Source organism: Pelecanus crispus, chromosome 3 (assembly GCF_030463565.1).
Source record: "Pelecanus crispus isolate bPelCri1 chromosome 3, bPelCri1.pri, whole genome shotgun sequence".
Lineage (NCBI taxonomy): Eukaryota > Metazoa > Chordata > Aves > Pelecaniformes > Pelecanidae > Pelecanus > Pelecanus crispus.
The window spans coordinates 80158146-80404756 of NC_134645.1; the positions used below are offsets into that span (position 1 = coordinate 80158146).

Sequence of the window (246611 nt, forward strand, 5' to 3'; positions counted from 1 at the left end):
CAGCGCAGTCGAGGAAACCCTGGGGCGTTAAGGAAGGTTTAATTCCTCATAGGCTGGTATCATCTTTTATACATAGGTAAAGACGGGGTTTACGTCTCATTAAGTTTTAGTTACACCTGGCAAGTAACATAATTGCCAGCCACGCGTTTGTGAATTTGTTATGTCGTGGGGCTGCTGCGCGGGGCTCTGCTTCCAGGTCCTGACCACGGGCTCAGGTTTGTGCTGAAGCCCCTGTGGGACTTGCCACTGCAGAGGCGCGTTTGGGGGGTACCGGGGCACGCCAGAGCCCTGCTGCAGGGGTGCCCCGTGCCTCTGCACCCCTCCCAGACCAACGTCCTTCCAAACCCAACCTTCTCCCCAGGGCTGACCAAGGAGAAGGGGCGGAGGGGAAGCATCCGTTGCCTCTCCCCCTTTTCTGTTTGCTTTTGCAGCATTATTTTTAGTGGTGGGCTGGTGGTGCAGGCCTGGCTGGTGCTGAGGCTCCCCGAGCAGCCTCCCTGGCACAGCTCTGGCAGCGGGCACCGGCACTCGGTGAGTCTCCAGATGGATTCACCCTCAAGCAAAAGCATCCAGGGCTGCTCCTCGCGCTTGAAGCCCCAAGCCCTGGTTGTAGCCCCTGGTACCTTCACGCATGCAACTGGCATGGCTAAACATCTCCTCCCTGATGTGGGACCAAATACCCCAATGGAACAAGTACTCTAATGCCAGTGTCCGCACAGGCTTGCTGGTGTTCCACACCCAAATCCCGCATGCGTTTGCTGCAATGACACTGTTAGGCAACACCAAGGCAAGGTGAACCCTTCTGGCTCCCGGGTACTACACAGCCGTACTGGTCCCTGGGGCTCAGAAAGTCATTTTTTTTCCAATGAGTTTCCCTGTGCTTTCCCCACCCTGCGTGACCCTCGAGTGCGGTTTGGGGTCACGCCACCAGTGCTGCCACCACGGGCCACAGCTGCTGCGCCGAAACACTGCGGTCCCAGTGACAGATGCTTTAATATCAGCCTTTTCGTTTGCACGAAGATGGCAGAGTGGCTCGTACCGCTAGTGGAGGTAAGACCCGGTGGAGGCTGCCCATGGGTTTCGGTCTCCATACACATCAAGAAACTAAAGCAGGCGCTTGGTGCGGTGCCTCCGCAGCCTGGCATCTCCTCGGGGAACAGGGGTGAGTGGGGCCACCCAGAGAGGGCAGGTTGCTGTGCTGGGGGGGGTTTGGCGAGCTCCTCCCCACCACTGCCAGCACTTGTGGGTGCCCCATCCAGGTTGTGCCAGAGATCCGGTGCTGGGCTCGGCCGTTTCGCCCGCTGTGGCTGTTTGTCCACTCCTGGCAATTTGTCAGGTCAGACAGCACGAGCAATCCCACACCAAGCCCCCTGGGGCTGCCCTGGGGCAGATCCAGCCCTCTCCCCAGGATGGCTGTCAGCCATCAGAGCTCACCTCCAAGTGCTCATCTTTGCTCGGTACCAGGTGCCATGTATAGCATACACGCGCTGTGCACACTTACATGCCCCTGCCAACGCACGAGTTGTGTTACGGTGTGCTGGATCGTTACCATCACATAAGTGTTTGTACTGGGGGGGGGAAACTGGGTCCTGGCCCCTGCTGCGTTAGGCACACTACAGCCATGTAAAAAAATAGTCCTGTCTGGAGCTGGCCAAAGCTGAGCTCCTAGGTCCTGGTTTAAGTGTATAAATAGAGGAGCTGATGATGTGACAAGGTGAATGCCGGCATTTCCCAGAGATTTCAGAGGAGCAGCCTGGGAAATGGCTGTTATTCTTCTGTGGAAATGTTGCAAAGCAGGAAAGCATAGTTTGGCTGAAAATATTTGCAGTACTCAAGAAAACTGAAGTCTACAAATGAATTTTTGAATGTCTGTTTCGTCTGTCAGCATGAGAAATTGCAAGAAAATGTGTCTTTTTAATCAGGTCTTTGAGGCGCCCATGATTTTGGCAGCTTATTTAAGTGCAAATTTTCCTTTTATGGGCTGCAATAAATCAGGCCAATGATGTTGCCTAAATTACTAGTTTTCTTCTGGCTTGTTGTCTGCGGATTAGGGTTTTACTATCACTGATAACTGCACATATTCCTGTGTCACATACCTTTCTAACATGAACACTTTTAATAGTATGGAAAGAAAATGCTCTAAGAGTCTGCCCCTTCCTTCTCCTCAAAGCAAAGCCCACACAAAGAGCCAGCTATAAACCAATATGAACTCTTATTGCAATCACATGGTTATGCTAAACATCTTTATTAGCCTGATATTCACAGAAAAGTAAATGCTCGGGGAAAGTATCGACAAGGGTAACATATTTTATTTGGCAGTTGATCACACATGACTGCTACGTGCTTTGCTATGACCATTTTAAAGCAGGTTACCAGTAGCACTGGGTATACGCAGCGGAGGTAGTACAGAGAGAGTGCGTTACAGATGTGCGTTGCCAAAAGTGAAAGACCAATGAGTCAAGTCCATAACCCTAGCCCAAATGCTGGCCATGGAGCAGGACCACGTACGAGGGACTTGGCCAACCTACTCATTCCTGAGAATGCAACGCTTGGAGTCCTGCAGCAAACCCAGTGCTGTGAATCTTGAATCCAGCCGCACCCATGGCAGAAATGTCCTTTTTGGGTAACAGCCATGTATGCGCAGGTGCTCACTGCTGCATGCTGCCCTGTCTGCCCAAGTAACAAGTGTCTCCGTAGCCCCCCTTACACCATTTTCACTGCCCAAGGAGCCTTCTGCCTTTTCTTCCTTCATTCAGTTCTTGCATCTCTTTGCACAGTGTGTCCATGGGATTGTCCTGGGCCTCACATGTCCTTGGAAAGACGCACCCAAGTGACACCAGTTGTAGTGGACTTGCTCTCTGTAACACAGATCTTCTAAGCCATACAAAGGCTTTCAGTCAACAATTATTTAGGGTAGTGAATGAGTAGGGTTTCTGCATGGGGTGATCAGTGCACCATGCAGCTCTATGGGTGTTGGACAGCATCCTTATTCAAAATGTGCACTGTCAGCATCCCTCAGAGGGTCCAGAAAAGTGAATTCTTGCCTTTTTTTTAACTAACAAAGTTTGACTAATTCAAACTCAGCAGCATGAGCATCTGAACAGATTGCATCCCCCCCAGGCCTTCTACAAGGTTCTTTGTCGAAAGTTACTATAATTTGGACAAATGTCTACTGTTGTCACCAAGCCTATAGCTTTGACAAAGGCAGCTATTGATTTTGTCTGATGTGATCTATCCTGTATGAACACTCACAGCTTCTCACTCGTCAGGTTGTTATCTGCTACATTATTACATATTGATTCCCGTATTTGCTTTGTATTTACCAACTGTAGGAGTTGGTGGAGTTTTTCGGCAATTTTGGGGACCAACCTTCACGAAGACTCTTTGCTTTACTCTGGTTTTCTCAGCAAAGCTTGGCCAAAATTTGTCAGAGGGATGGCATTATTTTCTGCCAGTTTCCACAGGTTCCCTGAATGGCCTGAGCAGAAAGGGGACCAGGTGATCCCTTAAGACCCCTCCTACCCTGACCTTTCTGTCAAAGCCATGACGTCTGTCCTCTGAGGTTGCAGACACTGACTTGTGCACATATGCACGTGCTGTCAGACATCATTACATTACAATTACCATCAATTAAAATTAATGACTGTGTCCTAATGACATGGACTAGGATTTGCCCCTGCTTGCTCATCCACACTGTTATGATTTAATTTGCAGTCTCTATACTGCTATGCCAGTTGCTACAGAGCACGTACAACAGACCTGAGCATCTCAAGGAGATTTTCTTCCACCCCTTGCTATTTTTGGTAGCACCAGCCCCTGCTTGCTGGAGGCCTGGTGAGCGGTCGTTCACACCGTATCGATGGGAAGGGCTCAGATCAGCAGCGGTGAACAAGGGCTGGCAGTCTGGTATTAGGAATGATTTGATAACCCTTCCCTCCCACCAGCTGTAGATAACCTGGAATAAAGAACGTCTCTACGGAAATCACTTTACTTGGGACCTTTTTCCTAGACTGTTATTTGTTTGTCACCAGTTTCCAAACCCAGCTTTAGCTAAAGAGGAAAGATGGTTTACTCCATAATCTTTTTGCACGGCGTCTCAAAGAAAAAGAGCGCTTCAGCTTGTACCTGCAGGTACAGCTGTCCTCAGACAACTTCAGTCGTTTCTCCATACCAGCCTGGAGGTCAGCTGGGTGTAATCGTTATAGGAAATGTACCAAAGCACCTCCTGCTGTGAGGGATGATTTGTAGCACTCCCTCCTAGCAATGGGCTTGCAAGCAAGGAAGTCTGACAAAAGAAAACTTGTTTTAAAAAGATGTGTATATATACACACGCAAACCCAGGGTTCAATGCTTGATTAAGAAGATGCTGACACTCTGCAGGAAATATTTTTGGAAAAAAGCCTGCTGTATTTATTCATAAACAATTCTGCTTGTACAGGCTCCACTCTGCTGTCTAGACATTGTATGAATGGGAGCAGAATTGCTAGCCCTAGGAGGGCAGCAATACATAAAAAAGTAATCACAAAGTCTGGCCTAAACAGAAGGTAGAGAACTGTAACGTCTGTAGTATCTGACTACCTGCTACTCAAGTTTTTGCAAACAGCAAATTAAAGAAGTACATGTGACTATAACAGTGACATATGAAAATAGAGCTGGAAGAGACCTCACAAGTTTATTCAACCTGTTGGTCTGTCTGGAGACAGACTCGTCCTCCCTGTGTTGTTCCTGGTGGATGTTTGTGATGTGCTGTGAGAGGTTTCCAGTGATGGAGGTTTCCATAACCTCCCTACACAGATTGTTCCAGTGCTGCTTTATTTCTGGCAATTTTCCAGCATCGAGCCTGACTCTTCCTTGCTGTCATTTAAGCCCATCACTCCTTGTTCTACAAACTATGGATGTTGGATGCACAAGATTTCCTTCCACTTTTACAGCAGATTTCACATACTGGAGGAGCTCCCCTGAGCCTTCACAAATGGTGAGGTGATGCTGTTGACCAAGCTCAGCTCATGATATTCCTCCATGGGTTTGCTATGTGGCTGGTCGCTCCCCATCCTGGATTTGCACTACTGATTTTCCTGCTGAGTTGCTGTGCTTGCCCCTAATAGACTATCTCCTTTTTTTTTTCCAGGCTCTCTTTCAGACTTGACAAGATCGTGTTGAACACGAAGTCGGTCCTCCAAGGTGACTGCAGCCCCTCCCAGCTGCCTGACAGCTCCACACTGAATAAGTATTGCCCCTGCTCCATCACCCAAGTCATTTATGAAAAAACTGAATCACACTTTGGCTGAGACAGACCCCTGTGAAACATGACTCAGTACCTCCTCCTGCACCGGCAGCACACCCCCAGTGATTGCTTTCACAGGGGGCTTTACAGAGAAATTCCTCCCAAATCAAGCTCCCTTCCCTTGCTTATGACACTAGCTCAATGCTCTTGAGAGATTACACAGAAGAATTAGGGTTTGTGTCAGGCTTTTTTCCTGCACTCTAGTTATGAAGAATATTTGCATAAAGCAGTTGCCATATTTGTAGAAAGAAGAAGAAACAAAATCAACTCAACAACAGGAGAAGAGACACAAACAAGCAATAAAAAGCCTCTGGGGTTCTGCAGATTCACTGGTCAAGCTTCCTACATCAGCTCCAGGTAAGACCTTAACAATTAAAACCAGAAGACGACTAATATAAACCATAAGGGTTTCCACTGTATCTCTCTACAAAGGAACATTTTCAAAAGTTAGAAACCACCCACTGCTGGGTCACTGCATAGAGGAGCTTGCAGAAAGACGGACAACATCTATGTGATGGATGAAGTGTGCAAGCAGCTCTTGAGAAACACAGCTTGACAGGAAAATGCGCTGAGCAATAGTTCTCTCTCCTTTGCTTGGGGTGAAGTGGGGGGGACAGACCCGGTTAAGCACAGCACGGCAAGTACATCGCAGCTGATCGATAGCCCAGAGTGCTGGAACAGCCGAGAAATTGTTGCTACGGATTTATATAGGGTTATAAATTTTAAAGGGAGGCCACTTGAGAGTAATCTTAAGAAGCAGGAACAGCAACTTCTCTTCTATGTGGAAGCAAAGAGAGGTGATACCGGGACAGACAAAGTTGTAAACATCATATTAAGGCTTTTGGGAATGGAGCAAAGGCAAGATGATGTAAGACCTAGCTTAGGTTGTTCAAAAGATATTTTCATTGCCTGTGGGTGATACATTCAAGGACATAAACGTGGATTTCGCAGTCTCAGTTTCTGATTAAGAAAGCAAATAAATTACAGACCACGATTGGAGCCTCTCTGAGAGGCTGCAAGACAAGGTGGGGAGGGAGGTCCCCGAGCAGCATGGCAGCACCTGCCCCACACTCAGGGTTTGTGTGACCCGAGTGGGAGAGAAGACACCCACCTCCCTGAAGGAGCCGCGGAGGGGCTTGTGGCGGAGCGGGCTGCCGCAGCTCCCCTGAGCTGGGTTGCCCTCCCCTCTGCAGCCTGCCTGCAGCTGGGCAGCCAGGCTTGCTTGCCTGTGTTAAAAGGGAGCCATCACCAGAAGCGCTGCTGCAGGGGAAGAGCGTTTACCTCCACCAAAGGGTCTGACCGCCCTCTCTGATATGTGCAAAAGCAGCTTGTGGCATGTTTTTAGACCAACCTGAACGTGTTGGCTGTGCTCTGTAAGTAGGACTACTCCACCACACCCATGTTAATCTGTTCTGCTCCTACCCTGGCGCCTGGAAAAAATGATCCACAGGGCATTGTGCTGCCTATTGCACCCCAAAGGCAGGTCTTGAAGACTGTCCTTCAGGTAGCCCAATGGCATGGCATGACCTTTAGGATTTTCCTGACCACAAATCAACACATAACAGTAAGGCAGGCTAAGACTTCAGCGCTCACGCCTTTAGGGGCGTAATACGCTGAATATCCTGAAAAATACCACTCCTGTTGTGTCTTTTCACCTCTGGCGGTAGGTGACTTTCAAAAGGCAGAGAATAAACTCCACTAGTTGCTTACAGATGCTTCTGAGGAGACAAAGCAAGCTGCAGATCTGATAGACCCAGTCATTTTTGTCTGCATCTCTGCCAGACTGGCCCATTGATCTCTCTCATTTGTAGTTTTCCCAGGTGTAGCAAGAGCAGAAGTGGCCCAGAAGTAACACTGTCCCCCCCGGCGCAGTCGCCTCCAAGGCGATGTCCACCCAAGTCCTCACATGTGAAACCCTTCTGAGAGAAGCAGTAGCACCATCTGAAAAGAGAGGAAAATGGAGACGTGCTTGAGGAAAAGGCACTTCACACCAAGAGCAGGAAACCCGACATTGTCACAGTGCCTTCAAGGAAGAGAGAAGGAAAGACAACCTCTGGGGCAGAAACGAAGGTGAAAGGGGTGTCAGGGCAAGAAGAGAGAGCAATAGGAATAACAGACATATATGGATGTTCCCAAAATGGGAACAGAAGACATGCATCCTATCCATGTTTTGTATGCAAATGCCTCGTTCCAGGAGCAAAATGACTTTTCTGATGTCCTTTGGTAGCTCCCAAGCAAATTTCACTGCTACCTCATTTTCTCATATAATCATTTTCTGCCCTGCAGAAAAGGAGGATTATAAAGCACAGGTTTTCACGCAGGTATCCAGCTCTGACCTGTTACTACGTAGGGATGCTCCACAGGGCGGGATAAGACACCTTCCATGCCTTGAACTGTCCAGTGGTATGCTGTATTCAAGAGAAGCAGGGAGCACCCATAGCACCAAGTGCCACCGACACATGGTTTATGGCAGGGATAAAATGCGGATGGGGTGCCGGGGGGCTCAGCACTGGCTGAGGCACCAGGGAACTGCTGGAGAGGTGGAAACACAGCCATGTAGCTTGGCAGGCAAACGGGATAAGCAACTGGTTGGGCTGAAAGCTAGTTCTGCTGCTTGCATGATAGAGAAGCTGGATTGACATCACCAAGTCAAGTATCAGACACATTCAGTGTGTTTCTGCCTGCTCAGATAAAGTAATAAGTGTTCATTTCAGACCAAGCGTGGCAGGATGGAAGAGCTTCGGATTCAGAAGCTTTCATGAGCCTGACCAATGCTATGGACACGCTGTGGTTCGGCAAAAGGTCCCAGTTTTAATGACGATGAAGTCAGAGCCAGAGTCTTTCCTAACTTCTAAAAATGTCTTATGAAAGAAGAAAACTGGAGATGTTCTGGTTGTCACAGTAAGTGCTGCGTGCTGCTGATGTAACGGTGGGGTTCAGCAGACAAGCCAGCAGATGGGGTATTTACCTAAATACAGCTGGGAGAGTTGTGGTGCTTCACAGAGTCTTTACTTCCCACAAATGTGTCTTCTGTGGAACTGATGCTGTCTGACAGCACAGCAACTACAGAAAAGTGTGCTAATCTTTCCAATTTCGTTTCAAGTGAAAATAATGCAATTAGCTGTTCTCATTCATGAATAGGCAGTATCTGATTGCTCTTTGGGCTCACTATTCCAGGGTTATGAGTGAGGCCTTGTACAATGGATTGCTCTACAAATGCCTGACTCCCACATGATGGTCTGACTGCCACGGAGCAACTCAGATCCCCAGGAGAAAGGAGTCCATCTTCAGCCACATCAAGCTGGGGAGCCACTCAAAGTCTTGGATTTATGCTTGGCACACAGATCACACCTCATCCCCAAACTCTCCCAGCAAAAGGCTTTCTGATATGTTTATTTTTTCAGCATAATTCAATCATCTTTATTATTTTCTTTGAGCCATTTATAGAACAGCAAGTGTACAGAAAGGTGGAGCCCTTAACTTACTTGTCTCCCGTTTTCCCTATTTGCCACTGCACAACGACATTTAAAACAGGATACACTATTGCTTGGAAAAATGATAAATGCTTTAGGAAAACCTTACTTCCTACTGATTAAGAAAAAATAGCACAGTATCAAAAGTCAGAGACTGATATTGGGAAGCAGCAAGGTCCCCATATTTACTGATACATTCAATTTCCAACAGAAGAAGAGACTTCTTTTGACAACATTTTAATATTACTTAGATGCAGTCAGTTCTATAAAAAGCAGCAACAACTAGAAGTGACAAATTATATCTGCCTGCAGGTATACAATTACATTATCTCACTGTGATGCAAAGGATAACGTGTCACTGAAGGTGATGATTAAAAAAAAAAATCAGTCATTCAAAGTGTGTCATAGATCTAATTACATTTCATAGGAGACTCAACCTTTATTTAAACAATCTAGATCTTCGAGAATGTTTCCAGAGCCTCTCCCTCTGCCTTGGTTTTAAATGTAATTATTAACCTGCATGCCATCATCTTCTCAGTGAGAAAATGAGTACTGATACATACAAAATATGTCTTATCTCAAAAAAGAATGTTCAAGCTAATTTTTAAAACCTTTTTCCAAACCTTCCCTGAAAAATCTCAGTCTTTCAATTAAGCTACAAACTGAAGCAACAAGCAGGACACTTGGAGAAACTCCTTCCCAGGAAAACCAACTTTGTTTTAAAACTGCCAGGAGTTAGACAGTGAGTAGCAGGAAAAAAAGCATGGAAATATTCCCCCATCTCAGAATTTCTTTCTTTCCCCTGGAGCCGATTCGCCTCCTCCTGACCCCATCCGGCCCCTGTGCCTGAAACATCGCAGCCAGCCCACCCCTGCCGTCCCGGCGCCATTGAACCAAAACACCCTGTGCTAGAGAATCCAGTGCTTCCAACAGTGCTGGTAAACCTCCATTGCATAAAAAAACCTCTCTCTGCCAATGTCCTGGGCTTAGCCCCTTCATGTGCTGCAGCGAATTTAAGCCCTTGGAAACATTGGCCAGTGCAGAGATAAAAAACCTGCATCGTTCTTATCCCACATGGTGTTCCTGTGCTTTCCTACCAAATGGAGCCATGTGGGAAACATGGGTGTAAGGACACAGAGCTCCTCAATCCCTGCCGAGTTCAGGGGGAAAAAGCAGCTTCCAGGCTGCTTGCGCTGTGAAAAAGTAAAGCACCCTGTGCACGTGCTGCTGCCCAGCTATAAGGGCGCAGAGGATAAAAACGTAAAGCAGCTGACTGATTCAGTACTTGTATGTCCAGTCAGTAAGCAGGATTGCTGAGGGGCCCACCTTTAGGAATCGGGTGCTTAAATCCTTTTCCTAATTCTGACCCTAAGCATCTAATTCTCACTTTTAAGTGCTGACACATCTTTAAAAATCTGCCATCGTACGGTTTTTACACGCTAACCAAGGAAAATGAGGAGTCGTCTTTCCTTTCTGAGTAAAGCTGGAGAGGTAGATAAACTCAAATCAGCAGCTCAATTCACACAGTATTTTTTTTTCTTGATTACAGAACTGTAATTCCTTATTTACACAGTTACAAAGAAATGCATATGTAGAGAGAGAGATACAGCTCGCATGGGAAAAAAGTTCCCTTAAGACTTACTCAGATTTGCTGGTTTCGCTCAAGACCTCCTGTAATGCCTGTGGGTGCTAGCAATGAGCAAAAGCTGGGAACCAAAGTGCAGTCAAACATTGGCAGATGTTTTTCCAGGTATTTTCCTCATCAGCCTGGTTCTGACGCCATGCCCAGCTGTGAGTGAGATCAAGAGCAAGCTCGCGTCATCTCACACTGCTGTAGGAAACAGCACTTTCAGGAGATGCTCCAGTAACCAAAAGACCCATAACAAGGCACAGCTTTCTGGAGACGTGGAGGCACAAAGCAGAGCTCACGTCCAGTAATATAGTAGCACAGTGGTCCATCAGTGTGGGCCACATAAAGCACATGGAAATACAAGGAAAAAACAGCAAACACGAATAGGATGTACAAAGACATTTGAGGACACCTCTTGGTTTCTGTACCATTGGGACATTATAATTTTTGTTTCTTTTTTTTAATGGTTTTGATCTTTTTCATGCTGTTTAATGCACTGTAATTGGATGCTAAATGTTCCTGCTCTGGACTCAAACATGCATGATAGAAACACACGCTCCTTTGTTTAAAAACAAAGGGAAATGCCTGGGTTTTAAGGAAAAGAGCAAGGACCATGGACTAACCAAGGCTGGCTGTGCTCAGGTGCAGGGGGCAATGGTGGGCACAGCACCTGGCTCCTGCTCTGGTCTTGCCTGGGTGGAGAGAAAGCCCGTGATGCAGGGGAAGGTGCAAGGGATGGTTCAAAGATGCCCCGCCCCAGCGCTTTGTGTCAGGGGCACAGAGGGCAGCAGGGGATGGAAGAGGCATGTTGTCTTGTAGGTGATTGCTCCATCTGGGCTTGCAGCTAGAAGTTCAATTGTGTTCAAAGGCAGGGTGAAAGGTGGATCTGGACTAAGTTTTATTCCTTCACAAGGCTGTGCGGTAGGTTGGGCAGCTCAAGGGATCTGCCTGCACTTGCGGTCGTCCACTTGAGGGGTCTAGGATTGACAATAACTCAAACGATGCTGCAGTGAAGAAATGTTTTTGGTCTTGGGTGCAGCACCAGCTGACTGCTGGAAGGGCGCACCACATTCAGCTGATGTAGGCGGCTTACCTGCCCGAAGAGCTGTTTCCATGTCATGCATCACACCTTGAACTACTGCACTCTTCCCCTAATGCAGATATGAGCACATTCACCTTTTCTCTTGCTCTCTCCCCACCACCACTTGTATTATGATGCCAGCAAAGTAGTATGATAAAAAAAGGATGGGAATGTGCTGGGGAAAAAACCCCTTCACTACCAGTCTTTGCCATAACGTGCGGACCCTGCACAGAGACCACACCATCGTTTCACCTCCCGCTGCCTTCTGTCCCTTCTTTGCGGCTGACAGAGCTGACACGAGCAGAGCGGTCTCCACTGAACCGGTTGCCACATCTACTGTCAGTGCTGAGTCGGCGCTTACGGTTCTCCAGGCGCCTCGGCAGCAGATGGATTATTTCCATGCCAATTGACTGCCCTTGATAAATGAAACTGCCCCTGGGGGGATGTTTTCCCTGGGAGACCTTTCTGTATCCAGAGGAAAGAGTTTAAACATTGAGAGGGCAGTGAAAGACATGGCAGTTTTCCACCCAGGGGAGTTTCGTGTGGCCCTCCTGAGCAAAGTGCAGCAGCTCAGGAGCTGCTCCGTGAGCTTTCAGCTGCAGCTGGTCCCAGGGGGGAGTTCACTTGATGAGGGCCAGGCAATGGGGAGACACCTCACAGCTCAGAGTGTCCCCCAAAGAAGGAAACCCAGCAGGGATTATGTGCGCTTCAGACGTGCTCACCCTCCGTTCAGAGCTGAATCGCACTTTGCCCTCCGAGTCGCATGTCTCCGTCATGAAGCAGCAAGGAGAAAACACATTTTTTTTTTTTTGTTTTCCCCCTTGTCTTTTTTTATTTTTAAATGACTACCACAAAAGCTAGCTGAAGATCTTAGGAGCAGCTGCGCCATCAGAAATTATTTTTACCTCATTAAAAAAATGTATCCTTTTAAAATGAGAGCGGCAGAATGGAGATTAGAGCTTCTAGTGCTTCACCGGGTGTTACTTAGTACCTGTGGATCATTACATTGATAAAAATATGTACAGACTCACTTTTCAGGTTTAAAAGTGTTTTGTCCTTTTGTTTGCTTAGCTAAATAAAGAGGTTTTGTTTGACCTGTGATTTTCAATCCAGCTGGCTTTTTAATATACAGTGACTCATACAAAGCAGCCTGCAGAGTCGGTCTCGTTTCCACCATTACACCGCTGATTTCGGCAGAAGCCCCACACAAAATCAGGTGGTGGGGGGGGCTTTCGGCCCGGCTTTCGACCAGGCCTTCTTCACCAGAGCTGTGCTCTTCTTTCTGTAATTGCTTCTGCTGAAATGAGAGAGCTAATCACAGAGAGAGGTACTTCACGCAAGCCAAATTGCCAGGATCTGGCCTTTCGAGGCACTGCAAGTCCCGTAAGATTTTCAAGGTTGGTAATAAACCATTAGTTTCTAAGGAAAATTGGATCTGAGGCCGAGGACTTCCTGCCTCAAAATGGTAATTTTTTATAATGAGACACTGTCATTATCCTGGCTGATGTGCAATAGAGCATCACTGGTTTTAGTGGGAGTAGGCTAGGAGCTCTTTAGACCAAGACTGACATTATTTTATCTACTAAGGAATAAGGCAAAGCATTTTTAACCGTGGTAAAGCAGGAAATATCATTTCCATTTTCGGTAAAGGCTACATGTAGTATATCATTACCAAAATTGGGCCTGATCCTTGCACCTAACTCGGTGTGTGCTTTCTCCCCTCACAGACTGCACCATTGACGCGAGAAGGTAAAAACCCATTGAGCGCACGGGCCCGCAAGGACAAGGAGAGATTCGTGCTCACCAGTGGTAATGGCAATTTCTATTGCAGTTCTGCAGTCTCCATGCAGGCAAAGTTGCCCGTTGGCTTTTGGAAATACAAGATCAGACACAGTACGTGGTTGTCCCCCTAGTCGGCTCCCCATCGGGGCTGCGTGGGGGTCACGGCGATGCACTGCCCAGCGACTGGCAATGGGGGCTCCAGCAATTTTTGTCTTCCACAGATCATTTCACGACCAAGGTAAAAGTGCCATCGTCTGACAACAGGAGGAGTTTGTAGGCCCAGATACTGCAAATGTAACACCATTTTCTCATCTAAATGTCTGCTGTTTCGATAAAAAACTCAGCAAGGAAAATACAGGCATCATGCTATCCACAATTCCTGGACTTCCTCCATCAGGAATTTCAGCTCTTCTTTTTCTGAAGTGAGATGTTATTTGGGGAGATGAGATTATGTAGCCTGCTCTGTGTTATTCTGCTCAGGTATCCCTGCAGATCAGGACTCGCTGTGAAAATGAAAGGCCATATTTTACTGCGAGTGAGTTGACGTCAATTCCACTCTCAGGGCTAACCAAAACCCATCAAAATACTCTCTCCTCTTTTGCCTTAGTCTTTCCCACAAATTATGAGTCAGCAAAAGCTTTCTGAACACGGTATATAGAAAAAGCCCCACATTTGTATTGTCCCAACAAAATGAATGGCTAAGGTCACTGTAACCCAAATTTGCTTCTTAAGAAGAGGGGAAGAATGCACGGGGAAATACCTTAAAAGCGTTGCATTTTTAACAGAACGGATCCGGCTTTATTTTGTAGATCCAGTAAATCACTGGGGAAAGTGCTAAACTGAAAATGCAGTCACATAGTGAAAAAATGAAATAAAGCAAATAACATGTTGGGCTAAAAATGGAAAAGTAACTCACCTAAGTCCTTTTCACTCCTGGATTAGGTGGTTTATTACTGAAGCAGGATTCCATCCCTCTAAGTTTTCTATATCTAATTTTTATACCGGTTGTCACTGCTTAATGAATTTATGGCGAAAATCCCTGATGCCCAGTTCCTGTCACTGGAACTCACTGGAGTGAGTTAATGGAGGGAGGTGATATCAAGGGGTGGTCTCTAGCAGATTCCATCTCCCTAACTTCAGGGTCTAAAAGTACGCATAAGAAATTTCTCCTAGGGTCTTTTAGAGCCAATATTGGTCTTCAGAGCCTGCACGGGGCTCCCAGGAGCCTGCTCAGGTCCTGCGCAGCATCTCACACCCAGGTGCAGGTTCAGTGCCGGGGTGTGAGGACCTGCACCCCGGCGTGGAGCGCTGCCTGCGGGAAACACTCAGTAAGGGAACCGACGGCAGCCCTGCCCTGCGGTTTTACTGCGGTCCGCACAGGAATGACAAAGATTTATGAGACTAAAGCCTAGCAGATGGCAAGTTTTCCAGTTTTACCAGGGAGTTTTGCCAGATTTCACCAGCCCGAGGCACTCGCTGGTCTTTGCTCTCAACAGTTACTACTGTGGGTGATGCAGCATCTTCGGCTGAGTCGATGCAGGTTACTAGAGCAGGGCCAGGATGCTCCAGCCAGCAGTTTGTTCCCTGGCTTTGCAGGGGGAAAAGAGCTTAGGGACTCTCTGTGCCACCCGGCCGTAGGGCTAGAGGGCAGCCCTTGCCCGCTGTTATTTACTAGCTTAGACGTAGCGTATGATGATGAGGGCTTAAAAGAGGGAAAAAAAAGATCTTTCTCACTAGCAACTTTAGAGTTCATAGTCCGAGCAGAGTTTTGCTCTATCATTAAGATCTAGTTTAAATCATATTTATAACATCAGTGCAACAGTGCCCTGATGAACCGCGGTGCCTGAAGGTATTCATCAATTACAATGTCACATTTGTGATGATTAGAATTGATAAAAATAATGGGGCTAGCAGAGTCTGTAATACAGTTTTTTTTTAAAAAAATGAAATATCTTTGTATTATCAGTGAAATGCTACTGGTTTTCCTAGTACTTGCACTCATCAATGCAGCATTACTGATTCACAGCCTCGCTGAGGCTCGTTGCATCCTTGTGGCCCCAGCTGCTCCAGCAGGCAAATGCTTGATGCATTGCCCTGTCGTAAGCTGGGAAACACATTAGTCCAAACTTTTTATATGGTACTAGGCACATAAAAGTAATCTGTTTCAGCCCTTAAATACAAATTGAAATGATAGTGATAAACTATAACATAACCAGGATGTAAATGTAGCGTAACTATAAATAAATAAGCAGCAACGCTGCTTCTGAAATCTGCCGCACATGCTATCGCTCTAAATAAATCAGTTGCCAGTGAATTTGAACTTGAGTGAAGAAGTGTTTCCGAACTCTGAACGACATTGACCCCTGATGGGCTTTTTGAAGCCACTAAGCCGTAGGATTATGAGAAAACTGTATACTGCTCTGAGGCAGGCAGACAGCAAAGATGCACTTAAATGATTTTTCTACAGCACGAAGTCCAAGAAAAGGAGCGGAGAAACAATTCAGGTTCCCCTCAGAACTGTGGATGACAAGGAAAGTCAATTTATTGTGGCATTTTACAGGCTTTTAGGAAAGAAGACTGTGAGTTTTTTGCTTTTTTCCTTTTTTCCCCTCCAGTGTTAGACTAAAAGAGGAAAAAAGGAGCCCAGCTTAGAGTCCAATTTTTCCCCACAGTTGGATAACTTTTTAATGGAGCATTATCATAAAAGGCTAACTTATAACTTAAAGATGAAAGCTACCAGAAACCTGGTGTATAACTGTAATTAGCAGCCTATTTGACTGGGCTTTTTGTTTCTTTGGCTGCTGGAGAATAACAAGGAGTTTGTGCTCTTCATTACTCTCTCTTTGCCAGACTAAAGAAGAGAACAAACAGGCAAGCAAGCAGGAAGGTGCTTTTCTTGGTGCAGTATTTCATCTCCATAGTGAATGATGATCTCTTTAGGCAGAATTACACGGCAAGCTTTCAAAAGTAAACAAAGGGACTTTGCTCAACTGGCAAATTTGCCAGCTCTCTTATTTCTGAAAGCATCTAAACACACAAAGTTAAATTACATCTTACATGTTTTTATTTGTATACAAAATGTTATAATTTATCAATATTGTGCAGCAAAGTATAGATACACACAAACATACATACATACACACCCCCCCAACACACACACACACACACACACACACACACACAAATACAACACAGGCACAACTTTCTTTCTCTCTGCCCTTCAGAAAGGCAACACTGTTTTGGCAGGTCAGCAGCTAGAAATAAGGTGCTATAATTAAGCGGTATCGGAATGTCTTCACTTTACAAATGTGATGTGCAAATTTATATACAACCACTTTTTTTTTTTTTTTCACAGAACCCAAAACTCTGTACCCCGAACCACTCTCAGAGATACAAACATGTATAAAGTGCTAATACTTAAGCATGTTTCCAACGACTTCACGACGTGGTTTGAAGTTTCGAACAGGCACTGTAATAGTTCACTGGGTAGATTGTCACTCGGTGGGGTACGACAGAGAGAAAAGTCACTCAGACATCGCTGGGGGACCGGGAGCGAAAGGACACTTTAGCCTGAAAGCAGCCGCAGAAGAGCACCCACATGGACCGCTGGATTTCCTGGTTTCTGTAGGCGTAAATGATGGGGTTGATCATGGAGTTGTAGGTAGCGGGTAGAAGCGTGGCGTAGGTGTACACGGAAGGGTAGTCTGGGTCCCCCACTACACAGTAGATGGCAAAAGGCAGCCAGCTGGCCCCGAAAGTCCCGAGGATGATAGCGAGGGTGGAGACTCCTTTCTTGGTGGCGACATAGTGGGAAGCAGTCAGAAAGTGCTGCTGGAGAGCTATCTGGTGGGCATGCCTGCAAACGATCTTGCAGATCTCGATGTAGAGATGGAGCATGATGAGGAAAATGAGGAAGAAAGAGGCGGACAGCAGCGTCACGTTGCTCTTGGTCAAGGGTCTGACGACGCTGCAGGCGGCGCGGTCGTGGAGGCAGTTCCAGCCCAGGACGGGCAGCAGCCCCAGGCAGAGGGAGACCCCCCAGGCCCCCGCCAGCATGGTGTGGATGCAGAGCACCGTCCTCTCCGAGTAGTAGGTGAGGGCGTTGTAGAGGGAGAGGTAGCGATCGACCGTGATGGCCAGCAAGCTACTCACGGAGGCGGCGAAGGAGGCGACGAGGAAGCCCACCGTCAGCAGGCTGACCGTCTCCGAGCGGATCACGTACTGGAAAACGAAGTTGAGGATGAGGCCGAGGCCGGCCAGGAGGTCGGCGGTGGCCAGGCTGCCCACCAGCACGAACATGGGGGTGCGCAGGGCGGGCGAGTAGCAGATGATGGCCACCACCAGCGCGTTCTCGCAGGCGATGGCGGTGCCGGAGACGCAGAGCATCACGTCCCAGGGGTTGAGGGCGGCGGGCGCGGGGGGCCGCGACGACAGCTCCAGCGAGGCGCTGCCGTTCCCGCCGCCGCCGCCGGCCGGCAGCCGGGGGGCGGCCGCTGCGCTCTGGTTCAGGCCGGCCGCTGCCTCCATCGCCTCCCGGGCCGCCGCGGCTGTGCGGGGGCAGAGGCGGCGAGCGGGGCGGCGGGGCGGCGGGGCGGCGGGGCGCGCATGCCGGGCGGCGGCGCCGCGCCCGCCCTGTCTGTGGTGCTGAACCCGCAGAAGTTTCCCGCCGGCCCGGCCGCCCCCCGCGCCCCGCCCCGCCCCGCCCCGCGACGGCTTTGGCGGGAGCGGGCGGGCCGCGCGGCGCTGACGTCAGCGGCGGGGGCCGCGGCGGGAAGGGGGGGAGGGCGGGCGCGGGGTCGGAGCCGGGGCAGGAGGGGGGTCTCCGGCGGGTCCGGGAGGCGCGCTGGGGCGCCCCGGGGGGCTGAGGCAGCGGGGGCGCCACCGGCCGGCGCCCCCCGCCCGTCTGCCGCGGGGCTCCGGGGCAAGCCCGGGGCGCAGCACGGCCCCGGCGCCGGAGGGTTGGGTCGGGGGCGCGGGGGGAGAAGGGGGGAGCGAAGGGCCCCGGCAGGCGCTGTCCGGGGGGAGCGCTCGCCCGCCTCTCGCACTGCCGCTCTTCCCGCCGCTTGCGGTGGGTTTTCCCGCGCCGGGTGCCCCCCGCAGCGCGCTGGCGGGGAGCGCAGGGCGAGCCTTGTGTCGGGGCAGCGCGGGCCGCAGGGGCTCGGAACCCAGCGGGGGGCTTTGCACGCCACCGAATGTACGTGTTTCCAGGGAGCGCTATCAGTTTTCGGTGAAGAAGTCCGCTTCGCGCTTACCCGCTCCCAACAAAACGTACGCCAGGGTAAACGGTTTACCCGCGAAAGCATCTGCGCTATTCCCTGAGGTCCCCCAAAATGATGAGGTCGAACGAGAGAAGACCCAATTGCATTAACATAAAAAACACCAGCTCGCCCCTTCTCTCACCCTTCGCGTCTTGCAAGGAGCCAGCAGCCGATGTATTTCCTCTCTAAAGCACGTGAATCGATAAAGCAAAGGATAACTGTCTCGTGCCGATCGCTGCCAAACCCAGTATCAAACAAGCATGGGCAGCAGGTAGTTTCCATCTGCAGCAACGTGGCTTTCCGAGCACTAAGGGGACAAGGCAAAAGTTTTCCCCACCTACCCAGTCTGGGAGGGCGCATTTGTTCTGTAAGTGCTGAGCCAAAGAACATGGAAATACGATGACCGCTCAGTTATGGGAACAGTGTGCAAACCATTTAGACACAATTTTGAAAAATTCATTAGAAGAAAATGTGTTTACTGTCTTGGACAGTCCAAACAAAGGTGGCCCGCAGGCCATGCCACGGTAGGTGGGCACATTCGAAGGGAATTAGAGTGTCAGCATTCATTGCATCCATCCCCATCCGCATCCTCCTGCAGGCTAAACACTATTATCAAGACAAGCTGCGGACACTTTGCGTCTCTCTAAGCAATCAAAGCCATTGCTTCCCAGGATTTCTGAAACGCAAATCTCAGAATAGTTTAATTTGGAAGGGACCGTGGAGGTCAGGTCTGGGGCATCTCTCTGGTCCCACCACCTGCTCAGAGCAGGGACAGCATCAACCGTGCAAAGGTTTTCCTCAGGCTCTTGTTCAGTTGAGGCTGACTGTCTCCAAGGAAGGAGATGGTACAGCCTCTCGGGGCAACCTGCACCTGTACTTCGCCCTCAACTGTGAAGATTTTTCCCTTTTGTCTAGTTGGACTTTCCTTCACTGCAACTTGTGCCCGCAGCCCCTTCTCCTGCGTGGTGTCCCGCTGCGTGTCCCGCTGCCCATATATTCTCCCATGCCTATCCAAGCATTACAACAGCGTTTGTAACTGCAGCGAAAACCGGTTGCAAGAAGGTTTAAGAAGGGTTTGCGAGTCTACGCGGCTCAAGCACTTGGTCATGTACCCCCACGATAGTTCAGAAAATGCAGTGTTATCTTATTCCCTCTGCCAAGTAAAGAGTGGGTTGGTTATGGGCAATGTTAGCCTGGATTACGATTAAGACTGAGACCACAAGAATCCCAGTGCAGAAACGGATGCTACACAGCAAGGTGAAAGAAGGCAAGGTAAAATCCAAGGTCAAGTAAAATTTTGGACTTGCCCAGAGGAAATCCTCCAATCTAGCCCCCAAACAGAGGTGGCTTATTTCAACATTCATTAAAGTGGCTGTGACAGAATAAATTATTCCAAGCATTTTTCAAAATGGGTTAAAAATGGTGCCATTCAAACCTAGCAGGTCAGGTTTACAAACACAAACCAGCTGGGCTCCACAATGAAATTGTAAGACCTGCAATATTTTTGTGGCATCTGCAAAGCATAGAGTGATTTGTCTGCTTTTCGGTAATGAAATGTGGTGTGGAAGGTCTCGATTGTGGGTGATTTGTCACACCTTTGTGTGGCAACCTGTTACTTCTGGGAAACAATTATGTGGCAGGTCTTTTCTAGACTAGCATGTATATCGTAAGGCAGTGTATGCCTTTTATATTCTGGATATACGTCATTTTAAACCTCTGTGTTCTCGAATACTTTTTCCTTAATTGAAAACATTGAGAGCCCATGCTATGAAGGCAGAAGTCATTCCATGTGTGCTGAAACCTCGTGAGAGCATTCGGATCTCAGAGTAAGATGTTTTTAACCTATGAGCCAGTCCAGTCTCACACCCCTTACCTGTTGTCACGTATTTCACTCAGGGAAAGAATTGCTCAAACATCATTAGTGTGTCTCTGAAAAGGAGATGCATGTGTCCAGCTTAATTTTGCTCCTTGTTGTCAGGTGTTTTCTGAGTTCTTCCTGCTCTTTAGTCCCTGCATTCCTCTGGACTTTTACACTTTCAAGAGTAGGATGCTCTTACAGTCCACGTCAGGTTCGTACTGTGCTCAGTGAGCCGCGCTCTGCATGTCCCTCATCTCCCTCACATTGCCGAGTATCCATTGGCAGGGTTAGTGACCAACTCCATGATTATTAAAATGGTTACACCACCTTGGGAACTGTTTGTATTTCCAGAACTTTCATTAAAGGCCTTTTGTCGTCTTAGTTCAGCTTCTGGCATCAGTCATTTCAACAAAAGGTGAGCCATCTGGATTGCTCTTCATTTTAACTGGTTGCAGGAAAAAGAGGATTCAGAGTAGATAAAGCTGGCATTTGATAGCCATGCTCGTTTACCATGCCACCACAAGGAGCAGCGGAGAGAGAAGGCTGGCCAGACCTCCTGCGCTGCCATCCAGATGTTTTCATCTTGGCTTCCTAGCTGATACTGGATCTGCAGATCTCACAGGAGAATATAAAAATAAAAAGCTATGTTTCAGCATTGCATACCTAAGCACAGCATATGATATAACTCAGTAATTATCTTAGCAAATTTTCTGAAAATTAAGCAGCAACAAAATTAAAACATTGCTGAAATAAATGATCTAAAAACTCTCTGCTTGACTTCTCCATCTGTTCTGAAAGCTGAGCAATATTGCGGTGTAATTTTAATATGCGATTACTTAATTTCAGTTAACTATGAATTATTTTGATAGCTGGTATTCTTTAATGATTAATAAGTAGGCTGAATAAATATTAAGTATTATTAAATGTGCTTTACATAGCATGAGTTGGAACCAAAACCAAAGCACTTCAAAATTTATCTTTCCAATAACACGCCGAAAATATTGAAGACTCATTTTTCTTCTGGCAACATAAAGAAGCCTTAAAATAAAGGAGGGAGGAGGGGAAGAGAGAGAGGGTAACACAGATGGTGAGCTAACCAGCGCTGACATTTCAGAGATTTCTATGCAGCTGGCGTGAAAAGATGTTTTAAACACTTAGCGATCCATTTAGGCAGCTTTTCAAGTTTATCACTTTCCTGACTTGGTGAACTCAGCCTCATCACCTGGCATCACCGCTGACTAGATCCTTGTTAATGCTACCCCCTGGCTGACCCTTCAGATTTAGACAGGTGTCCACCTACAAACATGCTGTATTGCAAAGCCTACTGATAACATAAACCTCAGAGGGGTTCAGGCACCATTTAGAATTTCCATCGCATCCTACACCATCCCATTTCTCTGCCACGCAGTGTTTTCCGTGCGGTCTTTGACTATGCTTCTTGATGGAGCACTCATGGTGCCATCAGTCCTCTGGGGATGAGTGTTCAGCTGCCTGGCTGCTCTGTCCCTCATGCAGACACAGTCCAGAAAACAACCTGGATGCCTGTAACATCTATTTTACTTGCACAGCAGTGCTATATAGGACGAGAGGGAATGGCCTCAAGTTGCATCAGGGGAGGTTTAGATTGGATATTAGGAAACATTTCTTTACTGAAAGAGTGGTCAAGCATCAGAACAGGCTGCCCAGAGAGGTGGTGGAGCCACCATCCCTGGAAGTGTTCAAAAAATGGGTAGACGTGGCACTTTGGGACATGGTTTAGTAGGCACAGTGGTGTTGGGTTGATGGTTGGACTGATGATCTTAGAGGTCCTTTCGAACCTTAATGATTCCTAGTTTTTACTTTCGTTAAAACACAATCCAGCCACCAAGCCAGGAAACGTGAAACTAATTATTACTCTACCCTTTAGTAGGTTTAGTGGCAGACTTGGTAGTGTTAGGTTAATGGTTGGACTTGATGATCTTAACGGTCTTTTCCAACTTAAACAATTCTATGATTCTATATGTGAGTGCATAAACACACAAACACAGCTATCCCACTTTTTCTAGCACGTGTTTGGGATGAAAATCCTGGGTTACTCTGTTGAATTCACAAAGTTGCATTTCTCCAAGAGATTTTATGGGTGCTTTGGAAAGCGGTACTATGTCTTGTTTAGTCTCTGAATCACTAGCAGAAAGTACAGGGGCAAACTTCACATAAGCGGGTGAAAATCTGCTGTAAATAGTGTAAAAATACTTATCATCAGGGATGAATACAGACTGAACCTTTGGTTGAAACCCGCAGAGTTTGAACTATCATGCATTTCTTCTTCAGTGAGAAGAAAATGTAAATGCGGGTATGTACCGAAAAATAGATCGAAGCACAGCAAGCACTATTTTGAGCTTTTACTTATGGATCTCAAAGGACTTTGCAACAATTTAAAGTGAGAGTCTTCCTCCACCCGTTTTCCTTTATGGGGTAGGGTTCTCCCCCAGCCTTCCCTCTCTCTGCCCCATCCCACAGTTTCGGCAGCTGCCGGTTCTGCCCGTGGCTGCCAGTGGCACGGTCCCTGGCTATGAGCCCTTCTCTTCCTACCACTCCCACTTCAGACGGGATGAGTTTTTGATGCAGCTTTGACCTCTTAAGCTTAGTCAGGCAGGGACTCTCCCCTGAGAGACGTCTCTTGTGAGTGCTCACTATCCAGAGATGTTAATTTTTTTTCAAGTGCTTGAGCTTTCATATCATCTTTTGGTAGGGACCCAGTGACTATGAGGGCAGTCCCCGCAACTGCTTAGCAATCTCCACATCTGTCAGACCACTTCCACCAGCCAGCCAGGCTAAGGCAGAGGACCTGGCTGAGCTTCTGAAGGAATAATGTTTGCCAGCAACACTTGGACGCTGAAAGAGCTGCACATAGGTTTGTATAGAGTTCGTTAGGAAAGGCATGGTCATTGCTTGCGTTTATTAAAAAAGATGGCCTCTGGTCCACTTTGTTTATTTCTAGAGATTAGTGATGAATACACTGAAGCTAAATACACGTGTTTTGCAACTTTTCCTTCCTTGCTCTGCTTGTTCTGTTGATGGAAAGAAATCATCAGCAGCAAAGGTCATTCATTGTTAGATGTGTCGTCAAGCGCAATGGAACAAGGTCTTTTATTGTTTTCGTTCTTTTAAACTTTTCCAAAACCTTTTTGCTCAAGTTTTTAAATGCTTCAAACTAACCTTTAAAGTGTCCAACAGCTTTTCTGCACATCTAAGTAAGGAAGTCCTGAGATTACCTAACCAATGCCTTTTTGCAGCTTTGTAAAAAGAAGCTGCAAATTTATTTCACTAAAATGTTTGTTTTGTTTCTTGTGATCCTGTAAGTTGCTGATTAGTTACTACACAAGAGGGCATAGATAGATTTTTTTCATTAAAGTTAATAGTGAGTTTGAGAACAATTTTTCCGGATACTAGAATGCAAGCTAAAAATAAATTTCTTTGTGGAAAAAGCACTGTGCCCTTCTTCCTCTCTGAAATTGCGCTCTCAGAAATTGCAAGAAGACAGCCCCATCATCACGCACAAGAAATTTCCCTGCCTGCAGTACAGAATCAGCTCTGCAGAACAGTCCCTATAAAGGGCTTGGGGAACTACAGTAAGGTAGGTGCCTCCCACAAAATAGGAAAAAAATCTATTTCTAAGCCAGGAATCCCAAAGCTGAGGATCCCTTGAGCAGGTGGAGCTCAGAATAGGATCCAAATGGAAAAGGGAATAAGCTCAGCCTTGACTTCCGTCAAGCTGGCCAGAGGGACGCGCTGAGGAAGAAGAGCTGCATATCTGACAGAGAAGGATCTGCACTAGAACTCTCTCCCAAAAATTGGTAGCCATGTCCTTGCTTTTAGAGACCTGAGCAGGGCTTTTTGATCCATTTTTTTTTAAATCTAGGAGAGAATGTCCAGACACAGCCCTCTAAGTACTCACCTAGTGACTGAACAAATCTAGGAAGGGGAGGTCTGATTCCCTACTCCACATCTTCTATGGGAAAGAATTAACTATGTGCCCAATGAAAAAATTGGGCCAACAACTATCTGGTATTAAGCATTCACTGTATGTAATATAGAAATATCCCCTTTGAGACAGGACCAAAATCCCCGTCTTCACTCATCCTGCAAGGCTGTAGTCAGGCTTTCTTCCCTGTGCTTGCTCTGGTCCATCTCCACACGGCCTCAGTACAAAATCAACTATACTTAAGCTATCCCTGGTGGATGGGTTTTGAATTTGCCATAAAAATTCCTTAAAATTACCCTTAAAACTCCAGTGACGGAGTTTGTCTCATCTCCATAGGCAATCTCTTCTAGGGCTCATCTAGCCTCCCTAAGTACAAGGTGATAGCCAAGAAACACTGGATGGGCTTGGCTCACTAAACTATAAGAAATCATAGAATCATAGAATCATTTACGTTGGAAAAGACCTTTAAGATCATTGAGTCCAGCCACTAACCTAACACTGCCAAGTCCACCACTAAACCATGTCCCAAAGTGCCACATCTACTCATTTTTTGAACATTTCCAGGGATGGTGACTCCACCACCTCTCTGGGCAGCCTGTTCCAATGCTTGACCACCCTTTCCATGAAGAGATTTTTCCTATTATCCAATCTAAACCTCCCCTGATGCAACTTGAGGCCATTTCCTCTTGTCCTATCACTTGTTATAGGGGAGAAGAGACTGACACCCACCTCGCTGCAACCTCCTTTCAGGTAGTTGTAGAGAGCGATAAGGTCTCCCCTCAGCCTCCTCTTTTCCAGGCTAAACAACCCCAGTTCCCTCAGCCGCTCCTCATAAGGCCTGTGCTCCAGACCCTTCACCAGCTTCATTGGCCTTCTCTGGACACCCTCCAGCACCTCAATGTCTTTCTTGTAGTGAGGGACATCCTAGACGTCAGAGAAGACTGCGTACTAAAAAGACACAGAAGAAAAGATAGGATCTTGTTTGTTAATGGTGAGAAAGTGGGTGAAGAGCTACTGCAGAGAGGAAGGCTGTACCTTCAGTAGTGGGGCACAGCACAGAAGAAAAGCAAGCTCCCTGCCTGCCAGTGGGAATGCTGGGTATACACATATACATATATGCTGGGTGTATATATATATATACATACGCATATATATACATACGCATATATATACCTTGATTATTACAATGGTTAGTGCTTTACATATTGTATGTTAGTCTTCCAGATATGAATATAGTTTCATATTTCTTTACGTGTCAGCTTGGCAACACTTAGCAAAGACATTTCTTCTAAGAGAACAAATTAAAGCCACTTCAAAACAAGCCTGTTATTACTCAACAGCCTGGGTCCCTGCCAGCAAGAAGCAAATTGATGATTATTTAGCTGTGTCAGTAAAAGAGAATTGTAAATTCTCAGAAAACTTTTTTTTTTTTCTGGTGGTGTCAGCTTTAATATAAAAGTAAACTGAAGGTAAAGGTGGCAAGGTTGAAGCTGTTAGCATCACAGGGTGCTTACAGGGCAGAATGTAGGGGCTGGGATGGCTACGTCTCCTAAGGCAGCAGGAAAGGCTGGGAAAAATCCACGGGCAGAGCGATGCTCAGGCACCGGCAGCAAGCAAAGCCCATCACCCTCCTGTGGGTGCCCAGACAGGGGAGCACACACTCGGCTCAGCAGTGGCAAGTGCAGGGGCAGGGCCCAGTGGTGTAATATCCATAGGTCTGGACGCCCCCAAAGAAATGCTCATGCTGATGTAGATCACAAATTAGTAGTTTTCCAGGCAGAAGGATGATTGCTTAATCTCTGCATCCCTGCAGAGTGGCCTGTTTCCAGAGGTGACCGCTAGAATGACCTTTTAATATCAAGCATCGGTTTTCACTATTATTTCCAAAAAGCCCTATGTGATAGCAGAATGGGTTTGAAATACAGTGCTAGAATATAGAGAGCTTTAAACCAAAAATTATTGTTTGAGTCACCAGCTAGAAGTTCATGAAAAAATGAGGGAATATGAAGAGTTGAGGGTAGCAAAGTGCTCTGGGAAGGGAGGGAAGGAGCAAAATGCAAGTCGAGCATCGATACTTTACTAAGCTGTTGATATATGTGCTAATTGGTAGCATCCACTTTTTTATCTAATCGAGGAAGTGTGTATATGTGCCATAAAAAATAAAAATTGATCACTCCCTGCTATGGCCACGAACACAGTGGCACGGTGTGCAGTGGCTGAGCTGAGCCTTCGGTTCCTCTTCTTGGGAATCCTGGAGCAGGGGGGCAGCCTCCCTAAGAGACCGCTCCCCTCATGAACATCAGTATTTCAACCAGGAGAAAATGCAGCAAGCATCACTTGCCACCAATAATAATGGCTTTCAATGTCTAAAAATAGCAAGAAGGCCTTTTTTAATCCAGAAAGCACTGTATTCAGCTAGTGCTAATTTGATAGTAAATTACATTCTGACATAGAAGAGTTAATCACTGACCTCAAAATTAGCTGTTGCCTAGGTACCCCTGGTCAGGCTCTGTTGACATTTAAGTTGTGCAAACAGAATGCAATGCCAACCACTCAGATGTATATTTAGGGATTTAAAATGGCCAGTTTTTCAAAGTGTAATGTAATGGCTGGGAACGTGAATTTAATGGTGGAAATCTGGATGCCACCTGGATATCATGCCAGTCATTCTGTGGGTGGTCTTACAGATACAGTTCCAGAGATGCTGTAAAAAGCTCCCCGCTCCCCCCAGTATGTTTTCTTGGGGCCAAGCCATCCTGGTTAAAAGAAGATGCATGGGTAGCTCCATCAGCTAAGTATTATATGGTGCAAACCTGACTAACGTGGTTAGCACAGCTTCTCAGAAGGCAGCTCACATTACACAACATTTTCTTTCCCTCTGTGATGCGATTAGACCACCTGCTTTGATGGGATAAACACCTCTATGCAGAAAAATACACCTGGATTCCTCCAAAGTGTTTGACTTGGTACTACATGACATTGTGATGTTAAATATTTGTGTGGTGTGGTGTTAACAAGGCGTACGGTGTAGGGGTTAAAACCTGACTCCTGTCAGATCACAGCAAGTACTGCAAAGTGGGGACACAAGGAAATCAAAGGCTCTTACCTTCACTGGTGTATCCTACTAATTATTATTTTTTCCTAAATCATCCAGTACCAACAAACCAGAAAATGATTAAAAAAACCCCCCAAACACAACTGGTGAAGTTCAGAGACAGCACAAATATTAATGGTGGTATAAGAGCAAGAAGACAAGCTACTGCTCTGGGAAGAGTGGGATCCTCTGGTTGAAGGATTGCAACCTGAGCAGATGCGTTTCAGTTACGATTAAAGGCCAGGTGAGCCTCTTGGGAACAACTCCCAGAAAGTCTCCCTCCCTCTCCAGAAAGTGGAGCCCTGTCTACGGAAGATGCAAGTCAAAGGAAGAGCTGGCAGTTGACATGGATAACCACTCTTGCATCTAAGTTTTGGATCAGAAATTGCTTTCTTAAAATGGAAATGAGTAGTAATTATAACAATACGTGGTAAGTGAGGCTCTGAGGAATGTGGAGGGATGGATAGGATTAAATTGGGTGAGTGTGGGTGTCTGCATTGAGGTAGAGGGTCCTTCCAGCTCTTGAGTTGCTTCACACCTTTCCTGCAGAGCTCTACGTTTCTGCATTAGGGCAATGCTCTTCAGACCTCATGCTTTCAGACTTCGGCTGCCTGCCTGTCTGCGAAGGATACAGCAGGTTTTTTTCCTCCAAAGAGAGTCTTAAGCAATTGTTTTCCCTACTGCACAGCTGGCTTAATTTTTTTTATTATTATAACCATTATCAAGGTGCTTTTTCACCTTCCTCTCAAGTATCTAAGATATTGGCCAGCTGTGTCCTCTGAGGTGACGTAGCAAAGGTTTTCCTTTTCTTCCTTTTCACCCCTAAAAGGGGGGTCCTGACCAGCAGCTCTGGGCTAGCACAGCCTCGTATCTGCTTGTAAGGAGGGATACGGTTCACATACTGGGTTCATCTTTCTTCATCAATCCCCTGCTGTTACAAGGGACTGAAGGATGTGTGGAGCCCATGGAGACAACTACCACTTACGTCTGCTGAGGAAGGAGCTCCTCAGGCTGAGCACAGGGTGCAGCGCACAGGGGAGCTTGGACTGCTAGTCCCTCCTTGTCCGAAGTTCTATGGAAATGAGAAAAAACAAAGCAAAACGAAGCAAGATGGGAGCCAGAGCCGAAACGTGTCACACCTTGTTGGCCTGAGATTGACCTAGGGGTTAACTACATTCTGTGAGGTCTAGGAACAGACAACTGGTTGGTTGCCAATTATCTGATTGCCTGGAAGTAATAATACGCTCAGATTCCTCCAGCTCCTTCTCCTACGTGCCCTCATCAATTTGAACGCTATGATACGGTCTCAGCCAGCTCACATACTGCCTGCAACTCCACCCCAGCATAAACCAAACAGAAACCTGGCGGAGCTGCTCTTTCTGTCCACACTATTGTTTCATTCACGTTATTTCTGCATTCAAGCTGTTGGTTACCCCTCAGAACATACTCCTGGCGGGCTTGCAAGGCAAGGCTCTGTGCCAGTACAGTTGATAAGGTTGTAAAAAGAGCAGCAAACCCAATGTGATGAAACATGATTTTGAAAAGCAAGTGATAAAGAACGTTTTGCAATGGGTCCAGTAAGTCAATTACGCTTTTCTTCTTTAGCTGTTGACTTGATCTGATGCTATGAATATATGTTTATTAATATCGAATTGTTCAAATGCAGCTTGCACTTCTAAAGGGACGGTTGATGCTTTCAACATTTTTTATTTGCTTCCCTAAAACCCTTGAGCCTCTTCAGCGCACGCTGGCTAATACCTTCTCAACGTGCTGTAGCAGGGACAGGTGGAGCAGGGAAAACCCTTCAAAACAAAGCTGTCCCCACAGATACCCCACAGCAGGCGGCATGGCGGTCGGTGTCCCCGGCTCCAGCTCAGGCTGCCGGTCTGGGGTGGGGGGCTGCTTGCCAGACGTGAGCTGCACTGTATGCAGATTTGGACTAGAAATCAAATAAAGGAAAAAAGGCCCTTCCTGTTAGAGGACTTGTAGTCCTGCTGTGACCATGGAAAGGAAGAAAATGTCCCTCAGGTCACCTGCCCATCTTGGCAAGAGGTCTATAACCTGTGCATCACAGGGAGACAGCTGTATGGCCCTGCCAGTGAAGTTACGGGTAAATACCACTCTCCGTGCCACAAATGGGGCAGGAGGAAGCTGAGGTTGCCGCAGTGAGACCTCCCACCCCCTCAGCATGGGGGGTGGGGGTGGTCAGGGCAGAGGGTTCCTCACCACCAGACCTGGTGCCCATCGGTGGGGGACGGTTGTGTGCACATTTGCTGTCCAGCGTGGGGACACTGATTTGAGAGCACCGATAGTCCAGGAGCAAACCCCACCTGGCATGGACAAATGTGCCTTTGGGATCCTTAGCCGCCCTGCAAGCCTCTGCTCCTGGGGTGGGTTTTGGGGATGGGCTTTTTCTCTCCCATTCTGATGAATCACGGCGAGGTGTTGAAAGGGCAGATGCTTTGTGCTGCCTCCTCCTGCCACCCTGCCAGCCCACCGCTCATCTCCTTGGAAACCAGCCCCAGGTGTAGGCTGGCATGCCAGGTAGGGCTTGCTAATATTAAATGTGAAGATTGGTTCGTTTGCAGGTTGGGAAGAGATCGCCAATTCCTGATTTGCATCTCCTTGCCTCAGGCACACCGGTCCGATTTTTTTCCCCAGCCTGCTTTGAAAAAGGAAACGTGTTAGAAGATAAGTCCAAAGATCTGCTCACACATTGGCCTTATCACCTACCTCTGCTGCGCACGCTTGGTGCAATAGTGTGTGTTCCCATAGCAACAAGAGGAATTAATTTAATGATATTATTAGGCCCTATTTATATGCATGCACACACACTCGCACACCTGCGCACTGTGCGCACACAGATGCGCGCACACACACACAGAGGAAAACGAGCAAGTCCTGCTCTTCAAGAAGATCCATATGAGAATTCAATCCTGTACATGAGGTTCATGATGGCTGCAAGATCCTGATTTTCACTATACAGGCACAAACTCAAAAGCCGACTGACCAGCCAAAACAAATTCAGCAGCACAGCCCTATGGCAATGGGGTCCAGCCCTGCGGCAGCGCTATAACTGGGAGCAGGAACCCCAACAGTCGGAGCCTGGAGGACCCCGTCTCGTTGCCCACCCCGCGGTGCCACCTCTCTCTGCGCAGGTGGTGCCAGGCAGGAGGCAAAGCCCCGCTCTGCGCGTGCTGCCTTGTCGTGGTTTAGCCCCAGCCAGCAACTAAGCACCACGCAGCCGCTCGCTCACTCCCCCTACCCTGATGGGATGGGGGAGAGAATCGGAGGAGTAAGAGTGAGAAACCCTCCTGGGTTGAGATAAGAACAGTTTAATAATTGAAATAAAATAAAGTAAAATAATAATAATAACAATATAATAATAATAGTAATAATAATATACAAAGCAAGTGATGCACAATGCAATTGCTCACCACCCGCCGACCGATACCCAGACAGTTCCCGAGCAGCGATCGCTGCTCCCCGGCCAACCCCCCCAGTTTCTATACTGAGCATGACGTCACATGGTATGGAATAGCCCTTTGGTCAGTTTGGATCAACTATCCTGGCTGTGCCCCCTCCCAGTTTCTTGTGTACCTGGCAGAGCATGGGAAGCTGAAAAGTCCTTGACTAGCATAAGCAGTACTGAGCAACAACTAAAAACATCAGTGTGTTATCAACATTCTTCTCCTATTAAATCCAAAACACAGCACTGTGCCTGCTACTAGGAAGAAAATTAACTCTATCCCAGCCGAAACCAGGACATGCCTGCAGAGGAGTGGATCAGCAGCGGCATTTCTGTCCCATCCGAGTTCCCTTTGGTCTGTGGGAGGATGCTGAGCGCTGAGCTTCGTAGTGTTTTGTCTACTTCATCCCAGTGATGGTGGCTTTTGGACAACCTTTGTATCATCAAACATGGGTCAGAGATTTCCACAAGCCCAGAAGCACTTCTTGTTTATTGCCCTTTTACTATTCACAGTCTGTGTTACATGTTAGCTGAATAAACTTCAGGTAGAGCCTAGCCTCTTTTTGCTTGTTAAAACACTGATACTGTATGTTCAAATATCTCACAAAGAGCTATTCATTGACTCTAAGGACAACACCATATACTCTCAGATACCATTCTCTGAGCAAATTGTTTAATAACTTTGGTGTCTAAACTAAATTGTTCAGAAAGCCTTACTGTGAATTCCTCGTGGGAGTCAAAAGATACAAAGAACCGGCTACTTTGCAATAGCTCTCCAGAAATGATCACCTATCTTTTTGACATTTAAAATGCTAACGTGTCTTTGCTTATGTTTATTGCCTAAGGGCATACAAATGTTTATTTTAAAATGTCTAAAAGGTCAGAGTTCATCTCTAGTTAAAGACATTTTGTAGATCATCGAGGTCAGGCAACCTTCTAAATTAGTTTGCACTCTCAAGGTGAAAAAAAAATCCTCATTAATTTATCTGAAAGTAGCCCCGTACAATTTTAGAGATGAACCACTCTTGCATTCCCACACATCATAGGATCATAGATCATAGAATTGTTTAGGTTGGAAAAGACCTTTAAGATCAAGTGCAACCGTCCATCCCTGCACCATGCCCAGCTGCTGCCCTGCTACGGGAGCGGGGGAAGACTTCAGGTCTGGCTTGAAAAAGATGTGAAGCTCATTTTCAGGGGAGCATCCTTTAGCACATTTGTAATGACCTCCTTGTCACTGGTTTTGAGTTCAAGTGCAGTGCCAAAATCAAGCACAAGACTTTTTTTTTTTGGTGTGGCACTGATAGACTTCTAATGGTGTTTTCTTTATTGGTTATCTCACAGTTCTCTCCAGCAATACTCAGAGTTAAAACTCAATTTTTTTTATTCTGCACAATAAGTGGGTAGATCTGATTGATCTAATCTCTAGTAGTTGGGATACCCACCTCTGTTACGTATCTGAACATTATCAGAGTTGCTGGTCCAACAATGCTCTCATGGGTTGCATTAGATGCCTCCATTTCTAACCACCCAAATTTGCTTTTATTCCTTTCTCATGCAGCACCAAGGACCTTTAAAATATCCTGGAAGTGAACGGCTGAGCGACTGGAGAGGAAAACACAGTTGCTGAGCAAGGGGAGGGATGTGATGTAAAGGTGATTGGCACAGAAAAACCTTCTGCTTCTTCAGGGACATGGGCTTTTCCCCCCTTGGACCTCTCCAAATGCAGGAGCTGCTGCTCAGCAGCTGTTTGTGGATGGACAACCAGTGGCCAGAAGTGCACCCATACACAGGGATTTCATCCTTTGCTCATGCTGCATTGCTTTTGTGTGTACCAGAGGAGACAAAAAAGTGCCAGGGGCTGCTGGCTCTGGGGTTTTCTCTCCCACCGCCCTCGCCATGGCGGGGAGCCTGTGCTGTGCTGCTCCTGCGTTTTCAAGGAATTGTCTGAAATTCCTGTATGGGGATGATGAGCTCTCCATCCGGGCAGCAGCCAGCCGAGAGCCAGCAAAGCCCATGGCTAGCAGCTCTTGGCAAGGCAGAGGCAGGTAGACGATAAAAATTACAGCTGTTGAAAGAAATGCAGTGAGTGGGACAGCAAGAGAAGATGGGGTGGGTGTAGGAGGGCGCACGTCCTTTGCAAGCCTCTGGCCTAGTGGCTGAGGTCTGGCACAAGTACGTCTGGGATTTTATTTGCAGGATGCAGTCTCACAGACAGAAGGGAGCACAGGATTTTCCCAGGTGGAAGTTGATTTGGCATGGAAATATGTCTAGGTAGGGCCTTCCTCTGGAGAGCAGCCCCATATCAGTGCACTAGCAACGGAGCTGGCATGCCTGTGGCTCGCAGGGAGCCTCAGTGCCCAGCGACAGCGATGACTGATACCAAGAGAGATTTTAAATAAAGGGCTTTTAACTGAGGGATGAGCATTTCAGTGGACAAGATGTGGCCTGGGAGGCTACAGACCCTGGCAAATGGCACTAACAAGCCAAAAATCCCTCGGCAGTGTGCTGAGTGGAGACAGAGAGGGCTGGGCGCCGTGCCGGCCGTGGAGAGCAAGCAGGCTGCGTCTCTCACGGCTGCAGGATGTATTATAACAAGATGGAACAGCTCGCTCCTGCCCGTGGAAAGTAAAAGGCTGAGAAGAAAATGTGTGAGAGCAACGTCTCTGCGCTTATTTCACCGGGAGGATTGTAAAGGAGGGCTCTACGGATTTCGGGTGCCCTCTGATCTCTTCAGAACCGTGTTCCCCTGCAGCAATGAGCTGCCCCCAGGCCCCTGTGGCACCGGAGGAACCAGGTGGCAGGGGCAGCCCTCCCGCTGCCTGCTGCAAAGGCAGCCCTCCCGCTGCCCGCTCCCGGACCTCGCGCGGCTCCCGAGTGTCACCGAGCTCCCACGGATCACACCTCGGCTCTGCAGAAAAGCAAGCTTCGAAAGCTTTGCAGCTCAAGAAATCCAGATTATTTCTGAGCGTTTGGGGTTTGTAGGGAAGGAAGGAGAGACGTGGGGTGAATTTGAACACCCAAGGGACTTCACAGAATGACTCTCTGGCGTACTGATCAGACCCCACACAGGTACCATTGCCTTAAGGATTGCAAACCAAGAAGCATTACTAAACCATTTGTCCCTGGTGAGTGGAAGTAACAGCCATATATTTTTTAAACACAGAAGCAGACACGGGATCATCAGTCTTGTAGGTCTGCACCATGGAGGCCAGCTATCCATGCAACTACACAAAGGCACAGGGAAGAGAGATTTGGGGATGTAGCTATTCCAGTGCACCCTTTCAGTGGTCTTTAGTCTTGCTGCGTGACATGGTCGCTGAGTAGGCTAGTACAGGCTGCACCAGGAAGAGAGAGCTGCAAATCCTCACCCAACAGCACATGAGAAAAATCAGCCTGTCCCAGCCATGGCTGCTACACCTTCATCCTGTGAGGGCAGGGAATCGAGATGCTGAGGTGGAAAAGAAAGATCTTCATCCAAACAGCTGATATAAATTTACCTCTATTTTGGTTGCTTCCCCAACCGTCTGTTATCCCTTTTGTCCTGTCTAAACTGAGATTTCATACTTGGAATTCATCCATGCTCCAAAAATATCAGAGAGAAAGGCACTGGATGACTCACCAGAAATCCACACTGAAGACTTTAAGAATGCATTTTAATTATGTTTAGCATTAATTTAATGCTACCTACAATGCCTTTCTTTACACAGTCATTTATTTTTAGCACCAAAATGCAACAAAATATACTTTCCTTTATTTTGGAGTACTTGACTGTTAGCATATGCAAGATTCAAAAGGGAGACCCAACTATAACCATCATGATATAGTTTATGATATTATCATTTCCCAGATTCATTCGGGTCTTGCAAGGTCACAGGTGGGACATCTGAAAATTCCAAACAATTAATTTGCTGAACATCAAAAATTGAGGATGTCAGTGCTCAGAAATTAACTCGGTTCCTGATGAGTCTGAGCGAGCATACAGTGAAAAGGCAAAGCTGCTGCATTTTACAAAGGTGTTTGCAGGTCACTTTTAAAAATGCAGGTCACTTTTAAAAAACAGTTCTGGTCATGCCTATTTCCAAAAATCTACTTTTGAACCCGATGGCTTAGCAAATAATCATCTCATATCAAATACCCCTTTCAATTCCTTAATGCTGGAACATGCAGTGCTGATATGGCTGAATATAAGCACTTTAATAAAGGTTATTATTTCCAGGTCTGTGGAAAAAAAAAAAAAAAAGCAGCAATAGGGCAGCTGTGTTCAAAAGATGCTGAATAAACTTATTAAATGCTGATTCTGGTCATCTGTTCCCCTCTATTAGATTGCTGCAAGCCCATGAATCACTCCCTGCTCCAACAGTGCTGACAGCACCTTCTTCGACAGCCCTTCAAGGGGCAACCATGCCCCCTTTCCAGGGATGCCAGTGCACCCCGTTCTCTGCTTAGAGTACTGGTATGGTGCTTTAAGTGCCTGGTTTCAAAACCCATTCACATAGTCAGCTTGGAGAAATCAGACTTTTGTGGTCTAGTCCCTCATTTTAATGCAGGTGAAATTTTGATCTGTTGCTTGATCCCCTGTTAGGAAATTTAAAAAAGAAAGAAGTACTGATATTGTCCTTTTGTGTGTTCACTGCAGCCAGAAGCAGCTGCAGAGGGGGTTTGATGCTCCTGTCATTTCAAACTATTGCTGTACACTGTACATTGCAATAAATACCTTTGAGGGCTGCACACAGTAGCTCTCTTGTCTCTGTCTGGGAAATCACCCCCAGAAATATGTGCGTGGTGTGCAGGGAACCCAACCTATGCCAAATGCAGCTGCTGTGTGGCCTGGAAATTTCTTCTGATGGCCAAATAGTCAAATTCCCTTCTTCCATCTAAACAAGATTCAAGGCAGGGTATGAAGAAAAAGGTATGCCTGCTGGCCTGGTCGTCAGGCCTGTAGTCTGGATCTTCAGGGTTCAGATAGATTTTGGGCTTCTCTGTAGTCATCTTCAAGTTACTTTCAGTCAGTTCGTACCACAGCTCTTTACCTACCCTATGAATAATCTATGAGTGTATACACTGCTTTTAGTCACGGCCACAGTCTGCTAAATATATGGCGCAGAGCAGCCTACTCCTTTGAAATCAATAATTGCTAGGATGTAAAGATGCTCGGAGGAGGATAAAGGTGATAGAAGTCACCCTTCAAGGTGTTCCCATTGCCTGTCAGTTGGTTTGGTTTCATTCTCTCCCCTCCCTTGCATTTTTTAAAATAGTTATGACTGAAGGACATAGCTGAACACCTTCCCTCCCAGCGCTGCGCCTGGCAGAGAGGAGAGGGAGAGGGCTTGGCCTAGCAAGCTGCCAAGTGCTCTGGCCCTCCATCAGCAAAGCACTTAAGCGTATGCTTGTTTGTAACTATTTAAGCAGTGCCATTGACAGAAAGCCCATAATACAGAGCCCTCAGGATCCTAATCAAGGCTAAATGACACGTGTGAGATCTGAAAATGCAAGTTTTTTTCTTCCCAGCAATGATGCAAGAATTGCCCAAATGAGCAAACAAAACTGTCCGATTGAAAGGCTGACCATCTGGTTCCTCTCCTAGCTATGCTAGGGCAAACAATATGGCTTATTTAGTTTGGGTTGTAATTATATAAATATATTATATTATATTATATTATATTATATTATATTATATTATATTATATTATATTATATTATATTATATTATATTCATATATATAAAGGGTGGGCTGTGTCTTCTTTATAGCAGACAGTAATGTACATTGAAATGATGACATGAGAACAACAGCAGCTCTAAGTTTCTGGCTGCCCTACCATGAAAAATTTCAGCTGGAACAGCGAAGTTCAGCAAAGGCGTAGCAACCAAAACCAGGGTTCTGGAAATGGTCACGGAAGTGTAGTGGATGTCGCTGCCCCCTGTGCTGCTGCTGAGAAGCAAAGCTGGAAAAGCAACCACAATCTGAGATGCACGTGCCTCTAAGCATTTAATAAATGTGCACACGTGCCTCTAAGCATTTCATAAATATGCACGATTCCTGAGATATATTTCAGAGGAAAATGTGTAGGGGCTGTGATGGGTTGCATGCTGTGGTAATTATTATGCCTCTGTGTGCCATGTATGATGTATGATGGATAATGTGTCACAGATTCTGCAGGATAAACACTCTAAATTAGGCACATTTTCAGCTCAAAATAAGTGAAAGGTAAGCCAAACCACTCAAAATTCAAACCAAATGCAAGTCAGTGCTTTCATGTTGAGTAATCTTAAAAATAAATGTCATTTCTGCCATTAACTCTTGATGATTCATCCTTAACCTGGACTATATCATCTTGGGTTTTACTGACATTTTCCACAGTGGCCTTTGTCTGGTTGTGGCTAGGTCTGTATTCCTTGAAGCTATTTGTTAAACTATTGACCAGACACTATCTTCTCTGTGATTTCGAAGTCACTAGAAGTCAATTTATCTAAGCAGACTGGCCTTCAGTGGTAATGGAACTACCTCCAGTTCAGAAAAATATACCCCCTCTTTTCCTGAAGTGAATGATTTTCTTCTCAGATCAATGTATGATTTGTTGAACTCTCTGCTTTGAGAGCAAGTTAAGTTCCTTATTGATTAAGCAGAAAGTTATTTATTTCATGCCTGATAAGACTGAGCCTCGACTCATTCGACTCAAAAAATACAGCATTCCTGTAGTGTTATAGTTAATGGTTGGGTGGGAAGAAATCAGAAATTTCTCTTGCAAATCTATCCTGGAGTCTCCATCAATCTAAATACACAAGCCATCAGCAATGGCCACCCAAACCTAAACCACCTACCTATGAGCCAGAGACCACGCTACTGGTCTCCTTCCCCTGCGCCCTCTTATAGCCCAGACACATCAGTGTGCCCCAAAGTCTGCCTACCCCGCCAGCACACCCGGGTCGGGGACACGAGGGGCTGGCATCACTTGACAGAGATGTAGAGAACAGCAGGGAGATGTTAGGACAGAAGAGTGCAAATATGTGAGTGAAAGCACGTGGGTTAATGCCAGGCAGATGAGAGGAAGCCGTGGTGAAAAGAAGATGGGGAGAACGATTACACCATATTCCCACCAGAACCTGAAACAAACGCAGGATTCCCCAGACGTGGTGCCCCTGTGCCACAGGATATCAGGAAAACATCTATTTCACACTTTTCTTGTGGTTAGTTGGCACAGGTCACAACTTGCAATGCTGTTGGTTTCTGCATGGTCTGAAGCAGTAAAGGCCAGGGCCATGTATCCACTGACTCAATTCTGGCCATGGACCACCTGAACGGTGTGTCAAAATTATAGTCTTTGAGAGTAGACAAAATTGTCGATTGAGGAAGAACGTGAGCAAAAGCACAGAACAAGAGCTGAGGTGTTTGCAGGAGAAGCAGCAGGTGGGTCTTTGGCCCATGTGTAACTCCGTGCACACCACACACCTCCTGGCACTTGCAGGTCCCTAAGTAGTAACCCAAGGCATGCAGAAGATATCAGCCTCCTTATACATACATGAATTAGTCCCCTACCACACACAGAGTCTTTCATACAGTGGGCAGGGAGCTGGGGTTTCCAGATAGCCAGGAGCACTGTAAAATGCTGTTTATTTCACAGTAAAATGCTGCTTTTCTCAAATAGTGTTGCAGGTTTGATGCTCTGCTACATCCCAACCATCAGCACGAAAGGCAGCTTCTAGAGAGCTGCTTTGTGTGTGTGCACAGAGCAGGATCTGTGTTTGATACCAGGAGACATTCCTAGATCACTTGCAGCCTCTTTGTACAACATATTATCACTTATATAGATTCCTTCTTTTCCATATGCCAAAACACTATTTACAAAAGCAATTTTATCCATCCCTGCAAATCAGCCTGCAAATCAGTACTGGGAGCCAGAAAGAAGATCCTCAAGTCTATGACCTGGTGACCCACCTAGTGGATGAGGGAAAAGCTGTGGATGTCATCTACCTGGACTTTAGTAAAGCCTTTGACATTGTCTCCTACAGCATTCTCCTAAGGAAGCTGGCGGCTCATGGCCTAGGCAGGTGTACTCTTCACTGAGTAAAAAACTGGCTGGCTGGCCGAGCCCAGAGAGTTGTGGTGAATCCAGTTGGTGACTGATCACAAGCAGTGTTCCCCAGGGCTCAGCTTTGGGGCCTGTCTTGTTTAATATCTTTATCAATGATCTGGATGAGGGGATTGAGTGCACCCTCAGTAAGTTTGCAGATGACACCAAATTGGGCGGGAGTGTTGATCTGCTTGAGGGTAGGAAGGCTCTACAGAGGGATCTGGACAGGCTGGACTGATGGGCCAAGGCCAGTTGTATGAGGTTCAACAGGGCCAAGTGCCGGGTCCTGCACTTGGGTCACAACAACCCCATGCAATGCTACAGACTTGGGGAAGAGTGGTTGGAAAGCTGCCCGGCGGAAAAGGACCTGGGGGTGTTGGTCGACAGCCAATTGAACATGAGCCAACAGTGTGCCCAGGTGGCCAAGAAGGCCAAGAGCATCCTGGCTTGTATCAGGAATAGTGTGGCCAGCAGGAGCAGGGAGGTGATTGTGCCCCTGTACTCGGCACTGGTGAGGCCGCATCTGCAATACTGTGTCCAGTTTTGGGCCCCTCACTACAAGAAAGACATTGAGGTGCTGGAGCGTGTTCAGAGAAGGGCAACGAAGCTGGTGAAGGGTCTGGAGCACAGGCCTTCTGAGGAGCGGCTGAGGGAACTGGGGTTGTTCAGCCTGGAGAAGAGGAGGCTGAGGGGAGACCTTATCGCTCTTTACAACTACCCGAAAGGAGGTTGTAGTGAGGTGGGTGTTGGTCTCTTCTCCCAAGTAACAAGTGATAGGACGAGAGGAAATGGCCTCAAGTTGCACCAGGGGAGGTTTACATTGGATATTAGGAAAAATTTCTTCATGGAAAGGGTAGTCAAGCATTGGAACAGGCTGCCCAGAGAGGTGGTGGAGTCACCATCCCTGGAAGTGTTCAAAAAATGGGTAGACGTGGCACTTTGGAACATGGTTTAGTGGGCATGGTGGTGTTGGGTTGATGGTTGGACTGATGATCTTAGAGGTCCTTTCGAACCTTAATGATTCCTAGTTTTTACTAGAATCCAGAATCCAGCCACCAAGCCAGGAAACATGAAATTATTACTCTACCCTTAATTGGTTTAGTGGCAGACTTGGTAGTGTTAGGTTAATGGTTGGACTTGATGATCTTAAAGGTCTTTTCCAACCTAAACAATTCTATGATTCTATGATTCTAAGTCCTACCCCAGAACCATTGCTGGACCACACCATGTCTGACAGGAATCCCAGCTCAATAAAACTGACATTAAATTCTCCATGTTGCCTACTGGCACTAAAATAAAATATTAGCTGAACGTCTAAAAGGTGCTAGAATACTTACTGTATCGATACCTAAGTAACGGTGGAGGCTTCTTTTCATGCCCCATGAAATGCGGTGCCTGTAGACACAGCACTGGGACTCAGGGCAATTGCTTTTGCTTCCTTCTGGTTCTCACATCAGCTTTCTTCCCTGCCTCCATCCACACTTAGAAATGAAGGCTTCGGTATCTAGCTGCTATGCTCTGCCCATGGGTGAGCATAGCAAAGAAATCATTTTCAGATGGTGAGGTAGGAAGAGAGGAAGAACAAGGTGAAGTGCACAGATAGCCATTACCAGAGAGCTGGGAGTCCGGCCAGGGAGGAGGTCACTTCTTTTACAGAGACGTTTCTGAGGGAAATTGGTTTTGTTGGGTTGTATTTTCCAGAATACTAAGTAAATGAAAGACAGGATTTGCAATGTATTCTTCCAGTTATTCTTGCCTAACATAGGTTGAAAAATCAATGCTTTTTCAGCTGACAAAAGATGTCTATAATCCGGGGAACCTTCAGGATGTTGCTGGCATGATGCCTCTGGTTACACCATAACCTCACTGCTGTTAAATGTGGTGCTGCTGGACAGTGCGAGGAAAATACTGTGCGTATACAGTATGGTATAATTCTACCCATGTACCACAGGTTTTAGAAAGTTTTTATTCTCATATTTTAGGCCTGATGCTATTCCCACTGAACTCAAAACAGCATTCCCACAAAGCTCCATTGTGAGAAAGACTTGGCCCTAGATATCAATGTCCTTAAAAATGAGTTCTTATCGATGAAGCAGAGACAAAGCTATGTGTACACTTTCCTTCTGCCATCCTGTTTCCAGAGTTGAAACTCCATTGTAGTCTTTGTGGCTGAAGCAACAAGCACGTCCTTTCATGTTGGCGGCATTTGAAATGAAGGATGTTCTGCCTGGACTGAAGTGCAAGCAACAGCTTTTAGGCACGTTAAAGCGAGTAGCAAATCTCCAAAACCCCCTTGAGGTTATTGGAAGACTGTCTGAGATGGGGCCCATGGAGCATGGCATGCCAGCATGAATAAACCACTGCAAAGGAGAGTAGGGGAAAGGGAGTGAGAGAGTGAGGAACAGAGTGTGAGTGCGAGGAAGCTTACCAGCCTTGTTGGCAAAAAGCAGACTGTCAGCAAAGAGGATGTTTACAGTCTTGACGTTAGGATTCAAAGAGCCAAGTGCCTGGCATGAGTCTGCACTATGGCCCCTTGAAGCAGGGTAAGGCTGAGAATACAAAACCCTGGGACCAATTCTTGGCATAGATGAAAACTGGAGACTCCCTGCTTGGGCTCCTGGCCATGCAGTTGTTGACTTACAAGCAGGTCAACGTGCCCAAAAGCTGAGTGCAAATGTATGCTGTAAAATCACAGCACTCACAAGAAAAGCACTGTCAAATCTTTTTTTTTCTTTTCTTTTTTTTTTTTTTGGTCAGTAAAAAGAAAGGAGCTGAGAAAGAAAGAAATATTCATTACATCCAAATATCAAAGCATGTTAATTTCTTCATAGGGGTGCTTGTGATTGCTCCATAATTAGAAGCTGAAAAGCATCTTATGCTTATGAATGTGTATCCTTCCCAAAGTCGCAGCACTTACATTGAGGATAAACATTTTCTGGAGGATTTACAGACTGATCTAATAATCAGCTCAAGTTAAATGGTTCCTTTGAGAAAATTCATACTGTCCCAAACACTTTGTAGTACTGATGGCATTTTAATGATACTGAAAGTTATCCTCTAACAAAAACCAAACCCGTTCAGCTTCAGGAGATTATGTGGAAAAAGCGACGCTCTTTCAAAATGCCTCCGCTACTGCAATTGAAACACAAGCCAGCCCGAGCTAGCCCATCTCTGTTGCCCGTGCCCACACATTGACATACACCCATGCAGAGACCCAGCGATGCTCAGTCTGAAACACATCCATGTGGCTGAGAAGATGGGTGGGATCTGGGAACGTTCTCTATCTTCTGCAGGAGCAGACAAGCAGGTCCACGTGCCTGTGCATGGGGGATGAAGAGCTGTCAGAGATTTCAGGCGGCACTAGAAGAGAGCTGAGGCAATTGCAAGAGATGAGTCCTTGATGAAGTTCAAGTGGGAAAAGAGATGTTTTGTGTTTATGGCTCCTCTGGCTTTTTCTGAATAGCCTTTTCTCTTATGAGGATGCGATGAAGTGTCCCTAGAAGGTTATTCCAGGACCGCACCCTCAGCACTGGGATGATGCTGCAGTTTTGGTCAGTGACAACTTGTTGAGAGCACAGAAAGGGTGCTAACTGCTGGCTTTATGAACTGCAGCCTCTATTTCTACAGGGGCAGCTAATAGCCAAATCACTGTGCCTCTGCTGAGGAAAAGAAAAAATTAAAACAGAAGGAAAATATTAGGGGATATAAACAGAGACATGTAGTTCCAAGTCAGCCCAAACCTGGAGTCCAGAAACAACAATGAAGAAGCAGACTAATGCCTAGAGGAAGAATTAGCAAGAAACACATCCTTGACTAAAATTACCAGCTTCACATCTGCAACTACAGAGCTGAAAAGGTGAAGGGCAGTTTTGTGATTGCTTGGAGCAGGAATCATGGCCCTGTGCTCAGACCTGTGATAAGATGGGCGGAAGGATTTATAAAATCAGCAATGGCAAAGATATGTGGAATGAAAGCAAGCAAAAAGAAATGTCTGTAAGTTAGAAGCTGTAAGAAAAAAAATGTAAAGAGCCCATCTGGGAAACAACTAAACCAATGCAGTATTTGTGCTACTACAGCATGCTCTGCAGCCAATATTTAATAAATGGGAGCATGGAGGAGATGCGCGGTGATGATTAAAACAGACCAGCAGATTCAGTGATCTGTTGGACACATACAGTATTGAACATCTGAAAGCAGGATACGTTAGGTCAGGTAGTGTTTATATGGCAGGTAAGTGAAGATTCCCAATTACGACCAATTACTCCTGACCCAAAAAGCAGGTAGCCTTGTCTTCAGGCTGTGGATGCTTTCTTGTGCTCAGGGCAGAGCGCTGCTCCCCCAGGTAAACCTGTGGCTTTTGCTCAGCAGGCTGCAGTGCAAACTAACTCTAAACCCAGCCTTTGAAGGAAAAACATTTAATGAGTGGGAAGTGGATGGGTCTGTGGACTCTCTAATGGTATAAATGTTACTGGAAAAGCCATTCCATAACACAATGTTCATCAGAGATCCAAGCCAAGGCAGCAGATGGAGAATATGCCGGCAGCAGGCAGAGAGGAAGCAAAGCTAAGCTTTGCGAGTCTCAGGGGAGTCCAGGGAGAGCTGGCCCCTGGATGAGGCTCCTGACGTGGGTAGGGAAGTGGCCACAGCCTGTCAGCAATGGAGACGCAGACAAGTCCTGTTTTGGTCAAAGCCACTGATGACTGACAAGCTCTGCTGACCCTGAGCAGCCCGTTCTCTGCACTGGCTGGTGATAGATCAGAAGTCCCATGTACTCCTGACAATGTGGGGTAGCCCTGAAGTGGCATATACCCTTATTTTAGAGAAGCATTGTACCAGAGGTGTATCTACCTGTGTCTGGAGTGGTTGAGGCAGAGGTTAAAGCCATAAAATCATTTTGTAAAGGACCCATTGTCGACCATAATATTATAGCTCTGGTCACTTATCTCACAGCTCTGCCAGGTTTTATAAAGGCTACCAAGGGACTCATCTAATTTTAGGTTTTTAAATGCAGGTGTCTTGGCTAAGCCAGCTGTGTAGGTTCCTCCAAGGTGGTACAATGGGGAGCAACAAGCACCTGCAGAGCAGTAACTCATCCTACCCTAAGGCAGGTGAGCTGACTCGCCTCTGGAAGCCCTCCTCTCTGTTTACAGCCTACCTGGCTTTGATGCCACTGCCAGCAGGTAAGATGGACTTCAATCATGTGGTGCTACAGACCAACCTACACCTCCAGAAAGCTGCTCTATGGGTTTCATGCAACACCCAGCAAGACGTACCTGCTAGGTCAAAATCTGATCACCTACAAGTGTGTCCCGTACACAGCCCCCTCTCCTACAACACCCCTTAAGCGGAGAGCACAGCAGATGAGCCCACGGCCTTGGTGGTAGCCCCAAGCTGCACTGCTTGGTTACAACAGCATGTCCTGAGGGCCATTGCACAGGACCAGCTGGAGACACTTGTTAATGAGAACGCCGGTACACTGAGAATAACAAATGTGACCTTTGGAAATTTAAATCAGGCTTGGCACATGTATCTTCCAAATGACTGCTGTGACTCCCATCAGAGTTCATGTGGATACGGGGTATGTCTCAACTGCAGGCTTGCTGCTTGTTTTACACGTGCTGTGACCCAGCCTCCTCCCCACCACGGCAGCACAAGCCCTCCGCTCCACGTGGCTCTGTGCGTGTCAGACCCATGCTCACATGCTCAGCTGGGGCTCTGCGACACAGTGTGCTCCGGCTTTGTAATGTCAACCTACCCACTTGCCTGACAATGTGAAAGCAAACAATGTGCATGCGCCCGGGCTCATGCACAGCTCTCTCTGCAGTTCCTAGCAACTAAATTACGGCCTTTCCACCAATCTACTCGTCCCTGTACATCAGCTTGGTTGTTCAAATACATCCCACTGAGGTCCAACCCTCTATTTTCACCCAGACGACTTTAGCTCTTCCCTTATTTGCCTTTTTCCTTTTCCCCTTGCCTCACTGAGATGCATGCTAGCTCTTCCTCACCCCTGGTGTTAAGTTCACTGTAAGGGACTGTAATTTATGGGGACAGAAGGGAGAGCAAAAGGAGAAATACCTTAAAAGCTCACTTAGGCCATGCTGTGGAAAGGTTATGAAAGTTTTGGGGAAAAAGGATTCTCTACCAGATGATAGGTCTAACTCCTCCCTAAAGACCTGCCTCTGTTAGGAGAGGTTTCACTGAATTGTCCCTGTCTTGCCAAGCAGGGAGTTTGTGATCCTACAAAATGCCCTTGTAAGCTGGGGAGGAGGAAAACAAAAATTCTTAAGATATTTCGCAGAGTCTTAAGCCCAGCATCAGGCTTCAGAGCCAAGACTTGTGTGCATCTGAGTCTATTATCCAATAGTTTGATCAGGGAAAAACCTGGGAAGAGAGTGGCACAGAACATTTATTGTTATTACTGAAGAAGTTACTACAGGATTTCTGGGCTGTGGAGAATGTTTGCATGCAATGAGATGGGTTTAAGTTTGATTTGAGAGTTGAAATTTTACCATTTTCCCTAGTTTCCTTTCCCTTCTTCCTTACATGATCCACACTGTATTTCCAGGAAAGTATGTGGAAAATTAAACAAATTAAGAAAAATTAAACAACTGACCTATTGATGGTAACTCTGAATACATCAGTAATAAAACAAGCAAGACAAAAGTATTAGAAACACAGACTAGACAAAAAAATCTGCATATACTGCTCTCTTAGCACCTTTGTCATACTATTAGAGTAACATTGAGTTGGGTTTTTACTGGAGTTGAATTACTGTGTTGGGCCACCTGAATCAGAAATCCCAGGAGAAGTGGAAAGGGCCTTTGTGGAACTTCACATACCATCCGTTGACAGGCTGGTGACAAAAAGAAGCCGGTCTGCTGTTAGAAACCTGCACCTCTGTGCCCAGCATCCTGACAGTGCCCATCTAAGCCCTCTCACATTCTGGGCTGCTGCTGCTCGAGGTTTTTGGTTGTTGTTGTTGTTGGTTTTCTTTTAACCATGCAGAGAAAAATGCAAGATGGGCAAATCTTCACTAGATGTTTCAACAACTGCTCAGTCAGTAAAGGATAATTTGCTGGGATAGTTGGGATTCAGCAATATTAGGTAACAATCACAATACCTGCCAGGGTGGGTTGATGTAGACCAACATGTAGTCTAACCGCTATGTACCTGCCTATGGGACAGTACCCTTCAAACTCTGCATAGTCCCACGACTTTCCATAGGCACCATCCAGGGTTTCAATGCAGTTTAGGAACTCTGTTCTCTCAGAGTTAACTATTTTTGAGGCAGAAAATCCCCAAATTAAATATGCAACTAGTGATTCATATATACTGATTTTGAACGTATTAGTAACAGGCAAACAAACCCCCAAAAGGAAATCAGGATTGTAGGTTCAGCAAAAAGCATTTTTTTTACCTTCATATCGGCAGTTTCCACTAATCATAGGAAAACTACAGCATAACCCACCCCACAAGCCTCCACCGTTGGCAGAGTAACACCACTTGCACATGCCAGCGTGGTTAGTCACGAGCCTGCAGAGGCTGAGTTAGGCAGTTTGCAGGCTGTAGTTACCGCCACGGGCTGGACTGGGTTCGGCCTCCCTTGCTCACGTGTTTGGGGAGAGGATGATGCTTAGGGCAGGCGCCTCACGAAGTTGAGGCTGTTTGCTCCTGCAGAAGGTGCGGAGGTGCTGCCGGTGGTCCCTTGCCAAGCGCAAGAAGCGACGCGAAACGAGGACAGCAGATGTGCCCACAGACACGCACAGGGGCCAGGACACAGGTACCCAGCGTAGCACAGCCCTGCGTGTAAGGTGTGCGTAATAATTTAGGAACGCTAAATTAGGAATGCTTTACTGTTTTGACCAGTAAAGTTTACAGTAAGTATTTGCTGGGCTAATCGCCTCATAGGTTTGTCAGCAATCGTAAGAAACAGGATAAATACCACGCAAGCCTGCGCTAATGGCTCCTCCCATGGTTTGCAGTAAGTTCAGGTTTTCACTTAGCGAGTACAGTAACGCTTACACAATAAAAACGATAACAGAAAGGTGAAGGACAAGGTAAGCGTGGCATTCATAAGAGTGGCAAAATTAAGAGATGTCTTTCTGTATTTTTTTAATTTATTTTACATTTTTATTTCCCTTCCCAAGTCTAAAGGATCTTCCAGCAAAAGCCCAGGTCTGAATTATTTAGGATTTGGGGTATAAAGTGGCTGTATGTTTGGAGAATATTTGAACTTCAGTGGGATTTTGAGCACCAGCACTTCTGCAAAGCCAGGTCAGCATGTGATGTTGATAACTACATCTGGATGCCTGAGTTTTGAAGGAAACGTTTGCAGTAGATGTAAGATAGTGCCACCTCTGTGAACCTGACACAGCATGAGCTCGTAACAGTGTCACCTGTCACCTTAACGGCGTGTGTTAGTGCTGGAGGGCGTGGGGGGGTGAGGACTGAATTCCACTCTGCACAGGAAGGTCTGTGTCACAGAAAAAATGGCTCCTGATGCAGTGATAAAGTAACATGTTGCCTATCTTAAGGAGAATAAATACCACAGCCTGAAAGCTGCTTTTTCTTATATCTTAGAGACATATAAAAAGCTCACATCTTAACGCTATTCGGTCAAGATTATTGGCATATGATAACACACCCTTTAAGGACCAGATGCAGACAACAAGTATTTTCTGACAGCACTCAGATGGAATTCATCAGAGGCTGATTTTAAGCACATGAAGCTGCTTTTCAATCTGAGCTTTTACTCACACAAGTCAACATGTACCACCCATCCTCCCAAAGCCAACAAAACTCATTCTGAGTATATTCCAGGATTAAGAGAGTGGCTATAAATAGGCAATAACATAATTGGCATTCGTTATTTTTCTTCTTTGAGAAACAATGGAATCCTCCCCCATGTAACTGGCAGAGCCAGAAGGGCCATCGTGTTTTGCATGTGGGCAGGGTGCCCTCCCGTGTCCCCCCCCATTGGGTCCTGGCCATGCGGGAGCTCTCCTTGGCACACAGCCTGCACTCGAGCTTAACCTCGCGGCACAGTTAATGCCGGTTTTAGCCCGGGTAAAATGCCTCCATAGGAGGCGGCAATGCGAGTCCCAGCCCTCTGCATGTCTGAGCCCACTGTTAACATCGAGGAAGAGGCACTGGGAGGGAACAGAGGCATCAGAACTGGAAGGATAAAAACCCCTGAGGGATCTGAGCCAGGCTTATCGCTGCAAAATCTCTCACTGGACATGCCAGTGAACTTTGGCACGTGCCAACACGAGCTTACTCAAATGGGCTGGATCCACTTTCTTGGGAGTACGAGCAAAAAAATGCCTCCCTCCCCCTTGGACAACCCCACGCAGTAGGATGCAGAGTGCTGCTATAGCAGGACTAGAGACAATCGGAAGGGACCACTTTAAATGCTCTCTTACTTTCTTAATCAGAGCAGCGCTTGACTTTCTCTAGAGGAAAAGATTTTAAGTGATGCCTACAATTTGTTCAAGCACTAACATCCTGTACCCAAGCAGAGCACTCCTCAAGAATACGTTACCAAGACACAGAGAACCCAAGAGAGCCAATACACGCGTCTGTCGCCACCACAGGAGGTAGGCAATCAGGCAGGGCAGATGATGGTACAGCCTGCATTTAAAAGGGAGGGATATGGGTTGCTGAAGAAAGCACTAAGGTTTTTTTTTCAATAAAAGGATAAAATTTGCAGTGCATTCCTTCAAGAAGTGAAAGCTCCAAAAGGATATGGATATAGTGGGCAAACTGCAGCTTGTGGCATGGTTCTGGGTAAGAGGAAGGATTCTGAACCACAGGTGGTGAAGAAGAAAGGGGAAGGGAAATCAAACAAAATACCAAAAAAGCAGAAAAAAAAAAAAAAAGGAAGATAACAAAAGATAACCCTTACAGAGAAGAGAGTACCTGAGCTGTCAGGGAATACAACAGTGCTCTCCCAAGTCCTACGGTTTTTGAAAGGATTTGGAGGTTGCAGCGCGCACACTATCTTGTATGTGCTGCACGCTAAAAATGGGAAGACCACCAATGCATACTCTGCGGCTACTGTAATGCCTAAAAACCACACTAGGCTTTAGTGCCAGCAGCACAACTACACCTAGAATGGGAAAATGCAAATGGACCATCAAAGATTACGTGCTGTTTGCCTGTCCTACTTTATTACACTATCTCTTTATTCTTCACAGATGAATATATTCAAAAGAATGGAATTTAAACATTATATACGAACCTTGGGTCAGATATGGCAAAAAGCATGTATTGCTCCTCCAGAAATACACACTAATGTTAAACATTGGTTTTCATGCCTTTTCTCAGTACTCTCTTACTTGATTCTAGTAGACAGATCAGCAGCTGTAACCGTTTTCTTTGTAGCACATCGATTTAAGAACTCCCATAGGGAACTGCTGATTATCAGTATTCGCAAGGGCTGCAATTTCAGTGTAAGATTTTTTTTCATTAATATTTTGTAATGTATTGCACTAGTTCCATATTACATTTAAATCACCAGCAAAAGTGACAGCATTAATTAGATTTTCTAAATATACAGAAGACAGAGGGAGGCATATGGGAGCCAAGCACATTGTATCTTTTCCATATCAGGCTCCAGGTGATCAATCTGATTCAATCTATGATTCTATGCCAGCAAATGGAACAATACTTTATACATAACTCAACACTCGTGCAACTATTGAAGTATGGCATATGCACTGTTTTATCCTCAGTGAACTGTACTTGTAAGTGTAATTATTCAGGGAGTGCTGACAGGAGTTTCATCTTATGGAGAATAAAATGGTCTCCTGAGTAAAGCTGGTATTTCCTCTTACGGTAAAACGTGACTATTTGACAGGTCCCATGCTTTGGAGTCCATACAAGTGAAGGCTGGCCTGAGTCTGTGAAAGCCAGCAGAACCTTTCAGGGATCCTGTGCAAAAAATCTCAAAAGCTCAACACCAAAACAAAGAGCTACCACAAATGTCATCCCAGAACTACGTACAGCTCTCTCACTTTCTCCCTTCTGGTAGCTGCAGTTGTGTGCACATTAAAACGATGCTATCTCAGGGTCACATCTGAGTCTCTCTGGAAAGGAATGAGAGTGAAAGAACAAGAAGTCAGTGGGCTTTGCAAGTGGAAGCAAAACTCGCAAGGAGGGGAAACTACCAGTGAAAGTGTTGGGGAATAACTGCTCCTGAGGGCACAAGTATCAAACTGAGGAGGGTCACAGAACAGAGCTTAAGCTGTTGGACTGGCATCGAAGAACCATTGGCTCAGAAATGACAGAGCCCTAATCCGATGTCTGTGCCTCCTGAATCCACAAGAAAAGAACCCAAAGTCATTATTCTCCAGGAGTACATTTTAATATTGTACTTCAATGTAACCTTCAAACACACTGAAACAAAGTAAATACATTTTGGAGGAAAACCAACACTTCTCATAAATATTTTATTTGTCCATATAGTTTAATGTTAATGATGATCATTAGCACTTGAGAGACAAAAAGAGCACCACGTTAGTCTTCAGAGCCAACACAACCCATTCTTTTTGTGTTTATACTTATTTTACACACTTTTTCCACAGCTTCTGAAAGGGAAATCCATGCATCTGTTCAGAACTTCTCACGCGGTTGAGAACTGAGCCTTATTATCACAAGAACAGAATAAAGTAGGTAGATGCAGAGGCAGCGTATCTCTGGAGCCCTTTGTACAACGGAACTTGTTATATGGGTGATGAGCACATTTCCTTTTTAAATTAACCCTCTACATACAATAGGCAGCAGATTATTCAGACAGTTGAAAGTTTATCATTCAGGAAGTGTTAAGCTGGGAGTCTTGGTTGTGCATTTTTTTTTTTTTTAAACAAACCTAGTGAACAGTTGTCTTTAGCACCCTGAAATATTCTTAGCAGCTGCTATGAGTACATTGATGGTAGATCATACAAGCTATCACCTGAATATTAATACCCAAGCATACAGAGTAATGCATATGGCTTGAACCCCTATAAACAGCTAGGAGAAACAAGCAGCAGTTATACATACTAAAAGATTCAAGGGGATGCCGACAGGTCTGTCATGGCACACATTTAGACAGACACTAAAAAGCCTGGCATTATATTACAGAGAATGGACTGAGATGTCATTCATCTCTCAAAACTTTGTAAAAACAAAACCCTGTAATCCTCTTTTCCTGAGGAGTGTTTGAATTGCTGAAGCATGAACATATTTTCTCTTAGAGCTGTAAAACTGTTACAGTTCTGGTTTTTGCAACAATGTCAGATGTTGAAAAAGAAAGCATCATCTTTTGCCTTACCTGTGGTTACGTAGTACACTTTCAAGAGCAACTTTTATGAATTACCAGTATCTATGAACAACAAAAGTACAAGGATTGTGATAGTCTAGAAAACATTACTTGAAATAGTTTAAATGCAGCAAGAAAAGCATGTATTTACCTCATTAGAATAAAGGCTCCAGCTCTACATTTTTCCAAAGCATTTATTCCTTCAAAGTATTTCTCATATTGGACAAGAGAATTCAGTACAGTTTTTTTTCCAGAGGACAAAAAAAAAAAACCCCATTGACAGTTGCAATGAAGTATTACCTAAAGTGACATTTCATTCTCACATTTCCTAAAATACATTAATTTCTCTCAAAACAGTATTAATCAATTAACAAAAGAGAATGGATGCCAAAATTTTTCAGTAGCTTGAGGTACCATGTTCTCTCACTGACTGCATACAAGTCACTCTATGAAACACACAGACTTCTATCACAAGAAACTTGTATCCTTTTATCCACTGCATCTTTTCTTTCATTGAATTACTGAAAGTGCAACTTACTTACTGCATAAAACATGCAAACACATTCAGAATATGTTTGCAGCATGCAGCCAAGAATCTGGGGTAGCTGCCTGCAAGCAATTTACTATGAACACAAACATGTTCTCCACATCTAGTACATGCAGTTGGCTGACATCCCTAAAACAGTTATTCAGTTATTCCAGAAAATCCTGAAATACGGTCTGTACAAGCTTGCGGAATAACATGATTTGTCAAGGGTGTGCTGACACTGTCAGTATTCTTCAAGGCAAAGGGCTAGAAAGCAGTGCTGGCAATTTTAGCTTGTAATTGCAAATAACAGGGTTCCCCCCCCTTTTTTTTTAAAATTTGAGAAATGTTTTAATCAAAAGCCCAAATTAAACAATCTATTTCAGATACCTGCTGCCTCTCCACTTCTCACCTAGCCCTGGGCATGATATTCAGTCTTGCCTAACCCAGCTACTGCTTCAGCACAAATACAGGGATGGAAAGAGCACGCTGCAAAAGGGATAGCGCCTGTCATACAGAGAAACGACAGGACGGTTTTGCGTCCTCTAAGAGTCTAAACCCAGTAAAGTGGAGAACATTTTTCATTTGCAGATGCAGTCAGTAAGTGGTTCACCTCAGATTCCTACTAGAAGCCCATGATAATTAGTCACAAGGCATTTCTACCCTGCATGTGGCACAGATTCTGTAGCTACTAGCACCAGTGAGATTAGTTTTGACACAGATTAGCGTTACAAAGTTTGTTAGTCTAGATGCAAATTTTTATTTTGAAATAAACCACACATTTTTCCCTGTTCCTTAAGAAAGCAGTAAATTACAAGCAGTCATTTTAGCACTCAGTTTGCTAAAAATCTCAAGAAAAAGCAGAAAACATTCTGTTGTAAAAAAAGGTTGTTTGCTGTCATGGAACAAAGAGGAAGAAAAGGATTATCTTCTGATTCTTAAGTACAAATCACTTCAACTTTACTAGCAAACATAACAATGTAAGAAATTAATATAAAACCTAAAGATGCAATATTCTCTTTGCCATAAATTGCTACATACTCTTCAGTGACTGTAGGTGCTCTATTATTCACTTAGTCTCTTAAGATATACTGTCACGTTCAGCTGAAGAGCAGATATTAAATCTCTTTTTTCCTCTAAAGCACAATACCGCGCATGTATAATAGTAAAGCATAATAAACAGAAAAGTTAAGATAATAAATTTATTACTGCAAAATACCAAACTAGGTTTCCTAAAATTATTTTTACAACCTATCGGTACAGCAGATTTGGCGGAAGAATACAGCTTGTATTTACATGTATCTGTTTCGAATGTACTCTCTGTACATGAGGAAGTCATCTTTTCCCAGTGGCTGCATGTTTCCTCTTCCAGCCTGAATGTGCGCATGAAAAATCTCTATTGATTTCCTATCAGCTCTTGGAGGCTGGACTTCGTAAATATTGTCTTGAGAAAAGGAGGAGATGGGTATTCTGGAAAAAAAAACAAACACACAGAATATTTGGAACTTTAGGTAAAAATTTTCCACATAGAGAAGAGTATTTCTTTTCCTTGAAATATGTATGAAAGTCAATGAAAGGGCAACTTCCTACTATACAATTCATTCACCTAGATTTTTATCCCTACTGCAGACCTGATAAGATGAAGCTTTCCAGGTAGGGTAATTAGGTAAGTTGTCACTAATCACATTACAGAATACTTTCTCACTTCCCTCTGCTCTGTCCTCATTTCTTCACCCTTCCTCAGATCTGCTACGGTCAGTAAGTACCCAAGCTGCAACAGATCTGTGTCATGTATTGTAACAGGAAAACTTTATTGAGCTATCCAGTAGTAGCAATTATAACAAGCAAGTGATTATACTCTGAACCAACATATAGAAAGGATTTATCAGATAAGAAATTTCCATCTAATTATCAGGAAACAGACAACTTATTACCAGCAACAGCACTCATACACTGGGGCAGCTAATATTTTACGAAAATATTTTCTAAATAGCTTTGTACCATAAATGCTATCCTAATATTTCAACCTACTCATCTTACCAGAAAAACATGTAGTTTGAAAGTTTACAAGGACCTGAGTATGTCAGACCTTTCCTAAGCACTGTTGTAAATCAGACTCACTTATAAGGTAGAAGCTGGTCTTCTAACTGCAACTTTTGAAAACTGCTTAGCCAACAGGTCAAGCAAAGCAATTGTTTCCCTCTATTCAGGGCTTGAGCTACCACATTTGGAGAACTGTGCCTGCTCTTGGGCTCTCCAGTACAAGACAGACAATGAAACACTTGGATGGATCCAGCAAAGGTCACCGAGATGATTAGAGAGCTGGAGCACGTGGCATACGAAGAGAGGCTGCAAGCGCTGGGTTTGTCCAGCCCCGAGCAGCTAGGGGGGACCTTATGGCTGTCAGCAACCACCTAATGGAAGGGTACAGACAGTGTAAAGCCAGACTCTTCTTGGAGTGCATGATTAAAAGACAAATTTCGAAAAGGGAATACAAATTGCAACATGGGACATTCTGATTAGATACAAGGGAACTTTTGTTTCCACTGTGAGGGTGGTTGAACACTGGAACAGGTTGCTCAGAGAGGCTGTGGAACCTCCCTCCCTAAGGATAATCAAAACGCAAGGGTACGTGGCCCTGAGCAACCTCATCTAATCTGGTCCTCCTCTGAGCAGGGGGCTGGATCAGATGGCCTCCAGGGTCCTTTACAGTTTGTAATATTCTATGGTTCTAAGCCAAACACTGAAGTAGTAATGTGTTCTCCACAATCATCTGCAAGGTAGCAACAAAACTATTTATACTCAATACATAATAAATTAATAAACACTAAAAGTATTGTGTAGTAAACCACTTCCTTTTTAAAGCACTGTAGCTATTGTGAAAGCTGTATTCATAAATATACTATGTACATTTCCTAGCAGTATTTTAACAATTTATTTATAAAATACTCCCAGAGTTGAACAGTATAGATGTTTAACCTGTGTGACAGCAGAACAGAACATTCAGTGACTAAGGTATTGCCATCTGAAGGTAACCTATGCATTAACTTCTCCTTCTGTCAATACTGTTTGAGATTTAGAGGAAATCAAAGCCTGAAATGAACTCCAAGGAAAAACGATCTGAAAGAACTATGATTATCTAGCACAGTGGATGCAATACATCTGTAAATGCTAAACAGGAGAAATAAATTACTTCTCAGTTGTGAAAAAAATGACATATATGTTTTAAAGAATTCTCTAAATCATCAGTTTCATACAGTTTTAGCTCCTATTTCAGCTGGAAAAGCTAACTTACTTTCTAGCTAGCTACTAAGATACTGCTGCTTCATAAATACTCTATATAAACAAAGCTGCCCAAGTATTCCATACGACACAAAGATTTCAATTCCAGAGACTCACTTTCCTACCAGCACATACACTGAACACCTCTCTAAATCAGATCCTTCCTTATAGGTTAAGCTAAAATTTCATACGGCCTGTCTCACGGAGTAGCTAGCAGCAATTTCTGGGGACAGATTATTAAAACAGAACAGGTACTTAACAATGCCTTCTCCAGTATATCCTCCTGTATTTGAGGAACCAGGATTTAAGATCTACCTCAGGCAAAATCTGAAACTAGACTACTGTTTAATGAAAAGTAATTTCCATAGATTTTCACTGTTTTTTCTAGTATCTGACACTTACAGAATCCTGTGGGAATAAGTTCCGTTACTTGTGTCTGATGTGACATTCCTTTCATTTGTTATCATGGGTCTTGGTTGCTCGTAATTCTTGCATTGGGAGAAATGGTGACCAGTCATTCTCTGTTTGCCGCCTCCACATCACTATCATACAACCAAGTGTATTTCATCTCTCCTCATACACTAGTTATTTTCTGATCAACCTTGTCACCTTGCCATTTATGCAGAGTTCCAAGGTCTTCTCCATCCTCTTTGATAATGCAGTGAGGACCAAAACTGCATTTAATACCTGATATTTTTTTAACTAGCTTTTAATTTGTCATCTACTGTTTTAGCTACTGAAGACAAATTTTCTAAATACTTTACATAATAGCATACTGGAATAGTAGCCAGTGCCAGTAGCTGAAAAACAGTCAAAATGCTACTGTTAAATATTGTAGGAGCATATGCGCATATATCTGGGCTCAGAACATCTCAGGTAAGAAATTACAATAGCAACTTACTGTCAAAGCTCACTATTTCCAAAAGCTAACATCGACCAGCCCAAATGCAATAAAGATTCATAGATACTAGCATTGTTGCCATATTCCACAGAAGCCACAGTCATGACTCACTATCTGGGTGCTCTTCAAGAGACAATAAGTTATTTTTGTGTGTATAATCTCCTCTTTTAAAGGGAAAAAACAAGGATCAATGCCTTTAAAGAACTGGAACACTCAAACGATGGCAGAGCCCTTCTATAAATGAAATGCAGTAATAATCTTCTAGTTGCATTATGAGCGTAAACTAATGTTCAACACTGTTTCTAAACCAGGATCTCTATTAAAACTGACAAAAAAACTTGCTCCCTTATTTTGTAGCCTTTTATTTTATTAAAATATGTTGGATTTTGGATGTTTCATCACATGATGGTTTGTTAGTCTTATAAAATGACTAATATAGTATGCCTAATATTCCACTACAACTGGAATATGGCATATAAAGTAAAAACATTTCCATATTAAAGTCATATATTTTTCGATTTAATATTTAAATTTGTATTTTTCCATTTTACATAGCAATAAATTCAGTTGATTATACTTTGACTGCAATGCTGGAATTACTTATACAGGTATACTGTTGAATTTGAGACAATAAAATCACTGGTCACCCACAGAGTTTGGCTGCATACTTAAAACCAAGTTACATTTTACCAGGATGCAGACAGAGTTTGCTAGGTTATTACATAGAAACATGTGGCCATTCTAGAATTAGAGAAAAAAGTAAAGCTAAGAGTTTGCAAAAAGTGAAGCCTTACTGCATAGAACATATTCTTAATTTTCCTTATTTTAGACTGTATTACAATTCCCATTTAGGCTTCTTAGTCTTAGAATTCTGTGGCACTATAGTGGAATGTAAGCAAATACTAAAAATGTAAGCAAGTTACCTGCCTGTATGATTAGGATAATATTTCCAAAATGCTTACCATTTTTAGGCTTTTCTTAAACAGCACAAAACTCTTATTTGAAGAGCTGAAACTCTTCAGAAGAGTCCAACCTCTGCTATTATGCTCTCACCAAATCAGTGTCTTATTTTAGTTTTTTGCTGGTAAATTGTATGAATTATACTACGGAAATTCTATCATACTTAATCTTTTCTTTCTATTTTTTCCCCAACAGAGTGATAGTTTCTTCTCATTATTGCTATCATATTCTTGTAATTTATTATAAAGCATTAAGGTGAGTGTTCTCAGAACTGGTACCGAACATTAGTCTATCTAAATTTATATCTAGATGCTTTAAAAGTAGATTGCTTTTCAAAGTATCTGCAGCTTCTGCAGATACTTATTTGTCTAGTTTAAAGCATTCAAGCTGAGACTCTAGCAATGGTATTTGACACTAGCACACTGTACTAACTTACCAATGTCACTTATCTAACACGAAAAGACGTCACTTACTCAAATGCAGCTGGCCTATCTAGACCACTAGCAAGTGAACAATTAAGTAAAAAAACAAATCAAAGCCATAACACTAATTTGATGCCTTCTCAATTTATTGATTTGTTTCTAAAGACGTGACATTTCTGAAGCACTAATAAGTCAAAAGTAATTTCTTTAGGCACAACGGAAACTGGATAGCAAAATGTATTTCATTTTGAGCATTTAGTAACTAAATCTCAATTTTCCACCTACTTGCTTCAACACGATAAAAATACATTGAAAGAACCACATGTTCATGCATGCCAATGTTGATTAAAACCCCTGTATTAAGCCGTAACTATTTGTAGAGTGCTTGTATTATCCAGTCATTTAATTAAAGTCTTTGTCTAACACTATTCATGTAAAAATCTAATCTACTTAATCAGTTTAATATCTTACAATAGAGTCATGAAGGAGAGCACATTATTTATGACTTGGCTATCAGACCTCCCTAGATACCTGTAGCTCTATGGCCCCCCATAAAATTACATAGATAGGACCATAAACACCCTGTCATGAAGGACAGCACCCTTGACATGCAAAGTCCAGTTCATCCCACTTGTGAACAAGCTTCATGGTGTTATGGTTTCACCAAGAGTAGCATTCTCTCTACAGTAAAAGAAGATACTGCTAAAATCTTCAGTTACCACAAAGATATTCCATACGTTGAAGGAAAAGTGCATGGTGATATGCTTAGCTCTCAGAAATATAGCACTCACCAGAAAGCCACCACATTTGTTTCAACATTGATCAGTTCTCCTCAAGTCTCTAAAGTGTATCTAAAGGTGGAGATAAAATGTACTCTGTTGCCTTGTTTGAATCGTAAGCAAATACATCTGACCTACAAAACTCTTGGTAAATCCAGAGTTTTTGTTTGGGTTTTCTTCCCTCCTATAAATGGTATCCCTTTAAATTGCTTGCTGTGCTCTTGAAAGAGCCTTCAACAGAATTTTCCTTCCTTAGACACCAACACCTCCATACAACAAAGTTTCAGTCACATTCTTTGTGAGTGGACTGAAAACCAGGAAACCTTCTCTGTCCAATAATACTGCAACTTGTACCTTCCTTACAGGACTGACCAGCAGCAAAACCTGGACTGCATCCAAGTCCCACAGCAATCACCTGAAACTCCAATGGCATGTACAGTTTCAAAGGTTCGAGAAAGAAGAGACTCTCTTTACACAGGTATACATCTAAATGACCATTTTACAATCCAAATTAGAAGCAGCTTCTCTACAGTGCAGACAGAAGGACTATGAGAGAAGGTCTGAACAGCTCATACAGAAAGGTGATCTCTGAGGAAAGACAGAGCTTTTAAGCAGGGATGATTTACACTGACCACAAACTAATTCAAAATTTAAAGATCGAACACACAAAGGAACCTAAGGGTAGTACAGGGCGAAACAAAACAAGTCTCAAAAGAACTCACAAAAAAAAAGGGAAGAAGAATATTGTGCTTCTTTTTGGAAAGGAAAAGCTTAGACTCACTTTTTCAAATAGGATTACTTGAGGAAGGCAGTTCTCTTAAATTGATGATCAGAAATTTATCACTTCACAAAGACAGAGGGACAGGTTGAAGAAGGGTCCTGAGAATTTTCATTAAAAAGTCTAAGAAGATGAGCTAGGGGGGCATATAATTTTAGTACTTTCTGTTTTTTTGCTAGAGACTGTTAATACTACAAAGTCCCAAATCCATAATATACAATGTAGAAATAACAAGATTTACTGTCATATTTCACAGAAATTTGTAACACATTTTTAGAGGATATGATTTCAATGCTGCTGACATTAGGATCAAAATGAGACTTCATAGGCAAAAGTGAGAAACACCAGCCCACTAACCCCAAAATAAAATTTAAAAATACAAGCTTCAAGTCACAGAACTTCTGAAGCATTTTAACAGCTATCACTGTAGTAAAAGATACAATAGTTCTTTATTTAAAATTTGGAAAAAGGCAAATTTAATAACAGAACATATTTTGATACATTTAAAAAAAAATCTAAGACCAGTTATAAAACTCAAAATGTTTTTTTCTAGTCTTGTGAGACTACTACATTATCCTTTTAACACACAACATACAGAAATGCTAAACCAGGTGGACAGTAGATGCAGACAAACTAAATTTTTATGTGTGTTGCAGTGACAACAAGGTCCCTGTCAAGTCAGAATTGTACTGAACAATTGTTTTATAGCTCAAAGTATTTTTTCAGGTTAAAAAAAAAGCCCTTGGGTTTTGAAAAATGATGGCTAAGTTTCATCACAATTCACGTATCATTCTGAAGGTATGCATGCTACTGTTGCAGGCTTTTTTTTTTTTTTAACATCAGTGGATGGTATGAGATTCAACATTTAGATTTTTATTCAGAATTCAGTGTAGATAGGGAGGAAATATAGAGGACCCAGAGATCAAGTGTGAACGTTCATGTATTAAAACTGTATTTATTTTTTAAAATTTGAAACAGACATCAATAAATGAAAATTATGATCTAACTCAGTATGAGGCAGATGAACGCTAACAGTTTTATTGTTAAAATAATATTGAGCATCTCAGTTGACAACCCTACAAAAAATGCTAGGCACATGAGCTTTTTCATCCGAAAAACTCAGAGCTCAATTTTTTTAAGCAGGGATGAATGGAAAAAATTCTTCCTACAAACATGGGGATCTGAATCACAAGGAGTTCAAACCATTTTTCCAAGACCCCTGAAAAAGCTCATGCTCTGCTCCCTGGTCTGTCAAAAGGGTGCTATGCAAGATGACCGAGCCAATCTAATTGCCACCAGCCACGCAAGAAAGTTCTGCTGTGTTTGACCCTGTGGCTCTGTCTCTTCTGTGCTGGCCCTAGCAATAACTGGGACCTCCACTGGTCTAAATAATCTCATTAATCTACCAGGAAACTATTTGCTTTTTTTGCTGAATTAGTTTGCTGCAGACTGATGAGCCGAACTGATTTATGGAGCACTGTAACAAGTAGCAAAGCTTGCACAAGTTAACTGAAAAAGTATGTGATAAGGAAGGAGGGAAAGAGCAGGACCTCCCCCTTTTGGTGGCAATGAGCTGTTAGAATTGGCTCAGCTATTTTGTTAACTTCTTCCATCAAATCCAGTCATGCAGTGACTTAAACCATAATATCAAACCATTTCGCCTGTCAAATTTCAGTAGGGCATTTTATAAACCATCACAACATGGACTTACTTATTTCCTTCAGTCCTCAGCCAGCTCTTTTCTGGAGAGTCCTATAACTCTGATCATACTACTGCTTTTCCCCAGATCCTCCCCAGTAGTATTCATTTTGAGATGTCTGACTAAAAATGAACAGAGCGTTCAAGCCCAAAATGGCAAAAGGATTTGTTTTATGTGGTGTTGATTCCTGATACTCTTTTGTCTTTTCCAGCCAATGAAGTATCAAGTACTTTCAGGGAAAGTGCCCACAATGACTTTAAAACCACTTCCCCAGAATATAAAATGAAGATACTCTCAGTAGCAGTCAGCCTAGTCAAGCCATTTTGCAAGAGAGAAGCACATAGACAGTGCTAAAGCCATTCAGAATCCCAGTGAAGGGCAATCTTTCATCTTCAGACAAAAGACAAAGTCCAGTTAATTTATTGTCCTGGTTTCGGCTGGGATAGAGTTAATTTTCTTCCAAGTAGCAGGCATAGTGCTGTGTTTTGGATTTACTAGGAGAAGAATGTTGATAACACACTGATGTTTTTAGTTGTTGCTCAGTACTGCTTATGCTAGTCAAGGACTTTTCAGCTTCCCATGCTCTGCCAGGTGCACAAGAAACTGGGAGGGGGCACAGCCAGGACAGTTGATCCAAACTGACCAAAGGGCTATTCCATACCATGTGATGTCATGCTCAGTATATAAATGGCGGCGGGTTGGCCGGGGAGCAGCGATCGCTGCTCAGGAACTGTCTGGGTATCGGTCGGCGGGTGGTGAGCAATTGCATTGTGCATCACTTGCTTTGTATATTATTATTACTATTATTATTATATTGTTATTATTATTATTTTACTTTATTTTATTTCAATTATTAAACTGTTCTTATCTCAACCCAGGAGTGTTTCTCACTCTTACTCCTCCGATTCTCTCCCCCATCCCATCGGGGTAGGGGGAGTGAGCGAGCGGCTGCGTGGTGCTTAGTTGCTGGCTGGGGCTAAACCACGACAGTCCTTTTTGGCGCCCAACGTGGGGCATGAAGGGTTTGAGATAACAACAGATTAACCAGAGTGTATTAAGGAGTCTGACCAGTAAATTTCAACAGAATTCTCACAGGCAATAAATGCTGGAGAATCACAGAATTGCTTTGTTTAAAATACTAAGAGTCAAAAAGAGGAAAGATCCAAATTAAATGAGGAAGACTAATCCTTAAAGCTATTTTTAGAATACCAGAACAGCAGATATATGTGAGTCAAAAGAACAAGAGAAGCTAAAGTTGTTGTAACACATCTGTGTTGGATCAGTTAACCCAAAGTGGTTAATTATCCTCATCTCTACTCTGAATCAAGAGCTAACAGTGAGCTACATACTTTTATTTTATTTAGAGGTATACAGAGGTTTAGATTATATATGCTTCTTAACATACAGCTCTTAAAGAATATAAGATCCAGTACAGGACATTTCAAAGTAAAATGAAAACAAATAATCACCAAACAGAAGAGAACTTCATCTATCACAGAGGCAAAGAGTTTTTAGTTAAGGAGGGAAGGTAGATGACTCCCAATTTAACACAGATATTTACACCTCCAAGGATCTGAAGCAGTGCTTGTTTTAACTGAGGCATAGCTACCCTGTTTCCAAGAAAAGGAAGAAATAAAATGAGTTGTAGGTGAAAACACAGCATCTATTCAGACCCTTCTGGGAGATTTCAAAGGGGAGACTAAAGATAAGAAAAACTTCACTGAAGACTAGATGTTGCTCTGACAAAGGGTTGTGTAGCGAGAAGGTGCTCTATTGAAGTGCAGAATATGTTCTTTTTTAAAAAAAAAAAAGGAAAGCTTGACTGCCACCTTAGAAGACAGCAACTAGATAAGAGACATTTGTGATTTAAGCCTAGCGTAAAGACGACAGATTATAAACAATTTGTTCACCTATATTTTCCATGAATATTCATAACAATTCCCTATTTTATGAATAAATGCTTTCATTGAAGTTTATCTAACTTTCTGATGTGAAGCAACATATTGGGGTGCATATTTGAAGCAGAGAGCATGCAAAAAAGCACTGTACTGTAAAACTATCAACATGCTTGAGAATTAGTCAACAAGTGACTTTGGAAGTTACAAGTTATCATTTTCATTTGATTCATTGTTTCCACAGCAGCGTCAAGAAACTATTTAGATATTTTGCATTGTTTTAATATAAAAATAAATAGACTTAACACTCTAAACATCCTTTATTCATTTACTTCTGCCTTTCAACATAAGGAACCCCCCAAAGAACTCCTAGGAGGTGAACACATAGAAAGATGACAAGTTCAATACCAACCTTTTCTTTAGTACAGTTATAAAGCAGGGATAACACCATGTTTACAAATATAAAGCTATTTTTTGTGTAATCCCTCAAGAAACAGACCTTATACTAACAAAGTCATATGGAAGTACTGAATGAACAAGAGAATTGCTCTAAACTGAGGTAACAGCTTCCAAAAGTAACTAGGGTTACTTCATTAAAATTAGAAAATGTACTGCTCTATTTTTACTGTTATATTATAAAGGGGTATTATAGATTAAAAATAGTCCAGTAGAGAATTTAATTAAGAAAAATGGAAAATACAGAGTGGTCCATTGTTCACTGAAATTTGCTTCATTACTTTTGTCTTGGTGAGAAAATAACATATATAATGTGAATATACACAGAAACAAACAGTAAGAAAGTCCATATACTACTTGTACATAGCTGTTAACTTGTTGATAGTTGCTACCCAGTTTGAGTCACATTTGAGCAACACTTGGATGACAAGTCTTGATTTAAAAAAAAGATTACACATTTAACATCAAGGGAACTTTTGAAAATATGGACTATATGATGTATCTCTAAAGACAGGGTATGTTTTTCAAATATTTAAGCAGAACATAGCCATGGACCATGCCACAGATAGCACTCCCTGAAGTGTTCTGCTTGAGCATCATCAGTGCCCCACAAAACCAAACAGGAGAGTAGATAGCTATGGATGAATTAAAGTTGGTGCACAAGCATTGTTGCTATATTGCATAGGCCACCAATGTGCACAGGCACAGCACTCTTCTCCAGAAGTGCTGCAGTGAATCAAAACACTCAATTCCCTGTTTGAGCAGGAATCAAATTTCTCATACTCCTAGATATAAGAAGTACATTTGGAAAGTGACTGAGAGTATATTTTTCAACAGTATTATTTATACCACACTGCAATGAGTACTAGGGAACTAGGAACAGGTGCACTGTGTCAGCCAACAGTAATTATACTACAGTACTCAAAGTCTCTCGTCACATACATGGTAATAGATTGTGCTAAAAGTAGTCCAGCTCTGTTTAGCTCTAACTAAAACTCTACCCTTTTTTCCTTCATGGAATTTCTATGAACAAAAAGAGGAACTTCAATATCCTTCTACATTCTCCGCTCCTCTTCAGTATTATTTCACTGCATCACTGTAGTCCCTGTTCAAGAATACATTTTTTGCTTCTAATCTATACTTACAGTTTCTAAATTTAAGCCAGAAGCTTCTCTTCAGTATTTCTACAATGCCTATTTGAGTTCATAAATATCACTGAAGTGACATTGTAAAAATAAGAAATATTTCTTTTTGTAGTGGCTTTATGTATTTGATAAAAATGGCCACAAGGTTTAAGGTTGTGAGGGTTTTTTTTAATGATCGAAAAAGGATATAAACCAAAAAGATTTTCAAGAAAAAGTGTGGAAATGACAGCAACTAACCTAAGCCTAAATTATATCTCCCTGCTGATGAGAAACCAAAGGCTTAGATTGAGTACTTCATTTTACTATGAAAAGGACTGGGGTTTAATTGCATTTGTATCTACAAGGAACTACTAGAGAATCAAATCTGCCAGATTTTTTTCAATTTAAAATGAACCTAATGTTAAATTAATAGAAGTTACTATAATTTTTTCATTTTCTTCAAGTGCTCCTTGAGAAACAAGGAAATAAACAGTCCAACAAGTGCAAGATGTTCCTCATCTGCTATGACTGAAAACCCTCTCTCGACCTAATCTTCAGTATAGTATGTTCATGCTATTTTGTATCTACAAATTATTCTCCAAGGAAATTCCTGATTCAGAGCAGCAATTCAAACTCAGTAAGAGAAAGCTTCCTTGTTTCAGAACTGAACAACGTGCCTTTAGAAAATGGCACATTTATGACTTTTCGTGACAGAACAGTCTGTCACTGTCCAAACAGTATTTAAATGTTTTTTAAAAGTTGCAGAACAAAAGCTGCAGAAAATTTTTAAGCTATATAAAGATATACTTTCAGAAAAAAAAAAATTACCAACTGTAAGATACCCTGTTTCCTCTCAGATCTGCACAGAAGAGCATGTTTGGTAGAACTGGCAGAGAAAGATGATCTACATCACTTCAAGAGGAGGAGTGATAGGAGGCACAGATTTGTGTGCTCTATGACTTTTCCACTTCCACTATTCGAAAACACATGGAAATTACACTTGGGAAAGGATGAAAATGAACAACTGACTACCCAAAACCCACCAGAATTATGTCTATAGACTCTCTTCAATGTGTTCATTTTGCAGCAGCATAACATGGGGAATAATTTACTCTACGGAGCAAGAAAGGAATGATTATCTCCTACACTGTCAAACACAGTGGGAGATTTTGCAGTTACACAAAAGAAATCACCTTCATTCATAGCAAAAATATTCCTATTATTATAAAATAATTTCTTAATAACCACTTCCCTTCAAAACATTCAGGGTTGTTCCTTCGTTTTTAAAAACAGCTTCACAGTTTGCCAACCTATCTTAGCATTTTAATACCCATCAGATATGTTTTATTATAAAACTCCAGGTGCATTCACCTACAAAGTGTAAGCTTGTTAATGATGAATCATGCATGGTGGCATCATCACTTTAAATGTATATAATACCAAAAGACTAAGCACTGATATTAGGGAGTATTGTCTTAATAGACAATACTAAATCTGTTTCACATTATCCTGCTCCCTCAGCCCCACTGAGACACCCTCAGTCTCTATCCCTACAGTAAGTGTTATGTTCAAGGTTCCCTCACTTCATCAGCATAGAGGGAATGGACTAGAGCCAGTCCAGGAAACAAAGCTGAGGCTTCTGTAAATCAATGGATTGCAGTAAAGGTCTGCAGTTCTATGGAGTGGCTGTGCTGTTGAATAAGAGATCATGTACCCCAGAGACAAAAGTAAATAAAAACCTGCCTTGGTGAAACTTTAAGCTGCCTACAGTACAGGAAGATGTCAGCTGGAAAGGAGCTGATCATCTAAATTCCAAGGCCTGCTTCAATAACAGTATATTTGGATAACATCATGACCCTTTTTTATACTAGTACTAAGAAAAGATCAAAGGTGATCTGGCTTATCACTAGAGGCCATACTTGTAGAGCAATAATCAATCCATAATTACAAACAGTTAAATTCTTTATTTCACTATAAAATAAACATGTGCACCTATTGTAATTTTAATTTTAGAGTTACTTTTCACATTAATGGAAAGTTACTCTATTCACAACAGAATACATAGAAGTTATTCCACATGGCAGATATCCCTGGAAAGAAATCCTCCTACCATCCCACCACAGTTGGCTTTGCCGAGTATGGCTCCCATACTAATCTTTTGGGATTAAAGTATTCAAGTGTTTCATTGACAAAAAGCACTCGGAACTTGATCTTTGCTTACAACCTACCATCAACTACTCACCTGTTTGGAACAAGATGCAAAATGTAGCTAGTGTAACAAATGAACTGTTTAAAAAAAATTGCCTCATCAGCTCAAAGTATCACTGACAAACGCATAGAACTAGTATGTAACAAAGAGCAGACAACCAAAAAACCCCAAGGACATACTTCTGAGGAAAATGTAGCAGACATTGTTAAAATAACATCTATGCAAGATTCAAGATGCTCTTTCTTTCAATTAAAACACTCCGCATACTGATTAAAGCTAGTATAGGTCCTCTGACTTCAGTGACACAGATGGGCATCGAGTGCACAAAACAAAGCTGGAATCAATTCCCACTTTACCCTCTTCTCTCCAGCACCTGGCCACTCACCAGAAAAATAAAAATATAAAAATATCCCATTTGACCTCTCAAGACTCCTCAATGTCAACTAAAACAAATACAGGGCACTCATACTATTCTCAGAACAAATAAATTCAGATAACTGCACACTAAAGACTGAGTTGCAACTTTGAATGTTTTTTAATGACAAATACACAGGTCAACCAATCCCTTTCAAACTATCTCTTTCAAAAGCAATCACAGCAAGAAGAAAATGCCTTTTAAACTCAGTAGCTTCAGCACTTTGTGTTGTGATAACTCATGACTGCTAAGAATTCTGAATACAAAAACCTTGACACTACAAAAACTGAAAAAAAACCTCACCAGCAAAAAAGCCACAACCAAAAAACAAACCACAAAAAACAATGAACTTTTTTTAAGTTACAGGGGAGAAGTAGGAACTTAATTCTTCATGCTATGCATGGAATCCTCTTATGCAGTAAAAGCAACAGAAGTATGACTGTCAAACAATTTAACATCAAATTTACCTGACAATTTTTCAGGTCTAATAACAAAATCAAAAAGAAATAGGCTAAAGGGAAAAAGAAAAAGAGTACTTACAAATTTATAACCCTATCCAAGTGTTGTTTTGAGCAAAATTGCTGGCTGCTCTTGTCTTGTTTATGTTGACTCTGTCCCAGCTGAACAAACCTGGGAAAAGCAGTAGATAGGAGAATAAAGCCAAGTAATAAAAGAACTATCCCCCAAAATTCAACAGATGAAAGAAAATGACCCCAAGAAATGAGTCGTTAAGTCATGTTATACAAGTTACTGATCATGAACTACCTCTCTGGTAAACAAGAGAAAATTTTAAAACTTTGCAGGGTTGCATGTGAGAACTCGGCACCTTCTTTTAGCCTGAAAAAGATTTGTCTATTAATTGGAGTCACCTAGTATGTCATGGGATAGAAACAGGCCTTTGCTCCTATGAAATAGGCAGCCACTACAGTCAACTTCCTATGCCTTTTTCAAAGCAATCTGTCAGATGAGTAGCCTACGGGAAAAGTCAACAGAAGAGATAGAAGATCTCTCAAATTTCAGATTTAAGTCACTCCTCAGCCAAATTCAATCTCGTTTATTCAGCTGAAACACTGTCAGTCCAGCTCACTTATTTACCAGCACAATCTTTTGTGAGAATTACCCCATCTCCAAATATTTGCTGTAAGACACTGAAGATGCAAAATACTGTATGGCTTTTTTCTTGGCAATGAATTGGAGCAAAATTTAAAAAAAAAGAAAGCCAGTTAATCACTAATCTTATTCACTCAGTCTAAGAGGAAAAGTCAGAGGGTTTCAAGTATATGTATATATGTATATATAGTTAGCTCACACTTGAACTCAATTTGTTCACTCTCCAACACATCTGTGCTACTGAAAACAGAAGTAAATGTTAGTTGTGATGTTAACACTAATTTTCTGACACAGCGGGGGTTTTTCTTAATACTTTGCTTCCATTTAGCTTAAAAATAGTCTTATTGGTCTATTTCAGAAATATTTACTACATTTTAACAGGGGACAATTAACAGTGCAAAAGCAATTGCTTGGAAGAGTGTACAGAAGACAAAGGAACAATACATTCCTGAACAACTTATTGTGACTTTTCTTTCTGCGCCATTCAGATTCTATGCTGTAGAAACATGCCTTAGAAACATGCAACATCACTTTGGATGCTGAAGGAATAAATATTTACATTTCTAAATAAGATAATTATAATTGGAAATAAAGATAATTAAGATCTTCTAGTGCAGGAGCTTGCTATTGAAACAAGCTTAAAAAACCAAATAAAAGCAAACTAAAGGTGTAAGTATTTTTATTAATTGCTTCAAATTATCCAATATTCTGAAACAAACAAGGCCTAAATTAACACAAGCAAGTTACCAGACATCAATAAGACACCACACACAGCTGATCTGCAGTATACATCCTCAAATAATTTGAGGGACCTCCCGCCCCTTCCAGCCTCAACCAATCTTTGGTTCTGTGATTTCTATTTTGATGAGAATTAATGCAAATGATCTTAGCCATCAGTGAAAACAGGCTGAACAGATTCAAATTACTTTTCATTTGCATATATATTTAATATAGATCACCTGACAAAGTAACTTAACCTGAGGTACTTTAAATCTGCTAGTTCCTGATGCTAATACAGAAAAAAAAAAATATGTAATGTCCAACGATGTCAAGTAGAGTCAGGATCTTACATCTCCATTTCCCTTATTACAATAATAGAAAAAGACTTGAAGTGAGAACTATAATCATACTGTGAAATAAATTGCTGCTATTCTAAAATGATGTACATTGTAATAAAGGATGTCAGTAAAATCTACACGTAAATCAGACTATAAATACCACTATGTCTTGTTAGCTAAAAGAGGTAAGGAATTTGTAATTGTATTTTTAAAACCTGCATTCCTTGAGGGAAATGAAATAAATGCAAGCTTTTTTTGTCTTGAAATGGATGTGAATAGAGAGCTTCAAAGCCCCCATGGAGTATTACAGTACTACTGTAACAATAGTACAAATGAATGTTAGTCCAGCCTGAAAAATTGTAAAATGGGAAATAGCTGCAATTCTGGATGTTATCACAGAGCCGTTCATCTGCACAAAGTGACTCGTGGTACACACCAGCTTGTACTGGGCCATTTGCAGAACAATGATAACTATCCAGTATACCAAAGGGTAATTGTCAAATTAGCATCCATTTTCTAGTGGTTAAAATCAAGAATCAAAGTTAGAGGCATAGGTGAAGTTAAAAATTTCAGAGATAATGAGAAACATCCTCCTCAACCTCAATTCAAGTGTACTATCTTCAAATTACTCAGCATGTAGGAAACATACAGAAACGGGAGTTTCAAAGACCTACAGAGTGCTAGAGAAGTAGCTACCACTAAAGAAAAATTAACAGAAAGAGACTTTTAAATAAAAAGAAAAAAAATGCTTTGAGAAGATTAATGAACTAAGTCAGGACTAATCATCACATATCACCAAGTGATAAGATATCAGTGAATTAAGACTTCCCTCACAAAACTGAAAAGGTTTCAAATATAACAAAGTAATCGCTGCTATTACACATTAGAAAATAAAAACAAACACACACGCGCCCATTTCAATGCATGCCTCAAGTATTCACTTCAATATACACACAGCATTTTTCTGAGATGACATGTAGCCTTCTTACACCCCTTTTCTCAAAGTCTATGAATTCTACATTCTAAGCAGGTGTTTGAAACATTGGTTTATTAAGCACACGTAATTGATTTGCACTCCTGGTGTCTTGCATAAGCAATCGCTCTCTTGGCAACAGCATTATAAGCCTTAAGGAACTAAGAGGGTCTTCAATTTGGATCTGAATTTCTCCAACTGATCTCCAGTGCTGAATTCCCATTATTCTGACTAGTTTTCAACGAAAAAGATTGCAGTTCAGGAAAGAATCTCCTCCACCAGCAAACTGAATAAGTAACTTTTCGGTTCAGTTCTAGTTCATCTGTAACTGAAATTATTCTAGTTCCATCTTGGTTTGAGTTAAAAAAAATTCAAAAGGTTCAAATTAATTTCCAATTTAAGAAAAAAAAGATTTGAACCGGTTTCTTTTTGGATTTAGTGTTATTCTGTGGTATTGATGAGAGAATTTGAGAACAATAGCATAAGTACACATTATTTAACGGTGGCAGCACAGAGCCAGCACTCTATATGGGGTTATGGCAATTCAGAAACAGCATTCCTGATACAATGGGAGTCACTGCCTTTTGTTGGAGAAGCACACCATTGATTTGCTGATTGCTCGTGGGGAGCTGACAGTTCACGGCTCCTGCGAGAGTGGTGACAACTGTCTTGTAAAGGATAAAAGTCCAAGTTACCTTTGAATAAAAGCAGAAGGTTTTGTGTTGTTGGAGCTGGGAGGTGATACCTTGATGCTTGCCCACCAACTCTTACTTCCAACTGCTCACAGTGAGCCAGCAGCTCCCAGCTCCTGAGGAGAGCCTGCAGGTGCTGTGCAGCATGCTGCCTCACATTGTAGCTGCTTACCTCAAAGTGCAGGAACTGAGTGGGAACTTGCTGGACCACCTAAGGAGCTGCATTTTGTCTTGCACTATGCTGTATCTTACTCATTTCCTGTATGTATGGTTTGAATTCACAAAACCATTTAAGAACAAGTGGCAGTATGGAGCTGTTCAAAATGCAGTGTGTAAGAGCACATTATTACATGCACTACGCTTAGTGCTGTGCAATATATATACACACACACATAAACCCACACACTGCATATATTTGCACGTCATTATTTCATGAAACTCCAATAACAGCAAGAGCCAAACTGACTTCTCCCTTTCCTGAAACTTACAGTATAAATATCTGTCACTTAGATATGCATGCTTCTACAGTGGGAGTTATTCTGACTGCTTTTCTCAACTTTTCTCCTCATAGTCTATACCAGATTTAGTTACGGCCTCAGGGTCTCCCTATATAATCCACAATTTTTTATTTCGAGCTCAAAAGGCCAAGCTGTTTCAAGAAAGGCTGAATATTATTCAGAAAAGTAATTTTCCTTGAACATCAAAAGTGACACAACTATTTAAATTTGAGTAAAAGGTAACAGTTAACACATATCTCTGTGAATAAGACATTATGTTAAAAAAGACTTAACTTCTATAAAAATGCACACAAAACAACAGAAGAGGCTATTTCATTTATGACTGATTTGAATTAGCGTAATTCAACATTTGAAAAATGCAAAAATCACAGACTACATAGCTTAAAACCATGGAACCACTCCTAATAGGGAATTTGCTTATTAATTTCTAGGACTATATTAAGTGACAGGTATTTCTATTGAAGCATCTTTCATTCAATTTAAGTTCCAAATTTTGCATTCAGAGACATCTGCATAACTTCCACTGAAATCAGAGTTGACACAGACATCTGAAAACAGTTTGATTTTAAAACCAGAATAGTATATATATCCAAGTATTTCTAAAATTTATAATTTAAATAAGTTTAATCAAAGGCAGCACTTTGACAAGCTGTATTTAACTAGCTCCAATTATCTTTCACCGATTAGCACTGGAAATTTATCTCACCTAGTATATATTGTGAGATCATCTTCTGAAGGAACATCTGAAAGATTGACTCCATACACATCTTTTGTGGATTGCACTACATTCTGGAACACAAGAAGAAAGACTCAGACTGAGAATACCGTAACAACATCCAAAGAGAAGTTTGCCTTCAAGCAAGGAATTCTTTCTAAACCTGAAAATAATTTCAAAAGTGCAGGCAAAACCAAACAAGTTTCTCATATATATAGTAATCTTACCTTGTGCATTTTTTTAAAAATAAAAATAATTTATTAAAAGTATTATTCAAGATATTTATTCAACAAGGAAAGGATTCTTGAAAGATAACATCAGATAAAACAGCATACTAGGAGAATAAATTATATTTATAGGACATATAATGATGTAGGTATTAAATTCTGTTCTGTGTTGAAACTTAATACAGAATAAATCATATTCGTTCAGAACATGCTCCTACATTTGCTTTCACATTTCCTGCTGTCAATTCTGAAATAATTACAAATTTCAGGTTGAAAAAAACTATTTTTATTTTATACATTACACAATCATGTCACTCAACTATAACAAGGATCCAATGCACATGCAATACTTCACTATGTCTAAGGATTCAGTGTTAAACCAAGCAGGTTTACTGACAAGACACATGTGACTGCAAGTAAGTCAACTATAAAAATAGTTTTCTTTTAGTTCAGAAAGATCCAAAGTCAAAGAAGAACTTTGGGAAGGTATGTCCTGACCAGAAGTATAAAAGCATTTTATTATTAACTTCTGTGAGATGTGGACTGATGATCTTAGAGATCCTTTCCAATCTTAATGATTCCTAGTTTTTACTTTCATTAAAACATAATCCAGCCACCAAGCCAGGGAACATGAAATTGCTGCTCTACCCTTAATTGGTTTAGTGGTGGACTTGGTAATGTTAGATTAATGGTTGGACTGGATGATCTTAAAGGTCTTTTCCAACCTAAACGATTCTATGATTCTATGTGAACAGAAAGGAACTAGCTATTTGGGTTCCTCCCCACTCCCCATAACGATACGATTTTTCTCTACTCTACAGTTGCTGATGTAAAAAATACCAAAATTCAGATCCCTGACCAAACATCCAATCATTCCAGAATAACCGTATTTACTCAAGAATGCACCTAAAAATACAAGCTTACAAATATCAACTCCTTTACGCATAGAAATACCCCACACGACTGTTTTTCACCCAAACTCCTAGTATTTTTGAACAATACTAAACACAATCCATTTTCATAAATGAGAAAACAGTAAAGTGCAGACTGACACTGGTTTGAGTGCTACTAAGTTGTCAGTTTAGCTAACAGAGACAACATGGAATATTTGTAAGCTTAGGCTTTTAAGTGCATTCTTCATTAAAGTTTCTTTACGTTAAGCTTGGGGGGCGGGGGGGAAGTATCTGAAACATTTCTATGGTTTGCCAGTTCTAGAAAATAGACGCTTATTTAACCAACTGGATAGATCATCACCTTTTCCAGTCATAGCTGTTTTTTCTTGTTACATTATTCAGTTTAGCCACCGAGTTTTGAAACCCTCCGTTACACAACAAATAATTGCCATTGCCAGAAAAATAATTCCAAAACAATTCTTGAAAAGCCTATATTTGATGCTCTGCTTAGCCTGGTAATGGAAAAACAACACTTCACAAGCTAAATGAAGATCAGCTAGTGAATATGTTAAATCTGAAGTCTAATACAGTCTTTAAGATCACTAATTTTTCTGTTTTGTTTCTGAACAACATTTCCATAAACATCGTGCCCTCAAAAATATCTAAGAGAAGCTTTGTACATTGGACAAGAATAAACAAGTTTACCATGGCAGGCAGACATTAACGATAACCCAAGTTAATTGCTAACATAGCAATTCAGCATAACTGAATAGGTAATCCTTTTCAGCACTGCAACTTTAATAAGCAATGATGCAAATTAACAATGCAAATTATGACTAAAATTCAATGCATGAAAAGTTGCTAATAAAATGGAAAATAATTCTTCATGTGCATTACTAAAAGAATCAGAATAGCTCACACAATTATAAGCCATTACATTTCAATATTATCTTAAATCATATTTTGTGTTTACACGCATCTTTCATTTAAGCATCTTAAAAATCTGAAAAAAGGTATCTTAGGTCCAAGTGTTGAAGTGTGTTCAATATGGAAAAACTGATGTGAGGTAACTTGTGCAATGGTAACAATCAAGAATAAAATTTCAGGTTGGATTTCTGTTGTAAAAAAAACATCCAGAAACTATCTGACTTGCTGGAAAACAGGTTCGCTATTATTCAGAGATAATGGAAAGTTTTCAGACAAAATATCTTGCATAAACAGAAATAAATGCACTTGTATTGGCGTAACAATTAATCTAAATTGCCCAAAATTAATACCACACAAATTTGTAGTTATTTTATTGAAAATGCTTCATTAAGGTTAGGAAGAAGACAGTGTTGTACAGGAGGCTGAAAATCCATTATCTGAGAACACACAACCCCACGCTAAAGACTGAATGGAATGAAAATTTGAATTGTAGCCAAAAAAAGTTTTATTCTCTGTTGCCTATCAGGCACTACATTTTATACTGACTAAGGTCACAAATACTGAAGTTTCTTCAAAAGTGACAACCCATACAAGCACAGCACTATAACCATTTAAATTAGCTGTGACAAAAAAAAAAACCAAAAAACCAAACCCCCAAAACAACATAAGTATTTTACAAATTTGTATAGTCTCCATTAGCATATCCTTTTGCTAAGACATTTCCAGTGGTACCCAAAATGGGTATCTACAAGAAAGAATTTGAAGAAATGTTACATGAATTAATAAAATAGATATTTCCATAATATTTCATACAAATTAATATTTTCATTAAATTAGCACCCAAGGGATTCCAACAGAATTGGAGTTATGCTAGCAAAAAAAGATTAATAGCCCACAACTGAGAACACAAATTCTTTTCATATGACTGTGCATACACGATTTCACTATTATCCTGCCATTATATTCAACCTTAGTAGTAGTAATAGCACAGAACCAATGTGACAACATTATCATGCACATTTTTGGAGTTAGTTTAATTTCATTTATTTTTGAAATACCAGACCATATAATTATGAAAGAGCAATTTAAAAGTCTTCACATAAATTAGGTTGAAATTTAGCCAGATTGAACACTAATGTACAGCTATACCCACCTGAACAAGTGGCATCATTCAAAAGGAACAGACTTGTAACTGAAAGAGGTGGTGCTCAGGACCTCAGATCCATACTACATGTCTTTCAGGGGTTTGCTCCAGATTAGCTCCCATGGACTAAATGTTGATTAGGTAGGTAGATCAGGTACATTCCTGGAGAAGCATCTCCCAATTTAGTTCCATCCAAAAAGGAATCCCATCTGCATGCTCCAAAACCACCTCGTGATGTGAGCCAGAGCATTGTAAGGGACAATGATCAAAACGCACTACTGCTCTGAATTAACACACTAACATAGACATATTTTATGCTTTATATAATGGACTACACCTGACCTGAATACCTTTCAAATGCCATAGGTTTCTAACAGTAATTTCATTTTTTGAAAAATGTTATTTTCTTCTGTGTTTCACTATTACACAGCAAGAATAATAGTGAAATTTTATAAGCAGTTGTACTAATCCCTACACAAAAAATTACACTGGAGACCTTTTTACACTTGATTTCTCAGTGCTTTACTTCTGACTGTTCTATAACATTTACTGTTGTTGTTGGTTTGGTTTTTTTTTGGTTTTGTGGTTTTTTTTTTTTTTAAGGAAATGTGCATTTTAAGTCCATGATTAGCCTTCTTGCCTGCCACAAGATTTTCTTACCTCTGTGATTTTTGTATTGTCTCCTGTATCAGTCACCTTTACTGGAGTTGAACGTTGAGAAACAGCACCTTCATCTTCTTTGTCTGTCCCAGAATCATCTTCAGAACTACTTGACACTGCTTCCTCACTTGGGGGTGGAGGAGCACTAGCAGCTGTTTTGCGCTGCAGCACAGTCTCTTCTCTATTACTTTTGTTCCTATTATGGAAGGCAGTATGTATTTATGAAATCAGCAAGATATTAACAACAAGTATTTAAAATTTCTAATTTTGGCTACTGGGGGAAGTAAGTTTTATCCTCTGGAGCAACATCTTTTGAATCCCCCAATTGATTTACTTTTCTTCAATCTCTTCTTATTCTAGAGCATTTAAAGAGAGCTCAAAGGATTATGTCAGCTTTTATCCAGCAATTCTCTGATTCTTTACTTAAATCCCTCCCCCAGACTGAATGAATAAAAAGGAATAAAAATTCATCAAGACATAACATCTTTGGTTTTCATCTGGGAAAAAGTTTCACTTTCTGATTAACATTATCCATTCCCCTAGCTTTCTTAATCTTGGGCCAAAAAATCTTACTCATAATGTCACTTTTTTCACCCTTCCTTTTCCACACCTCTCCCCTCTATTTAGTTCTTTAATCAGCAACATTTCTTTATGTGGCATGTATTTCTCACCCTAGAAATTCTAGTCAATACAAAGAGGTGCCTTATTTCTAAGAATTCTTCAACATACAGCATCTATATTTTCGTAGGCTAACACTGGGTTTAACTGTACAAGCTCTGAAAGGTATACTTTACTTTGCCCATCAGAAATTGCACCACCCATACATCCTCTACATCCTTTCCTACTGGCCATAGAAAGGTGTGTGGTTGCACTTTCCTCTCAGACACTGTCACGATCTTTCAGGGACCCTGGAGGAAGAGAGACTGGAAGGCAGGTAATGAATATGTTTACAGACAAATCAGTTCTGGAAACAGGGAAGCAACATCCCGTTGCTGAGATGACTGTCCATATATATGATGTTGTACGTGACTGGCTCTAAAGGCAGGCCCTGAAAAGAAGGCAGCAGCATGCTAAGAAGCTTTGACAACAGCATGCAGTTTGGTGCAAATGCCATTTGAGTTGCAGCTCTAGTGTTCTCATCAGCAAAGGCATGGAGGTCACCAGTATCACTTGAGCTGTAGTAGAGCACACCATGACTGTCACAAAGAGTTCTGCCTTTTGCAGTCAAACTCATACAGCAGTTTAACCCTGTAGTGAATGAGCTAAACTTTATATGCTTTAGGAACACATATAAACAAAGTAGGAGAGTCCTCCCAAAGGTTCTTGATCTGAGAGCATATCCAACCCCCAAGGACATTAATATATCAGAAGAATTCTTACAGCTGGAACAAATGCCTTAGGGGGGAAAAAACCAACACAGGTCAGTTTAATTTCTGACTCAGCAGAAACTGACATCTCCTTAGATTGAAATTGACAGAAAGTTATAAAGACATACTGCATTCTTTTTAGAGAAAATTAAGGTTATCTTCTCTACTTTTCTAAATGAGGTGAAGGTCAGAAGAAAAGACGTCCTTTCTGAAAGCTGAAGAATGGAGCAAGTAGCCAAACACTGGTAAGAGTAATACCCCCACCCCAGCTTCAGCACATACTCAGAAGGCACGCCAAGATCTAATTGTCCTACTGGATGAGAACACTTACAGATGAAAACAGATCACCAAATCCTCCAGAAATGTCATAGTAGATCAAAAGATGATGACAAATGCGCAAGGTAAAGATACCACCTCTACTAAGGGCTAAATGTGAGTACAGTGGAAGACTGAAGACACCTTTTACACCACTACACAGCCAACGCATGGGAAGCCTTACAAGCAATACCCAGGGAGTCCTGGAACATGGCTTTGATCCAGCTGTTTTTCTATCTCACAACAATCCCTAAAAATCACGGTGAAGAGTGTGAAGCAAAGTGCCTGAGAAAAATCCGTAATGGTCAAGTATTTAATGGAATATCTGGAGAGAAATTAGTTAGTCCGAAATCTGACATTATACCAAAGCAGAAGAATGAAGTTTATCCTTAGAAGTACCCATAAACTCACAATTCTTAGCAGAGGTAAATTGTGTTTCCATTGAACAGTCTTTCTGCTTATTCCCAGGGAACATCAGCAGCATGAAATCATAGAATTATAGAATCACAGAATCGTTTAGCTTGGAAAAGACCTTTAAGATCATCCAGTCCAACCATTAACTTAACATTACCAAGTCCACACTAAACCAATCAAGGGTAGACTAGACTAAACCATGTCCCAAAGTGCCACATCTACCCGCTTTTTGAACGCTTCCAGGGATGGTGACTCCACCACCTCTCTGGGCAGCCTGTTCCAATGCTTGACCACCCTTTCCGTGAAGAAATTTCTCATAATTTCCAACCTAAACCTCCCCTGGCGCAGCTTGAGCCCATTTCCTCTTGTCCTACTGCTAACTACTTGGGAGAAGAGACCAACACCCACCTCACTACAACCTCCTTTCAGGTAGTTGTAGAGAGCGATAAGGTCTCCCCTCAGCCTCCTCTTCTCTAGGCTAAACAACCCCAGTTCCCTCAGCCGCTCCTCATAAGGCCTGTGCTACAGACCCTTCACCAGCTTCGTTGCCCTTCTCTGAACACGCTCCAGCACCTCAATGTCTTTCTTGTAGTGAGGGGCCCAAAACTGGACACAGTATTCCAGGTGTGGCCTCACCAGTGCCGAGTACAGGGGCACAATCACCTCCCTGCTCCTGCTGGCCACAGCATTCCTGATACAAGCCAGGATGCTCTTGGCCTTCTTGGCCACCTGGGCACACTGCTGGCTCATGTTCAGCCAGCTGTCAACCAGGACGCCCAGGTCCTTTTCAGCCAGGCAGCTTTCCAGCCACTCTTCCCCAGCCTGTAACGTTGCATGGGGTTGTTGTGCCCGAAGTGCAGGACCCGGCACTTGGCCTCGTTAAACCTCATACAGTTGGCCTCGGCCCATCGGTCCAGCCTGTCCAGGTCCCTCTGCAGGGCCATCCTACCCTCCAGCAGATCGACACTCCCACCCAACTTGCTGTCATCTGCAAACTTACTGAGGGTGCACTCAATCCCCTCATCCAGATCATTGATAAAGATATTGAACAAGACAGGCCCCAAACAGAGCCCTGGGGAACACTGCTCATGACCGGCCGCCAACTGGACTTAACTCCATTCACCACTACTCTCTGGGCTCGGTCACCCAACCAGTTTTTTACCTAGTGAAGACTACGCCCATCCAAGCCACGAGCTGCCAGCTTCCCAAGAAGAATGCTATGGGAGACTGTGTCAAAGGCTTTGCTAAAGTCCAGGTAAATTACGTCCACAGCCTTTCCTGCATCCACCAGGCGGGTCACCAGGTCATAGAAGGAGATCAGGTTGGTCAAGCAGGACCTGCCTTTCATGAACCCATGCTGGCTGTGCCTGATCCCCTGGTTGACCTGCACTTGCCTGTTGAGTTCACTCAATATGAACCGCTCCATAATCTTTCCTGGCACTGAGGTCATGCTGACAGGCCTGTAGTTCCCCAGGTCCCCCCTTCCGGCCCTTCTTGTAGACGGGTGTCACATTGGCAAGCCTCCAGTCATCAGGGAACTCACTCCCCTGTTAACCAGGACTGCTGACAGATGATGGAAAGTGGCTTGGAAAGCTCCTCTGCCAGCTCCCTCAATACTCTCAGGTGGATCAGGTTCTACTACTGATAAGCATAGTCTACTCTCAACATTTACTGACAGTGAGTCCCTCAGGGTCAAGGCACAATGGATGTTATATATGAGACAGTCGAATTTTGTAGATTTTAATAGAATGGCAAGTTTTCAGAAGAACTTATAATGTTGTGACAGCATAGTCATTTAGTCATTACTGACAAAAGCTTTCCTTAATATGAGGTATCAAAGAGAGAATGAATTGGTTCAGGAACAGTCCCCATAGCGCTTGTGTGATACAGCAGATCAGACACAACAGTGGAATAAAGTAACAAAGCAAGTCCAGGATGCAAAACCAGCTAAATGAAACATTCATTTGTCCCAATAACTGTTGCTGAATTGTTTTATATAATTTTATGTATAAATATTTTAATAACATTTTTTTATCAAAACCTATGCTGAAATTGGCACTTATGGCTGTTTCAGGATATGCTCTATTTATGTAAAATTTACTTTTTTTTTTTAAAAAGACAGCAATAATACATGCATTTCTGTTATCTCCAATAGAGAAACACAGTTGCCACTAGTATGAGGAGATCATCAAATTGCAACAACCTCTGTATATTCTAGATAAAATTTTTTCATGGGTTTCACTTAGAGGAGTACAAGAAAACAGAAAAGATTAAACAAGTCTGAATAAAGAATTCCCAGTGTCAAATAAAAATCTCAAATTAGATATGATTTCAAAGTGTACAATTCTACAGTATAACACCAATGATTTTTTTATTTCCCATGTAACAGAGAATGTGCTACACAGACACACATACAGAGTTTATATATTTGCATTACAATTTCACTACTATTAAACCAGAACAAAATTTCATATTTCAGACTTACCCCAACACTGATTTTCCAGTTTCATCAGGTTTACGAACAGTAAATGGACTTGGATCAATCCCCACATTCTTAGGCATAAAATCCCTGGCAAAATAGAAAGGAAAAACTGTTCACGAGCTAAGTTTAACACATAACACTTTTTAATTTTCTGGAACAACCAGCCCTAACATGTACCTCTGAATCAAAAAAAGAAATAAATAACAAGAAATATCATGTTCTAACTTCATCATTACAAGTTAAAGTCACATAAATATAAACCCCTAGGTATTTAAAAAGCTTTCAATTGCATTATTTAGTCCCATAAAACAGCAGCAACCATTGCTCTAGCCTCCTTGGCAAGTGGTAATATGCTCCATTCTTGTGCTCAAGAAGCCCTGTAACTCAGCTACATTGTTTTCAAAATGCTGCCAACACTGAAATTGGGTCAAAAAGCTACATGAAAAATAATCTGCCTGGAAGTCTTTAGCTAAAGCATGATTAAGATTATGCTTAGAATATCCAGCTGATTGCTGCCAACAACAACAACAAAAAAAACAACCCAGAACAAAACCAAACAACCCACAACTATCTGGCCAGCTGTGAGAACCTGATGAACTGAAGAGAACAATTGCAAAATGAAAGCAGAACAATTATAAAACAATTGCTTTGAAGGTAGCCTCTGTGCCCTGAGTCCACAGAGAAAAACAAATTTCTCAGCCTTCAAACATTTGGCACGCCGTAATGCAAAATAACTGGAAATTTAAGTGCTATCTTAACAAAATTATTTTAGAGTAGCATTTCCATTTCACTATTGTGATTTAGTTTCTACAAGTTTGCTAAATCTGAAGCTTTAAAAAAAAAAATCAAACACCCCACAAAACCTATCATATTACACAGATTTAACCAAGTCAAATGCACATTTAATTCACACCAAATCAACTTCCAGTTAAGGATTTATAGTCACAAAACATCCCAATATACCGTGTAGAATTGGTCATTGCCAAGCAGAAGGTCTCATCAAAACTGCTCAACTCATATGGTCGAAAAAACTCATTGTGGATATCGATTTCCTCTTCATACTTGTGGAATTTTTTCACTGTCAACTTGCGTCTGTTTTCAGCACATGTCACTGGGGAAAAGAAAAAAAAAATCTTTTTACTAACAATTACCGACTGCAAAAAACTAAACAGTAGCCTGCTTACTTAGCCACCCTACCAGGCATTTTTCTACAGCCATGTCCCCTCTAAGACAAGAAACTATGATATGAAGAAGATGATGCACAGCACATTGTTAATAAATATGCATTATCAACCACCATAATTTGATTTCCCTTCATGACGACAATTACTAATAAAACATGCTCCACAGTATCCCAGAGAAATAAGACACACTAGCAATACCCTGTCATCTACAACACGAATGTAACCACTAGCATCGACTATAAATACATGTTAATAGGCAAGGGGAGGGGGCGGGGAAGAAAAAAAAAAAAAAAATGAAGTGTGCCCTGGCACATAAACATATGGAGGTCAAGTTTTAGCCAGTTAGGTATCTCTTGCATCCTGCAGTTGAAAAATCATAGCTCACTGGGGGGTGGGGAGGGAAGTATTTGGCAATCATTATGGAATTCCCCCCCCGCCCCCGATTTGGGATCTAAAACAGTTAAAAAGCATTTGTGTCTAAAACTTCTTTTCCAAGATACTCTGTAAGGCAAGGAGCAAATATAGTTCCTACCTTCATCAAAAGGAAGAGGTAAATGCTTTAGCACACCTGTGGTCCACCAGTAAGTATAGCTGTACAGGAAAAACAGACACACAATGGATACAGAAGATTTGATCTTGTATCCAGTCTAAATGTTTGCACATAACAGTTACCCAACCATACAGTGTCACTTTAGTAAACATTTCTTTGCAATTCAAGTGTGGAAGAAAGTAAAGAATTATCCTTGGATGGAGGATTTCAACAGGCCCCTATCCTACTACTTTGCTCTCAGGCCATGAAATTGAAACACATGAAGCTCAGTACAGCTATGGAGGGAGAAGTGGTTTTGTTCCATTAAACAGAATATATTGCAGGTGCCTACCTCTACAGTACTGAAAATTAAGGTCTTAGTACATATAGAAGGTAATTATGTATTTCTCTTGTTCTGGTCTTTTTTTTTTTTTAAAAAAAAAGTATCAACCCCAACCCCACCCACCACTTATTATTCAGATCCTAAAATTAGGAAAAATTAGGAAAAATGTATGAAGAAATGAAGGTCAATGATAACAAAAATTGGATGATTGCCAAGGCAGTTGACTTCTACACATAGCTGTCACATCAAAATGTGTTTCTGTCCTAAGTCCGAGAACTGTATGCTGGCATAGCTAACAGCAAAAACCAGGCCCTGCTGAAAGCTTATTCAGGATTTCTAAATAAATTTCTAAATAAAGCATGTTTTGTCTTTCATTCATGTTTACATATTTTTATTTTCTCCAATACACTTTAATTTCTTCTCTAAACTATTCTGATAGTTTCTTCTATTTCATTACTTGGGATGAAAAGACATTTATCTTCACTGATTTTTATTTCAAAAATCTGTGGCATTCACAATGCTGTAAGGGCTGTAATCAGAGTATTAATGTGGTTATCTCCTACTCATGTCAATGTAGCCATCCAGAGCAAAAACAATGGGTATATTTCCATGCGCAGAGATAGACTTGTTAGTGGGACTTAGCAAACAGTGCAGAACAGGCAGGGCAACACACTTCAATTCCAGCAACTGTGTATGTCCTAGACAGAAGGGAATGAGTTATGCCTGACAGTCCCTTCCTGAAGTACTGTATCAGGCCATGCTAGCACGCCATTTTCTCCAGTGTCTTTAGAAACTATGCAGACATACCCAGTTTTGCTGCTTGCATAAATGGTAAGTAACATGGCAACAGAAAGTCTCCTTTTCCGTATTCACTGTCCTTTCATGTGAATCACAAATTATATAAAAATAATATATGAAACTTATTATGAAATATTTTCTTTCTGATGGAGAGGCAAATGCAATATAGGAAAACCACATAGTCAAAAAAGTTTCAATGACAGGAAACAACATCTTCCTTCTCTTCCTATATCCTTGATTTCAGTGTGAGTTTTCATTATTTCCTTTGCTGCTGTGCCCAAGGAATGCAAAAGAGGCACTGTACAGACAGGCAGGCAGAAGTTTTATGAGGAACTTGTCCAACAGTTTCACAGAAACAAAAAATTACTTGGAAGAGCTTTCTTTCACCTAACTACTTATTACATGGAGGTGTCATTTTGTTCAGATGAGAAGACATCTTGGTTGTATATTATAAGTGCTCAGAAGAAATACTGGCCAGAACGAAAGGTAAAACTTATTAACAAGTAAATGAAGAATGCCAACCAGCTTTTTTAAATGTTCCACCTCATTTGAGAACAGTATCTGTGACAAACAAGAAACAGTTGTTTAACAGAGTAACAGACTAAAGGGAGACTAAAACATTCATATATTTGTGATATATCAGCTGAATTAATTTTTGACATACAATAATGTTCGGAACCAGTAGGCAATAAAATTAATGTTGCATGTTTCATGTGTGCATAAAATAGCATTTGATTGTATGGCTGATATAAGCTAGCATCAAAAGAAGCCTCAGGAGACAATACAACAGGATTGAAATTTAGAAACAGTCATATCACACGCCAGCTGCCATGACAGGTTAATAGAATAAGCAGCCAACAGGGATTGAATGCATTGTTTAAACACTTGCATTTTCCCCAGATAAAAATCTAACTGCAGATATTCAGATCTACCATTTGTGATACAGACCTTTAAGACTCATAGAATGAACAAAGATACAAACTGTGAAATTCCTAAAAAGAGATGATTTAGTTAACAAGTCTAGTACTGTCCTTATTATTAAAAGGGATTTTTTGTTTGGTTTTACACACAGTATTTATAATCCTTAACAAAATCATGCTGCATTGTGAAGCACTCTAAAATTACTTCAAATTTTTTATGCTTTAGCTCTACTACTTCTGTATATTACTGTGCAACTATAATGGAATGCAAATGAAGAAAAAGTCTTCAAAACAGGCTAGACATGGCTGAAAGGAAGGCAGAAGAATCATGGGCTTCATGGTATGCACAGCTGCAGACTAAGTGCATTACACAAAATAAACAAACAAATGTTATCCTCATCACCTAATCTCAAATACGAAAACTTAATAAATCTGATCATCAAAAATACACCTATATATTGCTTAATGAGACAGTGGTAACTGTACTTCAGTAAAATAATGAAGCATTTCACACTGCAGGACAGAATTTCATATGAAAGGAAACTTTTTTTCAGTACAACAGGAAAATAACATACTAAAGCAAATCCTTCAAAACACCAACATCCAACATTTTTTGTAATCTGTTGAAGGGTTTTTTTTAAGTTTTCGTAAAAACTTAAAAAAACAGTAAGCAAGTTTTTGGCAGGCTGACCAAATTATTTGGTTAGCAACATGGGGTTTTTTATTAGAGATTTATTAGAGCAATACCAAACAAAAAAAACAGAACAGCAAAATACCTTCGCCTGGTCTGTGACAGACTGAGGGTGTTCTTGTGATGCAAATAAAAATCAGTGGGAAGTTCCCAGAGATGAGGTTTTCCTTCTGTAGGCTTGAATACTCCCAGAAAGAGATTGATAGAATCTTGCCTGTCTGCATCTGTTAGACAAGAGGTACACTTAATGCCAGAACATTGCAGAGCTCAAGCCCATTCAGACATTTGCTTGTTTGTTATGTTCGCTCCTCAACAGACAGTGTGTACGTCCTATGACTTCGACAGGGACGTCTTGGGCTTCAACCACCGTAATGAAACTTCATTTAGACCTGACCTTCTGCCACACTGCAGTGCACGGGGGCTGGTACCAGCACTGCCTCTTTCCTTGGCTTCTCTCACACAAGCCAAGGCAGAAGCTCTGCTTAGAGGATTTGCAGAAGTAAGACCTCACATTGCAGCTCTGTCTCCCACCTCTACATATATGTATATGCATGAAGCATGTGCATGTATTTATGCATGTTTCATGGAATCTGACATATCATGATGAATTTACTGCAGTCTAAATAACAGAAGAATGATTTCATGAAATTAAACAGTATCCATGCAATACACAAGTTTCCCACATAACACACATATTAGGAATTCTTTGGGTTTTTCTAGCCAAAACATAGTCAGTAAAATGATTAAACTTCACAAACACCTTTTAATAATTTGGACTTCTTTTTCCCTGTCAGTTTAAATCATCAATTTCTTTTGCCATATTCTAAGCTTCACCAAACTAAATAAGGCAAGTGCTAAAATCCAGTAGTTCCATACCACTGTAGATGAAGCATGACAAGAAACATTGTTGTTCACTTACATCTTTAAAATCTCTCTTGCTACCTAGCTGCAGACAGGATGAGTTACAACAGATAGGAAAAAAAGCTGGAGTCAGATGAGGGCTTGGGGATGGTGAACTATGATAAAGACAGCTTTGCAAGCAGAGTGGTAGGGGCAGAGGAAGGCTTACACACAAAGGATCTTCAGATATGGGGGAATATGTGGAGAATTGAGTTCTATTTGTGCTCTGCGGAATTAGCATGTGGAAAGCTCTCGTCTCCACTCGTTTGCACTTCAGTAGTCATCAGACAAGGAATAGTTCAGACTAGTTCAATAGATAGTGTTACTCCTTCAGTTCTCTCCATGTTTTAAAAAGAGTATTACAAGAGTTGAGCATCCCTTTAGCAACACACTGCATCAAAAAGACAAACTGAAGTCTCACTATACCAGAAAGCAGGTAAAAAATATAGGCAGAATCCACAAAGCGGTGGTATGACAGCAAGAACAAAGTTGGTTCCTGGCCACCACCAAAGTTTCAGTCAATACCTCCTTCTCCCCAGAATTCAAACATCTCTCCCCTCTGTGCAACATATAGTATTTTTTACAGGGAATTAAGACACACAAGCAGCTGACAAATGAAGTGCTATGTAGAAATTTTGTGACAATAGGTTTATAGAGAAGTACTGCACTTTATAGAAGTGTGCATATGTGGAGGTCAATATTTGGAGGTGGAATCTTCTGTACAAACAGTCACATGGTGTAACAGGGCAAGGCACCAGGAAAAGGGAAAAGCTCTTGATGTTGCTTGGCTCCCCTTCCCTACTTAAAGGACCTTTCATCTGGAATCCGGCTTTTTTCTTCCTTTTCTATGCACGCACACTCCCTCCAGATACTTCTACTGTCCCTTCACAGCACTTTTCCAAAAAGATACTTATTCTACCTTCTTTCTTGCTCCTCACCTTCCCAATTTTCTTAAGAGGATCAACTTATAAACATTATCTCTTCTACACAGTAATACTCAAAAGCACATGTAGGTCCTTATGGTTTGCAGGCCATATTGTTTCTGCAGAATAATGTCACTGTTTAACCAAGACATAAGGAGAGAATGAGGAAGGCCAGGAACAGTGCAATAAAGCTACGCAAAACTCAGTAAAAAGGGTTGGAAAAAATAAACAAGAAAAAACTTGTTGAGGACACTGAGAATTAAAAAGAGAGGAAAAGTCACAAGCAATAACATGTGTTCTTTCTTCCTCATAAGTTACTTTGTGGTTTAAAAGGTTTTTTTTACTAGCACATTTTTAAGACCATTTGAGAAAACAGGAACTGAAGGGGCTATTTAATTGAATTAGCCTAAAATAATCTACTGCTCTCGATCTGAGTTTGCAACTGCACTACATGACAAATTACTAAATCATAAGAGATTCAACACAATGGGGACTATAACTTCCCATGACTAAAAGATTGTAATAATTAAGTTTACTTTCATACAACACTAAAAGGTAGTTTATTATGTCCAGTCCTGTTTGTGGATAAATAGATTATTCCAGATTCCAGAAGTTTATTATGCATGTTGCAACTCCAGCACTGAAGCCTGCAACATCACATTACCTTCTAAAAGGCATATAAGTCAGAAGAATATTATTTGGAATACTATTTCCTAATTTCTATGGTAATCACAAATGAAAGAAAAGTGTTCTAACTAATCAGAATGCCTGCCAGAGAGGGTGTTGAAGGAAGACCTAATTCTTAGCTGGATGATGTTATTTCTTCTGGTACAACTCGCTTGCTTATAACCAGGGTACTTCAAACAGTTGAATTCCCAAACTACACTGCACCCTCTACTTTTTTCAAATGCTAGAATTATAAACATGCATGAAAACCAGAATTTTTGCCTAAACCTGTAAGATTTTTTTCAAGTTACCATAAAATTAATTGTCCCACATTTTTAGAAGGAAACCTTGGTTTTCTTCCAAGCTTCAGTCACTAACTTGATCCTGAGAAAACTTCTTTAACTCTTCACTCTTCTGTTATATAGGCAACATATTACAAATTTACAGGTACAGAAAACCTATAGAAAAGCTAAACCACATATCATGACCAGAGTGAAACTGCATTCAAAGTTATCTTTCTTACAAGTCCAAGTCTTATCTACTGGATTAGTATCTCCAGGCAAGTCACTTAACCGATACATGGCTTACTTTTTGTCATCTGTACAACTTAATTAGTCGTGATTATCTTAAGAACTTTGAAGTCAACAGATAAAACCATTTTCTTAAAAGTGTAAATTATTTTTAGAATCATGTCTTTCTTATGACAAACAGAACAAGTGTGGCTAAGTGACTTATTTAGGAGGCACTGTTTGCAGGCCACTTGTAATCTTGTTCTGAATCTGATGTACTGTATGACTTCAAGCAAATCACTAATTTTCTGTGTCTGTTTACTACTGGTACATAAAATTCATAAGCATTAAAAAAAGTTTCTCAGATGAGACACACAAGGAAATGCTGGCTCATGGACTGGCTAGCCCTCAGATTTTTATTTGTATTTTCAAGGATATGTGATGGATAGTAGCAACAATAAATGCAGTACAGCAAATCAGAATCTTGTTCTAAAAATGCTTCTTTTATCTCTGCTTTCTGAGAAAACTTCAAGAGTAAAATGATCTCTCTCAATGTGTCACATTAACAGGCTTGCAGATGCCACATGAACAGGCAGTGTTGGACAGCGAACCTTTAAATTTCACTGAAGTGAACCTTTTAAAATTTCACACTAAAAATGCAGTAAATACAACATTGAATGCTATGTTTCAACAATCATTCAACTGAATGCTATGTTTCAAACACAAGGAATGCATAAAGCACCAAAAATATTTGGCTCAAATGGGATCAAATACCAAAACCAGAAGTAAATTGGGGAAAGTGTGCAGCACCTTTATGAAAGTTTCATTTTTCATATTTACTTCAGTAAAGCCTACCATCTGTTTGTGTACTCAGCTACAAGTTTTCCGAGATGACAAGATGGACTTTTTTCATTCTGTATTCTTTCTTCTTTTTGTAACATCTTTTTCAGAACAAATCCTTTTATTACTAAAACACGTGCATACCTTGACTATCCTTGCAAGCACAGCACAACTGCAAATATGGATTCTAGAACTTTGCTCAAGCTTCTGCCCAACCATTTAGGTGACTGGCATAAAAGTGAACAGCTTCAAAGATTTGTTCCATCTTGTACTTATCAGTACAGGTGATACTGCAAGTGTGCTCCCTTTTGCTCATAAGAATTGATGAAACCATACCTTATTGCCACTGCAAACAATAAGAGACCATACCACTGAAATAAACAAGCTCTCAACTTCTCATTTCATTTGGGCAAATACGATACACAAATTACAGGAGTTACATTCAGAAACAGCACTTTAAATGCTGTGCTCTGACATTTTGTTACATATACAGAATTGCCACTAACAAAAGCAATAACTTCCGCCAAAGAAACCAAAGATGACTTAGTATTTCTAGCCAGTGTCCAACTCACTGTTTTAAAGTTCACATAGTTTCTAAATAATTGCAGTCTACTAGGGAAAAAAAAAAAGCAACTTCCTTCCTTGGCTACGCAGCTTTTGTGAAAAAGAGTAAGAGGAATGACACAATATTTAGAACACAGCAGCACTCAGTGTTTGTCATCCTGACATGTCTTAGACTGTCCTTCAATCACTCTTTTAGATCTTTCTCATGACTTCTAAAAACACTAAGCATTTTTTTTTCCAGTTACTTTACATAAGGTATGGCTCAGCATTTTTCAAAGAGGTTTCTCTTAGCAATGTCGTCCAGAACAAAGTAGAACAGTACCAGTGACTGATACGAGCTAGTAAAGGAGTAAGCTAATATTTTACAACTTATCTAACTCAGGAAATAGCTTATTTACTTGGTGGACCTTGCTTTCTGAATTTAATTTTGTCTTTTCTGCCACAGATTCAACAGTTAGTAGCTTCTGTTCATATGAAACAATTATTTGCATCAGAATATGGTTTTTGTTTGAAGTCCCCAGAAACATCACAAGAAATACTCCACTTGAAGCCTTCCACTTGTGTTTAGATTTAGATTTACCAGTTTCCTTGTATTTGTTGAAGTCATTCTGTCCATCATTTTAACAGCTCTGTAACAGCTACCTGCTTCTCTACTGATCTACAAATGTCACTGTCAGTTTCAGTGCTACATGTGTACATTTTCTAAATACTTCTAACATCAGTTCACTAACTTTTATCAAATAAGGCTGCATGCTACAAAATGCGTTTGCATAGGATATAAATACTTCATCAAATCAGAATACCCATATCGGATCAATCCACCAGATTTTATGGAATTATTTGGAAATTACAGTACAGAGGATCTCTGTCATAAGATCATAGTATGGATTACTGAAACATCACAAGAAAGATGCTTTTTAAATAATGGCTTAAAAGGAAGCACTTAAAATTAAATTTACCTGAGAAAGCGTTACTATAATATCTTGAGAGTGTTTGCATAATATCTTTGGAATGCTGAGTCCATGGAGCTATCTTTCTATAGGTTTTTACTCTGTGGACAAGCTGAGAACCTCCATATTGCAGAGAAAGTGTGTCTCCATGATCTTCATATAATTCTTCAAATAATCTGAAGGAAAAGCAAAATGTGTCCTCTATCAAACTTCTGAAAAGATTTTTTTAAGAGAAAAAATAAAGTATTGTAATAATAAAGTCTCTGTTTAACAAGCAATATGTTTTCTTCTCCCTAGTACTCTTCGCAGTTTACAAAACGAAGTATTTCATTAAACCATGCTATTAACTTACAAACACTGAAATTTAAAGCTGTGTCTCTATTCTTTATTCAGATAAATATGTGGAAATTTTATTCAGATATAATAATTACTAAGAAGGATTAGATTGTAAGATTGTCACTAATTTATAATACGTCAGAATGCATTCACACTACAGAATATGCACTTCTGTAGATTCAGGGAAAAATTAACATGTCCTACTAGTCTGTGGGGAGAAAACAAACCATATACCTTCACAAACTAAGGTATTTTAAATACACCAAATGTTACAGTAACAATTGCTCAAAGGTACAAACCAAATAAACATGACTTGTAAGAAACGTGAATGGCAGTCAGATACCATATGTTTGAGCTAGAAAAACATGATGTAAGAAGAAGGTAGAAAGAGTTGGCTGCTAAGATAGACAAGGAGAGCTGGCTAAAAGCAACATAGTCCTCTAGCATCAAGAAATTGACAGTAGACTCCAAACTGAGAGCAGTCCAAATAGCAAAAATTATCAAGAAGCTCCCCATCAATGACAAAAACAAGACAACAGTCTCAGAAAACAAGGCTATCCTAAGGAGATGACACCCAGTCTAAAAGATAGCAGATTGAAAAGTGCTTCTCAGAAATTCAGACTATAGCCTTGCTTGAGCAAGACAGTGACAAGGATGACATCTTGCTAAAAGAGGCTGAAAGTTTAGTCAAGAGGCAAAAGAACAAAACAGAACAAAACAACAACAACAGCACAACCACCAAACCTGTGGAAACGTATTTCACATCAGTATAGCATTCCTTTAAGAAGGTATCCAATAAAGGGATAGTACTGCATAAGTAACCCAGCAACCATCTGACTGAAGTCCTCCTCAAAAGGTTCTGGATTAAGAACACTTATCAGAGCAGCAAATCAATTTCTATAAAAAGAAAATAGCTGTCCAGGAAATCATCTGCCCAAGGTGAAGTACAAAAAGATCAATTAGGAGGAAACATCTGCTTATTAACCTAAAAAAAAACCCCAATACCAACCCAAAAAAACAACAAAAGAAATGAACCAAAACCCACTTGCCTCCACACAAATTGTTCAGAGCTCATGACACCATGTATAAGAATCTCCTGTTTGTTTCTTTGGGTTTGGTGGGTTGGTTGGTTTGGGTTTTGGTGGGGTTTTTTGTTTGGTTTTTTTTTATACAAGAGGAAAAGACAGCAATGCTGGTCAACTAAAAGCTAAAAAAATAGGTTGAAGGCAAAAACTGGCAGGTAAAACGATGATACCTCTCAAAAATTTCCCAGTCAGCCATGGGGTGAACAGAGTTCCAATGACCTTGCAATAAACGTTCACAGAAAGCAGACAACTTTAAATTCATTAAGGATGTTGATCCACTTGATTTGGAAAGGACTTGCAGAATTAAATTACCCTTCCACAGCCTCAAAATATTAAGCCTGCAGTCAAACAAAGACTAGTCTTCTGTAGAGAGAAAAGTTAACTACAGATGATAAAATAAGCTGCTATGGTACACCTTGTCTAGGAAACTTCCTAGATAGGACAACAACTACACTGAAGGAATCACTAAGAAAACCTGCAGAAATGGTCCTGTGCAAAGTCATTAAGAAAATTAATCTTGTTACACACAAAATTGGACTGTTCAAGACTCATGGTTTCTTTATCTTTCAGGATGCTGCTAGGAAGAAAATTAACTCTATCCCAGCCGAAACCAGGACACCAACTGAAATAAAATGCTGACTTCAGAACTCTAGTTCAACAGAAATTCTGTATTGTAGCCAGCCAGTGAGACCATATGAGAAAAATCAGAATTATAAGAAGGACAGTTGAAGAATGTGATGAAAAGCGTTAGTTTTTCAGACACATGAGCTAAATTAAGGAAGACAGACCACTACAGATTACCCTCGTTGGCCAGTTAGAAGAGTGTCAATGAAGAGGCAGAGTACGCAGGAAGCAGATACTCGATGTGAGACAATGCAGGGAACAAGAATGTGGGAGGTCAAAGTGGAAGACTGCGCAATGGAGAAACAGTATAGCACATGCCTCTCTTCAGAATTTGTTGCACTATGGAGCAGTATTTTTTAATTATTCTGAATACTGTAATTCAGAAACAAGTCTTAACAGATGACAAAATCTGTTTCAGACAGGCATACATCTAATGCAATGGAGAAGAAAAAAATAAGTCAAATGTGGCCAGATGAAAGTAGCCTTTTATGCCAGGCTAATAGCTACATTTCAGAGAGATAATGAGAAATAAGGTATCAGGAAAATCAGAGACAAAGCAACTACTATAATCTTAAGGGATGATGGTAAGAGATGGAAATTCGGGTCGTTGAGGCATAGAGAGGAAACAGGAGGGAGAGAAGATAAACAGGAAACACGGGACTATTGCAGCAGGAAGCAACAGAGGAAATTCGGGCTCCCAAAATAGGGGTGGGAACAAGGGAGGCAGTGAAGCCTAAGGAAAGATAGTAAAATGCAGCCTGAAGTGCTGAAGTAAGTGGTATTTGTAGAGGATACGACAGAGAGTGGATACAAGAGACCTGTCTACCTCCTGATCCCCTCTAGTTAGAACCCAAGAGTCCTGACTGCCAAGTCCCCGGAAGGCTGCACAGCAACCGGTATCTGCAGCAGCAGTTGTTTGTTCCCAGAGGTAAACATGCAGCACCCAGCAGCTGGGACACGGTGGATGAGAGGCACTGCTAGCACACCGAAGAAGCCAGCCAGCAGGTGCTCTCCCTGGCCATCAGGCAGAGGCCAGGAGCCACCACTTGCAGTGAGCCAACATGCTACAAGTGAGGTTGTTTCTGCGGCGCATACCAGCTCCTGGCACCAGGCAAGTGCTGGAAGCTAACAGGAGAAAGAAGAGGAGCTGAAGGCACGTCTCGAGTAAAGGAGAGAGGAGACTGAGTACTTTGTCTTTTCTGAAACATGAGTTACATCTCCACTTTCTAAAGCTATCAAACCACTAGTCAAAACCAGCAATGAAGCAGTAAGTTTCACAGTCACGACAACAGCTTTAAGGAATAAAACCCACATCACATCAGGGACTCTTACATTAATTTCTGAAGCATATTCACAAGTTAAGTACCTTAGTTCCTCCTAACCCCCAGAGCATTTCAATGCCGGGTTTTCTTAAATGGTTTGAGGATGCTTGAATTAAGTATCATTGATACTTGATCTGAGAGAACAACTTTGCTGAAAACTTTTCTTCAATAAATCAAAAAGCACAAAATTTTTCCAAAGGAAAAGCAGGAAATAGCAAGGTAAGATGTACTTCTATATAAATATCAGTTTGGCATTTGCCAAAGCATGTACTACTTTCAGTTCTCATTTTTCGTCAGCATTTTGCCTCAAGCAAGTGAAGTAAGTGTAAAAGACTGGGGTGGGTTTTTTGTTACATTTGTTTAAAAGGAAAACTCTTAGCTTTAAGTTTAGGCATATAAAGAGAATGAAGTCAAGCAGTTATCTTGTCAGAAGCCTGATTAACATGCTTTTCCAGAAGAGCAAATTTTCAGCGTGACTGGATTTTCTCAAGAAGATTTCAAGGATGGAAGATTTTTTAAACTCGGATGAATAAACATTCTTAAATCATTCCAATAGAAAGAATTGCACTTTTCTTCTACATAGGCACAATTTTCCTAAATCTCTTGACACAAAATTAAAAAATAAAACCATGACACATTTTATTATTATAGCTTACCTAACAGCATCCGTATCAAATTGTAAGTTTGGTTTATCAATCAGTCCCAATGAATAGAGTTGGTATGCCAAAGCACATTTTCCCACCATAAATTGGGCTGTGTTAGTGCGATCTAAACAGTCCACACAATTGGTTCTGAGAACTCCAGTCTGGTAAAGCAATCCAAAGAAGAGATTTTTCTTAATTAACAAATTACTACCCTCATGATTATTACTTTTTTCCTACTATCCAAGACTTCTCAAATCTCAAATTATGTCAGCTCACAAAAATTTGAGAAAAGACATTTCTAAAAAAATGTTAAAAACCAGTTCATCTCTAGCAAGCTCCATCAGACTGCTGTAATGCCTATTTTCAAAATATTCTTGCTTCTATCATAACACAAACTGCATCTCTCCTTCAACTCACAAGCAGCCCTAAAGATTTACCTTAAAAAGAAAAGCCACATTATTTCAGTGAAGAAGGTCTTATTTTCAAGTATGCTGTAATTACTGAAAAAAGTAAAGCACGCTTTTAACTTGCTGTGCTTCTACTGTGATGGTGCTTATATTTTAAGCTTTCCGTATCTGGAGCAACACACATGAACGTTTTTTGAAGGTCACAGTCATGCGTAAATTCTTTTATGCTGCTTGTACCACCACTCTTCAATTTCATAATGCACACAAAGTTATTTTATAACACGAACAGCTGCAAGAAACGTATTTTAATATAACAGCGTGGAGGATTCTTCGGCGCTAATATATATGGCTACATCCAAGCTAGTCAACTAAACTTTTATTGCCTTAATAAAGAAGCACTTTTTGGGTGTGACTCACAAGATGTCTATTCTGAGACAAACCGTGATCCAAATGCTTACATGTATGTCAAGGGCGACTACCTCAAATGATGAAAGTTGAAAGACAGATAAAATAATCATTCCCCTAATACAGGTATACCTGTAAGACTACCATTAAAAAAAAAAATCTAACCAGCACTGATAGGTTTTATTTTAAAACAGATCAAATTCTATCTACACTGCTGTTTATCTGCCCTCAACAAACGTATCACAGTGATCACTTAGTAAAGGAATGGTCACATGCCTTCTAACTTACATGAACTACAAAATTATGAATGGCAAGTCAAAAGCAACTAATGCTTCTTAATAATATGCCCTTAGTTCAGAGTATATAATCAGGTGTAAGTCTGGTACTGTATGGTTTACAGTTTACTCAGCACTTTTCTGATCTTAAGGAAAGCAGTGTTTCCAGTTTTATTTTCTTTTAGTGATGGAAATTGTAACAATGTACAGAATATTCAGCACCAATGAAAATGCTTTTAATAACCTATTTTCATGTGAATGAATATGTCTCCAGGCTTAAGTATGCTTATTCTTCACCTCTTCTGTATAAAGTTATATTATGCAGTTTGCTAAAATGCTGCTGTTTTAACTTTCACTGCACTGGTAACACTACAAACTAAATAGTAATGGAAACTAGTTTAAAATACAAGCATTTCTCAGGCCACCTCCAGCAAAAATACAATTCCAACAGCATAAGGTTTTGTGATACCACGCAAGAACTTTAAGCCCTATTTCCCAATTGGATTTCTGGGATGGACAGCAATAATGCTGTTTACTACAAATATTTATTTGAGACCACACTGTGAGTCACCAATCAGGTATTTAAGTGAAATGGTTCACTGGTGCTTTGGGAGTGCTGATCTACATCACTATAACTATGAATTAATAAAGTATATTTTAGTACCTGCAAGCGACCAGTGGAAACAACATAACCTCCCAGTTCATTCCACCTGAGAAACAAAACAGAATGACTTACAAATCATTTAAAAAAATAACAGATCATACCATGTATTGATCTGCTCAGTGAAAAAGGGTGACAATTAAAAACCTGCACAAAGCAAAACTGATATCCCTGAACACCAGAAAGCAGCGAACACTCTATGCAGCAGTAAGATGTTATAGTTAAACCACACTGCCAAAAAAAAAAAAAAATCTAGCCTTAAAGTAGAAATATTCTAAAGCCACACAAAATATTTCCTTTGCTCCCTATAAAACAGAGTATGAACAACACAAGTGTTGCTAGATCTGGTTTTAAGTGCCCAAATATTGAAGTAGGTACAATGCCAACAACTGGAAGGTAGAGGCATAACACACACTGTAGCACAAGCTGGTCAATTTAAAACTTCCCCCTCATACTGATTCTAGGCATACATGCTGGATACATACATACAAACATATTGTCCAGGTCTTGCAATTCTGTATAGGCCTTAACTGTACCCCAGAGCCAGAGAACATCAATCAGAAATTAATGACATTTTGAGGTAGAGGAGCAGTTATGTTCAGTGCAAGTAACCCCTGAACTACTGAGTATTTTCAAGTTAGTAGGGTTACCTATAGCCTGACCAGAGCACTGCTATGGCAAGCCTATATAATACGTTTGAGACTCACCAGACTACCTCTACAGAACACAGCATTACATGGAGGTATCGATCTTGTTCCTCCTAGTTTACAGGTGCCATGTTTACTGTAATGCATGAAAAAAATGCATACAGGAAAGGTCTAACAGAGCCTATGACAGTTTTAGCTCAGACTGTTTCTAAATGAAGTCTAAAAAGGCAAGGATGTTCTTTGTGTAAAATATGAGCTCCCATTTGGGTAGTGATGAATTAGATCTCTAACGCGAAAACTTGTGTCAAAAACTTATTGAACTTCTAATGTGGAAGTTATTTTACTTCTGGATTTTCAGGTACTTGAGAGAATTCAGCTGATTGAATCACTGTAATTCTGCAACAGTCTAAGTAAATACAGTTTCTATTTAAAAAAAAAAAAATTAAATTTAGTATGTATGAATACCATAAAATCCATTGGAAAACACTGGACTCAGTAATATTTAGATGATAGTTATCTTATCAGTATGCCTTAAAAGAAGCCACTTGCTAAATTCCAAATACTGTTTGCTTTGTTAAATTTACCCCTAAATTTAGGATTCCTTTGGTTAAGGTGGAAAAAAAAAAAAAAACTTTTATATAAACACACATGGCACAGATTACAAGTTACAAATAATGGATTGAGTAAGAATTCATTGTAAGTAGAACAGCAGCAGCATAATTGTACTCTTTTGGTGTGTTAGTATTTCTTAGCACGTGCCTCTGACTGCAATTCTCTTAGCTATAACTTGATAATGAATTGCATTTTTTCATATTAATTTAAGCCTTAAAATAAGAAATAATGTAATAGACATAGAAATTCCAGACAACTCTCCAAGGAATAGATGTTATTCAATATGCACCAATTAAATTATACATACTTTTCATCTGGCCGCAAGACACTGCAGTAGGAATCAGGTCGATTTACAAAAAATCCAGTCTTCTTTACTACACTTTCTGCAATCACATTCAGTCTATCAAGGACATTGCAAAGTTTGCTGAGGAGAGGAAGAAAAAAAAAATACAGTCAAGATACATTAATACTAAAATAATTTTCACTGCTTGTAAAGTCTTTAAATTACAAAAATGATTTAAAGGAAGACTCACATCACAGCTTTATTTATCCAAGAGTAATTAGGTCTATAGTTTTCTTAGATTTTACAGACTTAGGAAACAGACACTGACTGCATCTGAGCAATTTTTTACTTTTTAATAAAACATATTACAGGAACTAGAAATGGAAGACTTAAAAAAATCTAAACCTCCTTGACTTTCACACCACACTGATTTTCCTCTAACAAACTTTCTGTGATTCACAAAATAAAAGTGAGACAGAAAAGGATATACAATTATACTAAATCACGTTCCCTCATTTTGTTTGCAAGGTGCTGTTTTGTTCAGTAACACTTGTCTCCACATGCAGCCTTCATGATGTCCTGCACCTCCTGCTCAGATCAGGGCATCCATCTATTCATTGTTGGGGACTTAACTTCTGTTTACTTGTAATTTCATTTTCAAAGTTTTTATTACAGTGTTTACATTTCAAGTAACAAAACCAATTATTTATTTTTTAAAGATTGCTTATACTGAGATGGAAGCAGTATTTTGGAACATCTCTACCAGTACTACTTTCCAGCAAACTTACTTCAAAACTACATGTTAAAGCAAACACGTTCTCAGTATTCCTGAAACTGCCAATTCTTTAGGCAGACATATATGTATTATCTTCCATTCTTAAATATCTCTTGCTTGCATAAATAATCTTGTTCAAAGCCTTCAGGTATTTTTTATATCTGTACTAGGGTGGATATGTATATAAATATACCTCAAGCTTAAAGCTAGAAGGGGAATCCTTTGATCACCTAGTATAATTTCCCATATAGGATAGACCGCTAAGCTTCATCAACATCACTCCATATGAAACCCAAGAACTTGCATCTAGCACATCTTCTGAAAGGAAATCTAGCCTTATTTCGAGATTTGCTATTTAATCGTAACAAAAGCAATTGCATATACACCTAACTGTACACAATGCCATTTTAGAATAAAAAATCAGTGTGAAATCACATCAAACTTCAAAGTAACAGTTTCACACCTACATGACCAACCGTATCAACCAACTTGTAATCTCAAATAGCGAATAAAGATTGTTTTCCAAAGCTTTTTTCATAAAATTTAATAGACAAACATTAGTTACATTCCTGCCCTTTGAACCACACCAGCTTTTCCATTGTTTAGCTCAGACTGATACAGTAACAGATACCTGAAAGTTGATCCAACATTTCTTAATCATTCTTCTAGAATTTCTGGCATTATAAGATACAGTAGACGTGCAGATCAGAGAACTTTACAACAGAGTTGTGTGTTACTTAAGGATAGCGATCTATACCTGTAGACTTAAAATGTTTGTGCCTTGTAAGTATCTCTGCGTTTAGGAAAACATTCATGCTTTTCACATGATCCTAGTACAGCATTCGATTGTCCAAAATTATAGAATAAAAAGTTACAGAATATATTTGCCTAAGATACATGCTTCTAATAATCTAAATGTTTTACAACATTGAAATTAATGCCCTCATTTCCTTTTCGAAAAAGAAATGGAAGAGACTGATTGATATGAAACCCCTTGTTTTCCAAAATTTTGTAACTCAACAAATTCAATTACTGAAATGGAACACCTGACAAAATGCAGTGTTTTGACTAATTCAAATTAAAAGTGAATGTTGGTGGCTTTTTTGTGGCTTTTCTCTAAAATTTTCCTCTGCAGAGAATTTCAAAGTTCTCAGGCCTTGCTCCACTTTGGTAAGAAACCATAGAAAACATTAAAAATCCTTAAAAAAGATGAGGTTTTATTCCATCCATAGATCTTAATAAAATTCTCCCATCATTCCTAAGCTACACTCAACTGAAAAGCGACACACTCAGTAGCATACAGTTATTTGTATTGTGGCTAAGAGCACTAGCACAAAGAAGGATCTTTTCTACCTTTTTGTGTATTTGGCCATATCCCAGGGTATATATATAATTGCATGCTCTGGGGGTAAAAACTGGTTGAGATATGTCACAGCAGCAACAAGTTCTTCACTAAGGATCCTTTCGTGCTTTCTTTTTTCACGTTCCTTTAGCAAAAAGAAAAGGAAGTTAACATTTCAATTTTCATTAACAAAAGTATGTAACCCATATACATACATATATACATGTATGTACATATAACAGAACTTAAAAGCAGAAGCCATAACAACAGCAGGCAGTTCTTCATAACTAGTACAGTTAATTTAAGAACAGAAGAGGCAGAAAAATCTAAACATTCTGGTTTTTTAACAATTGATCTGTATTAGTAGTAAAAGTCACCTGTTTCAACTGTGCATAACCATTGGCTGAAAATGGAACCTTTCAAGAGCAAAGAAGAGCACACAGAAACAAAAGTGGTAATAGAGTAAACAAATACAAGAGAGAAGGAAAAAGGCAGAAAGGAAAAGCGTCCCATTCGATTCTGGGGTACAAAAGGAGCCAGGCAAATTCTTCTCCATTACTGACAGGAGATGGGGAACAAGAGTTCCCATCTCCCAGCTTTACAATAATTCTAAAAAATCAGAATTATGTTGCCATTCTGTGAATATACCATATGTTTTAGCTCTCTATATATTAGTATGGCTTTCCTCTCAACTTCATCCAAACTGAAACCTATACTGAACCTATGTTATAAAAACTGCTTTAAATACATAATAGCAGTCCTAAATAAACAAACCCAAAGGAAGCCTAATACATTCACTACTAGTTAACAAGTTTCTAGAAGACAGATATAGGAGGACATACATTTATATTTCATCAATATTTAAGAAATCAACTAATAAAAGTAGTGGAGCTAGAAGTGCGTAGCATTTGTGTAAAAGCAACAGCAACATCCAAAAAAAGGTGTCCAGATTTGGGGACTTCCCCACCTCACTTTTTTTTTTTTTTTTCCAAGCAGTACATAAAGTAATAAAGGAACATGAATTTTAGCATCTTAATATTGAGCATCTACAGAGAGGGAAAGAAGAAGCATTTTCAGCCACTGTATCAAAAGCCCTGTCAAGAAAAGCATATAATGACTCACGTGTCAAGGTCATGTGAGTCTAGGCTCACACTATAACAATGGATTTTGAAAGCTATGGCTGTAAGAGATAAAATAATTTTCTTGTCAACAAATGCTATCCTAAGTTGATTCCACAGACTCTTGGACAATCTTAAAAGCACTCCCACAGAGGAAAGCTTCCAGAAATAGAAAACAGGTTATTTAGTGGCCATTTAAAAGACTTAGTGTTTAAAAACCTTCCTTTTGTATTTTCCCTATTTTTTTTATACTAGGAATGGATCCTACATGCACATAAAAGATCCTTTTTTCTACTGAATATAGTTCTACAACATGATAAATGAAATTTTTTTTTCAAGACTAAAAAGAAATAACATAGGATTCAAGCAAAACAAATCAATATATTAAACTCAAATGTGGAAATATACACCACCACAGAAAATGACTGGATTAGAACAGAAAAAAACAAAACAAACCCCAACACAAATACAAGATGTAATAACCAAAATTACAGTGCCACCCAGAACCCAGGCTTTGTACCACAGCCTCTCACACAGCATTTAACTGAATTACTGCAGCAATCATGAAGCTCCCCCCATCAGTCCAGCCCTACTGCCACTGGCACTGCCAGTTAGCTAGCATTAGATGCTTCACTTTTCTCTCCCATTCATACTTCCATGACTCTACCACACAGAGCAAACAACAAAAGATAAGTCTTTATCATAATATTTCAAATAACTAGTCATTTGTGTCAAGAAGCCTACAAACCTCACTTTGCATGGTACAATACTATTTTAGCATTTTTTAGTGCTAAATTAAATTTAGTGGTAAATTTATTTGGACTTACATCTAAGGGATAATAGCAAAACCCTGAAAACAACAGTGAAAGATTACTAGAAGTTGTCTATAAACATGGGAAACCTCTTTTTTTGAAGGGCTGTGGTGGAAGCAGTTAGAGAGTTATGTACTATCCTGCGTAGGATGAGATTTATGAAGAAAATATGCCATTTATAAAGCTAGTATTAGTTTAGAGCACAACCAAAATTACACAGAGACTCTACAGAAATAAGCATCATATTAAAAATTAGAAAACATACAGAACACATTCAAAATATCGTACCTTCACGAGATTCAAAATAATAATGGGAGAGCCAAATCTCTGAAGCATTTGGTCAAAGTGAAGAGCAGCAACATGTGCAAAAGGATCTGCTTGGTCCACTGCAACAAATACATATATTCAGGATGATATTAAGCGAGCTGTAGAGTCACTTAAATAATTTTCCCTTAAAAGTACTCTTCACAAAAGACATACTAATTCTCTGATAGTAATGATACAATTACATACTTTCCCTTCTTTTCATGCAAAAGCTGTTAAAAAACCCAAACTCTTCCCTTTCCCAAAATGGAAGCAACTTCTTAACCAAAATTTTCATGAGGTCCTTATAAAACAGCAATTATTCTGGCCCCATTAAACATAGCCCAGATGTTTTCCGCCATTTTCAATAGGCTCAAAATCTTACCCACAATACTAAGATAAATGTAGCTACCTTTGTATACAAAATAAGCACAAAGAAAGCTGACATCTTCAAACAGAAGTTTTTTGTATTCCACTTTTGAATGTGAAGCCTAAGATGGAGATTTTTTTTTCTATTCAATTTCATCAAATGCAGCTTTTTATATGGTTGAATATTTGTATGCCATGATGTTGATAATAAAGAATATTGATTTACCTTAAGTTATGGCTTCCCAAAGAACAAATGCATAGAGAATTCATTCATTTTTGCAAATTTAGTTTTCACTTACTCTCTCAGGTGTTCCTTTAAGACACAGCACTATAAACTATCACAAAGAACAATTTGTACATACATGTTATGGGTGGCTTAGGCATCATAGTTGAAATATCTTGAGACCAGTACAGAGGGACAGATCCTCGAACCTGAACGTAGGAAGAATAACTCCCCGCAGAAAATGACATAACTGAAGCATCATAAAGTATTTGTTCAGTTTCCACTTCATTAGCAACATCTCCCTAAAACAAAGCGAAATACAGATATGTAGACATGACACTTCAGAGCAGCATGCATTATAGAGAACTGATCATTAAAAACAATTAAATTGTAAGAGACCAAATCACAGTAGTGAGAACACCACTGAACATTAAATTCCCATTTGTCCCTAAATGTATATTGCCAGATTTTTATATTTTTTTCCTCCATCAGGGAAAGAACTTTATCTCTAAGTGTAAAAAAAAAAAAAAAACCCCAACCTGCCAGTTAAGACTTATTATTTTAAGAACAGCTTTATTATCTCAATTAAAAATGTAATGATAGCTGTGATAACATTATCTAATAGCATAATTTACAGCCAAAACCCTAACAACCCTCTAAAACATTTCAGTTTTCTAGTCAGTCAAGCTCAAGCTTTCATATTGTTGGGGGGCAGGGGGGAATCGCTAAAAAAAACCAAAACCCACCAAAAAAACAAAACAAAAAACCTACCACACATTTAATTTACCTCACAGTTTGCTCCCCGTTTCAGAAAACGTGTTCCAGCAAATTTGCTTGATCTTCTGGCTATCAGGGTGACATATATAGGGCGACCATATATTAACAGTTCTTGAAAGAGACGTTAAGGTTTACATGTTATATGCAATTTTTCATTCATTTACTCCATGCAAGCAGAAATAAATTCTAAAAAAGGTGTATGAAACATCTGATTTACTAAAATCTCCTTAAGAGAGATGAGTATCACTTCCAAATTTCTTGTGCAGCTGAGAGAGAGCACTGCCCTTTTCAACAGTTGAAGAACTTTGAAAAGGGAATCCACATTACAATACATCAACCACTTTTCATAACATACAGAGGAGAAGTATTTCTATTTTATGAAGTGACAATGCAGGTGAAATAAGTACCAGATTCACCTTGGGCCGCAAATACTGCTTTCGTGAATACTGGGATTAAAGCCTGGGAGCTTCTATTTTCAGATCAGGTATACCAGTCACCCTCTAATTATTTGTCTGGAAAAGTAGGTAAATCTGCAACTAAAGTAACAACAACTGAAAGCCAGAGGCAAGCCACTAAATATGCAGTGGTGGCTTTCTTTTAGGCTTTTTATTTTTTATTAAAAACAAAAAAGATAGAATCAGATGTGTCACGTGACTATCACTGCTTCCTTAGCAGAAGGGAGGCACAAGAAAGAGGGAAGATGACATTTGCTCAAATACCTAGAGCAAAGACTATTGTCACTCACAAAGCAGCAGCAGGCATAATGCTGGTGGTCAGATCCACAGCTACCACTTCAATTAAGTAAGACCACAGATGAAATTGTGGCATATAAAAACAGATCTAGCCTTCTGTCTGGGGACCAAGCCAATGACCAGAAGCCTTACAATCATGAAAAAACAAAATTAAATTTTGCAAAGACACCACTAACCTTACCTTCATAATCATATTTGCTTCCCCAGGTATTTCATTGACAGGCTTGTAAACTAACATGATACTGTTGATGATTAAAATATAGTGTCTCTGTAATATACTAAATTCTTATCAACTGAGATGTTGAGATGGTATTTCTTTGGAGCGTGATAGGCATTTCGGCTTTTTTGCCTCCTACTACAATGTGCGTAGACCCATTTACCCATTTTAGATAATATATAGTCAGGAAAAAAGATTTTCAGATGTTCTAGTGTTTACTTAACTGTCTTCACACAGCAGATGAAGTTCTGTCATCAACAGAAACAGAGTACATACAAAAATTTCTGCAAATCTCACTTACTAAAAAAAAATGTTTTAAAGGAGATTAGGAAGAGAACATTTCTATGTCAGTGATTCAGTTCTGTTTAACTTTTCTCTCCTTCCTCAAATATCAGTAAAAAATACAGCTGAGCCTTAAAATCCTCTCATGTTCTTTATTACTAAACCCCATGGTTACAAACAGTTGCCTCACTGAGAATGCAGTCTACCTGTGGCAGGGCCCTGTTATAAGAACATAACTATTTCCTGTTTAGCCATAAAACCTAGAAAAGTAATGAAAATAAAAGCCAACCAATAATTCTAAAATTTTAAAGTATTTACATGACAAAGAAATAATTCAATGTATTTCACACATTCAAACTTAAAAAAAAACATAAATGAAAATTTGTTTCAACACTAAAAGGATACTTGATTGCCCACAGAATCCGTGAATAATATACAGCAGCCAGTCACGATGAACAGTACTTTTTACTGCCTCCAGAAGCTTGCCATTCCACACATACTTTTCATAAGGCTTACTGCAAATCCCAAATACACCTAGGAAGTTGTTACAATGAAAATGCATTAGCAATTAAGAAACAAGCTTACCTGCATTGGACTGTTTTAAAATCCAGGTCGTTGGACCTCTACTTTGTTTTTTTTCCCTTGACTGCAACTCAGTATAGCATTTATTCGCATCCTTGAAGTGTGCCAAACACAGAAAACTTCAGGCACTAAAGCTCAGCATTTATGAAGATTTCCAATTTTTCTGTGGTTGCCGGTCACTGTAGTATTTGAATGCCTTCATGCAGAAGTTTCCAATACTTCCAGTACTGAAAAGAGATCTCTGCATGTTAACAGTAGAGCATTTGATAATATGAGAAATAAATCAAGTTGTGAATTCCATTTAAGGCAAAAATACTCTCATAGGAGGACTTTATAAGCTTTTAAATTCTGGGTCCCTCTAGAGTTACCTGTTAGGCTCTGGAAGATCATGCATAGCTCTGGCCCCCTTTACAAAAAGTATGTGAATCCCCTTCTCACATAATTTAGCTTGGTTTTCCTAACTTGCACAGACACCAAAAAATGGAGCTATTGTAGATGTGCAAACTAAAATTCAATTTCTGATATATCTGGAACCTGAGTCTTTTTCTGTTTCAAAAATCAGAACCAAGATGACAACTGACACTAAAAGGTGGCGAAGGGACCTGAATGAGTCTGAATCTTGAAGAGGAGGAATAGGACAAGAACTCTATTAGCTACATTTTTTTTTTGTGTAGTTTTTTCAAATGAAGTTTCTGGAAGGATGAGTTATATTGTAGTAGTATGTACATCAATTACAGCAGACAAATGTTCTGCTGGGGGAGAAAGATGAGTTCTCCTAACAGACCGAAGGTGAAAATGCAGCCATTGAACAAACTGTTGCTACCGACTCACCCTGCTTACCATAAGCCCACGGAAAAACTGATGTAACCATTTTGGTGAAGGAGTGTATACATTCAGCAGAACCTGTCCACAAGCGTTTGGTCAGTAATTTGTCTTCCTTCCTATTTCTAGCAGCATTACTTTGATGAGAATTTGTTCTTGAATGACAGGTGGCTATTTCTTACACATATTCTATCATATGATCAGACATGTTACTAATATCTACTGGAAATGGAGTTGTGTGCGCTATAAGCATGCTGCTGATGGGGTCATGGTTATGGCATCTTTATCTCACAATGTTTTCACAAAGACATAGAAGAGATGATGCCATTGTATGGATTCCTGAGGGATCTTACAGATAAGAGCCTTTGCAGAGGAGGAATTATTGCACCCTCCACACTTTGTGGTCACTGTAGTATTTGACAACCAGTTCCTGATATCCTCATATACATGACTGTGTTACTAATATCATTTTGGGGGGGGTGGGGGAGGAACTGCTTTTCTTTAAAAGGAAATACATTATTTGATTATCTTTCAATTTTTCCATCAGATTTAGGACACAGTTTACACAGCATTACTTTCAGGCTTTTAAATGACAGTATGATAGCTGTTTACAAGTATTTAACATAGTAAGTTCCAGTGTCAAAGATGATTAGTTACTTACCTAAGATTCATTCTCATTCTTTGAGTTGTAGTCAGTGTAGGTCTATTCTAGGTATTGTGATGGAAGGGTGTCAAAAACAAAAGGGTGGACAGTGTCCAAGTTCATCTTGCATAAATTTGGGTCAGGGGTTGTTTTTTAACAATGTGCTTGTCAGACCTTCAGAGTCCCCTTTGGAGGCACAGAAAGCAGGACCAATAAATTCCTTCTTCAGTGCCTTGGAAGATTCATTTTGGGTTAGAAGAGGTGGAAGACAAATCATGCAATTCACACTATCTCAGAGAACCAAAGTGTCTTTGTGACAAGTGGGATTTTTGTACCGTATTTCTCTGTGTATTATATTTTCTGTGCAAGAGAGGTTACACAGTGAGTGACTAAGAATAAGGATGGTAAAGCAGAGGGGCTGCTGAGCCTCTTTATAACCAATACAAGCACAGATCCAGATTCTATGTTGCATCTAACCTGGCTTCGATATTAAGTTCATAGTTTTAAACAAAATAGTACCAGACTTTCTCTATACTATTGCTTTGCTTATCCATGATGTATTTAAAAGGCATGGTGGTGTATTACTAGCTAAGAAGGTTGGTTATATCTCCACAGCTGTTTGAGACCACTTTTACAGCAATGTATTCGTTATGAATCAAAGGTAGCACTGTTATTTCTGATATTTCATGCTTAAACAAGGAGAAAAGTGGTGTCACATACACAATACCCAAAAGTTAAAAAAAAGCTAAAATGTAATTTTTTGACAAGCATTCACATAATTAGTACAAGTCACAGGGCAATAAAACATAAAAAGCACCAACTTCAACAGAATGAAATCCAATATTAAGAATTTCAGGGGAAACTTTCTTTTTTAAAAGTGCAAAGTAGAAGGGAGAACAAATAGTGTTCCTGCCTGGCCGGTCATCTATACACTCTTATGAATACGTTAGATCCAAAGTGAAGGCTGTAGTTTTCAACTGAAATCAATGATTTTTCTTAGGCTTCCTGATAGTGCTTACTACATCAAGTTGACACTAACTTCATACAATTCCTCTGTTGTCAATATTTTGCGACATGAAACAAAAAAGATTTGTTAGTATTTAATCAGTTACTGGTTCCCACTCTCTTTGTAATTCATTCCTATTGGGAGTCTTTCAAGTCAGTTGAATAATCAATTGCTGAAAAACGTCAGCATGCTCAATTATCTCCCTGAGTTGCAATGTAAATTAACAAAACAATGATTAATCACCTCTAGAAATTGCAGTTTAAATTCAAATGTCTGTAATTGGCACTTTACGTAATCTTTTATTAATTCACGACTGTTACAAGACTACTGATCAATACAGAAGACCCGAATATTTCTCAAGAGTAAACTTAAGTGAAATATATATTCTAGATGTATTCATGACCAACAACATTAGTTTAATTAGACATATTTTCTTACCACTTCCACCTTGTGTTGAAAGTCCTTCATCTTCAAATATATCAAAACTCTCTTGTCGGGTCTGAGCTGTTTCAGTTTTTAATGTCTCAAGCGGCATTCTCAGGACAGTAAGATTATACTGAAGGGAGTGAGATAGATCATAGCTGTAACTGACAGACAGTTAATATTTGTTAATAAGTGTAGATAAACAGGTCTCTTCTGAAAGCCCTTATGCTCCATCTGTACTATTTCATCCAAAAAATAGGGTACATATTTTTTCTAGTACTATTTATAGTACTATTTCATATTTATAGTACTATTCATATTTATAGTACTATTTCATCCAAAAAAAAAAAAAAAAAAGACCTTGAAACAAGATACACAGATTCTGAATCTGTAATGGCAATGACAAATTTACAAACATAGAAACTGTTTACAGTACAGTAGCTGAAATTGTATTTATAGTCATTATAACTGAAAACTGAACATGCCTTTGAAACAAAGCATATCAAACTTAATTCACTATGTCCCAAGAAGCAGTCCTGAAGATCAAAAATAGCTATTCTGCCAAAAATATCCATATACATAGACAACCTAATTTTTCTGAGATTTAAGTCCTACTCTCTAACTACCACCTGAACTTGAAACAGGCAAAAGTTTGGTCCAGAAAAAGTGTATCTGTCCTCAAATTCGTGATTTCAGCACAGATGCATCCTAAGACAGTGGCTGCTGAATAAGCAAAAGGGGTTTTTTTGTTAGTTCCATAACAGTAACAAATTCTGCACCTCATGTCTTTTATACCAACACCACTCTACGCTAATTGCTAAATTTTATAAGCCACTAGGATACATTTCCCCAAGGAGAAACCAAATATACACAACACTTGAGTCAGAAATACAGATTTCCACTTTAGCCTAAGGCAGCATCAGTGATTGCTGGCCCTCGAGTAAGTTCAGCTATTCATTAATGATCTAAAAAATTTTATTTAAACGTTGGACATTTAGATTTATCGCTGATGATAAAAAATAGTCTAACCCATGTACTCACTCTACATTTCCACAATAATGACCTAACAGGCTTAACTGTTAGAAAAAAAACCAGTCTGTTACATGCTCAGTTTGCATAAAACAGAACCTTTAAACAGTATCGTAGTAAAAGATTTGTTCAGGCTGTTCTTCCATTTTCCCCTTACACCAAATGTTTTCATGTACCTAACTTCTAATTCTGTTCAGTATTTATATGAAAACCCCACAGAAAAATATGCTATGATTTCAGCCAAGAACATTTAAATTAAACCGATAAATGTGTTTATCAGAGTCTTGTAAGAACCTTCTCCTTTCCCCTCTACACAAGACCACAGAAACAGCATACATTCATCATCTCCAAGCAGAAAAAAAAACCAAAAGAAGGTTGTATAATGTTAGGGCTGGGAGACAAAGCATGGAAGAGAAAAGCAGTTTTTATACTGTGAAAAAGCCTTCCAATGCAAAACCATGAAACAAACATGAAACTTCAGTAGGTTTCATCTTCACAGATACAGCTGTGACAAAAAGCTTTTATTTTCCAAGAGGGATTATGTTCTAGACTGTTAGATACACCTTTTGGTACTTGTAAGAGGGTTTTTTTTGTTTTGTTTTTTTAAGTCTTAAAGTGTTCTAACTATTACTGTCGGGTTTATCACCCCATTTCCCCTATTATGCTGCTGTCCCAAAAGTCTCATGTGTAATAGTAGCTGGGACTAGACATAAACTTGTCTCAGGTATGGCATTTATGAAACAATAAGCAAGAGAATTGGTAATAGCTAGAAAGCCCTATGAAATATATACCCTATGCAGGGTATGTCTTAGATGAGGACCTATTTCTATATCTTTGTGATATATGTTTTGATTAAAAGGCAAACCTTTGTTTCTGGAAAATGAGATCAAGAAAGAAAAACTGACAAGACAAGCAAACCCCCTGAAATATACTACTTTTCCAAAGAGAGAACTTCTGCATAATCTGGCAAGGGTAAAGTCAATGGAAATAGTAATTTCAGTATCTACCTTCTACTATGTCAGTAATATTTGTATAGTTTTTCAGCTTCATGGAGACTACACACCTAATCAATTTGTTGAAGCAGAAAGCAAGTTCAAAAGACACAGATGAAAACGGACAAGCAGTGTGATTATGTGTCTTCCCCAGAATACCAACCTAAAGATTTTGGGCATCAACATCCAAAAGCAGAATCTTACAGCAAATGTAAGCATACAAATTTTTTAAAGGAATTAGTAACTAATACTTACCTAAAATAGAAGTTGCTAGAAAGGTCCACATTTTGAAAGATTCTCAGATACCTAGCAAAATAATTCAAGTTAAAGGGAAAGTTATTACATTAACCAGACAGACCCCAAGAAGTCATTCAGGGGATCTCAGAAATTAAACTACACATAAATATTGGCTCTTGCCATAAATTCTCTAGCTATCTTACTGTAATTGTTTTGACAGGTAATTCCACTCGAATGTCAGCATGTGGATTAAATAAATCAAATAGCCTTTTTTTAATCCAGTGTCTACATGTATATGCATTCTGCTTCTTCATGCAGTTGTAGTTCTGTTTTCCACATGTGGGTCAAATTTTCTAGGACTTACACAAGCAAACTCCCAACAGTACTATACAAGAATTGAAGATTTTTGGTGTTATTCTGAAATAAATGAGCAAGAAAAGAAATATCTACTTCAACCTGTCATACACTTGCAAATTCTCAGGAGAAACCGTAACACTGTCTATGAACGATAAAATGGCTAACACCACAAATATATAGGTTAGATAATATGGTCTGCTTCATTCTAAGAGGGGAGATTGAGGTTTACCACCAGTCATACCTTTAAGTGGGAACTTTTTAACAGTTACCATTGGCTTGATTTATTACCTGACATCGGCTTGTCATAATCCATCACTTTTTGACTATTCACACTTGGTACAGGCTGAAAAGCAGTTTATTGAAATAATTTACTTGTATGAAAGACCAGACAAAGTTACCTCACCCTGATAAAAACACCACCAGGATGTACTTGTACATTTCATAGAATCATAGAATCATTTAGCTTGGAGAAGACCTTTAAGATCATCGAGTCCAACCACAAACCAAGGTTCAACTTTGAAATTGCTGCTGCATGCCATAGAAGACCTAAGACTTGTGAGACAGAGCTGAAGAATTTGCAATACCAACTCAACAGAACTACTTAGCTTTACTAAATATCAAAACAAAGACACCTTGTACCCATAAAGCTGTATCTTGCAGAGAGATTGCTTTCTCTTTCAGAAAAGGCAATTGTAACAGACATTGTTATCTGAGCCTTCTCTGCAGCAACTTCATTTCAGATCATTAAACAACTTGTTACATAGAGACAAACTCAGTACTACTAATTACAAGGTTCCTTGCTCATCAAAGGCTCAAATTTCTTTCTTCAGAAAGAAGTCACAGAAAGGAGAGAAGTAGCTAAACTTACCAGGTCGTCAGTTAATCACCCTTTACACCACCAACATTCACAAGATTCTGACAGCACAGGATCACTAAATTAAATAATCTACTCAGCACTTCTTGAAGGGTACAAAAGATCTCTTCAGGTGAGATTGACATGATGCTAGAGCTACTAACAAAAGAACAGTACCTAAACATAAACCAACATTAGCATTACTTTGCCCTTGTAAGAACAATGTTTATATTGGATGCTTCCTGGTGCACATTTGCTAGGATGTATCTTTGACATGTAGGTGACATTGAGATGTGGACAAAAAGCTCTAAAAGACTGTAACAGTTGTATTTACCCTCCAGGTAGAGGCCACAGAACTTGTGTCCCAATCTCCATTCTTCCACACTAATTTATCAGCTAAGGTAAAATGGCTTGAATGACATACTAACAGAAGGAAATCCATAACTAAAATTTCTAGTTGCAGTTCACCATTGCTCAGAAAATATTCAAAAAGTACACACTGTTTATCACCTTTACTTACCTGGCTTCATCAGGATGAGTGATTCTTACAGAGTCATTTGGAATGTAGATCATATTTGTATCTTCTATTTTATATATTGCATGACCTCCAATATCTGCCATTTTTCTTCTTTTTGTTATTAACACAATGTAGTAGCCTTCTAAAAACCTGACAAAACCTGTTAAAACAGCATTAAAATGCTATTAGTTGGCTGTTTGTGCTGATTTGATCAAACGTATTTAGAAAAATGGTATCAGAACTGTTTCAAGACTTCATAGAATTTTTGTTTGTTCTTAATGTTACATGTATAACGTGCATATATACACATACAAAAATATACATATGCATAGACACAGAGTCTTACAATTCACCTCCAGTAAGGGTTAATAGTTTTTACTTTTTTTCCCCTTCCACTGTGCACAGTTTTAATATCAGGTAGCAGAGTTAAGACATTGAAAATTCAGAATAAGTTGCTGTCTACTTAAGATACTTGTATTTGCTTTTTATAGAACTCTCACCGTTCAGAGCAAAGCATACCCTAATTACTTCAGACACAAAAAGGTTAATTTTCCAGGGCAAGGAGGAATCCCAATCTCCAATTTTCTTTTCGGGTTTATGTATTCTCTACTGGGGAGGTGCACAGAACAGCAAAAGGAGTTGAGGGTACTACAACACCTTTGCGCTCTCTCTCCTTAACAGCAGGGAATGAAATTCCCTGTCTACAGCAGCATCTCCCCCAAATTAGCCATTCAGAGCATCAGGGGTAATCCTTTCTTTCTATTTCCTCTCTCAGATACCAACACTTGACCCTGCTGAAGTTCAGAGGGCTGAGGAGGTAGAACAGGCAGTGCCTGGCTTTATTACCTACCAAATGTAGGCTTCTGAGGCCTCAACCCTCATTCCCTAACGCTACAGGGCATAGCCATGCTTCTTCACTGAGTTGCTTCTTTGGACGTCTCTATTACATATCATTAGGAAAAAGCATAACAAACCTTTAAATACAATACTAATGTATAAACTCAAATTAAAATTGTAACTATGTAACACCCCTGAACCCAAATTTGTTTCTAATACAGCATAGGCAGTGATACAGCAGACTAAGTTTTAATAACTAATAAATTACATGAATTAGCTCTTGGAGGTAGCTGCTTTGATGGGTTGCTACTAGTAAAGAGCCATAAACTCAGTCACTGCTGCACTGCCAACAAATATATTAATTGGGGGGGGCGGTATGGGATGCACAACCTCACAATTCACATTTTAACTTGTACTTATATTCAGTTCTTTTAGCTTTGCATTATAAACTAAAGAAGAAGGATGAGCAAAGCACACATTTTCTTCCCTGTCACTGCTGGAGGCTGCAATGTGATCGAATGAACTGCAATTCTTTTCTTCTGCCTTATTAGCCCCCCTTGGAAAAATGCTCTCACCTGCACAAGGACAGGAAACCCTGCTGACAGTAAGAAACAAAGTCTTCCATTTGAAGCAGCTAGACTATTGAATTTCAGTTTTTAAATAGCAGTCAAAGTTCTTCCTGTATCCTCCAGGCACCAAGATCACTTAAGTGAACAGTCTCTATCCTCTGAATTTCACCAAATGTTATACCAAAGCCTGATAAGGAACCCAGCCTTTCCCCTTGGCCTGGTTCTCGTCATTTAAAAGAGATTTCTACTTTTAAACACTATACAGTGAACCAGAACTTAGCCTATCAGCACCCCCATTCTGAGTGCACTGAATGCACTGTCTCCGGTTAATGAAATAACCAGAGAACAAAGCAAAGCTGTCCTTTCCAATTGTACAAAAAATAGCCCTGTCCTCCTGACCTGAGCCAGGAGGCAGAAATAAATGACCAACTGCATTCCCTCAAATGAGATGTTTATACATACAGATATGATTAGATAGGATCAAGATGGAAGACATCTAAAGCACATACTTTAAAAGGGCAAGATAATCTGAAGATCACTAAGAGAGCATGTTATTTCTAAAAAAAAAAAAACCTAGAAATAGTACACCATATCTGATAACCAATATATTTGTCCAGCTACAGAATATAAACTCTCCAGTTATGAGAAGTACATATAAACAAACATACAATTGAGATGCCAAATTTTCATTTAACACAACCACTTTCCAAACAAATATATTATCACATATTTCAACAGTAAGCATTGATGGCTTGTGCAAAAAAAGCCAATGGCACAAGACTGTTAGAAGCTGCTTTAGGCTTACCCATATTATTAATATTCTTAAATTAATAGGGAACATGAACCTCATCTGAGGAATTTCTGAGAAGTGGATCCATTGATAGGTTCCACAATGCCTCATGGACCAAAGGAATATAGAAGAAAGTTTGCTTAATCTGCCACTTTAGATTAGAATACTAATAATATTTTTTATGTTTGGCTTGTTATGCAAAATTCAGGAGCATCTTTTAAAGTCATTGCAGTCTCCACTTTCTCTGCAGCTTTGGATTTAGATGTTCAGGTGTATATTGATGCAAAAAAGTATTCTTGGGGGCTGTCAGAGTACACATTAACATTTACTGTGGAGACTTTACCATCAGTATATTGACCTCAGTATGTGACAACAGGGAGGAAAGTAGTGACTTTCGGATGAAGTTAGAAGCTATTAAAACCTTGAAGCAATCCTCCAGAATTACGGACAGCTGATCAGCATTTAAAAATTCAGTTGACATACTAGTCAGTTATCCTTGTTCAAACATGAAAGAAATTCTGAAATATGTCACTGCAAAAAGTTAACCAAAAAGAAAATTAAGTCATCTTTCTGAATAGTGTGTGATGACAAAATACAACCTAACAAAGGAGGTCAACTTTTGTTTTCTTTTAAAAAAGGATTCTGTGAGCTCTGGAATTCGGAAGGCCGTATTCCACATGATTTGTATTCTGCAATCAGTTGAGTTTGGTGAGATCTTCAACCAACCTTCTAGAGTTTGGCCATTTCCTAGATCTCTCCTTTAGTGATGAAGAGGAGACTAGTTACAGCACAACTCTCATCCCCATACTTGCCATCTGTTTTCATGAAATACATAGAAACTTAATTATCTTCAACAATGAAATTTCTCAATCCTCCTCAGTTTAAAAAAAACAAAAAACATCAAGGGGAGACAGAAAGATACACAGTGTGGCACAGCAAGCCTCACCTCCTTAAGAAATAAAGTTTTTATAAAACCAAACAAAACACTTACCTACTACACCAAAAGCAGAAACAGCTCGAGATAACCCAGAAGAGCCCTTCTGTCCAATCTTTGTTCTGTTTCCCAGGTCTAAACGGCCAAGAAGTTCCCTCACCTCTTGTTGTGTGTACACATGCTTTAAAATAAAAAGTCACTTAAGTTACTGCTTTGGTAGTTAAATATTATTTCATGTCAGCAAATAGAAGAACTTACTTAATATACAATAAACCAAACTCCTGCTCTGCATCCTCTGTCTCCTGTTTCAGTCCTACCAACAAGTACAAGTTTCTTTTCACACAAAACTCACCACTGCAATAGAAATATTCATGGTCACTGGTGAATTCAAACATTTCTAAGTCTTAAGTGTTAAGATTTTAAATGATAAACTTCTTGGAAAGGAATCAAGTCTTATTCTATTGTGTACATTAAGACTCTTGTTGCTGCTGTTTGTTTTGCTTCAGATATATCAGAAACACAAAAAATTTGGCTAGAGAGTAATTAAATGTATTTTGCACTCAGAACAGCATAGCTGAACATAAGAAAACCATTGGGAGCCTATACGTAATAAACTGAAAAACTTGGGAAAACTTCATTAAAAGTGAATGTGCTGTTTGGAGATCTTGTGGCCACTCCCATACTGTAACTGGTCATTATCATGCTAATACTGTATGCATCTGACATATGAGGAGAGGCTGAGAGAGGTGGGATTTATCAGCCTGCAGAAGAGAAAGCTCAGAGGGGGTCTTACCAATGTGTATAAATACTTGGTAGAAGGGAGTAAAGAAGTCTGAGCAGACTCTTCTCAGTGGTATCCAGTCAAAGGACAAGAGGCAATGGGCACAAATTGGAATACGGGCAATTCCATTTGAATGTAAGAAAACGCTTTTTTACTGTGAGGATGGTTGAACACTGGAACAGGTTACCCAGAGACGTTGTGGAGTCTCCAGCCATATTCAAAACGCAACTGGGCATGGCCCTGAGCAACCTGATCTAGCTGACATTGCTCTCAGCACAAGGGCAGGACTAAACAATCTCCAGAGATCCCCTCCAACCTCAGTTGTTATATAACTATGATTCTGTAACATACCTTTGTTGAAACAGGTTAAATGTGTAATATTTAAATTCAGCTCAATATAGACACTATTATTTGGAATAACTGAAAAAAAACCTAAATAGAGAGGCACTCACCTTATCATCAATTATAACCAGATCCTTTGGTTCAGTGCGATCTATTTTCAAAACACGGTATTTGGTTTCTGCAGGATTACTTCCAACGAGAAAATATCGCTACATTAAAAAAGAAAAGTCAGAATATCATACAGGATAAAGCAACTAAAGCCCATTATAACATAAGACATCAACAATGCCATTTATATAGTTTCTAGAGTAGATACATTTCAACTAACATCAAATATGTAATATTCCATATGGACTGTGAATAAACTGTTTTAGACATCAGTACCTTAGGTAGGTACATTTGTATACAGTCAACCTTTACAACTTAAAAGACCTCATTCTCTGCACTGTAAAAGGAGGAAAAAAAAATTAAAAATTGAAGAAAGGTGAAAAACTGTTTAGAGAGGAAAAATGTAATTTACACCAGGTACTGTCCAACTACACCCTGCCCCAGCCATTACTGTCTTCCCATTTGCTTTGTAAAATTTAGCAGAAGCTTACACACAAGTTTGTAACTTTTCATGATCTAAAACTACTGTTACCATACTGTAGTCCATTGCTATTTCTGCCAGCTAGTCTTTACTAGTCCATACTAAACACAGAAAAACTGTAAGTACTTCAGTACTGCAAGTTTTCTTCATTTTTTATTTATATTTGCAATGATAGACTTCTCACCAATGTTCTTCCACAACGCCCAGCCATGCTGGTTAAAAATACTACTTTTTAAAAAAAAAGACTAGCTTTATTTCTCACTTAAAATATGAAAGAAAGACCACTGATAAACATATAATGTGTCCATTTCTTATTTAAGGGAATCAAACTATAATGAATTTTTACATTTAGAGGAATTAACAGTAAGCACAGGTTGCAGGAATGACTTGCTATAAGTAGCTCTCATTTTACTAATTCATTTCATCAGTGTGGTGCTACCACGCAGCAAGGTATAACTCATTAATAATGCTCAGCCTAGTAGGAAAGCATGGCAAATTCATGTGGAACTATGCAGCCAGCTCTTAACTTTAAAAGTCACATGGATTGAAGACGTGGAAGAGGAAATCAATAACAACATTCATACAAACCTCAGAGTTTCATAATTTATACCAATTAGATGTTAAGAAACATCTTTACTGTCAAGATATTTAAGATGAAAGAAGAACTTAAAGCCTTCAGCTTCCTTGAAATCACAAAAGCATCTAGATAGTCAGTAAGCTCTAAAAAACAAAATAAAATCCTTAACTTTAAGAGCTATAAAAGGAAACACCACCAACTTCTGGCTCTTGTACACTGAGTTACTCTTGTACACTACACCTTGTACACTGACGTTACAGTGCTTACTGAGTGGCAAGTTTTGCTGTTTACTCCTAAACGACAGTAAAGAAGGCCCTTCAAAGTCATATGCCATTGCAGCACTCCCTCCCTGAAGCCTTTGAGGCAGCACAAGGAACTGTTCCCCACTGTTTTTTTAGCAGTGATGTGCTGCTGTGCACAGCCCAGGCTCCCCAGCCTACCCCCCTCACAGTACCCTCTGCAGGTGATCCCATAGTGCCAAGATCTCTACTTCCCAGGAGGGAAATCATAATGACAAGAAGCAGGTTGGAGCCTCCACTGTGTGGCACTGAACAGCATAAAGGTGGAGGATGGAGCTCTTCTGCTGGTATCACCCACCAGCAAGAAACTCCAAACAACCAAGAGAGATGCTTGCTTAGACCATGCCATCATACCATCTTTTTCTTCATGCAGTAGAAAGTGCATGGACAGAGGGAAATATCATATTCATTTGTAATACATGGATAAGTTAGTCTGCATTTTAAAAGTGCTGTTTCTTTATCTGTAGAAAATTGTTAATTAAAGCTAAACAATTTTAAGTAGTCCATAATACTGCAATACAACTCAGTGATCTCCCATGTCCAGCTCATTAAATGAGCATAATTTCTTCCCAAAGTGACACCTATGGTTACCTACAAATCATCCTGAATAAAAATAGAAGAGTACAACTTAAGATTGTCTAAACAGCATTTTGGGCCAAAGACCACATTTAAAATTGGAACATGGCACATGACACACAGGAAGAGAGAGAGAGATATGGATATAGAGTTGCAAATGCTATTACTAAGGAAGTTCAGCTGGGTACTTCTCCATTTCCATTTTAATAGACCGATAAAATGTAAGGAAGCGCTATGAGGAACGCATCACTCACAACAGCTTGGCAGCTGCTGTAGTAGGCTATGCACAGCTACAGTGCCAGCTTCAAGTGCTGCTGCTGCTTAGAACAGCAGCAGCTAGATTAGATGAGAAGTAATTGTATCTGCAGACTATGGTAGCAACCACCATAATGAGTGTTACTTAACAAGCTCCCTTTGAAGTCCTTTAAAGACTAATTTAGGGGGTTTGTTTTAAGTTAGAAAGCTAGGCTGTGTAATGTATTGAGGAAGGTCAGCTGAGAACAGCATCAAAACCCAGCACCAATGGACCTAAGGAAGCCACCTTCTTAGAAAGCCAGGCAATGGGAAATCTCAATTTAGCAAATGAGAGTCTTACCCACTGCATGTTAGAGGATATTCTTGTAGAAGTAATAAAGGAAACATCTGCAATATCTTTTGAATTTAGACTGGTCCTCAAAATTACAAACCCCAAATTAGACTTCTACCTGGGAAATTTTCAGGACTAGCTAACACTCAACGCCAGAAATGCTTGAAAAATAGCATGATATGCCAGCTCATATTCAACCTTCAAGGTCTGAAATGAAAACAAAGATGATATGAAAACTAACAATGCAAAATGAAACTAAAAAAGACATTTCAGCATTAGCTGCTTCTGCTGCCTAATTTATGCATCTAATGAATAAATAAGTCTGTCTTACTGGATGATATGGAGCACAAATAAAACCATATCAGAGACGTGTACAGCAATTAAATTTGCCATCACACGAATACTAGGAAAGAATAAAGAAAAATACCAGATCAACACAACACTGAGCATGTATCATCAAATAAATTCATTTCTGAGGTTGAAACATAATTGCAAAATTAATCAAAGCTAAAATGTGCTGTACTGTTTACAACTATTTTGATTAACAGAAATCATTATAGTGAAAGAAATGAGAAACCACAGGTAAGCTACAGAAACCTTTCTGGGATTTTCTATCCTTATTCTCTTATGCCATTTATTACGAAGTTGAACTGAATAAATTGAAGCATTTTGCAAATGTCTCAAACAATTCCACTCCACAGCACAGCCACTGCATTTAGATAAATGGAAAACCTTGACCAACAAAGTACTTTCTCAACACAACGGTACACAAAGAGAAACTGTGCAGACTTCCTCATACTACCCTGCCGAAGTTCTTTAACCATCACCTGAGATGAAACACACTGTTTCCAGGTTTAGTCTGCCCTTGGCCTTGCTGAAACTTGTTAACAAGTGCACTTTGCCAGCCATGACAGCACACCATGCAGGTACTTGCCTATAAGATCTGGCCTGAAGCTTAACTTATTGCACAATTATCACTAAGCAACCACAAGATAGGAACAATCATTAGTCAATTCCACCCGGGACTGTGTTTTAACCAAAGCAATCTAATTGAAAGGCTTTACACCCTCTTTTATCAATCTTTTGATTCAGCCGAACCAACAAAAACAGCTTCTTCTAAAAGGAATCCAAACAAAAAACTTCTTACTGCAAATTGTTGTTTATAATGGCAGGATAACAGTTCTGAAATCAAACATTCTGCCCACAATTTTTTTTTTTCCTTTAAGAAGATTACTTCTTAGAACTCCTGGTCTAAAACTATGATTTGCTTCTTTGTATAGACTAATTATCATTAAGAAGTGTTAGCACTGTAAAGAACTTATTTCACTCATCAGTTAAAAAGCAACACACAGCTTAATCAGCAGAAAAAAGATGTGAAAACACACTAAAAGCTACTTGAAAAATACGGCAGTGCACTCACAGCCAATTTTTAAACCTGCAAATAGCATAAGGAAAACACTCAACAACTTATACAAAATGCTTGCAAAAGATACCCGTTAAGCCCATGGATATGTCTAAAAAACACAAAGCCCTAAGGAAGAGCGGTGGGTTGACGTTGGCCAGCTGCCAGACCCCCCCCAGTCGCTCTCTCACTCCCCCTCCTCAATAGGACAGGCGGAAAAAATAAGATGGAAAAGGTGACGGGTCAAAGCAAGGTCTGTTTTAGGGCCAAACTTTGTTTTGAAAATAAAAAATAGCAATAGAAAATACCTATTTTTCTTCATCCTTCCGTTACATTTAAATACATCAGTTTGTGATCATTTATCCACAAACCCCTCACCACCATTTTGTCCAGAAAGGCAGATTCATAACAAAACCAAATCTATAAGAGTGTCTCTTGCCTGTTGATCTAGTGACTACATTATGACACCCAGGACAACACAGGACAAAAGAAATAAAACATACGTCGCCAAAACAACTTAGGCAGACATTTGAAGGCACGTGTTTCGCATGCAGTGTGGTGCTACCACTTTTGAACTTTATTTTTGTTCTGCCTGAATAGCATACACGTTCAAAACTTGTCGTATTCTCATCCCTGCTATCCCACCAAGTATCTGCCGTACTCATAAATGGTCTCAGATCCCACATACACCAGTTGATTAAGTTTCTCTATTTTATTGCCCATTTATCTGGCACTATATCAAGACATTTAAGACACAAACAGTGCCTTCCTGAGTTTCACAAAACTCATTCTCTTGTCCCAACTCCATCCTCTGCTCCATTACGTCATCACCATTCCTGGAACACCATTACAGAGGGAACAGGACAGTCAGCCGAGAGGGTCTGTCTTCTGCTAATGAAAATATTCCAGAAAGACCAAATTTCACAGCCACTTCTAGCTAGAAAATGATGATAGCTAATGTTTGCCCAGTAGATTGTTCCCTACTTCCAGCATTTTTTTAAATGCGTCAGATATCCATCTATATAAATCAGTGTGCTTCATAATTCAGTAAAAATTCTGTAGCTTTTTCTGTGAAATCTCTTCTACATTAAAGTTTCTCCAATTTGACCACAGACTAGCTTCAGCATTAAGTAAGCAAACCTTGTTTTTGTTAATATAAAAACATTCAAATTATTTTCAGAAGAAATGACATTTAAAAAAAAAACAAACCACCAGCCAAACCCACAGTTTTCCCTGGGGAAAAGGGCAGAAAAATCTACAGGTAATTATGCTAGTCACATTGCTTAATAAGCTTATGCAAGTCATTTGGATACTGTGGAGATGGAGACTGTAGAAGAACCTGATTAGAATAAAATAATATTAATTAAGCTTCATAATATCCTGAAAGATAGGCAAGTGATATGCCTTTATAGAGATGGCACAAATTGACTTGTTCAATGTCACACCGCCTCAGGGGAATGATAATTTCCAATGAACTACCTACAGCTTTCAGGTGGGCTTCATTTGGGGGATACACAAAAGTTCTGCCTTCTCCTAAGAGAAAATATCTTTTGTTTCTTATTAGTCATATTCCTGAAATATCTTTACTGCCCTCTGGCGTGCATTTCAGCAGTAAATATATGCATAAAATGAAAGATAATTGGCATTGATCTGAATACAACTGTTTCAGTTCATTTTTCTGACTACTTCTAAACAAGCCTTCAACTTCCCAGGACAAACAGGAGATACAATTCACATCTCTGTTGTATTTATTGACCCAAAGCATCAGTTTAAAAGGTAGGTCTCAGCAGCTACCCTAAATATAAACATTAATAGAAAATATAGAATTTTGCCCTCTGTTGCTTCAATTGACACTGTGAATTCAGTTCTTCTCACCTCTAGGAGTATTTCTTGTTTGACTCCAATAATGCTGCCAGAGCCTTTCCTGTTTGACTTAAATAGTGCTACTGTACTCTTAACTAAAAAAAAAAAAAAAAAATCAACCAAAAAAAACCGTGCCTAACCATTTCCACTTTCTCATCCATTTCATCTCTTCCTCCTTTAACACAGAGGGGTTTTACAGGAATAAGGAGTATGATCAGTGTAAATTCCACGGTTTCTCCCACTGCTGACAACTGAAGTCATCCCTTCCTTGCCCACTCAAGGTCTCCACAAGGCATCTTAGGATATAGTTTCATGTTACCCTATATCCGATGTAACTCCTGGTCCCACATGGTTATACTGTATCTAGCAAACATATGGCCTTAGGGAAATCAGAACAGTAACGTGAACCAGGAGAAAGCTATTCAATTTTATGTCTGAGTGATGCTTCCGTCATATCAGTGACCGTCACAGCTGGTGACTGCATGATTGTGAGATTTTATGCAAAGGAGGCTGCATGAGGGATACCTCAGGGAGAAGAAGTGGGAACTTTTGTCAGCAGTGCAATGTGACACTGAATCAGCTGTAACAGCAAATTTCCGTCTAAAACTCTCTGTGACCGATCAAGCCTGAAGTCCAGTTTTGGGTTCCCCAGGACGAGACAGACATTGAGCTATCAAGATGATTAGGAGGACAGAGCACATGATGCATTGGGAGAGACCGAGAGAACTGGGTTTGTTCAGCCTTCAGAAAGCTTTGGCAGGACCTTACTGCTGTCTAAAACTATCCAACAAGAAGGTGTAGATAAGACAGAGCCAAATTCTCCCAAGGAGTGAACAGTGGATGGACAAGATGCAACTGATACAAGCTGAAACACGCAAAATTCCAACTTCCTTACCCTCCCCGCCTTTTATTTTTTTTAAACCATGAGGGTGGTCAAGCACTAGAACATGTTGTCTGCAGAGGCTGTAGAATCTCCATACTTGGAGATATTCAAAACTCAGCTGGACACAGCCCTGACATCATGCTCTCGTTGAAGCTGCTTTGAGCAGGGGGCTGGACTAGATGAACTCCGGAAGGCCCTTCCAACCTACATGAATCTGTGATTTTAAGTGCATCAACCCTTTTCAAATAATTACTCCAAAATGATTCGTATAGCATTTTTCCTTTGGAAAAAAAAATGACAAGAATTTGAATTTCAAAACTCAAAGGACTGCAACTCATGGTAGTATAGGATACTTTTTAATTTTCTAGTAGGAACATATAACCATATTCAGGGAAAATATTCCATTTATTCAGTCACTTCTTGTGGGGAATGTAAACAGCTTTGAGACACCATTACTCAGCTGAGACACTTCAAGTGGCACATGCTGGTCCACAAACCACTGCTTCTCATGGCTGATCTCGAGTGATCAGGACTGCTGGATCTGCCCCTTACTGAATTCAGAACACAGCAAAGCGTGGGCAAACCCACCCATTTGGGCAGATACTGCCAGCTACCACTAGCCAGATGTGAAAGACCGTGGTTGCTGAACTAACAGGATCAACTTGAGAGGCCTAGAGAATTGTAGCTAGCTGACAGAACCCTAAAGCGTAATACTGTCTCTGTAAATAGCAGATTGCCTCTCAGCAACTGAGCCTTAACGCTCAGAGAAAATTAAGACAGATACCCGTGCATGCCATTTACAAAAAGCCAAATCTCAGCTACCTGAAAAGTAGCATGAGTTGTGAGCCAAGAACAACCACACTCAGTAATTCAGGACCTGATTTGGGAATCATACTTCCCCGTTGCCCTTCTCCCATATAGCAATAATTTAGCTGAAAATAAAACAACAAACAGTGTTATCCAGCAATGCTGAGAAAGATGCATTAAGGCAGCCATCAAAATTCCTTTAGCCATAGGTGACAACAAACAACACTCTGGAAAGCAAGAGTAATTTCAATTTTTCCATTTACTGGTACCAATAATTCTGCATGCTTTAATCTGCCATTTTGGTATGTTTTCAAGAGGCTACACTGACTTCAGTGTAAAAACGATCTTTCTATTATCACTACAGGTACCATCTGAATTAAGAACTAGAGCTAATTGTTGCACTTAAAGCCATAGTTCCTAACTCTACCCAAAACTACCTCAAGTGAGAAAACAATATGCTATGAAACAAAGAGAAACTACACACAGACATTTGGTTGGGAACTAAAGGATGATAAACACAGCGGTATTATCTCAGGTTATTTACACCAAGAATCAGACTCTGACTCACACATGGTGCTCATCACATGGCTAAAGAAGCAATTACTGCTCAAACCTCCAACCCACTTTGCCCACGGCAAAAAGGACTGTGAATAGCACATCCCTACAGTTTCTGCAACAGAGTACTAAGGAATGCTAAAAATCTTCAACAGCTTACTTCCAGAGGTCAGACTGAAAACTCTGGAAGATGCTCCACAAACCATCCAGACGATGAGAACTGAAATCTCTCAGAAGCAGTAAGCAGATGGGTGCGGGTGGTAACCACTTCAGCCATCCTGCTTAAATTCTTAATTCAAATCTTAATTCTGGACATCTTTAGCTGCCCAGTTTTAACGCCAGCACCGTTAGCCTGGCCGGGCGGCAACGGCCACGCAGCAAAACAAGCAGGGAGCTGCGCAAACAGCGACAGCAGCAGCAACGCGGGGCCTAAACTCCCCAACCCCGCAGCCTGCGGCACCCAGGCCGCCCAGCCTGCCTGGCAGCGCGCGGGCTTGAGCTTACAGCACCGTGTAGCTCAGGTTCCAGGCCTGCCTACGCTAACAGCACTTCGGTCCGAAAAACAGCTCTTCGTTTAAGTCACAAGGCAGAGAGACGGTGACAAGAATTTTAAAAACTTTTTTTTTTTTTTTTTAGTTATTCGTTATGTTTTGGATGTGCCACCAAAAAAAAATCAGAATAGAAGAGAAAGGTGAGGAACAGTTCTTTGACAAGCGGTAGGCCAGCAAAGGCGGCAGCCCCGGGCAGGGCCAAGCCAGCAGGACGGGGAGCGGGGCCATCCCCCCGCTCTGCCCCCGGCGCGGCACGGCAGCCCCCAGCCTCCCGACCCCGGGAGCGGCGGCGGCGGGGCAGACGCTACTTACAGCCCTGGTCTCGTACAGCACCAGCTTCTGCACTGAGCTGATCATGGGGACGGCGGCCGCCGCCGGCATGGCGGCCGCGCAGGGCTCGGGCCTTGCCCCGGCCCCACGGCGGGGCGGGGGGAGCGGGGGCAGGGGGCTGCCCGCCAACAGCCGAGGGAAAAGCCGAGCTCCCAGCGGGGCGGGGGGTGGATGGGGGAGCTGCAACGGGACTGGGGACCCGGGACCGGGGACCGGCCGCAACCACCCGCTGCCAGGGCGCGTGGAAGCCGGAAGTGGCCGCACGCCGCCGCGCAGGCGCGCCCACACACAACGGGGGGGGGGCGGGGAGGAAGGCGAACGCGCCTGCGCCGCCGCCTGACCCCCCCCCCCCCGCAGGGTCAGCACCAGGAACAGCTCCCAGGCGCCCCCCTCTCCGCCCTTCGCCCCGCCCCCTCGGGGCGGTACCGCCCCGAGGGGGCGGGGCGAAGGGCGGGGGGGCGGTGCTCCCCCGTTGCCCGGGTTACGCGGGTACACAAGCCGGTGGCGGCGGGCTGCGCGCGGCGGCCGTTGCGCCCTGTCTCTGCCCCCGCACGTCCCCCAAGGTAAGTGAACCCCTCAGGTACCACCCCCTGAGGGGCGCCGGCCGGGGGGATCGCCTTTGGGCTGCCCCCTCAAGGGCCGGGAGGCATTTCGTCAGGCATTTCGTCAGGCATTTCGTCGAGGTGGAGCGGCAGGGGGTTTGGTTTATTTCGTTTCGGTTTGGCCGGGGTGGACGTTGTAATCAGGAAATTGTCCCTCAATCCTGAAGGTCGGGGAAGGAGTGAAACTGCTGGAAACGCCAGGTGAAGTTCAGCCGTGAGTTCCCGTTGGTTTGCGTGTGGTGGGTTTTTTTAATATTAAAATACTGTCCCTATCGTTCAGAAGGTCTTCTTCCAAAAGCATCAGAACGTTTCAGTTCGATGTTTCAAAACAAACTTTTTCAGATTTTCATCCCGAAGTAGAAATTTTTAATTTAAAAACGACTGAGAGGAGCGGGGGTGAAGAAAGCAAGGTTTTGCTTTGCCTTCTTCAAACCATGCTTCATCAAGCTCCTCGCGTTTTCAGACTCCATTTGGTTGAAAGGCCCACCCGAATTTTGCTCCAGCTTACCTTAATTAGAAACCTGTTTCTGTTTCACTTTTTTGTATAGCGCTGGATGTGTGATCTCTTGCAGTCCTGCAAGAGCTGGGGTTTATGAGAGGATTACAAGGAGATCATGAACCATGATTTAATTCTGCGAAGCCTTATTCGTGTACCTAGCTGTGAACACCGCGACTACTTCCGTTGACCATGATGGGGCTCTTCTGTGTCTGAAGCTCACAAGTGAAGGTCTTAGCAAGGCCATGGCCCATTTCAGGGGTCAGAGAGAAGTTATAACTCTGTGGTAATTGGAACAGGAAGGAAGAGGCAATGAAACAACTACATGCTGTTTAAAAAAGAGCTACAGGCAGTTTGAAAGTCAGGAAGAAGTCATTATCAACATCCATATAGTTGCAGCTAGGGATTGGGGGTGGTTCCGACAATCCCTCATTTTTCTGAAGCGATTCTTCTCTTAGTGATGGGTACATGGCGTATGTTCTCTAAATGCTTTTTCTTCTTATAACAGCTTTTGTTACAAAGCAATTTGCCTTGTATCACATTATTATTCAGTTCCACTTTTAAGTATGTGTCATTTTACACATATGTAAGCTACTATGTTTTATAACAAGCTTTTTTTTTTCTCCCACTCTTAGATAATTTTATGGCTTCACAAGAGGAAAAACAAGCTCAGCCCTTTGCAGACATCTTCGATGAAGATGAAGCTGAAAAATCCGTTCTGTTGTCCAAGCCCACTTGCATAATTATCCTTGGAAAGCCAGTAAGATTTCTGATAGAAGTTTTTTCTTCAGATATTCTGCTAACAATTTTACTTTTCCTCTCAAAACATTAGTTTAGTGATGCTGCCAAAAAGGTCAAAGACCTACTTTTTTATCTTTTCCATTTTGCAAATCCTGCAGAGTGTGATTCATTTAATGAGGCTAATTTTTGGCCTGAGTGACCAGTCAATTACAATTAGAAGTGTTATTACTGTAATTAAAAGTCACATGTTGCTCAAAAAGTTTCTTCTCTTTTCAAACTGGCAACTGGATTGTTTTTATGCTGTTTCAGTATTCTAATTTTAAAACACTTGACAGATTAAAGACATAAATAGGCATAAAAAGAACCTTCAGGTTAATGTACGGACTTACAGACATGCAATGAGATATTAACTATTTTAACTTTAATATTAAAACTTTGACGTAATTATATGTCATATATTTGGGAATAACTGAAATCCACCAAGGTGTCCTGATAAAGAGATTTGTACCATATTTTAACTACAATTCAAGGTCTCTCTTTTTCCCAAATAATTTGTGGCCTCCTTTACTTAGGAAAATGTGATGTTTTGTAATCCTAGACGCCTCAGATTTCTTTTTCCCAAATGTACGAGACTCTATGGGTGGTTTTACGTTAGGGCCTTAGGTTACTGAAGGGGGTTCTTTTGTGGTGCAAGTTTGCCTTATGTATATACTGAATCTGCTATGCGCTTAAACACACCACTGGTGCCCTGAAAGCTGCTTTCCTCTTGAACATTGCGGTTGCCCATGAAATATGCCTTCAGAGCACCGCACTTCCAGTGTGAACACAAGGTCCTCTAGCAGCTTGCCCTCTGCATTTGTGCGTGATTCCGTTAGGTACCACAACAGAGTCTGAAATGACCATACGGAAATCTGCTTTGCGCTGCCTAGCAGGCAGAGAGATAAAACGGTGTGCACCTAGAACTGGCAACCAACCCAAACTTCAGTGCCAGTTGGCCCACCAAATCAAGGCCCAAATCAATGCCATAGTGCTAAGATACGGCTACGTTTCCTTTCTTCAAAGACTTTCACCAGGCTGGAAGGCTCCCAGTCCCTAGTGTTTACACAGGTCTGCATCCTTTCTTACTCCTTGGCTCCAGTTGCTGGGTAATGCTTGGCTGCAAATCTTTACATCTGACCAAAGTGAGAAAGGAGGCAGGGTGGCATTCTACAAGTGGATGAGATGGGAACATCACAGTGAGACTGTATAAGGTGATAGCCAGCAAGTGTACCTTAAGCATGAGACCCAAAAGAGTGCATTCAGCTCAGTAAAAAACTACAGTGGACTGGCTCACCTAGTTTTAAACAAACGTCAAATTTCTAACCTTACATGAAAAAGGTAACTTTACACTTTTATAGACCAAACCAACATAAAATAGTCATTGAAAAACAATGCAGAAAACATCTAAGGGTAGATATTCTCATCTGAAATCAATGCCTTCAGCAAATGCTTGATATTAATACAAATTTTAACAAAGGGTTGAAATTGCACAGGCCTGGCCAAGAGAGCAGTGAATTAAATATTCTATTTTTATGATAATGTCTTTTATTTATATGGCTGATGTGTAGAGCATCTATCTTATTTAAGATACTTCTTTTAAGTTAAAAACATAGTGCCATTAAAGCAAAACCAAGTACATATATTTTCTACCCAAATTCCACTACTTGATGGAGTGTTCCTCGATGGAGGCTGTAAGATGCAAGGTAAGAGTAGGCTGGAGTGTTTGCTGATATGCTGTTAACTGGGCATGTGATTTATTTGTGGTTTTTTACTATTTTTTAATCACAAAATCTATCTAGGGCAAACAGACTGTCACAAAAAGTCACCTTGCATGCCCTTGAAAGAAGGGCATGATCCTAAGGGCGAAAGATGGTGAGTTTTGCAAAATCCAATTCAGGCAGCTGTACTCTTAGAGGCCTCGTTACCCTTGGTTATGTTGGTTCCTCAGGATTAATGTAAGTGATAAGATAAACCTTTTGTCAGTATCTAAAACAGATTTGTGGACTAACAAGGGCAGGTTTTATATATTCATTGTTTTAGTCAAAGAATACTATCCCTATGTATCTTACTCAGAAACAGCTCAGCAGGTGTGTGTCATAATTTGCTCTGAGACTGAAGATAATAAAGTTCAGTCCTAAAGAGTTTCTCCTAGGAATTTATGGGCAAATCATAGCTGAGTTTTAGATAGAGTTACTCAGAAACAAAGTCAGCATAATTACTTTGGAAATAATTATCTGCAAAGGACAGTAACAGTATATTAGCAATGCTAGGTGGTATAAAATAGAGGATGGTATTAAAAAGAGTGTTTATGTTTGCCCAGTGCATAACTCAGAGGCTCTAACCCTGATGGTAGCTTTTAACTGTTTTTATCATATGAAAATATATTCTTTATTGTGTAATATCTTTGGGTTTTTTCCTTCTGCCTGTTTTTCTTTAAATGTGTGTTTTTCATTTTAAGGGTTCTGGAAAGAGAACATTAGCTAGAAAACTAGCACAAACATGGAAATGCATTTTCGTAGAAGGTAAACATACACTATGTTTGGAACATTGCATTGGCTTCATAATATCTTTTGGTTTAGAATATCCTTGCTGTTCCCTGTAATTCAAAATAACATGTTTCCGATTGCAGTAAAGGCTACTGATAAGGACCAAGTAACCATTTTGCCAGAAATGCAATTGCTGAAAAATGGCCTTTTAGTTATAGAGAGGCTTAGAAAATAACTTTTTTTTTTTTCTTTCCAGAAGGGGATATATGTAACACATAATAATCAAGTTCCATTCTCATTCCTGTAAGGTGATTCTGACCCTTCTTGTTCACATGGAGGCAACTCATTCAACTCCAGAAAGCACAGGGATTTTCCAATACAGATCATGAAAAAATAGGAGGATCTTTCTTTCCTTTGTGTTTGTACAGTGCCTAATACAAGGGGAGGATGTAGTCCAGGAAAGAGAAGCGTAGCTTTTGTATCAGAATAAGTAATAACGGAAGGAATGGGAGCTGGCACTTCCAAATTCCCAAAACAAAAATATCCGATGGCTTATTTCAGAAGATGTAGTTAATTTCTCCCACCATGCATTTACTGGAAAGAAGATATCATTTCATTTTCTAAGCTATCCAGCTCCATTTCTGACAGTCCCTCTCACTGAAGATTTTTGAAGATCTGTAGAGTAAAACCTGTTGCTTACAACATTATTTTATTCCCTATGAACACATCGCTATTTTTTTTTTCATTTCGAGGCATCTCAGCAAGAAAGTAGGTTCCTACAAAAAATAATTAAGTCTCTGGCAGTTTTCTTTTGTACTAATTTTTCCAGCAGTAACTAAAGAAATTTTAAAACCTGTAATTTTTTTAAAGCCCTGGTAATATTTTTGTATCAGTGACATTATAATTCACAAATCTTGATTCATTCACTTAAGTTTTATGAAAAAAAGAAAAAAAAAGTTTTATGGAAAAAAGAAAACTTTTCCACCAGATTGGTCCTACCAGTTTGAAGGCTAATATAATCTTTTTAAGTAGAAGGAAAGCAAGCACATAATAACCTTAACTTTGAAGCAATTTCTTGAGTGCCTCTTTGAGGACACCAAATTATAAATATGATTTTATGGTATATATATGTACAGTTCTTCTGATTATGAACTAGCTCTTTATATATCTATTTTCATTACATTTTTTCTTTTAAATGTGCCCCCTAGTATTTTTTATTTTTCTAATAAAAGCCCTCTAGTGGACAGTGTAACACTTCTTATTCCTGTGAATACACGGCCTTACTTATCAAATGAGGTATCTTTAGCTTATGTTGAAGATTTTTAATTTTAATATGGTAAAATTAAGTTTTAATAAAGTGCTTTTCTGACTTATGTTAATATAGAATTTTTAATTCATAGGATTGTCTAACGAAAAATGAATACCTTGTCCAAAACATAGATCAGACCAAAATTGGAAGGGACCATAGGAACGTATTTAAGCCAATCCACACTGTTTGAATGTATTTAAATCATTACTGACAAATGTCTATCAAATTTGGTTTTAAAAATCTCTAGGCAGTCTGTCACTGTAGCAGTCTTTGCCATTAGAAAGTTTTTCTTAATGACTGATGTAAATCTCACTTATTGCATTTTTATGCCTTAATTCCAGCAGATCCAGAGAATTATTCTTTTCTTTGTTCGCTCATGTTTCTTTTAATCTTTGTCTAGTGTACCCACACGTGTGTACACACACACACACACATTCCTTCAACTTTTAATAGTTTTTTTTCATTTTCCACATCAAAAAAGAAAGAAACAAAGAAATTCAACATACAGAAACATGAATAATATAGCTCAGAAAGGACCTCCAGAGGTCACTGAGTCCAACCTTCCACTCAAAGCAGGGTCAGCTAGAGAAGGTTGCTCAGGGCTGTGTCCAGTTGAGTCTGGAGTATCTCCAAGGACGGAGACTCCACCACGTCTCTGGGCAACACTTTCCAATGTTTGACCACCTTCATAATGAAAAATTGCTTCCTAATTACCCCATTGGAATTTCTCATGTTCCTACTTGTGTCTGTTGCTTTGTGTCCTATCAGCACTTCTGCGAAGACAGTGGTTCTGTCATTGTGCCTTCCCATTAAGTAGTTTTAGACAGCAATAAGAGCTGTCCTGTTTTCTCCAGGCTGAACAAGGCCAGTTCTTTTTGCTTCTCCTAGTATGTTCAAGACTTTTAATCATCTTGGTGCCCTCCACCGGACTCGCTCCAATGTATCCATATCTGTCCTGCGCTGTGTTATTTATTTAAAAAATAATCAAAGTTAGAGGATTATTAAATAGGAAAGGTGTTCACAGTCTTTTTAATTTGACAAAATACTTTCTATCCATTTATCCAATGAATAGGTCAATACTCATAAATGAAACAGGGCTAGGGTACACGTACAGTGCTTATTTTCAGTTGTCTGTGTTGTTTGTTAATATATTCCCTATCTCAGTTTGGGCCCATGGAAAATAATGCTCTCCCAAACACCCATTCATAGTATGAAGGATAGTATGCATGACAGTTGTCATTACTAGTAGGAGCAGTTTGAAAACAGCCACTATGTTCTGGGGAGGAAGATTTTAGCTGTATAGGCATGAGCCACCTGACTTCAGGACCTTTCCCTGGCCTGGTTTATTAATAATATATATGTAGCCTTAAGGGTCATTCTTGAAAACTTTTGTGAGTGTCTGCTTATTTCAATGGTATGGAAGTACGAAAGACTTCCAGGACCATTCTGCTATGATGTCACTGTCCACAGATAATTTGATGGGTGTCAAATTTAGTATTTATTTAATTTTAGATAATTAGACTATATAAGGAGTAGGTTCTTAGGGGCTTTTTTAAAAGCCCTTCAGACCAACAACTGTTTTTGTGTGTCTAAACAGTTCTTTTTCTAAAACCTGCTTTTAAAATTTGGGAAGTGTTTGAGCTCAAATACTCATCTCTGGATTACACAGCAGTAATGCTAATTTGATATAAATCAGTAGTTAAAATAATCCTGCAAGGCTGCTGTTGTGCATTTGTCTGTAGTATATATATATAGGGCTAAATTGTAGGGAAAAACATCTACCCAGACATTGCCAGAAGGGACCAAATTCTGGATGGACAAAATACAGTAACGGCCCTGAATATAATGGCTGTTCATTCAAAAATAGTCTGGTTGCTTGGAGCACACATACATACTCATATGTGTGTGTGTGAATGTATGTATCTCTGCATATGCATATATATATATACAGACATACATGTCTGTGTATAAAATATTTTTTATTAATTTTAATTTTATTCTGTCTGCTGTGCTTTCTCAGCTTTGGAAGTAATTCAGATGAATATTCATGAAGAAACAGAATATGGGCTTAAGGTAAAGGTCTAATCTTCTAGTAAGTTTTGTCACATTCTTGACAAATACACATTATATAAGACTATGTTTCGCATTTTACCTTAGTGTCAAGAATTGCTTTTTAAAGGTCAAAGTATTTCTGAAGAACTGGTTACAGAAATGATTCTGAAAAAGATTGAGTCACCGGAAGTTGCTCATTTTGGTAAGTATATTTATAGCCTAAACTTCTCAGAATGAGCTAGCTATAATTTTGACACACTTTGCATCCATTACTGCTCAAATGTAATTTATTTTGTATTAGACGGTTGCATCTTTTCTTGTGCTCTTCAGATTGCGGAATATCTGTAAAATGAGAGTATATTTAGGGATTTTACCAATATGGGAGATTAGAAAGTGTCATACCAATCCTATGTTGTGTTAATTTTGAGAAAATGAATTTGCCCCAAATTTTAAGTGTTGCTATGACTCTCATCTGACAATAGTATCTGGTTAGAAAAGTTTTAGGATTTAAAATACAATTTTTTCTTCTTGAATACTTCTATAACAACAACAACAACAACAAAAACCCACAGCAAAAATATTTCAAACATTTAAAATAATGAAAAAGAAGGAAAACAGATTATTTAAAATGCAAAGTATTACAGTCTTTTTTTTTTTTCCTTACAACATTGTTTATTCCCTTTGCATTTTGTCACTGAGAGTAAGTTAGATGAGAATAGTATTGGTAGTGGTAATAATTCTTCTTTTTTTTTTAAGGAAAGATTACGTTAATTGAGGCTATTAAGACTAGTGCTGCATATCTTGCTAGAGTCTGAACCTGCTTTCCTGAAGAGAAAACAAATATACTGCTAAGTGGAAAGAAAGTAAAAGAAAATGTAGTCTCTTTTTCTGGTGCTGTATTTTATTTGCCATTTCCATTATAGGAGAGAGACAGGTATAGTGCCAAGAAAATGTTAAGTTTCTACTGCTCTGAAAACTAGCGTGCCTCTATAAGCTTTCAGTTGCAATGTGTTTTGTTCCCTCTCTAGTCCAAGACTCAACAGTTTTGCAAAAGATGCAGCCTTACCTGGCAAAACCAGGCTTTTAAAACAGTAGGCAAAAGACAGAGAAATAGGGAAGAAATAAAAAAAGAAAAAAAAAAAAAAAAGGAGAAGATGAGGAAACAAAAATTTGAGGGAAGAAGTAGCAGCAGAAATGCCAGTCTCTTAATCCATATGTCAGGACTTTAATAAAAGCCTGAAGTGATGATGTCTGTGTTACCTGAGTTCCCCTCTTTGAGTCAGTCTGATTGAATGACTAAGATGTGTGTACCACAGAGGACCACAGAAATCCTAGAGACTGTAAACATGACTATAAAGTTGATAAAAGTTTGGTTCTTGTAGCCAAACCATTTTCTGTATTACAGATCCCAAATATAGCAAGGAATAGAATAACCTACGTCTTCACTATTTTTCCTACTAACTAGCACTCATCTCCAAAACCACTTTTTGTTAAGTATTTTCTAGCTCTGATCACTTTTTGTCTAGCAACTATCTTAATACAATCTTTGGAAAGCTTAAATAGGCTTTCAGCAGGAACTAATCAGTCAATTGGCTATTAATTATTCATTAAAGATTTCAGAAAGAGTGTTGAATTTTTTACTTTTAACTTTTGGTTTTAACATTGTAAAATACAAGTTTCTAAACAGTACACACAATAAGGAATTATTTTCAGTTATATTCTTCTGACTTAAATAATAAACACATACTATGTTGAAGAGGTATTCAGAAGTGCTAAACCAAATGATAATATTTAAAAATTGTAAGTCACTAAAAAGAGATTTTTTTTTTTTAACTTCTGAAGAAGGTCAGATATGAAGCTTCTAAGCTATTTCTTGAAATAAACAGTATCTCTTTTTAAAAGAACATAGGCACTGAAGGATTGGAAAATAACAAGCATACCTGTATTTTAGGGTATTGTAGGTAAGAAAATACAGAATTATAACTTCTATGTAGCTGATATGCTTGCTTTTTTTTTTTTAATAGAACAAGAAAACAACCAGAAGTTCATATCATGTTAACCTAAATAATATTTGCAAAGGAAAAATCTATGTCATTATCACAGGGGAAAATGCTAAATTAGCATGATTTAAAATCAAATCAGGACCAAAGTCATTTATTGATTTATTAATGGCAAGTAATTAGCTGGCAATCAGTGAACTGGCGGTCAGTGAAGAGGTTCAGTATCAGCCACACAACAGACAAACCAGAGCACTAGGCACTTGCCAATATTAATAAACATCTACAAATTTCTAAACACCCTCCTAAAACTAATTCCAAAGAGTATACTCAAACTTGCATGGTTATGCGTGCACACCCTCTCTCAAAGATGGTTGGAAGTTACAAACACACATTCCCTTTTCTGAGAATGCATGTTCACCTATTTAAGCTCACTTTCTGTTGGAAATGTGAGTGCTCTAGCTTTGTCTGTGTGTGCCATTTCCTACAATCCACACACCAGTGAGAAAGCTCCACACAAGGCCATATACGCACACTGGAGGTGGGGGTCACCACTTGTTTAACCCTGTTCTGTCAGTCCTGTAGTTGAAATCCAGGTTACTCGCAGCATCTGATGGGGATGCTGCTCTGTCAGGCCTAGACAGAAGGTTGTAATGCTGGCATGTCAAACCTGGTTTGGCTGCTGTTCTTTTACCTTGTTCTCACTCTAAGGTGTCTTTCCCCAGTCACAAATGTTAATGCTTCTTTAGTATTTCTTTTCAAGATGACTCCTTCTCTCCTCAAAAGTTTCTTGGTAATCCCCCCATCATGATTTGATCTGGTTAATAGTTGTCTTAGGAACTTCATCATTGTTAGTCTTTCCACAGCATTACCAATTTTGGGGACAAATACCCTCTCAAAGAACAAACAGTTTGGGATAATGTTTTCCCATGTTACACTCCCATTCCTCTCACATCAGCTGTTGTTATCTGGGATGTGTTGATAAGCAGAGGCTGTGCAGACTCCTCACATCTCACTACCAGTTAGAATTCTCTGAAGTTATCAACAATTTAGAATTCAGGATTTTCATTTCCTAGAGGAATGACTATACATTATGCTCTCTCTTGCTTATCCTCTTCTATAAATTTTGCATCTATGGATGGTAGCTCCCCAAAGGAGAACTCTTCAGTCCTAATACCTCTTGCAAAGACTGCTGCTATGTTTTTGTGCTGCACAGACTTGAATTTAAATGTTATCTCATAAAATTCTAAGCATTTGGAGCATGCACCATTTCTCTAAGGGAATATTGTCATTATTAGGCTAAAAAAATCCACCTGATTCTTGTTTAGTCTCTCATTCTGGCCTCATGAATATTGAGTTCCTTGCTATACAGTAGTTCTTACTGCACTGCACGCAGCCATTGGTAGTTACAGTACTCTCCAAGGAACTTGAAGCCATGAGTTCATCTGTGGGGCTGAGCACTCTAATACTAGGAAAAAGGTATTATTACCACCATGCTTGTCCTATATAGTCGGTGTCTGTTTGCCAAAGAGGACTCAGCACTGTGAGTCCTGAGTGAACGGCTGCTTACCAAGTTAGGCGCCTCAGCATGCATACTGTGTGCATAGTGCATCCTTTTGAGAGGATTTAACATCCAGGAGCACTATGTATCCCAGAGCTCCCTTTATTGTCCATAGAATCGAAGACCTTTAAAGGCTGTATGAAAAGCCTAGACTCCTAGTTTAAATGCTTTGTATCATAGAATGGCTACTTTTTGCTTTTTGCAATGCCTTTTACAAAGTCTTTTAGTGGCAAAAATGGTCACTAAAAGCTTCTTACTTTTTAGGCACTACAATGTCTGAGCTAGGCACATGAAGCATGTGGTCTGAGTATGATCTTTAATGTCTACATATCTGTTATATTTCTTCACTGAGTTAAACTTTGAGAGTCCTATATCAAGTTGAACACAACACACTTTTTTGTCTGTGTCTCATCTGAAGTGGGCATGGGTGCACAATTTTTAATAGTGTTATGTCATGTACCTGGTTTAAAATTGTGCCACTAAACGGATGTATTGTTTAAAGGAGATGAGTATAACTAGTCCTATGTTTGACATAACCTTCTAAAAGATATCTTTAATAAAATGTATTTGGCAGGTTATGTTCTCAGTGGATTTCCTTCTCTCTCAGAGGAATACATGACTGTTTCACAGCAAATAGAGAAAATAAAGAATCTAAAATTAAAACCAGATTTCCTGATTAACATTAAGGTAACGTCATCTTCAGTAACTTGCTAGTCATTTTCCTAATTCTTAGTAGACTCATATGCTGCATAAGTCAAAAGATAGTATTTTCCCCTGTGCATTTGAGTATAGTATTTATTGAGGAATAATAAATTGTTCTGTTTTATATTGGAATGGAATTACGCTAGCTTGTTCCATTATAAGCATTGCTTATGTAAAATAATGAACATTTCCTAAAACTTCGGTAGCAGTTACAGTCTTTGTACTTCTACCAATTAGAAGATACAGGCTTTCAAGGAAAGAAAACTTTGAATAACATGATTATTATGGCATTTTGGATTCATGTACATCTGCCATTCATGTATTCAGGAAGAAACTTTTCACATATGGAAGTTAGAAAGCAAATTGTTTTATTTTTTACTCACTAATTGTGAAACTGCTTCTTAGTAATTATTAATTCATCTTGTTTACGAATCTCAATTTCTGCATGAGTAGTAATGTGACATACCAGATACTTTACAAAAGGGACTGATATAACCAGAGAAACATACATCATTGTTACTGTAGGATTAAGAGGACTTTCTCAATGTAACTTAAAAGAATGGACTTGCTGGCTACATCCACATTAGTAAATAAGGCAAGAGCGACTCTTCAGACATCAGGCCAACTGGTTTGGCAGAACACAGCTAACCTGTCTTGTTAGTCAGAATGGGGTGGCCATGTCCAAACTGCCTGCTGGGAAAGGCCCTAGGCCTGTGCCATTCTCCAGATTGTGCCCAGGTATTCCCCAGGGAGAATACTAGCTGGCCCACACCAAACTTTGCCAGACTCCAGGCAGACAAAGTAATGATATGTATAATCATGAACAAGGGTCCAGGCCCTTTCTCTTGCAATATTTTATTTATTATCAACTAGATTATTTCCATCTTCTACTCTGAATGTGCAGAATGATCTGCCAAGGCAACTCTGAATAATCAGCCACTGGTGGTGTGCTCCATTCTCGTTGGGATTGTGATTCTAGTTGTCATATCTATGTGGTTTGTCAGATGCTAAGCTTCAGTGCATGGGCCTAGTCTATCACTTTGCCAGGTTTAAGTCCGTGTTTGTTTTAATGACAAGGTTCTTTACATTCCATTCTTTTGAGACTTAATTTGTTTGACCATGCATAATGAAAATTTGTGAATGCCTACTTCAAACCTGTTTTTCTATGCTCATGGAAAGATCTTAAAACATCAGAGAAACATATTTTTGTGCTGTTTTTCAGGCAGTTTTGATTTTTTCAGCTACAGAAAGTCAGTCTTTGTTTTAATACCAGATAGCGAGAAATGCCAGTTCTTGAGAATATATGTTGTATAGTTTCATGTGCAACAGTACAAATAGAAGAGTGATACTAACTATACTAGAAAGAAAACAGAATTCTTGACTTCATGTAGTTACATCATCTTCTCCTCCAGGAAGAAGACTGAGACTGAATGCTTTTTAAGCCTTGCCCCAAAATCAAATGAATAATTTTGCCTTTGATTTCAATGGGTTCAAGCTGTTTTCACAGCTATGTCAGAATTGTAATAATTTTCATTATATCAAAAAGAAAGGAAGAAGGGAGATTCTAGATAACTCTGGGAATAATGAAATACTGTTAGTAGCAGACCAATTTACAGAAATTTTGTCTCTCCAAGAAAAAGGACAGAAGATGCACCTTTGAAAAAAGAAATATATCTGATCAAAACCTTTTCTCTTTCAAAATGTGCTATGTCATATAGCAGTCATGTCGGCTGTATGACTCACTGTAGAAATATAGAAATATCCTGAAGTATTGTAATACCTCAAGGGATACCTCAGGAAATGAGTGTAGTGTACCTGTTGCTAGCAATGTGATCTCAAAAGCTCCATATTTTCTATATAAATCAATTCTCCATTTCTGTAACAGTTTGACCTTAACAGCTACAATATTTTCTTGTTATCTCAGATTTTTCATATATGTCTGAAGGGTAGGTGTTAGTGATTTAGAAAGGAAGAATGATTATTTATTGTGTGTTGTGCCCCACCCCTGATTCCACAGTAGAATTTTAAGATACCCATATTGAGACCTGTTGGAGATCTGGGGACTCCAAGTGTGTATCAATGCAAGTACAATTTAGGACAGGTCAGATAGAAGCTTTATTAACTATGATCACAGTGAGCAACCATTCAGACAGCATCTCCCCCTCTACTCCCCTGTTCTCTGCTAAGTGACTGCAGAGACCCAACCAGCTTTTTGTTTCAGGGGAAAAAAAAAAAAAAAAAAAAAGAGGTGAGGGAAAACAATCCTTTCAATGTTAACAAAGTCAGGTATCCATCCCTGGAATGGATGGACTCCGAAAGCAGCTTGCTGACAGCCACAATTCTAAGCAGTCAAACAATGTAGGAAGAAGGTTCCCAGTGGAGCCTATAGGAGTGGCACACCCAGTATTATCTTAGCTCAGAAGTGGGGAGGTGGAAACAGTCACAGAGTGGTAGCTTTTAGTTAAAAGGAATGTTTTAGTTAGGGTGAGTATTTTAGTTAGGATGTTTAGTTAGGAATGTTTTAGTTAGGATAGAATTCTCAGGTAGACCTCTCAAATCTTAAATATTAATAATTTTACCACCACAGACCACATACAGATTTATCTGTGTTTAAAGTTAAACTAAATTTGTGTCTGCAGGGCTTTTTATGGAAAGACCATCACTTACTCTTCTAGAGCTCCAAACTACTGAACCCCTTTAGCCTCTGACACAATGGCACTATGCTTTTGGGTAATACTAGAGAGGTCAGAGGTACCTAGTAAAATTGACTTAATCTTGCTCAAGTCCAAACCACTTTGGCATTAATTGCAAGAGCAATCACAAGCCTGTCTGCAAAATACTTTTATCCATAAACTACATCTACACTTGTTATACTACAAGGTGTAAAATGTGCTCAGGTAGTGGCTACACTCCTGATATGGAATGTAAAATGCTGATGGGGAAAAACTATGCAAGTGTTTAAGTCTTTCTTAAATATTTGCTGCTTTTGAAAACTTTGTGTTTACTCAGAATGTTATTGGAGAAGTTGTTTATGAATCCAAGTATTTGCCAAAAAGACTCCTAACCCCCATTCTGCAGTTTCAGGAAAAAAATATTAATATAGCAGTACAATAAACACATGATTTCCTCTTAATTATTCCTTGCTAGTGTTCAGATTATGACTTATGCCAAAGAATATCAGGACAAAGGCAACACCCTGATTCAGGGCAGGTATATCAGAGGAACCAGTGGGATCCTAATGTTATTGAAAAGCAAAAGAAAGAGAAAGATCAGCATGAAGAAGAGAATGAAGAAGATGATGAAGAGCAGGAAGAAGAAGAGGTAAATATTGCTAATTTCTGAACAGTGTGAAGTATTATAATGTACTCTAGACAAAGCAGAACAAATTCTGACATTCTAAAATATCACCATACTACATTATTAATTACTTTTGCTCAACTTTAATCTTAACTCAGTTTCTGTTCTGCTTTAAGAGATGTGGGCTTATACTTAAATGGTAGGTTTAAATGACAGCAAATGGTGATTATTGTATAGCTTAACCTGGATTCAGTCTCTAACTCAGAAGTCGCTGAACTGTTTCTTGCCATAAGTTAAAAGGGTGTATCAGGAGAATGGTGACTCTATATTGTCTGTTTCTTGGTCTAAGCAAGTAAGAATTCTTAATTTCTGTTTATTGTAGCAAGTTTTACTAGTATTTGCAGGATACTATCTTGTTTTCTGGTTTTGGTGTTAGACTACTACAAATGCATTTTCTTTTTTTTTTTTTTTTTTTTCCATGAAGGTATTAATTTTGAATTCAGGTTGAATTGTTCTGGTTTATAATGCTGGCCAGAGATTTATCAATGCAAGTTCTAGGCACATTCTTCTCAATTTGCAGAAACTACCCTTCATCAGGATAGGATCACGGTCAGCAATCACTGGACTAATACTCATTGCAATACTCTGGAAAGCCATTTACCTTTCAGTAAAGACAAAAATCAGTTTAGCACATTATTTTATTTCTATATCTTGAAATATTTAACTTTTCATTCTGCAGACTGCAGAAGATCCACTTATGATGTCAGAATTTCTGCATCAATTAGTGCAGAGGCCTGAAGATATTCTTGAAAATGCAGAGGAAAGAGTTGGAACATATAAGGATATAATGCTTCATCCTTTAGAAGTAAGAAAAAACAAAATAATATGATTATGTGTAACAAAAGATTTTTAAAACTATCTGGCACTGTTTTCTTCTTTTTTGTTTGTTTGAGATTTACTGTGTGGAGGTGGGCATAAGGCATGCAACAACATATCCCCAAGTTCTGAAATTCATACTGAACTCAATGATACAAAGTTGTCACCTGTAGGTGGTGTTTCTACTCTGGAGTCAAGATAAAGTAATCCACTTTGAGTTTTAAAAGTGATAACATACTTGCCACCACAGATGCTTCCTAAATCTAGGAAGTTAAGTATTTGAAGAGCCCAGTGTATCATCACCATCACCAGAGTCCATTCTAGCATGCAATCCCATAAGAAATATGCTCTTTGCCTCCATTGCCTTCCACTCCAATAGATTCCCTTCATCACCTGCTTCATTGCCCGCAAATTTATATACACAATAATTACCCTATCAGTTTGCTTTATCACCTATTTCATTTCTGAAGCTGTGACATTGTTTTTTTCTTTCCTTATTGTGTTCAGGAAAGTTGGATTTACTATGTCTCTTCCCCCCCACCCCCCCCCAAACAGGTCCAAAGCAATAATTTGTTCTTTTCTTTTTTCTGGGTTTTTTTTTTTATCTCCTGGTACAAGCAACTGCTAAAGCCTCACGTTTGCTGCACACTTGACAATTACTGTTTATTTATTCCCTTCAATTTCCCTGTGGATTAGATCAACCTTTAGATAAAATTGTGTAAAAGTGGTATAAAGTTCTTGCTAGAGTAACAAACTTGCTGCTGCTGTGAAGGGGAAAGCAAAATATGTGATCTCTTTAATCATTATACAATCTCACATGGATTTCTCTTAAGCAAACTAATGGAAAGTTGTTTAGATTAAATTACTTCAGGATGTACACCCCAAACTTCAACACTTTCAACGTGTTCAACTAGTTGGTAGGCCTTACTTAGGCTTCACTAATGATGAATGTATTAGTGAACATACTTAGAGGTCCACTAATACATTAAAAGAACATAGGGGTCTATCATTGGCTCAGGTAGAGGTTGAGATGATGAAACTGGAAAAAAAAGCTTATAAGATGTGCAGTTTGCACTGAACTGGGATACGTAGAAAGAACTTTGGAGAACAGACTTTGATTTCTTGATTAGTTGTTAGGATGACATTTAGTAGAAGTACGTGTGAAATACTACAGTTAGGGAGGAAACCTAGTGAACAATTACAACATGTGAAATAATTGGCTAGACCTCAGCACTGCAGACAATCTGCAATCTGTGGGGTTTTAGCTGGTCATAAACCGAGTCAATAAATGTGATGCTATTGTACAAAAGCAAATATTATGGATGTACTAATAAGACCATTGTACCTAAGAGAAACACAAACTATTATCTTCTCTGTAGAAGAGTATTAGAAAGAAGTAATTAGTTATTATTTCTACCAAGGATAGGACAAATAATTTAATTTATAGTACAGAAGACTTAGACTAGATGCAAGGAAATGAATGCTGACCACAAGTGTAGTGAAGAACTGGAATAGATTGCCTACAAAGTTGTAAAGTCACTTTCACTAGGCTTTTTCAGGGCTGGGGTTAGACCAACATCTGTCAGTAATGGAATGAATGTTCTCAGTCCTCAGACAGAGATATTAACAACAGACAGGGGATGTCTATTTTAGTCTAATATCTTATTTACTAACAGGAAAATGGAAAATAAGAAAAATCAAATATATTGTTCAAATTTCACAGAAATTGAGAGTCAGGACCAAATGGAAACATTAGTCTCATGGTTGGCATTTCCAGGAAATCTGTTAATTGACAGTGTCACCATTTTCCAGCAGAGAATTAAGGTAGTTAGAGAGTTAGAAGTTGAATTTGTACACAAAATGTTACTGTATCTTGATTCTTTGTAGTTCTCTTGCATTTGAGCTAGCATATCTAATCTGTTTTCTGAACCCACTGTAACTACAATGTTTGAATTCTCTCTGTATTTATCCATCATCAAATAAAATTTTCTCTCCAGAAGATTTTATAAGTCATCAGTACAATGAATCTTGGTTTTGCTGAAGTCCACAGGAGTCCAGCCTTTGATATGTACAGGAACAGAATGAGCTTCAATGTCATTATCTGGTTAACTACACTCAATTGATGAGTATGTCTTTGTTCTTAAACAGGACTTGATGGCTGAACAGGATTGTCAATATCTTATTGAACTGGATGGAAATCAGCAACCAGATGATCTCTTTGTAGTAAGCTATGCACCAACTTAGTTAACCTCCACTAGAAAATGATTTCTCAGTTCTGTGGATTGTTTTCTTTATTAAGGTGTTGGCAAAATTTTAAGTTGTGTATAAAAATAATTTAATTGCTATTAGAAAACATGACGTTCAAAATGCTTGCTTTACGCAAGCTCAAGCAAATGCTCTATTAAAACAATTATAAGATTGATTGCACTGCTCCCAGGCTTACATATATGTTACATGACAATATTTTCAGGCAGGCTACAAACTCTTTTGTATTTTACCCATCTGGTTTTAGCACTTTATTTTGTGTATTAGTGTAAAATAACATTATTAACACGAGAAATTAAAACACTTTCAGTATATTTATAGAATTGGCTTATTTTGTGCTGGTGTCTAAAATAATGACAGAATTTTTATGAACTTTGATATTGTTTTACAGTGTAATAGAAGACACTTCATTCTTTTAACAATTCTGCTGAGTGTGTGTGTCTAGATTTTTAGTTTATAACATAGCAACTCATTCTCCCTATTAAAAAACTACAATGATGAAATTTGAAAATAAATAATCTTATCCTCTGCCTCAAAAATAAGTGTTGCTTCAAATCAGAACCCAAGGTATGGGGCTGAAAATGGAGTGAGAGATTGTCTTTGACAATGTAGGAAGTGAGATGCTCCAGCAGTTTCCACTCTGTTGTTTGAAACAAATTGAATCAATTCTAATTCTGTGAGTATTATTTCAATTTATGCTTAACTTTACTACCAAGAGTAGTCCTATGGGAAAAAAAACCACTAATTTTGCAGAGTTGGAATATAAAATTTCCTCATTTATGATCTGTTTGTGAACATTACAACAGAAAATTTATAGTAAAGGAGGTCAAGTTGTGTAATGATTCCAACCATTTTACCTATAAGTAAGGTAAAGGCCTATTATGAAACTAGTCCAACCATGACAAAATTTGCTTTTTCATTTCAAGAACACTTGCATTCAAGCAAGATTACATTCAAGAATTACTTCAATTAAATTTAATATAATCTGATTTTCATTGGCAGACACCTGCTTTAAGTATCTTTTTAAATAAATTACCCAAAGTTGTATTACTTCCAAGTGTGCATAATCTGATCTCCTAAAGAGACTTTCCTCCTTTTCAGATTGAAGCTTATCTAAATACTTCCACTGCTTTGTGGGAAAGATTCCTTTAGAAGGCTTGGGATTCACGGCATAATTAGGAGATATAAAGGCTGTGATTCAGCATTTTGCACTGCCTGTATCTACCCAGTGGCTTGTTAAAACTCAGCTCAATAACTAGCATGACTCCAAGCTAGAAACTGGGCCTTAGTGTATATGTAGCCATTATATAAATAATGTTACAATTTTTAAAATACTTTGAGGGTCCTTTCAGATCACAAAAGCAGTTTTGATTGGTACTAACTCAAGAGTTATTTTCCCTTCAGTCAGTGGCAGTTCGACTTCAATCTCTGGGTGTTCGAAATGGAGCTCCTATAACCAGACTTGAAAGTCAGCAAGAAGAAATGCTGGAGGGACTGGAAAATGTAAGTGTGCTTTTCTAAAATGTGATTGATTGCAATAATTATGAAAATATTTTTTATTTTCTGCTGTAAGCTTACATTATAACATTTTTGTTTCGCAGCAACCAGTTTGTTTTACCATGTACTAGGGGTAATTTTTGAGCTTTGACTTTCCAGAAATGTGAATTTAAGCTAGTTCTGGGACTGAAATCCAGTTAAAAGAATATGAAAAGAAAAAAGTCTGTCATTAAAAAAAGAAGTTAGATTATTACAATAAAATTTTGAACAAAATGTTTTAGCAATAGAGGAACAATTAATTCCTTACAAGAAAATAAAGAAACTTTAGCCAAAGGATAACAATCTCAGCAGCTCACTCTTAGCTCAGTTTTTACTCTTTTCCTGAATGAGAAACAGCATGCTAATACAAATCTAGCAACATTCTGCATAGCTGAAATCACATACATTGTTTCTCCTGTAATTAATTAGAAACATGACAAGTTAGTGCTGAATTTTGCTGAATCATGACGGTTATAATTTGTGTCCCTTCCAAATAAAACTGAAGTGTTTGCATAAATGTCTTCACCTATATTCACTTGCAGTCATCTTTCCTATTTCTTAAACAAAACTTTGAATGTATTAACAGTACTGTAACTGGGAGACCCCCGCTATACATTTTCAGATAAACACCCCCCTCTTCACTTTTCTGTTTTCTCAGTCCCTGACAAATTAACAAGTGAAGGACTTTCTGTGTCAGAGGTCATCTGTATTTATTCTTTTGTTAGCCTGTGTGTTTGTGTTAGTCTGTGTGTAAGCTTTTAGCATCCACAGTATTTGGGACAAAGAGTTCTGCACTTGAACTGGACATTATATACAGAATTGCTTCCCTTTGTGTTGAACCTGCCACCTTTTAGCTCAGTCTCCTCTAGTTGTTGATATGCAAAAGTCAGTAAATAGTTTTGTTCTCTGTATCTGCCCTGTAATAACTCATGATTTCACACTTCTGTTCTTATGTAGCTGTCTTGTTCTTGGACTGAAGAGTTCCAGTCTACTTAATCTTATTTCTTCTTATATGAAAATCTTTCTGTGTGATTGATCAGTCATATTACATTTTTCTGAAACTTTTCCAATTCTGCTGTGTACTTCTTGAGACTAGGGTAGCAGAATGCACATAGCAGTAAAGATGAGGGTAGGATTTATACAATAAAAAAACCCAAACCCTTTATGTTCTAGTCTCTCTTTGCGAAACATTCCTAACATTCAGGTTGGTTTTCTGACTGCTCTTGGGCATTGACCAGATCTTTTCATGGAAGTATGTATTATAGCTCTAAGATCTATTTCTGAGTAGTGAGAATCAATAACACCTCATCATTTTCTGTGTAAAATTGCTATTTTAATGCCCTAGATTCCTAGATTCTGAAGGTCCTTCTGCAGTTCTTCACAGACAGCACTTGTCTGTACTATTCTGAATAATTTTAGAGTCACCATAAACTTTATGGTTCACTCACTATTCAGCTCCTGTAAAAGGCCTATTAAACTTACTCCTATCACATGATATTTCTGCATGCCTAAAAGAGATCTTTTGGGCTTGCTATTCCCCCACACAGATTGTGGTCCTTTCTTCATCCCCTTTAGAAGAAATTTTGGCCATTTTCTGTCATCTTCAATAAATGGCTGATTTGTGCCTCTTTATTGTTTTAAACTTCCGAAAATAAATGAAAACTACAGGAACTATTTTTATTAAATAAAATTGAAAACCTAAATAGTTTCTCCTTAAAATTGTCCTACAATTCTGAAATATGTGATTTTTTTAAAAAGATTCTAAAAAGCATGATGTGGTTTTCTTTTCAGGTTTGCTTATTTTCCAATCAAACATTTCAAAAAAGGCAGAGAACAAGGCATATGTAGCTTCAGACGAAAATTACACATGCTGTTATTGCTGTTTTAATAAACAGGATGAACTTTTCCGGGTTCTGTCATCTTGCAAACTAATAGCACACAGATATCGATGGCGTAGAAGCAGGTGGGGACAAGCATGTCCTGTGGCTCTAAAGGAAGGTGATATTGTAATGGGAAACCCAGACTTGGCTGTCAGGTTAGCAGAATTTGACACTTTTTTATTTCTATTTTATAAGGTAACTGACTATATCTGTCAGCTTCTTTTCTGTTTTAAGTTTTCTAGGTAAAATGTATGTACTGTCATCCCCAGAGGCATTGAAAACATTTATGTTGAATCCACGGCCTTACCTGTTGCCACCAATGCCACTTCCTCCTTGTAAAGTACTAGTATTTGGTCCTTCATTCTCTGGAAGAACAACTATTTGTAACCTAATTGCACACACATATAAAGGAAAGGTAGGTTTATAAATGTCTTATGTAACAAGGATGTCAGCTGTGGCTTGGGAATCCATTAAGCACATTCTTATTCCTGTTGTGTTATTAACATACACATTGCAAACATGGATTACAGGGGAAACAGAGTAATTTAGTGCAATTCATTTATATAAAAGTAACTAAATTTAAAAAAATATTTTTAATTTACCCTCTATGTAAGACAAATATTTATGTGTCAGTTATTTGTCTTGGCATAAGAATATTATGAATAACTTTTGTATCTAAGGTACTTAAACATAAATGCAAATTAGAAATTATTTTTTCCACAAAAATACCTGCACTTGAATTATATCTACATTTTTCTGAAATCTGCAGAGCTTTTCCAAATTCATTTCATTGTATAGAAGTTGGATCAGATGCTATATTTCTCTTCTGTGATATTTTTATTTTTTCAAATCATTTCACTAGGTTCTTGACATGGCCAAACTCATTCAACCCCATATGGAAGAATCAAGAAAAGAAACAATTGAGCAAGTGCAAAGGGATACAGTAGAAAAAGCTATAACAGCAGTGAAAAATAGGTTGGAGTTAGAAAACCAGTCAAGAGAACCAGGTGAGTGAGGTGTTCCATGGTCTTTGAAGCTATCTTATTTGCTTTAGGTTATTTAACTGAAGCAACTGCTGTCACTTTGACTTTAAAATATTACAGAAGCTGTTAACAGTTGTTGTGCATTAAATATGAACTAAAAGAACATGCAGTGAAGGGAATAGCTGAGTAGAATTCAGTAATTTTGATCTTATATATAAATCCTGTGAAGCTGAGGGCCATGAGTATGTGAGAAAGAGTTTTCTGAGCTATTTTTGAAAGAAGAAATTGGTTTTGACTGATACTGGTTGGAAACTTTCCATTTGAATGACTTTCTGACAAGTTAAATCTCTGCAAAATTGAAATTTTCTTCAAGAAAGCAGCTTGTCAGCTAGCCTGATGTGAACCCACAATCTACAGATTTTTCACTTTGGAGCAGCCTTCAAAGTATGTTGTTTCAGATGGCACATTCACAAGACTCTCCAGTTCTGGTCACATTTGGACTTCTTAAGCTGCCCAGGTTTTTGCAGCTTGATGAATTCAGAAAATATTTTTAAAAGGTGAAAATGACATGTTCTTTTAATATCTTTTAAACAAAATTTGAATTTTCTTTTTGCAGGAAATTTTGTGGGTTTTTTTCAAAATTATTTATTTTGAAATGAAAATTTTCCATTTAATTGGAACTGCCTTTTCCAGTTAGCTCTAGTTATGGTTCAAATGGACAATCAGGCCATTTTGCCTTATTCAACTAAGCAAGGAATCACCATATTTGACTTACTCATGGGTAGATACATATCTAACAAGAAGTCAGTATATTCTCCTGGTGCTGCAAAACATAGAGGCTGACAGTGATACAAAAACCATTGATGTTGCAGTAAGAGTAATGGTGAACTATGATATCAAAAATAAAAATATTAAACAGTGTTATGTTCCAGATTCCTGGCTATGTAAATACTTTAGAGGACAGGTATGTGAAATCATATTAGGATGAATGAGAACTTAATCCTAGTTAATAACCTTGGAGAGCTCAAGCAATTTTATTGCAAAACAGAACTACAGACAGATGAAGGATGTAAATTGTCATAGAAAGTAACAAAGCTTCAGAAGGGGAAAATATTTTTGGAGCTTGAATCTAGATCTAGCAGTAACTATCCCAGAAAGTATTTCCTATTCCTAAAGAAATTATTTAGTTAATTACCTTGTAAATTCTACCTTTTGAGAGAACTACAGAGAATCATTAAAAATTATGCAGAATACATATATCAATTTAATTAGGTAAATGGCCCCCTGACTGTCCTGAGTGCTCCCAAGTCCTGTTCAGGGATAGACAGTGAGGCTATGAAACTCCGCTGAAGTCCGCAGAGTTTCTGTCTACCGTCAGAGCAGGTCAGGAAATTGAAGCAGTTGGTGCTAAGGACTCAACATCCATGTCATGCAGAGAGGACTTTCAGACTAGCTGTATTGTGATCTCATGGGCTGAACACTTAATGGTTTCAGCATAGTAAACGTGCATCTGGAAGCAATCAGTTAGTTTGCATGTTCCAAGACTGCTTTGCCATGTGTACCAAAGCATGGGAAGGATCAGGAGAGTCACTTAAAACATAGTGTTCTGATTCAAACTGAAAGGGCAACATTGACATGCTCAGAGGGTCCCAGTCTGTTAATGTGCTCAGATAACATCCAGCTCAAACAGATTGGCATTCCGTAATTACAGAAAGTAAATATGGCATTTTTTCCAAATTATACTCTTCACATAGTAGATATTGCAGTTGCTTAAAATGGTTCTTCACCAAATTTTATCAAATTAATATGTAAACTGTGAACTAACTCGGAGTGTTAGTTAGTGTAAAAAAATTTTTTTTAAACAATTACAGTCCATTGTGTCAGCAATTAATAACAAAATATCAATCCAATATGAACATTTTGTACATCTTAGGGAATGCAGGCTTCTTGATTGTTGACATACTGTCTTAATCTAGGATTTGTACTGATTTTTAAATTAATCCGGTCAACCTTTTGATTTAGGAATCAAGGAGAAATCAAATCAAAGGAAATTCTCAGGTGCTGCAGGTGCCTGATTGTTCTAGTTCACAAATGTCATTCCATTCATATTGAAACAATATTTCACTTACTGGTAGAAAATACTGTGTAGTTAAAAAGGGTTTTTTTGTAATGAAAGAGCAAACCCAGATCTTAAAACTTATCTTTATGAAATTCTTTCTCACTATGATTGTGTAATATTGCTTAAAACAACTGCTGCACTATAATTATGAAGTGGCTGGATTTAATTGCCTAGCAGTTATTCCTGACTAGAGGAAATGAGTATTTCAGAATTTTGTGAAGTGCTTTAAAAAATCTATATTGTTAGGAATGTCAGAGATAACTGCTGACCACCCAGAAGTTCAAGCGATGGTAGAAGAAGCCATAAAAAGTGCATCAGCCTCCGAAGTTACACTGTCACCTGAAATATATGCTGAAGTATTGGAGAGAGCTATTGCAGAGGTAAAACTACAAGTACTATATAGCAAATAACTTTTTTTTTCTAAGAGCAACCTGTAACAGTTTATACATTGTCAATATATGTTCTTAATTTTTCTGTTTAAAAGAACAGTTTAGTTTATATCACATAGTCTGACAGCTTACATAGGATTGAGGAGAGACTGAGCAAGATCATGAAAGGCAAATCTATTGAGGACTGCTATATATATATATACACAAATTATTTCTGTCTTGCAAAGTACCTGGGCTACAAATTCTTAAAGGCTGGGAAAATTGTCTGAGGGAAGTATCACTGTATGCTTGCCCTATTCTTATACTGTTAGTCACTATTAAAGAGCTCAACACCAGATACAAGTGTTTGAAAAGGATTATATATGAAGGTTTAGCCAAAATCTTGAATTGTTTTGAATTTGTTCACTGGTTTGTAACTACTGAAACTGCAATCTAAATTCTTTATAAGCAACCTTAAAAAATCACTGGCACATTAATCTTTTTTTGTTTAAAATGTTTTTATTTCTCTCAGACATATAAAGTTATAAATGTCTTACTTTTTACTGACATGAAATTACGATAGGGCAAAATCGTAACATTCAGAAAATAATTTTATATTCTGTAGACTTTTTGAACAGCTCACAGACTATCTTAGTCTTTTTATGTTACTGAACCTGACATTTTATAACAGCTTATGAAGAAGAACAAAGACAGGTTTCCTGGTGCTCCAGAAAAAGGAGGATGGGTAGTGGATAACTACCCTCTGTCAGTAGATCACTGGTCAGCTTTATCAAAAAAAGGACTTTTACCTGACACGGTTGTCTGTCTGAAGGATACAGAAAAAGATGGTTAGTAAATGAACAGTAATGAAACTTAATATTTTCTTTTTTCTGTGTTGATATCTGTATATAAAGCACACTTACAAGAAAAACTAGTAGCTGTGTTCCACTTACAAAGTTTCAGAGGTCTAGAGAAGGGAGAATCCAGTGAATCAACAAGGGTACCCCAAATTTCTTACAATTTGGATTAAGGGAATTACACAGAATTGAAAACAGGAATGCTTCACAAGCAGTAAAGACAATTCCTCCTATTTATAATCCTATTTACAGTTTCCTCCTATTTACAATCAGCAGTAAATACCACTGGACTCTTGCAGTTTCCGACTTTTGTATTCTGTGTCTGGCTGGCCACTAGCTTGCAATGTGGCTCTTAGTCGAATTTCCCTGCCTGTGCATTGGCTTCCCCACTTGCAAAATCAGGTTATAGATATGAACTAGGTATGAACTTTCTCTGCTTGAGAGAAAAGAGGGGGAGAAATACCGGTATGCAGGTGTATCCTCTTCCCCATCCTGGGGCCAAAAGAAGTTGATCAACTTCTTATCCAGACTGATACAATAGCTTAGCACCCATGAATTCGGAGGAAGGGATTTTTACTTTGTTGTTTCCAGCAGAAAGGAAGGTTGGTACCAGGCATGAAAAACTGAACAGATTCCTACACCGTTAAAAGTTTTGCCTGCCAGATCATGTCTTAATGGATTATGCCTGCTTGATTCATACCACACCACAAGTTTCATTGCCTTGTGGCAATGTTTGATCATTACCTGTTCAACACAGTCCTTCAGTAGTAGAAGCTTTCCTTCAAGAAAGGAATGATAGGTGTATTCATACTTAGTTCAAGAAAGCTCAGTAAGTGCCCTATATTAGAATCAGTCCAGAGACCTTTTCAAACTCTTGTCCCTGAGTACAAAATTCAACCTGAGCACATCAAGATTACAGTTTACTCCGAACAGATTTCTTGTTTCAAAAAAAAAAAAAAAAGCTTTTCAGAAGCATGACATCTGATCAACTAATCATTCTCACAACTCAGTGAGGTACAGTACCTAAACTACTCGGTCACCAAGCTTTGTGAAATTTTGTAACACCTTAAACAACTAAAATCTTGCAGTGTGGCTGGAGCTTGTATACAGACTAAATACAGACTGAACATTTCTATGAGAAAGTTCTAGATCCAGTGTTTGTCAGAAAATCATATTTGCTGTTCCTATCATTCAAGAAGACCTCATCTCAGATACTTCCAGAAAGAACTTAAGGACAAATTGCATTTCCATGCCTCATCTTTGCTTCTCAGACATTTCAAGCACATTGAAATGTTCATGAACCTAGCTTCTGGGACACAGTGCATTGTCCTTTCTTACAACCACAAAAAGCACCTTATTCACGTAGCTGGCATGCAGTAATGTAATGTTAATACAGTGTACTAAATAACAAACAGCAGGAGTCAAGCTCTAGCCTTTTCTCCAGGGAGAGGACTGAGGTAGGAGAGATGCTTTCAGAATTATGTTAACTTTCTCTTCACTTCTTAGAATTTAACAGATTAGTGAATTAATTGGATAAAAGAAAAGGTTGTCTCATCCTCCCTGAAAGGCTTTATTCTAGATCAGACACTTTGGGAACGGATAATTCTTGACTGGGAGGCTTTCAAATGAAGACCTCTCTCGGGCTTTCAAATTATGTGCTTCCTTCCTGCAGTGTACACCTTTCTGCCATTCCGACTAGTTCTCAAAACCTAGCTCTCAATTACTTGTTCTACTCTGAACAATCTATTTTATACTCTTGGTAGCCATCTCCCCCACAATCATCTTCTGTTTCTCTAGTCTTACAGATAGCAGATTCTTTAAAATGTAAGTGTAAGCCTTTCCTAGAAGTTAGAGAGATCCTTCATGAAACTTAAATTTTGTGCTTACAGCCCTGATGGTACCTCTGTTTGAACTAACACTGTTATAGTCTTTAGATCACATAGCAAAAAAGACTGCTTACTTATTTACAACCCATTTGGCCCTATGTATAAGCAGATTTCAGGCTTGAAAGGAAATCCACTATTCCCATTTTTGATGTATTTGAGATGACAATGAGTCTATACTCTAATTTTATCCCTGGAGGTGTATCAGGCATCATACGAATCAATGACAATTTATTTCTTCAAAGTTTCATTCACTGGTGGAAGGAAATGCATTAACATACTTTAAATGATAAAGCATATATTTTTACTGTCTCCACTTGAAACAAGTCATGCGCAGCTTGAATACAAGTCATACCATTTGTAGCCTAGCGTAACAAATCAAAGTGAAATATAATACTGGCATAGAGATTTTCTTAACAGCCTTCCAGTTGCATTAAAACAGGACATTGCAAGAACATTGTTCTTTCAACCAGAATCAGCTGAGCTACCTATAAACCTGCTCCATTGGCAAGCTAGCTTATTTTTGGTTAATACCAGTAGCAGATATTCTCAGGTCAGCCAGTTAGGACTTCGCTAATTTATTTCCATTATTCTAAAGGCTTATAGGTCAGTTGCTCAATTTGATCAAGTAATACTAAAATCCCTCATCAGATGAAACAATATTGAATCTTGTGAGTGAGAAAGACATGCTGGTACTCAAGGAAGAAAGAATGGTTAGTTATAGTATAGTAATTATGATTCTTCTGGATGTTCTGAATATGATATTTCTGTAATTAAAGCTGCTTCACTTCAGTTCAATGTCATTTGGACTCTGAGTAATGAAGTAAATTAATGCTTTTTGGCATTGCTGCTTTTCATAATACTGTGAGAAAATACAAAGATGGGAAAGTGCATGCCTGGGCCACCAGGCAAAGCCACTAAAAACATTCACAACTTTTTTGCAGAATACCAAGACAGAATTTTCTAAAGATGAGTTTACAAACTACATTTTAAAAAAACTCCCTTCACTCACCCTCCCTTTTTCAAAAATACATTTAATTGAAAGTATTGTTTTAAAATAGAAACTGTTCACACAAAATTACCTTCTCCTTCAAACTGACACCAACGTTCCTAACAGTTAACTAACATGTTTCTCACAGTTCAAATTTATATGTTAGTTGATGATAGTGATCACATGAGATATGGGAGGAAGTATGAGTAAAGTGAGGTGAAAGAGACAAGATCATAATGTCTGCTATAGGGTTTGGCTAAAAATGTAGCTTTTTGCTTATGGATCTGTTTCCTTGAATATAGCTATTTTGTTTCATTTTGCTTGGTTTGTTTTTTTGGTTGGTTTTTTTTTTTTTTTTTCATTTGGGCAATTGTGTTAACCCTTTATTTGATTCACACTAATTTCTGTCACTTAAATAATAATGTAGTTGTGGAGTTTACATTTTCACAGCATTTTCAGTCATTACTTTGTAAGCCATCCCCTGAACTAGTCTAAACTGGCATAACTCCACCAATGGAAATGGATTTCAGCCACACAGCCATATATCATAAATATATTTGCCAAAGTAAATAAGTCAGTAGAGTTCCTAGTAGGAACAGCATATTCTTTGTTTCTGTCAACCAGCTGTAGTAGTAAAGGTATGTACAGTCTTTATATTTTTATTTTAATGTTTTTCATTTTTTTCTTCATAGTTTTCTTTGTACACATACAAACAAAATAAATGCCAGAGTAATGCATGATATACAGAAATATAAGATAAATCCTTTCAGTGCTGTCTCCCCTTATAGCCTTCATCATAACCCTCCCATATCCCAGACTCAGTTTATTAGGTGCTTGAAATTGAAAAGAAAGCTCTAAAACCTTAGAAAGCAACAGTATAATAACATTTCAGTGGTATATATGCTTTTTCTTGGCTATAAAAAGTAGAAAAGTTGTCTATCATTTATTATATCATTTTCCTAACTCAAATAACTTTAGTTTTATACAGATGCATAAAACTCATTACTGTTGTGTAATTGTACTGCAGGAGTCTGTATACTACGCAGAGCATACTTAGCAAATAGGGATGAAATTAATTCTAAGATTTTGAAAAGACTAACAGATGAAGCATTACAAAAGAAAGAAGAAGAAGAAGAAAGGTAAAATATTCCAAATACCTGAATGTATAAAATGAGCACAAGAAAATTCTAACCTTACTTTGTGTTAAACATATCAGTACATTTATCAACACAAATGTACTAAAACAGTACACTAAGACTAGTTGTGATGTGTAGTAAATAACCCAATATGTGTTATCTTTGAGGAATATCTCATTTAGATCAGTAAATATGGTGGCAGAAGATTCTCTTCCTAACTGCATTTTCATTAGCCTTTCATTAGTCCAGCCTTTTGACACAATGAGACAATAACATTTTAGATGATAAAATATATTTGATTTTTATTTCGTACAACCCAAATTATATTTCAATTCCCAACAGTATATTTCCACATCTTTACTTTACATTTAATATATCTACAACTTGCTTCAGTAGTATTTATATAAGTCTTAAGATGAATATCTTTTACTTACAGAAGAGAAATGCAAGAAATACTGACATCAGAGGAAGATCAATCTCTAGAGGCTGCTGAGGAGAAAGGTGAACGTGTGTATCATTTGACTTCTATTTTATCTAATTCTGTGTTTCAAATTATTTAGCAATTTGTTTTTTATGCAGATTTTACAATTTTTATTTCCTTTTTACATTCAGCATCTGAAAAAATGACTTTATATTACTATCTTTGCTTCCTTCACTGATTCAGGCACTCATTTCTATGTGTCATTCTTAACGGATGTTACAGAATAGAGACACGTATTAAATCAGTCAGCAGAGTTATGGTTTTCAATAAACCTGAAGGACAGGACTCTCTATCTCCTCTAGTAACTTTTCTAAGTGGGTTATTAACTGTATTGAAACTTCCTACTCATCAGAAGATCTGTATCCCTTCACAAGTTAGAAAACATTGTTAGAACTTAGCCAAAGGCTAATAAGAAAATCAAAAAACTGTCTGTTTTTCTGTTCTTTCTCCAAGAAGCTCAGCCTGAAGCAATTACAGGGGAATGGAAATTATTTCAGGAGTGGCTCTCTTAACATGCATTGACAATTGCTGAATCTGGTAGCAACATACATTATGAATTGCTGAATCCAGTAGCCCAGCAGAGGTGAAGCTGCTAAGCTGCTGCAGCTCGACGTCCCCAGGACCATGCAGTAATGAGTCTAAGCATGTATTCCTATTTTCCCTTTCATCCTCTTCTTACTCTATTACCCATGCTTGTTCCTCCCCAATCCACTTTGATCCTTCCTTCTCCTTGCCGTTGGTCCTTCTCAGAAATGCCTCATAATATTATGTCTCTCTCAATCCCAAAATGCTTTTCCTGGCATCCCATAATGAATCTCATATCCTGTAGGGAGTAATCCCCCTCAGCCAGGGAAGAGCCTCTCTGGTTGGCTCATCTCAATAGATCTCACACCCAGACAATGCCTTCATCATCCTCTTTTAATGATCCTGAGGGGAGCCAAGTCAAGGTTATGTTTGTTCTGATTAAGTTATTGGCAATCCCCCACCTGTCATTGTTCCTTCCCTCCTTTGTGCTTATTGAGATTAGCCTTTAATAACAGAACCTAGCAACATGAAAAATAACGCAATTATGTGTATTACATGAGGTTTCCCCTCTAATAACAATATTAATAAAACATTTCGGGTAAAGACTTTCTTACTTTGCTTCTTTCTGTATTGACAGAACTGTATATTATTTTTGTTTAGCCACTCTTTATTTCCTGTAAAGTTCCTACTTTTATATCAGAATTGTGCTATACTTTGTTTCCAGCAATGAATATGTAATTGTCCTGGGCAGGAGTGAATAATCTGTGAGGAAAGAGATTTTGGGGGCAGGCCAACTGTCACAAATAGGCTGGATTTTTGCACCTCAGACAATTCTGTCAGTTGGGTCAAGGTTTAGATTTAACTCCCATTAGTTTCAACGCTTTTGAACCTTAACGGTCAAAAAAGTTGCAGGGTTGTACTTTCCTTTTTGCCTTCTTTAATAACTGCCTACTTTCTTAGAAGAATGTTGCTGTCTGATTTGGATCTGCTGTCAAAATGAAGTACCATGCATGAGTATCTGCCTCTACATTAAGAACTATGTTGGGGACTTTAGAATATTTTCTTCCTCTGCTGTGGGATCTCAAGGTTTCTCCATCATAGCCTAAATTATCACCTAAGGCCTGGAGCTGAAATTAAAAAATGAAGCACATGAATTCCCCCCCCTTTTTTTTTCCCCTCAGCAGTGGGGGCCTAGACTGCCATTACTGTCTTCCTTTCAAACATAACATACTGGTTTCTGTAGAAAAATATTATGGCCAAGCTTAAGTTCTGTATTGTCAATATGTCTCACATACACTTTCTGTCATTATCCAGTCTGGTGTTTATTTTATCTCTATATAACAAGGCCTAAGTTGTAAAGGTAGTATGAGATAGATTGATACGATATCATGCTTTTAATTTTCAATTAGGTAGCATTTCACCTACTCTCTGAAAAAAATGCTCTAGCTTTGTAGGGTTCTTTAGATACAAACTTTAAAAAAATTCTACATTATAGCTTTTTATAGTTTCTAATAAAACACCTATCTCTTCTCCCAACATTTAGAACATGAGTTCTAAAGTATTAAATATAAAGGGTTCTACACAGATACTCTATTATCTCTGTCTCAAACAACAAAGTTCATCTTAGTTTTGAATATCTAACTCATTTTGATCTGAGTACATCAAAACAACAATTATTAATGATAGAAGTAATAATGTCATATACACACTTGTGCTCTTAACACGTGTTAAGTCCTTGTTCAGAGAAAACCATGTTTTCCTACGCCTACATTTGATTTCAATAATCAAATACTGACTCACCAAAACATTTCAGTCATGCTGCCCTTAGCCTGACATCTGCCATCAGCACATTGACTGCAGCTTTTCTCCCATGTGACATGTCTTTACAAAAATATAAATGAATGATATGTTCACAGTTTGGGGGTTTTTTATATAGCAGTTATGGTATAAAAATGAAAACTCAGAAAAATACCCCAGAGACCCAGTCACGCTCTTTTGATGTCTCATATATCGTATCATATGGGAATGGTTCAAAGCTGTGCCAAGGGAGGTTTAGACTGGACATTAGGAAGCATTTCTTTACCTAGAGGGTGGTCAAACACTGGAACAGGCTTTCTGGAGATGTGGTTGATGCCCCAAGCCTATCAGTGTTCAAGAGGCATTTGGACAATGCCCTTAATAGCATGCTTTAACTTTCGGTCAGCCCTGAAGTGGTCAGGCAGTTGGACTAGATGATTGTTGTAGGTCCCTACCAACTGAAATAGTCTATTCTAGTCTATTCTAGTCTAGTCTATATAAATAAATGTGCATTTCAGTAGTTGCAATTTTTGTAACCTCAGTGGGACATTGAAGTTAACTGGGATTGCTTCAGGACTGAACATATTCAAATTTACAATATCATTTGTGTTTAAAAGGAAAAAATGGTTCCAGTAATGAGCAAGGTACTTACACGTGTCTTAATGAGAGTAAAAGTAAAACAAGGAGACTTTGGGTAAGTTTAACAAATGTATTCAAGTGAGTTAGGAAGTGAAGTTCAATGGTGATAATGTCTGTTGAAGGCACACAAAACAATTCATGTGGTAACTCTTGCTTGTAGTGTCTAGCTGAAAATTATAGCCCCACATCTTTTTTCATTTGCCTTGACACAATCATTCTGAGCTTAAATTATTTTCAGGAGTTTCTTACTGTATTTAAGCATTTTTGCAGCAGCTTTGCATGAGCATGGATTTATTTATACTAGGAGACAGCTATATGACTTCATAAGAATACATTTCAGGCATGGTAGAAGAGTTATACAGCTTCAGGTAGATCTGTGGGTTCTTTCCAAACTTCCTGAAGTAAAACTTGGCATATTTCTTTCCTGCCACATTTCAGCGATAAAATATCCCATGCAATTGATCTTATCCACCGAAGCAAACAGTTGTCATGGTTTAAGACTTTATTTGTCAGCCCTGCTTTTCTGCCAGAGACTATCCCCTTCCTATAGCAAACTTGACTGCAGCACATGTGTGCCTATGCCTCAGTCACCATAGCTCAGGGTGGTGTGTTACTACAACCTTATCTTCACTGATGTCTCTTCTGCTACTCTTGCTATTTGGGCAGAAGCTTTTGCAAGAAATAAATGGGTAGCTGGAGCTGATAATTCCAGCCATGACCTCCCGTGCTTGTCCTTCACAGCTGTTAATATTTGTTATAAACTCTCTAATATTGATTCCAACCCTCCCTTTCTCATATTACAGATGGTGAAGGGTTGAGTCAAGAAAAGAAAGAACAAAAGCCTATGATTAGAGCTATCAGCCTCTCTGAAAGCTCTTATCACTTTCTGAACATCTATAAGAAAAAGGACATCTTAATTTACTTTGTTTAATGTCTGTCCATCTGTCTTCCTTGACCCTGTCCAGCACCAGTCTTTTAAATGAAATCTCTTAAGTGTTTAGACGCAGTGTAAAAATTCAGACGTGCTTAGCTTCTGTGCCACAGCTATTTCCATTGAAGTCTTCAGGACTGTCTGTGATTAATTTATGTATGCATGTGAGAATTTGCACGTTGACAGCCTTAACAAAGTGTCTTCCATTTTGTACCTATTTTTCTGCACGTCATTTCCCCTTTATGTATATTATGGAGTCTTGATCTATTTATTATGGAGCATCAAGACTCATTTTGCTTGGCTGCATTCCTGTCTATATCAAAAGCAAATAAAGAACTAGAATAAGTGAAGAATTTTCTTGAAGAATTTGACACATGCTAAAGGTTGTGGTTCTTTGTCTGCTAACCATATAAGAAGAGGCTTGTTTACAAGATAAAGTTTCCTGATTCTGCATAAATCGGAAATTCAATGTTTTCAACCTGTTTTTCATTATGTTTGTGGTTTCTTTGCCAAAAAAGAGAAGTACTTGAAAACAAATGCTGTAATTTCAGATTTTAAAACACATTCTTGTTTAATGTGAGTTTTGGGTAATCATAACATGTTGAGATGTACTAGTGGTGTTTTATTACTCTAACAATGGTCTAAGGACATAAGTAAAACAAGGCTTGTAGGAAAAAGTAATCTTTATTGACCAACTGATACAGTCAGAAAAATTACACCAGCCTTCAGGTGCACAAGCCCTTCTTGAAGTCAGAAGCATTTCTGCCCAATAGGAGCTGTTCTGTAGAACACCAAGTGCGCTCTTTTGCAAGGTGTTGGTTTTGAGCATAGTTTGAGCACAGAACACATAGATTATAATGAATGAAAAATATTCTTATGTAAAAGCACTGAATTAAATAAAGTGCTTCCCCACTTTATTCACAGGCATGGGGCATCTGATAGATGGTCTGCCTTTCCCCACAGATCAGGTAGCTGATCATAAAATGTTTTGGTCAGTGTGCAATACCTGACCATTAAAGTAACTAACCCCCTTTTTGCAGGTGATCAAATATAAGTTTATAAGTATATCTTTATTTCTGTAGTGTCTTCATCACCCCTCAATGGGTTTGTTAAAGTTACTAATGATTTTATTTGTGCCAACAGAATTTGAGGACAATGATGAGCAGCTTCCATCTGAAACTGAACAAATGCCCCAGAAACAGTCCAGTGACTCTGCAGGTTATAAAGAAGAATCTAAACCTACAGGTTGGCCTTGTAGCACATATAATCTCTCTTACTTGCTAGTATAAAGAATTGTCTTTTCTGCAAGCTTTTACTATTGGCTGTAAATATCATTCCTTACCTTAACTTTTTTCTTTTAAAGAAGTTTATAATGGAATAGTCAGGTTCAAGTTATTTAAACACTTATAAATGCAATTAAAGGCATGTTGTTATTTCCTGTTAAAAATAATGCACCAGGTATTTGCACTTTGAAAAACAACAAAATCCCACTATTGCCTCTACTGCCTAAATACCAAATTAATAAATGTGTACAGGGACCTATGGAAATATCAAATAAAGTGAGCATTGCTGAAATTCCAGGTTGACATAACCTCTTGTATTCAGAAATCCATGAGCACTCTCTACAGGATGAAGTGATAAGGGAGGGAAATCAGAGGAAAATAGAAAGTCACTCTCATGGATTGTGACACCCCCCCCACCCCCCCCCCCCCCCAAAAAAAAAAAAAAAAGTATAAAGAAGAAAATACCAGGAAAAAATGGGGAGGACAAAAAAAAAACCAAACCAGGAAATAATCAAGCTGCAGTATTCACAAACACCTGCATGTGATTTTAACAAACACCAGTTCTACAGATCATTTTAAAATTAATATTATATCCACATTAATCAGAAATTACTAGTCCGTTCCCCATGGCAAGGGATCTTGGGAAAAATGGGAATGGATTAATTTTAACTTTGGATTTGAATGATCAAAATATGTCCTGTACTTTCCTTAGTCATCCATTGTCTTGCTAACAGCTTGCTAGATTTCACAGGGAGTCGTGTTATCTTCTTTTTGGTATAAGGTAAAATTCTGCAGCACATGTAACTCCATAGAACCATAAGCTAATGAAAAGATATACGAAATCCTATAGTAGCCTTCTCTCAAAAAACACTTTGAAGGCAACTCATCTTTAATGGAGACAGTCTGCTTTAGTTTTTAAAATACACATTTTAGCTTTTATCTACTAGAATTTTTAGAATATGTTTAAGTCCAAAAGAGAAATAAATCCAACCTAAAACATTTTATTTTAAATAGCAAGTTGTTAAATATACACATTTTATGCATTAGAAAGAATCAATTTAATCTGTAAACCGAACTGTGCTTTCTTCCAAGTACCATAAATCAGTACACACAATATAAGTTTGTCTACTAAGTACATTTCACTGTAATATGCTGAAAGTTATTTGGCAGCATATATTTATAAGTAATAAAAAGTCTGTATAAACAAACTACATGGTCTGTTTCAAAAAGACAAATGAAAGTATGTTTATAATGAAATACCTATCAGTTCCATGGAATGGAAGCGTCACTGTTATCCTACATTTTGCCTTTCTGTTCATTTTGATAGTTAAACACTAATGAAGAAGACATGCTGGCTTCTGGTATCTCTGTCTCAGCTTTGGCAAGGTTTGAGAGGGGAGGAAAGAAGAATATTTTCATCTTTTTTGTTGCTGAATATGGACTGAGGGCAGAATAAGTCATATCTAATACTAGCAGAACACTGGAAAAAAAGATACTAAAGCCCTTCCTTCCCCAGCAACTCACTTGGAGAATGTGCAGGCAGAAAGCCTTTGAGGATTGTTTGTCTCTATGGTAACTATGCTCAGTAAAAGCAAAGAAGACACAGAGCAAAAGAATATGAGAGATGGCCATATAAGCATTCCCTGTGAAAGCTCCAGATTTAGGCCCGGGGAGGATTGTTTCCTATCACCTCTGTGATAAGGAAAAGAAATTAAAAACAGCACTGTTAGATAGACCGCCACCTCGTCTGAAGGAAACTTGTTTGCATATTTAGATCCATTTATTTTTAAACAGTTATTGTCTTTTCAAGTCTTTTTCTTGACTATGTTTCTTATTTCTTTAAAAATATCTTCTCACTGTAAATCACCTCTGCAAGCAGAATTATTATAACATATCTAATAGCAAAGGCACAGCTGCCTGCCTTACTTAAAAGTATTTTCAGTATTTTTGATCCCTGAGACCCAGTTTGAAACAAACCAAATGCCAGGGAGGCAACATTTTTGTCATAATAAGGTTCAAATACCTAAACCAAAACCAAATAATGTTTGGGTTGTCCAGTTTTGGCATTGTCACTTTTCCCTAGGAATATAATCCTTTTTTCTTTTGTTACTTCTCCCCTCTTTCCAGGGGAAAGTTTCTCCAGCTTGCTTAGGCCTGTATAATATATTTTAAAACTCCGTAAGTATGCAATAATTGCTGCTAGATAAGTTTCCGTAAGCAAGAAAACTCTCAGATAGAGGTAATCTGCTGGAATTATGTGCCTAGAGTAGAGAATCAAAGCTGGAGCACATGCTGGTCCATCATTTGCTAAATATGGCCTATCAGGAGAGGTGTCACATGAATTGTGTTTCTGAGATTAAGGTTCATACGGTAAGCACTCTATTGAGTGGGTTCATTACCATGTCCAATATTCTGTCTCACATGATGTCAAATATTCATTTAAATCCATTCTTCTGCCTGTGTATTTCCAAAGTTTCATGACCTACTCAGAACTGAGAGGTTTTTAAAAGGCAGGACTATAACAGATGATCTGTCGAAGGCTAGGTCCAGACAGCCTGCATTACCATCTTCCATACGTTATTGCTTTGAATAGGGCTGTGGTTCACAAAGCAGCACATGTGATTTCTACAGTGTGAATGTGCCAGGGATAACATGTGCAAAAAGCAGATCGTGTAACCTAGTTATTAATGTATCCTTTGCTTATTTTCTTAAAATCTGTGTTCCTAATGGAGTCGTCATTACACAATGCATTAGTGCAGCCCAAATTTAAGCAGGTTTTACCTGGCTACATCTCTGTCTCATTTAGAATACATCACTGCAGAATGCAAGATAATTAGTTGTGACATTTACACATCTTTTAATGTACAAAAAAAGGAAGGTATTTTCATGTTCCTATTTAGAATCAGGGCAAGAGACAGAAATGTCATTGCAGAGGATAACTAATGTAATGATGTATATAGAATGAGTGTGTAGTTTAGTAAAATGCAAATGTTTATAAACATTTTCAAGAAAAAATTAATTTCTAATTCAAGATCAGACTATTTGAAATCTGCAAGGCGTTTCTGCTTATTGATATGCCCTTTTGCACTTTTGGTTTATGCTTGGACTAATAATCATTCAAATAGAGGGAAGGTTAGCCACTGAGGTGTCAGTCTAATAGTTGTGTTGTTCAAAGCTGTAAAAAGAAGAGGGGAAATGCATTAAGTATTCTTTGTTATAAGAGATCACAAAAATACTTGCCAAAATGCTTATTTGTTACCTATTATTTAAAAGTGGCTCGATTAAAGTGTTGTAGTTCATCCTGGGGACGGCTTGTCAGGACACAGTGAGGGCCAACTGCTCCCAAAGGAGCAGGGAGGTGGGAGCAGAGTGTGGTAATATGGCCATCAGGACAGGGCCCAGCAGCCAGAGCCTGTCCCACCACCCCAGCCAGGAGCAGGGCAGCTCCAGCCCTGGGCACTGGGCACCTCCCTGGGGACAGGGACGAGCTGAGGCCGGGCAGGGATGCTGGCCCGTGGGTGGGCCCAGCTCGGCAGAGCCCGTGGCTAGGCAGGGCTGTGGGGAGGTGGGGACCAGCCCTGCTGTGGGATTGCTGGGGCAGGGACTGATGGCCCTGGGGGCTGACATGGGGTCCTGGGCCGTGGGCAGGTGGAGGGAGCTCCAGGGGCCTGGGCAGAGACAGCCAGGCCTTGGGGTGCCCTCAGGTCCCTGAGCCAGCATATGAATGGCCATAGAGGGCCTGATACATTTCAAATCTCAGTTTATCATATATTTAGTAGAGGTAAATGGGGGGCATTGAAAGAATGAAAGTTTCAGGCCTCATAAGTGGAATAAAACTCTTAAAAGCACCTATCTAGAAATTTAGTATATTTCTAGAGGACTACACATTAAGAGTCAGACCCATAAGGACATGTAGACATTGCAGTGCCCAAAACTGCCATACTAACTTTTACGTTCCTGGCTTTATATATGGAATTAAGGGTTATAGAAATAAGCACAAGTAGAAAACTAGCAAGGGGTCAACCTTAGTAAGCCATGGAGGAATGTTAAAAGGAGGCATGTATTTGAAACCCTACATCTTTTTAAATTTGGCCAATGACAAAAGAATGGGAGTCCCAAACTCTGGCTCTTTGGCAGTTAACTCACTGGATGCAGGGCACTGGCTTGCTTTCTTCTATAAGACAGTAGTGGCACTGACCTTTAATATAGTAGCTTCATAGGTAACTTAGCCATCCAAGTCAGAAAAATTTGTTAGATGCGTTCCTTGTCCTGCAGGCGCTCACATATCCCAGCTGCTATTGACACTTGAGGCGATGCTTTAGTTGGTAGCACGTTAGACAAAACTTAGGCAGCGTCTCTACTCTGACCATTATGTTTAGTCCTGTTTCCTGCCAAATCTTACTGGTACCCAACCACTGAAATCCAGCTACATTGTACTTAGTAATAGCATTTTTTGATCTGGCTCTATTTTGCAAAATTAAATGTGGCATTTGTGGATTTCTTCAACAATCCACAAGGAAAGATTGATAGACATTCAGTTCTGGGAGGAAATACTAGTTTTCTTAAAGAAGGAGATTTAACAGGGCAATCTAACTCGTCATGAGCCAGAAAAATTGTTTGGATTTTTCAGGTTGGGGCAAACTCAAAATGAATGTTACAGTGCTGCAATTTCACATAGTGAGCATTGGCCTACTTAATGCCAGGCAGTAACCGTAAAACACTATGTTTTTAATGGTTTGGGCTTTTGTATTTTTAAGAAAATGGTCAAAGCTTTTAACATACAAGGCATTACATAAGGCTTTCATTTTTAGTAATACCCGTCTTTTTTATGTGCAGGAAGTTATACAACAAAAAATAGTAGTAATGGTCCTTTTTTGTAAAAAATCAGTAAAAGTTCATTGAAATAGACGGATCCTGTTGTTGCTTGTGTCAAAAGCTCTTCCTGCTCTTTCAAACTCAAAACAAGACAGAAACAAAAAGAGGAGGGGAACATTACAGCGAAGTAGAAAATCACTCCATCCGCTGTTCAGGCTCTTTCTTGCAGCTTCATTTCTGGCAAAACACAAACACAGCATACACTGTAAGTCCCAGCAAACTTACAGTAATATCAGACCATGTAAGTCATTGCTCTCAACTGCTTTTCTGTCTGTTAGCTGAAGGCACTGATATCAGACTTATTAAACAGAACACAAAAGAAAAATGGTAAGAAGAAAATCAGGGTTGAAAATTATATGAGTGCAGGGAATGGGAATAGCAGTAACAACACCACATTGCTGCTGCCAGAGACTGTTCATGATTTAGTAAGGACAAGGTGGTGATGGTGTCATCTAGGCACCTCTGTATCTTCTTCTAGCTGAGATAGAACTTTGTCTCAGGGCTTTTAGGGCCTAACAATGTCTAAATGGATACTAATTAATGGTTGGACCTGATGATCTTAAAGGTCTTTTCCAACCTAAACGATTCTATGATTCTAATTGCAGCCCTAGGAACCAATGAGTATCTTTCTCCTTTTGTGTTAATGTGTTAATATCAAGTTTTTAACTAAATATCTGCTGTCAATATCAAGTTTTTAATTCCCTCTGGCTTTTTCAGCAAAATGGATGGTGGTGGAAGCAGTCATCCCTTTGTTATTTTGCAATTATGACAACACATGTGGTATGGTTTCATCATGTTTACCATGAGTAGTACCTGTGAATTTCTTATTTATATTAATGCATTCTTTCAATCTCTAATTTTTGTTTACTTTTCATGAGACAGTGTTAGGAGACAGTTTTCGAATTCTCTTAAGTCCAGTCTTAAACAATTGACACTACAAATTTCTGCACGATGTATCTTAAGACATTAAAGTCTTTTCTTTCCCTTACTTACTAAACAAGCTATTGTATGCAGACATGGATTCAATAAAGGCAAGATTTTTTTGAGAGTTTCTCAGTCCAAGTATCCACAGAGGGAAGCCATGATATAATTTTTTAAAATTTTTCCATTTACTTATTCATTCATACTTGTATTACTATTATTATCATCATTTATATACTCCTTGTCCTAGAGTGTATTGACTAGCAGATGGGATTTACATCCAGAGTCCTTTTCCTTGTATAACTATGGATGACTTCTAGCCTCCAGAGAAATGGGTTACACTTTTGCATCTCATTGTTGGTACTTCTTAGAATTACTCCACACATATATACACCTGTATTGCTTCATAGCACCGGTATTTGGGTTCTATAGGTCACCTTTGTCTGCAAAAGTATGCGTGTTCTTAAGATCCCTATAAGTGTATACCTGAGAAAGTGCAGAGGGAACAGCACACAAAGTCATGCTCTAACAACATGGTAAACCTAGGCTGCCGCTACTTGCAGGGGCTTTGCCAATAGTGTAAGAGAAGCTGTTCCTGAGAATCCTGTGAATAACAGAGTGACTTTCGAGCATAAAGTGACTCCTCTATTTTTTGGGAGGACCTCCAGCCTTCAACACCTACATGTTCTCCCTATACTCAGTAAGATAAATAGAGGTGATACCAGTTTCTTCCAAGACAATGCATTATCATACTAATTTTACCATCCTGATCCATTTCACTGGGAAGAGCCAAAATGTCTCAACAGATAACTTATTCTAAACAGGAATTCCTAGTATTTGAAAACAACTTTTAAGATTGAAGAAGTACTAATAGATGTTTCAATTATTATTTTGTTTGGAGTTTTTAAAGATATTATCAATGAGGAGAAAAATAACTTTTCTTTGAAATTGGCACCAATCCTTTTATGATATGCAGTATATTTTTAATGCATATATAGTGCATAATTTATGCCATTATCTGCTGTAAACTTTAATTTTTCATCACACATGTATGACCAAATTGTCTCTGAATATGTAACAGACAACCTCTTCATTAATTTCTGTACATTTATAAATGCACAATTGGAAAGATGCATTCATAACTCTTAAGAGGCCTGGTTTAGTGGTTAAATCACACAAATGAAGCTTGAAAATCAGAAGAAATTAATTCCCTCTTTCAATTCTGCTGCAGCCTTGGTTGTGAAATGGAAGTATTCCATTTCTCTGAACAAATAAATCTGTATTTCAAGCTGTTTAACACCCACAGTTTCTGTTTCATATAACTGGCAAAAGTGTGTTCAGCATCTCTGCAAAGATTAAACATTAGGTATCCAGGAATTGAGACATTTCCATTACAGGTCCCTTGTAAAAGGTGGATCATAATCTGTGTTCCTGTCTTGCCTCATTTGTTAGTTACGGTTAGAGGCATCAGTTGTAATTTGTTTAAGAGCTCTTATATTGCATGGTTTAGTGTTCTACCTCACTGCTTTGCCTTTATCAATTTAGGATTTCAGTCCTAATATCCTTGATATTTACACTGAAGTGGACTTCTTTGTTTAGTCCTTTCTTTTTCCTTTCTCCCCTAAATCTTCTATTTTCTCTGCAATTTTTCCATGTTGATCTTTATATATCTGTGTGCCTTTGTTTGGGTAAATGAAGGTTTAATTAATTAACATTTGTATATTGAGATGCCGAAGAGGAAAACCACCTAGTAGTATGCGTTATATTTCTATTGACATAAAGAGAACATACTCCACTTGGAAAAGAACAGGTACCTAACATGCAACCTGGACACTCCACAACAGCTTCAGTAACTGAACCTGAACCAGGTCAGAACATGAAGGTGCTTCTTTGCAGTGTACGCTAGGTTTCCTACTCTTTATTTCTTCTTACACTGGCATGTTCTGTATGAGGCATGACCATATGGATAGCCTGTCAAAAACTGTTCATCATTAAATCATAGGTTTTAAATTAATATATATTCCTTACATTTCATTGCAGAAAGAGTCATTATATTTATTTGTGTGCTGATTTAAATAACCATATGCAAATTCAGTTAAGTAATTTGACCTTGTTTATTTTCCTGGAGAAGCATCCGTACATACTATATCAACATAATGAATTTGGCATTTTCAAAGTTTCTTTGTAAACTAGCAATATAGTAATTCATAATTATGGGGCAGGGAAAGGAAGCAGCGTTAAAAGAAATGCCACTATATTTGAGGAAAATAAAAATAATCTTAAAGCATAATGATAATTTTTAAATGCAAAACATTTTGGAGGAACATTGCCTTCTATATACTATCTGATTTTCAGAAATCGTACTACCTGAGTTTGCAGAGGATGATTTTCCAGATATACCAGAAATGGAAATGATTAAAAGGAAGATTGACATTTTCATGCATGACTGGCAAACAGTGGAGTCAGAAATCAAGCAGTCACCTCTAGTTCAGGTTGTTGTTTTAGAGATTGCTGAGCAAACTCCAGAAAGTCTGCTTAATCAGACCGTGTTGGTTATGGAAAGTAAGTAATACCATTTATGTGATTTACAGTTAACCTACCAAGAGGGATTTTGGAGAGCTTGTATGATTAATATATTGGGGGGGAGAGGGGGGGTAGGTTATACTCAGTCTGTATTACTCACATGAAGTGGGAACAGGACATGCTGTGTTCTGTGGGTCAGCTGAAAAGCACACTAGCAGCCTTTAAGACATAGTAAGAGTGGGGAATATATATATTTGAAAAGGACATATATGGCTATACAATTATGTACATAATAGCTCCCTAAACATTCTGACAGCACAGTTCCCCAGTTACTTACTCTATCTGTTCATGTCAGGATACTGGTTTGAGAAATGGACAGATAACAAAGGTTCACTAATGTACAATATTTGTTGAAGTCAGTAAGACTTTCAGGGTGTGTAATAATCTAATCTACCCACCTGCATAGATTGTGTTTCAAGACTGGATTTTTATAGTATTGATTTTTTTTGGCAAATTACCTTTCTTCACTTGGGTGCTCAAATCTCTAACAATTTTGAGTACTGGATAAATAATATTAATACTACATTTTTCCTATCATTACTACAATGCAAGTGTTTTCTTAACCAAAACATCTATTGTGTTGGCTTTATAATCAAATAAAATTTGACTGATGATTTTCCCCAATAAACAATAGGAAAAAAACTGTTGCAAACAGTAATGGCACTATCTGCGTGTGTTTGTATAATACTTTTGTACTACAAGTTCCCGTTGAAAATACCAATTTACTTCAACCAAAAAACAACCAGTAGAACTTCCATTTTTGGAAGAAGTAATAGATTAATTACTACATCCGGGGAGAACATTTTGTTCTATGAGTAGGAGAAATGCAATATACAGTGGGCATGATTTGCTCTCACATATGTGCTTACTTTTATGGACAAAAGAGAATATATTCTGCCATAGGCAAATGAAAAATATTGAAACATTAAAAAAAATAACCTTTTCAGAACCTTTTAAATATCATGGTTGGGAATTATCTGCTGAAGACCTAGATGAGGAAGCAGAAGATCTGGCTGCTGAAGAGGAAGATGAAGAAGAAGTTGTTGAAGAAGAGGAAAATGAAGATGAAGAAGTAAGCATGCTGGCTTTGTCTATTTATGCTTTTATTTTAACTCATTTCTTTTCAGTTTGAATATAACCCCAGAGAAGTTGGATTTTGCACCTGATTTTGTATGATCCACTTTCAGCCTTCTTACAGAATAAATATCAGCATATGCTTCAAGAACACTTTCATTGTATTCCTATGTTTCGGCTGATAGTAGTTTTACTCCAGCAGGAAGCATAAATACCCCATGCTAATAGAGATAATGAATGTACCTACTTTTGCCAGATGGCAAAGAGGGATTTTGTTAAAGAAACAAATGTGAAGTTTGATTTCTGTCAACTAACAATGATTCTGTGAGCCATCATGTAAACATGAGTGCAGGGTCCTAATGTGCAATCCTCTGTTTCATCTCAGCTGTTGATAATTTTCAAACACCTACTTTAATGAAATTAAAGGTCTAGCTTCACCTTTGTTCTATTTTCATCCTATACTGGAAGATGCCTGTCCCCAAATTTAACAGTACAAGATACCCATACACTGTACTGGACCAGTATTAAATAGATTTTTTAGAAATTAATTTTATTGGATAAGTAATCTGACTTCATAATACCAGTTCTCATTGCCTTTTCTGAAGAGGTCTACTTCCATACATTTAAAAGCAACAGGAAGTGAGTTTCAAGAACACAGCAGGAGAAGATTTTATCACAGATACTTCTAGCTTAATTTTGGTCTTCAACAGCTAACTATGATATTATCATTTCAAATTTTAAATGGTCATTCTTTTCTCAATAATTGTCTCACTAGACTGGAGAGTTTGGTTTTTGACTCTGAATCTAAAAAGCGTGTATTTTCATAGACTTATATTCAGCTTACAAACTATCTTGAGAATAACATTCTCATTGAATGCTCAGTTGATGTATTTGACATTACTTAATCTGATCTACTTGATCTACTTAATCTATGTGAATTACTGATTTCAAATAGTTTTTGAAAATTTTTGTATTATTTTCAGGATGAAGAAAAAACTAAGGAAAAGAAAAGGCACATGGGAGACACAAAACACTTTTGTCCAGTCAGTGTAAAAGAGAACTTTGTCCTTTACCCAGGACTCTATGAACACGCAGCTAAATATCGAGAAAAGATTTATTACTTTCCAACTTCTGAGTACAGAGATAAATTTTTGAAGAACCCCGAGGAGTATGTAGCTCACAATGAACCGATACAAGTGAGAATCTTCAAAAATTTTTAAAGCAGATAATAACAGATTAAAATCACTATTATCCATTCCCATTTATAATTGTTTATTATTGTTGATTTTTTCTAGGTAACAATAACTGTATCAGGCAAGTCCTTGAAACAAACAAAACACACTGCTTCCCTCGTGACTTTTTGGTGTACATTTAAATTAACACATTAACAAATTAATGATGCAAATAAAGCAGAAGAGAGAGGAAGATTATAAGGGCTTACAGTAATCATAATACGTGATTAACAAATCACAAATATTGGGGGTTTCTTTTTTACTATCTTTGAGTCTTTTTTTGTAAGTGGAAGAAGGGTAAAAGATTTACCAGAATTTTCTAACGAGGTTTCATTTTTACCTACTGGCATCAACTGCCATAGTGTATTTCTTCAGTATTTCCAGAGAGCAGGTAGTCTGTTTGGAACAGCAGTAGAAGGCCTGGAAAAATTAAAATGCAAAACCATGTGACTATTTTTGATGCAATTTTTATAATGATATTTTGGAAGTGAAAAACAGTAGGGGGTGCACTATAGACTCCAAATTCTTATAAAATATTCCAATTCTTTCCTATAGGCTCCTCCTTTACGGGTGTGCTTACTTGGGACTCATGGAGCAGGCAAAACTACTTGTGCACGAGAGATAGCAGACAAATTAGGCATTTTCCATATTCAGTTTGAAGAATATCTACAGGAATTGATCTTACCCAAAACTAAAGAGAAAGTTGGGCCCAATTTTGATGAAGAACCAGAAGAAGATGACAATAAAATGCCAATTCTATCACAGGAACTGGACAACTTCTCTCAGACCCTGAATAAAACTGAGATTGAAAAAAGAAAACAGGTAATAATCTGATCTTTTTTATATCCATACACAAAATAACTATTTTCAGACCAGAATAGCAATTTCCTATGAAATTTTAGCTTGATAAAAATAACGTATGTTAAATTATTTACTTGATGAAATGTGGAAACAATAGTTCTTGACAGTGTTTTCTTATGAATGCCACAAACATTCTTCAAAACATTTCCAAGAATTACATACAGGTTTTTTCCTAAACAGTAGAGATAGATGCTAAATGGGGCAAAGTAAGACAAACTGAGGAAAAATAATGAAGGTCAGAGTAATAACGGGAAGGTATGGTTTCTTTCACGTATTTATAATATGCAGGTTCAGTCTGGTGCGTGTGCTCCAGTTACACAGGGGTTTAGAAATGTTCACAAGCAGTGCTCTCTGCACTCTCTTGGGGCAAAAGAACAGAATTCCTCTACCAGCCCTTCAGTGTGATCATACCTTGTCAAAAAATCAGAAATATTTCAGTGTTCATAACAGGGTAAGCTAGTATTTATTTAATACAGGAGCTTTTGTAATCCGGATTGTAGTGTTGTCTTTGCCTATTGGCAACAGAGTTGCAAACCAGAAAAACCTCTTAGGTAGCATAAAATATGCCTTGTAGTTACAAAAATGTTTAAAATAGCTGCATATTCATGATACTGGTAAAATAATTCATGAATGATAGTTTTCAGAAAATTAGTTCTTTTTCTTAATCACATTGAATACTAGTTGAAAATTGTTACAAATACACATTCTAACACCCATCTCTTACAGTGTGTAATTTCTGTGAATGATAAACATTTACATAAATGTTTATCAGGAGAGAGTGATTTCTTTTATTAGACAGTGATATATTGGGAAAAACAAGGGAAAGACAAGGTTTCAACGCAAATTAATTCTTCTTTAGACAGCAGTGGATATGATAGAAGCCTTTATTGTGTGGAGAAGTCTCAACACACAGCTGCAGAGCATATAAATCTTTCAAAAAAAGAATAGTACAAAGACATTGAAAATCTGCCTCCTAGGCAATATAAATAAGGGTTTATCCAACTTGCAGGAAGAAGTAAGTTTCTGCATCACATTCTAAGAGCCATTTCTTTTTTGTGCTCCTGATACCTGCTATGTTCCTTCAAGTTACTAGTCATTAAAGACCTTCAAAGACTTCCTTCTATAGGATCTAAGGAAGCATGCAGGAGGGGGAGCAGGCTACAGAGGAGGCATACAGAAACAACATCCAGGCACAGTATTAGGAAGATGAGCACTCAATGGAAGTTGAACCTAGTGAGGGATCTAAAGGGTAGCAGGAAGAATTTCTACAGGAACAACAGTAGCAAAAGGAAGACCTAGAAAATGTGAGTCTGCCACTGAGCAGGGCAGGTGACCTTTTGATGAAAGACACTGAAAAGGCTGAGATGCTCAATGCCTTCTTTACTGTACTTTACAAGTACCGTCTTAGTCTGTGGCCTTCTAGGTCTCTGTGCCTAATAGGAAAGCACGGGTAAAGCGTGGTACTAGTCACAGCAGAATAGGATCAATTTTGTGATCATTTATGTAATCTAGACATATACAAGCCAATGAGGTGCATTCACAGGTGCTGAGGAAACTGCCAAAGGTGCATTCAAGGCCACTCTCTATTGCCTTGAAAAGTGGGGGAGGTCCCTGATAACTGGAAGGTAGTGCTCCTGATGAAATAATACAAAAGCAGGTAACACTGGAAGAAAATGCTTCAACACAGATGGAGTACAGATCAAAATCATAGATGTCAGAACAAAAATTCCGATTTTCATCAGTTAAATCGGAAAGGAGGTTCTTTTGGCAAGTCAGTTTACAACTTGGTCATCACAGCCAAAAATATGGCAAGTGTTCCTGGCACTGATGGTTATGGCTTGCTCTCTCAGCTTTATTTTTTTGGCCTCAATACATGTCTTACACTAAGGCACTTCTGTTAGTATTTTTATCTCATCATCTTTTCATCTGCTGGTAAACAATATTCTTCTACATTAGTATTTTTTTCTCGCACTACTTGTAAAGTACTTTATCTGAAGGCATGACCAAACCACAGCTGATGCAATTGCAGTTCAGTTTAGAAACACATTCATTGGTCCATGCACAGAACTCTAGAGGATTATTTCCAAGATTGTGGACTTCCTAAGCATTTCTTTGAGTATGACTACCACCAGACTGTCCGACTACCCTGTTTTTCACTGACCCACTACCTCTCTGAAATAATTTAATTTAATTTCATTTGTATCATTCTCTTTCACTTTCGCACAAGACACTAGAAGCATATCTACCAAAGCTTAAGGTAAAGGTCAGCTATAAAATTCAAAGCAAAAATACTAAAGGCAAATAAAACATACCATGCAGTCTGAGAAGTTTCGCAAAAAGATTATCATCCTGGTTGTTTCAGCATGCGTCAACCAAAGCCTTCACAGCACTGACAGGTCTGGGGAGCACCCTTGTCCTTTGAACCACTGCTATGCGGGGTGTTCTCTTTTCTGTACCCAGAATATACATCTCGTGTATCTTTTCTTTTATCAGATACAAATGCCATTTCAGCAGTTCATCTGCAGTGGTGATGTCAGTGCTACATTTTTATACGGGTTTTACTGTTTTCTCCCATTTCACACATTTCTTTCAAGGTGCCTCTGTGTTACAGATCTGGCTACCACTTTCGCCGCCTTAGGTATCTGTTATGCCATACTAACATCTTTGAATATATACTCTGTGTCAGGCACTGGAGAAAATATTACTTGCACACACTACATTAGACCTGTGGCTTCCAGCATATTCTCAAGTTCTTTTGGCTACATTATCAAAACAGATGTCAGGCATAGGAATTCTTATTCAGACATGTCCTTGCAACAAGCAGCTCCCTACTATCATGAATTTTGAGGGTTCCTGAATCACTTTGGATCCTTTTGTCAAAAAGGGTTATTCCTTTATTTTCTGACAGGTTATGCTAACAAATTCTTGAGCAATTTGGGTTAATATGACTACCACATGAGGAAAGGACAGCAGAACTTTGTAATTAATTCACAAAAGAACCTCAGGGGACAATTTAAATCCATTTGCTGAGAGGGACAGGAGAATACCTAGCTGCATATTAAGTCTTCTCCCCAAGTGACTTTGGATGCAACTTAGGTGTATGTTTGACACCGCTGACATTTAAAAAACACACTCTTCTCATAGTGTATATCTAGTCTTCTTAAACAAATACAGATGACTTTTTACAAATGAGACCTCTATAAGGTATGGCAGAAGAAGTATTGAACTCTTTAAAGGATACCAGATACATTTCTCTTACAAACTTTGCCATTCTGTTTTCAGGGCAGGGGGGCGGTGGGAATCAACTAATTAGAAAATAATATTTTCTTCTGTGAATATTACCATGAAAAATTAACACAGCAGGTCAGGAACAGTGATATTTTCTGAATTCTAATGTTGTCTTTTATCTGGTATACTTGTAAAAACATGTATTTTGATATTGCAACTGCTGTAAACTAACCCAGAATCACCAATCTATACTCTCTTTTCATTCTTTTTTACTGCAGTTTGTGTCAGGAAGCCATTTTATGAATAGTGCATCCTCAGCCATATCAATCTCACAGTGTTACATATTCTGAAAATACAGTTTTTCAAAAGAACTTAACAGCTAGATTTGGTATTTGAATGCTCTGCATTTGACTAGTCATTAATACTACTACTGCTCTGTAGAACAATGCTATCTTTCTGATTTCTGATCATGTGCCTATACCCAGTAACCTTACATATCTTTCTTTGACATCTTTCTTTGGATTTCATCAAAAGATAAAAGTTGCTTTTAAAAAGTAAAAAAAATATTCTGATGTAGAGCAGATATTCTTCCAGCATGAGAACATGTATAAATAAGTGGAAAACTTCTTGTAGGCAACTAGGAGAAACTATGACCATTTCCATTTCTGTTTCTCTGAATTGAGCACATGTATAATTAAATACTTAACAATTGTGCTTGGTTTTAGGTTTCATTAAAACTCATACAGCAGCAATTGCCCCAACTCTAGCGAATTACCCAACCCCAAGCACATGAAAAATATCCCCAAATGTATAATGTAGTACAATGAAATGTGGCAAATGAGTTTACTTTGTTTCTGCTGGTTTAAATCAAATTAAGACAGTACCTTACGTAGTCAAAAATAAATAAATGTGTCAGGTAGACCTTTCTGGGTTTTTTTTTTTTCTCATTTTTTTGTGGATTTCCTTTATGTAAAGGAAGTGGAGTTAACTGATGAGGAAGCAGCAATCAAAGCAAATCTAATGGATAATGAGGTACTGCCTCCAGAAGTCCTTGATAACATTGTTCTTGACTGGTGGAGGAAAGAGCCATTCCGGTAACTGTAATTAGATTATCTTTCTTTAATTAATCTTAGGAAGTATATCATCTATTGTGTCCACAATTACAAATAACTATTGCAGAGATTATTTTGATGCTCTTGTACTTCTCATGAATCATGACCTATCTCTCAGTCTTGTTTTTGTTGCAGTATTTTGATTGGTATTTTGACAGTAAAATAATGTCTCATGCTTTACACAGGACTGGACAAAAGTACTTAGTGCACTTAAATTGGATTAAATCTCCTGAATAGCCGGGTAGTTTTTGTGGGCTTACAGGATAGATATGTATATAAACCCTTTATGTTTTCATGTAATTAACAAACATGGAGAGCTAGAACCCAGCTGCAACTCTTGCTTTCCATATATTGTAAATATTGTGTGGAAAGCAAAGACAAAGTATCAATGGTCTCCAGAATAACACAGAATCAGGTTATCTTGTGCATTCATCACAATCTGTACTCCAGTGATGTATCCACAACAGACTTCTTTTTATATCAGAAAGTACATCTATAACACTGTGATACCTGTGGATTATCATTGCATAAATAAATAAGATCATCGACTCCTAGAAAGCAGATTGGCTTTTCAGGATGTAATTTCAGCAGGGAAAATCCCTTTTTCCATGTCCAATCTCTTCTGTCCATTTCCATCCAGATCATAGCTGCTGGCAGCTTGATCATTAGGTTTCAATTCCTAACAGTATAAGAAATTCCTTAAAAAGAACAAACAAGATCCTGAAATAAACTTTTGTCCTGTCAGCCCACAGATAGGGGACAACGTTCTCTTAATGGTTTAAAAATAGGGAGATCAGTTTTAGGAAAAAAGAATGCACAAAGACAAAAAATTACCCAGCATTAGACATAATGTTGTGATATTATATTATATTTATTATATAAATTCAGTTTCATCAGGGACTGTATAGCAGAAGAGAACCTTTATCATGATACATATCATGATCAATATCCTCCCCCCAGCTCTTTCCCAGAGCATCCAGGACCACCTGTTCTTCCTTCCACTCCCACCCCTTGTAGCTTCTTTTTCTGCAGTTTTACAGTGTATCCTATCAAGGTCTAAAGTAATAAAGAGAAATATTAACTTCCTATTAACACAACAGTCACCTTTACAGAACTACTCATCTAATTTGAGATTGTAAGAGCTCCAACAAGCCACAGAGCTTTCCAGACATATCTGATCTGTCTTTAATATCTGGAAGGGAGATGTGGGTCATGCTGAGTGGCAAAATTCTCATCCTACACTAGAGAAGAAATTGTCAGGCATTTCTGAAAAATAAATTTTCAAGTGACAAGCTTGTGGCAGATGTTACCAAATGGGGCACTTTCTATTTTTTTGAGAGCAGTGCCTAAGAAGTACTGATTTTAGAGTTACACAAGCAATACTGAGGACACAATTTATTTTGGCTTTTTAAAGTTTTTTTTAAATAAATACATTTGTTAGTACACCAATTAAAATACATAGTGAAGTATCAGTTTTACATTGTCAAAAGATAATACCTGAAAGTATTTTTTTAAGTTTACTCTTAACATACACATTTAGTAAGGGAGTTCAATTTTTTTTTCCAAATTAATTGCATTTTCACTGTGTTGAACTTTAAACTACATTGTGTAACGATAAATACCTTATTTTCCAATCAGGTCCACAGGATTTATACTAGATGGTTTCCCTCGTACTTTAGATGAAGCTCAGTATTTGTCAGAACGAGGACTCTGTCCTGATGTTGCAGTTTATATTCAAGTAGAAGAAAGTGACATTCTTGACCGTCTTTTTCCTCCACGTCTGAAAAAATGGAAAGAAAGGCAGTATAAAAAAATGGAAAATAAAAAGAAGCTGAAAGACCTGAAAGCAAAAATAAGGGTAAGTTTTCAGTTCTGTCTCCTTTTTTGTAATTTCAGCACCACAGGTCTGAACACAGATTCTAAAACTCCCAAAGCAGTGAAGAGCACACAGAGAAATAGATATGGGAGTCAGGAGACACAGCCCCACACATTCACAGCATTCCTAGATTTACCATAGGAACCAAAAAGAATTTAGGGTTCCTTTCCTCCTCTGTGCAATCAATTCATGTAGGACTTTAGATGTCTCGCAGCCCAGGAAAAGTAGCTGTGCTGTGAGACAATTGGCATTCTGTCAGAATGCCAGACATCTGGAAAGCCCTGGACAAAAGGCAACTGGATGGAGAGAGTGAATATGGCCATAAAAAATCAATTACACAGCTCGCACCGTACAGTTCTTGCATCCCAGATTCCCTGAGCATGTGCTGTTGAGTTGATCTGCATCTCCCATAGGCTGACTTCATAGGTACTGTATGGTGTTATGTGTCTGCATTTCCAACTACAATACTCTGCACAGAAATGTAATAGCACTAAGCCACATTCTCAGTGCTGTTGCAGCTGCACAGTCTCCCATTCGAACAAAGCTGTGCCTACTCCTGAACAGGTTACAAATTACTTGAAGTAACCTGAAACCTCTATGGAGACATTTAGAATCAGCACATGCAATATATCAAGGTTCCTAACTTTCTATAGAAGTGAGATAAAGTACTTCAGGTGTACTATCAGAAAAGGTCTGAGCATGTTACTAAAGAGCCGCTGGCACAAGGAAGTTAGTACAACAGAATTCAGGACAAGGCTCACACAATACCAGTAAGTTTTCTGACCTGCTTGTGCCAGAGGTTGGCTCTGAGAATGCATATAATCTAGGTGAGTTAAAATATTTTTTCAGTTTAGTCTTTCCTGATGCAAGTTGCAAATCTTGCTGGAAAAGGTGCATTCTAGTGACCAGCCTACACTGCTATAGTAAGCTCAGCCTGCAAGCAGTTACTCTGATAATTCAAGTGGCAAATACCTGTGCTACAGATCCTAAGGTCCAAACTTCTAACGAACAGTATAGGCATCAATATAGCTCCTGATGACAAAGGAAAATAACAGGTTCCTATTTAAAACACATACACAAAACAGTGATACAAATTGATAGAGGCATTAAGAAGTAAGGAAGGATCAGAATCAGGATTTCCTGAGTAACAGTAATTTGATATTTTTGCTCATGTGTATTGCAACAGTTTTTAGTTACACATTGAGTATTTTTCCACAGCATCCAGTTGGTGAGCAAGTCAGTGCTGTGAGAATGCAGCATTGCTGAGTGTACTGTTAACCCTTCTTTTGTTACTAAAGCTGGAGGACAGACAGGGAGTCTGGGAAAAGCACACAGACCAGTTGAATGCTACCCTAGTTTCCTTCTCCACTGAAAGAAGCTGGCAACAGGACACTAAGCAATGAGTACACCTGCAGTGCAGTGTTGTTCAGGACCACTGGAGTTTAGTCACAGAAGTCGAGAAAATTAGTCTGTGCAGAGTTTCTTGCTGCTCTGCTTAGCATGCTCTGGTATCCAGGCCACTTCGCTTGGAGTTAACATGGATTTCTAAAATTGCACTATTGCCTTTGTGTTGACATACTCAGCTTCTCTGATCTCAGTTCAGGTGACAGCATTACAGTGTGCAGGAACAGCAGTTACAGGTTGAATCCCCATGAACCCCACTGGCCTTAAGCAGAATGCTTCTGCATATTACTTCTGAGTTAGGATTTAGCCTCAGGTATTTGACATGTATGACTGAGTATGTATGGGGGACTATATTTCAAATGCTTATAACTTGGACAAAATTGGGCAGTCCTAAACAGGCATAGGGAACAGCACACATTTAATACTATGTTCAGTCACCCCTTTGCCAAATGGCAGAAATGACCTGTAAGTTTAGAAACTCTGTCATTTACCAATAAAAATATTGTAATATTTTCAGTGTGATCAGAATCAGTGTCTCCCCCCGCCCCATCTCAATCTCAGAAGTTGCTGAATTAGTTTTACTAAAATTTACTTATATGTTCACCTAGTAGAGAGGTATATCTGGTCTGCAAAATTTCAGGCTTTATTAATTAATTAATTAATTTAACATTAGAAGGAACTGGAAACAGAGTTTTAAGGTAGAAAGAAAAACATTCATTCTAGGTCCTAATACCAATTCTCAGAGGAGAGCTTTTATTAGCAAATATCATTGTCGTCTTACATCTTTTATTCACTAACAGGATGAGAGGATTGCTAGAAGAAGGGAAGAACTTTTAGCAGAACAAAACCAAAAGAAACAGGAGGTAAGAAAACAAGCTAATACAAAAGATAAAAAAATAGAAATGTTTGCATTCATACCTTAGAAATTTCTAGAGCTTTTAGTCGCAGAGTTTTCAGGGCAAAGTAGAATAGTAAAAATGTGATAGACTGTCAGAAACTTCTACTTTCAAAAATCATTTGACGCGATGTTTAAATTGTTTTATAAACTATTGACTCGTAAACACTAAAAACAATTTTAAAAGAATTCTCAATATGTAATCCAATTCAGCAAAATACTTACGAATGTGTTTAATGTATCTAATTTGTAAGCATAAAAGTAGCCCCATTAATTGCAATTAGGCATGTGTTTTAAGTACCCTGTCAAATCCATGGTTAATCCAGAATAGGTTTGTACCACAATTTTGGCTCAAACTCAATTACAAAGTATATTTATAAATGCATTAATGTACTACTTGACTGCTCATAAAATTCTGTCAACTACACTTTCAGCTAACAAGCCTGTTTATGACAAAGTCCTGCCAAACTACAATACCATCTATGAAAAAAATACTCCTCTCATCAAAACTGCAGTGCAGCACTTCAGTTTTTTAAGCACTCTTGGAACTGGTACAATGCTTCACTGTATGCACTATGCAATACCTCTGTATTTTCTTCTGAAATTTGATTCTAGAATTCACTAGATTTTTGCTTACGATAAAGCATACCCCAAAATGAGGTTTTGTTGAATTAATGATTTTTCTAATTAAAAAAGAGACAATACCATATGTTCCTTCAAAACATCTGTATCATAGATATGAAACAACAAAATACTTTACCTTTATAGGCTTTAGCAAATAAGGAGCATTATGAAGCCACTGAGGAGGAAGATGAGAATGAAAACGAGTATGTTGAAGCCAGACTTGAGGAAGAGTTTTTAGAAGAAGAAGAAGAAGAAGAGGCTGAAGAAGAACAGGAGACTGATGCTGTTGACCGCATACAAAATGAAATTGCAGAAAAGTTTGATTCAGAAATAGATGGTTTACAAGGTGTACAGGTACCTATTCCACTGCTTATTTTGTTGAATTATATGATCTCATGATGGGAGTTTTCAGTTTTATTTGTCAAATCTAGAAGTTATAGTGCTTAAACAATTGTGCTACTGTACTCATGATCTAAATATGTAAGCAAGATGAAGGCTGTAGTGACAAGGTATATACTTTAAAAAGTATATAATTTATAAGACTAATATTGTGGGGAAAAAAACCAAAGGAACCTTTTGGGTAGACCTACCCAGTCTTGGGGTCCTTACTTCCTTTCTGGTAGGCCAGTTGATGCAGGCAACCAAACTGGAGAGTCATAACTATATGAACAGTATTTCAAAATAATTTTTAAGGCAAAATTCTTATTAGACAACTCTTTCTTATACAGTTCTTAGTAACATAATTTTCTTGAAATCAGCAATTACCTATGGTGAGGTAACCTCATCTAACTTTAGGTATCTATCTGCAATGTTAATGCCCACATCTAAGGCAGTAAGTAGATTGGTGCCATTTATTTACTATATACTAAGTATCTTACTTCAGGAGGAAACTAATCATGATTTAGAAGAAACTCTATCCACTGACCAGAGAGAAACTTTACAGAAGTAGATAGCCAAGACATAGATGTAAGATTTGCAAAATGAATCCAACCTTTATCAACACTGTAAGTGTGACTGATTCAAGTTTCACTTTATTTTAATAGTTAATGGATTAGATGTCAGATGAATCAAGAATAAACTCCTAACATTCTTTGCACTACAAGGAAGCATAAGCTGTGTGGAAAAGATTAATGTTTTGTGCTCAAAGATTCACCTTTCCATTAATTTTGGAAGAAGGTGAATTGAAAATACATTCAACTTTATACACTCAAATACATTCAAAATACATTCAACCCATAAAATGTCATCATTTTATTGAACTGTTCAATGCATATAATCATGTATCCCAATGATAATCACAAAAACAATTTTAGGGGTTCTGAATGAAGCTTGTGACGTAGCTAATTTCTCTTTTCTGAGTATAAACTGAATTTGCAAAATAGAATTGGGAAGAATTTAGAGAGACAATAAACAAGAAATCCCAGTAACAGCCTTAGCTCCTTACATGAACAATACCATGTTTCAAGTTAAAGCTAGTGGAGTTCTTGGAGGATTTTCCTCTCTGTCATTTGGGAGCATACCATTTATTGCATTAGTAAACTGACGAAAAATTTCATCAGAAAAGGAACAGGCAATTAAGAGAGACAGCAACTTTTGTTTCTCTCAAGAGGTACATAAATGTCAGTGACAAGAGAGGTGACTAGTGGTTTAGAATTTGTTATTATATTGAGTTCTGTTTACAACAGTAAGCAGAAAGATCCAAAGCTGTGGATCTATATAGATATTATATGTAAGTTGAGGAATTACACTTAAGTAGTATCATATAATAGAATTACATACTGGGACTAGATACTACTAATAACCCCTAGTTACAGCTTACTCAATATTTTTCCCATTATTTTTTTAATTCCAAGAACATTCATGCCTTTATAAATAACTTCAAATAACTTACTATTTCTGAATCATTATTCAAGACTCTTCTTTACTTGATTCTTTAATTGTTGGTCCTCTTTGACATTGCGGAATCTTGGTCTTTTATGGAAAACTAAATTATGACATTAAAACACATTAGCACTTGTAAAAGTATTAGGTTGCTAGGAAAAACTCTGTAGAAAATGGATTGGTTTTATATTTTCGTTGAATAAGCTGGGGAATAATAAGTCACCACAGAGCAGCAATATTTTTAGAGAGTAACTAAACAAGCCATCCTAAATTGTTTGGAGTAGGGAAAGAATGATATTTTATTATTTTCTTAATAAAAGATACTTCTTAAGCTTTAGCTTTATCATAATAGATTCCTCAAAGTTAACTGTAAGATTGTCCTTTTTTTTTTTTTAATTTAAAAAAAAGTGTGATACTTAATATATGCTGGATAATTTAAACTTCAGTGAGCAGGAAGACCAATTCCTATCTCAAATCAAATTTTGCTGATTTACAGTGACTTAGAACATGCTCAAGAAATTCTTGATAGTTCACAGAAAATCTTGCTGTCAGTCATTATTAAAAATCTGATCGTGTTTATGATTCTAATACTTCATTATGTTTTCATTAACCAGGAAGAACTTGAAAAATTGTTAATACCACAAATTGAGATCAATGGAGGACGGAAGCCTCACATCGTACTCTACCAAATCTATACCCAGCTGAATTCTCTAATGGAAAATCGTGGAAGCATTTTTGAGAAATGTTACCCAATAAGTTTGCCACTTGCACATAAGATGCTAGTTTTCTCATATAAATTTCCAAGTTCTTTTGGTCAGTGGGATCCTATCAAGGTAATGTTCTTAAATAGCTGAAGAATATTTTCAAGAAGTAATATTTTTAAAAATATATTTCACATAAAAAAATATTATTAGACAGTAGCAACTAATACCAGAAATATTTAATGAAAACTACACCACTGAATCAAAACTACACCACTGAATATACACAAAATACAGCAGGCATTGATAATAAAAGGTGTTAGTCCTTTCAGTGTTGCAGCTAAATCAAGGTTGAGAGGCATTTAGTAAAATCTGTTACATTAGCATTGGCAACACAATTAAAGGTGGCAGTGAATCAGAAAGAAATGCCTAATTCTTGATACACAAAACACCGGACAACAGTGAAAGTCTTAAAGCCTTCCAGAAGCAGTGAAAACAAACTGAAACAATTTGGGGTTTGAATTTGTAAGAAGCCACAGAGGTGGCCACCAACACTAGCAGTGGCAAAAAGTAAACCAACAAATGTTAAATATATGTAATTCATTGGCAATAATTCTTTGTTGTCAAAATTTACAAATTTTGAAGAGCAACAAATTGAATTCCATAGTATTTTACTAGAGATTTGGAAAGTCAAGCTCAGAAAGTACTCATGTCTATCCCCAAAAGTGGGCTGATACAGTTTTATAGTAAGTAAAATGTTAGTAGGTAAATTTTTGGTTTTAATGCTAGAAATAAAAGCAGATTGGATTGTGAGTAAATCAGAAATATAAAGGAGGATTGATTAAAAAAACCCCCGTGAACAAGATACAGAAAACATTAAGTTCCTGAAGGAAACATACTTTGGCCTTCATTTTACTAGGCTAATTAATTGAGTAACACTTATTCCCTTTTGTATAGTCATCATGTCGGCTCTTGACCTGTTCCAGATCACGTTTATCTTTCTTTAACCTTGGCAATCAGAGCTGTATACAGGTCAGCTCTTATTATGGCTTTATATAATCAAAATACTTAAAATGTTTTAGGATCAGAATTGTTTTTTTCATGGCTGCATCAAATCGGCATCTAATAATCTAGGGACATATTAATTGAGGTAGATATTTCTTCTCTTCTGTCATTTCCAATTACTGAACCCCAGCTTACATGTTTAATTCTTGTTAGTCCCTACACACTACACCATGTACTTTGTTTGCTACATTTTTGTCATTCCATTTCTCCAATTCATTCATTTATGCTGTACAGTGTTTTTTTACCAACCAAAAAGTAAATTCAGTTAGAAGAAAGAAGTCATAGAAAGCTATTAGATAAAATCAGAGTGGCGTGCTGACAGTGGAAACATACGTGCTGACAATAACGAAAGGGAGAGAGGATCATTTTGAGGGTATTTTAGGATATAATAGAAATGATGACATTGATTATGGACTGGAGGTTTTTTGTAGAAAGGCAGATAGAGTATATGCCAATTACTTTTAGATTAAATTTGGGGGGGAGGGAAGTAGTTATGCAACTGATTAGATGATAAGCAGAGAATAAAAATGATGAGGTGAGGGAGGAATGGGAGTAGATATACAGCAGAACAGACTCCTGGTATCTTATAAATTGAGGGCAAGCACCCTGAAATGACTTGATGCAGGAATAGGAACCTAAGAATCAGAGAAGGGTCTGACAAGGTAATGCCAAGCAGTAGAACAGTCCCATCTCTTACTGTAACAACCAGATCAACTTACCTGTATTTACTGACTCCTTCAAAGAATACTAATAGATTTGTAAGGTATGATTTCCCTCTACAATAAGCTGAGTTGGCTCTTCCCCATTATTTCATATGTATGCCTGTAACTACTGGGGTTTTTTTCCTTAATATATTTCAACTTGCTCAATACAGGGTCAGATTTACTGGACTATGTTTGCCAGGATCCATCCTGGAGGCCTTTTCAAAAACTGGTCACTTTCTCCACCTTCCTTTTTTGTGGAAGGAAGGCCAACGTAAGCAATAGGTTACACATTAGTCAGTAACAATTTCACTTCTGAGTCCCTTTAGAACTGTAAGGTGAATGCCATCTGGTCTGGGCAGTTTTTTCTACAGATGTCAACAGTTTGTTCTACAACATCTTTTATTGACACTTTAAGGCAGTTCTCCAAGAAGGGCTGCAACAGGGACATGACTAAGTTCTTCCATAGTGAACAGTGGTGCAAGGAATTCATTTAGCATTTCTGCCATTAGTGCTCCTCTTATATCTCAATGATCCATCAACACTACAGACTCTCTAGCAGGCTGTCTGGTGTGTTTGAAAAGATTTCATCAGCAGTGTATGTATTTTACCAAAAGCTGTTTTGGCTTGCCTTGCTGTGGTTTTACACTTCACCATAACGTGTTGATATTCTTTTCTGTTTTCTTCATTTGTACATGACTTCTGCTAAATACAATATTCTCAGTGTATGTTCTACTGTCAGGCAGATAAGTGGTCTTAATTCACAGAGGACTGTCGTGGTTTAGCCCCAGCCAGCAACTAAGCACCACGCAGCCACTCGCTCACTCCCCCTACCCTGATGGAATGGGGGAGAGAATCGGAGGAGTAAGAGTGAGAAAAACTCCTGGGTTGAGAGAAGAACAGTATAATAATTGAAAGAAAGTAAAATAGTAAGGATAATAATAATAATAATAACAACAACAATAATATACAAAGCAAGTGATGCACAATGCAATTGCTCACCACCCGCCGACCGATACCTAGACAGTTCCTGAGCAGCGATTGCTGCTCCCCGGCCAACCCCCCCCCAGGTTATATACTGAGCATGACGTCATATGGTATGGAATAGCCCTTTGGTCAGTTTGGATCAACTATTCTGGCTGTGCCCCCTCCCAGTTTCTTGTGCACCTGGCAGAGCATGGGAAGCTGAAAAGTCCTTGACTAGCATAAGCAGTACTCAGCAACAACTAAAACATCAGCATGTTATCAACATTCTTCTCCTAGTAAATCCAAAACACAGCACTATGCCTGCTACTAGGAAGAAAATTAACTCTATCCCAGCCAAAACCAGGACAAGGAATAAAATTCTTTCCTTTATTCTTTGAAAATTAAAAAGTATTGCTATACCTCTCTGACTACACTCTCTTGATGGACAGAAAGTGTTATGGTACCACCTACTGGAAATAGTGAATATTCTTTCTGTCTTCAATGTTTACTTCATCTTTTTGTACACGAATTGCATAGGTATGGAAGTTCCTCAGACTTGGTCAAAATACTGTGTCCATATGTATAGATTTGAGAATGCTTTGATGGTTTGCTTCATACAGTTGATATTCCTCTATCTGCCTATAAAGCCACTTCCGTAGAACGGAGGGAGAGGAGGCTTTGTCAAACCTAATTAACTGCTTCCCATTTTGTATATGCTACAGCTAAGTGAAGGAGATGTAATCAAGCCACAACAAAGCCATGAAAACCCAGTCTTTCCTGTAATCCATCGACAATATATTTATTTCTTTTCAAGTAAAGAAAATAAAGAAACATTTATGAAAAATCCCATCAAATATATTCGTCAGCCAAAACCTAAACCAGCTGTGCCAGTTAAGATTGCAATTGTGGGACCTCCAAAATCTGGAAAGACTACAGGTAGGAGCCAGTATTATCTATAAAGCAAAACCTTATCTAATGACTGAAGCTGCATCTGTCATTACTGCTATTAAAAAATCATAAACCATTAATATTGTTGGTCTTCCTGCTTTTCTTGCTGGGCATAGGATCTTTTATTTACATTCTCTAGTGTCTCATTTGACAGTCAGATACATATGCATTGCCCACCTGAATTTTAACCCAGCTTCTTAAGAAGTTAATGATGTGGACTGGCACTTAGAAAATCTGGACTTACACTATTTATACCCCTTGTATTATTTCTGATTATTTTCTAATTGTTTCTTATTTCTTTCCATCAATATGATCTAATGCAAAATGAAGAAATATTCCTAGGATCAAGGATCAGAACCCAAAACTCCACATTCCCCAGCCTGTTTCCAAACTTCTAGGTTAAAAACCCCCAAGATTTCTGTCTTTCTCCCCTCTTCTTCTTCCTCCGTGACTCTTTCAATCCACCTGTCTCTGCCTTTAACTGGAGGAGGAGAAAATTCAGCTTACATTATAGCATAATGATTAGAACGGGGTGTTAGAAAAAGAAGAGATGGGTTCAAATTATCTCATATCAAGGAGGAAATTTTAACCATATTTCCCATTCCCTGGATTTAACTGCCAGGCTGTTCTGTAAAAGGGGCAGCAGTGCAAGTATATTTTCTAAGATATTTCACAATAATATTGACTATTGCTGCTGAGGTTTGTGCCGAGTTGAACGCTGTTAGTGCCTTGGGCACACTCTGCACATATGCAAAGGTTTGGGCCCTTTAGGGGCCTAAGCAGGGTTAGGTACGCACTTACCAAGATTATGCATTGGAAATGACCCAGGGAATGAGCTGAGCAGTTAGCTTATAAGGCTAAGGGCATACTTTAACAGACTGCTAGGTTGTGAAGATGCTTACGTAAAAGTTGTGTGTTGAAATCAAACTGTTTTGCAGTTGCCAAGAAATTTGCAAGCGTATATGGGCTACTGCGCCTGAGTATGGGAGATGCCATACGGCTAGTGTTAAACAATCATCCAGAGAGTGAGTTGGCACTTCTGTTAAAGTGGCATCTTCACAAAGGACTGACCGTACCTGATGAACTGGCCATCCAGGCTCTAGATGTGGCTCTGATGAATCACGTGTGTAATACCACCGGGTAAGAGTCTTGTTTGGGTTTCGGGGGTTTTTTCAAGACACGCCAGTCCCTTTATAGGCAGTGAGTCCCATGTTATCACTGTAAAACAATTTCACTAAAACACATCAGTGGTTTATGCATTAAGAAAATAATCCGTACAAAATGAGGTTCTTCACATCACTCTGGGAAACCAGACTGAAGCATAATTTTCTGCAATTTTCACGTTAAGTATATTCCAGTAAATCCAAGTAATATGCTTTATGAAAGTTACCCTTTTTTCAGTCAATAAAGCCAGTATTTTCTATTATCCTTTGAGAACTACCATTTTATCTCTCTTACACCAACTCTAGCACCAACTTGGACACATCTGATCCTCCTTGGTCATGCAGACTACTCAAGATTTTTTCTGTTTTTGTTAACAACTGAAGTTATTAAGGAGGAACTGAAACCAGTGAGTCTTTCCACCTCATTCATATGTGGATCCTGATTTCCTAGGCTCTTTCTCCACCACTGAAACACCTTCCATACTGGGCAGACTTAAAAAGCTTCATGATCATGATTTCATGACATTCAACTCCTCTCCCCAAAAAGGAGAATTGTTACAGGGAAAGGCAATTCTGGAATAATCTCTGAAAATTATTTGAGCTTAAGATCAGAATTCTTTCAACTATTCTTTCATGTTAAATACCAGAATATTGTTTCAGTACATTTTGCCCCGTATTGCCTCATACATGAAAAGCATTTCTTCTTCAGTATGACTAAAAAAACTCTTCAAGTACTGTAAATCGTTTTACTTTTCACTTTGAAAACTACTCCTCCCAATCCATATGGAGGTCTCCCATAGTTAAAATTATGTTTCTGAATGACTGATGTGTCAGAATTTTAAAGTTCACCATTTTTTGTAAGTCAGAGCCATCCACTTCCATTCCTATACCTTTTGCCCTTTGTGTATTTCCTTTAGTCTTTACTATTTCTTATTCTATCTACTCAATTTTTTTTTCAGTTTGACTGTAAATTCTTAGGAGTGAAGACTGTGTCTATCAAGTCAGGGCAGCGATAACTTCATGGCATGGGTATAGACTTTTGTCTCTTTTGAGCATGTACTAGGAACATACATGGTCTTAACGGTTAATGAGAAACTGACTTCTTGGGAAAACTGTCTTTCTGTTTCTGTTTGTATGCAGAGTTGTAATTGATGGATATCCTGTAACAAGAAAACAAGTAATCCTCTTGGAATCAGCTAAGATAATTCCAGTGAAAATCTTTGAATTAGAAATGGATGCAAAAGAAGTGTTCAGAAGAGCACTGCTGGATAAGGAAAGCATGAATAGGTAGTGATGTTCCCTGATAGCAGTATTTTTATCCACATGATACTGTCATTTGTCTATTTATGTGCCTCAGTGCTATACCCAGAGAGGCTGCATCCAAGCTGGTGCATAATCCAGCTGTCTCCGAACTCCACATATGAAAAGACATGGGCACCAGTCCCTCTACATTCTAATGCTTTGATGTCCACAGACCAGAAACGGAGACATAAGGAATTTGTGGCATGCTCTGGCCAGATCCCCTGATTGCATGACTGAGGTCACAGATGTGCAATGCTGTGCACCCACTGCTTAGTTAAATTGGTTTTAATGAAACTGTACATCAGAAATGTTACTAGTTCACTCTGCTGCTGAAGTTTATTATTCATCAATTCAATTATTATCATCATAAGGGAAACTGATACTTCATCTAATAAGCTCTCTTTTAAGTCTTAATTGGAGTTCTTTTTAAAAGATGAAAATAATATATATTTTAATAATATATACAATTAATGAGTTACTCATCTAAACCTTTCAATTCAGCTCGCTCCCCTCTTCGTTTTTCTAAGGAGATAAATATACCATTTAAAGAGCTGTGGGTTGTTTTTGAGGAAGAGCAGTAAGCGGTTTATAAATGGACAGAGAATTAAAAAGAACAGAACACTCACCTTAAAATTAAATTGTAGAAGAACCTGGTTCTCATTAGAGGAAGTGTTTCTAAGAAGTTCCAGATAGCTTACAGCATTATTGCGTGTCTCTCTCATTTTGCCTCTTTTTTTTTTATCAAGTAATCAGTACAATGCCTAATTGTTTACCGAAAGCCTAAAGACAATTTGCATTGCAAAAAATTAAATTAATGCTGCCTTTTTGAAAGTATTTACTCTAAACTTTTCATTTTAAATACCAAACTAATTAAATTTCATAGGTTTAAATGCAAATCAAATGTGCAATATCAGATATTTCTGAAAGGTACAATTGACAAAGAAATTGAATTCCATTAAAACAGAAGTTTGTCTCTTTTTTTGGCATCATTTAAATTAAGAACCAGAACAGGAAATGCTTCTATGTTCTAGTCAAAATATCTCTTCTGGTCTTGCATAATATTTTTAGAGGTCAGATGGATTATTTTCATTTATGTATATGTAAATATGACAGTTTTCAAAATATATCCAAGGATTATGGCTACTTCTTGATTTCAAACAACAGCATAATTCAAAATTAAGCCTGTTTTTTAATCAACAATTGACTTCCATTTTAAAAGTCTCATAGCATTTTGTCTAGGGTACCATTTAATGGTGTGCTGGTAGTGTGTGTCAGTATGTGCAGATACATTCCAAATCCTCTACAAAATTATTGAGTTGTATTTGGGACATAAATAGCAAAAGTTTTGTCCTTTGTATCTGAACATAACTAATCGGAAGTATGCCACTTTTCATATGTAACTGGTAATAATAAGAAAGCTGTATTTCTCAAATATGTTCTACAGTCTCAAATAAGCAGAATTTTTTAAAAAGGATGTGAACTCTAGAATTTACACCTGAAATTCAATGAGACGATCTAATATTCAGACTTAAACCAGTGTTATTTTTGTCTTCAGACCTCCCTACCCTGAACATGACAGCTCACAGATTCTAGCTATTAAAAATTCCTGCTATAAACAGCACATTGATGCAATTAGGACTTACTATAAGACGGAGCATCAGAACTGGTGTGTGATTGATGCCCTTCAGAGCAAGTGGTGGATCTGGAACAAAGTACTGCAGGAAATTCAAGTGGTTGTTAAAGAAATCCAGATATACCTGGAAAGAATAAAAGAAGGTAAAAGAAAAACAAAGTTTCTTAGAATAATACTCATTTCTTTAAGAAGCTGCAATGTAATGAGTGTATTTCAACTTTAACTTGGTTTGGATGAAGCTAATTCTTGGGCACATACATACCCTCAAATTCTTAGATATCATCTGCAAAGATCTTGAAGAGATCTCTTGAAGAAAGCAAAAATCAAAACCAACAACAGGACAGTCTGAGGCCACCCTCCAAAGAACAGGGCAACAGAATACAGCTGAAAGAAGTCAGAGGTCTCATGGTCCATGGCAGATTCCTCAACATTGGGTGATAAATCACAAAGAGTACCCCAAAGTATACAAGGGGAACTATGACTTGCAGCTTCAATTAAGTGTCAGTGGAGGAAGAGGGAAGGAGGGGAAAAATGTTAATTAGAAGTTCAGAATTAAGGTTAAATATGCCATCTGAGTTAATTTCTGTGCTGTGGGAGGAAAACCACTTTAGTCTAAAATGACACAGTTCCCACCTGAATTTTTGTGTGTCAGCATTGGTCAGGATTAAATATGCTTTTTAAATATGCCTGTACAGTTTAACTAGAATTCTTCTGAAGGACAAACAGACTTCCTTATCTCATATCCACCTTTTGGTTTTAACTTTTACAGCTCTGTGGCTGCACTCTTCTTAAAAATTGCAGTCATAAGCCAAAAAAAAAAAATTAAAATACATTTAGCATTTTCACATCAAGCTTGAAAAGCACGATTTTTAGAGAGTTTGTGTTTTATACAACATTTTATTCAAGATTTTGAGTATATTTCATCCAGATAGACTGTAGCATTGGCAAGACATGGATGAATAAAGGGGAGGCTTTCATCACACCTTGTACTCTTTTTCACCAATGTAAAGAAATAAAATAGTAGTAGCTGAAATGTTCCTTAGCAACACAAAGGAGTAAAACAATAAATCATAAATAAAACTGTCCCAGGGAAAACAGACTAATAAGTTAGTTAATCATGCAGAGTATCCCACATCATTAATAATTATTTTTCTTAAGTGCTAGAAAAATGTTAAATTGGTAAAATGGGTTGCAACCATTTTAATATCAATCTATAAAAACTGCTATTTTAATTCTCATTATTTCATATAATTTTTACATGATGAATTCCAATATCTTCTAAACTAACATTTCTGAATAGAAATGTTTGATGTTTCTATGTCTTTCATTAATAAAATGTTATCATTAAATGTTTTTATTAACAGGAAAAGCAGCCAGCATTGCTGATTTATGTATCACTCCCAAAGAACTGCAGAATCGGCTGGGGGAGTTTGGACAGTACTGTCCCGTCAGCCTTGCAGAAAAGGGTGAATTGGTTGACTGCTCTGTAACATCGTCATTGCAGTTTGCTGCAGAATTTCGAGGACACTATTACAAAATGGCTTCACAGGAAGAACTGGACGTAAGTGTCAAAAAGCAGGTCGGGAGGGGATTACGGGAAGAGGGCACATTGTTGCTTAGATTCTTTGATTGCATACAGAAACAAGCAATATGTAATCTGAATTAGACTAGCATTCTTAGTATTCAAACTTTTGTTCTGTACACTTCTGCTATCAAACGGCTCGGCAAACAAAATGCAGCAGAATTCATTCAAACCAACGCTCGTCTTACAAATTGTCATAGATCAGATATCCATTTTAAAACAACCACTTCCTCCTTTTTCCATCTGTTCTGGGGAGACTGGATGTAGAGGGTGGCTAATGATAGCAGTGGCTAGTGATGGATGGCGGGTGGATAGTGATGACTTCAACTGACAGAGGGCTGGAAGAGAACTTACTTTCCCGGGAGCAGCAGCAGTGCCAGCACACTAAGAGAGGTGTTGTAGAAGGCACAAGTATCCGAATTGTGCAAGCCAGTCCTCTGGAGTTTGACTAACAGTCTTACAGTGCTGCTTTCATTATAAAAACATTTAATTTATTTTTCTACAGAAATTCTTGAGTAGACCAGAGGTTTATGTGCCACCACTGGCACCTCACCCTCTCCCACCCTCAGATATGCTACCAAAGAAACTGACTGCGGCAGAAGTGAAGGTCTTATTCCCTGTAAGTGCTGAAATGCAGGGATACTGTCCAGTCACTTACCTAGATGGAAAACAGAGGTACGTCACTGCAGTTTTCATAATCAGCGTTACAGGCTACGTGTCCTGTATTAACACATTAATGAGGAAATACTTTCAAAGCACTTTTTAATAGTGTTCAGGGTCTGGAGAGGAAAAGCAATTACAATTCTCTATATTGTGCCTGTGGCTTTGGAAATCAATGTAAAATCACCTTTTGAAGCTCATACGGCTACAGGTTCTACAAGGATCTGTGTTGGCTTACTGTCTTTTGTGATGAAGAGTGCTTGGATGAAGTTTTGAGTTTTTTCTATCATAAGCCTGCAAAAGTTCGAACAAATCTCACAAAACCTTAGTAGATGCAAAACTAGCTCTTATGATTTTTATAAGAGATCTGTAAAGCTCCACCATGAAGTCCCACTGATTTCCTCAGTGTGCAGGAATTTCTCATCAAGGTAGAACCGTAATAGTCAATTCTATGCTGTCCCTTCTTAATCTCCTGAACTACGACTGGCATTTTAACTAGAGGAGCTCTAAAGAAGCACTATAAAAGCCCTTTAATAAGCAGATTTTGAGGCAGAGGCTCTCAGATTTTGAGCCTTGTAACTGTCAGTCATGTGGTGGAACCTTGGATGATCCAATTGCTGCTTTTTTGTAGTTCCTATACTTGCCAAATTACCAGAAGGCTCCCTGTAGCTCATGAGTTTACACCACACAAATGATGTCTTACATTTCTTGTGTATTAATAGTCTTTCTTGCTCCGTCTCTTCAGATATGAAGCTTTGGTGCCTGGCAACATTGAGTATGCAGCAAAATATCAAGACAAGGTATATATTTTTGAAAGTGAAGAAAAACTGCTGAAGTTTATGAGGTGAATATGCTAACTGCATTTTAATCTTTAATCATGTCACGGTTTATACATCTTAAATGTGCTTACTTTTTATCTGGTTAGATTACCAGAGAAGTACTGGAATCTGAAACTTCCACGTAAACTCCCTCCAATAAAGGAACCAATACCACTCACTGTGCTTCCTTTGGCTGGATACCTTGAACAGGCCAGTTCTTGCTTTTCTGTTTTAAAACATGATTTTGCAATGTATAGTATATCCCACCCAGTTTATTTCCTTTTTAATGCAATGTTAGTCTTATATTTATTAGTGGGATTATATTAAATTGAAAATTGTGTACTTACAATTGAGAGGAATTTTCTAAGAGCTTTAAAATAATAGATATTTGTAGCCTTAATGGAAAAAATACAAGCAAGACCATCAGAGGGGAATAATGAACTGCAATATTATGAGACAGATTTTCTGACTCTTTTGTTTATACTGTCTTGTCAGATTACTTTTTACTTTGATTTTTAACACCAGGACAGAAAAAAGCCTATCTGGAATCATTTAAGGATAGTTGGTTAAATTTTGAGACATGAATATGAAATAAAAAATGATTCATGGTCACTTCCCTCCCTATTTTATACTATTTGTTATCTTCTACAATTCACCAACTTAGGCATCATCCTATATTGTTAGATTTGCATGACAACAGGATCAGGCTTTGAATATATTTTTGTTCTAGAGTTCTGGAAAGATCTTCTAAAACTGTTCTGTTTCTTTAGGGAGTAGCAGCTTCTCTAATAAAAGCTCTGAACGAAGTAGGCTGCTTAAAGCCGAAGTTTCCATTCCTAAGTGTAAAAAAAACTGCTCTGCTGTTCGTCGCCTGCCATTTAAAAGGTAGTGTATAAAATAATATGCTAAAAAATAATGAATTCTATAAATGCAGTAAATCATCTGACACAACATTGACAACCAACTTGTGTAGTTTTCTTATGTCCAACTGGGGAAAATACTGTTATATAGTGATTTAAGTACACACTGTCAAGTGTCTTGGAAATGTGTAAGGACCAGGGAGGAAAATAAGGTTAACAGGATAGGTAGATAGCTAAGTGATCTCTCACAAATCACACACTTTAATGACATTTTATCACCAACAACCTGATAGCCTTGAAAACATTTCTAACACGCATTGTTGAGGTTTTTAAACAGAAAGTAAAATGTTATAATCTAGGTGGTACTACACTTTAGACCAGTCATAGACAACCTGAATTGTCTTAAAAATGGACTAAAATTACTGTAATAAAAGGCTGCTGAAATACTACCTGAAGAATAGTTTAGGTGCCTGAATGCTTGCTTGCCTTTTTTCAACTGTATCAGGTGGTCAAATAGAACTTAGCAAACCTTGCCTTGCAGATAACCTGAAGACAACTTTCTGATCATATACATCTCCAATAACACAGTAGCTAAATATGTAAATGAAGAGGTCTAAGTGTACTGAAAAACAGCTTAAGTGCACATAGAACACCTATCATTTTCAAAAAAAGCCCTTCATTTGCATGGGCTCGGTACTGATACACTAAGTTATGCAGTACAAAAGAATAGATATCCATGCAGATTTAATTGGATTTTTAAGTTTTTAGCACAGATAAATGAAATGTTATCTATCAGTCTGCTTATTTGTGAAATTACCAGGGAAGATCTGAATATTAATGTGATTCGGAGTATCGGTACATTGATTAGTTTTAACTTCTTTTTTTATTTAATTGACAGTCCAATCGAACACCTTACTTTTCCATAACAAAGATAGACAGCCCAAAATTAAAATTAAGTGGTTTGTACTCAGCCCACAAAATAATGATAAAGTAAAACATCTCATGGAGTTACCAGAGGTTAGGACTACTCCTTCACCGAGGCAAGTTGCTCAAGCTTTGTCTCCCGTGTTCATATTTGCTTTTTTTTAGAATTTTTGTTTGGTTGGTTTTTTGCAGTCCAAGATAGCAGTTTCAGCTAATAATCCTCAATAGTTTGCAATCAGCCTAAACAGTGCCAGCTTCAGGATTTCAACAGCGTAGTTTGCAGCTCTGCTGTAGCTTTGGTCTGCTTTCCAGTACTGCTGGAGATTTCTGGAGCAAGAATGCCACTTCTTCAACCCACCAGTTTTGCCTTTTATAAGCCAGCCCATTCAGTGGGTGAACTCTACCTTGCCTTTTGGGATTTCGAATTTTTACTTATTCTTTCAGATAATGGCAATCTTTATTATTTGTCCAAAGTTCTTCATGTGCCATGTTTCCTCAGGCAGTTTCCAGAGCCCTCCATAACGTTCTTGGACTATCACAGATTTTTGCTAGCACAGCTTTGTTAAGGAAGACCACTGAACAGTGCAGGCACATGATAAGCTCCTGCATAAATGTACAGTTCTTAAGCCAGCAAAACTGCTTTTATACTGTAGTTTGTTTCATCCACAAAGACTGTTTTCATCCTATTGTCAGGACAGCTTTGCTAACATAACAATGTCCACACCAGGAATGCTTTGCTCATATATTCCATCATTCAGTCATTATCAGCACTGGATGATGAAATGGAATGGTTATGCAAGTGCACGAATCTCTTCTCACGCAGTGACAAACAGGCTGACCGCAGGAATCCAGGAAAACGAGTTATCTTCCAACACTGAATAGAACTGCTTCCAACTTTAAGATACAGCATTCTAGTACACTGAGAAATCTCCTTTGCAAATATAGCATTATTTATTATTGTGTGTCTCTTCAGAGTAGTCACATTGTCCTTGATCAAAGCGTTTCACGTTGTGGTCCCTTGGAAATTTTTTACACCCTACTTCTATCCGAAGTAAGACTTTCGCATCTTCAACTTATGTCACTCTCTAATGTCACATTTAAATAGGGGACAAGAAACAGTGGTTTAGTTGCTTCTGCAGCTTTTCTAACAATACCGGATTGCTTGCAGTATCCGAGAAGAGGACGTACAGGCAATCGATCACAAATGCAGAGAGATTTACTCCTGGGAAAAAGAGCAGGAAACCATGCATCACTAGAGTGATTTAGTGCCCTTCAAATTTGACTCCTGTAAGAGCTGTAGGTACAGCTATGCTTGAAAAATCACTCAGAAGCTGTTAAATGCGGTTGTCTACAATTTAAAACTAGTGGGCCAAAGTGTCTCATTGCATAGTTCTTCATGCTGTCCAGTTTTTGTAATGAGATATAAAGTACCATTTACAGGAAAAAAATGGTTATAACTTGGCTTGGTATTAAATCACTCCTTCCCCTTTGCCTCAGTGTAACAATTAAAATAATAAATAATACTCTGAAGATTGGCACTAGATACTAATGTAGGCCAAAATACAGCTTAGGGCAGAGAGGTAAGAAAGAAAAGAAACAATACTATCTTAATTGTAAAATTCTTGGTCTAGACATTTCCTTCCTCCTCTTACGTATCAGTCACCTCTTGGTTTTTTGTGGACAAAGAATTTGGGTCGTAGAACAGTTGTGCCAAGGACGCAGCGGCCCAGTGCCAGCCACGCCATGCCTGGGCTATGCCCACGCAGCACCACTTCAGGCTACGTGCCGCGTCACCCAAAACTGTCATTGCCTCGAGTATCACCAGCCCCTCGTGGCCCGAGGTATCGATAGCTGACGGGAGCTGAGCTTATGTTTGCTGTTGGTCTACAAAAGCCTTGATCTTTCTGAATATTGTTACCCCTTCGCAATCAGGAACTTGTGAAATACCAGGCTTGATTTTTCTGTTGGCTTGGGTCGATGGGCATAGCCCACCGCAGTTTTACCTGTACCCAGGGCAAAAACACCAGGCGTAGACATGATGCCTTCTAACATTTCTGTAACGTAATGCCACAAAGCTAACAGGAGACACTAAGCCACCGCTTACCTTCCCGCAGCGCACAACCCCCGGAGCTCGGAGCCGGCGCGGCAGGCGTACCGGAGGAAGCTGGCGCGGTTCACGGAGCACTGCCGGCTCGTCCCCTACCTGGGGGCAGCCATGGCGGGCCCCTACCGGGAGCCGGCCCGCAGGCCCCTCGGCTTCGACTGCAGGCTGCGCGCCTTCCTCTCCCTCAAGGGCCACAGCCCCGCCCTCGCCTAGCGCCGGCCATCCGCCGCCCGCCCCGCTGGCACGCGGCCCGCGAGCTACGTCACCCTTTCTCGGGCCGGCTTCTTCGACGCGAAACCTTAGCATTAAACTCTTTTGCCTTAAGTCACGCCTCGTTTAACGCTCATTACGGCAGCCCACGCCTGAGGCAGGGCGCCCCCCCGGGGCACGCGCGGAAGGCGGCCGGGGAGGGGGCGGGGCTGGCGCCGCGTCGTACGCTGCGCGTGACGTCAGACCGCAAGGCGCGTCGCTGCCGCCCGGGCCGGAAGTGCGGCGGCGGTTGCGCAGAGCGGGGCTGGCGGCGGAGCGGTGAGTGCCGGGGCCCGGGGCAGCCCGGGCGGGGGAAGCCGGGCCGGCGGCTGAGGCGGGGCCGCGCCCGCCCCGGCACCGCGGGCTTGGGCCGGGGGCGCCGCCCCCGCCGCCGCTGAGGGGGCGAGCGGCCTCCCCCGGGGGCGGCCAGGACCTGCGGGAGCGGCTGGCGGAGCTCGGGGCTTAAGTGGGGCGCTGGGGGCGGGCGCCCGGCGGTGCCGGGGCTTGCGGTGCCGCCGGCCCCCGCTCCGCTCCCCGCCGCCGGCTTCCTGGCTTCTCCCCGCCGCGCCGTGCGGCGTGTTCGCGGGCCGCCCTCTGCCCGGCCCCGGCCCCGGCCCCGGCCCCGGCCCCGGCCCGCCCGCAGCTGCAGCGGGGCCTGGCGGTGCCGCTCCTGTGGAGGAGCAGTCCGGGGCCGTGCCCTGTTACCCGGGGGCAGCCCCCCAAAACGCGCGTGGTGCTCATGAGCCCTTCCACAGGTCATCAGTGGGCGGGCTGCGTGTGTCTGACACTGCTGGCAGCGTGGCTGCCTTCCCCTCGTGTGCCCCCTCGCTCTACAATTACTAGTGTTTTGGGGTTTGGTTTTTTTTTTTTTTTTTTTAGGTGAGCATGCTGGTTTGGATGTTGCAGTCAAAATAGTGACGATGTCACCTCGTGATCGACTACCACAACCCTTCATGTGATCAAAAGGCACAAAACACCTACTGCCCTATCTGAGGCATGCGTGGGTGTTAGGGGGTGCCTGCAGGCAGAGCTGGCAGCAGCTCTTCAGGAGTTCCTGTAATCCCCTGCAAGGCAGGGCTGGGTCAGACCTGCGGCCATGCTTTAGGGTGCTCCAGCAACATCAGGCTCACATCCTTCAGAAATTAAGGTTCCCGTATACACAGTTTGGCTCCTGCATGAACCGTTTCGTAGCTGAACGGGGCTAGAGATTCGCTTGTTGGCCACCTCAGTAGCAGTTAGGTATTATCTGTATGTAGTCTGTGGTGTTTCTTTCAGTATTCCTTCTGTAACTGGAACTGTTGTGCTCACTGATTGCTATGTTTAAATATGTGTTTGTATTTAAAATGATGGCTTTATATTTTAACATGGCAGGTAGCTAATCTGTTTCACATTTGGCTCAGCTGATCCTCTTGAAATGGACATTTGTGGCACATCTCTTCAGTAGTGTTATTTGGTGGATTCTTCTGAAATTGCTGGATTATATTTTTTTTGCTTATTCTCAATTTTTGCGTATTTACAATTGAAGAAGCTTAGCAAGCCAGATTGGTAGTTAATAGTTAGCTTAGTCAACCCTATGTAGACAGAGCTCTTTGAAAAAGCTGCTGTTTTTTGCTTTTATTGCCCATCTGCATAGGCTGAGGCTTAGCAGGTAAGTGTACTGAAAGAGAAATTTTCAGAAGGATAGAAATTGCTAAAAGAAGGCATAGACTCCTGCCACACTGATGCCAGTAAAGTTTTATCATTGATTACAGGGTTTCATAGCCTTGTCCCTGAAAAATCTGAAATGTTGCATCTGCAGGGATGAAGCTGCAGTTGAACTTTTTTTTTATTATTACTTGTTTCCACTTAGGAGCTGTGAACAAAGAGTTCTTTTTGTTTGATTTAGTTGTGAAAGGAGTTTTCAGAAGGGGTAGCCATTTTTTTAGATGCTATTCAGTTCACAGTACATGAGAGATAAAGAAATGAAATAATAGGCAGTAATTCTCATCTAAGAAGAAACTATCTGTAGCCATTTCTTCCGGTTTAAAAACATTTTTTGTAGAAAGTCTGTCAGCATTAGTGTTGATTTTCTTTTTTTTTTTTTTTTTAAGGAAAGTTCAGAGGCTTCAGAATTGCTTCAGAAACTGTTGAACTCTGTTGACAAACGATATTTGGTGTGTTACAATGCAGACTTCTACGATATTTCTTAATTAAAGCTATTCTGTTCTTGTAGGCACCTCTGTTCATACGTGCAATAAAAATGGCAGAAACAGCTCCTGACGCTTCTGAGAAACTGGTTGTCATCCACTCCAAAGCTCACAAAGATACCATTCTAGCTAATTTTGAAGAACAAAGGAAAAAGGATTTTCTTTGTGACATTACACTAATAGTGGAGAATGTGCAATTCAGAGCCCATAAAGCTTTGCTTGCTGCCAGCAGTGAATACTTCTCGATGATGTTTATAGATGAGGGTGAAACAGGGCAGTCGATTTACATGTTGGAGGGAATGGTTGCAGACACCTTCGGAGCGCTGCTGGAATTTATCTACACTGGTTGCCTCCGTGCCAGTGAAAAAAGCACAGAACAAATTCTGGCTACTGCACAGCTTCTGAAAGTGAATGACTTGGTAGGGGCCTGTACAGACTATCAGGCCGGCTGTAGCCCCAGTAATGCGTTACCAGCGCCAGCTAACAGTGGAGCCTCTGTAGCTGTTATTGCAAGCGACAAGAAAAACGAAGATCCACCAAAGCGAAAACGAGGACGACCGAGGAAAGTCAAGAATGTCCAAGAAGAAAAATCAGCTGCAAATTCTGCCGAAGATGTGCAGCTGAGGGAAAACAACTCCATGCAAAATAAGCAAAATTTTATGAAAAAAGATACTGCAGAAGAAGAAACAGTTGTCAGCGAACAGGCTCCAGCGAGGAAAGATGCAGAAGAAACTGAACCTGCTTGTGGCTCAGAAGCTGCTGTCGATCTGTCAGCTGAGAAAGATGAGAATTATGATCCCAAATCTGAAGGAATACAGAGCACTCAGAGCCGTTACAGCAAGCGTAGAATAAGGAGATCAATCAAACTAAAAGATTATAAACTTCTTGGTGATGAGGATGAAAAAGGACTGGCGAAGAGAACCGATGGAAAAAGAAAACGTGCAGGTTCTGAAGCTCGCTGTAAAGACTGTGGCAAAGTATTTAAATATAATCACTTCTTAGCTATTCATCAGCGGAGTCATACAGGTAGGCATTAAGAGACTGCTGCATTTGGATTAGGGTTTAGTGACTTGTTGCTAAATGCGAGCTCGTTGTTGAAGTGTGGGCTGTTGTCTATAGCAAGAACTGTCCCAAAATAGCATGCTGATCCAAATTGTTGTGGTGTGTCTCTGAGACTGCGTTCACTGTTTTATCCTTGTCAGCAGATCTCGTAGCCTTTATGTCTTACCTTGATTGCAGTTCAGTTAATCGTTTCTCTCTTTAAACATATAATTATATGGCAATGCTTAATTATTTTATTGCAAAGTGAAGCTTGTCTCTTAATTTGCCCTACCACTACTTAAAAATAATTTTTTAGTAGCTACTACGTTGCAATGCATCTGACTATGAGCTTAGAATATTGAGTGAGAAATAATGCATCTATGCTTACAAATGTCGTCTTTTGCTTTTAGGGGAGCGCCCTTTTAAGTGCAGTGAGTGTGGCAAAGGCTTTTCCCAGAAGCATTCTCTTCAAGTCCATGAGCGGATGCACACTGGAGAACGGCCATACACGTGCACCGTCTGCAGTAAGGCTCTGACAACAAAGCATTCTCTTCTGGAACATATGAGCCTACATACAGGTAAATACTTCAAGGCAAACTCTCTTCCCCAATAGTTTGCCTTTCTGAAAAAAAGGTATTTCTGCTCGCTCTCCTGTGTGCTGGTTGATTTATTTATTTCCTTATGCTTGCGTTGGATGCGGCTTACATATTAATAAGTGATTTTCTTTACAGGGCAGAAGGCTTTTACATGCGATCAGTGTGGGAAATACTTCAGCCAAAAGAGGCAGCTCAAGAGCCACTATCGAGTACACACAGGTATTACAAGTTTGCATGGAAGAGCTGACTTACAGTCCATGCTGATTTGTCCTTATAAAGATTGACTAAGGCTGAAAATTCTTATTCAGTGATGTATTTGGTCTCTGCTACCCTGATGAGTGGTATCTTGATACAAGAATGAATAGGGTGAAAAAGACAAAATGGTGTCTAATAAATGGAATGTTTAAAAAAATGGTTAATTGAGAAGGACTCTTATGATGATTAAAAATTAGTTATGCTGTATTTGACATACAGCTTGATTATTTTAGCCCTGCTGCCTGTGTTACATGGAAGCTAGGAATTCTATAAACAATTGTGTCTGCTGCCTGTTGTGCAGATTACCTTGTTGTTTCCCACTGCTTTGGACTAGCAGTGGCAAACAAGTTTTAAGAACCATCCTCCTCACTTCTGGAGCAGGATGGAGATTAAGCTACACACAGAGGATGTGGTGGAAAAAATCGGAATTTACAAAGTTTCAAGAGAAAGTGTGTTGGGGGGGGAGTAGGTGTCGGTCCATTCTTTTCCCATGATAGTATCAAATAGAGAAATAACGGGTGTGACAATGAAGATAGGGAGGAGGCAGTGAATCACCTTTTGTTTTATCTCTATATTATATCAAAGTGGTTATTTTACAGGAAAGTGCTTTAACAAAGATCACTGAAGAGATACAGGGGATCACTTATGCACTGACACTTTTTTTATTATTGCGACAAGGCCATTCACTGCCGGAATGTAACCAGTGTCGTCGCAAATTCATGGATGCAGCTCAGTTAAAGAAACATCTAAGAACACATACAGGTAATATTATCTGTCATGTTTTGTTGTGGTTTTGTTTTTTTCCTTGAAGTAACACAGACAAAACAATGTTAGGCAAATGACATTTGTCTCTGTGGGATGAACTTCTGCTCTACTTTTATGTAATGATGCCTGTATCGCTAATGAAAAGACTTAGTATCAAGAATGCAGGAGCACAAAAAAGCTTGTATTACAACAGCGCAGAAGCAGTGCATATTATAGGAAGACCTTTTTTTTTTCCCATACTTAGAAAGCCTGCTGCAGAACATGCCAGTTAGCTCTTCTGTGATAAAATCCTGGACTGGGAATTCAGTTTATCAGGAGAGCCACATCCAGCATGTATGGGGCTTGAAGTGAGCTAAGAAAGTGTATGTCCTAAAAATACCAGAAAGTGTATGTCCTAAATGAGTTGGGCACCCCTGTCTGTGAGGGAGGGGTGCTTATGAAAAATGCTGCTGGCCAGAAAAATAATTATTTCCGTATACCTTTTTATTATGCTGTAATAAACCAGGTGTTGGCAGGAGGTGGGGCTGGGAGGGATGATTTAATGCAAGTGCGTCAGAGGGTGTTCTAAGAGATTTAAAGGGCAAGGTGATACAGGTGATATTTGAATGGCTGGATAATGGGGATAAAAATGTTGACCTACCATATTGTGATAACAAGACATAAGCTTCTTAAAATAGTTTTCTTTGAAGGGTAAGTTCATTAGATGACTTGTAAATTTTTTTTTTTCTTTAAAAATAGCTATAAACAGTGGCAATCATTTCTTCCGCAAATCAAATTATTCTTAAGTATGTTGCCCACGGTTGTAGTAAAGTATGCACAAGATCATGTGTATCGATCAAAGGAGATCAATTAAGATGAGTTCTAGCAAAAACTGGCTTGCAATGTATTTTACTTCCAGAAAAGAGAGGCCAGATACCGTTATTAACGATGCAGAAATAACAGTTGATCTGCCCCATCTCAAAAGCAAGAAGTAAGGAGTTTGGGGACAGATGTTGACATTGATACGACTGTTCTGCTTTGGCAGAAGAGTGCCATAAGAATACAGTCTGCTTAGGAAGTTACTCCTGTTTTCAGTAGGAGGCTGGGACTAGATGACGAGAGGTCCCTTCTGACAAGCATTTCTAGTTCTGTCATACTTTTCCCCTGCCCTCCAAAGCCATATGAAAGCTGCTAAGTCTTGCAGTTCTATACTAAATGTGAAGCTTCCTTGAAAACTGGCTGCTGCCCCATTCCCAGTTCAGTGTGTTTGGATGGTGTGAATTATCCCGGTGGTGATCCGGATTCTCATGTCTGGTGTCCTAAAGAAGCTCAATGCAACAAGGATATATTACGGTGTGAATTAGGATGCGCTTTTGTTGGGTAGTATCTGTTTCTTGTGAACCTTTTTGTTATTTAATTTGCCTCCTCTGCTTCTACTCAATTAGACACAAGAATTCCACCTGCAGTAAAAAAAAAAAATTTTCAACCCACCATCATTTAATTTTTTTCTGACTGGTGTCCCCAGGATATTGTAGGCCTAGGTTGGGGCCTTATAGGAAGCCAACTGACTTGTTAAGGTAATGGATTCACTTTTCAGGTTTGGAAATACGGGCTTACTCATCTGCATGGTGCTGCACATGAGCCTAGCATTAATGCCTACTAGTTCCTTTTTCAAACTTGTCTGTTCCATGTGGAACACCCACGTCTGTATCATAGGTACGTTTTTTGTTGCTCTGAGGGCTTGGTTCACCTAATTCTTTCTTGTTGGGAGAAACGTCAGAGACAGACATTTAAAATACTATACCCTCATTTAACTAGTGAGTTCATTCAGTTGCAGGTACCTGTCCTGACCCATGGCAGACACGTGAGGCTTTGACAGTACACACTTGATAATGTTTTTTAATATATTGATGGGAAGTGCTATACAAAAAGTGATGTCAGATTTCTTTTTGATAGGTGAGAAGCCCTTCACTTGTGAAATTTGCGGCAAATCGTTTACAGCTAAAAGTTCTCTTCAGACTCACATTAGAATTCACAGGTAGAGTACGTCTAATTTGCATTACATTCTTTAAAAATGTAACTTCTAATCTGATACCTGTATGTAGTGCTTGTTCAATTCCAGAATGGTCAGGGCTTGTTTGCATTTTGAATGGATGGTTAAAGATTGACATTTTTGTTTAATCTATTTAAAGAAGTAATTGGTAGTGGAAAGTACTGTGCTGTTAAATACTAGTGTGCCAAGACATTGTAAGATTCTTCTTTTGTGTATTGTGTCTGTTTAATGACAATGTACTTATTGCTGTATTACTTATGTGAAAACTTTACTGTGAATTTTTGTTTGACAGCAGAACAGTAGCTCTGGTGTAACAAGGTTACTGGAGCATTGTCCTGTTCCCCTGTGGTCTATCACGTCTCTTTAATAGCATTAGCTATCTTTTACCCACATCAGTGTGAGGTATTGCATAAAGGCACGTAAGATTTTAAATCATTGGAGAACTGTTGTGGGCCTTGCGTAAAAGAAAACGTTTCCAGTAAAATTTCTTGTCCCTTTGAGTCGGGCAGCAAGTTAGGATTTGGACGCTTCTTTTTGTTTTAAAGCCCATACTGTTAATAAATGTTCTTTACATGGTCAGCGCTTACAGTTGTGCAAGATAAGTTGTCGCATTCTTGCCAAGGTCTAGCAGAATAGAATTTGTACTTCTGGTATTACGATAGGAGGGCAGTTACATTATCTCTGTAGCTCTTGAGTATATAGTAATGAAAGTACAGTCTGTGAAGTCAAATAGAAATAATTAGGAAGTCAAATAGAGGACACTTTTAACGTCACTATTCTTAAGTGCTTATGATTTAGCAAAACAGAATAATTTTTTTATTCTATAATGAGTTGCAGAAAAGCAGCTCTGTCAAAGTGAATATTTTAATGAGGTCAAACATATTCTTTTGCAGAGGAGAAAAGCCATATTCTTGTGGTACATGTGGAAAATCCTTCTCTGATTCCAGTGCTAAGAGAAGACACTGTATCTTACACACAGGCAAAAAGCCTTTCTCCTGCCCAGAATGTAGTTTGCAGTTTGCTCGTCTGGACAACCTGAAGTCTCATTTGAAAATTCATAGCAAGGAAAAACAGTTTCAGGAAGCCAGCGCTGCTCCCAGCACCAACACTAATTCAGAAGTGAGAAACATTCTTCAGCTGCAGCAGTATCAACTTGCCACCTCTGGAGGGCAGGAAATTCAACTACTGGTTACAGATGCAGTACATAACATAAACTTCATGCCTAGTCATAATCAAGGCATTAGTATTGTTACTGCAGAAAATGCCCCAAATATGACAACAGAGCAGGCTGCTAACCTCACGCTGCTCGCTCAGCCACCGCAGCAGTTGCAAAACTTGTTGCTTTCAGCTCAGCAGGAGCAAGCAGAACAAATCCAAAGTATTAATATGATTGCAAACCAAATAGAGACTGCCCAACCTGAACAAATGCATGTCATCACTCTTTCCAAGGAAGCACTTGAACATCTCCATGCTCATCAAGGACAAAATGAAGAAATCCACTTAGCAGGATCTTCACATCCAGCTCAGCACATGCAGTTGACTCAGGAATCAAGTCAACAGTCTCACTCTAGCCAAGACACCGTTCCTTCCCATCAAGTCAGTGAAGAACAGAATCGAAGTGTACATGTTTCTGAATCCCCTCAGCAGTCTCTGTCAGTAAATGAGTCATCTCATGAGCATCCTATTCAAGGACAGGCTTTCTGAAATGCTTATTTGTCATTGGAGGGCTAGGCTATAGCATGCTTCTCGTCCAGGCAGCGATTACACGTATCGCACTTTCTTTTCTGCAGCATAATCTAGCTGAAGATGCATTTCTTGGTGATTTTTGATGGGTGGCTTTCAGTTTTGTTAATCTTATTTATTTTGGACTTTTTTTTTATTTTTCCAGATTGGTATTTCTCTACCACTTAGTCCATACCTCGCAAACGATTAATGTGGGGTTTTGTGCCTCATACCCATCCATGCCTACTGAGGAGATATTTGGCCCCTTAATTTGCATTTCTGTGTGACTCTCCAGAGAAGTGTACCTTGCTGGTAGAAGAACAGTGTTAAAGATGTCTGCTGATCAGAAAGTACGACTTCTCTGATGAAGTCAACATTACCTGAACTGCTGTCAAGCTTAAGATAACCAGTATTTTTTGCAAAGCTAACACCGTATGTCTTAACGTTTAATGAGCTTTCTCTCTGCAGGTTAATGTATAGTTTTCTATGTGATCATTCCCTTAAGTGCATTTTGATTTATTGACTATCAAATTCATTTGGTTTGGGTTGCAACTGTGGCAGCCTTTGACTGGCCCTGTTTACTGTACGCTGTACCAGTTTTGCTCCTCAGAAATGCTTTAGCCATTGCACTTGAATAGCGGCAATGAGATGCGGTGGTCGCACTGGACAACTGAAAAGCCCAAATTCTGCTCTGTTAGTTCTACCACTCACTCTCTGTGTAACTGTGGGCAAGGCAGTTGACCTCTGTGCCTTAGTTTCATCATCTAGTAAGTGGGGATAGCGTTCACACGCTCTGCCAAGCACTTTGAAGAGCTCTTGATGTTGAAGGCACTGTCTATTGAAGTGCAAAATTCTTTTCCTGATGGGACTCAGTCTAAGCTTAGGAGCCAGTGTATATTTAAAGTATTATTTTTTGTACTTTTGAGAGCAGAATGTAATGTTACTTTTAATATATGTAAAAGCTGGTGATTGTTTTTTTGTGGGGACTTGAACAATGAATAGAATCACTTCAGAGCATAATGATCTATATAAATGGGGTAAATTGTGTTGAAGTTGTACAGCTATTTTCGCTGACTAGATTAGATGTGTACAGATTGTTTTCAATGACTGACTGACTGCTAACACAAAAGATTTGACATCTTAATAAAATGCCAAGCCAGAATACATGCTTTGCATTTTCAAGTTTGGCTACTGGTTAGATCTCACGTAGTGTTACTAGTGTGTGAAAATCCAGATAAAGTGCCACTGGTACTTAAAGCAATGTGCTCAATCATCACTTAAGTTTTAAAATGTCATACTTGTGATTTACATTGATATTTTATGTTTTAACAAATGAAAAATGTAAAAATTAAGGAATTAGCAGGTGAACTTAAAAGGAAAATAAAACATTTTTGTACCTGGTTCACTTATATGACTGCCCAGAGAGTCACTGGCATAAAAGCCCAGTGTGTAAATGAGAGAATAATTTAAGGTGGAAGGGGCTTCAAGAGACCATCTGGTCCATCACCTTCCTCAAAGTAGGTGTGCCCAGGTCACGTCTCTGTTGTCTGGTTGAGTTTTGAACGCTTCCAGGGATGGAGATCCACAACCTCTCTAGGCCACCAGTTCCAGTGTTTGACGTTATTCGCAGTGAAAAAAATGTTCCCTATATTTAATTGGAATTTCCCCTGTTCCGGTTTGTGTCTGCGGCCTCTTGTCCTACCGCTGCGCCTCCAAGAAGTGTCTGGCTCTGTCTTCTCTCCACCCTCCCATGAGGTGGTTGAAGACAGCAGTAAGGCCCTCCCAAAGCCTTCTCCTCTTAAGGCCTGAACAAACCCAGTGCTCTCAGCTTTTTCCATCGTGTGCTCCAGCTCTTTAATCATCGTGGCAACCTTCTGCTGCCCTCAGTCCAGTATGGCAGTTCCGTCTTGTTCTGGGGAGCCCAAATTCTGGATGACATTCCTTGTTCAAGTCCGGACTACTCAGCTGGCTCCTGACCATCTGCTGCTGGGGTTTGGGTAAGTATCTCTGTTTTGTCAAAGTACTGGATCAGTTTTTATGTAAACAGATCATGAAAAGGGTAGACAGGGAATAAATCAATGCAAAAAAATGTCCCACAGCAAAAACTCTAGTTAGGCTTTTCATCTTTTGTTTTTTCCTCTTGGAATGGGGAATTACAGTTTGTATACTTCTGCCACCAAAAAGAACCAGCATATTCTGCAGTTGTACTTCAGAAGCTTGAAGTCTCGATGCTGCAGGAACAGATGAAAAAATACAAGTGAAGCTTCTTACAACACCTGTGAAAATTGATTAATTTTATAAATTTAAGTTTATAGTAAATATTATGGAGGGTTCATCCTAACAACTTTGATTTTATCTAAAATACTGTAATGTGCAGCCATAATACTGTTTGGTCATAAATTTACAGGAGCTTGCACTGAGTTCCTTCTCTGGCATATACTTAGGAATTCTGAAATGCTTAAAAGCATTCTAATACCACCAGTAAAATAACTTAAATACTTTCCTCTTTTTTTTTTTTTTTTTTAACTTTGATTTGTTCATTTTGAAGGTCTTGCAGGATTAAGTATGATGCTACAATTATGCTTGAGCCACCATCATATAGTGATCGCTTGGTGCTTTCCCTGTAACTAAAAAAATGAAGTTTTGGAATTTTCTCATGCTTTTCTACCAAATTACCAGTGAAAAAATGAGCCACTGTAAATAGCGCAGCAGTGACTCATCTTGCACCCTGCGTTGCTTAAGCTGTCAGCACACATTGTAGCTTGTACTTGAGAAGCTCATGTGGTTTCTTGTACCACAAATGTTTTTTTGACACCATTTGCTTCCTTTCTAGTGAATGCATTTCTATTAAAGATGAAAATAAATCCCTCTTCTGTGTGTGCATTTTTAAGGCTGCAACTGAAGCCTGGGATTGCTTTGAACTTGCAAGGAAACCCCTTCAGCTTTGCTCTTTATTCTGGCTGCCACTAAGAACTATATAGCAAAAATGCGTGCCTTAAAAACTATGTTTCAAAGCAGCAGTCCAGATTCCTTTACTCCTTAGCCAGTAAACGCCTTAACTACTCATTCTCACATAGAGTAATCTTAGCAATTAGACTACAGGAAGAACCATTTCTGTGAGCAGTTAGCACCATTGTTTGTTTCTTCTACTCCATTTCTAAGTTAGCCCATGTAGTTGTACTTTAAAAGGACGTTACTATTCTTTTTTCAAATGCAAGTTTATGAAATTTTGGCTTTTTCTGAACATTTTGGCCGATTCTCAAGGTGAAAGGTGAAACAAATTCCTGAGGGGTAGAGCAAACACAGTGTTAAGCGTGTATTTCATTATGTGTACACTTACTCTGCTTGCCAATTATATTCATGGTTTAGCTGTAAATAGCATTTCTTGACCTCAGCACTCTAAAGTGCAAGAGAGTTTGCTGTTCTGTGTGTGGAAGCTGAGATGCTGGCAGTGTGGACTGGCAGTGGGCCTTCCAGTCCAGCATCTCATTTTTGATAGATGAGTATCAGATTATTTCATATGAGCTGTGAAAGCAAATGATCCTGCTGGTAGGAGAGCTTCATCCTAGCATGTGTTAATTTGCAAGGCTGGCTTTTTTTTAATACTTGTTTTATGCTCTCTTTTCTGCTCAGAGGGACTAAAAAAGCACTACTACGGGTTTTACAGCAATTACCTCCTAGTGTCATAAGTGGAAGAGGAGATGACTGCTTCACCATGAACTCTTTCAAACTGAATGCTTATTCACAGGTTAAGTTAGGGATGTTGAGCCTGGCATCAATCTTGCCAGTCATTCAGTAATGAGTTTTGCTTCCATCTCTTTATTTGTAAAATGCTTGTTTTACTCTCTTAGCTGGTTAGTCATTGTGATCAAGTTTGTGGTTGGTGTTTGCTAAGCCCTATCCTAGAATCATAGAATCATTTAGGTTGGAAAAGACCTTTAAGATCATCAAGTCCAGCCATTAACCTAGCACTGCCAAGTCCACCACTAAACCATGTCCTTCAGTGCCACACCTACATGTCTTTTAAACACCTCCATGGATGGGGACTCAACCACTTCCCTGGGCAGCCTGTTCCAATGCTTGACAAACTTTTCCGTGAAGAAATTTTTCCTAATACCCAATCTAAACCTCCCCTGGCACAATTTGAGCCCATTTCCTCTTGTCCTATTGCTTGTTACTGGGGAGAAGTGACCGACATCCACCTCACTGCAACCTCCTTTCAGGTAGTTGTAGAGAGCGATAAAGTCTCCCCTCAGCCTCCTTTCCTCCAGGCTAAACAACCCCAGTTCCCTCAGCTGCTCCTCGTAAGACTTGTGCTCCGGACCCTTCACCACGAAGGGTGAAGGGCACCTTCGCAGCCCTTCTCTGGACACGCTCCAGCACCTCAATGTCTTTCTTGTAGTGAGGGGCCCAAAACTGGACACAGTATTCCAGGTGCGGCCTCACCAGTGCCAAGTACAGGGGCATGATCACTTCCCTGCTCCTGCTGGCCACACTATTCCCGATACAGGCCAGGATGCTGTTGGCCTTCTTGGCCACCTGGGCACACTGCTGGCTCATGTTCAGCCGGCTGTCGACCAACACCCCCAGGTCCTTTTCGGCCAGGCAGCTTTCCAGCCACTCTTCCCCAAGCCTGCAGCGTTGCATGGGGTTGTTGTGACCCAAGTGCAGGACCTGGCACTTGGCCTTGTTGAACCTCATGCAACTGGCCTTGGCCCATCAATCCAGCCTGTCCAGATCCCTCTGTAGCCATCCTACCCTCCAGCAGATCGACACTCCCACCCAACTTGGTGTCATCTGCCAACTTACTGAGGGTGCACTCGATCCTCTCATCCAGATCATTGATAAAGATATTAAACAGAACTGGCCCCAAAACAGAGCCCTGGGGAACACCACTCGTGACTGGCTGCCAACTGGATTTAACTCCACCAGCACCCATGAGAACACAGGCTAGCGATTGTGAGACTTCTCCCAGCTGCTTATAGAATATTTCATCTGCCTCTTCATCCTGGTTGGGTGATCTATAACAGACTCCCACCATTGTATCTGCCTTGTTGGCCTTCCCCTTGATTCTTACCCATAAACACTCAACCCTATCATCACCATTATTAAGCTCTAGACAGTCAAAACACTCCCTAACATACAGGGCTACCCCACCACCTCTCCTTCCTTGCCTATCCCTTCCGAAGAGTTTATAGCTGTCCATTGCAGCACTCCAGTTGTGCAAGTCATCCCACCATGTGTGCTATCTAGGATGTCTATGTGTGGGACATGTCTGTCTATGGGACATCCTAGTGTGCTGGGATTTTTTTTCTTAACTCTCTTCCCACTTCACCTTAAATGTAAGCTAGCATGGGATTCGTTCCTAATCATTGACCCAATGCCCATGTGAGCATAATAGCCTGGTACATTTTCTGTCTCCCCACGTCTTCCATCTCTGCAGCAGACTCTCTCACTGACTGTGTAAGTATCCACATCCAGGAGAAGCTGAGTCCTACTTGGGAGTGGCTGGGAGGAGACCTGTTTGCAAAGCAGGTGTGCCCCAGAGTGCAGGCAGCAGTCAAGGGTGCTTCCTGGGTACGCTTATCTCCCCATGATCAGAAGTCTGTCTGTGCAGGCTTTTTCCCAATCCTACTGCTATTGCAGGTTCTCTTTAAGAGTGGAGAAGGAACTGGCAATGCTGTATTTGCCATAGCTATGGTTTCAGGACCTCTTTTATCTATTCGTTAGAGGCATTACAGAGCCTGCTTCTTGCAGACCTGCAGTTGTGTGAGTTACGACAGTCCTGTATGTTCCATCCCTTTTCAGGTCCTCCATAAAACATGGTGAACAATGAATGGTTTTCTACAACTGATGGACCACTGTTCACCTCTGGCCCAAGCAATTCTTCTGACTGGAAAAAACCATCCAGGCATATTCTAGGTGAACCAGCATCTCACTGTAGTATGCTTACTGTTCATTTCTGGCTAGTATTTTAACCCTACCTAATTGAATGTATCTTTAGAATAGCAGGACACAGAGCTTTGCTTTAGTTAGCAGCTCTCCACTCTCTGTCCTGCAAGTTTTTCTAACAACCACAACTGTAGCCTACTGCCTGCATTCCTGAAGGGGACCGATTCTCAGATGTGTTCAAGGGTCTTCCCTTCAAACCACTGGATCGTCCTTGCCCTTGAAGGCAGCATGTCTTGTGGCTGTTACAGCAGTCACCTGGAGAACTTTAGGTTGTTGTGACCAGCCCCATTAGTATCTTGCCATCTTCAAAATCAGGTTATCCCTTTGGCTTTGCTTTAAATTTCTTGATAAAGTGATGTCAGTTTCTGCCTTCCACCTAGAAGACTAAGTTTATGGAGGTCTTCCTTCTTTCTGGAGCTGAATCTGTCCTTCATTCCCTGGTAGTAGGAAGACCTTTTTTGAAGTCTCCTGCGTTGTTTGCTTCAACCGCTGGGCCATCTGACAGTATCTGCCAGAAAGGACTTCTGGCAGCCCAAGGACCTGGAGCGAAACAGCAGTGGTGACTCTCGCTCTAGTCCTCACAGCACGCTGTTGTGGTTCAGCAGCTTCAGCAGATAAGCTGTGCAATGTTTCCTCTCCAGGTATTTGCTGTGAAGTTATTTGGCATTTGCATCCTCAACAAGTATGGCATTATTCTTTACGCAGCTTTCAGCAGGGTGATGCTGTGTCATTTGACTCACCCTTCACCAAAATGTGACTGGGTGACCCCTATCAGCTCTCCTGCCAGAGTACCTTCACATGGGGGCTCTCTCTCAAATGTTGGGTTTATTTAATTAATCCAATCTGCCTTTCTGTTCTCTTTCTTGGTCTCTTTCAGATGCTATCTGGACTGAAAGGAACTGAAATGGCTGCAGCTGCAGCAGGTGGAGAAGTCTGGAGTGAGAAGACCCTCTGACAATCCTGCAGAAGCAAAACTCTCGGGTCCCATGTCAGGGCACGTGTACACCTTTCAAAGGACTTCATGTTTTCAAGAACATTAGCTGCCCGGCCTTTGCAAGTGTTTCAGTATCGTTGTTTAAACGCGCTGTACAACTTCTCATGCTTTCCATACTTTTCTTCATGGTAGTCGTCGCTCTCTCCAAACCTAATGCAGCATGGCACGTCTGCGCAGCTGGCAGAGCACAGCGGTACCGGCAAACTCCTGTGTAACTCTTAACACCAGCAAAACATTTATGTTCATGTAAGAAACATGAATAAGCTTGCAGAACAAAAAAACCAGGTCATAAACAGGTAGCAGAAGGAGGCTGAAAGGAATAATAATAATCTAGTTTAATATTTTGGTATATATAATTTTGATAATTGGCAAGCCGTTGAATAGATTTTAATGTAGCTGAATTACGTAGTGGTGTGAAAAGAAGGGGAGAAATAAAAGCCAGAATGGATAGAGACAGCAAGTAATCGGTAGCTCTTGGCTTGCTCTTTTTTTTTTAAAAAGCCCGTCATAAATTTGCAGAAAACAGTCCTGCACAGCTAGTGATTTTACTAGCTTGTTGGCTAATATTATTATGCTTGTTTGGCTAACTGTTGCTTTTCTTCTTGATTTTGACTATTAGCAGTATGTTTATAGTTAATTCCCTTTCATGCCCACAATGACAGTAAGAATTTCCATGCCTAGAAATTATCAGTAAAAAAAAACCAGCTAAATATTTTTCTTAAAAAAGAAAAAGGAACAACAGGAGCCAGTCATATGTATGTGCAGGATTAAATTTCAGGAACAGAGTTTGTGCGTAAATTTAAGCACACTTAGGAAACGCAGATATCAATCTCTTTTTTTGAAAATAATATGCAGTGGATTGCTCTGGTTTTAATACTTATGTTTTGTAGTACAAAAAGGAGGAAAGAGGCATTTTAAAAGGCCAAATAAACTTCAGTGGTATTAATCTGTATCAAGCTAAAAATATGGCTATAGAGAAAAATAGGTAGTGAAGAGAATATTTTCTGAAGTGTTACTGATTTTATATTTGACTCTGGGTATGCTGCTTCCCTGCTTGAATTTATATAAGGCTGCTATAGACTTTTTTGGCTATAGCAGGAGCCATATGGTCTGGCTACTAAAATTAGGTTCTGTTTGTCACAGGCTGCGGTTGTCGTGCCGGCCCTCGGGAGGAGGAAGGAAAGGGCTTTCCTTTGCATCGCTCCGTCACAGCTTACAAAAAGTAGCTTTAGTTGCACAGGCTGCTTGCTGCGGTTAGCTACAGTCACACCTCGGCTTCTCTGCTGCCACCCAGTACCTGTGTGTAAATTAACACTGCCTTGTCTGCCACAGGATTTGAATATGTCCCATTGTCCAAACTGTTTAATCTCCCTCAATTTTCCTTTTTTTTTCTTCAGTAGGACAAAATCACAACATGAAATGATAACATCTTGTGCACAGGTCTTTCCAGGTGAGGGAGCAGCTGTGGTAGCTAAGCCTTCAGAATCTGATCATCTTTGCAGTCTTGGATAATGCAAGATTGGAGCTCTTCAAATCCAACATTGCTGCAGATCCCAACAAAATAGCTACAAAAGTGTTGCCCTAATGAATCGCTGTAAGAAAATATCACTGAGCCACACATGGACCAGAAAAACTTCAGGACTACATGGGGGAGTCCTTCTGCAACCTGTGATTTCTTTCTCAGTCTGAATTTTCTACAGGCATGGGTAGTTCAGAAACATCTAGCTGAGATGCTATAGGCTTTTTAGTTCCAACTCTGTGGTTGTCTACAAATTTAGCATTTTATAAAGCCATTTGGATATACAATTGAAAAAAAAAAAAGAGTTCATTGTTATTAAGAGTAATTAATTAATTAATTAATAGGAATTAATATGATTTTTATTGCATTTAACATAGGTTTGTTCTGCAGAACATATTGTTCTGCAGGAGAATCACAACTGTCTCATCTGCAATAGGATTTTGACATGTTAAAGATGTATTTTCCCCGGGGATGTAAGGATTGTTGCGTTGCTCCATGACGTCATGAAAAATTAGGCAAATTTTTGACGTGACATACAATTCAGTTTTGTCACTTCTAACACCGGTGCCTCCTAAAATTCACCTTGCTCAGAAATGAAAAGTGACCTGACCCAGCCATGCTGACAGAAGCTCGTGCTGAACCTACAGCTGTCCCACAAAACCGCTTTTGCACGTGCTGCGTTAGCCAAAAGGGAGCAAAGCTGCTGCGGTGGCACAAAGCTCTGCTGTGGGAGCCGCGACCCCTCTGGAACCGCTCCGGCCATGCCCGTACCGCTCTGCCCGGGCTGTCGGCGGGAGTGATGTCTCAGCAGCGCCCAGCAAGTACAGCTGTGGGTAGGAGTTTCTGCGTCAAAAGGAGATGCACGCTTTACACAGGGTGTAATTAAGCTGTAAATCTCATTGCCACAGGATTTTGTGGGCGCCGGATTTTTTCATTTGTCTGAAAAGCAAAGAAATCCACATGAAAAAGGGCTACCAACGGGAATTAAACACAAAGATACTGGGAAATCCTTGAGCAGAGGCTCACCAGAGGCTGGGAGAGTAACGGGGAAGCACTGCTGTCGCGTTTGCTTATCCTTACCACTTTTTGCTGGGCATCTGCTATTAGCCACTGTTAGCAACAAGCTAATGATCCTGTACTGACAGCATCCGTCATGAGCTCTGGAAAGAGCTGGCTTCAGTCCTCTGCTCTGCCACTTCCCTCTAATCTGGTTTTCCTTCCTTCAGGGGAAAACAGAAATCAGAGCGTTTCCCAGCCTCCCACAGGGTTGAAACCCGCTTACGTTAGCCTTGGGAAGTGCTTACAAACGCAGGGGGGGTGTTGGTGTCCGGTGTTGCCGTGGAGCCGGGCTCTGTTGACAGACTCGGACTCGTGGTGGCCACGGGGCCATGGGCCCGCGGCGGGTGGCGGTGGCGGTGACGGTGGTGGGGCTACTCCGGGACCCAGCTTTCCACGTGGCCAAGTGTGCGGCAGAGGTAACCCCTGGGCTTCAACCCTGAACCGGGCTGGGAGCAGCAGGGAGCGGTGCGGGCTGGGATGCAAATAAGCAGAGGTATGCCTGCGCCCGGTGGCGGCTCTTAGGAAGAAAATATTCCAATTTTGGGGTTTCTGCTCTTCTTCGGCAGGTGCAGGCACAGGCACCGAGGCTTTACGGGCTCCTGGCTCGGCGCTGCTTAGGGTGGGGTGTCTCCGTTGCAGCATCCTCGCCTCCTTGTGCCTACACCTCCAAGAAATTTTACAGCTGTGCAGCACTGTATAAGATGTCATGCCCATCGCAGCTCTGCCTGACTTGCTCGGCAGCTTATGGCAAGTCCCTTAACGCAGCTCTGTCAGTACAGATGAGCAAGAGGAGAGCTGCAAACCTCACGGGGTTTCGCAGACTTTTCATGAGAAGCTCAGCCGTGCGGTGGCTGCACAGCACGCAGCCCACCGTGGGGTGCACGAAGCTGACCTTTATGCCCTCCCTGCCTGTAAGAGTTTATCTGCCAGGCTTGCTCCCCAGCATTATTTACAGCTGACAAAGCTCTGCTATCTATTAGCAGCCCTAAGGACAAGCTAAGCTGATAGCTGCAGGGGGTGTGTCCCTCTCGGCTTTTTTTCCTTTTTTTTTTCCAGCCACTGTCCCAATGATAGCAATAGCGACTGGGAGCTGAATAGAAAGTCACTTCTTTGCTTTATTCTTTTTAAGGCCAGCTGGGCTGGCTTTAAGCCCCAGCTTGTGGCACTTGTGTACAGCCCACATGGAGATGAGGCTAAATCCATGGAGAGGAATGTCCTACATCTAAATAGCGGCATGCTCCTGAGGCAATGGTACAAGCAACAGGGACTGGAAACGTTCACCTTGCAGCTTTCACCGAGCCACTTGCTTGCCCCAAGGCCCTGGGCTCAATCTCCTGGGACAGCAGAGGACTGCAACTCCCAATCCTGCAAAATGAATGCAAAAATGCAGTGATGATGCTCAGAGACATCTTTGAATATCTCACTGCTTACATCCATCTCATGTGGGAGCAGGGGGCAGAGTACCACTATAATTCAACAATATTTGTGAAGCACTGCTTCACAGATAAACAAGACACTCACTACATCTACAAACAGGGTTTGAGAACAATTTGTGTGTACTTCTGCAAGTGTTGGGAATTATGCCAGAGGCATGAGGGGTGCAGTGCAATAGCTGGATTAGAACGTGGCTTAGGTTGTAGTTTCTGAGGAAAATACAAGCTGCGATGGGGGGGGGGGGGGGGGGGAAGAGAGTATTAAACTGCTTGTAAGCAATTTTTTTTTTTCTTACCTTGAAAATCTAGGCTCTTAAACTGAAGCTTCCAAGCAAGTTTGCAGATCCTGTAATACAGCCTTTAGTAGAATTTGCATGGCATGAATATTTACAGGAGAAAAAGAAGGTAACCCTTGTTTCCTCAGTTCGTTTCAGACACGAGTCCTCTCCCCAGGGCTGTAGCATCTCGCAGCTTGGTGCCGCCTGCAGATTTCAGAAGTGGGTTTTTCCACTCTGCTTCATTTAATGTCCTGAGAGACCCTCGGGGCAGGATGGGGCTCTCCGGGCACTTCTCCTGTTCAGTCTGAGCTGCCCCCAACGTGACACCGAGGTGACTGTCATCACGATAATATCCCGTAGCAGCAGGATCCAGACTTTTAGGGCATGTAACTGCATGCAGCATCAGCACACCTCACTGAAAGGTGCTGCCCAATTCCTTCCCGTTGGCGGGATTTGTGGTTTGAAAAGTAGGAAAGGCATAAAAATATCACAGGCGTGGTGAATTATTACTGATTGCTTCTTCGGGAAAGGTGTAAATAATCCCTGGAGGCTTGATGTTGTCCCCCTGAAATGCAGGAACTGAGAGGTGAGGTGTGGGCCTATGCCTCCTCCGTGATGTGTTTCGTTGGTGGCCAGCTGCTGGGGGACGAGAAGGAGCTGCTCAAGTGGTCTTACCATGAGTGGGACTATCGTGACTTTAAGCCCGAGGCACTTTACCAAGCGATTGCTGAGGATTTCTACACCAAATATCTGAAAAGCAGCCAGGCAAGTAGCACTGCTTTACGAGCAGAGTACAAGGTCTGTAAGTGGCTGGAGAGGTTGTCAGAGGAAAGGGCAGATACCGCGAGGAGGAAGGGGAGCGAGCACAGCGGTGGCAGTGTCTTAGTTTCTGCCCTGCGATGGCAGGGCCAGAGCTGGGGACGGAAAGGCCAGCAGGGAGCATCCCCTGCTGAGGACAAGGATGGCAGAGCCTCCATGCCTCTTGGCAGCCAGGAAGGGGCAAACGCTAGCCCAGATGCCCGACGTATTAACTGCTTTAGGGCTGAACAGTCCAACAAAAGCGTGTTGCTGATCATGCTGCAACTGTGCTGCTCCTAAATCCCAAACCACCCAGCCCCTGGCTACCAAAATTTTTGGGTACCTATATTCTTGGGTACCAAAAGCCCAAGTGCCAAACCTCTCCTTTCCCAGCCAAGCCCCCCTGAAATGCCATGGTGCCATGAGGTGTGATGCGGCTGGCACTGGCATGGTATTAAGAGCAGGGAAAAATAAAATGTCATACTAAAATGAGTAACGTAGATGATATGGCATTGATGACATGCATATTTGAGGCTGGCTGGGAAGAGCGAGAAATGTCCATTTTGGTGGAGTGGCCAGTATTCCTGTGGATTCATTTATTCCTGCCTGTATTTATGGGCTGCAACAGGCATGTAAATAAATGCAAGAGGAAGCAGCAGGCCCTGCCCAGTAGTTCACTTTAACACACTGTTAGGATTATTTCTGCCCAGAATGAAGTGAAACATCTACTTTTTTGTTTATTTAAGCAAAATAGTAGGAATGCTGTTGTGCATTGACAATCCCGCGAACATTTTCTGAGACCGTTTGTGCCAGGCAGCTGGACCCTGGCCTGCGTTAGGAAGTGACTGAAGCATGGAGAGCTGGCCTTTCCCTCACTACATTTGTTTTTCTGCTTTAAACAGCACGTGTTTGTGTACCTGGAGATAGCCATCGAGGAACAGCCCGTCGGGAGGCTGCTCTTTGAAGTACGTTACAGAGGAGAAAAGCAAAAGCAAGGAACAAGTCCACTCAGCGTGGTGGTTTCACCTGCCAAAGGAGGGGGGACAGAAATCTGGCTAGTGAATGTCAGCTATGAATTTCACACGTTGTCAGCTATGAATTTCACACGTGTTTTCCTCTTCTCACTTTTGCAGCTCTTTTCAGATGCGTGTCCCAGGACATGTGACAATTTCCGTGCTCTGTGCACCGAAGGAGCAAAGTCTACCCGTGATGGCCGAGAGCTCACCTACAAAAACTCCCTTTTTCATCGCCTCGTGAAAAACGGGTGGATCCAAGGAGGAGGTGCGTTTCGAGGTGTCCTGAGTAAAACCGAGTTACAGCACAAGGTGGGGGATGATCTGCATGAATAACAGCCTTCATCCACAGAGACATAACTGAACTCCAGGACAAAGCTAATCTCTTAATATCATAGAATCACAGAATGATAGAATGCTTTGGGTTGGAAAGGACCTTCAGAGGCCATCTAGCCCAACCCCCCTGCAGTGAGCAGGGACAGCTTTAACCAGATCAGGTTGCTCAGAGCCCCGTCCAACCTGACCTTGAATGTTTCTAGGGATGGGGCCTCCACTACCTCTCTGGGCAACCTGTTCCAGTGCTTCATCACCCTCGTAAAAAAAAAGAAAATATTAAAACCAGGAAACATTTTCTCTTTTAGCCATCTCACTTTCTAAACATAGGAAACGTTCGGATAGTTTGGTTTTTTGATTATCTTAGTGACCTTTTCAAAAGAATTTAGGAAACTAATTGAAAACATTAAAACTCTTTTCCATTAAATTCTTTGGTAAGTAATTAGGAAACTAATTGGAAACATAAAACCACTAAGAATATCCATAGGAAAACACATTACTTGTTTTATAGAGCAATTAATTTACGGAGGCATTTAGCCAAGCGTCAGAGCCCTTGCAAACATGCTGGTGAGTTGCCTGAGCACCAGTGCTATGCTTGGAGTGTGGCACCAAGGAGAAAGGCACCATGAATGATGGGCCACGCAGCTTGCCCAACTCCCATGCCCAGGGAAGTCAAGATAGTTAGCTGTGTCAGAAGGCATTTCCTTTGTCGCTCCCTTTGGATCTACCATATACCTTACATACCTGCATTTGCCTTGCTCCCAAAGTGAGTGCTTAAATCCATTTCAAGTTTATACTTTGAAGACACACCTCCTATTTTTCAGTAATAACTATGCAGATATCTACGTAGTCCATAAAAGCAACCTAAAATTTCAAGCTTGCTACTGTAGAGAACTAACCATAACCTGACTGGTATAGGACAATGTCTAAATAAAGTAACAAAACTAGACTTCTTAAAAAAAAAAATTTAAAAATAGATGCATCAGGTTTCTTTAGTGCCTTACTCATCAGAAATCTGGTTCAATAGGAATTTCTCTCTTATCAAATCTCTTTTCTTAGACAAGTTAGTGGTCTTAAGTCACCATAATATCACAGCTGCATTTTTTCATCCTTGTTTCTTCTAACCCTACTCCCTCTGACAGGCGTCCTTCTCCAGGGCGCTCCTGCCTCAGCTGGTCACTGCCACTGCAGGAGGTCTCCCAGCAGGAGATGCTGGACATTCTCAGAGGAGCAGTGATTAAATGTGCCACATGAAATAGTTCTCCATAGAGAAACCAACTCTTGGGATGGACGCAGAGCTCTTCCCAAAGGTCTGACAAAATTTCAGTAGTAAACCAGAAAGACGGATGCAGTTGTTCCCCGGGGCTGATGCGCAACCCATGTCTCTGACCTCAGCTGAGCTGCTCACTGACAACCCCCAATAACATCTGTGATAAACCTGGTCTCTGATGGTTACTTTTATCTACCCTGCAGATATCATAACTGGAAAGGGAGATGGAGGAGAGTCAATTTATGGTCCCACCTTTGAAGGTATGGTTCCTCAGCTACCTTACTGTGCAAATAGCAAATTTCCACAAACATCAAGTTGTTTACCTGATCTTATTCACAAAATAACCTGGGAATTTCCTTTCATCCCCCTACAGCAAAAGGATTTGCTTTTCAGTCAGAATTATTATCTGCTTGCATTAGCATGAGTGGACTGCTTTAGCGAGGGCACTTTTTGATCTGTAACCTCAGCCCCCTCCTCTGATGTCCCCCGCTTGACGCTCAGCTCCACCAGCCCCTTCTCCCTGCCTAAAGGAGGGCTGGTGGTCACCCACTCTCCTACTTCAAACTGCGAATACTCACTTTGTGGATAGGACCTTAGAAACATAGAAGTGGATTAGCTACAGATCTCCAGGCACCCGATACCACTTGTTTACATGCATTTAAAATAATGGAAATAAATCGGCTTTAACTCTAGATTTCCTGGACCTCAAGCAGCTTTTCAGGCTTGGGGATACCACAGGCATCGCTGCCAGCGGCTACGCGACTCTGCTGATGTAAGGGGAGTTACTTCCCAATCTCACATAAAACCATGAAAGTCGAGAAGTGACAAACATGAACTAAGTTTAACAAAAAATGTTCCCCCATACTGGTACGAAGTAATAAAATGTAAAGAAAAGAGAACATTATAACTTGCAATATTTAAGAAAAACAACCCACATAATTGACATAGACATTTGGGATCTTCTGTTTAGATTAAATGCTACCCATAAAGACGTTTTATGACAGTTAAAGCACTTTTAAAACTGATTTATGTTCCCTTATATAAAAGCTTTCCCACTGCCAATGGCGCAAACGATGTGACATTCGAGCAGACTGGGCAGCAGCCAAACAGAGAGATAAGAAATGCCAAGAGTAGCCGAAAACTTTCTTTCCCAAGACGCTGAAGAGCCTACTCGTGAGGAGAAGCCGCTCTTACCTCGAGGCCCCGGGACAGACAGAGCAAAACCCAGCTGGAGGCGGGTCACCAGCCCACTCGGCCCGGCCGAGTTGCAGTGCTGGCAGGCACAAAAGCTGCTGGAAGTGGAAGGCTGGCATGTGGGATTTAAGGCAGTAAATGCTACGGGCTGCCTAGAGCGGGCAGGAAGGAGCAAAAGTCACTTCTTTGATGATGGAGCTCCTGAAATAGCAGCAAGCCTGGACTTTTCGGGACACACGCATCTCAGAAAGAATATAAGCTGGTACTGGAAAAAACTAGGACTGGCTGTTAAATTGTTTGCAAGGCAGATACCACAGAGGATTTAAAAGTTTGTGAATCCTCTTTTCCAGCAATGCCACCCAATAGATTTGTGCTAGTGCACATTTTGCACCCTTCACACTTTCTGTTCGGGTAGAAGTCATCCATGGAGGAAAATGAGTTTGAGCGTGCGTAGGCACCTCTGCATACAGGAGAGCTATGGCCCCACGCCTGCTGCCCAGCTGCGGCACGAAGCCCCAGCCCAGTGCGTGGCATTTTGGTCCTGGCTCCATCCTCCTCCTCCAGGCAAAGCTTGTGCTTTCCCTGTGCTACCCAGGGAAGAAGCTGCCATGTCATGCGGGAAGGTGACAATGTGTCAAAAATTGCTTAAGTAATTTTAAGGTGGATTTAATTTGGAATCTGTCAACCTTGAAAGTGTCCCTGGAACAGTTTTATTACCCATATTGCACATACTCCACGTGTTGATGCATTAAAGGAGACGAATGCTAATTCTTCCCTTCCACCTTTTTAATTAAAAGTTGCTTTTCATCCTTGACAAAGGTGTTCCCTTGGGTATGCCTTTCTATTTTAGGGCTTAGATTGCTTTCCCAGTACTTCCCGCCAAACTATTTTACACTGAGGGCAGAGGACAAATATCTTCAATATCTGAAAAGGGTGAGAGATGCCTCTGTCAGCCGGTAATGTTCTGGGAGACGCCGCGCTTGGCCTGCGTCCGGGCACTGCAATGTCTGCTGAAACTAATGGGACGCAACCGCATTTTAATGTAATGAGCTGAAAGGACTGAGGTAATTACAGAGAACCACTCGGACTGGAGCGTCATGTCATAGGACAAAGCAGCCTACTCCAAAATTAGTCTGCTGAAGCCACTTTGCAAACCGCAAGGCAGTGGTCAGGGAGTAACTGTTCAGTTAAAATTTAATTACCATTTTTATGAACCAGTTTCTGAGAAGGGCACTCAAACAGGGTAAAAAGAATTAAAAAAAAAAAAATCAAACAATAAAATCTAAACATTTCTACAGTTTCCTTCAAGCTTGTTGAGAGCTTGATGGGGCTCTTGATGGCTCAGTGTGATCAGGTCGGAGACAGGTGATGGAGGAGGCTAGGATCAGTGCACCCCCTGCTCCCCACCTCGTAGCTGGGTTCTGCTCCACAGAGGAGAAGGAATCAAGTCCTTGCCATCATCCCCCAAACCCAAGCATGCCTTATGCCTCTCTTTCCCCAGTCATCCCTCTCGAGAGCTGTTTCTTCTCTCCCTAACCAGTCCCTCCTCAGCCGGCACAGAGACTCTTCTTCACCTCCTTGCACCTCTCGCTCACTCTTGCCTTGCGTTTCCCATCGCCTGCCTCCCCTCCTTGCCCCAGCTGCTGAATAAAGCTTCTGCTCTGGGAGCACCCTGACCTCCTTAACTAAATATTTATTCAGCTCTGTCATTTTATTTGGCTAAAGAAGCCCTCCCATGCAAGGCCGGAGGAGCCGGAAGCATCGTTGCTGTGGCTCTGACATTCAGAAATACCTAGAGCGCTTTTTCATGAATATTTTTCATTAGCTTCTTTATTGGCTTAAGCACTAGGCAGTAGTGTGAAGCTCTTTCTAGGAAGGATTCAAACCAGACTTCACTCACATGATACCTTTGGGAGATAATGAGAAGGGAAAGGGAGAGCGGGGCAGAAGGAAAGGGGAGCTTGCGGGAGCTGGCAAAAGGGAGCTGTATGGTGAATAGCAGCAAAGGGAGCAGCACAACTGCAGCCTTTCATCCCCAAACTCTTTCCCTAGATGAAAGCTTCTCCGTCCATCACAAGGGAAGAGGGATCCTCGGGATGGCCAACAAGGGCCGCCACAGCAATGCCTCGCAGTTCTACATCACCCTCCAGCCAGCTCCCTACCTGGACAAAAAATACGTGGCTTTCGGGTAGGTATACACAAGTTTGCCACCACTGCAGTTCACAGGAGGTCACCGTGGCCCCACAGGACGTTGCTGCCCAGGAGGAAGCGCCCATGAAATCCCTATGGCAGCTGCAACATGGATCCCCTCTTGGCAGGGGAGGATGGATAAGTCAGATTTGACACTCATCCCTCCCTTTCCCTGCACTGGCCTGGCTTGCTGAAGCGGGAAAACCCTATGGCAAAGCTAAGGCAGCTACCGGGGCCTCTCCAGGATCTACAACTCCCTGCCGTCATAGCTCGGTGTCAGCCAAAGGTGGGTCCTGATGGATGGGGGGTGTTGAGAAAAGCCTCTGGGCTCTTCTCTGCCCTCACGAGCTGAAAGAAATTATCTTAGTGAATGCGTGCTGTGAGTTTGTTCTCAGTAGGTCAATGTATAGGGCTGGCCCTGTTAAGATTTTTAGATTTTCAGGAATGTAATAAGGAAGATTATTGCTCTGAGCAGTTTGTTTGATGTAAGAGAACAAAGTATGTATATATTACTATAGAGAGAGAAATTCACAGTGCAGCTTCCATGTAACCACATCATGGAGAAAGACAGCATTTTTAAAGGAACCGAAAAGCGTAACTGTCTAACCTACAGAGAATAAACCAAAAGCGATTGCTGGCTGGATATATTTATAACCAGCGGCGTTCACCTCAAGTTTCTGCCTTGCCACCGGCTCTGTGTAATCTGAAAGGTGCGGGATCCATGATGTTATAGCCAGGCCCTCTTAAATCTGAGTGGGAGTTTAATTGTGAGGGAGCAAAAAGCAGCCACAGCATACGTCAAGGACAGACAGGCACTTTCCAGCCGTGTGCTGGGTCAGTCCTTCTGATGTCCCTGCTTGGGCAAGGGCTGCCTGCAATGTCCTCCCCGCTTGGTACCACTGTGCTGGATGGGATGGGATGGGATATGGTATGAAGCTTTCCGGAGCACTGCTGGCATCCATCACTGTGCCAGCGCCTGCAGGAGGCACAGCTCGTGCTCCCACAGTGTGGGAACAGGACAGGCTGAAAATCGTAAAGACTGCAAAATGTTGGACTGTTTTCAGGATTCAGATTGGTGTTACGAAGGAAGGAAATGAAAGATTTCTCAGGGAGTCACTTCTAATTACTGTCACTTCTGACAGCGTGTCTCTTGACTTCTTTCTCCCCAAAAGTAATGGTTATTTGTATCTGGGGCACATGGCAGAACGCTTATTTCTTTAAATAAATGTAGCTGCATAAAGCCATAGTATTTTCCCCTCTCCTAAAATGCCAACTAGAGGCTACTTAATCAAGAACTGATGGCATTCGCAATTCCATTGCAAAGAACAACTTTTTAAAGAGCAGAGCAGGTGCAGCCTGTCAGTAGCAAACTGGTGCCTGGGTTTGTTACTGGGTCGCGCACAGCTGGAGGCTGCAGAGCTGACTCTGAACGGAGACGGATCATATGTGCACATTCTCCCTCCCATAGGCAACTGATCGAGGGCACGGAGGTCCTCCAGAGACTGGAAGCCGTACCTACCTATAACGAAAGGCCTACAGTAGCCTGCAAGATTATTAACTGTGGGACCTTTGAGCCGTGATGGCCAGCTGGTTTTCCTGCCTGCTGTAAGGGCAGAGCACTATTTTCTGCTCAGTTTTTTACAGACCTTGATGGCTTTCACTTAAGGCAAAAATAAAAGCACTTCTTGAACATGTGAATGGCTTGGAAACGTTCTTTTGGCTTAAAAAAAATGTTCATAAGCTGTTAAAAAGCACTTTTACAGGAGTATAGAAAAAGACTTGTAAACATATCTCAGTGCCAGTCTGCGTTTTATGGGAAATGGTGGTGATACAATTATATAGTGACAAGCAGATATGATAAAATGCATGTATGGCTAAAGCATGGGGGGACAGATGGATACACACCTAGAGGAATAAAGCTAACTGTTCCTGGCTAAATTCTGCCTCTACCACAACCTCCACAGCACAACTGCCCTGCCAGGTTTGCCCCTTATAGCTCAGATACTAGAGGTAGTCTACATATGGTAACTCAGACATCTCAGAGGAAAGGCAGAAAACAAAAATATTTGCAGAACTGCGGCCTCTCTGAATGCCACACATTTGATCCTGCACTGACTACTATAAACCGAAAGTAGCACCCTTGAAATCAGATTGGGCTGTGTCAGGCTAAAACCAGGAAATGCTAGTGCAGGTGTCTGCTTTAAGTAATGATTTGTGGCAGATGGTCTCAAACAACAAAAACATGACTATTGCCACTAAAACAGAGAAAAACATTGTTTATAAAATTACTGGTTAACAGGAAATTTCAGGGTTACTTGTGAATGCAAATATATAATACACAATGATTGGTAGTGTCGGTGATTTCTTACACGCAAGATCTCTCTGTCGTACAGTGCAGAGCTTGGGCATAGATGGCTTCAGCAGAGGGTGGCAGGTAGGCGTTAAAAGAAGAGAAGATATGTGGAAGATCAAAACACAGCCTGGAAAGAGAGGCCATAACCAAGCGCATTGGAAGTTCAAAGGAAAGAGCATTTGTCGGACTCGGATGCAGATACAAGGCTAAACCAGCCCTGCTGTGCCAGGGCTACATGGACACCATCAGGGTACAGCTCTCTCGCCTGTATTTCCAGTGCTGCAAAGAGCGCTGTGCCAAGCGACCTTTGCTCCTGGGCTCGCCGTATGAGCTGCTAAACCCCACAAAATGGTGCCAGTGTAAGATGGGAAAAGCTGAGTTAGAGAAGTATTAGGAGAGACCTGATTTTGTCTGAGCTTAAGCCCATGGATTTCACGAGAAGTAACATGCTTAAGTTTATTTGCTAAATGGGAATGAATTTAACAAATCAGCAAACGTTTAACTTAATGCCTGAAGAGGGCACAGACCTAGAGTGATCTCCACACGCTCCAAGTGAGTACAGAAATTGTCTTCATTTTAGCAAGGGGATTAGGTTTTTCTTTACTTATGGTACAAAACAAAAAGATTCTTTAATCTAAAATATTTGTACATGTCTGTAGCTAGCTAAGGAGCATTTAACACATTTTCTCCTTTTATTTTCTAAAGCATTCTGCAATCTATACAGAGACTATAGGAACTAAGTCTTCTGTAGGAACATTTCAAATCAATTAAACTGCCTAGAGAATAATTATTTTCACTTCATAGTTCTGTGCCAAAGATGAAAATACGGTGTTCTTCATAAAATAACACGTTTCCTGACAAGTGTTCAAAAAACGGGTAGATGTGGCACTTCGGGACATGGTTTAGTCTAGTCTACCCTTGATTGGCTTAGAGTAGACTTGGTAGTGTAGGTTAATGGTTGGACTGGATGATTTTAAAGGTCTTTTCCAACCTAAACAATTCTATGATTCTATGATTCTATGAAATTACTTTTCATAAGTACTGGAGGCTACTCCTATGAAAGGATATGGCTTCGAAACTCAGTATTGGGATGGAAGTTAGCAGCTCTTATTTCTGCAAGGATTTTAAATTGTATTCAAATGTTTAAAGATAGAAGTCAGAAAACTAATTTTAGTTCTGCAGGTTACAGAGGACAATGCTAAAAGACCAATTAATTCATTTTTTATTTGCTGTTGGCTTGGTTGCCCATGGCAGGTCTGCTTTGTAGCATGGCTGCACCCCAGTGTCCCCAGTGTCCCCACAAGGGACAGAGCCAGAGCACAGTGTGTGCATCGAGTCCGAACGCCATGATCTGAGCTGCAGTCAGAGCACAGAAACTCATGCTCTGGCAATGGGCAGTGTTCAGGATCCCTCAGGGCAGACAAATGCCTGATCGTGTCAAGTATCAGAAAGCTGATCCTGTGCCAAAAGTCGCAGACCTGGTAACAAGTATGACGGCTGGATGTACAACATACAGGGTGTCGTACGCTTGGGATCTAGGAAAGCCACGCAGAGTGACTGGGCATGGGACAACTGGTTGAGGTTATGCCACGTGGAAAATGTTATAACGAGAAAAGGAGAGTACAACCAGGAAAGATTTTGAATTTCAGGCATAATGATCCTTCAGGCAAGCCACAATTACTGTATTTGCATTGGTCACAACAGGACACTCTGCCAGAAAAAATGTGGTAAAATCTTTCATCCAGTATAAAGATCACCTAAAAGAAAGAGTGTGTCTCTCAACCCTGGTTCCCCAGGGCCTGCAAGTTGGATATGCTTAAGGAGCCCAAGGTGATGAACAATGAAACAGGAAAGGAAGAATTGTCTTAACCTCAATCCAAAATTATGTTTTGTGCTATATTTTCTTTTGTAACCTACATCTCTGATCTAGTCAGTAGGAATGCATTGCCTCCTCTGAGAGCGCCAGACCAGAGAAGTGGTGTGCGCAAGCATCCAGAGGACTCGCAAGCCCAGAGGCAAGCCACGGGTTCCCCAAAAGGCCGGGAAATTCAGGGGCAGTCTGCAGACGGGGAGGTGATGACTTCCATTGCCAAACGCTGGTTTTGGAGAAGTTCCCTTCCCAGCAACCATATACAAAAACTCCCTTCTGTAAAGGGCAGATGGCAGCAACCTGCATCCTGAGAAAACTATTATCTTACTGGATTACAGAGTGTTTTATTTATGTAATGTGTCACTGCTGTAGGAAAAATTGGTGTCTTTCAAGTTTTGCTTTATTAGTTTTATGCTGAGCTGCTTACTCCAGCAAAACACTCTCTTGGAAACTGTTCTAAATGAAAAGTGATGAAAGAAGTCCTCAGATTACATACAAAGTTATTTCTTCGTACAGGTGTATGTGTTAAAACCTCAAGGACAGTGTGCTAATAAACCATGGACAGTAGGCTTCAGTCATTACCCCTTACTAATTCAAGCAGTGATCAGATGAAATTTGGAGCGTGAAGTCATTAACTACAATGTAGTTTACCTAGTCTGGGGTCAGAGGGTTTCTGAATCTGACCCAGGAGGGCTGCTAAGGTCAACAGAAACTGTTAGGTGGCCCCTCAGCTATGTAGGTACTCCACACTGATCTGGGGAAGCCCTGGGATCTCTGAAGTATATGTTTATTTTAATTGTATCAGGTGGGCCTCAGACAACATATTTCATCTTCCTACAGGCCAACCTCTCTTGCCTTTTTAGACCGTCACAGCTATAGCACTCTCCTATTGTCCTTAGTATGCTTACTGCCTCAGATACATTTACTGAAATACTGTTGACACCCAGCTGTAAGTCACGAGATGAAAGAGCTCCTGCCACCAATTCCAGGGAGAAAACCAGTACTCCAAAGGACTGGGTTTGGAAGAACTTTACTGAAAATACCAACTATGCAGCATATCAAATGGATCAGAATGATGTTATACAGCTACTGCTTGAAGAAAATGGGTAAGTGGAATGATTTTACAAACTTAGTAGGAAGAATCTTGATATTCGTGGGCGACCAAGCCAACGGCAAATAAAAAATCAATTCATTGGTCTTTTAGCATTGTCCTCTGTAACCTGCAGAACTAGAATTACTTCTCTGACTTTCATCTTTAAAGATCTGAATACAATTTAAAATTGTAAATATGAGCCGCTAACCTCCGTCCCAGTACCGAATATCCAATTCCGGTAAGACTTAGGATGTTAAGCACTAATGGGTGGCCAGCTCAACAGAGCTCAGTCATGCCCGTGCCTCAGATGCTACGAGGGGAGAAGCACTGGTCCGGGCCGTCAGGACACAGCAAGAGCCGGAGGCCGGGCCAGTGGTCCCCAAGGCCAGGCGCAGGCAGGGTTGAGCCTCAGCCTAAAAGCATCTCCCGAGAAAAAGTCGGGGAGCCCCCATTGAGGTTCCTTCTCTGTAAAATGTCCCAGGCTGGCCAAGACATCTTTTATCAGCCAGCCAGCCTTGAGCACAGAGCTGAACTCCTAGGAGCAGGGGGTGTGCTCCTGCCCTGACACAGGCCAGAGCCCACTGCTGTATTACATCATCACCAACAGAAAAAATGCATGTTACAAATACGGTAAATGGATGTACTTAAGTTATCACCCTGTTGCAGGGAGAGTCCGTCTAAATGTTAGCCTTATTTTTCTTTGCTTACCTAAACCAGCCTGACCTCGTTCTGCAGTTGGTCCCAGCTGTGCAGGTGAAATGTTTATTCCTTCCGCCCCATCTCGCCTCCCCCTGTTGCCTTCCATTCTTCTTCTCATGACATCTCTCTTTGGCTTACCTTAGGCTAAAAGCATCAGCCTGTACCGCTATCTCTAAAAGAGCAAAGAAAAACCTTTTAGCGCTATTACATCCTCATTACCACTCTGCATATATGTATTTTTACCTGTTCCATATGTTAAAAGCAGCCTTTCCACCCCACCTGGTGGGGCTGAGCAAGTGCCTGTACCACAGCATGCGTGAGGGGGCACCAGACACAGCTGCACCTTGCTTGCTTCAGGCAGGTGCCAATGTCCTCACCCAGAATTTTTGCTGGGGACAGACACACAGGCGTCTTAAATGCACTCTTAGATGTCATACAGCACGGCATGCACAGCCCTGTACGTGCTTTGGGGCTGTATCCAGCCCAGATCAGACACACCTCTACAGCAGGATTTACTACCATACCCGTCTCACAATGCAAGGATTAACTAAGATTACGAAGCTCCGAGCACAGGAACCGATGCGTTATTTCTGAACGATTACAAAGGTGGTGAACGGCACCCGAATCCAATAACACATCATTATGTAATGGTATGAAATACCCCGGCACCACTTGATGATGTATTTCCCTTGTTAAAACACCCGCCATTGTATTTACACTTCACACGCACTTCTCTTTCCACATGGGTGAAATGACAATTTGGAAATGAATACAAATTGAACCAAATATATGTTCCCCTCAGTTTATCTACTAAATCTTTTTTTCATTCATTGCCACCATCCCAAACTGCAGTACGCTCCTCTGGAGCCTCTTCAAAAGGCCCGTTACACATCTTGCCCAGCACCAATTGATACAACATGGTCTGCTGTGACTCCTGGGCATTTATTACATTTAAAACGTGCTTCCCTAAAATGGACATCTGCAGACCCTTAGCTTTTACCCGTTTTCACCAAGGACTTTACATAAATTTCCAGTAATGCAGTGCTTGGGATTCCTTATAGATTCAAAACAGAGGTAAATGCCTTACTAACCACTAAGTATATAACAGTGCAATGAAAAATGAATACAGTGATGAATGTGATATTTTAAATCCAACAACAACAACCCAGGCTGCCATGGTCCTGCTGACTGTATGCTACAGCAAAGTCCCAAGATGCTGACTTTAACAAAAAACAGACAAACCACATTTATCATCCACTTGGAATCCCACCAGCCCCCAGGATTACATGATAGACATGTTTTCACTTGCTTGTGGAGACGAGCTGTAGCTGTAATTCTTGCCCTGCTGGTAATCTTAGTTCTGTTTTATTATCTACTTCATTTTCTCCCAGTTTTTCCATATATATACACACTGATTAGAGTCTTGCCTTTTATCAACCACATTCAACATATGTCCTATTTGTTTTCCTTCTCAAAAAAAGAGACTTTTAGTATGTATTCCTCATGAAATGCAGATTGCAGCAACCATGACACTTCATGTGCCCAGCACGTCAACTGAAGAGCCACTGCATCGCTCATAAAACACTATGATAACTGCTGAAGATGTATTTACTATCATAATCTACAAGAACTGCAAAAAGGAAAACCTGAGCTCAAATGATGCCATATGTGTAGTGAAATCACAAAAGATCCTGTGAATCAATCCCAATAGGAGACCCTTGTCCCAGAAGGACATAAAAATCTCTGCAGGCATGGCCAGGAGGGATGAGTGGAAGCCATAGGAACCTCCCCTATTCAATGCTCACTGCAGTTTCAGTTACGTTGCAATTTCTATTTATGCTGCTCCTCAATTTATTTTACATGCTGCTTATTCAAAGTTAGAACAGAAACATAGTATTTTAATAATGAATGTGAAAATTATTTCTTCTTATTAAGAAGCCAGCAACTTTAATCATACTGCAGGAATAACTGAACTGTTTTACACTAATATTCCAGTAAAAAGTACATGCAGAACGGAAGATAACTAAAGTGACTGCGTGACTTCAGTCACCTTATCACTTTTCAGAACTAACTTCAGATGTCACTAACATTTACATCCAACAAAACATGTACAGTCACTTCACCGCAGCTGCTACAAGGTTCCTGTACATATCGCAAAATTGATTCTCTGCTGTTTTCTTTGCAGCCCTTTTTTTTATATTTTCACCCTAAGACTCCTTTGTGAGAAGGCAAAGCATTAGCCATCCTGCCCACTAGCAGAAGCACCACAATATATGACAGTACAGAAGCTTGCCAGAAAGCTCTATACCCAAATTATGTATTACCAACAGTCCTACAGGCCTGTCCGGAGCTCACACAGTAATCATGATAGGTAGCTTGCCTTCAAATTTCTGATGTTGTATTGGTCTCTTGCCTCCTGGCAATAAAACACCTTCAGGAAAGAAAGTAAAATGGAAGATTAAGCTAGAGATTTATTTGGTAGTTTCCTCTTTACTGCCCAAGTCCAGCTCACACTTAGGAGAAACGGGAGAATTTTCCTGATTGTAACTCTTCTCTTTCATCTGCCCTTTCATTCTGATGGCGCCTTTCTCAAATCAGGACCATACTAAAATTTGCTTTATAGCTCTAGCTTGGGTCTCCTTGGTTACAAGCAGGCATGAATGTTTGTCTTGGTTTCCCAACATTTGCCTGTGTTGGCATTGCGCAAAATGTTGAGGCAGATTTACACAAACAAATTTTTATTTGCAGAGTCCGCTGTTGATGGTATACATTGACTCAAGTAGCCTTAGGGAAAAACAAAGGACAAAGACAGGGAAAAAAATAGGCAGAGGGGGGACCCTCCTCTGTGATGGGATCCCCAAACATCCTTCTCCAGGCACTCTCCATAGCGCAGCTGGAGGTGACGGGAGTGAAGATGAGGGTTACAATTTTTACCACACTTCCTCTCCAGTACTAAAGGCATTTCATCGTGGACTCCTCCCTGTGTGTTGCTCCCACTTGCGATGGCACTAGCACTGACTGGAGCACAGTTGGACAGCAACATGCAACTGTTGCACGCTGTTAATCTTCATGTGCAATTGAGTAATTTTTATTTAAATTACTATTATGTACTATTTGCTGAGTTTTTTCAGGGTAGAAAATGGGGGAGGGGGGGAAAGAAGCGGTGAACCTCACAACAGTGAAAATCATTTTGTGAGAGTAATCCACCACAAAAAAAACCCTGGAGTTGGCAGGGGCACAAGACCTGGTGCCTGAGGTGCCATGAGAGCAGGGCATCGAGGCGGCAGCAGTTCTCCCTCAGCAATTTCAACAAAGTCGCAGCAGCTCGGACGACAAGCTGCAGCCCCGTGAGCCAGGGTCTGGCTACGGAGCGGCGAGCAGCCGGCCCCGGGCGTCCCCCAAGCCAGGGGAGGCCAGGCCGGGGCAACACGGGGGACCGCGAACCCCTTCGCCGCCAGCTCTCTCGGCCTCCTCCTGCCCCGCCTCGGAGCAACCGGGGGCCGCCATGGCCGGCGGCCGCCACGCCGGGGCCGGCCCTCCCCGGGCGGCTGGCGTTTGCCGGTGGAGCCTCTCGCTCCTCGCCGCTCGGTGCCACCTCCCGAAGCGGCCGTTCGTTCGCCCAGGCTCGCGAGCGAGCGGGAGAGAGCAACCGCCGCCAACCGCCCTTCACCCGCACCTCCCCTCACGCACGGCGCCCACGGTGAGGACCCTCGCGCCCCGTCCCCCGCCCCCCCGCCGCGCCCCGAGCCAATGAGCGACCGCCGCTCCGCGGCCCCGGCGGGGGGCGGGGCCTCCGTGGGGGCGGGGCCGGCGGCCGGGCTGCGCGTCACGCGCGGGAAACGCGCCACGGCGGGGACCGTTCCATTACCCACCGAATGGGGGGGGGGGGGGGGGCCGGGGGCGGGGGGGGAGGAGGCCGGGCGGAACCACGCCGCCGCCCCGGCCGCTGCGGCCGGCCCGCGCGGTGGAGGGGGCGGGGCCAGCTCGAGAGGCGGTGCCGCTCTCGTGACGCCGCGGGGCGGGGCGCGCTCAGAGGGTGCGCGGAGGCGGCGGGCGCGGAGCGGGGTGCAGGGACGCGCTGACCAGCGGGAGCCGCCACCCCTCGCTTCGCCGCTGCCGCACCGCACCGCCGCCATGGGCCGGATTCCCGCGCTCCCCCTCACCGCCCTCTGCCTGGCCTGCGTCTGCGGGCTGGCCGCGGGGACCGACGCCGCGACCGTTGGTGAGTGCCTCGCGACCCCCCCCCCCCCCCCCCCCCCCCCGACAGTTGCTGACGGGGCAGCCCCTCCCGCGCTCGCGCCCCGCCCGTTGTCCGGCATGGGGGGGGTGGGGGAGCGGGACGGGCTCCGCACAGCGAGCCCGGCCGGGAGGCCCAGCGACCCTCCGCGCCCGGTGTGTGGAGAGAGGCGGCGGGGAGCACCGCGGTGCCGGCCGCCCGGCGGGGGAGCCGCCCTGCGCTCCCTCGCAGCTCGGCCGCTTCCGTGCGGCGGCAGCGCTGCGGCCCTCAGCGCCTTGGCCCCAGCCCGCCGAGCTTTCTGCCCGCTTCTCTCTGGTTCTTCTCCTCTCGTTTTCGTTTTTGCCCTCGCTGGGAAGTATTGGGGCGTGTGTGGCGTGAAATCCGTTAGCGCGGGCGACGCCACCTCCGCTGTCCCCCTTCGCCTGCAGCAAATGGCTCGCAGCGGGTAGCTTTGCGGCCAGTAAAAATGTACGCGGCGTATTTGCTTCTCGCAAACTTAGTCCAGGTCAAATTGCGGGAGTCGCTTTTGTAAGCGGTGTTGTTCTGTCTCTGCTGCCGGTTGTTCGTTGTTCTGATGTGAGCCTCGGTATTCGTCCTGTGGGTTTGTCTCATCTGTCTGGCTGTGTGAGCTGGTTCGCTGAAGTGTTTACGTGGCCAAGAGCCACAAAATGTGCCGCATGCCCCAAAAACGCGAAGGAAAGAAGTTGTTCTGGAAGTACTTTAATGTTCTCTGGCCGCACTGCATAATGGCGCTGGGTGCAGCTAAGTGCGAAGCTGTCCCGTAACCTCTGCTTCAGCCCTTCCAGATTTCCTCTCCAGCCCTACCACCGACGACGTGATTCAGGCCAATATCGGGCAGCCTGTCGCAACCGTGAACTGCTTGATGGCTGCTAAGTCAGAGGTTAACAACCTCTCCGGTGCAGCGGGAGAGGGCAGTGTTGGTCCAGCAGGACAGACTTCTGTTAGTGTTCACTGATCTATCTCCTCCTCAAGTGTAAAGGGAATATTCGAATTTACCCTGTGTAAGAGCGAGTACGACAGACGGGTTTATCTTGGGAGCAAACGTGAGCTGGCCTATGCTTAAGAGCTGAGTTCATGGTACCAGAGTAATTTTTTTTCCAGTGACAAGCAGGCATCTGCTGATGAGGAGAGCTGGGGAGCTTGCTGTTATCCCATATAAAGACCTTAAGAGAGCCTTTCACAGCAGGAGTAACATTAGGAGAACATCTGACACCCTGCTGCTGATTCTGAAGTTAACAGCTCATTCTTGAAACCTGTGATAAAAATGTCTTCTGATCCTTTACTCTTGCAAATCCGTTCCTTCCCCATGCGAGTCTGGGAAAGCTGTTTTGAAAGTAAACTAAAAGTCCTAGTGCACCTCATATTAGCTGGCTGCACTGACTGTCCTCCTGTCTCTACAGGCGTACTGTGCTAAATTTCCTAGGTACCAGTGAGGCATTTGCAAAAGCAAACGTTGCTCATTTGTCAGAAGTGAGTGTTGTGTGTGCTGTGATCATTCTTCAGATATATACCCATAATAATAAATGACTTTTTTTTTTTCCTGAAATGTCTTACCCAGAAACTGTCTATATGAAGTGGTTTAAGCGCCTTATTTCTGACGGGAACAGGGCAAGTCTGTTGCATACCTCACTGATGCAAATGGACAAAGGTCTTCTCACACCTTGTTACGTTTCTTCAAAGTGAAGAAATAGCACCAGCATTTCTAGGCTGATCCTACCATAACCAAGAGAACGGCCAGGTAGATTCAGGCTTAATTCAAATTATGGGAATACTGAAGTTAGTTAATGCATTTGTAGTTGTTATCTTGAGATGTAAATTACCATGCTGATTGCCAAAGATCCGTGAATAGCAGCGTTCCCTTCACTAGAGAGCAGAGTGGAGGAAAGTGAAAGGTCATCCAAAGGTGCCTGGGGTAGGTGGATGTGATGTGAAATGTGCTGGAGAGTATGCGGCATAAGGAGTTGTGGGTTGTATGTGGGTTTTCTGAGTATGATGGCTGTATGAGTAAGTCTTAATTAAAACTAATGCAATAAAATTGTAGATTGGGAGAAGATCTTATTTGATCCAGGTAGGGGATGTGTTGTCATTGTGGTTTTAAGGCAACAATGTTTGACTGAGATGGACATAAAAAAGCAGCTGGACTGGTTAGGTTGCTGGCTTCTGCTGTGATCAAAATACGAATAGATCAACTTTCTTTCTGCTCTCCTTTATATGCACTTGTATATGAAGTCCTCTAGGTTCTTGTGTTTATTTCCTGTACTTTGGTTGCTTTCTATGGTAGGGTTGTTTATAGCTGGCTATATTACCTAAAGGGAGAAAAGCGATCAAAAGGAACAAAGCTCTTACCATCTGAGGTTTTGATGAACTTCTGCAAAATTAATTTGGTGGACTTTGATAACTTCACTAGAGTAGTATATCCTCTATTATCTGAGTTTTTTATAGTTAGAGGTTGCATGAGGCATCATCTTGGTGTACACGTGGGGTCTGGTAGAAAGAAGAGGAAGTAGTGAGATCTATTTGTGTCTTGTCAAATGCATTCCTAAGTTGTAGTTAGTGAGAAGGATTGTGCCTTAACTTGGGAGATGTACATATGGGAAGATACAGATCTAAGAGTTGTTTCTGTGGGTGAAGCTGCTCTTTTGACAGTGGCAATTTTGTCCTAATCAATGCTTTTTTTTTTTTTTTTTTTTTTAGGCATCTGTGAAACCCTTTCTAACTGCAGTTCATGTATTGGTTATAACACAAACACGACAGGATGCAAGTGGATCAAATGTGAAAGTAAGGAGGACTACACAGTGCAGATCTTTACTATGCCATGCAGAACCTTAAACCCAACTAGACCTACTTCATCTATATTAATGTTCATTACACAAATAGACTGTTCTGTCTGATAACCTAATGGAGCATTCACTCATAAGTTGTATCTGTTACATTTCAAGTTCTTATGTGGAGACAACTGACCATGTTCAAAATAATCCCAGATTCTTAAGGCTTCTGAGTTAAATCAGTGTTCTTGATAAGCTAATGTTTTCCAGATGTTTCAGAATGTTTTTAGAACAAACTGGTTGCTTGTGTTTGCTGTTAAGGAGTTATGAGTGGATTCTGACATGCAGGCACATCCCTGTGCTTCAGTCCCTTTTGAGGTTTTTGTCATAGACCTGGTCACAGCCGCTACTCCTGAACTGAAGTGCAATAAGCTAGAGGAGTCCATTAAATAAGATTAGTTGAGAGTAGTGTTCCTAACACTAAGAATTGCAGCCCACTGAAGGGAACATGACGGAGCCAAAGAAGCATTAGCTGGTCTCATTCAGAGCCTTGGTTTTCCCATCGTGGAAGAGTTGGATGCAACTACATTTAGGTTTCCTCTGGTACTCAGTCCTGGAGGAGATGAAGTCGCTGTTGACAAAGTCGTACACGGACTACATAAGTAGTCCTCGGGTGGATTATTTGTGCTTCTTATGTGAGGTGGATACAGAATAAGAGGAGAGAATGACTTGACTGTAATGGTGATTTTGTAGCACTTGATTGTAGATGACCAAGAAAGGTTATATATGAAGGCTAAGATGCTTCAGAAACAGTGAAAAGGATTTTGGATGTAACTTGTCCAGTACAAGTGTCCTTCAAGAAGTTTTTTTTCTGAATTCTGCTTGTGTTTTCTGACCAACAGGCACATACTGCAAACACTCAGGAGATCTGTGTAACTTCTTTGAGGGAGAGGTTGAAATCTGAGTCAAGGGAGAGGGGTGTGCAGGCAGAGAATAAGAAATTGATGCCTTCAACAATTTCAAGGTCAAGAATCTGTTTGAAAAGCTGAAACTAAGTTTTGCTTGCATGTAGAACTTTTTAAGACAGTAAGCTTTTTTCTATGATGCTACCATAGAGATGCAAAATGTTTAACTTGAAAAATGTCACAAATAGTAGAAACACTGTCTAATTTTATAGGCTATGAAGAAAAAATATCAAGCTATACTGTTACTGCAAAATGGTGCATAACCATGTATAAGTATTGCTGAAGTGTTGAGTAACTGTAAATGGTTACTCTACCACTTCAGTGGTTACTCATCGTGGTTTAGCCCCAGCCAGCAACTCAGCACCACGCAGCCGCTCGCTCACTCCCCCTACCCTGATGGGATGGGGGAGAGAATTGGACGAGTAAGAGTGAGAAACACTCCTGGGTTGAGATAAGAACAGTTTAATAGTTGAAAAAGAGTAAAATAGTAATGATAGTAATAACAATATAATAATGATAATAATATACAAAGCAAGTGATGCACAATGCAATTGCTCACCACCCGCTGACCGATACCCAGACAGTTCCCAAGCAGCAGTCGCTGCTCCCCGGCCAACCTCCCCCAGTTTATATACTGAGCATGATGTCATATGGTATGGAATAGCCCTTTGGTCAGTTTGGATCAACTATTCTGGCTGTGCCCCCTCCCAGTTTCTTGTGCACCTGGCAGAGCATGGGAAGCTGAAAAGTCCTTGACTAGCATAAGCAGTACTTAGCAACAACTAAAACATCAGTGTGTTATCAACATTCTTCTCATTCTAAGTCCAAAACACAGCACTAGGCCAGGTACTAGGAAGAAAATTAACTCTATTCCAGCTGAAACCAGGACTTTACTATACCACTTGAGTGGTAGAGTAATTGTAGTGAAAGAAAATACTAAAACTTTTGTAACTTCTAATTATTAATATAATACTGGTCCTGCATATTGAAGTGGGTTTAATGTAATCCTGGCTAGAAGGTGATGTTCAGTTTGTCCTATGAACAGTTCGTTAGTATTTAGGAACAATGTCTCAAACACTTTAAAGTTCTGCTGCTGTAAATATTCTTGTCTGTTCTTTTCTGACAGAATACATGTGTGTGAATGAAACAGAAGCAGATACGAAATATCACAACTGTACAGCTGAAAAACAGTGTTCTCGTAAGTATTCAGATATTCAGCTTTCACATTGTTTAATGGGAAGCAGTTGCATTCACAACTCTTTCATCTGTTGACCTTTGTTAATATGCCTTCTAGAATTTACATAAGCATGTACAAGTACCTAAATAAGCCCTTTGCTTCCAGCCTAAACCTATGATATGTGATACTAAAATACATGTCATTGTGCGTTCAGTTTACTGCTTGCTGTTGCTGCTTCAAGAAGCCTGACATTTTACTAGATGCATGTCTCTGGCTACTGCCTTGGTTTCTTAGATTAAAATGGGTGATGTTTCCTATTAGATACAGCATATCCTAAGGAACTTGTCAGCATCCTCAAGACAGTAAGCTTCATATTCAACAAGAAAGTTTCACCTGTTAAGTCCACTGCCTCATCTGAGATGCAGTAAATAGGAAAAACTTACAAAATTTCGATTTTTAATTGTTAACTAGCACAGCTCTTCGTGCAGTCCTGAAGTGCAGGTCTGGGTTATAGAACTGCATAAGGCAAATCCTTCGTGCTAGGAACATGCTCAGTTGCATATCTGCTTCAGCCTTTTCATTAATTTGTGCTTGCTGTGCAAAGCAGATTTGCAGGATGTGAATAATTTAGATTAAATCTTGAATTTCACTTCTGTGAAAGCCCCGCAATTTTAGTTTTTCTGAAAGCTGACAAGAAATGGACTTTAAAATAGGATTTTCCGGTTTTAACATCTAGAACAGCAAATGAAAATTCTTAATACTGTTGTCTAGATGAGTTCAACAGTGCTGCTGAAGAGGCTGGCTCACACCAACAGAGATGAAGCTTCCACACTGCTATGCGCTGTCTTGTGGTGGCAGCCAGTCAGAAGTAATTCCTCTTGATTTGGACTCTAAAATTGTAACAATCATCTCTTAATCAGGAGTGTTAAAAGTTCCATTTTTCAGTGCTTTCTGAAGAGAGTATGCTGTTACAATACCTTGTTCTATATCTAAGAGTAGGATTTTTACAATCTGTTCCTGTTAAACTTGTAGTGACATTATCAGGTTGTTGTGGTTTAGCTTCTGCATATTCAAGGAAACTTAATCGTCACCTTTAGTGGAGGATCTTTGTTGGTGTGGGAGGAACCTGCATACCTTATCAGGTCTTACAGTGTCATGGCTCAGCACTACATTCAGGGATTGACATGCAAAAACATTAAGGCGGACCTAAACTGACTGGATGCAAGTGGGACCTGAGAGAATATAGATTCTGATGTATCCAGCCTATCTCTGTAGAAACAGTCAGCTCTGGTTTCCACCATGGTAAATTGTTTCAAGATGTAAATAACCAGATTTAAATAACCCTGTGCATTGAAGGCTGCTGGACATAATGGTATTTCAGCAGGAAGTTGCTGATGTATCAGTGTATGATTAAGCAACGGTTTAGACAAGCTGTGTGTGTGTGATTAACTCAGTTAATACTGTAAGTTGTAGAAGGCTTCACAGGGTTTGGTGGTTTGTTTTTTGTTTTTTTTTTTTACAGCACATGCTGAAGCTCAGAGCAGCTACAACCAGCCATAGCTCTCGGAACAGAAAGCTTTAGCTAAACTTTCAAATTCTTGAGGATATCTTGGCTTTCCCCCCATACTGCTTCAGATGTCTAACCACTCTGACTTCTAGTTGAACTTGATAACATCAGGTTCAACTTTAGTTGCAGTGAGGTTGGGAAGCAGTACTGAATACCTAGTTTCCTAATGTGTAAAGCATGCACAGTTTATGCTTGTACAATAGGACTCTTCTCCCTTCTGTTTGCTTTGAGGAATCTTGAGTTGCCAGTTGAACGCTGGCTTGATTTGGCTGCCTGTGACAAGGCTTTCCATGTATTCACTTGTGCAACTTTTGCTGTTAGTGTGGTGGATTGAATATTCAACTGCTTTGTAATTTCAAACCAAAACTACAATAGAACTTGGTGCTATATGAATTCCCTAAAACTCAGCCTGATACTGTTCCTTTTTTTTTTTTTTTTTTTTTTTTTAATTTTAATACTGTCACTAGTTTCTTTAACATCACTCTTTATTCTTTCATAGCTCCTACAGTTGCTCCGGCGTCTTCCAGTACTGCTCCGGCGTCTTCCAGTACTGCTCCGGCGTCTTCCAGTACTGCTCCGGCGTCTTCCAGTACTGCTCCGGCGTCTTCCAGTACTGCTCCGGCGTCTTCCAGTACTATCCCAGCCAGTTCTGCTACCACAGTTCATACTGCTATAGGTAATACAGTACCACTGAACATAGAATGGCAGTACACTAGGAAGTGGTGAATAAAATAAAGGACAAGGGCTTTTTCCACAGATCACTGTAGTAGCATGACTACTAAACATCTGATGTATGGAATACATAAATGGTTCCAATGTTTGGAACAAGTGGATTTTATAAAACTCTAACAGAGAAAATGCTTCTTTCCAACATAATTAAGAATTGGCTCAGTGGTAATTGTTTGAATTAATTAGTCATTTCCACTAATCATGAGTTCTTATGATTTTGATGGCGTTTTTTGTTGCCCAGTTCAAAAATTTCTGTTCTTACATGTGCTGCCATCTTGACAGTAAAGTTTTTTTAAAAAAAACCAACCAAACAGAAAAACCCCAAACCAACCAAAACAACCCCCCCATACCCCCTACCCCCACCCCCCCAAAAAAAAAAAATCTAATCTTTAAAAACATCTGGTGCTTAAGGGAGCTGGCAAGGAATGAGTTGGTACTTGATTAGGCTCAGAACAGCCTAATGTACAGTAGGGTGACATGTAGCTTTGAGTAAACCTACAAATGTTGGCACTTGTCCCAGGCACATAGTGGAATACTGGTTAATTTTTAATAATACTAATCAGGGGTGGGGGTGGTGGTCAGAGACCCAGTGTTCTGGCTTGATAACGGAAGAGCTTTTAGGAGACAGTCTAGCTACAGGTGACTGGTTGCTTATTCCAGTGATGTCATTCACCGTGTTTTGGGGACGGGGGAGAAAGAGGAAGTTTTGCTATCCTGTAAATGTTTATCTCCTGTCTAGAGAGATTACATTAAGTACTTTTAGTACAATAAATACTAACTGATTCTAAGGACTGTTCAATTGAAGTCATTTGCCTTGATGCAGATTCTTGGTTGTCTTGAAGCAGCTGTCTTGATTCCTGTTCAAACACCAGCATTTATACTGGGTCTTGAAAGAAAAGTGGTTTTGTCTGAATGAAGAATCACTGTCTGATCTGTGGAGAACCTTGAAATATTTGGGTAACAATGGTGTGAAAGTTTAAAAAAAAAAAAGAAAAAAAAAGTCCTTGCTGCAGAAACTTGGCTTAATGCTGTGCAGCTGAACATTTAAGTTGTGTGGGGTACAGTCTGAAGCTTATCAAAGCTTATCCTTGTTTAAGCAAAACAAGACAAATCATTTACATGAGAACCTTAGTGCTTGCAAACTTTACTCTTGAAGCTTATGGTATGTACATACTGTCTTCTCTCAAACAGCTAATGTCACCAATGTAACTACACATGCTCCTCTACATACAACTGCCGTTACTTCAGCTGCCCCAACAACCAGCACACCAGGTAGGTGCTACTACTAGCATAATTAAAGCATAAAATACGTAGAAATTAGTGTTGCTTTAAAAGCATTATCTTGAAAGACTTACCAAGTGACAACATTAAAGTAGTATTGGTATATCTGCTGTTGTCACTTCTAACTTTATGGCATGTCTAATTTTGTTAAGGTGATGTATGTATGTAGCAAGGTAATACCCTGAGAAACAGAGCTAGTTGGTGAGATATTAAAAAGTCAGAAACATGTTGGTCAAAATGAAATCAGCTGGCTGCTTTTAATAGTGTGGACGGAAGTCTTGTGTTAACTCACTTGTCCTCAGGAGGTGTTATTTTGTTTTTCACCTGCAGCATAATAATGGGATACCTATTTAAAAAAAAAAGAAAAAAAGGGCTACAGTGTAGGGAATAAGCTGAAGTATTTTATTTCAGCATCTGTCCTGAATACGCTATTTCATGAAAAGCTCTTACGAAGTAAAGCTCTTCAAAACTAGCTGTCAGCAGGTGGCTGTTACTTCCAGATTTGTATGAGGTGTGGCTTCAGCTGATTTCTTTAAGCATAACTCTTGGGCTAAAGTACAGTAGGCAAAAGATAATTTAATTCAAATTAAAGCAAAAAAAAAAAAAAGGAGCAAGCAGCAGAGATTGGAAAATGTGTTTTGAATGTGAGCATATCAATAATATACTTCTGTGTAAAGGAGGAAAGCTTTGGCTTTTTGAAGTACAAATAAAGTCCAGCTGGGACTTGCTCAATGTTGAAGTCCAGAGCAGTTTGGCTATAAATATCTCTAGCCTTGTACAAACAGTATTTAATCAGAATTTCAGTATCACTAATCTAAATGCAGCTGTTGACATGTCTTTACTTTTGATTATTTTTTGTTTCCTTACTGATGTTTGGAAGTTTTGAGTAATCTTAATACAAGGAAGGCAATACTAAAATCTGTAAAACTATTGTAAGCATTGTGCACTCACAAACTCTAATGTGGTGTTTAACAGGTACAAATGCTACTGTGATTCCTGCACCTCCTTCACGCAAATCTACATTTGATGCTGCAAGTTTCATAGGTGGAATTGTCCTTGTTCTGGGTCTGCAGGCGGTTGTTTTCTTTCTGTACAAATTCTGCAAGTCGAAAGACCGAAACTATCACACACTTTAGGACCTGCCACTTTATAATGGACTAGTAGCCCAACACCTGTAGTTCACTGAACCAAAATATTTTCTGTTGCTCATGGAAGACAGCAGTTGATAATATCCTTTAGATCTCTAAAAGAAGACTTTAATATTTTTGCAACATTATACTTGGCAAGAGGTGGTATGAATCTCTTCAACAGGATTACTTGCAATATGCTGCATGGGTTCTAATGGCTGTCTTATTTTCCTTTAGTGGCTGCTGCTGTGGGACTTTTTGTTTTTGATATGCCAAATGTAGATGTTCAGAGATTCTTATTCAGTGGCAACACTGTCTTGAGTAGACAATCTCATGATGACTTATTGTGAAGGCTAATTTAATCAATATTTGATACAGTATCCCTTCAGTTTTATCAAGATGTGAATTATTGGTGACTGACTTCAGGGAGTGAAATACCATTTATACTAGCTTGTGGCTCTTACAGCGTGCTGCTAGAAAGATGAACAAAATTGTCGAAGTAGATAATGTCTTAACAGAGTAATGTAACCCATAAATTTTTTTTTTTACACAAGAATAAAGGTTGCCTCATAAGATACTGCATTCCAAACAGAAATCCTATGCCCTTTCCAATTAATGCTGAGGGTGGAGAGGGGGACGTAGGGATGATCCTTCTAAAGGGGAAATGAAGATTAGTGCCTTAAAAGACTAAAAATCAGTAGGCTGCAAAAGTGTCCCACCTATGTCAAAGATAAATAAAACTATTAAGTACTAGCTTTATATAGGAGAATGGAATACATGCGACTTGAGCATTCCAGTTTAAAAACTTTTTACACTAAATAACTGTCCCTTATTGACCTTGTTTGAGGGTGAGGGAGCATGGTACAGTAATGTTTGGCTACAAACAGAAGCTTTAAGTTGTTTACCTTTTATTCTGGCCTACAAAGACCAACATAAAACTAGTGATAAAATTCAGTTCACTCCCTGCATTAAAAGGCAACAGCTTACTACAT

The 246611-nt window shown here is 40.2% G+C and overlaps 5 protein-coding genes and 1 long non-coding RNA gene across 9 annotated transcripts in view; 4 read left to right on the forward strand and 2 right to left on the reverse strand.

Annotated features, from left to right (window-relative positions):
- Positions 1-16778: 16778 nt before the first annotated feature.
- On the reverse strand, positions 16779-17783 carry GPR6 (G protein-coupled receptor 6). The gene has a single exon (XM_009491222.2). It carries the CDS (start codon positions 17775-17777, stop codon positions 16779-16781), a length of 999 nt encoding a protein of 332 aa, XP_009489497.2. The 5' UTR covers positions 17778-17783.
- Positions 17784-53037: 35254 nt separating this feature from the next.
- FIG4 (FIG4 phosphoinositide 5-phosphatase) lies at positions 53038-125082 on the reverse strand. The gene is made up of 23 exons (XM_075707381.1): positions 125014-125082; positions 116124-116222; positions 114948-115071; positions 111764-111920; positions 110052-110102; positions 107791-107939; positions 104705-104833; positions 103059-103159; positions 102411-102573; positions 101665-101762; positions 99458-99591; positions 97354-97470; positions 95791-95836; positions 94052-94200; positions 90038-90204; positions 84762-84900; positions 81928-81986; positions 81175-81322; positions 80215-80298; positions 75634-75829; positions 71774-71856; positions 67257-67346; positions 53038-53266 (listed from the first exon to the last, which is right to left on the reverse strand). The coding sequence occupies exons 1-23, from the start codon at positions 125080-125082 to the stop codon at positions 53089-53091; spliced, it is 2730 nt and encodes a 909-aa protein (XP_075563496.1). The 3' UTR covers positions 53038-53088.
- Positions 125083-126772: 1690 nt separating this feature from the next.
- AK9 (adenylate kinase 9) lies at positions 126773-199069 on the forward strand. Its single transcript, XM_075707721.1, has 36 exons — positions 126773-126889; positions 129368-129431; positions 132725-132777; positions 132862-132958; positions 136889-137001; positions 140164-140337; positions 141053-141178; positions 143338-143412; positions 144859-144957; positions 146886-147025; positions 147105-147285; positions 147733-147877; positions 150219-150352; positions 151032-151188; positions 155099-155210; positions 155644-155708; positions 160724-160825; positions 169015-169221; positions 170190-170314; positions 171300-171512; positions 172104-172370; positions 176613-176731; positions 178388-178607; positions 180830-180892; positions 181693-181902; positions 184044-184262; positions 187585-187798; positions 188749-188950; positions 190114-190260; positions 191831-192051; positions 193273-193469; positions 193996-194165; positions 194896-194994; positions 195076-195178; positions 195739-195853; positions 198867-199069. The coding sequence occupies exons 1-36, from the start codon at positions 126773-126775 to the stop codon at positions 199067-199069; spliced, it is 5268 nt and encodes a 1755-aa protein (XP_075563836.1).
- Positions 199070-199373: 304 nt separating this feature from the next.
- ZBTB24 (zinc finger and BTB domain containing 24) lies at positions 199374-209481 on the forward strand. Of its 4 annotated transcripts, none has more exons than XM_075706921.1 (7): positions 199374-199384; positions 201318-202317; positions 202743-202910; positions 203064-203147; positions 203862-203945; positions 205884-205965; positions 206874-209481. In XM_075706921.1, the coding sequence occupies exons 2-7, from the start codon at positions 201345-201347 to the stop codon at positions 207682-207684; spliced, it is 2202 nt and encodes a 733-aa protein (XP_075563036.1). In that variant the 5' UTR covers positions 199374-199384; positions 201318-201344; the 3' UTR covers positions 207685-209481. The 4 variants fall into 4 exon arrangements, with proteins under 4 accessions (XP_075563036.1, XP_075563037.1, XP_075563035.1 ...); XM_075706922.1 differs by lacking the exon at positions 199374-199384 and adding an exon at positions 200323-200344; XM_075706920.1 differs by lacking the exon at positions 199374-199384 and adding an exon at positions 200738-200753.
- Positions 209482-217555: 8074 nt separating this feature from the next.
- PPIL6 (peptidylprolyl isomerase like 6) lies at positions 217556-227408 on the forward strand. The gene is made up of 8 exons (XM_075706924.1): positions 217556-217642; positions 218969-219064; positions 219514-219702; positions 220638-220700; positions 220869-221016; positions 222555-222611; positions 225598-225733; positions 227204-227408. Exons 1-8 carry the CDS (start codon positions 217556-217558, stop codon positions 227313-227315), a joined length of 888 nt encoding a protein of 295 aa, XP_075563039.1. The 3' UTR covers positions 227316-227408.
- Positions 227409-243060: 15652 nt separating this feature from the next.
- Positions 243061-246611, forward strand: part of LOC142593291 (uncharacterized) — a 3935-nt gene continuing 384 nt past the window's right edge. The window contains exons 1-3 of the long non-coding RNA XR_012830953.1: positions 243061-243158; positions 244403-244483; positions 245468-246611. The exon at positions 245468-246611 is cut by the window's right edge and continues 384 nt beyond it. This is a non-coding gene — a long non-coding RNA (uncharacterized LOC142593291). The remainder of the gene's footprint in view (positions 243159-244402; positions 244484-245467) is intronic.

Excerpts from the sequence above, each read along its gene's own strand:
- GPR6 (XM_009491222.2), bottom strand. The coding sequence starts at position 17,777 with ATGGAGGCAGCGGCCGGCCTGAACCAGAGCGCAGCGGCCGCCCCCCGG.
- FIG4 (XM_075707381.1), bottom strand. The coding sequence starts at position 125,082 with ATGCCGGCGGCGGCCGCCGTCCCCATGATCAGCTCAGTGCAGAAGCTG. Across the intron at positions 107,940-110,051 it reads TCTAGCAACTTCTATTTTAG|TTACAGCTATGATCTATCTC; the intron begins GTAAGTATTAGT and ends ACTGTCTGTCAG. Across the intron at positions 75,830-80,214 it reads ACTGGAAAATCAGTGTTGGG|GAACAAAAGTAATAGAGAAG; the intron begins GTAAGTCTGAAA and ends CTTCCATAATAG.
- AK9 (XM_075707721.1), top strand. The coding sequence starts at position 126,773 with ATGGCTTCACAAGAGGAAAAACAAGCTCAGCCCTTTGCAGACATCTTC. Across the intron at positions 151,189-155,098 it reads GAAGGATACAGAAAAAGATG|GAGTCTGTATACTACGCAGA; the intron begins GTTAGTAAATGA and ends ATTGTACTGCAG. Across the intron at positions 194,995-195,075 it reads AAACTGCTGAAGTTTATGAG|ATTACCAGAGAAGTACTGGA; the intron begins GTGAATATGCTA and ends TTATCTGGTTAG.
- ZBTB24 (XM_075706921.1), top strand. The coding sequence starts at position 201,345 with ATGGCAGAAACAGCTCCTGACGCTTCTGAGAAACTGGTTGTCATCCAC. Across the intron at positions 202,318-202,742 it reads TCATCAGCGGAGTCATACAG|GGGAGCGCCCTTTTAAGTGC; the intron begins GTAGGCATTAAG and ends TTTTGCTTTTAG. Across the intron at positions 203,148-203,861 it reads CCACTATCGAGTACACACAG|GCCATTCACTGCCGGAATGT; the intron begins GTATTACAAGTT and ends TATTGCGACAAG.
- PPIL6 (XM_075706924.1), top strand. The coding sequence starts at position 217,556 with ATGGGCCCGCGGCGGGTGGCGGTGGCGGTGACGGTGGTGGGGCTACTC. Across the intron at positions 219,703-220,637 it reads AATATCTGAAAAGCAGCCAG|CACGTGTTTGTGTACCTGGA; the intron begins GCAAGTAGCACT and ends TGCTTTAAACAG. Across the intron at positions 220,701-220,868 it reads TCGGGAGGCTGCTCTTTGAA|CTCTTTTCAGATGCGTGTCC; the intron begins GTACGTTACAGA and ends TCACTTTTGCAG.